This window comes from Rattus rattus, chromosome 2 (genome assembly GCF_011064425.1).
Source record: "Rattus rattus isolate New Zealand chromosome 2, Rrattus_CSIRO_v1, whole genome shotgun sequence".
In the NCBI taxonomy this organism is placed as follows: Eukaryota; Metazoa; Chordata; class Mammalia; order Rodentia; family Muridae; genus Rattus; species Rattus rattus.
In genome coordinates, this window is record NC_046155.1 from 117,979,376 (window position 1) to 118,267,733 (window position 288,358).

General features: G+C 45.5%; 1 protein-coding gene across 4 annotated transcripts; it reads right to left on the reverse strand.

Annotated features, from left to right (window-relative positions):
- Positions 1-475: 475 nt before the first annotated feature.
- On the reverse strand, positions 476-124,962 carry Sh3gl3 (SH3 domain containing GRB2 like 3, endophilin A3). 4 transcript variants are annotated; one of them, XM_032893303.1, is made up of 9 exons: positions 124,566-124,962; positions 43,074-43,142; positions 37,215-37,287; positions 34,845-34,988; positions 32,383-32,516; positions 29,696-29,854; positions 22,304-22,407; positions 21,177-21,283; positions 476-1,103 (listed from the first exon to the last, which is right to left on the reverse strand). In XM_032893303.1, exons 2-9 carry the CDS (start codon positions 43,080-43,082, stop codon positions 898-900), a joined length of 936 nt encoding a protein of 311 aa, XP_032749194.1. In that variant the 5' UTR covers positions 43,083-43,142; positions 124,566-124,962; the 3' UTR covers positions 476-897. The 4 variants fall into 4 exon arrangements, with proteins under 4 accessions (XP_032749194.1, XP_032749195.1, XP_032749193.1 ...); XM_032893302.1 differs by lacking the exons at positions 476-1,103; positions 124,566-124,962 and adding an exon at positions 123,761-123,839 and having other exon boundaries at positions 21,004-21,283; XM_032893304.1 differs by lacking the exons at positions 476-1,103; positions 34,845-34,988; positions 124,566-124,962 and adding an exon at positions 123,761-123,839 and having other exon boundaries at positions 20,446-21,283.
- Between the last annotated feature and the right edge of the window lie 163,396 nt (positions 124,963-288,358).

Sequence of the window (288,358 nt, forward strand, 5' to 3'; positions counted from 1 at the left end):
GCACTATCAGAGTTCAAACTCTTGTTCCTGCCACTACTTGGTTGTCGATCCTGGACAAGCCCTTCCTGACCCCGCTTCTGCCGAGGCGAGCAACAACGGCCTCTTCTTTGTGGGGCAGAGCTGCTACTGGACTCCCCTGAGCCACGACATGCGACAAGGTCATCCTGGAGGTAAGGCCAGGGCTAGTTCTATAAACCTAGGTTATCGGACACAGCCTTCAGCATCCTCAGTGGGACTGACTGAAATCCTACCTGCCCACATACGACAGCAAGGCTGGGCTGGGCTGTTTAATGAACTTACCAGTAGGCAGGGATGTCCCATGTTTAAATCAGTAGCTAAAAAAGGGCCACACCCCACCTGCTGACATTGATCTGCAGCCGTCAGCTAAGGACCCCACCTGGGACCCCAGGCCAGCCAAGGATTTGCCCTGAAGTCCAAGCTTAAAAAAACAACTTGACATTAAAAATAACCAGTCTTTTATGAACACAGTGTGCCATGTTTATTGGGCTGTTCACAGGTAAGCTTAAAACAGGAAAAGACCAAACGCCGTCAATAATGTCAAGAAACAAAATCTTTAGCTTTCATAGCCGCAAAGGGCGCGATCCCACTGCAGCTAAGGACTACCCAGGCCATTCGAATGGGCGCGATTTACTTTTCTTAGCAACAGGAAGCAAATACATTTACCAATGCTTTTTAGAACAAGAAGAAAACTATTTTTATGAGTTAGGACAAAGAAATCAGTTATACAAATTAAATTGATACAAAATACATTATAAAGAAAACACACATACAAAAGTGATTAAGTGGGCCAGAGAGCGAGGATGTCACAGAACACCACACTGAGAGGACACTGGTGCCAATTCATTTCAGTTCTGAAGTTAGGTCCAAAAGACACATTCACCGAGGTAAAGGCACAATGACTTCCACGTAATTAATGGGGAAGAAGCCGGATTCCCCACGGAGCATTCCTTCATACCAGTTTTCATCTATCTGATTGGTTAATGTAATGATGTCCCCTTCTTTAAATCCCAATTCTCCTTCGTTTTCTGGCTCAAAGTCATAGAGACCACGACAGCAGGGCTGGTCCGAGGGAATGTCAGTACCTGTCCATGTGATACGGAGACAAAAAGTGCAGGTTAACAGACAGATCACCCAGAGAACAATGGGGGACGAGCCTGTGCTTGCTCCCGCCTACCCCAAGGCTGCCTTCCACCGCTACTGTGTGTGGGCCCCTGGTTGCCTCCAGCCTCCTCCGTTCTCCAGCTGCCTTAGCCAACCCCGCCCCAGGCCCCTCTGCACACAGGGCCTGACTTTGAAATCCTCTGAGGAGAAGGATACATGCCCAGTCCATCTCCTGGGCACAGCAGCTCTCGGCTTGGCCCTGAGCCCAAGGGGAAGGCAAATCACAAGGCCCCCATCCTGCCTCCGAAATGGATGCTCAGACTTTCTTTGGGGTGACTGGATGAACTTGGGGACATTAAAGGACAAAGTTGAGGTGATGTGTTACCCATGTCAAGGAGTGCTGTGGTGGTAACATGAGAACAGGAAGAGAGAAGCCACAACAGAACACAGATGTTCACAGAGCTGACTAATGGGGTCAAGCCTAGAGATCCCCTAAAACACTGAAACATGGTCACTGTAAAAGAGAAAATGAGTATACAGATCTGGGACAAGTCAACTCTAACTCATGGACTCAGAGATAACCAGTGTGAGGCCTGAGAAGGCCAGGTGTCTATATGAATATATATCTGTGAATTTCCATATCTGTTTTCATTAAATACTATTCGTGCATTCAGTACTGTGAGCCTAACCCCATACACATCTACCAGCCACTGGCCAGCTGCTACCTGTGCCCACTCCCTTTGCTGTGGCCATCTCTTATGGCGGTCATTCTGAGCACTCCTGCACCTACTGGATCTATACCCTCCCTCCCTCCCTCCCTCCCTCCCTCCCTCCCTCCCTCCTCCTGTCTCCTTGCCCTGTCTCTTCCCCATCTTTTCCCATCTCTTCTCTTCCCTGCTCCCTCCCTGATTTTTCCCTCATACCCTCTTTCCTCTTCCTTTTTCCTTTAGACTTTCTCTGCTCTCACAGATAAGTCTGAAGTAGTGTGAGCCTCTCTTGACATACATGCACACAAATATGTGCCTTTGCCCTCTAACGGCCTAGAACAGGATTTGGTCATCATGGAGCATGAAACGTGTCAAGTTGCTTAGCGTTTGTTATCAGGTCAATAGTGTGCCTCTGTGGTTCAAAATCACAAGCCCTTACACACTCCCAACACCGGGCCTCTATCTGCCAAGCTGGGTACAGACAATTCCATTTGGTTGTATGTTTTCTTTTATTTTATGTATTCATTTATTTATTGCTGGTGCTGGCAAGTGGGCAAGTAATAGGTTTTCTATTTTGCTTTGTAATTTCAAATTCTGGGACAGTCAAGGAAGGTAAATAAATGAGGCCTTTCACCCATACCTCATCCTCCATGGCTATGAATGGTTACTGTACAGAATTAGTAAAAGAACTGATTATGTTTTAACGATGCTGAAGCAGTTTAAAAGTGATCCCTTTTCCTCACTGATTTCAAATATTGCATTGATATCTTATTAATGAGGGTCTCTTCCTATGTAGCCCAGGCTGGCCTTGAACTCAGAGGCCCCTCCTGCCTCCCCTTCCCAAGTGTTAGAATTACAGGTAGCATCACACCTGGCTTTACCATTTAATGACCATGAGCCCTGTGGTCTATTTTGAGATTTTCAATTCAGATCAGTTGATCTGTTTGGCAATAGTACCATATCTCTTTTTATATTACAGCTTTAAACAAATGTCGGTAATTAGTAAGGCGAGTTCCTGGCCACTGTTCCGTTGCAGAATTTCCTGGGCATTCTCATAATCACACAGATAAGCTCTAGTGCCACTGTATAACCTCCATTTTGACTGGATTATACTTGGTATTTTTCCTCTAAGTATTAGCAAAATAAACTTTATGAGACATTTTAAATCACTGGCCATTTAAAAAGGCCGCAGTAAGTATCATGTTTTGACTCTGACTTTGCTACTATTTTAAGGTTTTTATGTCTATAACTTCAAAGTGAAATAACCCATGTAGGCTATGCAAACACAATTAGTTGATTTTGTTTATTTTTGTAGGTAAATATTTCTTCTTCATTTTTGAGACAGTCTGAAGATTTTCTACAAATTCCCAGGCCATATAGACCACGTGAGTTCATGAATATAGGGCACCCTCAGGCTAACTTAAGATAAGACTTCGCATGTCTGGGGTGGGCATGGTTTCCTGGTCCAGCTCTTGGTAGCTCCCTCCGAACCTCAGAGGTTCCCACCGCCCCCTGTGAAGGAGCTGAAGTTGTAACGACAGGGGCCAGGGAGATGATACATTCACTGGAGGAGGGCTGTGGACCACTGGTAAGACCAAGGTTGCCTCTAAGGAAGGGATGGAAGGAAGCTAAACCCAACCCAGACAAGGCACACATGGGAAGGCCATAGGCATTAGCTGGCTCCAGAGCCAGGGTGGGGAGTCCCAGAGAAAAACAATTTCCAGTCTTCTGACTGAATATCTGACAAGCTTTTCCTTCTGCCATTCAATTTTATGGCCTCTATTTTGTTTTCTTTTGTTTTCTTTTTCTTTCTATTGCTATTTGGCCAGTGGTGGTTTGAATGGGGCTCACATATTTGAAAATTTGGTTCCCAGTTTGTGGACTATTTAGGAAAGATTAGGGGTGATGGCCTTGTTGCAGGAAGTGTGTCACTGGGGGTGAACTCTGGGGTTTCAAAAGTGCCCACCAGGCCCGGTTCTGCTCTTCCTGTCATCTGCCTGCAGATCAGGATGTAAGGTCTCAGGTACTGCTCCAATGCCATACCTGTTTGCCCGCCACCATGTTCCCTGCCGTGATGGTTATCCACTAGCTCTCTGACTAAGCAGGCACCAAATGCTTTCTTGTACAAGTTGCCTTGGGTCATGGTGTCTCTTCACAGCAATAGAACAGTAACTAAGACACCCTTCCCACCTTTAGACTTCATGTGAGAGTTGAAGTTCTTTAGGAGATTGTACCCCTTCCTCACCAACTCTTCAAGGCTCACAAAGATAACGAGAGAAAGATTGAGAATGGATTGGGTATTTCTGCAGTTGTCCAAGAATGACTGTTAGAGCGGATATATGCTCTAACACTGTAAGTTATATTTTTAAAATTCCCAGATCTTTCCAACCTAGGGAAGGGGGACTGAGAAACCCCAGGGTTACAGCTTATCTTGCATCCACAGTTTGGTGTTCAGAGCTTCAGCTGCTGGAAGAGAAAGCAGATGTAGAAGGCCTTTCCTTCTTCTGAGAGGCAGCTCCCTCCCGAAGGTGACCTGTAGACTGACCAGCCTCTTGAAATCGAGATCTATCTACTCAGTGACATCCAGGACCGCCTAGATGTTTGTGGCATTTGGACAACTCCTTCTAGAAGAAAATTTACTCCAGCCTGAGTGTAAACTCCCCTTGTCATAATGATGGAAGCCAGGGAGACTAATTTAAATACCAGGGCTTAGTTCCACTATTTTAAATTTGGACAGAATAACATTCAATGATTTCAAAGCACCAGGGAACTGAGTTTCCAACAGCGAATTTTTCACTTTTTTCTTTGGTTGAATAGAATTTAATCAAGGTGGGTAGGACTAGATCCTGAAAACTTCGGTCTGTGAGTCAGTGTCACTGAAGTACAACTGTGTTTGCTATGGCATATAAAAATAATCAGATTCCTTCCATGTTTCTGCCACCAGCAGGTTTACCTGAGGAGGAAGACTGTGGAAGAGCCACGGCTGGCTTAGAAAGCATGTGCTCTAATACTCACTGTTTCCCAGAAGGCAATCTGGGGGTCTTACATAAGCCCTCCCCCTTTTGAAGAGGTCACAATGGCCTGATATCAAGTTAGAAAGAAACACCAGGATTCCAGACCCCAAACCATAACCTACCTTCTACACAATCTTAGATGCTACTGAGGCACTGTGCGGGCTATCTCACTGACTGGGAGGCTCACTCTAAGATAGTCCTGAGGCACTATGTGGGTTATCTCTCTGTGGGACTCACTATCTAATTTTTCTCACATGACCGAAACAAATTCTAAGTAGAAGACAGTTGTCCAAGCCAGCCTGTAAGTGCAGACTTGTATAACATTCTCTCCCCCTTCTCTCTCTCTCTCTCTCTCTCTCTCTCTCTCTCTCTCTCTCTCTCTCTCTCACACACACACACACACACACACACACACACACACACACACACACTGAACTAATCAGGAAACAGATTTATGATTCACTCCTCAACTCATTCATTAATTCATTACAGGCAAGGGCCGTGGTCACGTTGCCCACTTTGATATGCCGAGAGAGGCAATGCACCAGCAAATAAAAACTGGACAAGGTGCCTCTCATGAGATTACTAGGAAGAAAGACTCCCTGACTCATGCACCCGGAGACCTCCACATCTTTCCTGCACTGCCCCAATACCAAGCACAATCCTCAGGTGTACAGACACATGTAATGCACACAGATCAGAATTTAGGGCTGGCTGGTCCGAACCACACCGGTGACAGTACAACATTCTGAAATACCTCCTGATACATTTTTCATTCTGGGTCATTTTTGTTAACCAGGGCCCTCTACCACGTAAGCCTCCTTTCAACAAAGGGAGCACACAGAGCCTGGGCATGAACCACGCAGTCCACGTATAGCTTGCAAATTCTAAAATGTTGCTATCTCAGTTGTGAGTAGCCAAGGCTTTCAGAGTTTCGTGCCAGAGGCTGGGCATATTTTGTGAGATAAGAGAAAGAGGCAGACTCTGATTCAAAAGAACCAGAGCTTGAAGGCCTTAGATCCTAGAGATTTTATTTCAGTCCCTAGAGATAGAAAGGCTGTTTCCTGCTACTTAGAAAAGAGGTAGAAGTTCTTCCTAGACGGGCAGGGACCTGGAGAGAGAAGACAGTTGCCTACAGCATGGAAATGTTTCCTCGATTACACCCAGAGGATGACGTCTGCCCCACTTCCCACTGGAACTCTGGGTCAAGGCAGCTCCCAAAGTGCTCTGAGCCAGGGAAAGTGTGGCGTGATGAAACCAAAGAGGGGCTTGAGGTAACCACTGCCTACTCCCCAGGGGTGAGGCAGGACTGAGGGTCCACAGGGCACCAGCAGAACTCACAGATGCTCAACATACACAGACCTGGCCTCTCAGAGGTAGGACTGGGGCAAGAGACATCAGATCGAGCTCTTTGACTAGTGACCCTGCTGTGGACGTGAGCCTCTACGTAGGCAACCTCCAGTCTCCATCCACTCCCCCCGTGCCTTTGGACAGTATCTCAGGGCGACTGAGGGAGGAGAGGATGATTAGGAAAACCACCAGCTCCAAGAAGGGGGTTCATCTCTGAACACTACAGTGATTTCCTGAATCCAGTGAGTAATGAATAGGCCATCTATGCTTTTCATTGGAGGAGACTGAGTTACCTTGAAATGGCAAGATTACATTTTTTTCCATTAAAAGAAATGGAAAAAAGATTAATTTTTTTCATTCCATTTTTTGGCAAACAGTGGAAATGGGAAAAAGATCAAGTCATTTCCGCTGCTGGTCTAAACAGAGACTCATAGCAGGCCCAACTAGAGAAATAACATTTCTGCCCACCTAAGAGACAGGCTGGGCCTTCCGGGGCACAAAGTCCATGCCCTGAAGATGGAGCTTGCAGCCAGCCTGCTTCCTTGGTGTTTAAGATACTCGTGCATAAGGTGCCCCGATGCTTGGTTTCCAACTGCCAGATCTAGATCTCCCCACAAAACTCTGGGGGGAGAGCATAGCTCCCAGCCAGCATCCCATCCCTTTGACCTGTGGTCTGTGGAGCCCTGAGCACCTCTCCATTCCTGCTCATTTCACGCAGTTGTTGGTACCCAGAAGTGTGAAGAGAATGTCCACATGAGCTTGTCTTTGGAGCACAGGTCTGCGTGCTCTACAAAACAGGAAGAGACACCCAGGACCCCATGAAGTCCTCTGGGGAAGGCCACACACCCTCCTGCCCTCAGGAGACCATTATTTTCTCTGACTCCTGAGACAGGGCCTTCACATAGCATGAGAGGAGAGGGGGGGAAACACAATCTGTCTTTTTGAATGTACTGAAACAACGATTATTTTAACGGAGAAGAGAGAGCATCCCTCTTAAATATTTATTCTTCTTGTTCAGTTCTACACCATGGGGGGGGTGTTTTCTCTCAGCCACACACAATAGAGATGGAAACCATATTCTTCCTAAAACAAACTTCACTTCCCTCTTGGCAGTGATATGGCCCACTTTCTAACAATAGAGGGTCCCATCTTAGCCTCGGGAAAATTCTTTCCACTGCCCTTCCCTCCACCTCATCCTTGCTTGCCAAGTTCCTGTTCAAAGTGTCACTGGCAGACACAAACTCTGACCACACTTCTCGTGCAGTAGCCATCCCCTCCCATAACATCTCATCTTGCACAGCTTCAAGCCTCTCAGGTGTTAGTAAGGCGAGGGTCACGCCGCAGCCTCAGAGACAATGGATTTAATTTAATGACTAGTTACTACCATTTTCCTCCAATGTAAGGTACAGAGAAGGCTCGGACCCTTGTCTGGGTGCAGAGGGTGCTGTGTGAACCACTCTAACTTATACGACTCTGAGTAACAGTGGGAAGGTTTATCCCCTCTCCATGCCCCAGTCACCCTCAAGCCCTCTCTGTACCTGGGCCAATCCCTGCTCTTCAGCTGAGCTCCCAGACCCAGGAAAGCCGAAAGCATCCTCCTCTGCCTTGCTCTTGCCCACCCTTCCCCAAGGAATGGCCTTTCCTAATGGGGCTTCTGTCCTTCCTCCCTGTGCCTGGAGCCTGCATTTGGAACAGCATCCTCTCCCTAGACACCAGCACGAAGACCAGGCTAGAATGAAGTGGCCTGACATGTTCCCCTTTCCCACCTCCTCATCCCCCTGCCTCAGGCTGGGAGCTGTTCTCAAATGCTCTGTTTCCACACTGACTCTGAGAGGATGATGTAGAAGGGAGGCAGTGATTGGGGGAAGGGTTTCCTCCTCTCCTCCTCTGCCCTTGACTCTAGGGATTGCAAGACTTGGAAAGCACTCAGTCTGAGCACTACCAATGGAGGGCACACTTGAACCCCCTTCACACAACCTACTTTCTGGAAGCCAGTGGGACAGAGAGAGAACTCACACTGCCTACTGTCAGTCCTATGGAAGGACAAGGGGTGGGGTCTCCAGGAAGCTACTGACCTGTGGAGAGAGGTCACTTTGTCATTTAGTGAATGCCCCAAAGTGTTGTGCTTTTTGAAAAAAATTGTTTGTTTTTTAAATATATATATATACATATAGCTTTGTTCTTGCCTCCCTTGTAGCCGGGCTGCGACCTGTCCCTTTTCCTACTGTCAGTGGACCATTCCGAAGCGGTCCCTCAGGCCCTTCTAATTTGCTGCTCTCAGTCTGTGGTAGGTAGGCTGGGGAATCAGATAACCCATTATGTAGCATCAACAGTGGCCGTGCGGTGGGCTCTTACATGGTAGCAAGTACTGTGCCAGCACCTCTAATTCACAGGCTTGGACTTTATCCTTAGAATAATTCTACCCAATGGGAAGTTATGATCCCCGCTCTTCAGGACCCGTAAGTACTCAGTGACCGAGGTGGGATTCAGTGCCCTCTGACCCCAAAACTCCCTTTATCCTTCTTAGCTGAGTCTGGGGGAGGGAATGACTCGTTTCCCACTCTCTTCCTTGTCTCGAGTCCAGGTGCTCAGCAGTGTCCCTTACTGCTTAAGCTGCACCCAGGGCCACTAAAGCTTGAAGAAGGTGGTGCCTGGCAGGTAGAGAGGATCAGTGCTCCAACTGGGAGTGAATCCCAAGTCTTTCTGGAAGTAGGAGTTCCACAAGACGGACACCTAGGATTTGACTACACGTCAAGAATTTGACTCAATAATTTGTTTCCTAAGCATGTTGGGGCAAATACATCATTCGGCATTTTCTTCCTCTCCTCTCCTCCCATCACTGTCTCCCCTCGCTCTTCTTCCCTACTCCTTCTCCCCATTTTGTCTCTAGCCCAGGCTGGCCTCAAGTACCCTATGTAGCTGAGGATGACCCTGAGCTTCTGATCCTCTGGGCTCTACCTCCCAAGTGGGGGTTATAGCAACAGGTTACCAGGCCCCGCGTATGCATGCAGTACTGGGTTCTGACCCAGGGCTTCATGCATGTGAGGTATGCACTCTGCCAGCTGAGCCACACGCCCAGCCCAAGAGCTCATTTCCTCCTCAGGCTCAGGTGCAATCATCCAGTGTCCACCATAGGCCATGCACCGCACTCAACCTATACCAAACCATTTCTTTTGAGTTGGAAGGTGCATATTTTGTTCAGGCTCCCTCTCCAAATTTTAAAATCTCAAGGTTTAGTTCTAAATTCTTTTGAAGCTAATCCTTTCCCATTGCAGACTAAGATACAACACTGTTGTACAATCCTAATACACACGAATTTTTGCTTCACCGCATCTAAATTATAATTTGAATCCCCGTTAGACAGGACAGAAACTAGCAGTCCGTGGGCTCCAGCTGTGGACTAGATCACCAGAGTCTCAGTCTCCTTGATCCTCCACCCCTACTTCCGGCTTGTCTCCTCCAGCTGGCCCACTCTTGTGAGCCTCTGGACTCTACAACATACATGTCACATTTTAATCTATGATGGGTACATTGTAAATTGCTGAGTAAGGTCTATAAATTGTCTTTTAAAAATAACAGGCCACCATTTGTCTACAGCAGGTGACTACTGAAATGATTACCAGGGGACTCCAGTTTACTCACTATCATCACTGCAGAAATCAGCCCTGGGACTTGTTTTAACCCACACCAACCCTACGCCATCTGCACAGGTATGTCACTTGGCTTTGGTAAATAAAGCTTGGGCCCTATCCTGACAAAGGTCAGCGCTGTCTGTCAGGATGACTAATGCAGACACTGTAGAAGCTGCAGCCCATTTATTTACTCAAATTCCCTGCCTGGTGACCTGGTCCAGTGTTTATGAGTTGATTTTGCTAAGACACTGGGAATGGGAAAGACACGGCTGCCATCAAAGGTGGCCTTCCAGCCACCAGCCTAGTGATCATCAGGCAGAGAGCCCTGGGAAGAGCTGGTCCTTGCTTTGTACAGCATGGGTCAGTCACTGGCAGCCGAAAATCAAGAGTCTGCATAAATATAAGGCTTCAAGTGTTCCTCTAAGAAGCAACTCATTCTCCAACAAAAGAAAGGGCCATAGATAAGCGCGTCAGAGTGTGCGTGTGTGTATGTGTTTGTCTGTGTATCTGTGTGTGTGTCTGTATGTGTGTGTGTCTGAGTGTGTGTGTGTCTGTACGTGTGTGTATGTGTGTGTCTGTATGTGTATGTGTGTTGTGTCTGTATGTGTGTGTCTGTGTGTGCGTCTGTGTATCTGTGTGTGTGTCTGTGTGTGTCTGTGTATCTGTCTGTGTGTGTGTCTGTATATGTGTTGTGTGTATGTGTGTTTGTGTGTGTATATGTGTGTGTATGTGTGTGTGTCTGTGTGTGTGTGTGTGTGTATGTGTGTGTCTGTGTGTGTGTGTGTGTGTGTGTGTGTGTGTATCTGTGTGTGTATGTGTGTATCTGTGTGCGTGTGTGTATGTATGTGTGTGTATGTGTGTATGTGTGTGTATGTATGTGTGTGTGTGTGTCTGTATGTGTGTGTGTCTGTATGTGTGTGTGTATATGTGTGTCTGTATATGTATATATCTGTATGTGTATGTGTCTGTGTCTGTGTGTGTGTCTGTATGTGTGTGTGTGTGTGTGTCTGTATGTGTATGTGTCTGTATGTGTATGTATGTGTCTGTGTGTGTATCTGTACGTGTGTGTATGTGTATTCATATAGTCCCCTGGAACCGTGCTACACAGCTGCCCCCTGTTCATTATCCCCAGAGACAATGACTTCTACACTGTTTTTAAAATCAGTATCTATATTAATATTTGGATTGTGATATTTGAAATATTAGCTTACAACTTAGCCATGTTGTTATAAAATATATATACAACTATAAGATACACAGTCATTTCTACCAAGTTCTATCGTGATTACCAAAGGTAGGCTCTCAGAAACTCCCATGACAAAGCTGTAGATAAATTCCAGGAAACTATTCCCTTCAGTGAAAAAACCTCTCTCTCCCTTCCAAAGCCTCCTCCAGCTTGGACAATAGCAAAGAACCTCACATATTCCCATACCAGGAGCCACGAACTGTGAGCAAAACGGTTTACCATTTATTTCCTAAGAATGACCTTTCACGAGAGGAAATACTAAAAGGTCACTCAACCTGTCCACACTAACATGTTAAGAATGCCACATACTCAGAGAGACAGACATGAGAGACTGCATCTGAGGTCAGAGCACCTGAGAGAAGGGAGCCCGGGCTTCTGGACAGCTTAAGAGATGGACCCAAAGTTGGCCCTAATTGCCAGCATCTGAACTCCGACGTGGGACTCCTGCCCCCGTTTATCTCACCCTTGCAATGATTCAAGTCAGAACCACAACTGACAGTTAAGGAAATGGATGTGGAAGAAGGCTTGGGGGTGGGAGAGAGGACAAACGTGCTGACTGAATGAACTCCACTCTGTGAAATTTTAATTTCCTCTTCGGAAACTTGGGCCAATAAACGTATATACTCCTATTGCACAGCGCGTGTCTCTTTTTTAAACGAGTAAGCCCTGCCTTTCCCTTTTGAATACATGTTTATTTTCCAGTGTAATCCCTGGAGATTGGCACCCACAAGAGGAATGACTTGGACTATTTCTGTGCAGCCTTCAAAGTGTCAAGAAGTTTATAAAAGTCTCCTTTATACCTCACGAAAGGTAGACTGCCTTAACACACGTCAGTGGAGAGATTTACTCTGCCTACTCTGACAGACCCACGGCACACTTCTGTTAATGACCCCCATCCTTCTCTACACACTTGAAGCAGACCTCAGCCTGGGGCCTGTTAACCCTTAGCTACCACAATACTAATCAGGACCTTCAGAAATCTCACTGGAGAAATAAAAAAGAAAGTCATAAACAAATGCCACCAAATAACAGGTATCTGAGGCCTGAGCCATGATGTACACAGAGAAGCCTGAGCCTGTGTCTGGGGTGTGTGCTTTTCCAAAAAGCCTGCCTGTCCTTGACTCTGTGTTAAAGCCTTCCCCTAATGACTCCACACTACTGAACTATATGAACTGCAAACGGTAAAATACAGCCTGCCCTGTCTTTGAATGTAGAGTAAATGACAACTCGGAGCCTCATACAAGATCCCAGGGGGGAGGAAGGTTCTGGGACACAGGTCTCAAGTGCCACACTGTTTTCTGGTCCTGAGAACGGCCCAGGCACAGAGTTCAGCTCCTGGACTTCCCTTGGCTTCCTTGAGCTTGAGCTGATGAAGCCTCTCGTAGCTCTGGCCTCTGTCTGCACTCCCTCATCCGGCAGTGAGTCCCTCCTCCAGGCTGGCCTCACTTCATTCGCTCCCCTAACTACCTAGCAGTGACATTATCAGCGGCCCCATCGCAGTCCTGCTGTAGTCTGCCTAATGGACTGACACCCTTTCAGCGAGCTCCACTCATTTTCCTTCTCTGGAAAGAAGAAATGATAAAGAAAATGTTCTTGGAATCTGTTTCTGGCAAAGTCTTCAGAGCTTTGCTTCAAATTGTTAGTGAAATGCTTGACATTTTTCCTTTCCTTTATAAACATTATAGGCAAATCATTCAGAATCCTAATGGAAAGTAATTTCCCATTAATGCAGGCTGTAAAATGCTATTTTCTTTTGAAACTGTGCCTGGGAAACAAACAGTACCGGGCCCTTTTACACTCGAAAATTCCACCTACAAATCAGCAAGCTTGATGATGGATGTGTGATGAAGGGACCCCAAGGCCACCACCAGGGGACCTTCAAGGAAGTGGCTGGCACAGGCACATGGCCACAGTGGCACAAGGGAGACCCCACCACCTGGGAGAATTGAGTTTCTAGGTTCAGCCTTCCTATAAAAGCCAGCAGGACATTACTTTCCTTAGAATTTAATCTGCCTAGGGGCAGAGCTACTGGCCAAGGAGAAAGGACAGAGGCTCAGACATGTACAGCCTACGTGAGGAAGCCAAGAGCTCCCTTGTCCTGTTCTAGTTCCCTTCCACCAAGACAGATGCACGCAGCAGATGTCCTTGGCCACCACACACTGACCACATACACCCATGATCATGAATCCTAGAGACAAACATTCCCAATACTCTTAAACATTGTTACATTGTTACATTTGCCAGGATCGATCTCTCTCTCTCTCTCTCTCTCTCTCTCTCTCTCTCTCTCTCTCTCTCTCTCTCTGTGTGTGTGTGTGTGTGTGTGTGTGTCTGTGTGTGTGTGTGTGTCTGTGTGTCTGTGTGTGAGAGAGAGTGGGAGGGATACCATGTGTGTACATACATGAGTGTGAGCACACTTGCATGTGGTCAGAGATCAATGTCAAGTGTCTTCCTTCTCCCATTCTCCACCTTAATTCTGGAGCAGGGTCTCTTCCTGAGCCTGATGTTCATTGATCCTACACAGCTAGCCGGCACCCCTCCTATCTCTGCCTTCCTAACCCTGAGCTTGAGGGTGCACACTGCTGCACCTCACTGAGAGCCCACTTTCTGGTCTGTCAAACGGTGGTACTGCAGGATCAGAGCTGCATGTGCCTGTAGACTCTCCAACCCGATGCCACTCTGTGGCGTAGCTGCCAGCATCCTTACAATGTGCTGTGGTTTTGTTCTCATTTTCACTCTCTGCAACACTGGTGTGAAGAAGAAAGGAGGTCCAGACAAAGCAACAAGCTATGGCACTGGCACACACATCCAGATGCCAGCGAAGGGCCCTAACCTTTCTCTGACTTTGATCCAAATACTTTATTTCTCATGGAACTCAATACTCTACAAATGTCCAGTCTGAGAGACTGAAGCAAAGGAAAGCTGCGTGTGGTCTGTCCTCCAGTAGGAGATGGTGTTTTGGGTGAGCTTTATCTAAGGTCCTGGAATCCCGTCTTTAAGAACAGTTCCCTTGCTTGGGCGCTGGCAGGGACAAAGGTGAGCGGAGGGCTGGGTCTACTTTATCCAAAGATAATACACTGGGGGTGAAGGCGGGGATTGTGGTCATTTCCAGTTTTTTTAGTTCATTTATTTATGTCCACTATTTTTCTAAGCAGAAAGCTTAAAAAAAAACTTCCAGAAAAATCTGTGTCCAAACTAAAGATTCATGTCAGGCCAGAAACCAGCAAATCATAAAATGTACAAAAACCGTACATTTTATCCAAACAATCAAAGTTCTGAGGAAGGAAGGCAAGCACTACTATACCATGACACTAGGGAATAGACACACAGTGGGACTGGCAGGCCCAGAGCAAGATGTGGGTTATCACCAGCAGTCTACTCAAGGGCAGGGAGCTTCCTGGCAGCCAGAGAACGTGGCAAGGTTTAATAGGCTCTATGATTTCCCTAAAGTGCCCAGGTCAATTCTTCAGGGCCACGGCTTTCTTGCATTTACTCAAATATGCGTTATGGAAATACAATTTTCAAGATTATCTTCAAACCAGATAAATATTGCCCATTACCACTTAGTTTAGCCTATGTGCATGTGTGTTTACAGTCATGAATCTTCTTAATGTTGTCTTTCTTTTCTATCTAACTTCATACCTGCTTATGTTTCTGTATAATCCACACATCATGACAATTCAACAGATGAGCAGTATCTCACTTGGCCTATCACTCTCCAACTATGGACAAGGTGTTTACAAGCCAATGACCAGCATCAGGGCCCTCCCATGTACAACTTCATAGAGAGTATTTAACAGGGATACCAGAATATCCTGTGCCTAAATTCTTCTTTGGGATGTGTTTCCAGAAGTGAAGCCGCTGAAGTACGCAGACTTCCCAGTGAGGAGGGTCAGGGGTTGACAAACTGTGGGCTCTAAGCCAAATAACGCAAGAATGGAACCCAGTTGAGCTCATTCCCTCATCTATGGACACATTTGGATGCTGTAACAATAAAGTTCAGTAGTTGTTACAGAGACCACATGGCCCTACAGAGACCATAAGTCTTGCATATTTACTATCTGGCCCTCTACCAAAATGTCTGCTATGCCTAAGTGATTCTAACGTATAATCCCTCAATGCTTGTGACATTGTGCCCAAGTGCCACATTTGAACAGAAATGGAGCCTGAAGACCCCAGTAGAAAGCAGTGAGTAACAACAGGGCAGACATGTTCTTCCAGGAACTTTCTAGAACATACATGTGGGATCTGCACACTATCCACCCAACCCACCTCTTCCCTTTCAATAGTGATAGAATTGCAGGTAGATCTGGATGTCCAGTTCACCCTCTTCCTCCCTTTGGAGCTGGCTGGGTCCTGTGACTCAGCCCTGGCCACTGGTGTGGGAGAGGTGAGGTAAGTCACTTATGCTCAATTCTTTAAGGGGAAAACTACATCTAGATTTCTATCTTTCACCTCTTGGGTCTCTTGAGAACAGTGGCTACTATTACCCCACTGTAGAAACTGTTGCCAGAAGCCTGGCATTGCCACAATAAAACCTGCAACCTGAGACAATGACTCAGACGGCAGCAATGGAGAGAATGTATGTGTAATAGGTGTAACAGCCCTTAATGCCTGTGAGGTCACAGTGAAGCATTATGGTCCAAGTGTTACCTATGACAACCTTGAAAGCAGGCCACACACCAGTTATGGCCAGTGGAGGCGGCGAGTTCTTACAAGAAGGCAGAAGATCGCTGACCTGTGAGTGAAGACACTGAGGAAGGGCAGAGGAGGAAAGTCAGATGTCAGGGAAGCCACTTCAGGAGCCCCGAAGAATAGAAGGCAACGCCAGCCGCTGTTTCATATACTTCTCAGAGACCAAGCCAAAGGGACCCAGGCATGTGTCCGTGACTTACGATTTCTCCTTCACTCTCGGATCTGTTGCTTCAAGTGTCCTCAAGACAACCTCTACAAGCTGAGAGAGGGAAGCCGGGTCTAACAAGAAGGAAAGGCATCGAGCTGTCTTAAGTGCTGTGTCTGAGAGGGGCCACGGCTCTGGGCATTCCTAACTACTGAGAGCACAGAGAGCAGACATTCACCATGGTTTTGATGGACTCACCCTGTAGAAGATACACAAGCCTCACCTGGAAACATCTGAGCTTAGTGAAGCTTACAGACAGCCACATAGCACAAGTCTAAGATGACAACTTGCAAGGCCAGCTTCAGATGTGACATTTCTGAGGGAGAACTCCTGGAAGCCAGCAGGATGAAGGACAGTAGAGGAATCTGTCATACACACATACACATACACACACACACACACACACACACACACACACACACACACACACACACATATATTCTATCACACACATATACATATACCCACCCTGGAGTACTGAACCAAGGTCTAATCAAGGACCTTCACTGTCAGGGCAAGGGTCCCTGAAACATCTGTTCAGCAAGATTCCATCAGTATTAGGGAGGCGCACCTGCTGTGTGTTTCTATTTGCTGTGGCTTGAATCTTGCTTTTAATATTGATCTGTAAGTGTGCCCAAAATTCATGTACTGCAACTTAGTACCAGTGAAGTCTAGGAGCCTTCCCTGCATGAGTTCATGAAGGTGGGCCTCATTCATGAGGTTAGTGTCCTTATAATTATAAAAGGCACAAGAGAGTTTATTTGCTACTTCCGCCATACAGAAATAGCCACAAGGTGACATCTGGGAGGCAAGTCACAAGTCAGGTGACTCTAAAGAGTCAAGTCTATCTGTGAAGCCAAAGAATGCATAGCCAGTGTGTCTGTGGAGGGACTTGGAGACACACTATTTGAGGATTTGGGATTGTCATTTTCATGGTGGATATGTTCCATTTCAGCCACTATGGCACAGGACAGAGAGGCAGAGAGGTTTGGCTCCTGGCACACCCCTCCACACACAGATACACACCCACACTATAAACATGATCTTTAGAAATATAGTTAAGGGGCCAAGGACAGAGCTCAGCTGGCAGAATGCTTGTCTAACATGCAGAAGGCCTTGGGTTCGTTCTGTAGGACCACATAAACCTGGGATGGTGCACAGGTCTGCAGTCCTGGCCAGAGTCCAAGGGAGATCTCAAGTCTTCTGTCACTAGCTTTGACAATGAAGCAAGGAGCCACAAGCCAAGGAATGCATGTGTCCTCCAGAGAGCGAAAAAGACAAGACATGGGTCCTCTCTTAGAGCTTCCATAAAGAACACCAACCTCTAGATAGGGCCCCAGAACTACAGGATAAAGAAATGTTATCCTATATGTATGTAGCTTTATGTCACAAAATGCATAGTGGTTTGTTAAGAAGCTAAAGAAAACTAGTACAATTAAAACTTTAGCATAAACTCAACATAAATGAAACCTAAATGAATGGGTTCAGAGAGAAGGTCACAAAGTGAGACAACCTCAGACAGCAGCTGTGCACAGACACAACAGAGAAAGAGTCCAAAGCCACAGAGAGGGCTGTGGGCCTGTCGTCCCAGCATCCTGGGAGGTGGGGGCAGGAAGGTCAGGAGTTTAAGGTCATCCTCAGTTGCAGGATAATTCTGCAGTCAAACTGATATAAGTGAGATGCTGTCTCGAAATACCAGTAATAATAATCTTAACACTAACAATAGACATTTAAAAGGGGAAATCTGAGGGAAGATAAAAAAGTATCTAATAAAGATAACCACGTTTATCAATGTTGTTGTGACTAGGTTTAAGTTTAAAGGCTCAGTGAGAATGGAGGAAATAGGAAGGAATGGGACCCACTTTCCCATCGTTCTGACATCCCCCCACTGCTGTTCCCAACTTCCTACTCACCCACAAACAGGAAAAGACAAGAGCCAGCCAGGAAACAGAGGCAGACGACGTGGTCTAACCTGGCCTGCCACGCAGAGAGCAAGAGTGAAACAGATGCTCTCTGTTTGTCACACAAACATTTGCCAAGATGGGTCATGCTCCGCGCCACAAGACAATGTCACGAAAATATGCTACAGGGCAAAATCCATACAGCAAGGACTATCTGCAAAATAGAGGGAATGAAGTTGTTTCTTGTGCAAAGGAGGGTCATGTTCATGCGGGTGTGTGCATGTGTGCAGGAGTGCGCACCCATATGGACTGGCTTGTTGGTGACAAAGGTCAGGCTCAGGTACCATTCCTCTGGAGCCATCCACCTTTTTATTTTGGACAGGATCTCTCACTGGCCAGGAGCTCCAGGGATCTGCCTATCTCTGTCACAACAGTACTGGGACTGTAAACCTCCTTAAAACATTCGCCATAATAAACCCAATCTTCTCTTAAGGACTTTTGTAATTGCTGCAGAACACTGCTGAGCACAATGAAAGATATCAGGAAATGAAAACCAGACAGTTTGTGATGCAGACCAGAGCATTCTGTAGGACTGGGCCACCAACTCCCTAACAGTGATCTGCAGACTCGACCCAAACAAAATTAAAGTCAGAATGTGCTCTTTTTGTATAGATAAGAAAGCTAATGCTAAAATTCACCTGGAAACGCAAGCGAACAAACCTAGAAAGTCAACAGAAAACAGTAAGAAACAAAATCCATAGAAATAGAAGACATGACCTGGTTCCAAGACACAAAACTGCAGACCTGGGTGCAAGAAGCTATGAGAATTCAGAGATGTGGCCATGTGTGTGTGTGTGTGGGTGTGTGTGTGTGTGTGTGGGTGGGTGTGTGTGTGTGTGTGTGTGTGTGTGTAGAGAGAGGTAGAGAGAGAGACAGACAGACAGACAGACTGACTGACTGACTGACTGACTGACTGACTGAGACAGACAAAAGGACCGGACAGACAGATGGGCAGAGATACTTCTCTGACACCTAGCTTCCAACTACAACAGTTCAGCTCTAACTTCAGTTGGAAACAGAGGTAACTGGGCTTAAAGCAGGAAAAGAAAGAGAGGGGCATTTTAAGACTCCCGAGTGAACGGAGTCAAGTGTAAAACATTTGTTTTAAATGGTGATAAGAAAACTGGACGGGCAGAGTCTGTACGGAAAAGTGAAGGAGTTAAAGCTTTCCATCGCTATACGAGGAAAACACGAGTGACTCAAAACAACACAAGAATAATCCAAGCTTCTTACTGTGGGATTAAATGTCAATCGAGTAGAAAACACAACAGGAAGTGTTTTCTTTAGGGGCAAGAACTGAGTCTGGGGCGAGAAGGACCTGCTGTTCCTCACAGCTGTGACTCTCAAGTCCCATTTTCTATTTAGACAGATGCAGATTACACTGGCGGTTTTGGATTTTCATTGAAAGAAAAGGTCCTGTGACAATGTTGGGGAACACTCAGAGCTCAGCGTGTCTGGCTGTGCATGGAACGAGAGCACCTGAGCACCCAGGAGCAAGGCGGATGGATGCCAGCCCAAGTCTCGCACCCGCACAGAGACCTGTGTGACTGTGGGCGTCAGAAGGAGGATGGGGAGGGAATTCTCTTCAGCATCCAAACACACAGAAGTCCCTGGTCTGTGAAGAGCTCATTAAAAGAATACAAGAATAAGACACAGGGAACGCATGGGAAGCTACAAGTGCATCTCAAAGGACTTCTGCCCAGCCTCTGTGAACACTGGCCAAGCTCAGCGGCAGATACAGCAATAGTCCAGTTATAAAACAGGCGAGACCTAACAAGATGCTCCACCCAGAAACCACGCACAGTACATCCCCAGGCACGTGATTCTCCACAGCATTCATCAATGTAGCTGAAATAAAAGCAACCACAGACGCTGCATCACATGGACAGACGGACACATACATGTTGCTGGTAGGAATGGAAGATGGTTCAGCCACTCGGTGGCCGGACAAAGGCCTAACCTAGATATTAAGGAATGTTTTTTTAAGTAGTAGAAACCATAGCGGAATAATCCTGGGCACAGAAAGACTTCCGAGAGGGACACAAAAATGTACAAATCATAAAAAATACTGACCAAGTTGGCTAAATCCAAATAAGAGTGTCTATGTCCTCAAAAGAAAACTAAGGCAAACAAACAAACCACTTCCCAGAGTCTGAGGGTCTGAGGGTCAGTGGCAGACTGGGGTTAGAAAGCTGTCAATAACCTGTATGTGATGGTTTCCCACAGATCACAAAGGCAAGGCAAATTTCCCACAAGAAAACTTAAACACTGACCAATTAAAATAGAAAAATAACCAATCCAGTGATTTCTGAAAGGTCAAAATGGATATGGAGCACCATTTTTATGTACAATCCTTGGCAAAAATTAGTCTGACATACACCAGCACAGTGTAACCATTCTGCAGTGTCACTTGGCAATACCCACCATCATTTAAATCCAGCAGCATAGCCCCAGCCCCACCCCACCACTTCTTTGACGCTGACTCAGAAATTTCATTTCTAGAAAGTCTTGCTCAGTTGCGTATGGAGACAGATAAGGGCAGGCACTGTTGCAGTTAATAGGAGTCAAGCAAAACCATGAAGTTGCTAAACACAGTGGGAGAGGCCTATGTACCACATGGACATAACCACAAGAAAGAGCAATGCATTTTGGGAAGAAAACTGCACAATGATAACTTGCTTTTGTTAACTATTATGTTAAATGTGAAATACATGTGCCAGTCACAGATAGGACAATATTCATGCACAGTCCCTTAGGAGAGGCTATGCCTAGGGAGGAGACCAGACACAGTTGGCAATCACACAAGGGCATGGGAAAATATTCGCCATCTAAATCTTTTCTAGTACACTTTACTCTAGATTGTATTTAAAACCTAAAATACAGTACTGGAGATGGTGCCGGGCACATCTCAGGGGCTCAGAGCGTGCAACTAAAACTGCAGAACACTTGGGAAGATGATTTAAAAGGTGTTAAACTTTTAAATATAAAAGATAACGTAGCAACTATGGTTCTCCAGCCAAGGGGCAGTCTAGCGGCCACATTGATGGCAGCATTAGTACACAACGGACTTCTCCCCGGCCTGGTCTTCAGATTTTGAACACATGACCATTGGAATTGGGAAAGGGGGTGAGCTCATCGCTCAACCAAGGAAAGTCCATTCGTTTCTCAGGGCATCCCCACCACAGGGTCAGCAACAGGCAAGAGCTGGAGGCCGCGTGTGGCCCACTTTGGATGGCTAGCTTACCTGTTATCTTTGAAGAGCTGGGTTCAACCCCGTTGGCATTGGTGGAACTCCTGTTCACAGGCTTTGGCATGTAGTCTCGCCTAGGGACTTGGGATGCAAGAGCTATTCTGTAACACACAAGGGAGGCCAAGTCAGACCTCTATCCCAAACAGCAGAGCCTCCACAGGCCTTTGCTTTACTTGAGGACCAGACCCAGCGGGAGTATGAGACTGCGGATTGTGCACACTGACTTCAGAGAACCCAAGTCTCAGGGATACGACCAGCATGCAATTCTTCCAGCATGCATTTGGGTTTCTGGTTGAAAGTCATCTGAAAGAGATGTCCTCATTATGCCCTTGGGTATTCCCCTAGGCTGCCTTCCTTCCTCTCTGCTGGAAAGGGAACCATCCAAGCCCCTGCCTCAGAACCAGATGCTTCAGGAACAACAGCCTTCCCTCTGGAGCTACAACACTACTTGAAGCAAAATCCCTCTGAATTTATTCATTACCATAAACCTATGTAAAACAATTTTCTGTTATTAAGTCTAGTCAAAACATAGTGTAGGTTTAGTCCAATAATTTGATATTAATCAAATATCTTTAAAGGATGCTGCCTATTTTCAGAAAGTAGGGACTACATTGACCATGAAAGCCCCAAGACAAAGAATATTTCTTTATTACTCAAAGGATATTATTGACTGTCATATGAACACAGTCTGGTAATATTTTTCATGGCTTTTACAAGGTTCTGAGTATTGCTTGGCTTTCTCCCCATCCCTAGATGCTGGGGATGGAGCACAAACTCCTCCCCTCATCAGGTGAATGGAGAGCTAACCGGTCAGCAAGAAAGCTGCAGGAGCTGACTTCTCAGACAGATAAGCCACAGTGCTTGTATGCTCTACACATGGGGCACAAAAGGGGGATGTCAATAAAAAGAAAGAGGGAGAAAAGCCATTCCAGCCCTTACCAATTCTGTCCTGTTGTTCTAAGCTACACATATATTATCTTGGCTCATTTCATACCCAACCTGAGAGTAGACTGGAGAAAATGTCAAACGGATTGGAAGGAGGGGCTAAGGGATGGGGACAGACTGGCTGCTTCAGTGCTGCCCCATACAGCCCCCTGCCTGAGCAAGGCAAAGGTGCTTACCGCAGCTCTAGCTTGTTCTGCAGCTCCTGCAGGATATCGGTGGACTGCCTGTGATAGTCTAACGCCGCCTCTACAAACACGGCCAGCTGACTCACTTGCTCTACCTGCGGCAGAAGTGCAAAGTTACTCCATGAGGCCCGAGCCCTTGGGACGGCCAGAGCAAACCGGAAGCCAGTGACAGCAGCTGTGCTCTGCCAGGCAGACGGGCAACTGCCTGGGCCCTGGTCCATTCAGCGCATCCCATCTTGGCGCTGTACAACCGTGAGCATCACATCAGAGCTGCAGAGGCTGGAAAGACACTGCTATTGATGTTATTCTGAATCTGCTGTCACTCCACCAAACACCTCTTTTAAGGTTATCAGAGTATATCCTTAGTGGGTTGGTTTGTTTGTTTTTTAATGCTCTAAAAGTCATGGATCTGAAGATGGCAGGAAAGAACTTTCCCCACTGTAAATGAAACCAATGCTAGGCATGTGAGCTTGCTTAGGGAAATGTCATCGTGAGCACTTTCCAGTTAAGCCACACCAAAAAACAAAGTCAACTAATCCATGCTCAGACAAAGTGGGGACATAGGGCAAGTCATGCCTGCTCCAGGGCAAATAAATGTCCCTGAATTTCTGTGGCCACCCCACAAGGCATTCTCCCTGCAACATACAGATGAAAGGGTCGAGCCATGGAGACTTCATTAATCCTCTTTCCCACAGATGGATGTTGTTTCTGAAAGTCGTGGCTGGTTATAGTGGCGCTGGGGGCAGGGGGCTGGGGAGATGATGATGACAGGGTCCCATGAGGCCCACATTCACCTCATACTCATCACATAGCCAAGGCTGGCCTTCAACTGCCTCCTCCTCCACCCAAGTGCTGTGAGGTTTTGTTGTTAAGCAGTTTGTAAGCAAGGCCCAGGAGAGCTGCACGCTTGAAGAGGGGCCAGGGAGCAGCCTTCATCAGTAGGGTTGAAGAACCACTACAGCAGATCAGGAATAAGTTTATTTCTAGAACCTTCTGTAGCAAGCCCCAACCACCCATTCCCAGTCCAAACCTCAGAAACTCCACAGAGAGATAAATCAAAACCACCCAGCCCAGGCTTCGCCCAAATAGCCTTTTCTTATATCACATTCTAACCATCTGAGGCAAGATCTGGTTGTTCCTCATTCTGCCATCTGTCTCGCCCTGCGGAGCCAACTGGGAAGCTGCCAGCTTCCACAGAGCCATTTGCTTTCGAGTATTGTTGAGAACTCTTTCGGTTGTCTGCCCTTTACTTTTCCTGCCCACTTTTTAAAAACACATCTTCAGTATGTGTTTACAATACACATGGAGCCCACTTATGCCAGGAATGCAGCGGGCACACGCATGACTAAGGAAGCCCTGGCATTGTACTTGCCTTACGATGCTCTGTGGCTAGAAAAACAGCCCTGGCCTTGCATTTCCAAACCCAATAAACAAAACAAGGACAGCCTGGCCCCTGCAAAATCCCAAGGATTTCTTACGTTTCACCTCCTCGGCTTTTACAAACACTTTTGAACAAGTCCAGCACCACAGTCTGACATGATCATGGCAGAATCTGCTAAGAACAGAGCCCGGCTCCCCTGCCATGCCGCATGCTCTGTGAAAATCGCCATGACCTCTCTGTCTTTAGCAATATTAAAGTGTCTGTTCTGAACCTCACTTTTAAACTAAGCCTACCATTCAAAGGATGGCTAAAGGCAGCCAGGTGAGTGACCCTACCGTGTACGTGCACTGCACACTTAGCGTGCATGTGGAAGTGGGAGTCACACCAACTGTTCTCTCTGACACCTAAGATCACGCAACCTGGAAGTGCATCTGGAATCCCTCCCTTGACAGCTGACTTTGGGAAGGCAATGGGTCCCAGAGCCCCTGAAAGCTTGGGAGAGAGCAATGGCACTGCACATGGTGCCTGCACATAAGGGGTGCACAGGGAAAGCCTGGAGCATAAAGGCAAGTCAAGCCCGCACTGGGTTCTCTCTCTGTCACTGACAGGAGCCTGAAGCTCCCATCTGCCTCCTAGGATGTGAGCTTTGTGCTGGGAACCAGCAGAGACGGCTTCCGCTTCCAAGAGCTCACCGTGAACTAAATACCTAGAAAGACAGAGCCAAGCTGAAGCAACACAAAAGCCCTGGAAAAGCCAAAGACTGTGCAGGCAGAGCACACCTTGCATTGGCCACATTTGAAAATGGAAAAGCTGCCCGTTGTTTTCATTTGTAGGAAAAAGATAGGAATATGCAAGGTCGCACAGCAAGGGGTGCTTTGTACAGCAGTTAGGTTACATTAAGGATTTTGCAATAGAATAGAGAGTAGTCCAAAGTCACTATGAACCGTTTTTGGGCGGATGATGCAGCCCAGCTGGTAGAATGCTGACCCTGAATGCTCCAAGCCCTGAGTTCAAATCCCAGTATTAACTAAACCAGAGGTAGAGACAGAAATCCCAGTGCTCAAGAGGTAGACACAGGAGCACAGAGTCCCAGGTCTCTGTATAGCAGAGCAAGTTTGAGGCCATTCTGAACTACATGAGACCCTGTCCTACACACGTTTGTGTGTACACACACACACACACACACACACACACACACACACACCACACCACACCAAATTTTTAAGAGTCTCCTTTTAAGAGGAAGACAGGGGAGGCAGAATCAGAGTAGAAGTCAGGGCCATGGCAGAGTGGGAGCCTGAAGACCCTACTGCTGCTTTGGAGACGGAGGAAGCCAAGCGAGGAGCCTCAAAGCTAAGGAATCCTCGTGCTCTCCAGGGGCTGCAAAGGACGACAAGGCAGGCTCTTTCCTTCAAGCCTCCTCCAGCCATCTCTCCCCATGGTCACGTTTCCCACCTCCAGACCAGAAAACAATAGACACATATTCTTTAAGCCACAGTGCTGCTTGGGGGCACTTGTTACAGGAGCCATAGAAAATGAACAACACTGTTCTCTTCTCTGAGGGTGGGTAGCTCCGCTCAAGGTCTCCATTTCCTAGGGATGGAATCTGCTGCCTTGAGACTCACGGAAACAAACTGCCATGTTAGCTCTATGCTACGGTCCTTAGGGCTGGGGAGAAAACAAACAGCACAGACTCAACAGCCTCCCACGACAGACACTGAATGCTGCACCAGAACCTGTGCCACCTCTGCACCCGTGTCATTCTAAACCTCTCCTCCACCGTGACCTAATGGGCGAGCTCCAGAGGAGCTGATGGGCGAGCTCCAGAGGCTGCTGTGAGTATTCTGGCCCTGGGAATGAGATTCTGAAAGCCAGGGGATTGGAGTTCCCAGGAGTTGTGGAAAGCTCGGGGACATCCACGTGAGATCTGAACATGAGAAGGACCTGGGCTAACCCAAAGGATCAGGGCTCAAACACTGTAGCCTACAAAAAGGCCCTGGCTCAACTCTCTGAAAAAGGACCATAGCAATGGTGGCTGGGAAGAAGCAGGCTGTAACACCCTAATCCAGATGCCTGGGAGCCACAGTGCGATTGGCACTGAGGTTGGCCTCTCTCATAGCTGAAGCACATGATCCCTGTGAGGGCCATCTTCTGCTTCAAATGTGATAATCCAAGTGATTTCTCATTGTCGTGCTTAAGGTCATGCTCTCCTGGATTCCTCGAAGGAGCTGGGATTTCTGGATGCTTTTTTTCCCCAGTGAATTTGAGTTCAGATTCATGGACTCCACATTAAAGGAAAGAAAGATAGAAAGGAAAGGGAAAAAAGAAAGAAAACTTTGTAGCAGTGTGTGCCCGTAGTCCCAGTGCTGGAGAGGTGGAGACAGAGGATCCCCGTGGCTTGCCGGGCAGCCAGTCTAGCCACATGGGTAAGCTCTAGGTTCAGTGAGAAACTAATTCAAAAGTAAGGTGGGGGGGGGACGGAGGGCGACACCCAAAATCAACCTATGGCCCCACACATGTAGGTACACACACACACACACACACACACACACACACACACACACACACACACACACGGGTTCAGACAGGCAGGCAGGCAAATAGGCAGCCAGACAGCCTGACAGACAGACAGACACAGTGAAACCTAAAGAAAATACTTCTCTGGACCAATGAGAAGAACCCAGAAATCTGGAATCTATTAATTCCATTGGTCCATGGATGAAGGGAAGCCTCTGGCTGGGAGATCTCAGCTAGTAACTGCGGCACTACCCCGGCCTCTTCAGGCTGAACAAACTTTAAAATGTATTATGTCCAGTTTCTTCTAAGAGCAAAGGTTGACATTTAATAATGCCAATTTGTAAGGACTTAGAGGAGAAGAGTCAAACCTGGGGGTGATGTGCTAGCCCCAGAAAAAGGCTAGGAAATCTCAGAGCCAACCTCTGGCCTGCTGCAGCCCCTTCTCCAAAAGGAGGTGCATTCTGGGTGCCAGCCACAATCCGGCACAGGAGGAGTAAATCATGAACCTGGCCCCTAAGGCTCGTGGTAGTGCAGAGAACTCAACCACACCTGTCCTAAATGGCTGCCCAATGGAGTCGCTTGATTTCAAGCAGGAAGTGAGGCCCTCCAGGTCTTGCCTCTATCTCTTCCCAACAAAATCAGCAAAGACTTCACTGTGGGGCTAAAGGAGATTCTTCCCTATTCCCCATCCCCAAATCAGCCTGGAATAGGTGGAGAGATCAAAGTGACATTGTTTAAGAATGGTGGAACAAACTCACGCGTACACACACACACACACACACACACAGACACACACACACACACACACACACGGACAGTCCCTATGCTGAGATTTCACATATAACTGGACGTGTATGGGGGTGCCTGACTGTGGGTCCAGCTGGGCTTACCTGTTGGTTCCTCAGCTACGAGAATGTAGACTGGGAGGTTTCTATTGCCTTTGGAGAAAGCAGTGTGTATAGACTATAGACTTGGGGAGTGAACCCACCCTAAAAACTTCCACAAATAGCCAGGTAGCCAGGAAGCACAAGGAAGAGTTAGTTACACAGTCTGCATTTGGAGAGCAGGAAAGACCAAGTCTGTTCGTTTCACTCAAAGCTCCGGTCAGGTAAAGCTTTGGCAGATGCGTTTTCCATACATGGCTTGTGAAACAGCTGCTGTATGGAGACTGCAGATACGGCTAACACTTCAGAGCACTGCTGTCTTCCCAGAGCAAGCACAGGGTGCTCACAGCCTTTGTAACTCTGACATCAGGGGATCTGCTGCCCTCTTGGTCCACAGGCAGCGCTCTCACATGGTGAGCATCCATCCACACGGACAAGTATCCATGCACACAACTGGTGCTTTTAAGCTCATGTTATAGCTTATCCAGGACAGTGGGAGACAAGGGTTAGAGTCAGTGAGTCCATCCAAGTCCTGGAGGGTGAGATTTCAGGCTTTGAATTCCTGGTGCCACAGAAGCATAAGCAGGAAGTAACCAAGGATGGAGCACAGCATCTCAGATCCTTCTTAGCCGCTTTCCTCTGTTTACCCATTTCCTTGGAATGGATGCTTACAAGTCCCAATTCCATTCCCTCCTCGTGTGGATGAGACTGGAGCCTGTCCTTAACATATGCCTTACTCTGCCTCTAACTGCTTCTCGTGGTCAGTAGCCCGTGAGGGATGCTCACCCAGTGTCAGCATCTTTTATGCTGTTCTGGTGGAGCCACGCTGGCTCTACATTGAGAGGCCGGCATCCATCAACTGAGGTGGTAGAGAGGAGGAAGTGAAATTTTGAGACTTTGACCCTGGGCCATACCGCCAACACGGTTGATCAAAAGATCAATAATCACACTTATGAAGGCTCACACCAGATACCTGACTCCTTCATCAACTTCTCAATTAGACAGAACCCAAACCAGTGTCTGCTGTGGCTGAGTTCCCCAAATCTCCTCCCAACAATGACGAAGCATCTCCCACGTGTGTTTGGAGGATGCCATGGTCCATCTGCTCTCTGCTAGCATGTTCTCCCGGAAGCCTTTCTGTAACAGCCCGTTCACCAGTTTCCAATAGGAGCAGTGTCAAGTGTGTCCCAGTGTGAACACAGAATGCCCTCCAAGGGTCACACTGAGGGTTTGATCCAGAGATCATGGCAATATTTTATCACTTCTGGAACTTTAAAAGATAAAACCTAGCTTAAAGGGATACAGGGGAGAGTAAGGCTGTTCTCTCCCTCTCCCTCTCCCCTTCTCTCCTTCTCTCCCTCTCTGTCTCTCTTCCTCTCCCTCTCCCTCCCCCTCTCCCTCTCTCCCTCTGCCCCTCTCTCTTTGTCTCTCTCCCTCTCTCTCCCCCTATTCCTCTCTCTCTCTGTCTCTCTCCCCGTCCCTCTCTGCCCCGACCCTGTATCTCCTTTCTGCCAGTCTAAGGGCAGCATCTGCCCCACCATGATGCTCCATGGCAACATAATGGAGACAGTGAAGCCAGCTAGCGTGGTCTGAGACCTCCAGCCCCTGAGGCAAAGCTCACCTTCCTCCTTTTAAGTTGTTCTCTCAGGTCTGCCCCAGGACACTAAAGTCCAGCCAATTCTGGGTCTAAGCACTGCCAAATCCATCAGGCAGTGTCCCAGCTTGCAGACCTACTATGTTTAACAAGAATTAAAGGGATCCAATCATGTTTACCCAGAACTACAATGATATCCTAGAGGAAAACCCAGCCATCACCAACCACTCTGAAGCATAGCTCCCAGCCATGAAAGGAAGCAGGCACAGCCATACAGGCCAAGTGACCAAGGGTGGACATGAAGTTGGTGACCAAGAGGTATCAGAACTCTGAAGTATAGCCATGGCCTTGGCTTCATGGAGGCAGGGGCTGGGGGAGATGGATGAGAGCCAAGGTAAGAGCTTAAAAGACACACCCAACAATGCTCAGCGAGGGTTGTCAGCTCTTCTCCCCTCCCACCAGATCACCTCAGTTTGTTCTGCCAGTGGTGAGCAATGCTGCCATTAGCCTATGAGGCACCAAGGATCGCTGGAGGAGAATGCCAGGCCACAAGGACATAGAAAACCCCAGGGAGACCCCTTCCAAGTCTGGCTGCTGTCACCCCCCAAAAGAGAAGAAAGATGACCTGTTCGACGGCACAGGGACCAGTGTGTCTCCTCAGCTAACCCGATAAACAGTGACACAGATCTTCACCCCAGTGCATGCTGTTCAAACTTGGCAAGCCTACAGCTCCAAACCACACGCTGTGGCCTTTAACACAGAGACTGCTCTCCTGGGCCATCTTCCGCTACAAGGCCACCCCAGAGACAAGCAGCCCCACCAAGGACTAAAGCTTCAGTCTGGGATTGCTGACCACTCTATGTAAGGCAGGAAGCCACAGTTACAGAACGTTCTAGAAACGTCCATAACAATTCAGGTTTGAGAACACCACCCCACAGCAGTCATGCTCATGTGCTGTGTTTTTTACTCGTGGGCATTCAAGTCTTCTGTGTGGTTTAAATACTTACGTCATTTTCTAAAAAATTAAACATGCTTCTTTCGGCCAACTCCTTTGACTCTTCAAACTTTTCTACTGCTTGTCTGACTTCTTCCTCGGGAATCTTACCTACCCGCTTCTTTTTATAATCATAGTCCAGACGGCGGCCTTCTAGCTTCCTCAGGTGGTGCTGAAGAGAGAAAGGAAGTCCTCACTGAGTGTTGGCATTCACACCTCGATGATGAGACTCACATTAGACTGTGATTCACACCATGATGAGAGTCACGCTGTGATGAAACTCAAAAACTGTGGTGTGATTTACACCCCAGTGTGACTCACCCTGAGATGAGACTCATACCATGGTGTAAGTCACGCCATGATGAGACTCACACCACGGTGTATGCCCAAAGCACACATTGTCTTCTTCATGACTATGAAAATTCTCATTCCTTTTTCTCGGCCTAAGTCCTACCTGTTGCTGTTTCAGACTTCCATGCATACGTAGGTATTTTAACCGGAGTCTGCCCCATTCTCTCTCCTTTACCTCCTCCCCTCCTCCCCCACCAGCATCACTTTCCCTTCCTAACTTCGTGTGTGCTTTCTTTCCAGTCCACGGAGGAGGCCACTTTGCCAGTTGCACAAGGACACAGAGCCATCTGCTGGAGCACCCCTCAAGAAAACCGACCCCTCCTCCCCTGGAGGTTATTGGCCAGTCCTCAGCCAGGGACATTGTGAGCCTTGGCCCCACCCACTCTTCATCCTCTGCTCTGCACCAAGGCTGCCCACACTGCCAAGCTTTCAGAGCATTTACGGATGGACACATGATGGACAGAGCAATGGGAATCCATCGCCACAGGATTCCCTTCCCCAATTCTTTAACGTACACAATGTCTAACCACAATGTCTAACACAATATCTAATTCTACAAAAATTAAGAATACTTCCATTGCCAATTCCTCCCTAAAAAGCTGACTCCAAAGTAGTAGTAGTAGTAATAATAATAATAATAATAATAATAATGCATGTCTAAAGGGAGCCCAACAAGAGAAAGAGATGGACAGCCATGCTCAGGACCCACAAGCACAGGAGGAGTGCCTTAGAGTCTGGAGAAGAAAGAGAACTCCCACAGGAAATAACATCTATGGTGAGATCAGAGACATTTGGGTGAGAAGAAAGCAATGACCATCAATGCAAAACAAACCGTCACCTGAGGACAGGAGGTGCCTGCTGGAGGTGAGGCAGTGGTCAGACAGGGAAGGGGGAGCCAGAAGACCACGGAGGCCAGGAGGTGCTGCTTGACCTTCACACGGGCCAGGGTCAGCTCCTGAGGGCTTGACCTTAGGAAGATCCCACTAGCAGAGATCTGGAGCCTGGCCAGAGTAAGGGATGCTGTGACGAGAGGTTAAACACCACAGGGAGAAATCGACACAGACAGGACCACTGACGTGTGGGGAGGATGACAGTCTTGGTGGGGTGAGGGGAAGGACCTGGGCCCAGTGTGGACTGAGCTGTCACAGCAATGGGAACATGTTTTTCCTGGGATGGCAGGAAGGGGTGACAGGTGAGGGGATTCAGAGGTGTCCACAATAAGGAGGCGGGACCAAAAAAGCAACTTTCATTTCTCATCTGGCCGTCCTGGGTCCTTCTCGCAGGCCTTCTCCTTTCAGAATAACTCTGAATGCAGGTAAAGGCATCGGGGGTTCCACAGGACTCCCAGCCTTCCCTCCCTCCATAGCCACCTGGTCTTTGCCCCTGTTGTCTGGACTGTTAGACATCATAATCCTGGCCCTTCAGCAAGATGTGCTCCATATACCCAAGCCCAGTCAGCCTGGACAACTCCTCAGAGGCCTTTCCTCATCCAGCTGTGCTGAGGATGGTGGCCCTTCTCCGGTATCCCTGCTCCTGTCTCTCCATCATTTCTAACTGCTGTCTGTTTCTCTACCACACATATATCTGCTTCAGTCTGTTTGTTACAGGGACACACTACATAGCCCAAGTTCTCCTTAACTCATGATCTCAGTGGCTACACTGTTAAAACTCACTGGGCCTGAAAAGGTGACAAACACAAGGTTCAAATGAGTTTGCAGCTGACGGGAGATGTTGTCAATCAAGTCTAAAGGCAGTGAGTTATTCTCTACAACACCACAAGAGGGCGCCTGGACCTTCGGCGCCGAAGCCTGGCAGCCTGGCTCGCTTGGAGCTGGTTTGCACATCTGCAAGAGCAGCCATGCTGAACCAGACCTGGAAGTTCCCAGAGACACTCTGGACAATTTCTTACAGGTTTCCAGATGGAAACTGCCAGCTTCTAGACAATGATTTTCTCGAGAAAGAATGAAATAGAATGCCCGTAAGTGCAATGGATCCGAGTACACAAGCAATAGTGTGACATTAGCCATCAAAACTAAACCCCAACGTATGAAGTCATTGTGCTATATGAGAAGTGGCTGTGGAAATGTGATATCCAGCCTGGCTTGTAAATGAGTCAGTGAGACGGAGAACAGGAAAGGGACAGCCAGAGTCTGCACCTCCACGCCCTGTCCGTCTGCCAGGAGCAATGGATCTCAGTACTCTTCCTCAGGAAGCCATAATATAGTAACAGAGTGCAGTTTCCAACCCTCCAGGAGGGCTGTGTGGTTGCTGAGTCCTGCAGAAACCTTAGTTTCAGGTCACAGTACCATTGCAAGCAGCAGGCGGCACGGAACAGCCAGGAAGACTCACCCCAATCTCTTTTAAATCTTTGTCTTGCAGTAGCTGTAGTGGGTCAATAAAAGTCTGCTTCACATTAATATCCAGAGAGTCCTTCACCTCAGCCATGAGTTTCAGGGCCTCACCAACTTCTACCAATGAGTTGCCTTGAACAGAAGAGCACAGGGCAGCCTTCAGAAGAACAGCCGAGGTTAGAGGTGACACGGGATTGTGGTGCAGTGAGGATTCTCTCTACAGCCTCTGCTGCCTGCCTCAGAGCGGATGGGAAAGGAAGAAAATCTGCCTGTTTTCCGCATATGTACCTCTAGCCTGCCCTCTCAGCTCTCCCTTAAAAGTGAGTGGGAGGATCAAAGCACTTCCCACTTTGGCCATTAGATGGAGACAAAGTTCTTTTGTGGAAAATCAGATCTGGAAACTGGCACCAAGGGTCCCTTACAAGTTCAGGGATAAAACATCTTTGTAACAATGGAGGGATTCATTTGCGGGCATCTGTGTTAACCAATTCAGATTACAATGGATATAAGGCCTCCCTCAGCCTGCTGTGGGAGCTGTAGGAGGCAACTTGTTGCACAGGGTCCTAAAGATCTGGAGGCTCCCTGAGGTCTTGGGTATCAAGGATGCCCTGTGCACAGATGGGAGAGGCCTGCTCTGGTAAGAGATGCTTCTGGGATATGGGTGTCTTTAGTGAATACTCTGGTATTGTGACTGTGACTTGCAAGGCCTTTGCCACCCAGTGTCTGTTGTCATGCACAGTGAGGCTTGTTTGGTCTCTGGAAGGCACACCTGGGGACACTGCATGAGATTAAACTACTTTATTTTATTCGAGATCTTCCAAATTGATTTTGTAAAAAGATAGGGACACGATGCAATCAATTCCTTAGATCAGAAACCGGAAGGGCCCAGCCCAAGACTGACTTTTGAGTCAGTCAGGGGCATGGGCAGCTCACTCATGCACAAACAGAGAAAGCGATGGTGGCCTCACCTCATTTTTAAAGGAAGTAAATTCACAGCTGGGTCCTTGACATTTAGAAGTGGAAACCATCTCTGGAAATTAGGGTTGGCCAGGATGCCAGTCCAACCCTCCGTGTGTCACTTCTCCTAGGAGTAGAGGTTGTCTAAACTGAGCTGGCTGGAATTCGACTCTGAACTGGTCCTATGGAGGAATGACGCCCCTTCCTAGCTTTGGCACTGCTTCCTACCCAGGTGTCTGACCCTGCCACTCCTATGCCAGGGCCCAGGGCCCAATACCAGCCCACTGAGTTGTGGCAGAAGCATTTGAAACATGCCTCTTAGGGGACTGTGGAGATGTCCCACCAGCAGGACTTGTTGTGCACACATGAGGACCCAAGTTTGACCTCTTAACCCATGTAATATAAAACGCCAGGCTTGGTGGGGCACATCTGTAATCCCAGCGCTGGGGAAATGGAGTAAACACAACTTCTGAGGCCGGCTGGTCAGCCGCGCTAGCAGAATCCACAGCTCCAAGTTCAGTGAGAGACCATATCCCAAAATATAAGGCAGAAAGAGACTGGTCAAGCCCTCTACACTCTACACATGCACAGCCACCCCTGTGCACGCACGTACGCATGTACTCACGCACGCATGCACACGCATGAACACTACTAAAGTAAAAATGAAAAGGTCCTCTCCTATCTGCAGGCTTTTCAGAGCTTGGGAATGTGAAGGCAAGCAGAGGGGTGTGTGTGTGTGGTGTGTGTGTGTGTGTGTGTGTGTGTGTGTGTAAAGAAGGTACAGAGTTTGAGGTCAGCCTGGTCTGTTTAGAGAGTTGTAGACCAGCCAGAAATGTGTGATGAGACCCTGTCACAAAACAAAACAAAACTAGCCCGTCTAGATGGATGGATGGGGAAAATGTGTACGCGCACACACACAATGGAATTTTATTCAGCTGTAAAAGAAACTGAAATTTGCAGAAAAATTGGTAGTGCTGGAAAATATATTTGGGGAAATCAGATTCAGAAAGAAAGACAAATCGTAGACCCTGTGTGTGTGTGTGTGTGTGTGTGTGTGTGTGTGTGTGTGTGTGTGTGTGTGTGTGTGTGTGTGTTTAGGTCATAACACTGTAAAGGAGAGAATAAGAGAAGGAGCTCTCAAATGGGAGGCTGAAGACAGAAACAGGACAGCAGCAGGATGGGAGAGGAGAAGGGGGGCTGGGGTGGAGACGCCTGCGGGAGGGGGGGTCACAGAGACACACATCATGCTGTAGTCTGTGGGTAAAGAGTTCATGGAAGCAATCAGAGCGAGGACAGCTAGGAGATACATAAGCCATGAAGATGGCAAAACTACTGATGCTAAAGTTCCATTTTATTTACCTATGTTTCCTAAAAACCCCTGCAATGAAAATACTACTCTGATAATACTTAAAACTATCAAACTGCAAAGATGCAGGCTCTGTGTACAACGACAGCCCACCCAGGAGGTGTCCCCGCTGTGGCAGCTGGGGCAGGGATACCCACCAAAAGCAGAGTCTTCTCCGAGCTCCCTGCCGTACTTGAGCATGCAGTCCCCCAGCAAGCCTTCCGTCTGCGGGTAGCCGGTGGCCTTCACCTGCCCTCGGAGCTTCGACATAGTGTTCAGCATTCCTAGCTTAGCTCTGTATGCTTAAAAACATCGTCATTTGTAATTCCTTAAAGTGACAATGTGCCATGACAACCACATTGCCTTTAACGAACACAGCCGCCCAAACTGAGGTCCTCACAGACAGAGCCCCACAGTGACCATCCATAGGCTTGTAGGAGTGGGGGGCTAAGCCCACTGGCACAGCCAAGACAGCCATGGCTATTACAGACCATGTTGTCTCCCAGTCTCAGTAACTCTATTTAGTCAGCAGCTTTCCCCGGGGAGGTCACAGGCAGCTGTGGCCCCTCCTCTTCTGTCTCTAACACAGCACTGAGTGTGGATGAGTTCTAGCTTGGTGTTCTGAATGAGAAGAGCCCCACACAGGCTCCGATGTATGATTGACTATTCCATCCCCAGCTGTCAGAACTCTTTGGGAAGGATTAGGAGGTGTGGCCTTGCTGGAGGAGATATGTCACCGGAGGTGGGCTTTGAGGTTTCCAAAGCCATTTCCAGGGTGCTCTCTGCCTCCTGCTGAAGTTTCTGAGGTGTGAGCACTTCTGACCTCACATGGTAGTGTTCCTACCACCATGACCTTGCTCTGTCAACACAGATGCTAAACCCCTCAGGTCCTAAGTCGGCCCAGTTAAAGACTTTCTTTTATATGGCGCCTTGCTCATGGTGTTTGTCCGGGACACTTGCTGAGCTAACATGGGGTCTGAAGAGACCCCAGGAAACGCCTGTCCTTCCTGCACCCAACTGTGTGGCTGCTGAGTAGCAGACGGCAGTGTGACCCTGGTAAACTCTGGAGCGGTGCCAGAAAAGGGAGACGGTGCAGGAAGAGGTCAAGAGACCCCTAAAAAGTCAGGAATGCCTGTCAATAAAGTACAGTGGGAATTCCTTCTGTGTTAATCAGTGGGCTGGGGGTGAGCTGGCTGCACAGAACAGCAAGGCTATGAACTGACTCTACCTGAGGCTCTGAGGCACCGCCGTGGTATCGGGACATTTATATTTAATGTACTCTAGACACGTTCTTCTCAAGCTTAACCATATAAGCAGGTAACTCAGGCATCTTGTTAAAAGCTGATTCAGTTAGTCCGGGGTAAGCTCAGGAGTCTGATGGTCCTGCTAGGCTGTGGGCTACACTCTGAATAGTGATCTGGTGTCAGCCCTTTGAAACTTGCCAATGTCAGCCTTAAAGACCTTACCTTCCAGGTCTCCAGTCACAAAGGCATCATCCAGCCACACACACACACACACACACACACACACACACACACACACACACACACACACACACGCACGCACACACACCAGCTTTCCTTTCCTCACTGTCGAGAGTGTGCTCCTGTAGGGGTAAGGATCACAGGAAGAGGCTGCAGGCTTCGGGTGCCTCTGCCCAGTGGATGCCCCCCTATGACCCCCCACCCCGATGGCCTGCTATTCCCTATTCTGTTCAGTGTCAGCTCTTGGATGGCGGGATCTGCCTGACTGAGCATTCAAGCACCCAGAAAGCCTCTCACACAGAGGTGACACTTCCTGGATTTTTATGGGCTGATACAACAGGAAAGAACTGGTCGCTCCAGTCACTGACGAGGCCACTGACAAGGCTGGACAAAGCACACGTCACTGTGAAATTCAGCCATGCGACTCTGAAGCCCTGCATACCCCGTTCTTCACTGCTGGTCTGACTGAGCGCATGCTCTTGCATGCTCACGAGTGTGGGCATGTCTCCCTGCTTCCGAGGCCAAGGGACTCACAGTGACTCCCTCAGCAAATCCTATGGGGAAAGTGCAAGGCTTGGGCAGCTTCTGCTCGTTCTCATCATCCCGTGACAACTGGTTCCAGGACCCAGGGAGGAAGGCCTTGGCAGAAGCTGAAGCTCATTTTCCACAAGGCTCCCACTGACTTTGTAATCATCCCTCACCCGCAGCATCAGGGTCACAGGTTAGCACACAGACCTTTTACAGCAGGATAGAGGGCTTTCTTGGTAATTAAGAAACGATAACTAAGAACATCTTTTAAAATGTGCAGTGAGTTTCTGAGGAACACTGGAGTACCAGAGAAGTCTGCCTGGGGATGTCTGTATGGAGACCCACACTAACCATGTGCCTCCCTACAACCATACTGTGCCCCTGAGCTTCTGCCTTTAACAAGGCACTGGGACACTGCTTCCAAAATGTGTTAGCCCCATGCAAAGGAGCTTGGGCCAAGAGACTCCATAAACACAAATGTGCAACAGAATGTTTCAAGACGCGTTCTGACATTACCTGGATTGGGCTGGAGATACTCTGTGGCTTTTGAAAGAATTTCTGCAACAGCTTTATTGGTAATATCTATTTTCTTTAAAGAAAAAAAAAAGACAGAACAGAGATGTTAGTGAATTTAAAACTCTGAAGTCACAAAGCCAACAGCAAGCATTTCCCATTCATTTAAGTTCTAGTGCTACTGTAGTGACTTTTAAATTTCTTCTTACGTTATGTGAATTGACACTTTGACTGCATACATGTCTATGTGGGGGCATCAGGTCCACTAGAACTGTACTTACAGACAGTTGTGAGCTGCCATGTGGGTGCTAGGAATTGAACCCAGGTCCTCTGGAAGAGCACCCAGTGCTCTTAACTGCTGAGCCATCCCTCCAGCTCTACTGTGGTGATTTCAACAAATGTTTCTTAAGGAGAGGTGATCTTTTCTCTGCAGTTGACTCTACCTCTTCTCAGTGATGTCAGACAACACTAATTTCCTTTCCTTCATGGTGTTAGAGTGAATGTGAATGAGAAAGTTAGAAATATTCGATGCATTACAACTCTACACAATGAACAAAGACACTTGGGGAACTCCCAATACTAAGACTGGACATTCGCCTCAGTCTTCTCTACAGAGTGAACTTGAGTAGCCCTGCTTAGAGAAGGCACCATGATATAACGAGTCATGTCAGAAACCACCCTGGTATTCATAAGACAACCACCATCATGCGTAACGTATTACAACAAGACAACCACCATGCCCTGTTGGGTGTTAGCAGAGTTTTTCTGCCATGATTTGACTGATTTTGCCCTGCCACTCCTGCATTGCTAGTTATTAATTAACTAAAATTAATAGAATGTCCAGGAAAGCCACAATATAGAGTTCATTCATTCTATTCTAGGCCATCAATAACCCAGGCACAAAACAAAGATAAAGGAGATGCCAATCACAGGGGCAATACAAAAACATGTCCTAAAAAGGAAAGACCCTGTGAGAGAACGGACTTTTAAAAACCCAATTCCCTCTGTAGAAAAGCCAGTTTTAGAAAGACATAAACCTTCTCATGAATTCATGGAACATGAAAGACAGTGATTTGAACTGGGGGGCCTGGCTCAAGAACTTTCATAGGGGAAGAATTTTAGTATGTGTCTTAGAGGTCATTCTTGCCCATCTTTTGGCAAAGAGCACAGCTGGCTTTGCCTTTGTCCAAAAAGTCTTTCTGAAACTAAAAAAAGTTTTGGATTGATGGCAGTGGCAGAAAAGATTTCAAAGAAGCCTAGTATAGACTGTGTCACATGGTTAATAATGGTCAATCACATGCAGATCTACAATAAAAAGGAACAAGCCAGTAAGCAGCACTCCTCCATGGCTACTGCATCAGCTCCTGCCTCCAGGTTCCTGCCCTGTGTGAGTTCCTGTCCTGACTTCCTTTGATGATGAACAGTGATTTGGAATATTCACCAAATAAGCCCTTCTCTTTCCAATTTCTTTATGATCATGGTGTTTCACTGCAGCACTAGCAACCCTAACTAGACAGCTGAAAAAAAGTGAGATTCATAGCTCACACTGCATACAGGATTAAAATATGGACCACACACTAAAAATGTAGTAATGTTTATATATATATATATATATATATATATATATATACATATATATATATATATATTCAAAATGCTGATGTGGGAAGAAGCATCTAAGTGTGACCTGAGATCCCACATAATTAAACTGTGACACACAAAAATGTCATCCTACACAGTGACAGATATAGCACACGAAGTTTACAAGAAGTGGCAAATGGGGGAGGGTGAATTACAGAGGGTCAGCATTCATAGAGCTCAGAATTCTCACTATACATAAATTTCAAAAAATAAAATAATCTGGTAAGATACATTTGTGAAACGTGTGTAGAGAAAACTCATCAGGAAGAGCAGCAAAGGAAATCCTGTGCATATTACTGAACACGTTAGCAAAGGTAGGTGGTCAAAGAGAGATCTGAGAGCTGCAGAGATGGCTCAGAGGTTAAGAGCACTGAATGCTCTTCCAGAGGTCCTGAGTTCCATTCCCAGCAACCACATGGTGGCTCACAACCATCTAGAACCAGTTCCAAGAGATCTTGTACTTTCTTCTGACTTTCATAGGTACTGGGCACACACATAGTACACAGATGTGTGTGTGTGTGTGTGTGTGTATGTGTGTGTGTGTGTGTGTGTGTGTGCAGGCAAAATATACAACATATACACAAAAATTAAACAACCTGTGGCTATGGTTATAGCCCCTTTCTTTTGCAATGATCACTTGTACTTCCTCCCTCCTCCCTTTGTGCTTCCTCTTTCCTTTGTGCTTCCTCCCTCGCTTCCTTGTGCTTCCTCTCTCCTCCTTCCTGGACTTTATGAATTTCCACCTTTTCATTAAAAACAAAACAGAAAGATCACTTTTGTTATTATTTTGTCTTATCCACCTTCTGTAATGGTTTCTTTTCAGTTATGTGTGCGGACATGTCTGTGAGAGGGTTTGCACACAAGGCTGCAGATGCCCTCAGAAGACACTGCCATCAGATTCCCTAGAGCTGGACTAGGGGTAGCTTGGGCCTGGGAACTGCACTGCAATCCTCTGCAAGAGCAGTGCTCCATATCAGCTGCTGGGTCCTCTCTCCCGTCCCCATATTAAGCTCTCCCTTCTATTTGGAGGGACGTAATTGGCTGATGCTGTCCCAGATGTGGACCCTGATGTCCTTTAAATACTGATTTCCTGCTAACTGCATTTGAGGTGTAGCCATATGTCTCATGTGTGGATGCAAAGTTCTGCACATAATTCTACATTTTTATTAAAATCTCCCTCAAATGAAGAAGTGATTTCGCATTTTTAAAGATTTATTTTTATTTTATATAAATGAACATTTGAATGTGTGTGCCTGCTACCCTTGGAAGCCAGAAGAGGACGCTGCATCCCCTGCAACTGAAGTTACAAGATGGCTGTGGGTCACCGAATCCTGGTCCTCTGCAAAAGCAGCCAGTGCTCTTACACGCTGACACATCTATCCTGCCTCACTGTTTCTGGGGATCCAACCATGTGGCATTTGGGAAGCTGTGATTACTGTGTTCTGTGATTTTAAGTAACTTTCACCGTGATTCTTGTGTGATGCAACCAAAGAGCCTGGAGAGAATGAGCACCCCCACTGGGGGGCACAGGCTCTACTTCTAGACTGTCAAGGTTATTAATATTTTGCCCAACTCATGCTCGAGCCTATGAGAACGGTTGGTCCATCTGCTATTACAAGAGGGGAAGGTGGGGTCGCTTGGACTTTAATCTCCTCTCGTGTACAGCTTTCACCTTACAGACTCAGAAGCTGCGTCATGTGGTACAAACTGATTCAGAATTCCAATTCTGCCCTAGGAAGCCACGCTGGCTTCCTCTTCTTATACTTTTTAAGGTCTTTTGTGAGTATTTGGGGGAAGTTAGAGGGAGAAAATGGATATGATTAAAATGCATGTATAAAATTTCCAAAGAATGCATTAACATGGCAATTTTTTAAAGAAAAGGTTTTCCTTGCAATGTGCCTTTGGTACCATGCTGCACTCTGATGTTAGCATCACTCCTGTATTTCTGCTTAGTAAGCATGTTTGTGGGCCATGTCATTCTCATGTCATCTTTTAGACGACTCTAATTTCTTCCATAAAGTCCTTAAAGTACTTAGTTTTGTAACATATAATTGTCACAAAATAATACAATCACATGACAACATGCTTCTCTGTCCTGTACAATAGCATAGGTATTATTTCTTCTATACTTCTGTCACTTCTAATGATTTTTGGAAGCAAAAACAAGCAAACAAACAGGAGTAAACAAGAGTGATCTCAGTCCGTCAGCTAAAACTTTAACTGCCCCACTCCTAAGACACCCCTCCTGTCCGGCCCCCTCTGCCCATTCCCCACTGGACACTGGAATTTCCCAGGATGCTATGCTATTCGAGAGGATCCAAGGAAGCCCTGGTGCCCAGCAAAGGAGAGAGCAGTTTCATGCCATCTGTACAGCCTGGTTTTGTGTGTCAACTTGAGTTATCACAGAGAAAAGAGCCGCCCTTGAGGAAATGCCTCCATGAGATGCAGCTGTTTAAGGCATTTTTTTTTCAATTAGTGATCAAGGGGGAAGGGTCCCTTGTGGGTGGTGCCATCCCTGGGCTGGTAGTCCTGGGTTCTATAAGAAAGCAAGCTGAGCAAGCCAGTAAGCAGCACCTCTCCATGGCCTCGACATCAGTTCCTGCCCTGACTTCCTTTGGCGATGAACAGCAATGTGGAAGTGTAAGCTGAATAAACCCTTTCCTCCCCAACTTGCTTCTTGGTCCTGATGTTTGTGCATGGATACAAACCTTGACTAAGACACCATCTGTTAAGATGGTTAAGATCCACTTTGCAGAAGAGAATGAAGCAGTGACAAGGGCAAAGTTGGGACTATGACCTGGCCAGCAGCCCGGTCTAGTTTAGTTACATGTGCCTCAGCCACACCCTGGCCAAGACTGCCTTGTTACACACGCCTCTTGCCCACTATTGAAATCATAGCCTCAATCCACATGAATTCTTAGTGTGTTTCTCTTGGTGCAGACATGGCTACACTGAATGGCCCGCCCTGGCCCGCCCTGGCCCGCCCTGGCCCGCCCTGGCCCGCCCTGGCCCGCCCTGGCCCGCCCCGGCCCTCGGAGTCTGTTGAGCACAGGTGTCTGAACCCAGCTTGGCAGGACTGCCCGAGCCCAGGCCCTGACTCTAAAAGCCCCAGTAATGTAACACCTGATATTTGTTTTAAGTTTAGCATCTGAATTGAATAATCTAGTTGGTAAAGAAGCTATGTACATCCTATCATTATATATTAAGAAATTTTAAAATTAACTTCAAATGTGTCAATGATATGAACATGTTGATATGGTTTTCAATTTGCAGAAATTCTTTTTTCAAACTCAAACACAAAATGAGTTTGTCTTCTTAGGGTCCTAACACTTCTAGATATTGTATTCCTCTCGGGGGCGTCGGGGGCAGGACTTCCTCTCAGTCCACACCCAGAGCCCAGCTTTCCCCCAGTCTGCACTGCCAGCCACACCCCAGCCTCCAGCTCTGGTCTGAGGAGTCTAATTACAGAACGCGGCTCTGCACAAAGGCCTCGAGACAAAGGGGAGGAAGCTCAGCAGTGTGAACGCAGCTCTGGCTGCATGGGAGCCACTCTCCAGGTAAATGGCCAGGGGACAGGACAAGGGACAGATTCTGCAGTCCCGATGGCATGCTACATACAGTCCATCATGGGCGTGCCGAGCCAGGAATGCCACTCTAAGTTATTTCACCTGCATATATGATTCTGGAAGCCCCTGTGTGAGGACAGTAGGGCACATATTCTCATCTCTGTATCACAGATGACAAAAAGATAAATCAGCTCATTCAAGTTCACCCTGTCAGTTCTAATGGCAGAAAAGTATTTGCTATGCAGCTGCTGAAACAGATGGGAACAACATCCTAGATTTCCAAATGATAAATCGGTTGTTACATATCGGAAAAGCCTTATTCCACAAACAGTTGACTCTCTAAAACATATGAGCACCATTTGGCCCTGGAGTTGTTGCCAAGGCCCACATTTTCTGCATTCTGACATCTGGCCACTAGAGGGTACCAGTTAGTCACATCCCGTTTCCTTCCTCAACATGCCCAGACCAGATGTGGTTCAACCCGGAGCCTGACTTGGGCTGGGCAGCACTGTGGTGTCCCTTCCCAATTCTGCACCCCATGCTTGCATTTGAACAGTGTGGATTCCCACTCCCGGCAATAATCCTGACAGTAGGAGGCTTCCTCACTGGCAGAGACAGCTCCTTTCTAACCCTTTGCGTGTTCAAACAACTTTACCTTTTCCATATCCAGAAACTCTTCATCTAGCTTCGTTCCTTCTGCACCACTTATTTTTTCACTAAACAGCTGCAAAAACAAACACAAATGTTTTCACTGTACATGTCTTTCATTGAAGTTAGTAACAAAAATCTCAGTTGTTGGCTTGGTTTATGTACATTGGTGTTTTGCCTGCATATATAGCCCTGAAACATTAGTTACAGACAGTTGTAAGCTGCCATGTGGGTGCTGGGAGTTGAACCCTGGTCCTCTGGAAGAGGCAGCCAGTGCTTTTAACACTGAGCCATCTCCCCTCATCCTTTATGGAAACGATCAGGAACCAACGAGACGATAAAGGTCCCCCAGTTCGAGCCCTGGAACCCATGTAGAGGTGGAAGGAGAGATCCAGCTCCATAAGGTTGTTCCCAGGCTTCTACATGTGCACTGTGGCACACACATGTGCGCACACACACACACACACACACACACACACACACACCAATCACAACTAAAGAAAAGAAAAGATCATGGGACAATGTATATTTCCCATTTGTTCAAGCTTCATCATCTTGGGCCTCATCAGATGGTACAACGTAGTTCTAATGTAAGCAGTGACAAGACAGCTAGGAACCCAAGGAGTGACAAGAGTTAGCACCCCACAGCAGGAATATAAGAGACAGGCGGTAAAAACTACAAATACTAGGACGAGATGCAAATTCTTATCAATGCATCAACTCGGTAGGCTCTCAGAGCTGCTTAGAGAACGTCTCCATCTGCAGAGTAGACGGCAGCTCATCCAGGACCTGACTCCTAGAATACGTGGCATCAGGGCTTGCTTTTGAAGGACAGGCAGCACTGCAGTGTGCAGCCCTGGGGGAAAGGTCTTCTTGGGTGGGACAGTGGTTTCAAAAAGGACAAACTGAGTAGGAATGGAAAGGTGGTTTGACACTGATCCTTCGTGGGGCTGCCTGTCCCAGAGGAGCACTCAGCTGCATCCCTGGTGTCCACCCGCCCAATGGTAACTGAAGACATAAGCGCACTGTGCAGACCGTGCACGCACATGTGCACACGCACCAACACATGCACACACCCACCACACCACTGTGACCACCAAAACGTTGTCCCTCATGAGAGGCCAGGCTGCTCACAAAGCAGTAAGGCGTTTCATTCCCATGTGATGAGTGCTCAAGGGAGAATGGAAGAAAACAAACGTTGAAAAGGAGGCAGAGGCACCGATCACACCCTGGCAAGCCAGAGGGCACAGCAGCGAGCTCTCTACAGACGCCTTGCCCAACACAACCACTTAGAGAAGCCTTTCAGAAAAGCGACTCCAGTCCCCATGGATTTGGCTTCATGAACAAGGAGAATGGACTCACAAAAGTGTTTCCTTTAGAAAGTATTTCACCGTGACTTATTTATGGCTTTAAAGTGTTAACACATGTATAAAGTCACAGTAGGCTGTTGTTAAGGGGACTGCAGATTCCTTACATGCAGGCCGGGCTTCGTCTGCCTGTATACCCTATTCCTCTCTCTCCTGCACACACACTGTTGCTACAGAATAAGGAGGTGTGGGCGTGGTAAAGGGACACAGACATTTGCTTAAATTAAGATATGACACAGGATTTCCTGAAGAGAGTGGCTTACAAAAATAGCTAGCAGGGCCTGGCATGGTGGTGCAGGCCTTTAATCTCAATCTCCGCACTTAGGATGAAGAGGCAGGGGGATCTCTGAGTTCGAGGTCAGCCTGGTCTACAGGAAAGTCCAGGACACTTGGGGCTCTGATACACTGAGAAACCCTGCCCCTAGCATTCAATTGCCCCACTATCAGGGTAGCCCTGTGACTTGTGACCACAAAGAACCAAGCCTAGCTAGAAAGAAACCTATGTGCTTCTACCCACCTCCCTGAAACCCTTTGCCTGTGGACAAGCCCTGCTAGGCAGAGAGGTAAAGGGGCACCAGCCCCATCACACACAGCCACCCATGCCCCATCACACACAGCCGCCCAGCTGACTCACAGCTCAGAGAACAAGCAGGAGAGTCTCATCTGCTGGTCACCACCCAGCCGCCCCCCCCCAGGAACTAAGTCCAGTGAACAGTGTTGTTTAAACTGCAGAGCCTATGAGCTCCTCAAGACAACCCACTTGACAGAGCTCTCGAACTAAGGACAGATGTCAGAGACAGGCTTCTTCCAATCCTCAAAATGAGACCCTGAAACGAACCCGAGACTGTGCTCTAGACCAAAGAGTGAGGAGCACCTCCAGTACTGGTTCTGAACTTTTAGAGGTAGTACTCAGACTCTAATGGGAGTTAGACAAGCTCTGGCCTTATATCAGTGGCCATGGAAGTCTGCAAAAATGGCTGCCATGCTCTGTAGCTCCACCCACTGAGATACAAGGTATCCCATTCCACCCTGCACTTGCCTTGGTCAGCAAAATGGAGTGCAGGCTGTGCCTGGTAACTACCAACCTTGGGCTTTAGATACTTTGTAGCTATAAACATGCTTTGCACACATTTCTGTTCCTTCTCGGAGATCCACTGTGATCTAGCTTGGAGGAGAGTGGAAGATCACTTGGGGAAGGGTAGCCATGGCAGCCGGTCACACTGTGTACACGGTGTGTGTTGTGATGACTGACATAGCCATCTACAGTCTCCTTCACTGTTGGAAGGAGAGAAGCCAACGCACAGATCCTGATCTTGAAATACGGATTAGAGATTCACTTAGTAGACCAGAAACCTCCTCAACTGGTCCACCTTGGCAGGATTACACTGCCTCTGTGTTTTGGAAAGCCTGGTGTCTCACACAGGAGAGGAGTACTTCATGGTGTCTCACACAGGAGAGGGGTACTTCATGGTGTCTCACACAGGAAAGGAGTACTTCATGGTGTCCACACAGGAGAGGTTTACTTCTACTTTTGCTAACAGAAATGAATGTGATTTCCATTCCTTTCTCATTTGGGAAGAGATAAAGCCTGGTTTTATTTTCAGTAGGAGTCACAGGTCGGAGTTATGACAATCCTGAATTCCCCCAGGATACTTAGCTATTTTGAGACATTAAGTAGGAATATTTCTATGACTTTAGATATTTAAGTCACCTGACCATTGAATGAGAAATTCCCACATAGGTTTGTGTATATGAACACTTGGTTAAACATATTGATACTTAAGCAACTTTCACTCCTATTCAAGTTACTATAAAAGTCCCAATTTTATAGTGCCTTCCCTATGTTCTGAATAAACTCAAATGACACCTTAAATATTAAGAACAAAATCAGAAAGAAAAAGTAATATTTAGAATCAGAATAATCTTTTTCTGGTCCTAAAAAAGAACTAAAGCACAGCATGGTGAGCTCAGATAGGAGCCCGGGCCTGCTGGGCATCTTGTCTACACATGGGGAAGAGATATCAGTGGATCCCCACTGGATGAAGAGAGACCTAAGAGTATGGCCACAGTGAGAGTGTGGACCAAGCTCTGCCTAAGGGCCTGGGAAAGGAATGCGGGTGTCTGATGCTGTCCTGTCTGGCAGTCTGCACCCTCTCCTCTGTGGATTACATCAGATACTCACAGCATCACCACAGGAAAGAAGCCGAGATGCTGTGTGAGGGCCTTAGGAACCAGGTGGAAGGAAGCACAACCACCCAGCTACCTAGAACACAAAGGTTTAAAGGGCAGAGGACATCTTCCCAACATTACTTATCCTGGATCTAAATTCTAAATAAATATAACACCAAGAAGGAGAGCCAGAAAGAGTGTACGAAATCGCATGACTTCATTGCTGACAAGAGCTTCGTGACCAAGGTGACAAGGGCCTCTTATGTATATTTAGGCCAGGGCCAAATTGTTAAGTGATGGAAATTTTCAATTAACAAAAAAATAGTCACAAAAAGTAACAAATTTTTAAAGGCTATTTTTAAAAATTAGAAGTCTTAAAAATCAACCAACAAAGGTCTGAACATCTCAATAAATGAAGCCGTCTCCATCAGGCTCACACTGCTGTGACACAGCGTGGGGGAGCAAGGCGGACTGCAGATCATCGCTTCAAAAGGCAGGGCAGGAGCTTAAGGTAGGAATCTGGAGGCAGGAACTGAAGTGGAGAACATGGAGGGGTGCTGCTTACCAACCTGCTTCTCCACACATGCTCAGCCTGCTTTCTTATACAACTCAGGAAGAGGAGTGGCAGTGGGCGGGACTCTCCCATGTCAATCATTAATCAAGAAAATGCCCACAGATTTACCTACCCGCCAATGATGGAGGCATTTCTCAGTAGAGGTGATCCTGGCTTACATCAATTTGGGAAAGAAAGGAAAAAAAAACCTAACCAGGCGCAGGGGTAAACTCCAGGCTGGGCATAATCAGAAGCAAAACAGTAAGCTGGAAAGTATTTAAGGAAATTACCAAAACAAAACAAAACAAGACAAAGCACTGTATTTTCTATTGAATAAGAGCTACTCAAGGGGCTGGGGATTTAGCTCAATGGTACAGCGCTTGCCTAGCAAGCGCAAGGCCTTGGGTTTGGTCCCCAGCTCCAGCTCTGAAAAAAAGAAAAAAAAAAAAAAAAAAAAAAAAGCTACTCAAGACAGAATAGATGAACAGCTCCAAAGCGAAGGCACCCGGGGGGCAAAAATGAATATTTTAAGAATAGGGGTTTGGGGCCTAGCAGTGGTGATGTATGCCTTTAATGCCACCACTTAAGAGGTAGAGGCAGGCAGATCTCTGTGAGTTCAAGGCCAGCCTGGTCAACAGTGGGAATTCTAGGACAGCCAGGGCTACACAAGAGACCCTATTTCAAAACAAAACAAAACAACAACGACAATAAAAGAATTGGGTTTTTTTTCTTATTACACAAAGATACAAGTCTTTAATTTTGAAAATATACTCGAGTTACTAAGAAAGATGAATATTAATTGATAACAAGATCTCAAAAATAAAATATCCATGACTGTCTGTCAGGGGGTGGGGCCTGCAGAGGCAGCCAAGCAGAGAGGCAGTAAACAGACAACAGAACTCTCTCCTCAGCAAGAGCAGCACAGGAGAGCACGGAGAAGGGGCTTCGAGGAGCTCAGTGCAATGAAAACCAGTCCTATAAGGAGAGCAAAACGTGTGGCATACAAGAAATAGGTGGGGGCGGAAGTGGAAACACTCCTGTGATAAAATCAGGTATCCACTGAAAACAAGCAAGTAAAACCTAATGCCTGGGCTCTACAAGCCCAGGTGACCACAGGTCAGGAGGGGGCGGAGCTGTGGGCGTGTTGAATATGCCAAAGCCCACGTGCCCAGCCATAACTGTGGACAAGGGCAAGTGACATACAAGCATCTCATTCTATAACTAATGCTTAACTCTAAAAGCCCAACGCTGAAAAAGAAATAGTGCTGTGTGTGTGGTAATACACTGTCCTTACCAACACATGGGTAAAAAGCAAATGGGTATCAAACCAAAGGAAGTTAAGAAAAGATGTTCAGATAGAAGCCGAGGAATGGCCGACAGAAACCACAAAATAAGATAGGTACAGTAAGTCCCAGTGACCAACCGTAACCGTGGGTGTGGATTAAGCTCGCTACGTTAAGGGATGGAGGAGTAGAATGCATTCTGCTGCTTCATTATGGAGGTGGGAATCAGAGCCCGAGTGTTGTGCATTCCGGGCAAGCGCCCCACCCCCGAGCTACACACAAACCAGCTCAAGCGAAGGGGCTTTGAAAACCCAGCTACAAAAATATTTTCTAGATTGATATCTACAGCAAAACATACAAAAATATTAAAAGTAAATAGGTAAATATATACATACTAGGAAATTACTAACCAAAATAAAGCTTTTAACATCAGACAGGAAATATTTCCGTGGGCCGCGCCCTGACTGGGACCTCAGGCTGACAGTAAAAGGAGTAATCCAGGAAGCTCGGTCACCATGGCGCTGTGCCGACAGCCGCACAATTCATACACATACATGTAGATATGTATACATATATGATGCATGGCTTGGAAGTCAAACTAACATTGACCTAAGACATACACATACATTTGTGACTTTTCAGCCAACATACTAAGAAATGTATATTCATCGGAGGTATAGAGAGAGTGTGACAAAAATGACCACGCCCAGGTCACCATCAGCACCATAGCGAAGCTGGGTATTCGTGTTTGGGTTTTGTTTGTTTTGTTGTTTTTCTGTGCAGTACAAGTAGAGTAAGAATCAACAGTAAAAAAAATGAATCTATAAGGACAAGTGTTAAGAATTCCGTCCCAGAACAGTTATTTGGGGAACCAGGGAGAAAGCTCAGCTGGTAAAACCATGGAGTACAGACATGAGTACCTGACTCTGAACCCCGGCAGCCGTATAAACGCCAGTGTGAGGGAGGTGCCTGTAAGAACCATGCAGAGCACTGTGCCTGTGGCACCAGCACGGGGAGGGAAGAGAGCCCCTGGAGCTTAGTGGCCACCCAGTGAGCAGACCTGAAAGCTCTGCGCTCAGGGAGAGGTCCTCATTAATGGGGGGTGAATAAGGGGGACATTTGACATTAAACTGTGGTCTTTGGACATGTATACACACACACCACACACACACACACACACACACACACACACACACAAATGGCATCCCAACAAAACTTTATACATCAAGGCTGGGCACACCTTTAGTTCTAGCACTCAGGAGACAGAGGTGGGCTATTCTCTATGAGTTCTAGGTCAGCCAGGACTACTTGGGGGGGGGTGGGAGAGTAGATAGATGACAGAGAGAGGATAGATAGGTAGATGATAGATCGACGATAAACCAGTTCAGTATCATTCAACCTAAACTGACAAAACTACAGTAATGCAGTAATGTCTCAGACTGACATAACATGAGTTATCTAATTACCAAACTAGGAAGCCTGCCCAAAGGTATCACTACAGTACAGTACAGCACACCTCGATGAGGCACAGCCACCCAACACACCAAGATAAACACACTTCCACGGCAGACAGATGCAGACAGAGCCTGCGAGGAGAAACCAGACGGAATGAAGCAAATGGTATTCGCTGCCCAGAAAGTTCCAGAATACAGCCTAGAAAGTTATCTGTAATTCCCCAGGGAGGAAGTAGCATTTCTGACAGAACGAAGGAACATAGGCAAAGCCATGACATTAATATTCTAGTAAGGAGACGACAATGTTAAAAACAAAAAGACAAACCCCAAATGAGAAGGATCACATTGCCAGGGGGGCAGGTCACACAGAGGGGCAGGTGACACAGAGGGGCAGGTCACACAGAGGGTCAGGTCACACAGAGGGGCAGGTCACACAGAGGGGTAGGTCACACAGAGGGGCAGGTCACACACAGGGGCAGGTCACACAGAGGGGCAGGTCACACAGAGAGCGGCAGGTCACACAGAGGGCAGGTCACACAGAGGGACAGGTCACACAGAGGGGCAGGTCACACAGAGAGAGGGGCAGGTCACACAGGGGGCAGGTCACACAGAGGGGCAGGTGACACAGAGGGGCAGGTGACACAGAGGGGGGCAGGTCACACAGAGGGGCAGGTCACACAGAGGGGCAGGTGTCACACAGAGGGGCAGGTCACACAGAGGGACAGGTCACACAGAGGGGCAGGTCACAGAGGGGGGCAGGTCACACACAGAGGGGCAGGTGACACACAGAGGGGCAGGTGACACAGGAGGGCAGGTCACACACAGAGGGGCAGGTGACACAGAGGGGCAGGTCACACAGAGGGGCAGGTCACACAGAGGGGGGTGTCAGAGAGAGGGGCGGGTGACAGAGAGGGGCGGGTGAGACACAGAGGGGGAGGTGACACACAGAGGGGCAGGTCACACAGAGGGGCAGGTCACACAGAGGGGCAGGTCACACAGAGGGGCAGGTCACACACAGGGGCAGGTCACAGAGAGGGGCAGGTCACAGAGGGGGGCAGGTCACACACAGAGGGGCAGGTGACACAGAGGGGCAGGTCACACACAGAGGGGCAGGTCACACACAGAGGGGCAGGTCACACCCAGGGGCAGGTCACAGAGAGGGGCAGGTCACTCAGAGGGGGGCAGGTCACACACAGAGGGGCAGGTGACACAGAGGGGCAGGTCACACAGAGAGGGGCAGGTCACACACAGAGGGGCAGGTCACACACAGGGGCAGGTCACACACAGGGGCAGGTCTGAGAGGGGCAGGTCACAGAGGGGCAGGTCACAGAGGGGGGCAGGTCACACACAGAGGGGCAGGTGACACACAGAGGGGCAGGTCACACAGGGGGGCAGGACACACACACAGAGGGGCAGGAGACACAGAGGGGCAGGTGACACAGAGGGGCAGGTCACACAGAGGGGCAGGTCACACACAGAGGGGCAGGTCACACACAGAGGGGCAGGTGACACAGAGGGCAGGTCACACACAGGGGCAGGTCACACACAGAGGCAGGTCACACAGAGGGGCCGGTCACACAGAGTGGGGCAAGTCACACACAGAGGGGCAGGTCACACAGAGGGGCAGGTCACACAGAGGGGCAGGTCACACAGAGGGGCAGGTCACACAGAGGGGCAGGTGACACAGAGGGGCAGGTCACACAGAGGGGCAGGTGACACAGAGGGACAGGTCACACAGAGGGGCAGGTCACACACAGAGAGGGGCAGGTCACACAGAGGGGCAGGTCACACAGAGGGGCAGGTCACACAGAGGGGCAGGTCACACAGAGGGGCAGGTCACACAGGCGGGCAGGTCATGGGCCACTTCTAACCATGAGCAGTGAGAGTTTAAGCAGGTGAGTGTAGGAACAGATTTCAATTTCAAAATATCAGTCAAGTGATGAAAAGGGACGGGTACCACATGTAGACATCTGTTAAGGGACAGTGTTGGAATCCCAGCTTTTTCAGTGTCCCCACCAAAAATCATGCATCAGACTTAGGGTACCTAGATAAACACTGCAAACCTGCCCAGCAGACCTGCCCCAGGAGGACCGGGCCATCAGATGGAACCTTGTCCACTCCAACTTGGCAGCTCCAGTCAGATAAAAATAGGAAAATGAAGACACCTTGCCACCTACCTGGGAAAGTCACAGGTAGCGTGTGGGGTTCCCGCCTGTGTGCAGTAGTGGTTCACTTTTAACAACCGAGCCCTCTCCCCAGCCCACACTTCCTCACTTTTTATAAAACAAAGTAAACAGCAACAAAACCAAAATCTCAGAAAAATGTTTTCAAGAGCCAACCTTATAATAGGGATTTTGAAAAGTGGAAACTGTGTCTAAAACTGTAGCTCTAAGGGGACTGGAGAAAAGCTCTGGGCTGCATAAACTTAGAAGGCCATGAAAATGAAACTTACAAAGATTTCTGTATAAAAACATGTTCCGGGACTTTAAAATGCTAGGGTGCTTCCAGACATTCCAGGGGTGAGTGGGGTGGACTCGCTGGCCATGTCTGATGTCTAATGTAACGACAACTCTCCGAGGGGTAGTGCTCTGCAGAGACACATCAGGCTCCCCAGAGCGGTTCACTCTCCCTGCAGGCTCCTCTGTCTTCTCTTTCTGCCATTTAGCTGCCACAACCTGCTTCTATCAGCTCAGAAAACACGGCAAGACTCAACCCGTCAACAACAGGGGAAGATGAGCAAAGGGTGTGTGCGAGCCCTTCAAGCTATCCAGGAAGGCACCAGCGCCGGACAGGGGAGCCTGAGGATCGGGAATGGAATGGGTGAAGCTTCTCAGGGTGCAGGTGGAGAAGCAGTTGCCGGTGCTGCTTCATTCAGGTGAATTTTCTGTCTTGTAACACAGGGTGGAAAGTGGGAGCAGAAAGCTCCAGCCATCCCTCTCCCTCAGAGCACACTGTATCCAAGGAAACCGGGATCTAAGAGGCCAAATTTCTGAGGAAAAAAACCAACAAGCATAAAGAAGTGGCCCTGACAAGCTGTTCCCTTTTCTCCTGGTGCTTGAGGTGAGTCCTCGCTTGTCCAGAGGCAAAGCTTACAGAGCACAGCAGAGGGATGTGGATGAAGGCTAACGATCTAGGCGGAGATTTTCAGTCACGGCCATCAAGAGACAAGGAGATGCCACAGTAAAGAGGCTGGGAAACAAGGATGTGTCTCCTCAAAATTCATACACGGAATCAGTAATGTCCAATGTGTCACACTAGGAGGTAGAGTCTTGTGACATGAGTGGGTCAAGGTTGGGTTCTAATGGTGTAAAACCTCACAGGACAGGATTAGTCTATAAGGGAAACCTCCGAAAGCCCTCTCCTCTTCATCTATAGGAGCACACAGGGAGCTGGCATCGGTGAACCATGAGGCAGACCCCGGCCACATTCCACCTGCCTTTGCTATGAACGACCCACAAAAGTCTGAGGGACAGACATCTGTGTAAGTCGCCAGGTATGTTATATTTTTGTTGGAACGTCCCAGGTACACTAAGACAATATCCAAATGCTCTGATAAGCATTTGAAAATATCTCACCACTACTATTATCATGGAAATCCAAATCAAACCATGATGAGATGCCACGAGATTGCTATCAGAATGACTAAAATCATCTCAAAACATGAATGTCAGCTCAAGTGTTTCCCAAGATGGATGGAGCAACTGGAATATGCATGCGCTGCTCTCTGGAGTCCACACTGCCTAAGTGGTTTTGGAAAGCAGTTTGGCAGCATCTATAGAGATGAATATAGAAATCGCTACACCCTATGACTCAGAAAGTCCCCCTTTAGGTATTTACCAGGCAGAAAGTCCTACCTGTGTACACCGAAATCCACTTACACGCAGCATGGTTCAAAATAGCTAAAACCCAGAAACAGTGCAGGCGTCGTCTGCAACAGTGAACACAGAAGGGCAGTTGCCGTGACACAGTCCAACACGCTACAGAAACTGGAAGTCTCAGTGCCTCGGGCAACGAGACTGCTGCAGGCGAGCATCCAATCACTGCTCACTGTGCTGTCTAGTTTTTATGTCAACTTGACACAAGCTAGGGTCATGTGGGAAGAAGGAATCTCATGTAAATAAAAATGCAATTAGAAATAAAAATAAAAGGCAATTAAGTTTTTTTTTAAGGTGCTTCCATAGTATTGGCCTGTGGGCAAGTCTGAAGGCCGTTTTCCCAGCTGATGACTGGTATGGGAAAGCCCAGCTCATTATGGGTGGGGCCACCCCTGGTCTGGTAGCCCTGGATGCTCAGAACTGCAAGCTGAAGTAAACCCTCTCCTCCCCAAACTGCTTTTGATCACGGTGTTTTATCACAGCCATAGATGCCAGAGATTGGTTCCAAGCCATGAGGTACCTATCGCAGTTACAGACATGGTCTTGTCTTTAGGAGGGCTGTGGTGGCTTCTGAACTTTGGGCTTTCTCGCTTTCTATCTGTTAAGTGCTCAGGGCCCTCTGTGATGTTCTGTGTGGGAGGCTGGAAGAGAGGACGGGTGAGAGAAATGCAGGCGACAGAGGCCTGGCTTGTGATGTTCCGATGGAAGGTTGAGAGTCCCTTAAAGGCTCTATCAAGGCCGTTCAATATGGTGAGTTAAAAATCTGTGGTGTCTGGTCACCTGGAACTGAAAAGTCAGCTGTGATTAACAACAAGAGGCCAGACCACTGGAGTAAGACTTTTGCTCTGCAGGGACAACTATTAATGTTCAGCTGGAGCTGAAGAATCTGCTCTAAGGGGCCAGCATCAATGAGTACTTAAAACCCTCTGAGGTGTGTTACCTCAGAGTCGGCCTGCAGACGCTGTAGTCCAGAAAGGGGAGAGGCTGCGTCTCACGCTGGCAGGTGAACCTGGTAGTGCGTGAGCCTCCCAGGCGGTAGGAGTTTTGAACGTATGAAGGGGTTATGGAAAAAAATCTGAGGCCTGGAACTATGTGGCGTCCTGGAGTCCTGGAAGAGAGACCATTTGTGAAGGTGAAACCTCAGGTGCAGTAGGAGACCCTGGCATTTTGATGTCCCTGGGGCAGCCTCCAGGGCAGACAGGGCTTTGAAGGGCAGGCCTGGTGAGCTGGTAATGGGACTCCCAAGCCCCAGAGTGGGTCCCAGACATCAAGCACTGAACCTCTAACACTGTTAAACTTTGGTTTTGCTTTGACTTGACGGTGACTGTGGCCTTGTTCTTCCGTTATGGCGTAAGATAGGGTTTACCCCTATATTTTATAGGAGCCCACAGTTAAGAAACTTAGACATTTTGCCAAGAATTTGGATACTTTAAAGAAATGAAAGAGACTTTGGATGTTTAGAAAGAAAACTGGACCTTAAAAGAGTTGAAAGTGTGGAAGTTTTAAACTTATGTTAGGACATAATACTGGTATTAAAAAAACAAAAAAAGACTTGGGGGATAATCAAGAACAGAGAGGTTATGGCTTAATAAATGATATATTTCTGTGTTGAGCTGACAAGTGGTCAATTTTGCTAGCTATTTGGTACGTCAACTTGACACAAGCTAGGATCATGTGGGAAGAAAAGACTCTCACTCATGAAAATGCCTCTACAGGACTGGTCTGAAGGCAAGCCCCTAAGGCAGTCTCTTGACTGATAACTGATATTTGGAGGGCCCATTCCATTGTGGGTGAGCCCACCACTAGCCTGGGGGTACTAATGCCATAGGAAAGCATGTCAGAGCAAGAAATGAGGAGCAAGCCAGCAGGCAGCACTCCTCCAGGGCCTCTGCATCAGCTCCTGCCTCCGCGTTCCTGCCCTGCTTGACTTCCTGCCTTGTGGAATTGTAAACTAAAATAAACACTCTCCTCCCCCAGTTGGTTTTTTGGTGTGGTGTTTTATCATAACAGAAGCTCTAAGACTGTGACTCTTACGCTTTGTGAATCTAATGACATAAAGTCCAAAAGTCAAGGAGAACATACTATGCTATTCTAGTCACGGAAGTCAAAAGTAAAATACACTAAATTTACAGGACCAGAGAGATGGCCCAGAGGCTAAGGGTTCTAGCTGCTCTTGCAGAGGACCTAGGTTTGATTCCCAGAACCTACACAGCATTGACAATCAGCTCTAACTCTAGTTCAGGGGTCTAATGCCACTTCTGCTCTCCCAGAACACACGGCTGGCACATGGTACATACACATATATGTATACACAAACCACTAAATCTTTTTTAATAGATGTAATACTAAAATGTAGTGGTAGAAATAAGTGTTATGGCATTGAGAGAGCCTTCTCGGTGCTGGTAATACCTGCATCTTTGTGTGTCCATGCGTGTGGCAGTCAGAGGCCAATGACAAGTGTCTTCTCCAATCACTTTCCTCATTAGTTCTTAGATGAGGCCTCCCCCGGGACCTAGAATTCACTCATTTAGCTGCCTGCTAGCAAGCCCCAGGGACCCTCCCTGTCTCACTTCCCCAGGACTAGATTATAGGCATGTGCCACCAAGCTGAGTTTTATGTGGGTGCTAAGGATCTGAAATCGGGTCTTCCTCCCAGCACGGCACTCTACCAACTGCAGCACATCCCTAGCCCTAATACCTGTACCTTGAACGGGTTACACGGACATGGCATTCATTAAAATACATCAAGATATATATTTATAGATATTACTCACTCACTCCCTGTGTGCATGTTCTGTGTCAATAAAGTTAACAAATCCTGCCTATCTCCCCACAATTCAGCACTCAGTGCTGTTAACATTTACACACAATGTATTCTTTCTGATTTATTTGTCTAAAATAGCAGTTGTTAACCTGTGGGCTACAAACCCCATAGGGGTTGCATATCAGATATCCTGCATATCAGATATTTTTATATTATGATTCATAACAGTAGCAAAATGACAGTCATGAAGTAGAAACAAAATAATTTTATGGTTGGGGTCACCCCAACTGTGTTAAATGGCCGCAGCATTAGGAAGGTTGAGAACCACTGGTCTAGACCAGCATAAAACATGCAAGGACGCTCTGAGTCTTCCTCCCGTCTCAACAGCAGACATGAGACACTGCCTGCCAATCCAGAGTGGGTCATCTCTGATCAGCACACTCATGCCAGCACAAGGAGGAGTTTCCTCTTTACTGAGAAAGAACCCGAAATCTCAGGCCTGTTGTACTGTGCTGTGTAACCTGAACTGTGCTCGCTTTGAGCTTCAACACCATGGCAGCAGGACAAGAGAAAAGAAACAACCCTGCCACAGTAAATGACCTGCAGAGAGTAAGTGAACACTGCACGGCTGGGCCAAGGCGGTGGGCAGCTTGCATACCTCTCAGCTCGTCCAGGTGTCTCTAAATAAATGACTCAAGATGTGGTGGCAGCGGCCACACCCGTAACAGGGCTGGAAAACCAGGGACGGTGCCGGCAGCATCTGAGTGGTGTGAGGTTAGAAAATGGAGAGCAGATGGCATCAGAGACGGAGGATATTATTGCCAATAGAGTGGGAGAAGACTGCTCCCCAGATCAAAGTGAATACAGGGAAATTCCACACCTAAATTATGTAAACATCAAAAGAACAGGAGTGATCCCCGAAGCACAATATGGGGATCATTTTAAAAAAAATTAAATGTGGTCTGAAGAGATAGCTCTGTGTTTAAAGCACTCGCTGCACAAGCCTGACCATGTGAGTTCAGAGCCATCAACCGTGTAGAAGTCAGGAGCAAGAACCTCACACCCAGCACAGACCCCAGGAGATGGGAGGCAGAGATAGGAAAATAACCTGAAGCCTCAGGCCCGCCAGGCTGCACACAGAACAATGAACAAGAGAAACATTGTATCAAACAAGGCGAGGGTGAAGACCAGCACTGAGCTTGTCCTCTGCCCATGCGCACCCGGTGAGTTTGTCTTCCGCTCTGTGCATGTGCGCCACCGGGAAGGGGTTGGCCAATGACCCACTCCCGTTCTGTTACCACATCTCTTCTCCATCCAGAGGCAAAGGCTGCAGTTACAGCATCTGGGTTCTAATCCCTGCTCCACTGATAAACAGAGATCTGAGTCTGGGGAAATTATTGAAGTACCCTGTACCTTCAGTTCCTGATGTGTAAACCGGTGATAACAGTTCCCGCTTCCAGTACAGGAAGTACAGACCAGTGTCTTGTACCAAACAACAGGCACAGACCTATCGAGCAATCAACATCCGGGAGTGCTTGTGCGGACCTGGAGCCTGCACTCATGTCTGGGTGGACTGCCCTTATGATTCGTGGGCCTAGAGTAAGGTCAGGATCAGAGAGAAGCTTCAGGTCTTTTCAAACATTCCAACAGACAGGAGAAAAAACATGAGGCAACTCGCCTGAGAGGAAGGGGCTGCATTCCCAGAGTAAAGCCTTTCTTTGCAGCTTTCTGCTGCCCCGACTGATCCAGCCACCATAGCCACCCACGTTCAGGAGACAACACAACAAGGCAAAAGACAAAACCTGCCCAGCCACCTAGCCCTCCAATCTAAGGGCAACCTGGAATCACAGAAATCTGAAGAAAACCAGACAAAAGACAAGGAAGCTTAGGATCAGTGGTTCTCAACCTTTTAATGCTGTGACCCTTTAATACCTCATGCTGTGGTGACCCACCAACCCTACAACTGTTTATGATGCTACTTCATAACTGAGTTTGCTATTGTTATGAATCAGGATGTAAGTATCTGTGTTTTCCAATGTGTGCCATTTGACACACACACCCCCCCCCCAAGAGGTCATGACCATCCATTTTCCACAATAAGCACCAAAAAACAGTTTGGAAATAAGGGTTCTTTCATCCACCGCTGCCATGGGGGAGCATGGAGAAGGCCTTTGCCCACAGAGCCTAAGTCTCTGTAGAGGGCCTCTGCACTTCCAGACAACCACAGCTACCTTCCATGAAGAGCTAAACCGGAGCTCCCAGCCCCAGTCCCAGGCCAGACACTGTCCTAAGCCCACGGCCCCCAATGGTGCAGGCCTCATCACAGACCTGTGGACCCCTGATATTGTTCCTGACTTCTCTGTGTGGTTGTCTAGTGGTGACTAGATGCTAGGGAATCAGGGATGTCCATCTCGGACATCCCAGAGCTGTGTCTTGGCGCCTCCCTGAAGCCCAGCACCTGAGGACAGCAGCTTTGGATAAGTGCAGTCAAAAGGCTTAGGCCTTTTAAAGCTCCCATCAATACGCACAGACAAATTTAGATAACATACACATGAAACAAGAAAGGGCTACTATGAGGAGGAAACATTTTTTTAAGTGAACTAAAAATAAAAGTAGTCGAAGCTGAAGTCAGAAGTGCTCCTTAGGAAGACACTGAAGGAACAGCCCCGCAGAGCACCAGGAGGAGAAGTGGAAAGAATCTGACCTCAGCCCCTCTTTGCTGAGGCCACTCTGGACATCCATCCAATCCCTGAAGTCTTACCTAAGACACCCATCGAGGTTGTCCTCAGGCCTGGTGTGGCCCTATTTTAGGAAGGGATTCTCAGTTCACTGGAAGTCAGATGACAATTGAGAGCGTTCTATCCTTCCAGTGAATTCCAGGGATGGAACCTGAGTTGTCACAATTGTGCAGTGAGGACCTTGACCTGCTGAGTCAACTCCATGGCCCAAGAGCCTTCATTTTATACAAAAATGCACATCAACCAGTCCTTGGCATAGGGTAGCTCTTTTAACATAGATCTGAGATAATACTGAAAACCAGGAAATGTAAAATATTAATACTGACTTAGCTATAGGAGTAAGCAAAGTCCCTCTACTCCCTCCCTGAGGTAATAGGCCGTGGACAATTCTCTCTTCTGTCCTTCTTTTTCTCTTCTGGTTTTGGGGTCTTTTTGTTTCTTCATTTGTTTGTTTTGTTTGGTTTTCTAAGACAGACTCTTGCTATGAGACCTGGCTAACCTGGATCAATGTATACACCAGGCTGGCCTCTAACCCATGACTCTCCTGCCTCTACTACCTGCTGAGATGACAAAAATGCGCACCTCCTCCTGATCATGTCATCTTACGTCTACATCTGCAGGGGGATGCGTTCCTTTTACACTGTGAGAGTAAGTCAGACATATTGATCTGCAAACTTTCCAGGAAAAGGCTTTTATACGTCCATAACTGTTTAACAATAACAAGACCAAAACAACAACAGCAAAGACTAAAGCAATTAACATCCTCTGTGCGCCAGGCTAAGAATATCCCCGGACTTTGTGGCTGTGGTCTGTCCTCCTTATTCTGGACACTGAGTTCTACTGTTTCCTGGCATCTAATGTTGCTGAGAATTAAGCATGAGAAAACTGTGGCTAGCTATCTTCAAGTCTTCTGGTTTTAGTACTTGGAGCTAAGGTTTAATTTATTTTTCTTAAAAATCATAATAATAATAGTAATAATAATAATAATTTCTTCTTTATGGAGTCCAGTGGGTTTTATTTCCTCATTCATTTTTCTTGGCCTGCCCAAAGGCCCTGTGAGCTTCAGAAGCAGGTCAGTATATTGGCAACACTTTCAAAATCTATAGAAGTGACGTTTTAAAGTCTCTATCTACAGACAGATACAAAAGCACAAAGATCCAGAGGCTTAAACCAGCTGGAGGAAGAGAGGGAAGGAGGAGGTCCTCCCCTACCCCCAACCAGACCCAGGGAGACGGATAGAAGTAGATCTCAAGGTGCTTTAGAGGCCATCCATCCCAAAGAAGCTTAAAAAGACCAATACCACCCAAAAACTTGAAAGGCATCCCAAACACTACCCAGGGGGGAAATCGATAGCTCAGCATGGAAATGCCACTTCTGTAAGGGAGTCAGCCCCACACCTGCCTGGACCATGGAGATCAAAGCCATCTGGCACAGCACCAAACAAGTAGAAACTTCCCTTCTCTCTCTCTCTCTCTCTCTCTCTCTCTCTCTCTCTCTCTCTCTCTCTCTCTCTCTCCAGTCCTCCCACCCACCCAGAAGGCAGGAAGCTATCAGGTAGGAGAGCCTCCGGAGGACCCACAATTAACAGCCTGCCTGAGGTCAGCTCCAGCTGAGGAAGGGGATGGACTTCAAGTAGATGCTCACATTGTAATGGCCGCATAAAACTGACAGTCACACCATCCTGGTTAGTTTTCTATTTCTGTAATAAACACCATGACCAAAAGCAGCCTGGAGAGGAAAGGGCTTATTCATCTTACAGCTTGCAGTCCATCATGAAGGGAAGTCATGAAGGGACCGATGCACAGAGCATGGAGGAAGCCTGGTGACTAGCTTTCTCTCCATGGCTTGCTCATCTTGCTTGCTTATAGATCCCAGAACCAGAAGTGGCACCACCCACCATGGCATGTGCCCTTCCACTTTAATTACTAAACAACAAATGCCCTACAGCCTTGCCCACAGGCCAGATTGATGAAGGCATTTTCTCAACTGACGTTCCCTCTTCCAGATGACTCTGGTCACTGTCAAGTTGGCATAAGCAGCAACCAGCAGAGATGTGGGACGGCTGCCAAGAGCACAGCACCTGTGCAGGGTGTTGCAATAATCCTCGGCGTGGGAAACACAAGGCTGAACGAGGGTCATTTCTAGGCAGTATTTCCTAGATTATCACCCTGTGCACATGCTCTCTCCTGGAACCCATTTTCCTGTTCCTAGCACGCACTTTGCCAGTTTGCATACAGTACAGTCTCCACTCACTCCATATCTCCATGCATCTCCCAAGAGCAGGGTACAGGGATCCCACTCCACTCACATCAATCTGACATGACCCAAGCCTTTCACATTCTGAAAGGCCACCCCCAGTTATTTCTCCACATTCTACTGGCTACTGCTTCTCCAATCCACACCTATTATAATAGCCTCCCAAGGAGACCCGACACATGCATTCTCTTCCTTCCCACTCCCTTCTCAACCAAACTAAAGTCAACTCTGTCTTCTGCCCACTGGATGAAGACTTTCCTCCTTCCAGTCAACACACCACTATGCTGGAATGTTTTGTGTTTCTGTAGCCTCCCTTCCAGCTACAAGCAGTCACTTTTCTCGTAGCAAACCAGGCCTAGATGGAAGTCAGCTGGGGTGGGAGTTTCTGGAAGGTTTTTCTTTTCTTAGCATCAGGTGTCCTTCTTTGTTCGTCTTCCCCACACTGAGCATGAGATGTCTTGAGGCGGCAGCAGCCAGCAAAGATGGAGGCCCTGACATTAACAGAGAACAGACGCTGTTGCCTCCCACGCACGTTCAGGTCAGTCAGTTCTGTGGTTGTGTTGTCACCTAGCCACACCCAGTCCTGAAGGACACTGCACGGCCTGGCTCCATAGGAGCAGCATTCTGACCGTTCCTCTCACACAACTACTCTTGCCCTCTTCCCTTTAGTGACCTCTGGAGTTGCTCTTCATTCACCCAGAGTTACAGCCTTTGCCTCCTGGCTCTCTCTTGCCCTAACTAATCTTCCTGTTGCTTTCATCCTGTGGTCACAGAAAAGATAAACTTTATACACATGCTACCAACTTGAAAATCCTGGAGTCTCTTGAACTTCAATATTTTTGCACCTAGTAATCTGTTGGAAATGTCCTTGAATATTCTAAACATCTCTTAAACCCAAAATGTAGAAGACGCCTTCCCGCCTTTGTCTGCCCCTTACTGAGTTTTCAGTTATTGAAATCAACTGCACAGTCAGCTCAGAAAACTGTGATCCTTGTGAGGTTTCTACGGCTGTGATTAAACAATGGATCAAAGGCAATCAAGAGCTTGTTTTGGCTAACATTTTATAGTCCACCATGAAGGAAAGGCAAGGCAGGAACCCAGGACAGGAACAGAAGCAGAGGCCATGGAGGAATGCTGGCTACTGGCTTCCTTCTCCTGGCTCGCTTGCTTCGTTTTCTTATACATACACCCAAGACCACTTGACTGTGGGTGGCATCACCCACAGTGGGCTGCCCCTTCAATATCAACGGTCAGTCAAGAAAATACCTGGCAGTCTTCCCACAGGCCAATCAGGTAGCAGCGTTTTCTCAAACAAGTTAACATCTTCCCAACTGACCCCAACCTGTGTCAAGTTGAAAACCACACACACACAACTGGAATCTAGACTTAGAATGCTATGGGAATGAGTGTGCAGGTGGATGGATAGCTAGGCAATAGGCAAACAGGTGTGTAGGCGGGCAGGTCGGTCAAAGGTAGACAGGTAATCTTCCTGTTCAAAAGGAACCGGTCCACAGAGATCAGTGGAAGGCATGGATATATTTGACTTGTCTTTGAAAATAGTAAAATGAATCCTTTGTGATGAAACAGCAGAGAATAAAGAGTTAGTTCAAAAATGAGTGGAAGATCTCAGAAAGAAAAGCTGGTTAACCAACAACTTACAATCAAAAGATTAAGAATCCCAAGAACTCCACAGAGCTCCCACAGTCTCTGATATAACCCTCTAAGCACACACACGCACACACACGCACACACACACACACACACACACACACACACATGCACATGCACATCCAAACACACGCCCCTATCCAGTCTATATCCCAAACAACTCTGGGATCCATTTTGCATTCAATAGCCATCAGCTCATCCCTAAGCTACTCCGGCAGTTCCCACCTGGGATACTCAGACTCCTATCAGGAGCTTCCAGGACACCTCCAGGGAGTTGTCATTCCCCAATGGTTCCAGGACCTCACAATGCCTTAGGCAGCCTTGTGACTCAACTGAGAGCAATCACCAGCAAAAGGGGCCTCACCAGATGTAGCCTTGTGAAGGTAGCCCCCAGAACCATGAGTGGCAAACTTCCATTCTTGATAAATTACCTAGAACTTAGAAAACTGTCATAAACTGCTGTGTTCTTCATAGCCACAGGAAGCAGGGTAGGATGCATGGGAAAGGCGTTCAGGCCTGGCTAGGACAGGCTGCGTGTCTCCAAACTGCATGGAATTAGCCATACTGTCTCCAAGCCTGTGATCTCCTAGCCTGCAAGCTATCAGCAAAGTGAAGAAAATAAGAAAATTTTCATCATTCAATTAGAAATGTCAAAAATAAGAAAAAAATAAGAAAAAAGAGAAAGCCTGATGATTCATTGTTCATAACTCAAAATAAGTAAAATAAAAGTAATATTTTGTGATTTTTTCTTCTGGGACACTTTATAAGAAACAAGTTAGGGCATAATGCCTTAAAAGTTTTTTAAAACCCTGCTTATAAAAAACAAACAAAAAACCAAAACAAAAAACAAAAAACAGAACAAAACCTGGGGTCTAGGGTCTATCTGATTGTTTTTCAGCAATAAGATGTGTCCTTCATATTAAACAACAAAAAATATCTTTTTAACAGGAATAGCCAAAGTCAGAAAACCACAGTGAGGTTTGTTGGAGGAGGGAGAATAGAATCAACCCCTTTCAGAATAGCACCCGTGTATAGACAGTGAGAGTACTGCCTTGAAGCTCCCTAACTCCAGCTTCTCCCAGCACCTTCAGAGGACAGGAGCGGCAGAAACAGCCACACTGGGTGTGGCCACACTGGGTGATCAGCTCCTCTTTCACCTGGAGTCAGTTTCAGGGTTGGCTCTAAGATGCTGAGAACCCATGCAGACTACCCTCGCTCTCCATTGGCTTACAGACAATTCTGCTAGACTCCGCCCAACAGCTACGTAGCAACAGCTTGCATCATCATCTGCAGCCAGGTGCTAGCAGGTGTAGCAGCAGCATATTAAGAGGTCTGCTGGATCCCCCAGGTCCCCTTCTTCTACTCTCTTTCTCTGTTCCCGCGAGTTTCCGGCCGGCCTCTCTTCCTCTTTCCCTCTTCCTCTCTGTTCCCCCTTTCCTTGCCCCCACCTCTTCTCTGGGTCCCCACCCCACACACACAATAATCTTCATTATACTAGGTATATCTATCGTGTGGTGTGATTCCTCAGGGGGACACCTTTGCAGGACCTGCCCGGTATTCCCATACTCCCACTCCACTGCATTAGTCCACAATTTACATTTCCTAACACTCTTCACCTCCGGGCTTAGGATCTGATGAGATGGTTGGGTCTTTCAACACACTCTGACCTCACAGAGAGAAGAATTGCTAATTTCTTGCTCTCATCATTTTTGGAGATTTGAAGCAACTAGGAAATGAGAAGAGATGAGAAGGAAGGAAGGGAGGGAGGGAGGGAGGGAGGGAGGAGGGAGGGGAGGGAGGGAGGGAGGGAGGGAGGGAGGGAGGGGAGGGAGGGAGGGGGGAGGAGGGAGGGAGGGAGGAGGAAGGGAGGGGGGGAGGGGGAGGAGGGGGGGAGGGGGGGAGGGAGGAGGGAGGGAGGGAGGGAGGGAGGGAGGGAGGGAGGGAGGGGGGAGAGGGGGGGGAGGGGGGGGAGGGAGGGAGGGGAGGGAGGAGGGAGAAGGGGGGGAGGGAGGGAAGGGAGGGAGGGTGAGAGAGAGGGAGGGAGGAGGGGGAGGGGGAGGAAGGGAGGAGGGAGGGAGGGGAGGGAGGGAGGGGGGAGGGAGGAGGGAGGAGGAGGAAGGGAGGGAGGAGGGAGGAAGGAAGGAGGGAGGAAGGGAGGAGGGGGAGGGGAGGGAGGAGGAGGGAGGGAGGAGGGGGAGGGGGAGGGAGGGGAGGGAGGGAGGAGGGGAGGGAGGGGGAGGAGGGAGGAGGAGGGTACTTCCAGCTACTCTCAATCAAACTGGAGCTCCATCTAGACAGAAGGGTGTTTCCAGGATTTCATAGAAGCCCCCAAACCCAGCTTCAGGGAGCTCAGACTTGTTAAACTTATGATCTAATTCATCTCTGACTAATATGCAAATGTCCTCAGGAAGCCTGCATCCTGTACAATGAATATTCGCCAACTTAAATGAAGACACTGCAAAGCCAAACATCCTTCAGCTGAAGAGCATTCCAAAGCCTGAGACTGAAAGGAATGCAGAGCATCAGGGATTGTAAATGGGGGTGGGGGTCAGGGTTTGGAGACCTTACTACTAAGTGGAAGGAGGTGAGCTTGCTCCCCTCAAGCTGAGGTCAGACTCTATGACCTCCAACCCTTTCCCTACCTCTTCTTGTTCCTCTCCTTCCAGCAGCCAACCCCCCCCATAAGTTCCCAAACAGAGTCTCGCCCCACCCCCACCCCCAATATTGCCCTTCCGACCTTCCCAGAGCCTGCCACCAGGACTCCTTTGTTCCTTTGTCTGTACCAGGTCATTTTATCTCAAGGCTAAAGGATTAAAAACAAAGGAGATGTCATTGACACTGTAGGGAAAATCTGCAACAATGAAATTTAACTGTTGGTTACTCTGAGATACTGATAAGGGAAAATGGTAGAAACAGACGCTATGTTCTAAACTTCCTGTGAAAACACCCATGACCTCACCTAACACTTTACAGCAGCGGAAAGTTCCGTGCCAAGCTGCTTCCTACCTAAACTGGCTTATTCAAAATACCATCAAAGAATTCTCTGGTAGAAAATAATGAGTGTTGATGCAGAAATCACCCTTCCTAAGTATTTGCCCCATAAATACAGGTTTGGAGATCTCTACCTTTCTTGAAGAGTTGAAGGTTTGAGGAAAGAGGTGACTAGGTGTTTTCAACAATTTCTTGTCCCTTTGTGCCTTGTGTGAGTACATCATTGTACAGTCAAAGAATAAAAAAGAGACACTGGTAATTGAATGAAGGACCCAACTTGTGTTCATAGTTTCAAATAAGAGGAAATGATACATTGGTGATTCTAGATTTGAAACACTTTACAAGAATCACATAATATTACAGGGGTGAAGCAGAGGGACAGCAATCAAAAATAAACAAAACAGCAGAACTTCCTGTTCAGCAGAAAGTCACACGTGAAAAGTCTGGATTTCTCCCGTTTCTCTTTAAACCAGGAAGGCTCATCCTTTAGGACAAAACAGTAAAGACTATGTAACTTACATGTGAAACCAATGGCCACATGGGCTTGGCCTAGAGTCACACCAAAGTGTGTCTTAGAAGTCTAAAGGGAAAACACCATTCATCTGACCTCAAAACAGATTTTAAACCTGACATTTCTCCTTTTCTTCCTCACATTGAAATTGATGGCATTTCGTCTAGGCTCCGCCCCACAGTTACCTGGCAACAGCCAGGTGTGCCTGACTCATAAAGGGGGCTGCTCGCCCTCTCCTCACTCTTCTCTTCTCCCCTTTCTCTTGCTCCCTTACCCTCTTCCCCCCTCTCTCCCCATTCCCCTCCCCCTTTCTCCACTTGCTCATGGTCAACCCCTCTCTCCTCCTCTCTCTCTCTCTCTCTCTCTCTCTCTCTCTCTCTCTCTCTCTCTCTCTCTGCCATTCTCTGTCTCTACTACCCCTCAACTATTGCCCTAAATAAACTATTCTATAATATACCATCGTGTGGCTGGTCCCTCAGGAGGAAGCGATGCCTCAGCATGGGCCGGCAGAGGCACCTCCCTTCCCCCACACCAAACATATCCCTTTCTATCTTGTTATAAAACACAACAGAAATGGCAGTCAGAAAACAGTCATCTGGCTCTCTTCAAAGCCCTTACCACAGCCATCACAGCCCAACAAGGTTAGAAATCGATCATGGGATAAGGGAGTGTTGTGAGCATCTGCAGGAGGATTGCCTAAATGAGACAGACCCAACACACCTGCAAAAATGAGGTCAAGGAGGCCTCTTCCTCCAGCCCTGGAGGGAAGTGAGCCAGACAGGTCCCACTGTCCCCATCCACATTTACAGAAGTCTGAGGTGGCTGTTCACAGAGGAAACGCCCCAGGGCATAAGCTGTAAACTTGCATCAGCTACAGTACTGAGAAGTAATGGCCTCCGCAGTGAGAGTGGAAAGTGAACTACCTGCTTGGAAAGGGGGTGGAGAGACAGAGACAGTGAGACAGAGAGACAGAGACAAAGTGTACAAGCACTCTTCCTGTGGGGATAGCCTGTGGCTTCTCTGACTGGAGAATGCTGGTGCCTGAAGGAAAGGGAGGACATGATCTCGCCCTCGCCCGGGTGAGGAGGTTCGTTATTGTCTATATGAGGGAGAGGACAGCGAGAGGCATCGGAAGAGTTCAGACTGAACATGGCCAGCACAAGAGACCAGGTCATGAGGGGTGGGGGAGGAGAGTGAAAGAGGAAGAGGAGAGAGGGAGACAAGAGGGGACCAGGAGCAGGATGTGAACCGAGAGAGCATGTGGTCAAAAGGGCTGGTTTATACAGAAGAGAGAAGCTGGAGGGTGGGGGGGCAGGAAGGAGCAGGGAAAGGAAGGGAAGAGGAGGAGAGGGAGGAGAGAAGGGAAGGGAAGGGCTTGAAGGAGTTTAAGGTAGGGGCTGAGGGTGAGAAGTTCTGGAGAGGAGCCAGGACTCTAACAGATCTTTGAAATGCTAGGACATCCTGGTGGCCAGTGGCTGACCCCTTTGATGCGTTAATAGTCACCTCAGCCATTTGTCCAGGATGTCCTAGGGACCTAACAGTACCCTCCACACCTCCCTTTATCCCCTCTCACTGGGAGGTTCTCAGTGGCACTTACCACCAACATCTAAGCTGTTATGGATGCCCCAGCCCGCACCACTGAGTCCCAGATGCATGTATTCAGCGGCTTCTTGGCTGTCCCAAGCCAGCATGTTCTGCCCTGCCTTTTCTCCCTGGTTGCTGCTCTGTCTGTGCTCTTTCTCCTGCATGTCACCCCTCCCCAGGAGACAGGAAGAAGGGCTGGAGAAAGACCTCAGACATTATGACTACCTGTGACTTCAAACCTGCACACAAATCATGAAGTAATTCAATTTGGCTTTGCAAAGCACATGCTGTCCGGGGCACATTTCACCACCCACTTGCTCCAAACCAACCTGGTGGCCACAGTCCATAGAAACGGCTGTAAAGTGAGTGCTGGACTTTTCCAGTCATTAGAGGACATTTTAATCCTAGCCGTTCACTGCTCAGGACCTGTGAAGCTGTCTGTCCGTTTACTGTCCCCTTGCCTGGACCCAAAACTCTAGTCCAGCTCAGTGATGTTTCTCTGCAACCATATGGCTCAGGTTTCCTGGCCACAGCTCCCAATTACACTCTGAAAGAGACACACAGCAGGGAAGCAGGAAGAGCGGGCAGCCTCCTTCGAGCCCCTCCCATGAGCTTTAGGCTTTCTATGGTCACTTCTTCCCTTCTGTCCTCTGAACCCAGAGGCAGGAACACCTTCTGGAGTTTCTTTTTAATAATTTTATTTTTCTTGGATATTTTATGTATTTACACTTCAAATGTTATCCCGTTTCCCACCCTCTCCCATACCCCTCCCCCCACCCCGTGCTTCTATGAGGATGCTCCCACTCTCACCCACCCACTCCCACCTCACCACCTGAGCATTCCCCTACATGGGGGAACCCAGCCTTCACAGGACCAGGGGCTTTTCTCCTATTGATGCTGGACAATGCCACCCTCTACTACATATGTGGCTGGAGCCATGGGTGGCTCCATGTGTACTTTTTGATTGGTGGTTTAGTCCCTGGGAGCTCTGGGGAGTCTGATTGGTTGATATTGTTGTTCTATCTATGGTGTTGCAAACATCTGCAGCTCCTTCAGTCCTTTCTCTAACTCCTCCATTGGGGTACCCATGCTCAATCAGATGGTTAACTGCAAGCATCCTCATCTGTATCAGCAAGGCTCTGGCAGAGCCTCTGAGGAGACATCCATATCAGGCTCCTGTCAGCAAGTGCTTCTTGGCATCAGCAACAGTGTCTGGGTTTGGTGGCTGCACATGGGATGGATCCCCAGGTGGGGCATCTCCAGTTCTTCAGTCCCTGCTGCACTTTGTCCCTGAATTTCCTCCTGTGAGTATTTTGTTCTCCTTTTAAGAAGGAATGAAGGCATCCACATTTTGGTCTTCGTTCTTCTTGAGCTTCAAATGATCTGTGAACTTTTTCTTAGGTATTCCAAGCTTTTGGGCTAATATCCACTTACCGGTGACTGCATACCATGTGTGTTCTTTTGTGACTGGATTACCTCACTCAGGATGGTATTTTCTAGTTCCATCCATTTGCCTAAGAATTTCATGAAGTCATTGTCTTTGATAGCTGAATAGGATTCCATTGTGTAGATGTACCACATTTTCTGTATCTATTCCTCTGTTGAAGGACATCTGTGTTCTTTTCCAGCTTCTGGCTATTATAAATAAGGCTGCTATGAACATAGTGGAGCATGTGTCTTTGTTATATGTTACAGCATCTTTTGGGTATATGCCGAGGAGTGGTATAGCTAGGTCCTCAGGTAGTACTATGTCCAATTTTCTGAGGATCCTCCAGACTGATTTCACCAGAGTGGTTGTACCATCTTGCAATGCCATCAACAATGGAGGAGTGTTCCTCTTTTCCCACACCCTCACCAGCATCTGTTGTCACCTGAGTTTTTGATCTTAGCCATTTTGACTGGTGTGAGGTGGACTCTCAGGGTTGTTTTGATTTGCATTTCCCTTACGACTAAAGATGTTGAACATTTCTTTAGGAGTTTCTCAGCCATTTGGTATTCCTCAGTTGGGAATTCTTTGTTTAGCTCTGGAGCCCATTTTTTAACAGGGTTATTTGTCTCTCTGCAGTCTAACTTCTTGAGTTCTTTGTATATATTGGATATTAGTTCTCTATCAAATGTAAGATTGGTAAAGACCTTTTCCCAATTTGTTGGTTATCATTTTGTCTTAATGACAGTGTCCTTTGCCTTACAGAAGCTTTGCAGTTTTATGAGGTCCCATTTGTCAATTCTTGATCTTAGAGCATAAGCCATTCATGTTCTGTTCAGGAAATTTTCCCCAGTGCCTATGTGTTCAAGGCTTTTCCCCACTTTCTCTTTTATTAGTTTCAGTGTATCTGGTTTTATGTGGAGATCTTTGATCCACTTGAACTTGAGCTTTGTACAGGGCGATAAGAGTGGGCCAATTTGCATTCTTCTACATGCTGACCTCCAGTTGAACCAGCACCATTTGTTGAAAATGCTGTCTTTTTCCACTGGATGGTTTTAGTTCCTTTGTCAAAGATCAAGTGACCACAGGTGTGTGGGTGCATTTCTGGGTCTTTAATTCTATTCCATTGATCCACCTGCCTGTTTCTGTACCAATACCATACAGTTTTTATCACTATTGTTCTGTAATACAGCTTGAGGTCAGAGATGGTGAGTCCCCCAGAAGTTCTTTTATTGTTGAGAATAGTTTTAGCCATCTCGGGTTTTTTGTTATTCCAAATGAATTTGCAAATTGCTCTTTCTAACTCTGTGAGGAATTGACTTGGGATTTTGATGGGGATTGCATTGAACCTGTAGATTGCTTTTGGCCAGATGGCAATTTTTACTATACTAATCCTGCTAATCCATGAGCATGAGAGATCTCTCCATCTTCTGAGAGCTTCGATTTTTTTCCTCAGAGACTTCCAAGTTCTTGTCATACAGATCTTTCACTTGCTTGGTTAGAGTCTCACCAAGGTATTTTATATTATTTGTGACTATTGTGAAGGGTGTCGTTTCCCTAATTTCTTTCTCAGCCTGTTTATCCTTTGAGTAGAGGAAGGTTATTGATTGGTTTGAGTCAATTTTATATCCAGCAAGTTGTTTGTCAGCTTGTAGGAGCTCTCTGGTGGAATATTTGGGGTCCCTTAAGGCTCTCAGCATCTATATAGACAAACTCTTGTCCGAAGCTTCTTTTATATGAAGTGCTGAGCTGGTCGCTCTGCCCTGCTGGGGCCTGACTGAGGGAGGAGCTTCTTCGCCTTTGCTCTGTGGTCTGTTTGCATTTGTTACACACAGTAACTGTGCTTCCAAATAGCATGCAAGTCAATCCCAGGTCAGGGACACATGTAACTACGTTTTCACCCCAAATTTGTTCATGTGGTGAACACATGATTTTAAAAACACAAATAAATAAAACCTGGCTCAGCTGAGTGGATATAAGTGTCCTTGTCCATGACTCCTGTCATGCCTAAGGGGGAAAAATTGGACTGGAAAGAGTGCTCAGTGGGTAAAAGCATTTGTCACCAATCCTGGCACCTGAATTCGATCCACATAACTCCTGAAAGTTGTCCTCCAGCCTCCACACGTTGTGAATATTGCACATATGTGCACACTACTATTACAAAATAAGTAAATAAATCGCTTTGAAAGTTTTAATATAGGTCAGGTGTGGTGGCACATGCTTTTGAACCCAGCACCCTGAAGGCAAAGGTGGGTGGATCTCTGGAAGTCTGAGTCCAGCTTAGTCTATAGAGCACATCCCAGGCCAGACAGGGCTACACAGTGAAAACCTGTCTCAAAAATAATTTTTTGTTCAATCAGTTATGCATTTTTATTTTTTAATTAATTTAGCTGATGCATAAAACAAGTGATTTACATACTTCTGTAATACCATGTGATATTTTAATACATGTATTATTGTAGAATGTTTAACTAATGGTAAACTCTCACCTTAAACATCTTTATAGTAAGAAATTCAAGTTCATTACCTGTGTGTTCATGAGCTGTCCTATCCATTATTGTAGTCTGGGGTCACCCTAATCTGAGGTACACCCCCAGAACATCATCTTCCTGTCTAGCTTGTGCCTACTGAGCGCCCTCTCTCCACCCCTTCTGTTTCCCTCCTCTCTTTTCTCTTCAGAAAAACAATTTTTAATTTATATATGTGTGTATGCGTATCCTTATATGTTTGTTTGGGTTTCTGCTTAGATTTGTATTGTAGCTATTTAGATGATCACTGTGTTCTTCAGAAACATAATGTCTATAGTCAAGCCGGCATCTATTACCTCACTGCACACTTAAATATACTTTCTTTGCAAATTTCCATTATGCAATAAATGAATACAAATGATTGAGTAATGTGCTCGTGTGTGTGTGCATGTGTGTGTGAGTATGTGTATGTGTGTTTGTAAGAGTATATATATGTGTGTAGGAGTATATGTGTGTGTTTGTGGATGTGTGAATGTCAGAATATTAGAGAGAGAGAGAGAGAGAGAGAGAGAGAGAGAGAGAGAGAGAGAGAGAGAGAGAGAGAGGAGTGTGTGTGTGTGTGCTGTGTGTGGGCGTTGCCCTTGACCATGTATCCTAGTGGTCAGTGTTGTTCGTCTTCCTCCTCTCCTCTCCCTCCTATCTGAGATGTGATCTGTCCCCGAACACTGGAGCTCAGCAGTTCAGCTCGACTGGCTGAGATTCACTTTTCTCTCTTGCTCTCCTGCAGTAAGGTTATGTATAGCACACACCCAGCTTTAAGTGTGTTCTAGGGATTTGAACTTGGGCATTCATGCTTGTTCCGCAAGCATTTTACCCACTAAACCAGCCCCCAGCCCCAACATAATATGTTTTAAGATTCAAAGACTCACTCCTGACATGCCCCTCTCCATCCCAGGGAGCCCTCCCAGTTCTCTGTAGTCTGAGTTCAGCCTTGTCACAGTCTCACCTCCACTGCAATGTCCCTGTTCTAGCTCATCTGGTACCTGTCCCTCTGCAGACAGCATTCTCCACCTGACCTAATACCTGCAGCTGCAATACATATGCATTAGCAAAGAAATAAATCAATGGATGAACTGTCACACGCAAATTAATAACAAGTAGATGACAACTCTCAGGAGATCACCGTCCCTGGGTCTCAGCTTTCTGGTCCTTTTAATCTAGCAAGGCATTTAGATAACAAACGGGCTTAGACTATCAGTGCCTCTCCCCAAAGAAATGCACACACAGGCTTGCTACCCAATATAGCAGACAATGTTTTCCCCCTGGGGCGAAGGCCAGGTTAGCTTACAGCCCATTATAAACATCCCAGATCCCTAGGCTCAGGCTTCCTCTCCTAAGCAAGGCTCAGGCTTCCTCTCCTAAGCAAGGCTCAGGCTTCCTCTCCTAAGCAATCTGCCTGGGGCTCAGCTCACTGGCTGGCTGAGCTCTGAGCTCAGTAGGTGCACAGGGAGGTACTCAGCAAAGTGAGTGACAAACTCATTTGCCTTCACTCAGAAGCCTTGGGCTTTCTGTAACCATTTGTGACCCTTGCAACCAGAGCAAAATTTCACAGCCTGAATACGTACGTAGTTACCGGCTAACTGTGCAAAGCAAACCATAAACCTAGACTATTAAATAACCATTATCTTGAGTCAGGAGAGAACTGTTGAACAGAATGAGTCTTTTCTTTTAGTCCAAGAACAGTTGGGGGAAATTCTGATAGGCTTGAATACATTAAAATATGAAAGCTCAAAAGATTCCATTAAAAGAGAAAGAGAGTCAGGCTAGAGAGTTGGGTCAGTTGGCACAGCGCTCGTCACCCAAGCATGAGACCTGAGCCTCATCCCAGCACCCACATAAAGCTCACACCTGTGATCACAAGGCTGAGGAGGCAGAGGCAAGAGGATCCCTGGAGCCAAATCAGTGAGTTCCAGGTTCAGTGAGAGACCTTGTCTGAAAGCAATACAGTTCAGAGTCTTTGAGGAAGACATATCAACCTCCATCCCACCGTACCTTCGTGCACACATGTCCACCACAGCACAAACGTACACACACACACAAAGGCGGTATTTGCAATAAGTAACATGTCCCCAGACAAAATGATAAACATATATCCATAATAAGCACAAATCTTATAGGTCAATAAAAATATAATTCTATAGAAAAATTAGCAGAGGAGCTGTGTGGGCCTTTACAACATGAGAAATCAGCATGCACATGCAGAAGAAACACATGATACATAGTGTCACTCAAAATCAAGGAAATCCAAAGTAAAATAGAAGTTTTATGGAAAGCCAGTTCTGCAAACTGAGGCATGCTATATGACACAATTGTTCCACTCCTAGGTCCATGTCCCCAAGGGATAGCGGGAGACTGACCATGGTGGCAATATTTGTAATAGTCAAAACCCCCAAAGCTACCCAGTAATCCGACCACAGGTGGATGGATGTATAAAGCATGTAGTTATGACATGGGGAGCAACCCCCAACTCTACAAACACAGTTGGTGACAGCAGGGCTCTAAAACCCCAGGGCACAAGATGTTTTCATAAGCCCTTTGAAGACAGGGTGCCATTCCCTAAGGAACAAGAGAAGCAGAGCCACCTGGGAGAGAACTTTTTTTTTTTCGGAGCTGGGGACCAAACCTAGGGTCTTGCGCTTCCTAGGCAAGCGCTCTACCACTGAGCTAAATCCCCAACCCCGAGAGAACCTTTTTGATTTGCCTTTGTTTTCCCGTCTGGGTTTACAGGACAGACCATCACCCAACCAGCTCTCACCCCTTTCCCCTCACTTGCCTACTGGCCCGAGCCAATCCTGTCACATCTGAATCTGTATAAATCCCATGGTGAGCCTGTTTATCAGGACAGCTCTGGGACAGCTCCCAATATGGACCAGTGTCCAGTTCCTTGGAAGCAGAGCACTACCCACTGCTACAGGAAGACTTCCTCCCATCTCCAGTGAAACCACTAGGCTGCCTCTAGGAAGGTCTGCTCTTGCTCCTGTGCCAGGACAGAAGCTCCTGCCACCTCCACTCTGGTGCCAGGCTCTCCCTAGACTCCTTCAGAGGCCAGCTCTTGGTAACACCCTACCACCACAAAGAGCTCAAAATGGTAACACCAGCAGACAACCTCTCTCAGTTGACATCCCAAGGGCTGCAGAGTTTAACTGTGTAACACTCGCCTGCGATCTGTCTCATTCGGTACAGCAGGCTTGAGAACTCAGAGCTCTAACACCTGCTGGCAACCCCACTCAGCCCGCATCCCAAGGGCTGCACAGCGTTTACAACTGTAACATTTGCCAGCCGGCCCCTCTTGGATGGCATCCTACCAGCCACCACGAGTTTAGATGTCCACTTTTCCACTGGATCTGTCACTCCCACGTGAATAAATGTCCTTACTTTTCACCTTTCTCCATCCACTTCATTCTCTGTGGTGACAAGACAGAAGCCATCAGCCAATGTGACTGTATCAGTCTCACGGGAATTCCACACTGTGGTGAAGATCAAACTACAGCTTCACAGAACGCCACAGATGGGCCTTGGAAAGGTAAGCATCGCATGGAAAGATCTAAGACACAAATGACATAATATGGCCCTGTTCTGGATAAGTTTCAAAGGAGACAAAGTAACCCCTGACATTCAGGAGTGCTGTGGGTGCTAGAATGAGAACGGCCCCTACTGACTGGAATATTTGAAGGCTTGGCTTCCCGTCAGAAGAGCTATTAGGACAGGATTGGGCATGGCCTTGTAGGAGGAGATGTGTCGTTGAGAGTGGGCTCTGAGGTTGCAAAAACCCACAGCATTCCCAGTTAGCTCTCTGCCTCTTGCTTGTGAATCAGATGTAAGCGCTCAGCTATTACTGCACCACCATGCCTGCCTGTCTGCTGCCAGGCGTGGTCCTCAACTCTGATCCTCTGCACCAGGACCCCCGTTAGATGCTTTATTTTATAAGTCGCCTTGGTCATGGTATTTTTGTCATGGCAACAGAAAAGCAACTAAGACACATGCTTAAGTTCTAAAAATATCAATACAACTAGCAGAAGTCACTGTCACAAAAGTTAAGAGTTATCTGGATGAGGAGGAGGCAGCGCCATGAAGAAAGAGCACTGTGGTGGTTTGAACAGAATGGTCCCCACAGACTCACGTTTGAATGCTTGGCCCTAGGAGTGGCACTGGTAGGATAGGTGGTCTTGTTGGAGGAAATGTGTCACTGTGGGGGAGGCTTTGAGGGTTCCTATGCTCGAGATACACCCACCGTGTACACGGTCTTCTCCTGCTGCCTGCTGATGTAGAGATCTCAGCTCCTCCAGCCTCGCCTGTCCACATGGCACCGTGCTTCACTCCATGATGATAGTGGACTAAACCTCTGAACTGTAAGCCAGTCCCAAATAAATATTTTAATTTATGAGTTGCCATGGTCATGGTGTCTCTTCACAACAATAATAATCATAGCCCTAACTAAGACTTTGGGAGTGGAGGGGGCTGGTGACTTCTGCGTTGTGTCCTGGTGTGTGGGGATATACCAGCATTTACTTCATAATAATCTACAGCCGTGCTATCTGCCCCTAGACACTCACATAGAGAAAAGAGTTAGACTGGAGAAATGCCTGAGCATGGCACACTCAGGCTGAGGCAGGAGGATCACTTCAAGTTCAAGATCAGAACAGAAAAGAAATAAACACTAAGGTCACAGAACACAGGAAGGCAGAGTCTCTAACCAATGGCCACCGCCACCACACCTGGGCTCCCACACTAGGTCGCCAAACACATGCTTTACCTTAGTTTTCTCATCTGTATACAAATGCACATGGTTAAATAGAATGGTTACATTAGGGCCCCAAAACTGTCCTTTGTAGAGCAAAGAACTGCTGTGGTTGGCAGGACTCCTTCAAGGATACCTGTTTTGGATAAATTAGACAGTTCAGCTGAAGCAGATAACGTAGCAGGGCTCGCCAGTGCGTGTGAAATCACACTGCGAATGCCAATCTTGTCGAGCAAAAGCACTGTCCATGGCACTGACCCCTTGCTGTTGTTTGGAATTTGGCTGGATTTGTAATTTCATTTGTATTTAATTTGAAATAAGTTGAGTGTTCACAATTGTCGTAAAGCTGTGAGCACAACTTATCATTTTGTTTTATGTTTATACATATTTAACTAATGCTAAACCTAAATTCAAATTAACACAAATAGTCTCTTAGAAGCGGGTTTGAGAAGTCTGTGGACCAGTCCCCGCTCTCATTCCTCCCCATTGCCTGCTTCTCTTTACCCAAGGACAAGCCCCCAGCTTGTCTCTCAAGCAGGTACCTTCAAGCAAATGTATGCCAATCCCACTTGTCCTACAGGGATCAAAGCTGGGGACTAAATAAGGCACACTTAGTTAAGCAAAAGGCAGAAACAGATGATCTGGGGCGACAATTCTTTGAAATGCAAATGACCGTGACCCAGAGCTCACACTGTGGCAGCATTGGGGCACAGAGCCACCCCACCCCTGTTCCTTGTCTCCAGTGGCTGCTCTAATGAGTCACCGAAGACTCACGACTGAAGACAACACAGAATAGATTCCCTATCATTCTGGAGTTCCAAAGTGTAAAATTAGTCAATTTCGATCTAGATGTTAGCAAGGCTGCTTCCTTCTGGGGGCTCCAGGGAAGACTGTCCGTCATGATCGTGCTATTCCAGGAGGGAAGACTGTCGGTCATGATCGTGCTATTCCAGAAACATACGTGAACGAATTTTGTCTTCCTAAAATGCTGGGATTTCTTGGTTAACAATACATTTATAAGGTATAGCTTTATAACTTTAATGGGAGCAATTTGCCATATATCCAGCTATCTGATAGCACTGGCTGAGGTAAACACAGGTCCTTTTGTTCCAGTCTTAATTACTAATGTCACGCAGTATACCTGCTCTCTGTGTACGTCTATGTTCCTGCTGAGCTAAGAGTCCTGGTTTTTAAAGTCCTCAGATAAGGAAGGTTAACAGAGATGCAAGTGAAGTCTCCTAGAGGGGTAAGAACTACGGCTCCCAAGCTGTGAATCAGGCCAGCGAGGTGAGGGTGGAGGATCACAGGTTTGAGAGCAGAGCTGTAGATCTGAGTCTTGATGGCGAAAGAGCAAATCTGCCTGGATCCAGATGAACGAATAAGCAGACAGACAGACAGACAGCAGGTCCAGGTGGTCAAAGAGGACAGTCAGATGAAAATTTTAGGAAGCTGCATTAACAACAGACATGGAGTCAAGCTGAAGTCTCTGAGGGCAGGGAGTTCTCTAAACACACACACACAACACATACACACACACACACACACACACAGACACACACACATACATACACATACACACACACACACACACACACACACACACACACAACAGACACACACACACACACACACACACACACAAAACACACACACACACACACACACACACACACCAGTGGTCAGGTGGCAGTTGGTAGGGGCCTTCTCAACGCTGGCTGTCCACATCCTATGGGGTCCAGATGAAGGAGTTGCTCCCTCTTTTTGTCCCACGTTTCTCTTAGGTTCTCAAACCTGTTTTTTCTGATATGATTTAGATAAAACCCTGTGCCCCTGCAGTTCCCACTTACTACTGTATTTGTATAGGACGGCACCCTTCTTATTTCCAGAAATAAGTTATCTGTGTGATGCGGGTCAACACCAGGTGCTTTCTCCCATCTTCAAAATGGAGTCAAAGCAGCTTGTAACATGAAGACACTGAGCACAGCTGTTTTACACAGTATGGAGGAAATGAGAACACAGCGCAGCCCCATCTCAACATCCTCCCAGCTACGAGACCCCACACTGTGACAGCTTTGGCAGACTCTCACCCACACTGTGGTGACACTCTGGTGATAGGTCACCCATGCTCCTCCTGAAAGTGACCGTGATAACCGCCCCTCCCACATACACAAACACACATGGTTCATGAAGCCACATGAGAGTGGCGCGATTTCTTCAGTCTGACTCCAGTTCCCTAGCAGGACGGACAGACAGGCTCAGCTCGCCTGTTCATGATACCCCAACGGCACACTCCATCCATACCTTGACTCTCTTCCTCCACCCTGCGTCTGTCTTAGAAGGACCCACCACACAATCCAGGACAAACTAACTCGAGAGCCCACCTGTAAACTCCCACACAAAGAACTCTGGAGAGTTCCAGCCAACCTGACATGGGCATCTTGGATAGCCATCGCTGTGCTGTTACGTATGGTATAGGATACTATACCCGGGCAGGAAAAGTCTGACTTCTGAAAGCTGTGATTTCGGAAGACCCCGTGAATTTGCCTAAATATCAAGAAGGCCAGAGCACACAAACACCCAAAATGCAACTTATTTCCCCAAGTGCAGCTCTACATGAACTGATCCAAGTTACATGGTGTACTGTGATCAGCTCCTACACGTAGAAGAAAACTTTTCTTTTATGTCATCTCACTTTTAAGGATAATAATTAAGTTACTCTGTTTTAATTAAAAGGGTTTTTTTAAAGACTGGCTTACAAAAATACTGCATGAATGCTGCTAAGAGCCCTCCAGCAGCACAAAGACCAATCGCCTTGACCAGCTCCTAAACTGTTCGTGGTGTCTACCAATCGATCGATCCTCCCTTTCCCTACTCAGCCATCTCTTACTAGTTACCCCCGTGCCCCCACACACCCTCAACAGTCCAGTGTGCAGTCCCTAATAAGTTCAGGAGGACATTTTCTAAGGAGGACACCCTTTGGAACTCAAAATTCTAAGGACACAATCTTTGTTTTCGAGGTCAAGGCCACTTCTCATTTTATGGCAAAGAAGTTTCTTTCGCACATTATTTCCCAAGCTCCAGGAGCCCGATTTTGACCCGGGCCTTTATGATCCATCACAAACAGCCCCTGCCCACAGGAGCAGCAGCAAGCAGTGAAGCCTAGGGGCGAGCAGGAATGAGCACAGAGCAGGAGCCGGAAGCATGGAAGGGAGGGGCACTCAGAAGCAGGGAAAGGGCTCAGCTGTTTCATGTCCTGGTATTCCACGGTCTGTGTCTCTAAGTCATGGTTGGTTTTGCAGAAAACAAATTTCCTTTTCTAGTGCCAAGTAATTAGCATTCCATTGGTTTAACATAAAAAATATTGACCTGTCTCTACCTTGATTAAACAACTTCCCAAAAACCCTTCCAACCCCTCGACCCCCATGCCCACCCCACCCCCACCCCCACCCCCACCCCCACCCCCCCCCCCACCCCCAGCTTGATGTTATGCTGAACCCAGCACTGTTGGAGACAGGAGGGAAAAGCTCCAGGGAGAGGAGAAATACAGGTTCCCAGCAAGCAAGGGGAGCTGTGGTCCAGCTCTGACTACCTTGTTATGCAGTCAATGGAACCTGTCTGCAAAGGAGCGTCTGGATTTGTCATGAGGCCTGTGATTATGTAAATGCATTTCAAGGGATTCTTTTCAAATTGTTCTAAAAGTCGAGGAGAAAAGAGATTCAGCCTTTCTAACATGGGAGAGGAAGGGAAAGCACTTTTGTGGCTATGCACTCTGTTGTCTGCAGAACTCCACCTCCCACTTGGAGGCAGCTGGTGGGGAAAGAGAGGGATGAGGTGACAGTCTGGGTAGGGAAGACAGCGTGCAGATTGAGAGGGAAGAGAGAGAAAAGCTCAGCTCAGCAGCTTCCTGAAACCAAGAACGGCTTTGACACCTGACAGGCTCTGAAGCTAGGGGTGTTGCCAAAAACAAAGTCTTTGAAGCATAAGGGTGTGTGGGTGGGTGTGTATGTGCAGGTGTGTGTGTGTACTGTGTACATGAGTGCAGAGGTCAGAGGATGGCCTCAGGTGTCACATTGCTACCTAACCAACCACATTCCCCTGGGGACATGGCCCTTTACTAATCTGAATGCAGCCAAGTAGGCTAGGCTGGCTGGCCAGTGGGCCCCAGGGACCCACTGTCTCCACAGACTCCATTCCAACAACTGACATGAGGCTTGGGTTTCAGGAGATAGCAACAGGTTTGTACAGTTAAGCATCCCAGCCAAGGTGTGGCCCTGCCTACCAGCCTTGCCTCAGCTCCTCTCTCCTGTAAGTAGTCAGAATTGTGTGAAGTCTTTTTGGAGGACACAAGCTTCGTCTCTGGCTGGCACCAGCTTTGAGGCTTTCCCTTCTCCAAACATAAGATTCCTGGGTCAGTCCATGTATAGTCTTTAGGTAGTGGCTTAGTCCCTGGAAGCTCTGGTTGCTTGGCATTGTTGTACATGTGGGGTCTCGAGCCCCTTCAAGCTCTTCCAGTTCTTTCTCTGATTCCTTCAACGGGGGTCCTGTTCTAGGTTCAGTGGTTTGCTGCTGGCATTCGCCTCTGTATTTGCTGTATTCTGGCTGTGTCTCTCAGGAGAGATCTACATCCGGTTCCTGTCGGCCTGCATTTCTTTGCTTCATCCATCTTGTCTAATTGGGTGGCTGTATATGTATGGGCCACATGTGGGGCAGGCTCTGAATGGGTGTTCCTTCAGTCTCTGTTTTAATCTTTGCCTCTCTCTTCCCTGCCAAGGGTATTCTTGTTCCCCTTTTAAAGAAGGAGTGAAGCATTCACATTTTGATCATCCGTCTTGAGTTTCATGTAGGTAGCAATGAATATCCTAGTAAGATCACCAGTGGAAGGGGAAGCCCTTGGTCCTGCTAAGACTGAACCCCCAGTGAACATGATTGTTGGGGGGAGGGCAGCAATGGGGGAAGGATGGGGAGGGAAACACCCATAAAGAAGGGGAGGGGGAGGGACTATGGGGATGTTGGCCTGGAAACCGGGAAAGGAAATAACACTCGAAATGTAAATAAGAAATATTCAAATTAATAAAAAAAATTTTAAAAAAAATGCTAGCAAAGAGAAAAAAAAGATTCCTGGGGAATTTTCACTTTCTTTCTTTTTATCCTTCCTTCCTTCCTTCCTTCCTTTCTCTTTCTTTTGAGACAAGGTCTCCGAGTGTATAGGCCTGGCTGTCCTGAAACTCACTCTGTATACAAGGTTGGCCTCTAACTCAGAGATTCGCCTGCTTCTGCCTCCCAAGTGCTGGGATTAAAGATGTGTGCCACCCCACCCCCACCAGACTAAATTTTCAGTTTCTTAAAGTCCATGGTTTCAGGGGTCTGAAAGCCAAAGTGGATAGGGCACAAACATCTCTTTAGAATATCTTCATTCATGTCAGGACTCTTACGGAGGAGGAAGAGGAAGAAGAGGAGGGGGAAGAGGAGGGGGAGGAGGACAAAGAGAGAAGCACACTGTGATCCTGAAACTGAGAAGTTGGTAGAGGCTTTGAAACCAAGAAAATAATGATAATTTTCATGGGGATTTATAGACAGTAAACACCAATGGTAGAGACAGTACTTTGTAAGAAAAACAATTTCCTTTTTTTTTTTTTTTTTTTTTTTTTCATTTTCCCCAGAAACTCAGTAAAATTTCGAGGCCAGCAAGATGGCTCAGCAAGTAAAGGCATTTGCTGCCAATCCTCCTGACCCAAGTTCAATCCCCAAGACTGGCATGGTAGAAGAGGACCAACTCTAGTAGTCTTTGGATCCATACACAGGCAGGCACATACGTATATGCGTACGTGCGCGCGCGCGTGCACACACACACACACAAATGCAAACACCTTATTGCTGTTTCATTAAAAATAAATGTTCATGCTTGAATTACAGCCTAGCATAGCACCTACTATGAAGCAGTACAGATTTTGGCTTCCCTCTTGCTTGTCGTTGTTTTCTCTTGCTAAAAGCCAGTGGGCACTTGAAGACGGTGCCAGGCACCTCTGGAGAGGCCCTGTAATGCAAGCAGATGCCAGGCGCTCTGCCACTCCTACCTATGCTTCTTACCCAAAATTAATTGGCAAATGGGCACCTTGTATGGTTAGCTCAAGGTACAGACTTTGGGGTGCTAGGATTCACACAGTAGGCCTCTACTTAATCCACTCTTCTAATTGGCCAGTTTTTTCTTGGGAAACCTTGCTGTACTCCTGCATGGTGGTGGGGATGTTTTAAAGAGCCCTTTGAAGAGCTAGAGAATGGGTTAGCTGATGGCTTCTCTCTTTTCCCTTTGGCTACCAGGAAGCTCGGCATGCAATGTGAGGACCAACAACGTAACACATTGGATCTTGTTATTTGTACTCCCACGTGCCTCCAAAGCCTCGCCTTTTTCCCAAGCTGTTTATGCTCTCTCTGATCATGATACATTACAACTTCTTAAAAATCTACACTTAAGAAAAAGTCCAAGCTCCTTCAGTCCTGTATGAAATAAAATATTACAAATATAAATGTAAACATGTCTGCACAGTAAATGCTGACAAAGCAACCCATGAACAGACAATGGCTACAGCAAACACATCTCTTAAGTAATAATACTCGGGGGCAGGAGAGATGGCTCAGAGGTTAAGAGTACTGGTTGGTCTTTCCAGAGGACCTGGGTTCAATTCCCACACCCACATGAAAGCTCACAACTGTCTTGAACTCCAGTCCCAGGGAGCCAATGCTCTCGTCTGGCCTGCATAAACACCAGGCATGAACATAGTGCACAGACATACATGCAGGCAAAATACTCATACACATAAAGTTATTACTAATATGATTATTATTATTATTATTATTGAATAAAATTAGAAAGTAAGAATCATTTGTGCCACCAGATTAGGCATTTGGTTCCAAGCTTGCAGAAGCATAACTAATTTTCTCCCTGAAAGATATAATACAGTGGGCCCCAAATTACATTTAATATTCATGGGCTTCCAAACAATCAAAGGAGCTTTTCCATGAACAAGGACACTGCATTCATATATGCATAAAGCAGAGATTCTTTCTGCTCCTCTCCATGCTGGCTATACAGATGAGGTATTCCGAGCCAGGCAGACCACAGAACCGATATGAATTCTACATGACGTCTGATCATGGCCCATGCACCAGGCGACAAAAAGCACTTTGTGTGACCAAAAGGCAAGAAAAATCCTGCAGCCCTTTGCTGACACTCTCTTCTGTTTCCCCAGAATGCAAGGCATTGACAGCAGATGCATACATTAATATATTCATTTTGGACCTAGCCCTGTGCACACCCCACGCAGAGGCTCAGTGTGGGGGCCGTGGAGTGGAGAAGGGGCCAAGTAAAGGAGACACGAAACTCCACACCAAGTTTATTTGAGCAGAGGTTTTGGGTTAAAGTTTTTCCAAAACAGTGTAACTTAAATTAGGTGTTGTGAAGTTAGTGGGGAAGGGGATCTCTAGGAGGTAACTGACACCCCATCGAGGCACCAACAGGTGATGGAAACCTCTGAGGCCGGACTCCTGAATGTTCCTGTTTGTGGGCACTTACAGAATCAGTGCAAGCGCAGCATCTTTGCTGGACTTTTGGTTTTTGTTTTGGTGTTCGAAACATGGCCTTGTTTTGTAGCCCAGGATGGCCTGGATCTTACTATGTAACCCAAGCTGGCCCAGGCCTTACTATAATACGGTTGTGTAACTCAGTGTTCTTGTGGGATTCTTAACAGTGGGAGTGAGGGGCTATCTCTATTTTGCCTGCCTTTGGGACCCTTTCCCCCCTTCTGGGTTACCTCACCCAGCCTTGACGTGAGAACATGTGCTTGGTCTTATTGTAGCTTGTTATGCTGTATTTGGTGGATGTCCCTGGGAGGCCTGCTCTCTTTTGAGAGGTGAAGGGGGTGAGGATCCGGGGAGAAAAGGGAGGTGGTGGGGAGAGACTGAAGAGAAAGGAGGGAGGAGAAACTGCAGTCAAGATATAATATATGAAAGAAGAATAAATGAAAAGGAAAAGGAAGATGGCATCCCTCCACGTCCGTCTCCCACACCTCTAAGGTGTTGGTGGAGGACCTTTGCCCCAAAATGCACTTCCTAATTCTGAGCCTATGGTATGAAAGGAGACTGAATGCCCTAGGCTGCTCTTGGCCCTCCCCTGTCTCCTCACACAGGACACAGCTTGACAAACTGACCTGCTCCCCAGGCCCGCTCCGCCCTCTCGATTTCTCTAGACAAATGTGCACATTTTAAATATGGGAGCTGATGGCACAGCTCAGTAGACAGTGGGCAAAACACCAGTCATACAAGTACAGGAGCTGAACTGTAAAAGGCAGGTGCAGGGACGTACATCTGTAACCCCAGCTCTGTGGGAAGGGGACCCTGAAGCTCACTGTCCTGCAAGTCCACAGAACAGTCTGGATGCGAGGTAATATGTAGACTAAGACAACCAAAGTCAACCTCTGGCCTCCACATACACATGCCTCTACACGCACATGCCTCTACACACACATGTCTCCACATGCATATGCCTCCACTTGCACATGCCTCCACATGCACTTGTCTCCATATGCACATGTACCTTGCAAGCACACATGGTCTCTCACCTACATTTAAATCATGCTTATATTGTCAATGAGGCTGGTTTTTCCAGCACATGCAAAGCCCTGGACTGCAGAAAATAGCAATCAATGTTTTAAAGGAATGTTTTAAAGCAGTCTTTCCACAGGCCTGGCTATTCAATCCACAGTAAGTGCCTGGAGAGATGCTGCCAGCCTCCTGACTACTCCCTGCTTCTGTCTCTGTGAATCCCAGGTCCATTCTCAGTAGAGCAACCAGAAGGATCTTTTCCTAATGTAAGCACGTCTTACCCCCCGCCCAGTATCCCAGAACGCTGTAGAGGCCCCTCACTCACCAAGTCCCTGTGTAAGCAGCTTACACCCTTCTTAGCTACCAACCTTCCACCATGGCACATCGTGCAGCAGCCCTCCCAGGGCACTGGCTGCTCCTTCTCTACAGCAGGCACTTCCAGCACATGTCCCCGCAGCCAGCTTCCTCCCGGAAAGTCTTAGCTCAGTGTTGCCTCCAGTGAGGCACACAGCTGCCTCCCCCCATCCCCCAGCACCCTTCGGGCAGCTCCCTTTTGCCCTATACTTTCTTACAGCCACAGTGTGTGGGACACACACTGCCTTATCAGACACACACCAGTGTTTTTGACACATCCATTCCAAGAGCCAGGCCAATGTCTGGGGCTGTATGAAGCCAGCCACTGAATTCATGGCTGCATCTAAGGCTGGGAGGCCCACAGAGCCACTAGGGAGAGTCTGTGGCTTGAACTGATGGTCATACGGTTACTGCCTTAACATTTGATGAACTGCACTGATCAGGAAGACTCTGAACATGTCTCAACCATAGCAGCGATGTGAAAAGGAAAACCGCATCTCAGATGATCACAGGGGCAAGTACTCGCAACAATTTAACATTAATCCCAAAACACAAACAGTTCTTAGAAAGCAGAGAGACAGGCGCCACAGCAGGAATCAACAAGCAACACAGAAAACAAAAATTGCAATCCTGTCAGAACGTGCCTACAGGAGTCTTTGTCTAGTGTCAAGAAAGATGTGGAGAAATGGTCTACATTTCTGTGCATGGGAAAATGTTCTAGAACCCTAAATGAAGCCATCCTACTGCGGCCAGCTCCTCGGGGCAGGGGTTGGGGGCAGGTCCTCCTCTTCTTCATGCCCATCTACAGTGGTTCATTTCTGGGCACAAAGAGCAAGAGACTGCAGCACTGGTCCAGCAAGCACATTCTCTCCCCTAGGAGCTTAGCAGAGTCACTCACTGCTACTCATGGTTCTAATTAGGAATCCAGCCTGTGCCACCACATTCCACTGGAAGTACATCACTTCGTGCATTGGTCCCCAACTGGCGAAATTTTGATTATCCCTATTACTGGAAAAATACTTGAAAATGACTTTAAGATACAAAAATAAAGTATTTGAATAAATTACAGTCTGCCCACATTATATGCCCAACAAAAATTACGGTGTGGATCTATATGTACTGACAAGGAAACATGGTGTTTAGTGAGAAAAGCGGATGAGAAACTAGCATATATTATTTTTATACTCTGTTAAAATATGTAAATATAATAGTAATGGATATAACCCAATACTCAGAGTATTAAATATGCTAATGAGATATGGGTGTCATTCTTCTTTGAATTTTATGTTTCTTCTATGAACATAGCTAATACCTGAAACATGTTGTCTTGTTAGGGTTTTACTGCTGTGAACAGACACCATAATCAAGGATAACATTTAATTGGGGCTGGCTTACAGGGTCAGAGGTTCAGTCCATTATCATCAAGGCAGGAACATGACAGCATCCAGGCAGGCGTGATTCAGGAGGAGTTGAGAGGTCTGCATCTTCATCTGAAGGCTGCTAGCAGAATACTGGTTTCCAGGAAGCTAGGATGAGGGTCTCTAACCCCATGCCCAAAGTGACCCGCCCACTCCAACAGGGCCACACCCACTCCAACAGGGCCACACCCACTCCAACAGGGCCACACCTACTCCAACAGGGCCACACCTACTCCAACAGGGCCACACCCACTCCAACAGGGCCACACCCACTCCAACAGGGCCACACCCACTCCAACAAGGCCACACCTACTCCAACAGGGCCACACCTACTCCAACAGGGCCACACCTACTCCAACAGGGCCACACCTACTCCAACAGGGCCACACCTACTCCAACAGGGCCACACCCACTCCAACAGGGCCACACCCACTCCAACAGGGCCACACCTACTCCAACAGGGCCACACCTACTCCAACAAGGCCACACCTACTCCAACAGGGCCACACCTATTCCAACAAGGCCACACCTACTCCAACAGGGCCACACCTCCTAACAGCTCCAAGGACCTGACATAATGCTTGCATCATTCCTAGAGGGAAGCCCAGTCCCTCCCTATCTATCTTCATGGAAACTAACTCAATTAACATTATTTATTCTAAAGAATCATCATAGTTTGAGATAAAGTACATGACCACCTTTCACTACTATCACACTTCAAAACTACAAGACAAGTGAGGCCATTGGCCATAGGATGCTCGGGAAGGGCTGCAAGAACAAACTGTACCTCAGAGAAGGCTGTGTAGGTGATAAAGGAAGGGAACTAGATACACGCAGGCACCCCTAAGGCTCAACATAAGGAGCCAGTGCTGGCTCTTCCCAAGTAGCCCTCAAGAAGCCATTTCCTTCAAGACCAGAGATGGAGGGAGACTTGAGACCTGAGGGTACTCAGTTTGTGGGCCTTGGAGACTTTGTTTATGCAAGGTTTAACCTATGACCTCTAGCCTACTGAGAGTCAAGCTGGGGACGGCAAGGGTGATCATGAATGAGAGGCTCAAACAGATGTAGCAAAGAAGAGAATCAGGAGAGATGTCCAAGGTTTGCATCAATAATACAAGATCTTTAAGAAATAAAGTCCTATTCACCTGTTTGGACACACTCCAGCCTTCGCTAATAGAATTGTCACCTTGCCCATTTGTTTGTAAACATACACAGTTGGCACCTGCAGTGACCAAGGACAATCCTGTGCAAGTTTCCAGTAAAGCAGTACAATGCCAGTCCTCTCCGAGATCCACATCTGTTCTGGGAAACAAAGCACTGAACAAATGTTGCTGGAAGAAGCATGCATGCTGGGCTCTGCTCAGGGCCTAGGGACTATGTTTAGTAGTCAAAAACATGGGTGCAGACTGCTAAACCTTGAGAGTCCTAGCAGCTATAAACCCAGGAAAATGAAAACTATGTGCTAACTAGGTAAAGCATGTACTTCACCAGTACACAGAGCACTAGAGAAAGACAGACAGACAGACATGGTACATGGGAGGACTGAACACAGAATGAGGAAAAATCAATAAAATTCTCACAAACCAACCTAGAATCTGAGAGCTCAGTGTGTCCGGATATCTAAGAGATGTCTCAGTGGCATTGTCTCTAATCCTAGGTAGCTCAGGGAGCAGAACCACAAGGGTTATGAGTTCCAGACTAGCCTGGACTTCATATGAAATTTCAGGCCAGTCTCTCTCTCTCTCTCTCTCTCTCTCTCTCTCTCTCTCTCTCTCTCTCTCTCTCTCTCTTTCAGTCTTGTTCTCATTCTGCTGCAAAACTTTCTTCAACAGAATTTTGAAGAGAAGTAAAACAGCAGGCAAGCTTACAGGAGACCTACTGAAAGATGTGGGCTACCAAAGTCCTGTTGATCACTGATGTCACCACTTGATAATTACCCCAACTAAAGCAGCTCAGAATCTTCAGGAAGAAGCATAGATATGCTGGGTCCAGGTCTAACCCCCGACAAGTAGTACAGAGCTTAGCTATATTTTTGCCTCCCAACATTTTGCAGCATAGCCATTACTAGTGGGAGATGGCTTCCTTAGTTACCTGCGCTGTCTGGGGCTGTGGGATAAGGACTCATTAAATTGCTGGGGTCAACGATTCTGAGCTGGATATAAAGGCCACAGTAAAGCGTGGAGCTAGGACGAAGCTCTCCAGCTGTGTCCATATGTGTATCTTCCGGCTGATTCTCACAAAATCTTACTTCTTACAAGGATCACACACAGTGGACGTCTGACACTTTAAAATGCAGAACAAATTGTAAATGACACTAACCAAGGGATTTAAACTCAAGATCAGTAAAGAACATGCAAAATAAGTGGTTTACAGTTTTGTCTTTTAAAATACATTGTGTGTGTGTGTGTGTGTGTGTGTGTGTGTGTGTGTGTGAGAGAGAGAGAGAGAGAGAGAGAGAGAGAGAGAGAGAGAGAGCGGGCTCATACAGTATGTCACATCTCCCTTCTACTTGGTTTGAGACGGGGTCTCTCATTCTCCACTGCACACACCGTTCATCTTAACTAACTAGTTTTACTGTGCATTACTAGATTTACATTACTAGATTTTGATAGATTTAAGGTAGAAACCATTTTTATATTTATGGCTTCGACGACTTAAATGTTGAATAAAATACTGGTGGGTGCCAATCTCCCTTCTGAGCCATCATGTATTTAAAACCAAAGGACAGAGAGACTGGCAGTTCATCGAAAAGTTCAATTTCAAGTGTGGCGAGGCAGACCCCCACCCCCGTGTGTTTGGCTGTCAGTCGTGCTGCACATTCCTCAGCCTCAGGGCTACTGTCCTGATCTTGCACAAGTGATGGTCAAGAGTGGGCCTCGGCCAAGGTCGTTCTCATACCGTGATGCTCTGGGTAAGGCTCACCTATAAGAGGGTTTTTTTTTAATCTCTTCAGACTGTTTATTAATTATTAAATATAATTAATCTCTTCAGACTGTTTATTTTATCCCCCACTGTGCATGTAATCATGAAGTTTGGTTTGTATACAACATGAGACATTTTTAATTAAAAAATGGTGACTTTAAATGGTGAATTTAAAAAAAAAGAGAAGTTGAGAGTCCTTGCTGGATTTGCAGAGGACCCATGTCCACAGCTGCTTACAACTCCGGATCCAGTGGTCCAGACACCAGACACCCTTTACTGGCCTTGGACAGTACTCATCTACATGTATGTTCATGCATATGTACACACACAAACATAATACTAAAACAACAAAAGATTAGAAAATCAGGACCCCTTGTGGGGAAATACATAGAAAATGCCATAAACAAAGGAACTGGGACACTGATCTCCACCACCCCCGGGCAGTCAGGAAAGAGTAGAAGTGTCTAAAGTAGCAGGGACACTTCAACAGGTGGCAGAGGAGTGCATTTCAGCAGAGAAAAGAACACCGTGCTTGGCATGACCCAATTGGCCACAGTATGGACAGTTTAGGTCATTATAGATGGCCAGAGCAAAGCCAGCAGGACAAGTGATCCTAGCAGCAACGGGTGCTGAGGCCAGCAGCCATGGCTGAGGCCAGCAGCCCAGAAATGAGCCAAGTAACCAAGGTGAGGCCAGCAACCAGCGATGACCCTGGCACCATGAGTGGTGCCAGCAAATTCAGGTGAACCTAGCAGCCACCAGAAACTGTCTGAGTTAATCCTAAAAGGCACATTTTAGTAGTCACATGAGGAGCTTTGTGACCTAAGAAGAGTCCCCTGGCAGCAGTGGAAGGTGGCCTGAGGGAGGGGTGTGGAGCACAGGGAAAGAGGTGGCAAGAGACAGGACAAGCACAAAGACCTTGCAGAACACAGGGCTTGGTCAGGTTAGAGAGGTTAGAAGGCAGGGTCTCAGAGTGTGGCCCCAGTGTCTAGCGCAGTGTCAGGGAAATAAGCAGGACACTGGGTGTCCTGAAGGAAAGATGACTGGGACAGTGGCAAGCATGGCAAAGCTCTGTTTGGCAGAGCTGAAGTGCACCGAGCTCTAAGAACTTTATTTACTTACTGTAGCTCTCATCTCATCCCCACCGTGGTCCGTCAAGGCAGGCGTGTTTATTTCTGGAAACTGAGATTCCAACAATTTGCCTAAGCTCACCTGGCTTCTCAGGAGGGAAGCCTGGAGTTAGTCAACACTGGGGAAGCCAGCCCAGAGCACCCTGCACAGCAGCAACAACGCTGTTCTGGTTTTAATCAGGGAAGTGATAAAAAGATTTGGACTAATCAAAAATTAAGTGCAATCTTGAGGTTGGGTGACAGCTCAGTCAGAAACAGCACGCCTCATAATCATGAGCACCAGAGCCAAACACCCTGGGCCCATTTAAAGAAAGAGAACACCAGGGTGGAAGAAATACACCTGTAATTCCATCACTGTGAGGGTGGGGATAAGAACCTGGGACTCACAGGGCAGTCAGCCTAGCTACTCAGTGGCTCCCAGGTCAGGCAGACAGAGGGAGGGAGGGAGGGAGGGAGGGAGGGAGGGAGGGGGGAAGAGAGAGAGAGAGAGAGAGAGAGAGAGAGAGAGAGAGAGAGAGAGACAGACAGACAGACAAGACACAGACACAGACAAAAGGTGAACAGCACCTGTGCAAGAACAACTAACATGGTCCTGTAAATCACACACACACACTCACAGACACACACTCACAGACACACACACACACACTCACAGGCACACACACACTCACACACACACACTCACAGGCACACACACACACACAGGCACACACACACACACTCACAGGCACACACACACACAGGCACACACACACTCACAGACACACACACACACTATCACAGGCACACACACACTCTCACAGGCACACACACCCACACACACACACACACTCATAGGCACACACACACACACTCACACACACCACACACACACTCACACACACTCACAGGCACACACACACACACTCACAGGCACACACACACACTCACAGGCACACACACTCACAGGCACACACAATAAGACATTGGTCATCTAATTTGAAGTAGGGGAAGGCTGTCAAGAACTAGAAAGACAGCTGGAAAACAGAAATGTAGCTTTGGGGATTGTGACAGACCACAGACATCCCCACGACAGACCACAGACATCCCCACGACAGACCACAGACATCCCCACGACAGACCACAGACATCCCCACGACAGACCACAGACATCCCCACGACAGACCACAGACATCCCCAAGACAGACCACAGACATCCCCATGACAGACCACAGACATCCCCATGACAGACCACAGACATCCCCATGACAGACCACAGACATCCCCATGACAGACCACCATCCCCCGACAGACCACAGACATCCCCATGACAGATCACAGACATCCCCATGACAGACCACAGACATCCCCATGACAGACCACAGACATCCCCATGACAGACCACAGACATCCCCATGACAGACCACAGACATCCCCATGACAGATCACAGACATCCCCATGACAGACCTCAGACATCCCCACGACAGACCTCAGACATCTCCATGACAATTGCAGCAGCCCAGAATATGAGCAGTACAGACAGACAGTACAAAAGGTGGACACAGAGAGGACAGACAGTAGACCAAGACCAAAGGTTCCCGGATAGAGTAGAGGGGTCTCAAGGAGATGGCTGCATGAGATAAAGACCAAATGCCTGTGGCTTCACTGGTGGCCTGGCCTGACCGAGGAACAGAGAAGGCGGTGACACTGTGTTGGTGGTGACATAATGCAAGCAGAGGCTGGGGTGACGGCCCAGTCAATAGAGTGCTTGCCTTGTTATCCCTAAAATTCACATTTAAACAGCCAGGCGTATACAATTCCGGTGCTGGGGAGGCAGAGACAGGAGGATCTGTAAGCACCTAGAGTGAGCCTTGCCTGCTTGGAGAGCCCTAGGTCCCTGTGAGGGACCCTAACTCAAAGAAACGAGGAAGATGGGTCCTGAGAAGTGACCCCAAAGTTGACCTCTGGCCTCCATAATAGGAAGACGTATGAGGTTTATGAGAGAGGGGCTGTCCTTCTTTGTGGACAGGAAAGGAAGAGAAACTCTAAAAAGCCTAAAGATACCAGGCTTTGAAAAGCAGGGAGGGGAGGACTTTAGGAAATGAGTCCAGTCTCTCAACAGAGCTGAGCTAAATGAAAACCAAGTAGAATGGAACTTTTCCTGGGGACTGGGAAGCCCTGGTAATGTCTACTATGGAGGACCAAAGCTTGTAATACCACCACCCACACCCTCTACGCCCCAGGTCACCAAGCTTCCCCCTGGGATACCAGCTGACCTCACACCCACAGCACGTCATTTAGCAAGAGATGCTACAACTGCTCTTGTTCCCATCAACTCCACTACCTCCCATTGTCGAGAGAGGACAGAGGAGAGGAAGGGAGGACCATTCAGGCGTTGGAGGAGCAACATGTTAAGACCCAAAGCCAGAGCGCAGAGTTCAAACCCGAGATCTACCAGCTTGCAAGCTACAGAAAGAACCCAGGACAACACACACACTGGTCTTTGGATTCTCCACAGCCTCCCTCATGCTACCTGAGCAGGACCCAGTTCTCCTGGAGGCTGCACTCTACCTGCAGTCAGTCCTTAACATAAGCCTGGGACAACTGCCCTGAGCCTGGCACACAGAAGAGGGAGGCTGGGTCGGGGCTGACCCACCCGAGCCAGGTGATCAGTAGTAAGCAGGGCTGCGCTTCCTTTCTGTTTCCTGACTGTTCATTTCCCTCTGGGAAAGTGCAGACCTCTGGCCGGTGTCTGATAACTCAAGCTCTCACCGCTTTCCCACCCAGGACTGGAGATCCATCCTGCATCCTCTTCCCCCTGTGTTTCCATTCTTCCTCTGGGAGCCACAACAGCCTATCTGCAACTTTGTTACAGCCCTTCTATTATATCCCTGGCATGTTTGTCCAAGGCCAAGGTCACACTAGCGTGGCTGACCATGTTGTAAAGGAAAAAAACAGAAACCTTACCCTGCTTCCATTCAGCTCCTGGCCCACCCCTCCTAGCCTGCTCACCCTAGAAATTCTGGCTTGAGACAGTCAGGACTAATGGGGTACGAGGGGGTTAGGGGCTGGGCGGGGGGGTGGGGGGGATGCAGGGCTTCAGATGGAAGGCAGCTGCAACAGAACCAGAGGTCAAAGACAATTTCAGAGCAGTGCCTCTGAGACCGGAAGATCTGAGTGACGCCAAAGGCCCCAGTCTGGCTTTGAGGGGTAAATTATGGGGAAGAAAGATGCCAGATGTGGAACAGGAGTGGAGATGCAGAGACCACGCCCCCCGGGCTGCTGACCTGCTGGAGGAAAGTGCATGCCCTGGCTCCCGGCCTAGGAAGAGAGGCATTTAACCTGCCTCAGAGCAGGAGCATTAGAAGGGTATTTATCTGGGGTTTTGCTTTGCCTTGCTATAGTGTTCTACTATAAAAATTATGAATATGTCACAAAAGTAAACCAAAGAGTTTAATAAACCACCATGTACCCACCACCCACCTTCAGTCACTTAAATCTTTACCTCATGGATGTCCCCATCACTGTCACCCTTCCACACACCGCTGCTGGATTATTTTGAAGTAAATCCCACACATAACCGCTTTTAATTGGGAAATACTATGGGACAAACCTCCCAAAGCTACACGCTGAGGCTTTAACCTCACCAAGAACGAGTTACTACATCTGAGGATGGTTAAGCAGTAACCCCTCAACACCCAGCACCAGTGTCCCACTCAAATGTCCTCTGACAGACGGACGTGTGGCTCGGGGTGCCAGGAGGCTCGAGGGCACAGCAGTTGAATATACCCTGCCTTTCTTCCGTTCCCACAGAAACAGACTGGGACGCAATGGGAAGAGTGGAAACAGTTTGGGGGGGCATATCAGCAAAGCCGGGAGGGACATGGGAGGGAAGAGGGCCACCCACAGCGCAGTCATGGGGAGGAGCTGGGGGGGGTTTCAGTGGCCCTGAGTGATGCTGGAGGCACCTCCCAGTTTTCCGAACCCCAGGGCAATTTTCCGACCAGCGCCCTGTCCATCGCAGCTGGGATTGATGAGAGGCCAGAATTCCCTGACATTCCCCTCTGCTTGCCAAGAATAATGAAGAGAACAGAACAACTGTCCTCAGACAGGAGGCAGGGGTCACAGGTGTTCCCAGCACACAGCCTTCGTCCCGCAAGCCCTAGAATTAGAAGTGGTAAGATAATATGTATTAAATAGAACTACCCCATGATGCAGCCCCTCCATTATTGGGTCTCTAGCCCAGAGAAAGCAAGTTGACAGCCGCACTGCCAAGGTCATTCATTTCGGTCCATTCCCAACAGCCAAGAAATGGAAACAACCCAGGTGTCCGTCTACCGTAAAAGGATAAAGAAAATGTGGCACATGCACAAAGGAGTACTACTTATCCATAAACAGGATGAACATCCAGTCGTATGTGACAACATGGATAGAACTGGAGTGGCACTGTGATAAATGACATAAGACAGACAAAAGGACAACTGTCCCGAGACCTCGCCCATGTGGAGTCCAGCAGAGCTGAGCTCAGGGCACCAAGCAGAACGGTAGTTATTAGAGGCTCTGAGAATGGGAGACAACGAGGAAAAAAGCCAGGCACTGGGCTCTCAGACAAGAGGAAGTCGCAGTGTGCTGTCTCACTGTACAGTGAGGAAGGACAACAAGGTGCTGTGTATGCTTAAACTACACCAGAAGAGTCTGAATGTTTCATCATAAAGAAAGAAGATGGATGGTAGATGTATTCACCCTTCACGTACATTGCACCGGAACACCACTAAGAGTCTAATAAAAATGGACAAGTTTGTGCTTCACTGGGGAAAGACTGTGTTGGGGGGTCCTCCAATGAGAAAAAGGGGAACAGGAAACCAGTGTCATCAGCAGACTTCCCAAAGTCCCTTTCCTCACACTTTTTCTTTCCTTGTATTTATTAAGGAATTTATCACCTGTCAGATGATAGAATTCATTCCCACAGTGTTAATGTGTTATCCTGGCATCTGTATATGTTTGTATGTGCATGAATGTGCTCATGTGTGAACATATGTGTATGCAGATATATGTGCCTCTGTGTGAAAAATCAAAGGTCAATGTTGAGTTTCATCCTCATCAGCACCCCAATATATCTTTTGAAACATGGCTGCCCACTAATCTAGAGCTCGCAGTTCAGCTAGCCCAGCTAGCCAATGAGTGCCAAGGATTCTGTCTTGCCAGCACTGGGGCTTTCACATGGGTACCAGGAGTCTGAATTCAGATCCTCACGCTGGGGCGGCAAGCATTTCACCCATTGAGCCAGCTCACCAGACCTTATCTGGTTTTTACACAAACTAAATAAAAGACTGACTGGACCGATTCTACCGTGTAGACACCACACCCTTCCTCCTGCATCTCATTAGAGAGACGCACTTGACAGCCTTGAAGCAAGCTGTCTCCCCTTCCTTGGTTGATCATGATAGTTCAGACACTATGTAGATAGGAGGCGGAAAAGCCAGTCTCTGTGTCACTTGAAGCTCCTGCTGACACACTTCAGGCAGGGTCTGCACACATTCTGGAACACACACACACACCTGCAGATGTCAGATATCACCCCCAAGCCCACTCACCTGCTCCACACACGCGCCTGCGACCATGTCTCACACTTGAAGCTTTGGGAACCAACTTTAAGAGTGCAAATACCACATGGATTTCTGACTTTGAATTTGGCCTGTGTGAATATATTCACGGTTAGCAACAACAAAGCCCACAGTAGAATAGTCAGCATTCTAAGTCCATCCACAGAACCTCCCTGGAGAAGTTGGCTTCCCTTCACTGCAGTGCACAGACAGTGGTCACCCAATAAACAGGTCTGGAGCCTTGACAGGATGACAAAGTTAACTCCCAGACAACAGTCTACAGGTTGTGTCCCACGAGGCTGGGGAGGATCTTCAATATTGGTTGAGCTTGCTGACTTTCTCCAGGTCCTTCCATCTGTTCCCATTGTCTTTACACCACGCCTACAGTATCCAATGACTGTCAATGAATACTTGACTTTCTGGGCCCCTGTGGGGCCTGTGCTGGCCATGGAAGGGTTTCTTAGCTCCACAATGCCAATTTTCAAACATCTCCCCGGACTCGCAGCCTTCGAGAGCTCAGAACCACCTAAGACTGTCAGTTTGTCTCCAAATAGTGGCCAGCTTTTAAGTCACAAAGAAGTCTTGAGAAGCAGCACAGACAGCTCAGCTATACTAAATGTGAACACGTTCCCGAGGGCACTGCTCTTGTGGTGTTGCTATGGCTGGGTTACCAGGGGCTCTCCCACCCAGACAGAAAGCCAGGAGTGGCTTCTGTACTTGGCTATGTGAGGCTGGAACAGGCTGCAGGTGAAGCAGATTATAACATCAGAGGCGATAAGCACTCGTTCCTTGTTTACCTTCAGACTGCCCACCCCTTACTTTCTCAATCAAGGCCAGGCTAGATATCTCCAGACTACAAATAGCAGTTTCTGCCCACTACATTGGGCCGAAAAAAACAAAATGTTCTCACTCACACTGTGACCAACACAGATATTACCTGGGAAAGTCAGTGTGAAAAGCATTCCATTAAGGGGCATCATTGTCAAACAAAGACCAGCAGAGCAAAGCCAGGGAGGAAAGAGTCCACACTTTGAGGCATGAAGACCCCTCCAGGGCTTCCACCTCATTGGTTATCTCTCCCAGAGCTTGGGTTCCACATGAGATCATTAGCAGTTCCCCCAATATCTTAGCAGATCACTGTTACCCATGTGATTTGATCCTCAATAACCCTCCTCTCCCTGCCTAGTTTAAATACATTTTTAAAAAGTGGTACAGAGACAGGATATGGTTCCCTGTTGTCTGTTCGTCTGTCTGCCTCCAACCACACCCACTAGTCAGCATCACCCACAAGCAGAAAGCTGACCTCAGTCTCTGCTTCTCAAGCAGAGCTACCTCCCTGTGCTCGTCTAGAAAGGACAGATAGGCTTAGCCATTTTGCTTTAAATGTTGGTGGATACTGGGGAAGATGTGGTTGGCATTCTCAAGATCACACAACAGTGGTAAAGTGAAGACTGAAATCACCATACCCTGTGGATTCCAGGCCACCACCCCCAGGAAGGTCACTGGAGTCCATAAAAGGCAAGGCTACCCTTGGACTGTAGCGAGTTGGCTGAGGGTGGATGGCATTAACCAATGGAGACACGCTCACCCCAATTAAGGCTTAAGGAGGAACCAAACTGAAGTCATTTTGAGCAAAACTTCCATTTCGAATAGTTGTTAAAGTTTAAGTTCCCAAGACTTCCCTGGGTAGCTGACATCCGGTTTGGCAGAGAGAGGGATCTACCTTGGCAGCTGACATCCTGTTTGGAAGAGAAAGGCATCTACCTTGGTAACTGACATCCTAGTTGGCAAGTTGAGACATGAATGCTAGGCAAGTCACCCCACCACTATTGAATAAGCCAACCAATGAGAACAGGATGAGTGTGCCACAGAGGGAAATGTCCCTAGGAAAGTCCCTTATCCCTGAATCCGATTGGCGGGGAAAATAAAAAAACAAAAAACTGCAACTTGGCACAAATGTTTGTGGTTTTTCAGGCTTAAAAGTGGGGTGGGGGTAGGGGGGTCACAGTTCAGCTCCCAAGTCTTCTACATCCCTGATCACTGACCCACCAGTGGCGGCTTGGTTGCAGTAGTTTTTGTTTTCTGTATTGACTTAGTGTTTGAGTTGTGCTGGCTCTAAGTGGCCCCTGTAACAGAAAGAACTGGTAAACACGTGAAATTCAATTGGCTGACAGGGGTGGGGTAGGCGGTGAGCAGCTACTCAGGATGGAGAGGAGGTGGCTTTTCCTTATGGACAGACACTGAAGTAAGCAGGAAAAACAGGTGACTGAGTGCGAGCAGGAGGCACACATGAAACCAGGCTCGCTCCCTAGAAGTCACACAGCAGTGACTTTCACCTGTGAGTGCAGGACAAGCCTGGAGGCCTGTAATCCTGTAATCCCAGCACCCAGCAGGCGGAGGTGGGTGGAGAGCTTCAGGTTCTAGGCCAGGCTGAGCTATGGACTGGATACAAAAAGAAGGAAGGGAAGAAGGAAGCAAAAGGGAAGGAAGGAAGGAAGGAAGGAAGGAGGGAGGGAGGAAGGGAGGAAGGAAGGAAGGAGGGAGGGAGGGAGAGGGTAGGGAGGGAGGGAGGAAGGAAGGAAGGAGGAGGAGGAGGAGGTGGTAGGGAAGGGAAGGGGAGGGGAGGGGAAGAAAAGGGGAGGGGCGGGGATGGCTAAGGTCAGTTCTATCCCCAGAACCCATGTGAATAGGCAGGTGTGGAAGCTCCAGTCATCCCAGGGCTAGGGAGACAGAAGATGGATCCTGAGCTGCCTATCTGCCCACTGTAGCCTATTTGGGTAAGTTCCAGGCCAACAAAAGACCCTGTATCAAAGGAAGTAGACGAGGTTCCTAAGAATCACACACACACGCGCGCACACACACACACACACACACACACACACACTCATGTGTGTTATTCTTGTGTTTGTTTTTTCAGAGTGAGTAGAATGGAAGCCCCAGAACAGCTGGTACATACATACTGACAAGAACCTTCACTGTGCTCTCCAAGCTGGGTGGCACATGCTCAGCACAGCAGGCCTCTGAGGACCCCAGGGCCACCTAGTAGGCAGCATGGTAACTTCCTAAATAGGTCTTTGTTAAGGACAACCATGAGTCTTCTGGATGGAAGGAGACAGCTAATGAGCCCATACAACTAAACACAGTTAATGACAATGGCATTACAACAGGTGCACTCCTGCTGGAAATGAAGAGTTGACCTCTGACCCCACAAAACCACAAAACTCCAGAGGCCACGGAATGCAACGGGACATGAGTAACAACCAGGCCATGTGAAAGGGAGCACACCCAACCTGCTGTGGACTTATGTGGTTATCCAGGACAGTTGCCCTGCTCCAACCAACTGACGAGCAGGGCTATTTCCCCACACCGTCGTGAGATGCCTAAGATACTGAGCTCAGAATAGGGAAAGGTATGCTGTGCAGGTCGCCATCCAGGCTGGAGCACCTCCTTTTAGGGCTGCAGCAAGCAAGACTTTCCAGCACACACAGCAAGCTCATGGCAACGTGGAAGAGAACACTCACTGGACAAGTCACCCATGGTTGTTGAAACAGAGAAAAAAGACAATGGGGACCTATCTCCCCACTGCTAGGCCCTTCTCTTAAAGGTCCTCCCACTTCCCAGTAGCTTCATGGGATTTGATGCATGGGCCTTTTGAGGGCACTTCAGATCCCATCTGCTTGGAAAGAGCCAACACACACCTGATGCCTCTTCAGAAACAAATGAACACAGAAGGAAAGGCTATCAGCCACACAGAGCCCCTGAGATGTGCCACAGAGAGGGCTGTCCTATGGGAGAGCCAACACTCCGCTCCCAGCTTCAGACTTGAGCAGGGTCAGGGCTAACGCTGTGAGTACCCAGCATGCCACATGTCTACCAGCCCTGTTCACCGGTGGAAGAGGACAGAGGCCTGGGACGGGAAGGAAAACACAAAGAACAAAGCCAGGTTCTTGAAGACTGCACATGGATTAGCTGCAGAGATGAGTGGGAACGCCCTTGGGCCACAAGAAAAAAAAAAACAAAAGAGTACAGACCCTTAAAATAGACTAGGTGCAAGAAACAGAAGAAGCAAACTCGTCAAACCACTAACTGAGGAAAAAGAGAGACTGCAGAGAAAATTAAAACACTGTCAATGTTAAACCATGCAAGGCATAGAAGAACGTGCTGGAAAAAAATTAAAATAACTAAGGAAAGCATTAAACCAAACCAAAAGGAGAGACAAGCACATCAACTAAGAGATTGATAATAGGGTGAAGTAAACAGAAGAACAGAAGGAAAAAGAAAGGTAAAGGATCCTTCCAGATTAAAGGATGTTCAAGAATGACCTGGTAATTGCACTCACAAATGGACACTCAAAACAATCAAAACCAGGTACCCTTGTGCTTAAACAGTGAATGGACAATGGACCGACTGTTCTCATATGCAGACACTGAGACCCCTCTTGGGTTGTGCTTGGAGTTGTGGGACACAAGTTCTAGACGTGGCAAGAGTGGGGCCACAAGGTGGTACTGGATTAACACGGGAGTTCAGAGTAGTGAGCGTAGAGTGTGTCTCTTTCTCCTCTGGTGCCCCTCTCCCTGCCCTTCCACACCCTCCTCTCCCCCATCCTCTTTCCTTTGTCTCTCCCCATCTCCCTCTCCCTTCCCCACCCCTCATCTCTCTCAGACTGTGAGAAGGTGTCCACTCACAAGTCAAAAGGAGGGTCTTACCAGGAACTAAGTCTGCCAGCAGTTTCATCATGGATGGATTGATGATTACAGAGATGGGAGAAAGAAAATGGAAAAGTAGATGGGGAGGGGTTTGTTCATTTGTTTTGGTTTGTTTGTTTGTTTGTTTGTTTGTTTGTTTTGAGACAAGGACTCTCTGTGCAGCCCTGACTGTCCTGAAACTCACTCTGAAGACCAGGCTTGCCTGGAACATGAGATTCCCCTACCTCTGTCTTCCTCACGCTAGATTAAAGGCCTGTGCCCAGCTATTGAGTTTTATTTTGACAAGATGCAAATCGTTAGAGAGTAGGGATGACTTCACAATCAACTATTTTTGTGAATGCATACTAAGTGCCACTGGATAAAATATCTGTAAATGGTTAATTTCATGCTACATTGTGGTTTGAATGAAACTGTCCCCGCAGACTCAGATGTGTGAACACTTGGTTCCATTTGGAGAGGTCAGGTTGGGACAGTGCCCCAGAGGAGAGAGTCATTGGGGCTGGCTCTTGTCACTCCATTAGTTCTCTCAGAGTCGCCCTCCGGCTGCCACAGCTTCCACCATTCATGGTCTCTTACTCCTCTGCAACCACAGCCAACATAAGCTCCAGCCTTGATAAACCGCCAGGTCACAGTCTTCTATCACAGCAACAGAAACTAACACATGTAAATGTCAGAGTTTATGGGAGGGGGGTCATCCTCTGCAGTCCAGGCTAGCCCCCTCTGTAGTCCAGGCTAGCCTCCTACGTCAGTCTCCTGAGTGCTGAGATTATAGGCATGTGCCTTCACCTCCCAGTCAATTCAATCTTTTGAAAATTGACTTAAGAAACATAAATGGACAAGGACTACAAGTTAACATATCACAGACACTTGCTTATCAGCGTTCACTACATCAATATTCACAATAATTAAATTGTAGAAAGAGCTTAGATGCTGACAGTGGAGACTAGAATAAGGATGAGGTTTATGCACACCATGGATTCTGCCCAGCCGTGAAGAAGGATGAGTTATATCACTTGCCAGAAAGTGGACACGACTGGAGATCAGCATATTTAGTTATGATGATCCTACAATGACAAATGTCATGCTGGCTTTCATTTGGGATGCCTGCATTTTATATAAATACACAAAACCCCACATGCAGGTATAAGAGGAAAATACAAGTGAAACTGTCTTGGTGACCAAAGGGGACCAAGAAGAGGAATAGAAAGAGGGGAGACGGAAGAACGCTGCGGGGAGGGGTCAGGTGAGGAGATGTACTCATCATACAGTCTACATGTGCATGACAGTGTCCATGTGTAACACGGTACTGTGTACAGTGAGCATATATAACACAGTGAAAAGTGTCTTGAAAAGACAGAGACTGAGGCAGAAGGATTAAGAACTCAGGGCCCGCTCCATTTGCTAGGTTGCTAAGTGAGATCTAAAAACAAAAGAAATTCAAAGAAGGGAAGAAGACAGGTTTGAAAGTGAGTGAGGAAAATGTGTGTGTGGGGGGGGGGAGAGACAGAAAGAGACAAAAAGAGACAGAGAGATAGAGGAGAGGAGCATATAGAGTGGGAGAGATACAGAAAGAGAGACTATTTTAAAGAAGACAAGAGCAAGAATGACCTCAGTATTTCAATATTTTGTCCCTAAAACTGAAATCTCAGAAGGAGGCTGTGAATACATAGCTCAGTGAAGCACTTGGTACCATGCATGTGACCCTGGATTCAAGTCTGTCAAGTGCAAGCACCACATTAAAAAAAAAAATTCTCAGAAAGTAGTGAGGCAAGAACTACTACACTCAGACACACTTGTTCATGAAGGCAACTGAAAAGATGTTTCAACCATGCAGAGATAACATGCAGACCTTCAGGAAAAACATATACTTCAAAGAAGGCTTTGTGACACAGAAGGAAAAGCCACTCAAAGGGTAAAGCAAACGTACTAGAAATGTAAGGATGATTTTTACAGAGAGACAGGGGAGCTCACGAACACTACCTATTACCTCATAATGAACTGAGTGACACCAAGTTAAACTGCCATGTTGGAGGAAAATGGATACAGAAAAACAAGCAAAAACAAAAAACCTCTAAAAACCAAAGAGGAAAACTGAGAGTATGTACCCAAGAGATTGAAAAAGTTTTTCCTTGATTTCAGCAAATTTCCTAAGCAATAACCAAGGATTGTGAAAAACTGGTAAGGATCCATTACTCAATTTAGGAACAGTGTAACTATGGTCCAGTAAAGAAAGTAAACCCACTGGTAGCCGGAGGCAAGCTTGAAGCCCAGGGAGGGGAGGCAGAGGGTGAGCAGGCAGATAGTTACACCAACAGTAATTGTATTTCTACAGTACGAATTAGACAGGGCCTTCCAAACCAGCCCAGCGGAAAGGACCCACTCCTTTAAAGTGGCACCATAGTCTCATACTTAGAAATAAGGCCAGGTATGGGGAGGGGGAGACTAAGCCAGGAGGCAGCACTGCCCCAACTGCAGACCGTGTGGAAGGAAATTGAGCAGAAAGGGGATGGAAGGGGTGACTTCAAGAGGCCAAAAGGTGTGATCAGAAGTCCAGACTTGGGGAAAATGGAATGTTTTACGTTCTGATCTCATAAAGCCTTTAAAGAGACACAAACGTTGACAACGGGTTCTTTTCAAAATTCTGAATCCTGCTGCCTGCCCAGTGCCAACACTCCCAAATGACCAGATGGCTGTAAAATTAGAGACCTAGATCAGCTGTGAAAATGGAGCAACTCACAACTGCCTGGCAGCAGCTCTGACGAAGTTCTAGACGAGATAGAGCAGGTAGGAATTCCTAAGGGACAGACAGATGCCACTGGTCGGGATGGCAGAGTCAGAGGAAAGCCGAGTGTGAATCCACAGACACCCTGACAAACACCGCTGCTGGAACAGATGTGGCCTTGTTGGAGGAAGGGTTTCAAAACCCACACCAGGCCCAGCCACCCCTACAAACCAGGATATAGCTCTCAAGTACTGCTCCAGCTGCATAATAATGGACTAACTTCCAAGACTGCACACAAGGCCCTAACTAAATGCTTTCCGCTTACAGGAGCTGCTTGGTCATGGTGTCTCTTCACGGCAACAGAATGCTGACTAGGACGGAGCATCACATGAGGAAGTGCAGACCCCAGAATGTATTCATCCTCACAGAGGCAGCCTTGGGAAGCACTGGTCCAGAGCAAGGCCCTCCTGTTCCCCAAAGGATGTCTGTGGGGTTCACGCATCCTTTGGGAAAGCTGACCTGTAAGTCTAAGCCTCTGCCTTCCCACAGCCATCTGGGACGACAGAGCAGGAAGACGTCTCAAAGGCCACTTTCTTCAAAGAGCAGGAGAGAAAACCACCAAACACTGGAATAAAGTTGGTGGATTCAAATAAGAGAAACACTCCCTCACGCCTGAGTAAGACTGGTGGAGAAGCAGACACACAGGAATAAGCAAAGACACTCCTATTACTCTCTGAGTTACAGGGTGGCTTCATTATGACAAAGCCCTTCCGGAAACGGGGTCAAATTGAGGTCAAGAACTCTACCTACAGAAAAACATAATTGTTTAGATTAAAAACAAGACAGCGTTTAAAAAAAAAAAAAAAAAAAAAAAAAGGCTTGGCCACTTATGGTGGCCCATGTATTTAATTCCAGTGCTTAAGAGACAGAGGCAGAGAATCTCTGTGTTCAAGGCAAGTCAGAGTTATACAGTAAGGCCTGGTTTCAAACAAATAAATGGCTGGAGAGACAGGTCAGTGGTTAAGAGCACTTTTGTAATAACATATTCTAATAGGAATCAATACAATACAAAAACAGGCCACAGACCACAGAGGATCAACCAATGAAACCATAAGTGATGAAGGCTTTATAAACTTAAATGAGACATTAAATGGCCGTGGGGACTGGAGAGACAACTCCGCAGTTATCAGCACTGACTGCACTTGCAAAGGACCAGGGTTTGATCTCCAGCACTCACACAGCAGCCCACATTCGCCTGTAACTCCAGCTCTAGGGACTCTGAGGGCAGCAGGCATGAACATGGCACACAGACATACACTGCGAGCAAAACACTCATATACATAAAATAATGTTTTAATATTTTGGTGGCAAGTAAAATTGAAGAGATGGGAAGCATCTAAAGGGAAGGCACCAAAGAAAAGTACATGTTCTGCACCAGGAAAACCGCAAGGTTAAAGCAGAGCTACAGCACTGAGCCTTAGCAGCCAACAGAGGCAGGAGGCTCTGAAGGAGGGGAACTCAGGCATACACGTCTGACAAGAAGGGATGTCACGGAGGAGCCTGCCAGAGCCACAGCCCTGGCACCAACACCTACAACTACAGCCATACCCACTGGACGCTTCAGGTACTTCTATCTGCTCAGCCTTGGGCTAATGTCACATCTATGACCGACCCTTGTCACCAGGAAGCGTTGTTTCCAAACAGCGTCTTGCCTCCCTTGCCTCCTTGAGTGTTCAGAGTACTGCAGTATGTGTGCCGTATGTGTTTTTACACTACACCGCCTATTGCCAGACGAACTCATTCTCTCTGCAGAGCCCACACTGCCTGTTGCTTGGACACCGGTGCTGATGTCACACCAAAGACGAATCAACTCGTCTCTCAACCTCCAACTACAGCGCAGACTTAAAAGGAGTGATTACACCCAGGGACGCCAGGGAAATAGGAACAGGGAGGACATAATAGAAGTAATCTTTGGGGGGGGGGGGATTTGGAAATAAACAGGCTACCAGACACACAACAGCAAACAACACAGCTCTACTGGCTTTTTTGCAGTATTTTTCTCTCAAGAGAACGGACTCCAGGAAATATCAAATCCAAGATCGTTCTGAGAGGAGACGCCAAAACAAGATTTAAAGGCAACCAAAACCACACAAACCAGAGCTGATTTCAGTATTTAAAAAAGAAATCGGGCCTTTGGTCTCTCCCGGTGCCGGGACAGCCATCCCCAGGGCCTGCGTGTTCTCTGAGAACCAGGTCTAGAGAGAAACACTGCAATACTTCCTCTGCCAACCTGAAATCTCGGTTCTTGAGAGTGTCTTCCACTTTAAAGTAACTCAAGCCAAACATGGGGGGGAAACTGTCTTAAATAGCAAGAGGGGTGTGGAAGTAGCTTCCACAGCATGTCACCTCAACGAAGAGAAACTGACAAAGGACTGAGATCCGGAGCCACCTGACCTCTGGCCCCCGCTCCCAAAGTCACCTGCTGCGTGTGATCAACGATTCCTAAGATTAACCATCTCAGCCTCGGTGAGAGACACCAGCAGAGAGAAGGCCTGAGCTCAGCCACCACCATTGTACAAGACAGGCCATTAATGTACCAACTGTGTCGTTTTTTAAGAAGTTACATAATGTCCACGTGCCTCAGTTTCCCATTTTCAAAGTGGAGAGAGTAATATCTTCATTGGGAGAGTTTGGAGAGATGAAACCGATAGTCACCAGGCACAGGGTCTCCATCCTCTTGGAGTTTGTCCCTGCTTATCAAGTGCAGAGACATGAATTTATATCAACAGATTTCAAATGAACAAAAAGATAAAATAGCTTTAGAGTAAAAAGGATTAAATGGATTTTCAAAAAGATCAAAAGGAAATGCTGACAAAGATGTGGAGAAAGAGGCTCTTGTGGGTCTTCCATAGGAATGCAATAATTCAGCCACTGTGGAGAACACTGGAGGTCCCGCCATGGCGCCATCCAGCAGCCCACTGCAGGTACGTATGCAAAGGAAATTAAATCAGCAGGCCAAGGAGCCAACTCCTAGATGTACTGAACTCTGTTCCCAGGAGCCAGGACAGGGATCAGCTTCCGTGTCCCGTCAGAGAACAATGGAGAAAGAAGATGTGGTACAGACACCCCGTGTAAGACTCCGACACCCTAAGAGGCAAGACTTGCTGTGCTGTGACGGCATGCATGGATCTCAATGACATTGTGCTAAGAGAAAGAAGCCAGGCACAGAAGGCAAACACTGTATAAAGTCATTTGTAAGATGAATCTGAAATCATTTATCTCACGCTGTGAGAAGAGTGGTTACCAGACACTTGGCAGAGGGGGCTGGGCAGAAGTGGATCAATGGATGCCAAGTTGTGTTTAATAGGAAGAAGATGGCTTGGTGCTCTGTGGCCCACAGGGTGAATGGAGTTAGCACCAGTGCTTTATCTCCAACACTCAGAAGGCAGGAATTTGAGTGAGCTCACCTTGAAGAAATGACAGGCAAGTAGGAGGACAGATGCATGCTTTATCCGAGCTGATCCCTACCCAGGGGGTGCGTAAATCAAAGAAAGCATCAAAGAACCTCCGTAAGCAGAACTATGTGCATTAAAATTCAAAGCTTATTTTCTGTTATGGTAGTTTCATGCTGGACATGATAGTTTTAAATACATAAAAGAGAATAACTTGGGGAAATAATTTTCAGCCCCAAAACATAACTAAAAATTAATTTTTATCTTTTCAACTAGAACACATCCCTAGTGCTATTCTGATACAGTTCATGATAAGTTCGCCACTTTAACCACACAGACAAAAACCTGAGGAAACCTGACAACAGTGTAATACTCTAGGGCAAGCACTCCCTCCAGTACATCGTACACACTGACACAGTGAACCCATATGAGGCATGTGCTGGCTCCATTACACAGATAAGGATAATCACGCCCAGGTCCCAGAGCAGAGAGATGGTCAAGGAGCAACTGCCTTAGCTGAGAGAAGCTGCTGGTCCCAGCATCCCCAGCCCCTGCCCATTCCCACAGATGGGGTGAATCTCTACCGGCTTAGGACCATTTACTGCCAGCACCTGCCACTCTCAGTTTCAGGCTTTTTCCTCTCAAACCAAAGCAGCAGGTCTAGGGGCCAGTGCCAGTCAACTCCCTGGAGCTGTAAGTCACACTCATCCCTGAGTTGCTTTGGTCATGGTGTTTTATCACAGGGGAGGAGCCGGGCAGACAGCTCAGTAATTGAGAGGACCTGCTTGTCTTGTTTGACTGGCAGCTCAGAGCCAACTGTAACTCCAGCTCTGAGATTCCTATGGCTGCCTCTGGCCTCCACAGCCACTGTACACCACACGGATGATGCACATGCTGACATACAAGCAAAACAGCCTTACATAAAATAAAAATACAATTTTACCGCAATTGAGAAAGATACCCACCATCAGCCTCTAGCTTCCACACATATGCACATACATGAGCATGTATACACACACACACACACACACACACACACACACACACACACTACATTAATAAAAACCTACAACTAGGCATTTAAACAAAACATGTAGTGTTTTATCCGGGCCTCCAGAAATGTGCATACCACAGTCCACTGACGCTGACCCCCAATGCAAAACGGGTTGGCCAATCTTCGATGTGAAAGGCTTAGCAGGAACAGAGTTCATCCCGCCCACTTTCCCATCCCGTCTTTCACAGTACTCAGCTATCCATGTAGTACAAAGCACAAGCAAGTGAACATCGTGGGTCCCAATGAAACGTTATCAATGGCCACAAAAGAACTGAGTTTCATGGAATTACCACAGGTTGCTCAATATTGTTAGTCTACGTTTTTCAACCATTAAAAGAAAAGGAAAAGGTCATTCTGAGTTGAAGGTCTGTACAAATGAACAGACAATAGACAATAGGTACGGAACCTATTCAGTACCACACAGGACAGGCGGCATCTGGCTCAGGTGACCAAGGAATCGGCATACAGGGAAGAGCCCAGCGAAGAGCTCTGACAAGCGCTCCTGTGTCCTGTGCTGGCTCTGAGGCTATGCAGGCTGTCCCAAGTCCTGGATGACGCTCCCCAGCTGTATGACCTTGAATGGGTTCTGATTAACGCTACCATGCTGTCATCCCCTGCTCCACAGGGGGAGGGCCACCAAGCGCCTTTCTGATACAGTTATTGTAAGGATTCGAGGAGACCCTGCAGCCTCTGGAACCTTCTGCACAGCAGTTCTGCAAAATTAGACTAATTAGTACAATCACGAAGACCCTCACAATGGTTGGGTCACTGCAAAACATTTTTCCTGAATAAGCAGCTTTTTTTTTTTTTTTTTTAAGTTTTAGAAATCTTGACTCCTACTTCTTCACTTAAAAAAAGCCAATCTCAAAAGAAACTGAATGTCCACATTATACAGAAAACTGAAAAAATTGTGAATTTTCATTCTGGCATAATGTGTGAGGGTTCTGCCAGCGGGAACGGGGAGCCCTGTGGTTTCTCTAAGAGATGGGAGCTCGGCCATGAAGGAAGAGCACGCACAGAAACAGCCCAAGCCACACAACACGCCTGTCCGAGCCTCTTTGTGAGAGGCAGCTTGAAGGTCTAGAAGGAAAGGCCAAGATGAGTTCTGGATAACAAGCCTGTATAACAATTCTTGTATAACAAGCCTTATCCCTATGTGTATCAGGCTGGAGGGGGGGCAATAGAGGGGACCACAGATTTGCAGAGAAAAAGAGAACAAGAACAAAATGACGGTTAGGCTAAGCCTGGCTTTGAAGATGGGAGGGGAGTTTTCTAGAGGATGAAATGGGATGGGACTGGTGTAGGGGTAGGTGCTAGCCAAGGAGAGGGTGTGTGCAAAATGCTCTCCGTTAGAAACGTGCCCAGATGGGAAATTAGAGTGTCTACCCAGGCCTCTGAAGTGAACCCTGGGGGGAGGATGGAATAACAGATCAAATGCATTCTAATGGCAACAGAGCACAGTGTTCTGTCACACAGGAGCCACGTGGCTGTGACACTGGGGTGTTCCGTGGGGGATGGGCAGGTGGTGTGTGGGAGGACTATTCAGTTAGGCAGCACCTGCGTAGGACAGAGCGAGTGATAGTGAGAAATCAAGGAGACACTCGAAGGAGAAGCTACACAAACAACCAAGAGGGAAGAATATTGTAGATTCTAGACAAGATCAATAGTGCGGTCTGCGGGTCTCTAATGATTGCTCGGGAAAAAGCTGTTGGTTTCAAAGCCAAGAAGAGTCAAGGGGAAGGGGAAAGGGGAAAGGGGAAAGGGAAAAGAAAACATGGGTGACCACACAGACCATCTCCCAAGGATACACGTAAGCAAGAGAGAATGGTTCCATCCACTGTGCTGCCAAACGCTCACTGAGTATTTCCCTAAGCCCCGTGGATCACCTGCAAACTTGGGACACATGGTGAAATCCACACTCGTACATGATTCATGGATTCTGATTCAGTTCTTTGTAAAAAGCAACTGTGAACAAAAACCAGACAGTGGGAAGTTGTCTTCTCTGTCCCAGGGAAGAAGTAACTCTCTGGCCCGGGGTTCTTTTGTCCTTAGAAATCACGTGTTCACGATACAAGGAATATCAGCAGAGGGAGAGCCCTTTGTAGCGAGATGAGAAAGCTTTGTGAACTCCAGAATGGCCCTTGGCCTTGCTCACTGGATACTTTAAGGGTCATAGGAAGGAGATGTGTTAGTCCTGGCACTCCCTAGATGTTAGTCAAGTCTCTAGTCTGGCATCATTTATTAAATTAGAATCATTGTAACAGATGGCTGTGAAGATCGAGTTTGTCAGTGCCTTCTACAGTCAGCATAAATGAAAGGCACTCAATAAATGAACTCTGGAAATGATTTCCAATATTGGTCCCAAAATGCCCCCAATTCCAGATAAGGAAGCCAAACCCTAGGGAAAGTTAAAGTTACTCTCTCAAGGTCACACTTCAGCTTCCTCGCTCTTCCAGGACACCCATTTCCCACACTGTGAGTCCTCTTGGTGCTCTCACCCTCCCCCCACAACAAACTTCAAAGCTTTTAGCCACTTGGTATTGTGGCCCTCACAGACAGCTGGAAGGACAATTAGTAACCCCTTTCCAGATGAGCCAATCCAAGCCCAAGAAGCCCTCTATTTTCCCAGTGTCCCTGTCTCCATTTCTTCAGATCCTGCTGGGGCTCTGTCCCCTGCAGAAAAGCAAGACAAGTGGAAGTAGGGAAGCCATGGTGTTGGAGACATCCACCTTTGCTATCCATAGGACAGCATCGGCCCTACTCAAGGATGTTCACCTGTCAGACCAAGCACAAATCTTAAAGAGCCATTGCTATGGCTTCTACGACTTATGGCCATGATGACTTCTCATAGAAAAAGCCTTGATCCAAAACACCAATTTGAAATTTAGAAGTCCAGCAGGGACAAGGTTCAAGAATGGATGTTAACTTCCTTTTACCAAATTTTATGAGTCATATGAAACTAAGTTCTGCTATACATATGTCACTTTCACTTCTGAGATGTAATGTTCAAACGAGCACACAGAGTAGCATTATATCTCTGCCTTAAGAAAGACTACCTATCCTTGCATCCTGTCTCAAAATATTCCTAAACAGGTCGCTCCAAGCAAGGTCTTACTGAGTTCTATTTCATGTCCTGCTACCTTTTGCGCAGCTGGATGAGGCTGCCCACTCATGTCTCCCACTCAGGACTGTCAGGTCCACAGGCCCCTCTCCCTGATCATGTCACAGTTTTTGATGGAAGCCACTGAGCTCTTCACACAGGCAGATGCTAAATGAATTTTCAAGAAATGTCCCCACAAAAGACCAAGAGCCATCTCTGCAGGGACCCAATTTTAGCTCCTGAGCAAAAGCACTGCCAATGTCATGCTCATCATCTACCCAAAGCCAACAAAAAGGCAGGCAACCTGTGCATAAATGATTCAAAGCCACTCACATCCTCAAGGCTAAAGGACTGAAGCCAAGCACACTGGACCTCAATAGTTCATCACTGTCTTTTAGCACTCACAACGTTTTAGAAGTTTAATTACCACTACTTCAAAACTAGGACATTTAATATGAAAATTAAGACTTTGAAGACCCCCTCCCAAGATGAGGAAGATCTCAGCAAACTGTAGCCTAGAAGCATCAGAAGTAGGCCCTAACTCACTGTCCTCACTGTCTGCTGGATGCTCATGCGACACCAGCAGACAGACAGCTTCCTCAGTACCCACTGTGTGTCAGGCTCATGCGACACCAGCAGACAGCTTCCTGAGGCAAGGGAGGCTTGGGACACCATAAGGAGTAAACACGACAAGAAATGATCCAACACCCAACAAGAAGGGAATTAAAATCAGATGACACAAAGACTTCTGTTTCAGAACGATGGAGTAGATGTACTTTCCAAATTCCTCCCAGTGACTCTAACTAAAGCTCAGGGCACTGTCTGCAGCTCAAACACAAGATGACTCGAAGAGGAGACAAGAAATACAGTGGTCATACACTGGACATACCCACCCCCAAGAATGGCATGTTAGCGAGTTCCCTCAGTGTTGGAGCTGAAGAACTTAGCAATCTAAAAATGCCAGTGAGCTTAGAGAAAAATTGTTCCAAAAGAGAAGAAGAGGAGGAGGAAGCCCAGCTCTCCCTCAGCCATAGAGCAAGCAAGTGGTCGCTAGAGAGGCGGATAACTCTCATAGTGTAACTGCTTCCTCAGGGCCACACCACATAGAAAAAGAAAGAGAAAGGTAAAGATAAATGATGGATGATAGATAAGTAGGTAGGTAAAGAGATATTAAATAGATAACAGATAGACAATAGATGGATGGATAGATGATTAGAATAGAATAGAATAGATAGGTGGGTGGGGGAGTGGATGGATAGACAGACAGATCCATGGCCCCACAATTGTTCTCAGTGAAGACTAGTCATCCACCTTTGGCCAAATGTAATGAGTTAACTTATTTATCCCTGTCCCCTCTTGTGCAGAGTAGACAAATGATACTGTCATCCTCAACATAGTAAAGCCCTGCCTTCCCCACCTTTAGTATCAGTGAAGGCCATGTGGGGAACCCAACTTCCATTTCTTGCCCTCCTGTCCAGGGAAGTAGGCCGCATAGGCTGAGTGGAGAGTTAGTTCATCCATCGTGACCAGGGTAATGAGGCCACCCTTCTACAATGCAGGGTGAGACCAAGTGGGGAACAGTAACAAGGTTTTCCCACTCCTCCCAGACAGAGAGGCATCAGGGGGGCCTGGTGGGCATCAGAAGCCCCAGGCCTTGGGCAACAATGAGGTATTCCTATTCCTAAAGCCAGCAGAGTCTTGGACAGGAAGCTGGGCCTTCCTCTGCCTGGAAGGGACATGACAGTGACATTCCCTTCCTGACCACAGCAGTGTCAAATAAAACCCATAAATCACAGCCATCTAAGTAGGATTCAGAATCTCATAATAGCCAAATACCCAGATTTCTTTTTTTTTTTTTTTTTTTTTGGAGCTGAGGACCCAATCAGGGCCTTGCGCTTTTAGGCAAGCGCCTACCACTGAGCTAAATCCCAACCTTTAGATTTCAAATTTTAAACAATCACTCATCCTAAGAGCTAGGAAAAGTTCAAGTTGAATGAGGAAAGACAATCACTAGATGCCCACACCAAGATGACAGACATTACAATTACAGCATCAATGCTTAAAGGGGTTGGGGGGACCGGTAAATTGTCAAAGGCTTGGAACAAGTAAACAGAAAAAATCTCAGCAAAAATGTACATATAGATGACAGAAATAAGATGCAAGAATTGAAAATTCTAAAGTCGGACTTTAAAACTGTGTGTGCAGGAAACAAATAAAGTATGAACTGAGAGACAGGGTGATACAAACTACCCAACCTGAACAAGAGAGAGAAAGGAATAAGCTGGGAGAAAAGAAGACAGCCCCAGAGGCATGAAAGATAATAACAAAAACACTCAATATCCATGCCACTGGAGCCCCAGAAGGCAAGGAGAAAGAACAGGGCTGTAAAACTCTCAAAGATGGCGAGTGACCATTCCAAATTTGGCAGAGACATAGCTACTGACTCCACGAGCCAAGTGCACAGCGAACAGGATAAAGAGGGAACCTACATCAAGACATCTAAACTAGTCAGACATCTAAACTAGTCAGACATCTAAACTAGTCAGACATCCAAAACTAAAACTGAAAACATCTTGGAAGCAGAGACAGAAATGATACTCAAGTGACTCAAAATGTCCCAGATCAGGAAGCACAGTCAAGAGATTAACTTGACACAAAGAGCCAAGATGAAAAGTGTTCACCCACCCTTGGCCACCGGGGAAATGCAGGTAAAGCCTACAGTTAGCCTCCACCCCACCCTACTCAGAATGGCTACTGTCAAGAGAGGGAATGACCATAAGTGCTGATGAAGGTGCGAGCGAAGAGACAGGCCAGGGAGGAGGACCCTTACATGTCACTGTGGGCTTGTAAATTGGTCCAGGTACTATACATATCATTATGAAGGTTCCTCAACAAGCCTTAAAACTGACCTCCTATGGGATCCAAATACAGGACTCTGGGCTCACAAGCCACGAAAGTATCTGCACTATTCACAACGTCAAGACACAGAACCAGTCTAGACATCCAAGGCCGGAAGACCAGAAACAGGAAATGTGTTATACACATCCATGGAGTTTTATTCAGGCACGAAAAATGATGAAATTACATCATTTTCAGGAAAGTAAGGAGAGCTAGAGATCCTCATGTTAAGGTAGACAGAAAAAAGCAAATTTCTCTTCTTTTACAAGCAAAAAGCTAGATTTAAAGAGACATGGGTCTTGGGTGGAGGGAGGGCACTGGTAGGGAGGGCACTGGTAGGGAGGGCACTGGTAGGGAGGGCACTGGTAAGAGGGAAAACAAAGGAAAAGGATGGAGGCACATTCTGTAGGTCCTGAGAAATTTCACAGTGAAATCCATCAGCGTTTTTAGAGTTAATATATAAAAATGTCAATAAAAAGGAAAATAAAACAGCTTTGAGACAGGAACAGCACTCAGGATGAGGAGAGGTGGGTGCAGAGGAACTCGCCCAGCAATGTGAGCTGAGCTTTCTAAAGCAAAACACAGCAGCCACATGGAGAAGCCAGATCACCAGCTTCGTGTTTGGCAGTGGAAGTGTGGCTGGCTGTTCGGGGTTGGCTAAAGTCTTCGCATTATACTCTGGGGTAGGTTGGTGTGAGTTGTAACATTCTGGGGTAGGTTTGGTGTGAGTTGTAACAGCGTGGCCCATGTGGGAATTCAAAGCACAGATTCAGCTGATGGCCGTATTTAATTTCACATCATGGATGTTAGAAAGAAAGTGCTACAACAGTTTCCATGAGCAGAAAGAAAAGACTCACCACCACAGGTCATCTGTCCACAGCAGAAACCCTTCAGCAGTAACAGAAAAATGAAAGCATTCCCAGATCAAAGAAAATTAAGAGCTTGCCACCAGCCTCTTACACTGACAGAATGGCTGAAAAACAAGTTCTCTAAAGAAAGAAAGGAAATAATAAAGAAACGTGTAACCTCAGAAAGGAAGACAGATCATGGTAAGCAAAAAAAACTGCTTCTCTCTTGAGCTTTTTAAATGACTTTTAATGGTTAAAGAACAAATTATAACAGTGCTTCATGTGCTTCTTGTGAAGAGGGGATGTAATTAATGTAATTATACAGTAAATCAGGAAGAGAGGGGAAATAAAGGGAAGTAAGTTTTATATATTCATTTTAACTGTTAAGATGGCAATATTGGTAAACTGTAATGAGTTGTTTACATTTATAATAGCCATTACAAGTCTATACAAAAATATCCATATGAAAACACCACAAAAAATTCAAATAAACTTTAACACAGAGAAAGGTGGAGTAAAAAAGAAAAATTCAAAACACAACCAACAAATAAAAATAAGCAAAATGGCAGTCTTTAGCCTTTACATGTAAATGATTACATTAAATGTAAATGGCCTAAATTTAACACTTAAAAAACAGGCTGGAAGAGCAGATTAATGAAGCTTGACAGCTAGGATTTGAATTTGAATGTTCCCCTCAGTTTTGAATACTTTATCCCCAAACTGAAATGTTGTTTGGAAGGCTATGGCAACTTTAGGAGGTCAGGCCAGGCTGGTAGAAATGGGTCACTGGGGGCCTTTGCCTTTGACAGTGTCATTCATCTCGGGTTCTGGACTGCTCCTGGCTAGCACCATGTGAGTGTCTGCCTTCTACTGCTTCTACCACTACAGGAGGAACCACTCCTATCACCATGCTTGTCCCCTATGACAAAATGAACTCCCTCTGAAACTGTGAGCCAAAGGTTAATCCTTTTTCCTTGATTTGTTTCTACTGAACATTTTGTCAAAGCAAAATGATCAACACAAAATCTGACTGCACTTTGACCAAGCAACATACTTCAAATATTGGATTATAGGCAGGCTGAAATCGAAGCGAAGCTGATTAGCTAAATTAATGTCAGAAAGATATAAGAGCAAAGAAACAACCACAGTGAAAACTGACATTTTAAGTTTGTGCTTTATATCCATGTAGAAGACAATGGAGACACTGAAGTCACTAGACTAACATGGCCTTAGAGACACTTTCATTACAGTATACATCCGCTGAGTCTATTAATGAAGTTTATATGGTATTTCAATAGCTACAGCATGAACTTGCTTTTCTACATGTGGCTTATTTCACTTAACAACATGTACCACAGTCAGTTGACAGGATTTTATTTCTTCTTTGTGACTGTATAATAATTCATTGTGTGTCACACTTCCTTTATCCGTCCACCCACTGAGAAGCACCTAGGTCAATTCTGCAGCTCTTGTGACTAACTGCACAGTAAGCACAGATGCACAGGTGGCTCTTAGGCCCCCTGCTTTGGTTCTAGGCCCAGAAGGGGAATAGCTAGATAACATGGAGTTCCACACTGTTCTCTACAGTAACTTCTAAAAAATCTATTCCCAACAACAACAGATCACTTCCTTTCCTCACAGGCATTTTTAATCTTTTGCTTTCTTGAGCTGTATCCTTGGAAGAGCATCTGGCCACTGTGAGTAAACAGATGTATGTAGGAGGGCAGACACAGAAGTCTAATGATGTGTTAGGAAGCTACTGCAGCCATGGGGACAGGGAAAAGTAACCAGAGCAGATCAGCATCAGCAGTGACAGACAGCAGCCACTAAATTAAGGATATACTTTCAGAGCAAGGCCAGGAGGAAGCGCACACCAATAAACTCATGTGATGTGCTTGGTTTTGTTTTCCTTAAGAGATGGAGCAAATGTCTGAGATCGCCAGTAGAAAAATGCAAGAGCATACAGACAAAAGATCCTGCTTAACTGTCTTGACCCTGATATCTAAGAGGAACGGCAGCACTGATTTATGGCTGCAACCGAAAACACAATGTTGAGATTCATCAGAGGACATGCTGTATTTAAACGTGGGCAAGCCTCCTTGAAAGAGTGCAAGTCTAGAGAGAAAACCGGAGCCGTAGCACGGGCCCAGCACAGCGCTGTGCCGTCAAGGGATGAAGAGCCATTGACAGAGACTGGAGGGGGCCGCTGGCCGATTAAACTCAGAGGAACTCAGGCAGGTGCTGTCCTCAGACAACTCGTCAAATGCTGTCCAGAGTTCCAGTGTGGAAGTGGCTATCAGGCCGAAGGCCACTTAAGACCAAAACATGCATGGCTTCAAAGCACAGGAGAAAGCTCAGTTGGAATGGGCTGAAAAGAAAATGTGTGACAGAAACCAAGAGAGAGTGAATACCTGCTGATAAGAGAGCGAGGCAGAGAGTGGAGGGAGAGGCTCGGCCAAAGGAGGATTTTGTCTTTTTTGAGATAGGAGAACTCATATCTCCATGCTGATTAAAATGACTCGCGAACAAAGAAATGCTGAAGAGAGATGCAGCCACAGGACCAAAGCCCCTGCAGCGATGAAAATGACAGGTTTTGGAGGCGCTGTGGAGCAACTAGCCACCTGTATTTTGTTCCTTATTACACCAAGAGAAGCAGAGGAAAAAAAACAAAAAACAAAAAACCCCACCCACACATGAGCAAACAGGACCTCTGGTCTACTGAAGTGTGGCCCAGAGCAGAGGCATGAATGCAAGTCACAGAGCCTGAGACAGCCCCAGCTCTGCTACCAGAGGGCAGAGAGCAACCCGGGAAAGCAACAAGAATCATCACTAAAAAGCAGGAGCTCCCAGGAAAATGCAAGATGGCACATGCCTACAACCTCAACACTGTGGTAGTGAGGGTCAGAAGTTCAAGGTCACCCTCACCTATATAAAGAACTAGGGATCACACTCAAACTGTCTGGAAAAGGAAAGAGAACCAGGAGCTGAGTGAAAGACACCACCATGGGTGATGAGCTGGGCCTATGAGAGGCTGCTTCAGAGAGGCACTGGAAATGCAGGCATCTACGCAGTTCCATGATGAACCCCTCCCGGCCCAACGTGGCACTTCCTGGGTGTCAGGAACGCAGAGGTGGAAAGAATCTAACTGGCCACACTCTGCTGAGTTCCAACATCCACGACACTTTTACCTGCCACTTAGCTGACTAGAGAAGCATTGTGTCCATCTGTTTACCAACAACTTCAGTTTCTGGGTCACCGTGCCCCTACACGGCACACAACCCTCCACATACTTCCTGTGGGAAATACAATTGTATTCAAAGTACTTAATAAAGCTAAAATGTCATCTAGTCAGGGAGTAACTCATTTCCAGTGTGCTTTAAAGTTAAATCCCAAAGGACACCCTGAGTTATAGTTTTACTTTCTAGAAGAAAATGTAAAAACTGTTTGCCTTATATTGGATCTTTCAGTTATTAAAAAAAAAACAAAACTCCTAATCTATTGGATCTTTCAGTTATTAAAAAAAAAAACAAAACTCCTAATCAATTTGGTTTGGACATCTATTCTAGGACCCTGGCTTTTAAACCAAAGTGTTCAGATTTATGGATTCATTTGTCAAGCAGTCTGTGGGAAAAGACAGCAAGAATGTTTTCTCTTCGATATTTTTTCCAATGCATCTAAGAGAAAAAAATAAATCATTATGGATTTCCCAAAGTGCATTTTTATCTTTTTCTCTAATGAGAAAGTGAAACAAAAGACATTCATTGTCTCCCTAGAGAAGCTAATCACTTACCAGGGCCATCTTCCTCTGAAGCAATGCCCTTAAATGGCCAGCCTCACAGGCAGTGTCTGCAGGGCATATGTCAGGGCCCCTGAAGGACACTCAGCCTTTTTGAGCTTGATGCATTAAAGGAGAGAGAATGAGTTACTAAAACGCTAACTTAAGGGCTTCCTCATCTCCTACTATGTTGTCAGGTCAGTCCTGTTGCATAGAAGCCACAAAGAAGTAAATTCAACATGGAGCCTACATGACTCGGGAGAGGAAGAGAGGAGAAATGACATTGGTCCCTGGACTTTCTCAGGAACATGACCCAAGCCCCTAGGTGGTCAGAAGGTCCTGGATGAAAAGAACATGTCTGTTAGTAGAGCATGCAGGCCTGAGCACCACCAGTGACTGTGTCAAGAGAAAGTACTAGGAAACAAAGCACAGCCAGTGTGACTCAGTGAATGACCACGGGCACACCACCAGAGCGCATCTTTACTGCTCATGTGTTGTACTCAGCAAGAAGCCACGGTGGCATCCCTGAACTCTGCATCTCCTTCCACCGACTCCACTCACATCCCTGCGGAAGAACAACTGGTTCTATTTTAAACTTCGGTAAAGAGTTTTAAAAGTGTTGGGTGACAAACTCAAGAAACCTGGCACAATGAGGCATCATCTCCAGAGCTGACAGCTCATCTTCTGGGGAGCAAAGGGCTCTGTTCCTCAATGACAGAGGAGGATTAGGAAAGGAGGGGCAGTCAGCCAGGGCATCCCATCATTTTACCCTTCCATGCTCCAGACTCCCTGACTTGTAAAAGGTCCCTATTGTCTTTGTCTTTCTCTGAAACGTTTTAAGTAAATTATTTAAGAATTTCAGAACTGAGGGGTTGGGGATTTAGCTCAGCGGTAGAGCGCTTGCCTAGCAAGCACAAGGCCCTGGGTTCGATCCCCAGCTCCGAAAAAAGAAAAAAAAGAATTTCAGAACTGAGATACACACACACACACACACACACACACACACACACAATCTAGATGGATGCATGGATGGTCTCTCTCTTGTGTGCGTGTTTGTGCACGCACGTGCAGGTATGTGTCTGTGTTTGAGTGTGTGTATGCATGTGTGGGTACATGTATGCACATATGCATGTGTCTGCATATGTGTGTGAGTGTGTGCAACACTTAAAACTCACATACTATGCAGCTTATTTATAGTGTACAATCAAGGGACTGGAGAAATGGTTCTATGATTAAAAGCTCTCAGCTCTTCCAGTACAGTGGTAAATACAGTGCTCAGTTCTCAATACTCAGACTGAGTGGTTCACAACCACCTAGAACCCTAGTAGCTCCAAGGGATCCAATGCTCCCTTCTGGCCTCCTCAGGCACCCACACACTACATAGTACACACACACACACACACACACACACACACACACACACACACACACACCTTTTAAAAGTTAAAAGCATACAATCCAACATTTCTTTTAGTATATTCAGAGTTTTGCAGACACTGCCCAATCAAGTTTATCACAGGAACCTGACCTCTGAATCCTCTCATTCATCATACAGAGAGAAAGCCAAGGAGGCCCAGTTGGGTTAAGTCACGTTTCCAAGGTCGCAGAACTGATCATGGCAAGGAGCCAGCCTTGAATCCCTTGGAATTATTAACCACTGATGTCATTCGGGACTCCCTTTCCCTGCCCCAGGAAAGCTCCAAGTGAATTAAAGCCCGCTGTGGAAATGCTGTTTGAGAACATCTGGCATTTTTTATTACTCTGCTCCCTTGTATTAAATTAAACAAAACCTAATTTCTCCAAGCTGGTTGCACTGCATAATTTCTAAGAAAGACTTCTAGAAGTCTGAGGGCGGGGATGCGGCTCAGATAGGAGAGTGCTTGCCTAGCATGCACGAAGCCCTGGGTTCAGTCCTCAGCAGCAAAACTATGCTGAGTGCTTCCTCCTGTCTTCCCGGCCCTGGAGAGGTAGAAGTGGGGTCTCAGAAGCTTATGATCATGCTTGGCCTGAGGCTAGACTGGGCTCTATAAGATCTAGATGCAGGGGAGAGAAGAACAGGAAGTATGGAAATATCTAAAACAGGTTTGAAGCTTATCTGTCAGGTACTTTAACCACACAATAATAAGTCCAGAGAGAGTCTGCAATGTCTCTCTTTTCAAATGAAGTACAAATGATGTCAGAGATAGGAAGGAAAGGTTTAGAGCCTAGGTAGAAACACACCTGCCCCCCAAGGACAGTGATGGTCCCTGGAAGGTCTCATGTTATTTTGAATTGATTGGTTAGAAGGAATCGAACTAAGCCTCCTGTCACAGTAGACTTCCTCAACTCCAATAACATCCAAGGATTTCAATCACCCACTCTGCAACACGGTCACAAGCCATCCTGAAGTGCCTAGGGGCTCAGTCTGGGTGATCACAAGACCGTTCCTATAAAGTTCATATCCAAGAAGTGGGGTGCATGTGCGTGTGCGTGCGTGTGTACCTGTGTGCGTGTGTGTGCATGTGCGCGCCCATGTGTGCATGTGCGTGTAAAACAAAGGGCCCTATTTCCTGCCAGGGCTAAGGAAGACAATGTCACAGCATGGCCAGCAGTTATTCAAGCATGGCATAGCTCACAGAGGCTCTGGGACTCCTAGCTGCTCCAGCATTACCAAAGAAGTAGAAGCTGCCAGCTTACCCACCCCTCTGTATGACTCGACTCCTCCCCGCCCCTCTCATGATCTTGTGATAGCAGTCATTCCTTCTGAACCTCACTATTGTTCATTTATTACACATACATTTATGGAGTACTCCCTGCCCAGCAAGCACTGGGCTAAGCACTGTCCAAGTGTGGCCAGTGCCTGTGGTGAGAGTGGCGTCCCCTAGAGTTTCTCTTTAAGTACTACTGTGTGTGACTCCACTAGTCTCTCTCCCATTTTAAAACGTCCATTTTAATTGGAATTTCCCCAAAATCACTACTTGCAGATTCCAGAGTAGGATATGCCAATGGCCCAAAAGCAAATGACAACTGAAATATCCCACTGGCGTTTTTAAGTACTAGAGATCCAAGAGCCATTCCAGCATCTCTACTCTCACCAAGCATGCCCCTCCTCCAGGATTTCTATCACCCTGAATAGCATCACTGTCTGTCCTATGTCTCCTGCTGGAAACAGCCATCACTTAGTTTCCTTGTGGACAGTTGTGACTGGGGGACTAGCAGTGTCTTTCCGCCTGGAATAGAGAAAAAGAATTTTCTAAGGCCAGCTGCAATCTCAAGATCGATATGAGGGAAGAGCAGGAGTGGGGAATGGCCACCGATGTGAACTCCATATACGATTGGCCCACCTGGGTTCTAGCTAAACTGAGGCTGGGAAGGAAATGGAGACAGAGCAAAAAATTCCGCAGGTGCCGGTGAACAGATTTTTACAACATGGGCTCTACCACTGCTGTTAGAGTAGTGTTAGAAAGCAAGTTTGCTTGTGATACACACACACACACACACACACACACACACACACACACACACACACACACTTTCCTGTGTCCCTGTTTCCAGCTTCTTCTACTCAGAAAGCCCTCCTCCTATAACAGTCTATAGCCACAATCCTTTCTCGAGCTTAATCCCCAAATGCCATGTCTTCACCTCCTGGAAGCTTCCCATTAAGCTCCCACATAGTCACCTGCCACTCTCTTCCGCGGAGGTGTGTCTAGCACGGTTTGTTTACGTGTGTTTTTTGGGTCTCCTCATCACACTCTCTTTGAGAGCAGGAACCTGGTGCCAACCTCCAGCCAACCCAGTGAAGACGGCCAGCAAGGGAAGGACCACAGCGATGAGTCCCAACCTCGGGAAAGACTACCCAGCCCCAGCCAGGGGGCAAGTTCAGCGTCCGGAGGAATGGGGGTGGGGGAGGTTTCCCAACGGACAGACTGGAGATTCGGGTAGGAGGGAGGCCTACCACAGTCTTGGTCCCGAAGGATCTCCTCTCGGAGCTCATCCCCCAAGCCCACCACCTCCGATCCCTTGCCAGCCGAACCGGTCAGATTTACAACCGCCAGGGCGCAGCGGGAGACCCGAGACTCAGGGGAGGAGGCACCAACACGCGCAGCCCAGAGCGCGCGACCGCTACCCGCCCCCGCGCCTTCATAGGCGACCAGAAACCCAGACCGAAAGAGGACTGTGGAGACCCCGAGTCTATGGCCCGCAACCCCTGGAGACGCCGCCTCCAGAAACCCCTCAAGCGCGCCTCCCTACCTGGCTGGCTTTGTGGAACTGCTTCTTGAGCCCAGCCACCGACATCGCGGCGGCGCCCCCGCCCGGGGTGGTCTCTGGGGCTCCGGGCCACGCGGCCGCGACGCTGAGCGGAGCGGGCACCCTGGCGGTCGCCGCGCGCCCCACGGCCACGGCCACCGCCACGGCGCTGTCACACTGGCACACGCGCGCGCGCAGATAGCAACACGGTGTTTCGAGGCCCCAACGCAGCTCATTGGTCGAGCCGCGGCAGCATGCAAATGAAGCTTCTGGGACCGCCCACGCTTCATTGTTGCGTGGCGACCAGGAGCTCTTGAGCCAGGAGGAGGACCAGTGGAACGGCTGGCCCTGGGTTGTCCAGCCTCTCAGGACTTCTTCCGTAGGGCTTGGGATGCAGCTGGCTCTGCAATTGTTCTGGGCGAGAGGTCTCTCTACTCTTCAGGGTCTTGGTGGGAAACCTGCTTTTACTCACTAGTAGCAAGATCTCCCCTCTCCAAACCCCAGCCCTGCTAGTTTAGATGTGTGTTGTGAGGAACGAACGCTGGGATGTGCATCTCAAGTAGAGAAACATCACAGGAACCACAGGAACCGGGAACTATAGTTAGACGTGAGAAACCTGCTTGTGGACGGTTAGGTATGTACTTTAGGCACAGTCTGCCTGAGTGGTTTGGACTCCCCTGGGAGAGTTACCTGGTAGTTTACTTAATACATTTAGAACTAGTCTCATAGGTGAGCTGAGCCTCTTATCGGCTACACCAAGAACCAGTCTATAGGTGCCAGAAACAGGGTCTTCCATTCCACTACTTACCAGAGATTTGTTCAGACTGGTCTTCGGGAGAGTCCTATACACCGGACCCTTTCCACAGGGTCTAGAGGTCCTTACTGAACAGTATGTCTACCCAGTCACAGAAACGGAGCTTGCATCAATTCTTGTGCCACCAACAAGTCTACTTTCCCTGAATCTGACCTTTCAAAGGCCCTGTGGCTCCCAATGCCTTCAATCCACTTCAGCAATGCTTCACACCAACACAAACACCATCCAACTTTCAGTCTCTACCTAAAAGAAATGGCATTCTGTAGACGCTTCCCAACGTCGGGTCAGGGGTCATCAACACTACTGTTGTCCTCAATGCTCGCAGTTCACACCTGTATCCGGACTTCTCTTTGGCTCTAGCATTTCTCCAGAACCATTAGCTCCTGGCTCCCAGCCCTGCCTGACCCCTCATAGCTTCACCCTAGTATGACAGAGTGAGGACTCACAGGTCTCTGTGCCTAGGTTTGCTCACAATGGCTGGGAAAGTGTGGTGTCAACAGTGTCCTGCCTGTGATATAAGAGAAGATGTGGACACCTTAACAAGCATCATGGGACAAAGTTATTGAATGTGACTCAACACTCTTGGTCCTAGCTAGCCAAGGGCTTGCTGACATCAGACAGAGGTAGATGGTGTGATGGTGGATGACCACTGGGTCAGAATAGTACAGCAAAATGACCAGTCACCACTGCTGTCCCATCCACACTAAACAGGTTTTGAGAAGATGGTCTCCCTTGTCCTGAACTAATCTATGTTTAGCTGCTGACCTCCTCTGTACCCAATAGGAGTTTAAACAGCACAGCCTAAACCTGTGCCCCCTGAGGAGTCAGGTTCTTTTCAAAGCTGGTGATTGGCAATTTTTTTTTTCATGGCTGATAGTTTTATTAGGTTTGTGCAGGTTTCATTTTGGTTTGTTCTGATTTGAGGGGGAAATCACAATTTGAAGGGAACTTTCTGTCCTAGGGAACAGGGCAGATTCCATTGGGGGCCATGGGAGCATGGAGACCACGAGACAGCAGGTCACACAGCATCGACAGTCAGGAAGCAGGGAGAGGTTCACACTGCCACCCGATTATTATCTCCTTTATCTCTTTCTGTTCAGTCTTGGGCCCCAGCCATGAGATCATGGCAGCCATTCAGAGAGGTTTTTCCCTCCTGCCAAACCTCTCTGAAAACTCCCTTATGGGCACATCCAGAATGTGTCTCCTAGGTGACTCCAAATCCTGTCAGGTTGACGATGAGAATTCACCATTACAATAGCATATTTGCGTTTCCTTATGTGATCATTTGTGATACTCTCTCTTCTTGGTTTATTCAAATGCGAACGTGTAGATTGTTTCTTCCCATTTTTAAACTCAGGGATCCTTCCATTATAGACACATTTACATGGTTTACTCATTTTTATTGTTACTTTATAATAAGCAGATATTGAACTAACAATGACTTGGGTTTTGTGCTTTGTCTTTATAAACATCATGGATGTTTTACTTGTTCTATAAAAATAATTTTTGGCCATTGGTTTCTTTTTGGTCCAAATGTTATTCAAAAAACAATTTTAAACTACTTTTGAGTTATTAAGAGCTTTTAAGTCAAGGTATGTTAGACTTTTGCTACTGTGATCAAATAGCATCTTGAAGATTTTTACACTTTACATATGTATGGCAGAGGTTTGAAATTGTGTGATTCAAGCCAGAAGTAATGGCTCATACCTTTAATCCCAACACTCAGGAGGCAGAGGTAGGCAGATATCCGCAGGTTCAAAGCAAACCTAGTCTACAGATTGAGTTCTAGGGCAGCCATAATGAGACCCTGTGTTGTAGGAAGGTGGAGGAAGAAGAGGAGGAAGAGGGGGAAGAGGAAGGAGGGGGCTTAAGCTACCTTGCCCATGCCAAGGCTCTCCCTTAACAAAATCATCACCCATCAGCCACCCACATGCCTATGGTTCCTCCATTCAGAGAAGAGGTACACACGTGCCTTTGACTATTTAACTGAGTCTGCAAGAGGTGAAATATCTCTCTGATGGAGTCAGAAGAGTCTTGAGATACAGACAAGCACTCCTATGAACTGGAAGATGTTTGGGCACTTACTAGGGTTATGGCACCTTGCGGAGATAACCCATACTATGTTGTATGCCTCAGTGTTTCCTTAGGCATCTTTCCCATGTTCCTTGACTCCTCCCTGGTGCACAGAATACTGTGTTAGTTGCATCCACATTTCTGTATGTTGTCTGTGCACCAGCTTTGGAATCTGTGGGTACTGACAGCTCTTGTGTTTAGTCATGTGGACTCACATCTATCTAATGTCAGGGTGATGACCTCAAAGGATCCTGGGTAGATGAGATGGAGAAGGAAGAAAGCATCCTAACTAATGTTGTGAAATACTAACCTGTTAACTCTTAAACCAAGTCTTAATCTACCTTGCTAGGCCTGCCTTGCAAGTTAGCTTAAACCACATTGGTCATCTCAAGGGTTGCCCTTTACAACATCATTACCCCTCAGCTACCTAAGGATTGATAGCTTCTGTTCAGAGGCCATATGCAAATGCCCTTGACTACTGAAGAGAATAGTGGGGAATAAATATGATCAAAGTACATTTTACACATCTATGAAATATTACAATGAAACCTATTATTTCATAAAATTAATAGCCACTAATAAAAATAATGCATCAATTCAGATCTATGTAGCATATATAAAAGGTTGGAATATAAATATTGAAATCAAAAGAACTGCTAACAGGATGATATAGTTCTTTTATTTGGATAAAAGGAGCAAACATTGTCATGTTTGATTGACGACATGACAGTCTAAAACTGGAAGAATGCAATTGCTTTGAAGCATTTAAAGCAAAACTCTCAGATATAAGAAACAATAGACAGAAGCACATCTTTAGCAAAGCAATGGAGAACAGAATATCTTCTAGGCATTGATGAGTCAAGTATAAAAACATTGAGGTGCAGAACATTTCAATATGCCCTGTTTAAGAGTCAAGGGCATTTGCTTCTTTTTGTTCTAGAGCTTTCAGGTGTAGGTACATAGTGCTATGTATTTTCCTCTTAACCCTGCTTACATTGTGTCTCATAAGTGCCATCATTTTCACTGAATTCTAAAAAGTCTTTAATTTTTTTCTTTATTTCTTCCCTGACTGAGTTATCATTTGACTAGAGTTGTTCAGTTTCCATGAGTATATAGGCTTTCTGTTGTTTTTGTTGTTCTTGAAGTCAAGCCTTAATCCACAATGATCTAAGAGAATGCATGAGGTTATTTCAATCTTCTTGTATCTGTTAAGTCTGATTTTGTGTCTGGTTATATGGCCAATTTTGGTGAAGGTTCCATGAGGTGCTGAGAAGAAGTTATATTCTCTCGTTTTGGGTTTGTATTACGCTGTACTTTTCAGTGTTTCCTTAGGTGTCTTCCTCATGGTCCTTGACTTCTCCTTGGGGCAAGAGGAGTAGAGGGCAGGAAATAAGCCAAACTAAGGACTGAAGTCAATGAATTAGAAACAAAGAAAACAGTAAAAGAATCAACAAAACCAAGAGCTAGTTCTTTGAGAAAATCATCAAGATAGATAAACTCTTAGCCGACTAAAGGGCACAAAGACAGTATCCAAATTTTAAAAATCAGAAATGAAAAGGGACAGAACAGAAACTGATGAAATTTAAAAAAAAAACAATAGATCTTACTACAAAAGGCTATATACAACAAAACTGGAAAATCTAGGTGAAATGGACAATTCTCTAGACAAGTTAAATCAAGATCAGGTAAGCTATGTAAACAGTCCCATAAAACCTAAGGAAATTGAAGCAGTCGTTACAAAACCTTCCAACCAAAAAAAGCACAGGGTCAGATAGTGCAGAATTCTACCAGAACATCAAAAAAAGAGCTAATATCAGTCAATATTCGTCAATATATTCCACAAAATAGAAACAAAAAGAACACTACCTAATTCATACTAAGAAGCCACAGTTACTCTGATACCTAAACCACACAAAGACCCAACAAAGAAAGAGAACTTCAAACCAATTCCACTTATGAACTTCTATGCAAAATACTCAACAAAATTCTCACAAACTGAATCCAAGACCACATCAAAAGAATCATTCACCTTGATCAACTAGGCTTCATCCCAGGGATGCAGGGATGCAGGGATGGTTCAATATACAGAAATCCATTAACGTAATCCACTCTATCAACAAACTCAAAGGAAAAAATACATGAAGATCCCAGTAGATGCTGAAAAGGCCTTTGACAAAATACAATACCCATTAATGTTAAAAGTATTGAAAAGATCAGGAATTCAAGGCACATTCCTAAATATAATAAAAGCAATATACAGCAAACTAACAGCCAAAATCAAATTAAATGCAAATAAACTTGAAGCAATTCCACTAAAGTAAGGGATAAGGTTGCCCACTCTCTCCCTATTTATTCGATATAGTACTTGAAGTTCTAGCTTACACAATTAGACAACAAAGGGAGATCAAGGGGATACAAATTAGAAATGAAGCAGTCAAAGTATCACTATGCACAGATGATATAATAGTATATATAAGCAACCCCCAAAATTCTACCAGACAACTTCTACAACTGATAAATAATTTCAGAAAAATGGCTTGATCGAAAATCAACTCAAACAAAGCAGTAGCCTTCCTTTATACAAATGATAAACAGGCTGAGAAAGAAATTAGGGAAGCAATACCCTTCACAATAGTCATAAATAATATAAAATATCTTGGTGTAACTCTAACCAAGCAAGTGAAAGACCTGTATGACAAGAACTTCTAGTCCCAGAAGAAAGAAATCAAAGAAGACCTCAAAAGATGGAAAGGTCTCCCATGCCCATGGATCAATAGGATTAACATCGTGAAAATGGCCATCTTAGGAAAAGCAATCTACAGATTCAATGCAATCCTCATCAAAATTTCAACACAATTCTTCACAGATATAGAAAGAGCAATTCTCAACTTCATATGGAAAAACAAAAATACCCAGGATAGTGAAAACAATTCTCAACAATAAAAGAACTTCTAGAGAATCACTATCCTGACCACGAGCTGTATTACAGAGCAATAGTAATAGTAATAATAATAATAATAATAATAATAATATAATTAATAAAAACATGGCAAACACAGATAGGTAGATGAATGGAAAAGAATTGAAGATCTAGAAATAAACCCACACACCTATGAACATTTGATCTTTGACAAGAAAACCAAAACCATACAGTGGGAAAAAAGAAAACATCTTCAACAAATGGTGCTGGTCTAACTGGCAGTCTGCATATAGTAGAATGCAAATTAATCCATATTTATCACCTTGTACAAAGCTCAAGTCCAAGTGGATCAAGAACCTCAACAGGAAATGAGCTGCACTGAATTTAATAAGAGACAAAGTAGGACATAGCCTCAAATGCATTGGCACAGAGGAAAATTAACTGAACAGAACATCAGTGGCTCAGACTCAAGACTTAAGATCAACGATTGACAAGTGAGACCTCATAAAACTACAAAGCTTCTGTAAGGCAAAGGAAGGACACCGTCAATAGGACAAAATGGCAATCCACAGATTGGGAAAAGATCTTTACTAACCCTATATCCAATAGAGAACTAATATCCAAAATATATAAAGAACGCAAGAAGTTAGACCCCAAAAACCCAAATAACCCAATTTTTAAAAAATGGTGTTGAAGGGGTTGGGGATTTAGCTCAGTGGTAGAGCGCTTGCCTAGGAAGCACAAGGGCCTGGGTTCAGTCCCCAGCTCCGAAAAAAAGAACAACAAAAAAAAAAAAATGGTGTTGAAAACAGAATTCTCAACAAAGGAATCTCAAATGGCCAAGAAACACTTAAAGAAATGTTCAACATCCTTAATCATCAGGGAAATGCAAATGAAAATTACCCTGGATGATCAGGATAGTAAGATCAAAAACTCAGGTGACAGCAGATGTTAGCAAGGATATGGGGAAAAAAGAACATTCCTCCATTGCTATTGGGATTGTAAGCTGGTTAAGACCACTTTGGAAAACAATATGGCGGATCCTCAGAAAATTGGAAATAGTTCTACCTGAAGATCAAGCTATACCATTCCTAGGCATATAACCAAGATGTTCCATCATACCACAAGGACACAAGCTCTACTACATTCATTGCCAGAAACTGGAAACAACCCATCTGTCCCTTGTGATGGTTTGTACATGCTTGGCCAAGGGAGTGGCAGTATTAGGAGGTGTGGCCTTGTTAGTGTGAGAGAAGTTGGTACCAGGGACTTTGGATTTGGATTTGGAAAACAGTGGAATGCTTTAAGTGGGGCTTAACAGGCTGCCCTAGTAGGAATATGGAAGACTCTGTTGCTGAGGGTGATTTAAACTATGGAAACTTCCTCTTCAGAGGAGAATAAATTTAAATGTGGCTGAGAGACTGTTTCTGTGATGTTTTGGTGAACAATGTGGATACTTTTTGCCCTTGTCTGAAGAGTCTACCTGAGGCTAAGGTAAAGATATTTATATTAATTGCATTGACAAAGGAAGTCTCAAAAAAAAATGGAGCTGACTTCTATGTTCAAGGAGACAGAGATTAAGGGAGGGGTGATCTCAGGGCAGGACCCCACCCAGCTAAGCTTATTGTTTGTGTTTGCAGTTAAACGAGGAAGAGTTTGGACTTTTAATCTAGAATGTACTATAATCCAGAAATAGAGAGAACATTTATGATCCATATCTTAAGACTGGAAGTCACAGGCTTTTGATCTAGATCTTGAACTGTGGCTATGAAAAGTTTAGGCACATTCATGGTGGTATACACTTTTAATCCCCTGAGACAAAGCCAAGTCAATCTCTGAATTCAAGGCCAGATTGTGACAGAGCAAGTTCTAGGGGAAGAAAAGCTAAAGACCAGGTGTACACACCAATAATCCCAGGAGATAGAGCCATGCATATCTCTGAGTTCAAGGTCAATCTATAGAGCAACTTCCAGGACAGCCAAGCTTAGTCAGTGAAGGAGTTAGAAAACAGAAATCTGGTAATAGAATAAGGTAGTTCACGTTCCAGTCTCAGCAAGCAGCAGAACTCAGCACCTTTAGCCACATGGCTCTGGCTTTAGAGTCAAGAATAGAAAGGACGGTTCCCGTGGGGGAGGGCCCAGGAGCGGCAGGACCCCTGCGCCTGAGACACCGCCGGAACCTGAAGGGACAGACCGGATAAACAGTTCTCTGCACCCAAATCCCGTGGGAGGGAGAGCTAAACCTTCAGAGAGGCAGACACGCCTGGGAAACCAGAAGAGACTGCATTCTGCACACATCTCTGACGCCAGAGGAAAACACCAAACCCAGAGGAACCCTGGTGCACGGAGGCTCCTGGAAAGGGCAGCGCAGATCTTCCTGGTTGCTGCCGCCACGGAGAGCTCGTGGGCAGCACCCCACGAGCAAACTTGAGCCTCGGGACCACAGGTAAGACCAACTTTTCTGCTGCAAGAGACCTGCCTGGTGAACTCAGGACACACAGAGGCAAAATTCCTCTAGGACCGGGCACTTCCGGGGTTTACCAGGAGTCCCAAACCCGCTGATCCCGGCCCGCAGCAGCTCTCTGCTCCCAAATCCCGTGGGAGAAAGACCTCACCGCCTGGTCAGGTGGGCACTCCTGAGGCTGCAGAGCGGAAGAGACCACCAACACTGCCCACCCCTGCCCACATCCCTGGCCCAAGAGGAAACTGTATACGGCCTCTGGGTTCCCATGGGGAGAACCCTGCTCCTGAGACACCGAACCTGAAGGACAGACCGGATAAACAGTTCTCTGCACCCAAATCCCGTGGGAGGGAGAGCTAAACCTACAGAGAGGCAGACACGCCTGGGAAACCAGAAGAGACTGCACTCTGCACACATCTCTGACGCCAGAGGAAAACACCAAACGCCATCTGGAACCCTGGTGCACGGAGGCTCCCGGAAAGGGCAGCACAGATCTTCCTGGTTGCTGCTGCCTGTGGAGAGCTCGTAGGCAGCACCCCACGAGCAAACTTGAGCCTCAGGACCACAGGTAAGACCAACTTTTCTGCTGCAAGTGACCTGCCTGGTGAACACCAGACACAGGCCCACAGGAACAGCTGAAGACCTGTAGATAGGAAAAACTACACACACGAAAGCAGAACACTCTGTCCCCATAACTGGCTGAAAGAAAACAGGAAAACAGGTCTACAGCACTCCTGACACACATGCTTATAGGACAGTCTAGCCACTGTCAGAAATAGCAGAACAAACTAACACTAGAGATAATCTGATGGCGAGAGGCAAGCACAGGAACCCAAGCAACAGAAACCAAGACTACATGGCATCATCGGAGCCCAATTCTCCCACCAAAGCAAACACGGAATATCCAAACACACCAGAAAAGCAAGATCTAGTTTCAAAATCATATTTGATCATGATGCTGGAGGACTTCAAGAAAGACATGAAAAACTCCCTTAGAGAACAAGTAGAAGCCTACAGAGAGGAATCGCAAAAATCCCTGAAAGAATTCCAGGAAATCATAAATAAACAAGTAGAAGCCCATAGAGAGGAGTCACAAAAATCCCTGAAAGAATTTCAGGAAAACACAATCAAACAGATGAAGGAATTAAAAATGGAAATAGAAGCAATCAAGAAAGAACACATGGAAACAACCCTGGATATAGAAAACCAAAAGAAGAGACAAGGAGCTGTAGATACAAGCTTCACCAACAGAATACAAAGAGATGGAAGAGAGAATCTCAGGAGCAGAAGATTCCATAGAAATCATTGACTCAACTGTCAAAGATAATGTAAAGCGGAAAAAGCTACTGGTCCAAAACATACAGGAAATCCAGGACTCAATGAGAAGATCAAACCTAAGGATAATAGGTATAGGAGAGAGTGAAGACTCCCAGCTCAAAGGACCAGTAAATATCTTCAACAAAATCATAGAAGAAAACTTCCCTAACCTAAAAAAAGAGATAGCCATAGGCATACAAGAAGCCTACAGAACTCCAAATAGATTGGACCAGAAAAGAAACACCTCCCGTCACATAATAGGCAAAACACCAAACGCACAAAATAAAGAAAGAATATTAAAAGCAGTAAGGGAAAAAGGTCAAGTAACATATAAAGGCAGACCTATCAGAATTACACCAGACTTTTCGCCAGAAACTATGAAAGCCAGAAGATCCTGGACAGATATCATACAGACCCTAAGAGAACACAAATGCCAGCCCAGGTTACTGTATCCTGCAAAACTCTCAATTAACATAGATGGAGAAACCAAAATATTCCATGACAAAACCAAATTTACACTATCTTTCTACAAATCCAGCACTACAAAGGATAATAAATGGTAAAGCCCAACATAAGGAGGCAAGCTATACCCTAGAAGAAGCAAGAAACTAACCGACGTGGCAACAAAACAAAGAGAAGAAAAGCACACAAACATAACCTCACATCCAAATATGAATATAACAGGAAGCAATAATTACTATTCCTTAATATCTCTCAACATCAATGGCCTCAAATACCCAATAAAAAGACATAGATTAACAAACTGGATACATAACGAGGACCCTGCATTCTGCTGCCTACAGGAAACACACCTCAGAGACAAAGACAGACACTACCTCAGAGTGAAAGGCTGGAAAACAACTTTCCAAAGCAAATGGTCAGAAGAAGCAAGCTGGAGTAGCCATTCTAATATCAAATAAAATCAATTTTCAACTAAAATTCATCAAAAAAGATAAGGAAGGACACTTCATATTCATCAAAGGAAAAATCCACCAAGATGAACTCTCAATCCTAAATATCTATGCCCCAAATACAAGGGCACCTACATACGTAAAAGAAACCTTACTAAAGCTCAAAACACACATTGCACCTCACACAATAATAGTTAGGAAACTTCAACACCCCACTCTCATCAATGGACAGATCATGGAAACAGAAATTAAACAGAGATGTAGACAGACTAAGAGAAGTCATGAGCCAAATGGACTTAACAGATATTTATAGAACATTCTATCCTAAAGCAAAAGGATATACCTTCTTCTCAGCTCCTCATGGTACTTTCTCCAAAATTGACCATATAATTGGTCAAAAAAGCAGGCCTCAACAGGTACAGAAAGATAGAAATAATCCCATGCGTGCTATCGGACCACCACGGCCTAAAACTGGTCTTCAATAACAATAAGGGAAGAATGCCGACATATATGTGGAAATTGAACAATGCTCTACTCAATGATAACCTGGTCAAGGAAGAAATAAAGAAAGAAATTAAAAACTTTTTAGAATTTAATGAAAATGAAGGTACAACATACCCAAACTTATGGGACACAATGAAAGCTGTGCTAAGAGGAAAACTCATAGCGCTGAGTGCCTGCAGAAAGAAACAGGAAAGAGCCTATGTCAGCAGCTTGACAGCACACCTAAAATCTCTAGAACAAAAAGAAGCAAATACACCCAGGAGGAGTAGAAGGCAGGAAATAATCAAACTCAGAGCCGAAATCAACCAAGTAGAAACAAAAAGGACCATAGAAAGAATCAACAGAACCAAAAGTTGGTTCTTTGAGAAAATCAACAAGATAGATAAACCCTTAGCCAGACTAACGAGAGGACACAGAGAGTGTGTCCAAATTAACAAAATCAGAAATGAAAAGGGAGACATAACTACAGATTCAGAGGAAATTCAAAAAATCATCAGATCTTACTATAAAAGCCTATATTCAACAAAACTTGAAAATCTTCAGGAAATGGACAATTTCCTAGACAGATGCCAGGTACCAAAGTTAAATCAGGAACAGATAAACCAGTTAAACAACACCATAACTCCTAAGGAAATAGAAGCAGTCATTAAAGGTCTACCAACCAAAAAGAGCCCAGGTCCAGACGGGTTTAGTGCAGAATTCTATCAGACCTTCATAGAAGACCTCATACCAATATTATCCAAACTATCCCACAAAATTGAAACAGATGGAGCACAACCGAATTCCTTCTATGAAGCCACAATTACTCTTATACCTAAACCACACAAAGACACAACAATGAAAGAGAACTTCACACCAATTTCCCTTATGAATATCGACGCAAAAATACTCAATAAAATTCTGGCAAACCGAATCCAAGAGCACATCAAAACAATCATCCACCATGATCAAGTAGGTTTCATCCCAGGCATGCAGGGATGGTTTAATATACGGAAAACCATCAACGTGATCCATTATATAAACAAACTGAAAGAACAAAACCACATGATCATTTCATTAGATGCTGAGAAAGCATTTGACAAAATTCAACACCCATTCATGATAAAAGTCCTGGAAACAATAGGAATTCAAGGCCCATACCTAAACATAGTAAAAGCCATATACAGCAAACCAGTAGCTAACATTAAGCTAAATGGAGAGAGAAACTTGAAGCAATCCCACTAAAATCAGGGACTAGACAAGGCTGCCCACTCTCTCCCTACTTATTCAATATAGTTCTTGAAGTTCTAGCCAGAGCAATCAGACAACAAAAGGAGGTCAAGGGGATACAGATCAGAAAAGAAGAAGTCAAAATATCACTATTTGCAGATGATATGATAGTATATTTAAGTGATCCCAAAAGTTCCACCAGAGAACTACTAAAGCTGATAAACAACTTCAGCAAAGTGGCTGGGTATAAAATTAACTCAAATAACTCAGTAGCCTTCCTTTACACAAAAGAGAAACAAGCCGAGAAAGAAATTAGGGAAACGACACCCTTCATAATAGACCCAAATAATATAAAGTACCTCGGTGTGACTTTAACCAAGCAAGTAAAAGATTTGTACAATAAGAACTTCAAGACTCTGAAGAAAGAAATTGAAGAAGTCCTCAGAAGATGGAAAGATCTCCCATGCTCATGGATTGGCAGGATTAATATAGTAAAAATGGCCATTTTACCAAAAGCAATCTACAGATTCAATACAATCCCCATCAAGATACCAATCCAATTCTTCAAAGAGTTAGACAATTTGCAAATTCATCTGGAATAAACAAAAAACCCAGGATAGCTAAAACTATCCTCAACAATCAAAGGACTTCAGGGGGAATCTCTATCCCTGAACTCAAGCAGTATTACAGAGCAATAGTGATAAAAACTGCATGGTATTGGTACAGAGACAGACAGATAGACCAATGGAACAGAATTGAAGACCCAGAAATGAACCCACACACCTATGGGCACTTGATTTTTGACAAAGGAGCCAAAACCATCAAATGGAAAAAAGATAGCATTTTCAGCAAATGGTGCTGGTTCAACTGGAGGTCAACATGTAGAAGAATGCAGATCGATCCATGCTTATCACCCTGTACAAAGCTTAAGTCCAAGTGGATCAAGGACCTCCACATCAAACCAGATACACTCAAACTAATAGAAGAAAAACTAGGAAGCATCTGGAACATATGGGCACTGGAAAAAATTTCCTGAACAAAACACCAATGGCTTATGCTCTAAGATCAAGAATCGACAAATGGGATCTCCTTAAAACTGCAAAGCTTCTGTAAAGGCAAAAGGACACTGTGGTTAGGACAAAGCGGCAACCAACAGATTGGGAAAAGATCTTTACCAATTCTACAACAGATAGAGGGCTTATATCCAAAATATACAAAGAACTCAAGAAGTTAGACCAAGGGGAGACAAATAACCCTATTAAAAATGGGGTTCAGAGCTAAACAAAGAATTCACAGCTGAGGAATGCCGAATGGCTGAGAAACACCTAAAGAAATGTTCAACATCTTTAGTCATAAGGAAATGCAAATCAAAACAACCTGAGATTTCACCTCACACCATTGAGAATGCCCAAGATCAAAAACTCAGGTGACAGCAGATGCTGGCGAGGATGCGGAGAAAGAGGAACACTCCTCCATTGTTGGTGGGATTGCAGACTGGTACAACCATTCTGGAAATCAGTCTGGAGGTTCCTCAGAAAATTGGACATTGAACTGCCTGAGGATCCAGCTATACCTCTCTTGGGCATATACCCAAAAGATGCCCCAACATATAAAAAAGACACGTGTTCCACTATATGTTCATGTGAGCCTTATTTATAATAGCCAGAAGCTGGAAAGAACCCAGATGCCCTTCAACAGAGGAATGGATACAGAAAATGTGGTACATCTACACAATGGAATATTACTCAGCTATCAAAAACAATGACTTTATGAAATTAAAGTAGGCAAATGGTCGGAACTGGAAAATATCATCCTGAGTGAGGTAACCCAATCACAGAAAAACACACATGGTATGCACTCATTGATAAGTGGCTATTAGCCCAAATGCTTGAATTACCCTAGATGACTAGAACAAATGAAACTCAAGATGGATGATCAAACTGTGAATGCTTCACTCCTTCTTTAAAAGGGGAACAAGAATACCCTTGGCAGGGAAGAGAGAGGCAAAGATTAAAACAGAGACTGAAGGAACACCCATTCAGAGCCTGCCCCACATGTGGCCCATGCATATACAGCCATCCAATTAGACAAGATGGATGAAGCAAAGAAGTGCAGGCCGACAGGAGCCGGATGTAGATCTCTCCTGAGAGACACAGCCAGAATACAGCAAACACAGAGGCGTATGCCAGCAGCAAACCACTGAATTGAGAATAGGACCTCTGTTGAAGGAATCAGAGAAAGAACTGGAAGAGCTTGAAGGGGCTCGAGACCCCATATGTACAACAATGCCAAGCAACCAGAGCTTCCAGGGACTAAGCCACTACCTAAAGACTATACATGGACTGACCCTGGACTCTGACCTCATAGGTAGCAATGAATATCCTAGTAAGAGCACCAGTGGAAGGGAAGCCCTGGGTCCTGCTAAGACTGAACCCCCAGTGAACTAGATTGTTGGGGGGAGGCGGCAAGGGGGAGGATGGGGAGGGAACACCCATAAAGAAGGGGAGGGGGAGGGGGGTGTTTGCCCAGAAACCGGAAAGGAATAACACCAGAAATGTATATAAGAAATACTCAAGTTAATAAAAAAAAAAAAAAAGAATAGAAAGGACTACTGAGACAATTGGACAATTGATGCTGGTTAGCTGGAGCTTAGAGATTAGCCATGATTAAAAGGAGACCAGCATCACTAAGGTAAAATCTTCTGAGAAGTGTTTTATGAGAGCACAAAGAAGCTGTGCTCCAGAAATAGCCAAGGTAGTACCTTGCACTGCAACTGGACTTGATAATATATAAGAATCACCCAAGTGGTACTAGTTTTGAAGATGTGAAGGCATCATGGAGAGGATCGGCCAAGGGTTAGCGCTATAAGAGGCCAGGGAAGGACACTGGTGAAGGTGCAGCCTCAGTTGCAATTGATGGACCAGGACTGAATGAGTCATGAAAAGAAGTTGAGATTCGACATCATGAAAAGAGCAGGGAGGGAGAGCTAAACCTTCACAGGGGCAGACACGTCTGGGAAGCCAGAAGAGACTACACTCTGCCCACATTTCTGACTATAAAGGAAAACGTCTAGTGCCATCTGGGACCCCTGTGCACAGGGACCAGAGAAAAGGCGGGGCAGGCACTTCTAGTTGCTGCCCTCACAGAGAGCTGAAATGCAGACCCCGAGGAGCGACTTCAGGCCTGGGACCAGAGAGATAAGACCAACTTTTCTGCTCCAAGTGACCTGCCTGGTGGACTCAGGACACACAGAGGCAAAATTCCTCTGGGACCGGACACTTCCACTTTCTAGCTGGAGCCTGAACCTCACTGATCCCAGCGCACAGCTCCCTGCTCCCAAACCCTGTGGGAGAGAGAGCTCATCCCCTAGACAGGTGGGCACTTCTGAGACTGCAGGGCAGGAGAGACCGCCAGTACTGCCCACCCTTGTCCACATCCCTGGCCCAAAAAGAAACTGCATAGGGCCTCTGGGAACAGGAAGATAGGGATACTCAAGCTGTAGGTCCCCTGCAGTCCAGACACCGCCCAGATCTGAAGGGTACAGCTCCCTGTACACAAATCCCATGGGAGGGAGAGCTAAACCTTCAGAGGGGCAGACACTCTTGGGAAGCCAGAGGAGACTACACTCTGCCCACATTTCTGACTCTAGAGGAAAAAGCCTAGCACCATCTGGGACCCCTGTGCACAGGGACCAGAGAAAAGGCGGGGCAAGCACTTCTGGTTGCTGCCCTCACAGAGAGCTGAAATGCAGCACCCGAGGAGCAGCTTCAAGCCTGGGACCAGAGGTAAGACCAACTTTTCTGCTCCAAGTGATCTACCAGGTGGACTCAGGACACATGTCACGCCTGAAAGCAGAACACTCTGTTCCCATAACTGGCTGAAAGAAAACAGGAAAACAGGTCTACAGCATTCCTGACACACAGGCCTATAGGACAGTCGAGCCACTGTCAGAAATAGCAGAACAAGGTAACATCAGAGACAACCTGATTGCAAGAGGCAAGCGCAGGAATCCAAGCAACAGAAACCAAGACTACATGGCATCATCAGAGCCCAATTCTCCCACTAAAGCAAACACTGAATATCTAAACACACCAGAAAAGCAAGATCTAGATTTTAAATCACATTTGATCATGATGATGGAGCACTTCAAGAAAGACATAAAGAACTCCCTTAGAGAAATGCAGGAAAACATAAATAAACAAGTAGAAGCCTATAGAGAGGAATCACAAAAATCCCTGAAAGAATTACAGGAAAACACAATCAAACAGGTGAAGGAATTAAAAATGGAAACAGAAGCAATAAAGAAAGCACAAAGGGAGACAACCCTGGATATAGAAAACCAAAGGAAGAGACAAGGAGCCATAAATACAAGCATCACCAACAGAATACAAGAGATAGAAGAGAGAATCTCAGGAGCAGAAGATTCCATAGAAATTATAGACACAACTGTTAAAGATAATGGAAAATGGAAAAAGCTACTGGCCCAAAACATACAGGATATCCAGGACACAATGAGAAGATCAAACTTCAGGATAATATGTATAGAATAGAGTGAAGACTCCCAGCTCAAAGGACCAGTAAATATCTTGAACAAAATCATAGAAGAAAACTTCCCTAACCTTAAGAAAGAGATGCCCATAAATATACAAGAAGCCTACAGAACTCCAAATAGATTGGACCAGAAAAGAAACACCTCCCATCACATAATAGTCAAAACACCAAATGCACAAAACAAAGAAAGAATATTAAAAGCAGTAAGGGAAAAAGGTCAAGTAATATATAAAGGCAGACCTATCAGAATTACACCAGACTTCTCACCAGAGACTATGAAAGCCAGAAGATGCTGGACAGATGGCATACAGACCCTAAGAGAACACAAATGCCAGCCCAGGATACTGGATCCAGCAAAACTCTCAATTAACATAGATGGAGAAACCAAGATATTCCATGACAAAACCAAATTTATACAATATCTTCCTACAAATCCAGCCCTAAAAAGGATAATAAATGGTAAAGCCCAACATAAGGAGGCAAGCTACACCATAGAAAAAGCAAGAAACTAATTGTCTTGGCAACAAAACAAAGAGAAGAAAAGAACACAAACATAATCTCACATCCAAACACGAATACAACAGGAAGCAACAATCACTATTCCTTAATATCTCTCAACATCAATGGACTCAATTCCCCAATAAAAAGACATAGATTAACAAACTGGATAGCAATGAGGACCCTGTATTCTGCTGCCTACAGGAAACACACCTCAGAGACAAAGACAGCCAGTACCTCATAGTGAAAGGCTGGAAAACAACTTTCCAATCAAATGGTCTGAAGCAGCAAGCTGGAGTAGCCATTCTAATATCGAATAAAATCGATTTTCAACCAAAAGTCATCAAAAAAGATAAGGAAGGACACTTCATATTCAACAAAGGAAAAATCCACCAAGATCAACTTTCAATCCTAAATATCTATGCTCCAAATACAAGGGCACTTACATACATAAAAGACATAAAAGAAACCTTACTAAAACTCAAAGCACACATTGCGCCTCACACAATAATAGTAGGAGATTTCAACACCCCACTCTCATCAATGGACAGAGCATGGAAACAGAGATTAAACAGAGACATAGACTAAGAGAAGTCATGAAACAAATGGACTTAACAGATATTTATAGAACATTCTATCCTAAAACAAAAGGATATACCTTCTTCTCACCACCTCATGGTACTTTCTCCAAAATTGACCATATAATTGATCATAAGATAGGCCTCAATAGATACAGAAGGACAGAAATAATCCCATGCATTCTATCAGACCACCACGGGCTAAAGCTGGTCTTCAACAACAATAAGGGAAGAACGCCCACATATACATGGAAATTGAACAATGATCTATTCAATGATAACCTGCTCAAGGAAGAAACAAAGAAAAAAATTAAAGACTTCTTAGAATTTGATGAAAATGAAGATACAACATACCCAAACTTATGGGACACAATGAAAGCTGTGCTAAGAGGAAAACTCATAGCTCTGAATGCCTGCAGAAAGAAACAGGAGAAAGCATATATCAGCAGCATGACAGCACACCTAAAAGCGCCAGAACAAAAATAAGCAAATACACCCAGGAGGAGTAGAAAGCAGGAAATAATCAAACTCAGCTGAAATCAACCAAGTAGAAATAAAAAGGACTATACAAAGAATCAACAAAACCAAACGCTGGTTCTTTGAGAAAATCAACAAGATAGATAAACCCTTAGCCAGACTAACCAAAGGACACAGAGAGTTTGTCCAAATTAACAAAATCAGAAATGAAAAGGGAGACATAACTACAGAACCAGAGGAAATTTAAAAAAATCATCAGATCCTACTACAAAAGCCTATATTCAACAAAACTTGAAAATCTGCAGGAAATGGACAATTTCCTAGATAGATACAAGGTAACAAAGTTAAATCAGGAACAGATAAACCATTTAAACAACCCCATAACTCTTAAAGAAATAGAAACAGTCATGAAAAGTCTCCCAATCAAAAAGAGCCCAGGTCCAGAGGGGTTCAGTGTAGAATTCTATCAGACCTTCATAGAAGACCTCATACCAATACTATCCAAACTATTCCACAAAATTGAAACAGATGGAGCACTACCTAATTCCTTCTACGAAGCCCCAATTACTCTTATACCTAAATCACACAAAGACCCAACAAAGAAAGAGAACTTCAGACCAATTTCTCTTATGAATATCGATACAAAAATACTCAATAAAATTCTTGCAAACCATATCCAAGAGCACATCAAAACAATCATCCATCATGATCAAGTAGGCTTTATCCCAGGGATGCAGGGATGGTTTAATATATGGAAAACCATCAATGTAATCCACTATATAAACTACCTGAAAGATAAAAACCACATGATCATTTAATTAGATGCTGGGAAAGCATTTGACAAAATTCAACACCCCTTCATGATAAAAGTCCTGGAAACAATAGGAATTCAAGGCCCATACCTAAACATAGTAAAAGCCATATACAGCAAACCAGTAGCTAACATTAAGCTAAATGGAGAGAAACTTGAAACAATCCCACTAAAATCAGTGACTAGACAAGGCTGCCCACTCTCTCTCTCTCCTTATTCAATATAGTTCTCGAAGTTCTATCCAGAGCAATCAGACAACAAAAGGAGATCAAAGGGATACAGTTTGGAAAAGAAGAAGTCAAAATATCACTATTTGCAGATGATATTATAGTATATTTAAGTGATCCCAAAAGTTCCACCAGAGAACTACTAAAGCTGATAAGCACCTTCAGCAAAGTGGCTGGGTATAAAATTAACTCAAATAACTCAGTAGCCTTCCTTTACACAAAAGAGAAACAAGCCGAGAAAGAAATTAGGGAAACGACACCCTTCATAATAGTCCCAAATATTATAAAATAACTCACTGTGACTTTATCCAAGCAAGTGAAAGATCTGTATGCTAAGAACTTCAAGCCTCTGAAGAAAGAAATTGAAGAAGACCTCAGAAGATGGAAAAATCTCCCATGCTCATGGATTGGCAGGATTAATATAGTAAAAATGGCCATTTTACCAAAAGCAATCTACAGATTCAGTGTAATCCCCATTAAAATACCAATCCAATTCTTCAGAGCATTAGACAGAACAATTTGCAAATTCATCTGGAATAAACAAAAAACCCAGGATAGATAAAACTATCCTCAACAATAAAAGGACTTCCTGGGGAATCACTATCCCTGAACTCAAGCAGTATTACAGAGCAATAGTGATAAAAACTGTATGGTATTGGTACAGAGACAGGCAGATAGACCAGTGGAATAGAATTGAAGTCCCAGAAATGAACCCACACACCTATGGTCACTTGATTTTTGACAAAGGAGCCAAAACCATCCAATGAAAAAAAGATAGCATTTTCAGCAAATGGTGCTGGTTCAACTGGAGGTCAACATGTACACGAATGCAGATCGATCCATTCATATCACCCTGTACAAAGCTTAAGTCCAAGTGGATCAAGGACCTCCACATCAAACCAGATACACTCAAACTAATAGAAGAAAAACTAGGGAAGCATCTGGAACATATGGGCACTGGAGAAAATTTCCTGAACAAAACACCAATGACTTATGCTCTAAGGTCAAGAATCGACAAATGGGATCTCATAAAACTGCAAAGCTTCTGTAAGGCAAAGGACACTTGTTAGGACCAAACAGCAGCCAAGAGATTGGGAAAAGATCTTTACCAATCCTACAACTGATAGAGGGCTTATATCCAAAATATACAAAGAACTCCTGAAGTTAGAGAGCAGGGAGACAAATAACCCTATTAAAAAATGGGGTTCAGAGCTAAACAAAGAATACACAGCTGAGGAATGCGAATGGCTGAGAAACACCTAAAGAAATGTTCAACATCTTTAGTCATAAGGGAAATGCAAATCAAAACAACCTTGAGATTCCACCTCACACCAGTCAGAATGGCTAAAATCAAAAACTCTGGCGACAGCAAATGCTGGCGAGGATGTGGAGAAAGAGGAACACTCCTCTATTGTTGGTGGGATTGCAGACTGGTACAACCATTCTGGAAATCAGTCTGGAGGTTCCTCAGGAAATTGGACATTGCACTACCTGAGGACCCAGCTATACCTCTCTTGGGCATATACCCAAAAGATGCCCCAACATATAACAAAGACACATGCTCCTCTAGGTTCATCGCAGCCTTATTTATAATAGCCAGAAGCGAGAAAGAACCCAGATGTCCTTCAACAGAGGAATAGATACAGAAAATGTGGTACATCTACACAATGGAATACTACTCTGCTATCAAAAACAATGACTTTATGAAATTCATAGGCAAATGGATGGAAGTGGAAAATATCATCCTGAGTGACGTAACCCAATCACTGAAAAGCACACATGGTATACACTCATTGATAAGTGGATATTAGCCCAAATGCTTGAATTACCCTAGATGCACAGAACACATAAAACTCAAGAAGGATGACCAAAATGCGAATGCTTTACTCCTTCTTTAAAAGGGGAACAAGAATATCCTTGGGAGGGAATAGGGAGGCAAAGTTTAGAATAGAGGCTGAAGGAACAACCATTCAGAGCCTGCCCCACATGTGGCCCATACATATACAGCCACCAAATTAGATAAGTTGGATGAAGCTAAGACATGTAGGCTGACAGGGACCAGATGTAGATCTCTCCTGAGAGACACAGCCAGAATATGGCAAATACATAGGCGAATGCCAGCAGCAAACCACTGAACTGAGAACGGGACCCCCATTGAAGGAATCAGAGAAAGAACTGGAAGAGCTTGAAGGGCTTGAGACCCCATATGAACAACAATGCCAACCAACCAGAGCTTCAGGGACTAAGCCACTACCAAAGACTATACATGGACTGACCCTGGGCTCCAACCTCATAGGTAGCAATGAATATCCTAGTAAGAGCACCAGTGGAAGGGGAAGCCCTTGGTCCTGCCAAGACTGAACCCCCAGTGAATGGGATTGTTGGGGGGAGGGCAGTAATGGGAGGAGGATGGGGAGGGGAACACCAATAGACAAGGGGAGGGGGAAGGGTTAGGGGGATGTTTGCCTGGAAAATGGGAAATGTAATGACAATCAAAATGTAAATAAGAAATACCCAATTTAATAAAGATAGAGAAAAAATAAATAAAAGAAAAAAGCCTATGAGAGGCTATTGGTTAAGCTCACTTGCAGCAGAAGACCTCAGCATATTGGAGATGCTAGTGCTATGGGATGACCACTAAGAACAGCAGCAGCAGTGGAATGGAGTCAATCAGAGCCTAGAATGTTACAAAGGGCAGAGGTGGAGAAGTGACCCAAGTCCTTTAGAGGAACCCAGAAGATCATGTATGGATCCCAGTCATTGGAACAAGAAGATGTGTGACTGAAGTTGGCTTGGAGACTCCAAGATGTGAAACATGACAGAGCCATGGTAAATTACTTAATCTATTTTGGCTCCTGGGAGTTAAGTCATGTTCTGTACCTGCCTAAGAGCTCCAGATTCATGAATGAAACACACACACACACACACACAGAGAGAGAGAGAGAGAGAGAGAGAGAGAGAGAGAGAGAGAGAGAGAGAGAGAGAGCGCTAATTTTGATATGCCTTGACTGGCTCAATGCCTGAGCACCTTTAAACCTCCCTGAGGCTAGCAAAGATTCCCTTCCAGTATTCCTGAGTTAACATCTTTTCAAATCTATATTTTATCTCAGCTACCTCAGACCCAACGAAGGAAGTGGTCATTAGGGTCACTTTCCTGGATTCTTACTGTCGGCAAGCCCTTAAGTTTCATCTTTTTGCTTCCCCATATGGAGATTCTCTCCTTCACTCTTCCTCAGTTCCTTGCCCATGCAATCTAAAAGTCCCACCTGCCCACTGTCTCCCTGCCCAACAATTGGCCATATGGCAATTCTTTATTAATAATCGAAGCAAACTGCAGGCAAGGACCCTCAGGTCTTGAAGTATGGCTTTGAGGGTCAAAGTAACACAAAGCATTAGAACCAATTCCCCACTTCTCACCCTTTCTGTCCAAATTTTTTAAAAGGTTCTTCTCTCAGACATAAATGGAGCATAACCATAGCAATTATGTAAATCACAAAGTACGATTATATGATTAACATACAGTCTACCGTATTTGTTAATTAGATAAAGTACTCTACTGTTTATCTTGATTTAAAGAGTTTACAATTTTTTACCTGAGTTGTGTTCTGACTTTAACTTGTGTTACCATCTGAAAACCATCCTTTATCATATTCCTCAATGTTAAACAACTTGAATTTGTTTATGAGACTATAATGTCTTCAACCCTGTCAGAAATCCAAGAATAAATTATTATCTGAATATGTAGGAAGCATAAAAGCATAGCTTCCAAAACTTAAACAAATTGTAGAGACAGCTGACTACTTGGACAGTTCCCTATCTGACAGACCTTGAAATGAAGCAGGAACTATGAAGGACTTCTTTACTCTGTCTTGGCAGAGTGAAACAGTTGCCTGTTCTGCATTGTGTGCCCTTTCTTGGACAGTATTTTTTGTCTGTAGATGAATAGGGTAAGTTTTGTTCAGTGGATGTCTTGACATAATTGGAACAACTCCATGTGGAGGTTTTGATGTATAAAGAAGGCGGTACTTTCAGGAGCAAATATGTCTCTAGTCAAGTGATCCTTAATAATGAATTAATATTAAATGCCATATTCTTTGGATTTCTGATATTTTGGAAGACTTACCTGTCTATATAAAATATATCTTAATTGTTAAACTTTGACCACTCTTAGCTATTTCTATTTGAATGTTGTAGAAAGGACTTTAATATAATTAAATCAGAATCTAATATAACTATGAGTTTACTATCTGGCCCTTAACTTGCATTACTTAATCATCCTAAACAGTTTGTAATAGTAGTTATTAGAAAGACTAGGTCTAACCTTTTATTCTTAAATGAGTTGCATAGGCACAATGCCTGTCTAAAAGCAACATTATTAATTTCAATTTTTTGTATAAATATAAGAAATTTATACCAATGAAAATCTTAAATCTGTATCAATCAATAATTTCTGTACCAATGTAAAATTATAACTTCAAACATGTATAAATTATAAAGATTTCTACAAATATATTATTGTGGCTATACAATGCTTTGCTTAAGAATAAATTTAGTAATTCATCCCATCTATTTTCTTTCTGTTCAAAATTATGACCATTCCAAATTATCCCTTAAAATGACAGCCTATCTATAATTTATAAAATAACCATAACCAGACGTCCAAACCAGAGGGATCAGGATGACTGTCTATAACTATTTCCTGCTGAATAGGGGTGACAAGAAATTTTTAAAGCGGTGAAGAAGGATAAGAAAATTAAAATAATTGATTAGATTTAAAAAAGCTAGCTTTAGCACCTGTTATCCAGCCTCTGTATGCTTAGAAGGCTCAGGACTTGACTGATGTTTTTACTAGATCCATCTGAAAGGTTGGATGAAGCAAGGCCATCTGTAATCATCAGCTATTCCTGAAGCTGTTTTGGAGGCAATTCTCTGGGAACAGCTTCAGGAGGTAGAGGGCTGGAACAGCAGGTCATTTCAGCATCCCTAAGGATAAATCTTGCCAGAGCTGTACATTCTACAATGTATGAATCTCACAACCAAAATTTTAGTACTATTAGATATTCATATGGATTGTACAGGTGCACAGATCAGTTAAGGATGAATTTGAGCAAGTGAAAGACAACTATCTTTTTATGAGTTAATTTGATCAAAAACCAATTGTAATAAATCTTCATTTATTATTAGAAATTCTAGGTTTAAAAGGAAAATTAAAGGGGCTGCCCTCTCATATGGTATGAATTTACCATGCGGAAAGCAAATATTAAATTCTTGGGTGATTCAAAATATGGTAATCTCCAAGACTGGCAAGATATGACAAAAGCAATATTAGAAGCTGGCCCTCAGTTACAGTGGTGATTATGGTAGAAAGAATATACTAAGGAGATGGAACAGAGAAATAGGGAGAGGGGTATCCATATTACCCAAGATCAGTTGCTACTTGAAGATCCACATGCTGAGGTATGAATGCAGGTTGAATATGATCATGACCCCTTTGTGTTGTGTTATATGGTAGCTTTAAGTGGTTGTGACAGGGTTGAGCAAACAGCAAAGGTCTACACTGGTTACTAAAATTATACAAGGTCCAAAGGAAGCATTCACCGATAGATAGATAGATAGATAGATAGATAGATAGATAGATAGATAGATGATAGATAGATAGATAGATAGATAGATAGATAGATAGATAGATAGATAGATAGATAGATAATAGATATAGACAGACAGACAGATAGATAGATAATAGATAGATAGATAGATAGATAGATAGATAGATAGATAGATAGATAGATAGATAGATAGATAGATAGATGATAGAAAATTTTTTACAAAGACTGACTTCAGCTGAAAATAGAAAAGTATGAGACTCAGGGGGCACATCTGGAGTTAACTTTGGCTGACTTTTTGCTTCCGATTAATCATGAATGAGTCTGCCAACATCTTTGTTTGTTTTTAGTTATATTCTGCCAAGTTCTACCACTTACACATACGTCCTTGAGAGACTGTCCAAGCCTGACAGAAAGGGCCTTGGTCAAACATACTGTGTACCACAAGCTCACAACATAAGCATTTGTGGTCATTGTTTAACTTCCTGGAACTGGTCATGCTTTCTGTTGTTTGCCTTTAAAAGACACTGAGAAAATGCACCCATAGCTGATACGGTATTAACCGGCAGCCCTCCCATACCTGTCTCTTGCATCTTCTTCCTGACTTTCCTATAATCCTCCTCACTCCATAAGTCATGGTTCTCCATGACCAGCAGACTCCAGTGGACACTGCAAAAAAAGTGAGAGATTGGAAAAAGAAAAGTAAAATCAATGTGGTGAGTATTTCTCACGAGTAAAAGACATAGGAAAACATAGATAAGGAACTTGAAAAGGGTAAGGGATCTTGGAAAAAGGTAAGGAGGCTCATAAAAGTAAAAGTCAAAAGGAAGAAGAAAAAAGAGGGAAAAGAAAAGAAAGAAAAATAGGAAATGAAAATGACTGTGTGCTTTTTGTGCAAATACTTATGTTTCGGCAAAAGTAGAACAGCAAATTACATAGTTTTTAGGTTTTTAGACAAGGTTTGTCCTTGGTTTCCTGAGGAAAGTACAATAAATTTAGCAACCTGGAAGAAAGTTGGGGAAAGACTTCAAAATCATGGTGTGCATGGGCTAGGTAAAGTGTCAGTAGATACTTTGTCTTTGGACACTGACTAGGACTAGGAGAAGGAAGTGGGTTTCAGAGGAGCAGTTCTCCCCCCATGTCCACCGATGCATGGTGAGGAAGAGAGAAAGCCAAAGTTAGAGTCCCAAAGTGGCAGCCAGGGTTGGCTCCTGCCCCTCCCTCCCTGGGCAGCAAGGGAGGCAGCACTGCTGTGCTCTGGCACAGGTGAGTTATGATCTAGTTATGATCTGCTTCAGATGAAAGATGTTTTAAAGTTGGTAAATCCAAGTTATAAATGCTGGAGAGTCTAAGAAGACATTTTAAAGTTTATAAATGCAAGTTTTAGAGATGTTAAAGGTGATTTTTTTAATGGGAAATGTTTTATATTTCCCCCATATGCTATTGGTATTTCAAAGTTCAGAATTCTGACATTGATCAGTGGAGTTATGGCAGTTTACAATTCAGTCACAAGCTTAAGATTTTAATTTCTCTGTTAAAAAAAGATTTTAATTTCTCTTTGGTTGTCTTCTGAATATAAACTTAAAGATGCTTCTCACCGTGCTAAAAACATCTCTGTTCAGTATGAATATCTATAGCTGTAAACCTATAGCTTTTACTAGGTCTCAACATAAGTCTACTCCTGTTGGCTAACAGACACCTGTTAACTACTTTTTCCAAACTATGGGTTTCAAGACAATGGTAAACACTAATGTACATCCTTTGGTAAACTAAAGTTCACATAAGCTTCAGGGAATCAAGAGTCCTAAGACTTTAGACCTGCCTGTCACCAATCAAATGGTCTCCAGATAAGTACACCTGCTTGTTCTGATCCAATTCCAGCAATTGTCCCCCCAAAACAAATCATATAAACCAACATATATCATAGAAATTAGAAATTATAGGCATTGAATCATATATATAATAACTACATGAATATTCACATATTCATGTTTATATATAAATTATCCACATTAAATATAAATTACACAAGTTAAATATAAATCATATACATGTAATATTCATGTTGGTATATTATATAGTATAAATATAAACCATATGTATTAAATATTAATCATATACTTTAAATGAAAATTATATGCATTAAATATTAATTATAGTTGAAATATGAATTAAATATTAGTTAAATTTATAAAATTATAAGTTATAATGGACAATATACATAATTTCCCATGTCTTCAAGGACAGGGAATTATGGAATGACATCCTGGAGATCTAAAAAAAAATCAGTTACAAAAAATTTTAAAAGGGGAGTTGTATACTCCTCCACAACATTTTATTTTGAATTTTTTGACCTTGGATGCCGAGGGACTCTCTGCTGCTGAGTGTCGATGGCACCCAACAACTAGGCATATTTATGCCCAGGTGAAGTAGCAGGATCCACTTACTGGCATATGACAATGGTCCCGATCTGGTATTAATATGGGGAAGAGGGTGTGTTTGTGCCTTTCACAGGATGCTGAAGAAGCACAGTGGCTGCCAGAACAGTTGGTAAGACATGCTGAGGCTGGAACAAATAATGATGCTGACCGCAATCTTGCTGAGTGCCCTGCCGACGACAGGGAAGTTGTATTGAGCATATGTTCTTGACTCCCTTTGCTACATTCTTCTGTATGGTCAAGGCCAGAAGTACCTGTGACCTCTAATAATACTCAGCTGTTAGGACTTCCTTGGTCAGACTGAAAAGTATTCCAAATTGGTGAATTGCACTACTATGAGTCAGAGCCTACCTATTTGTTTTACTAGAAATGGTACCAATGCTGGGTGCATTTCTGTAGACCCTCAGACTTGGAATAAGACAATCTCTAGGACTGTAGTGAAAAGCATTAAGATAGGAAAGCCTATATCTCAGACTAGGCAGGCTGCCCTGCCTCAAGCTTCTAGGCCTTGTAAGAAAGAGAACACAGAGACTGTGGAACCTGCCTTAGAAGAATCAATCAAATGAGAAGTTGTTGTAACGAGTCTCCTCTTTCATTTAATGTGACCAGTTATTCCAATCGTTGACTGGTCTGGAAATAAATCCAAAATTTAACAAAAGGAAAATGTAACCAATGAACTGAGGGTGCAAGAGGATTTGGATAGATGGCTAGAACGAAGAATTGACACATTATATGATATGGTGCAGATCATGGGAGATGAGGTGCAAGGAATGAAAGTCAAAAGCCATTTGGAATGCCATACTCAATATCTATGGATTTGTATAGCTCCAAAAATGTATAATGAGAGTCAGCATACCAAAGTAAAAAAGTACCTTCATGGTATATGGTATAGTACTAACACTTCTTTAGAATTGTTAGCCCTGCATAAGGAGGTTGGAAGTTTAAGAAATGGCAAAGCCTTTGTCTTTTGATGCTGCCAGCATTGCAAACGGTAGTCTGAAAAAGTTACAGGCTGTTTTTCCTTCATGGTCCTCATTTACATCTCTCTTATTGGGCGTAGCAGGACTTTGGCTTTATGATCCTTTTAATGGCATGTCTATTAACCTGTTCTTTTAAGAGAAGTCATTAGAGCTTTTACAGATGTCAAAGCAGAGTTAAATAAGTCCAAGCTCCAACATCTTCCCTAGCAGAAGTTGGTAGTCAAAGATGGGTAAGATTGTCTTGAAAACCTTCTTAATCTAAGACAGGTCATGGATAAAAGATCATCCATATGTCAATAACTGGTAAGAACTGTGTTTTCAGATGGCAACCTAAGACAGGCACAACTTACTGCTCCATGGCTGATAAAGCCCATGGCTCTTATAGATAAAAAAGACAAGTAAGATTCTCTCAGAGTTGGACCAACCTAAAACAAGGTAAGAAAGCTAAGATTCATGTACCAAGGAAAGGTAAAATCTACACCTCTTGAGGGGATGCCTAAGAAAGGCCGAGTCTTTCTGCACCAGTAGCCTAGATAGCTTTGGCTTGTATAAATAAAAAAAGGGAAGCATGTGGGGAGCACAGCCAGAGTTAACTTTGGCTGACTTCTTGTTTGAGATTAATCATGAATGAGTCTGCCAACATCCATCTTTGTTTTTAGTTATAGCCTGCTAAGTTCCTCCACTTAAACATCCTTAAGAGACTGTCCAAGTCTGAAGGAAAGGACTTAGGTCAAGCATAGATCCTGTGTACTATAACCTTTTCGTGTTAGCATCTGTGGTCATTGTTTAATTCCTGGAATTGGTTATTGCTTTTTGTTGCTTGCCTTTAAAAGACACTGAAAAAAATACATTCATAGCTGGCCTGGTATTGACCAGCAGCCCTCCTATATTTGTCTCTTGCATTTTCTTTCTGCCTTTCCTATAATCTTCTCCACTCCCCCAATTGTGGTTCCCATGCTGACTGTACTGGCTGACTCTACAATCTTTGGCTTTCAAAAATGCTAATTCTGCATGCAAAAATAATGATTAGCCTCTAAAGACAATCTCGGTACCAATAGATTAATAGATTAGAAATATGACTGATATTGGAAATTATACCCATTATGCAACTTTAATAAGAGAAGTTATCTCTAAAAATTTTAATAAAAATCAAAATGTCAAATATTTAATTGTGGTAAGCAAGATCATTTGGAGAAAAAAATTGTAGGCAAGGCATTCCTGGAAACAATGTTTTTTCTAGAGATAATTCAAAAGGAAGGCCTTGTCCTTTGGGCATGGCAAAGTCTGGCATTTGAACTAATCAATGCAGATCAACAAGAAACAAACAAGTTAACCCCTTGTTGGGAAATATGATAGGGGGGTTTTCACAGGCCCTGATATCAAATTCAAATTGGCCATTTCAGGTCAGCATTGGATAAACTCATCTACAGAGCAATTAAACAGCATTGCAAAAAAAAATTGGGGCTGGAGAGATGGCTCAGGGGTTAAGAGCACAGACTGCTCTTCCGGAGGTCCTGAGTTCAATTCCCAGCAACCACATGGGGGATCACAACCACTTGTAATGTGTTTGAAGACAGTGTACTCACATACATAAAATAATAAATAAATAAATCTTTAAAAAAATAAACAGCATTGCTCTGGATAGAGTCATTAATAGCCCAGATATCAAACTCAGAGCAGCTTCAGTAAATAAAACAGTAAAGTTAGGAAAGACCAGAAAACAAGTATTTTGACAAACTGCCACAGATGATCAGAGGCCAAAATTAAAAATATTTATAAATGATATTGAAATTGAAGGTTTAATAGACACAGGACAGATGTAACAGTACTTCACCAAAATCTTGGCCTCCAGATTGTCCTCTTCGAGAGGTAGCTATTCAGTTTCTAAGAGTTAGAACATTAATCTCAGGTAAAACAAAGTGTGAGATGACTTAAATGTACATGGACAGAAGGTCAAATATGAAAAGTAAAGCCATATGTGGCTAATATAGCCATGAATTTATGGGGATGTGTTTTGTTGCAGAACAAATATTAACACAGAAGACACAGATTAACATTCCTTCAATCTCAGAGATAAATCATAAAATAAAAGATGCTTCTGAAAATAAATATTGAATGGTGTTATCAAGAACATTCACAGACTGTCCAGGCTATCCATAAGCAGAACACAAAAGGTGTTGGTCTTTGAAATGTACCAACCACCCTACCTTTAAAATGGCTAACTGACAAACCTGTATGGGTGGAACAATGACCTATGACAAAAGAAAAATTACATGTATTAAAACATCTGGTACAGGAACAGCTAAATGCTCAACACATTGAAGAATCTACCCACCCATGGAATTCCCCTGTGTTTGTTATAAAAATAAAACAGAGAAATGGAGGATATTAACAGATTTAAGAGACATATATAAGATGATTCAGCCAACAGGCTCTTTACAGCCTGGAATCACATTGCTTTCTTAATTACCTAAGTCATGGCCAGTGATAATAATTGATTTAAAAGATTGCTTTTTACAATCCTTTTTACATGAGTATGATAGGGAAAGGTTTGCTTTCTCAGTATCTGCTTTTTTTTTTCTTTAAAAAAAATGTATTTATTCACTTTACATCCTGATTGATGCCCTCCCGGTTCCCTACTTCTATAGTCCCTCCCACATACCCCTTCCTATTCTCCTCTTAGAGGGTGGAGGTCCCCCTGAGTCTCCCCTGACACTGGCACATCAAGTCTCTGCAGGGTTAGTCACATCCTCTCCCACTGAGGCCAGACAAGGCAGCCCAGCTAGAAGAATATATTCCACAGACAGGCACCCACTTTTGGGATAGTCCCTACTCCAGTTGTTCAGGACCCACATGATGACCAAACTGTACAACAGCTACATATGAGATGGGGGGGCCTAGGTCCAGGCCATGTATGCTCTTAGGTTGGTGGTTCACTCTCTGTTAGTTGACTCTGTTGGTCTTCCTGTGGAATTCCCATCCCCTTTGTGACCTTTACTCCTTCCCCCTATTCTTCCATAAGATTCCCCAAGTTCCACTCACTGTTTGGCTGTAGGTCTCTGCATCCATATGAGTCAGTTGCTGGAAGGACAGCTACACTAGACTCCTGACTGCAAGCATAACAGAGTATCATTAATAGTGTCAGGAACTGATGCTTTCCCAAGCATGGGTCTCAAGTTGGGCCAGTTATTGGTTGGCCATTCCCTCAGTCTCTGCTCTATCCCCATCCCTGCATTTCTTGTAGACGGGATAAATTATGGGTTGAAAGTCTTGTGGGTGGGTTGGTGTTCCTAATTCTCCATTGGGGTTCCTGCCTGGCTGCAGAAGATGGCCTCTTCAGGTCCATATCTCCAATGCTGTGAGTCACAGTTAAAGACACCCCCATTGATTCTAAACACCTCCCTTATCCTGGGTCTTTTCCTTCCTGGAGATGCCCCCCCCCTCCCCACCCCCACCAGTTGCATATCTCCATTCATTCTCATGGGCATCTAGCTATCCCTCCTGCTCCTCCTCACACCTGATCCAGAAAACCCCCTCCATTCACCTTCCCATCTCCCTCCTGCTCAGTTCCCTTCTTCCATCTGCCTCCTATGACAACTTTATTCTCCATTATAAGTGAGATTCAAGCATCCTTGCTTGGGCCTACCTTGTTTATTGTCTTCTTTATGTCTGTGGAATGTAGCATGGGTATCCTGTACTCTATGGCTATTACCCACTTATAAGTGAGTACATACTATGCCATTCCTTTGGGTCTGGGTTACCTCACTCAGGATGATGTTCTCAAATTTCATTCATTTGCCTGCAAAATTCATGATGTCTTTTTTTAATAGCTGAATAATAGTCCATTGTATCAATGTACCATATTTTCTTCATTCTTTGGTTGAAGGATATCTTGATTGTTTCCAGTTTCTGGCTATTACAAATAAAGCTGCTATCAACATAGTTGAGCAAGTGTCCCTGTGGTATAGTGGGGCATCTTTTGGGTATATTCCCAGGAGTGGTATAGCTGGGTCTTGAGTAAAACTATTCCCAGTTTTCTGAGAAGCTACCAAATTGATTTCCAAAGTGGCTGTACAATTTCGCACACCACCAGCAATTGTGGGGTGTTTCTCTTGTTCCTCCACAACGATACCAACTTATAATAATAGTTGCCTAATAAAAAGATAACATTGGAAAGTCTTAGCACAAGGAATGTTAGGAACTCCTATCTTGTGCCAGTATTTTATACTAGAGCCATTGGAAATAATTTATAAACATTTTCCTTAATCTAAAATTTATCATTATATGAATGATATCTTGCTAGCTGATTTAGATGGAAATACCATAGGAAAAAGTGTTTGATGAAATAAAGAGAATTTTGCTTGCTTGGGGTTTACAAATTGCTCCTGAAAAATACAAAGAAAATTCAAAATTCTATTAGTTATCTAAGATATAAGGTAGGTCTACAGAAATTTTTATCATAGAAAGTACAAATCAGAAGAGATCAATTATGACCTCTTAATGCTTTTCTAAAGTTGCTTGGAGGGGCTAATTGACTAAGGTCTACAATTCGATTAACTACTCAAGAGCTAACTAATTTATTTCAAACCTTAAATGGTGATTTAGACTTAAATAATCCAAGAAAATTATCAGGTGAAGCTGAATAGGAACTGGCTCTGGTAGAAAAAAAATTGCAGGACACACATATGGACTGTTTGAATCCAAAACTGTATTGCATTTTAGTTACTTTGTCCTCCACTCATTCTCCCAAAGGAATTCTTATGCAGAGAGAAGATAGCATCTTAGAATGGATATTTTTATCACAAAAACAGAATAAAATGTTTCTGAATTGATTCTGAAAGGAAAAACTGAGACTCTATCAGGTATAGACCCAGCAGAAATTGGAGTAACATTTACTAATGCTGAAATTGCTTCATTGTGGACAGAAAATGCACATTGGCAAAGATCTTGCAAGAATGTTTTGGAACGGATTAACAACAGATATCTCAAAATCAAAAGACTTCAAAGTATAAAAAGAGCTAATTGGACTCTACCTCATATAGTAAAAGGGACTTTTTCTGGAACCCCTACATTTTATACTGATGCAAATACATCAGGAAAGGCTATAAGTCAGGAAAAGTAAGTAAAATGGCTCAGCTCTTATGATTTAGTCAAAAAAAATCAGAGCTGTATGCTATTCTTTTTTTTTTTAAAGATTTATTTATTTATTATATATAAGTACACTGTAGCTGTCTTCAGATACACCAGAAGAGGGCATCAGATCTCTTTACAGATGGTTGTGAGCCACCATGTGGTTACTGGGAATTGAACTCATGACCTCTGGAAGAGCAATCGGGTGCTCTTAACCGCTGAGTCATCTCTCCAGCCCAGCTGTATGCTATTCTTATGGTATCATTAGCTTTTCCTGAATTTCTTAATACAGTTACTGACTCTCTACATGCAAAACAAGTTACTTTACATATTGAAACCACTGAACTTATTACTAGTGGCTCAGAACTAGCTTTACTATTTATTTAAAACAACAAGTAATCAGAAATAAAAACCATATTGTATCTTGTATGTAACACATATAAGATCTATCAGGCCCTCTAGCATACGGAAATGATGAAATTGATCAGCTATTAATAGGAACTATGCTAGAAGCCTCATAATTTCATAAGAAATACCATGTTAACAACAAAGATTTAAAGAAAGTCTTTTTTCCTATCTCCTGGCAATAAGCCAAGGAAATTATAAGGCAGTGTCCTACCCATTCTTTCTATAACCAACTCTATTACCTGCAAGAATTGACCCAAAGGGTACCCAAAAGAAATAAAATTTAGCAAATGGATGTTTAATTTTGCAGCGTTTAGAAAATAAAAGTATATGAGCCATACTATTGAGACATATTCAGAATTTTAATGGACAACTGCTTTGAGTTCTGAAAAATGATTTTATGATTATACATTTATCAGAAATTATGGCTATTATAGGGATACCCATACAGATTAAGACTAACAATGCTCTATCATATGTCTCAGGTAAACAAACATTTTTTGCATATTATAACATAAAGCATATTACAGGTATACAACACAATTCTACAGAACAAACAATTGCAAAAAACTCTAACTACACTTTAAAGGAAAATTTCATAAAACAGAAGGGGTATGGGATCTCCCAGAGACAGATTAAATAATGCATATTGATTTTAAATTTTTTAAATGTCTAGTAAGACAGGTGTCACAGTTGCTGAAAAACACTGGATTTTAGAACTTTAGAACTGCTGGGTTAAATCAGCATATATATATATATATATATATATATATATATATATATATATATATATATATATATATCAATAGGAAGTCAGGAAATGTGTTGCATTGAGGGAGACGTTATGCCTTTGTTTCAACAGGAAATAAAAAAAAATCTATGAGTTCCTTTAAAATTAAAAAATCAGATTTGACCAGGGACACATCCTGATAATTTTAGCTGCAGACATGAAGGAAGAAACCAAGAACAATGAGACAGGTAACATGAATGCTGTTCCCTCTACAGGGGAACAGCTCTGAGACTGGTTGAGACATGTCTCGGCATAGCTAATAAATCTTGTTGGCTACAGAATCTTAAGACTTAGTACATGCCATCCTTCTATATGGTATGGATGGAGATTTATATTAAGTTTAGCCATACAGTCCAAATGGACTTATAAAGTTTGATGCCTTTCACTTGCAGAGAATCATCTTTAGCTGATTTGTGCAAACTGCACATCCAATACATGTGTCAATACAGATATGTTTATTTTTAAAGTTTCTATGTTTTCAGAATAATATATAGTTTTAATAGCACCAGTTTTTAAAGATACTGTCTTTCCTCTAGCATATATTTTTGTTACCTTTGTAGAGAATTAAATGGATGAGTCACTGTGGGTTTATTTGTGTCATCTGCTTTAGTCCATTGGTCTGTGTCTGTTCAATGCCATGATGTTTTGATTACTATGGCTCTGCATTATAACTTGAAACCAGTCATCATGACCCCTTCAGCATTTCTCCTTACTCAGGATTGCTTTAGCTATCTGGGGTCTCCTGGGCTTCCATATGAATTTAAGGTTGCCCCCTTCCCCCAGTTCTAGAAAGAATATTGGAATTTTATAGAGGATGACCTTGAACTTGCAGGTGGCCATTTTAATGATTGTGTTGTCCCTTGAACAAGGGGATTCTTTGCAATCTCATAGTTGTTCTTCAACGTATTTGGTGTCTTATAATTGTCATTATAGATGTCCTTCACCTTCTTGATTATTTTTATCCCTACTATTTTGGGAGCTCTGGTGATGGAATTGTTTCCCAATTCCACCCTGAGTTCACTAATGGTGTAGAGAAAAGGCTGTTGCCTTGTTATACTTATTTTTAATTCTGCTACTTTGCTGAGAGAGTTTTGTTAAGTCTAAGATGGTCTGTGGCATCTCTGAGGTTTTGTATGCCTAGGATTATACCATCTACAAATAAGAATTGTTTGACTTCTCCCTTTGTTAGTTTTGGTTTCTTTTGCTGTGGTGCTCTGGCTAAGAAGTTGGGTGTTATATTGACTAAGAGTAAAGAAAGTTGGCTCCAATATTACATTTCTGAGTTTCTCATTTTTCACCATTTAGTATAACATTTGCTATAGGTAGTTTGGTCATAGTGTGTATCATAGTGACAGATATCTCTTCTATTCCTAGTTTCTTCCTGTTTCGTTTTGTTTTGTTTGCTTTGGTTTGGTTTTAGTTTCCATTTTTTCAAGACATGGTTTCTCTGAAGCCCTGGATGTTCTGGAACTTACTCTGTAGACCAGGAAGGCCTTAAACTCAGATATCTGCCTGCCTCTGCCTCTTGAGTAGGCATTAAAGGCATATACCACTGCCCAGATCTTCATGGTTTTTATTATGAAGAGTTGTTGACATTTCTAAAAGGCTCATCTGGATCTGTAGAGATGATAATGTGATTTTGTCCTTGGTTATATTTAAATAATGCATATTATCTTAGTGTATTTGAAGTCATCTTTACATCCTTAGAATGAATCATAGCACAGAATCTAATATGCTGGGGAATTCAATGTACAATTTGTGTGCATGCATGTGTAGAAGGTATGCGTGCATGTGTGCAAGTTTGTGCATGTGCTTGTGGAGGTCTGAAGTCAAATCCAAGTATCTATTGATCTCCTCCTTACTTTTTGTGTATTTTATTACTGCAGTATTTGGGTGTTTTGCCTACCTGTATTTATTTGCACCATGTGCATTCCTGGTATCCATGAAGGTTAGACGAGAGCTTTGGATCCCTAGGGACTGGAGTTAGAGATGATTATGAGCTGTCATGTTGGCGCTAGGAATCAAACCCAGGTGTTCTGCAAGAGCAACAAGTGTTCTTAACCTCCAAGCCATCTCTCTAGCCTGTCTACCTTATTTTAAAGAGATGTCTCACTGGAGCCGAGCTCACAGATTAGCTCTAGGAGCTAGCCTCAAAGTCTCAGAGGTCCCCCTGTCTCTACCCACACATCACACTGCCCTCTCCCAATGCTGAAATCACAGACACCACTGCTGTTCCCAGCTCCTCACATAAGTGGTGGCAGTCCACTGAGGTCTTCAAGTCTGTGCTATAAGCCCTTTACTGACATAGCAGTTATTTTCTTCTGTGAATTGAAATGCATCATTCCAGGCTCCATGGACTTTAGGATTTCCAGAGACACCATTGTTTTTCTGATACATTTGTCATATGCATGCATGCATGTGTGCACACATATGTGCATGTAGGTGCACACAAGTATGTGAGTGTCCACATGGAAAGGCTAGAGGGAGATGATGTATGGCTTCTCTTTTTAAGACAGGGTCTTTTATTGAACCTAGAGTTCACTGATTGACTAGACCAGCTGACCAGTAAGCTCTGGAAATCCAGCTGGCTCCACATCCAGTCTCAGTTCTAGTGTTACAGACACATGAAAGTGTGCCTGACCTTTTGCCTAGAGCAGGTATTGAGGATCCAAACTCAGGCCCTTGTGATTTTTGCAACACACATTTTGCCAACTGAGTCATCTTCCAACCCTCTGAGTTTGTTGCTTTTGTTAATAACTTGGTACTTCTATTTTACAACTGTAAATATTCTTTTATGTTTCATGATTTTACATTTCTGCATTGTTGCTCATAAGTCTTTTGAGGTATATGAATAGCTCTTCTACTTCATTTCGATTTTTTAAAATTTTATTTTATGTGTGTGGGTGTTTTTGCCTGCATGCATGTCTGTACACCATGAGCTTGCAGTGCCCGTGGAATCAAATATCATGGGACTGTAATTACAGGAGGTTGTGAGCCATCATGTGGATTCTGGGAATCGAACCCAGGTCCTCTAGAAGAGCAGCCAATGCTCTTAACCATTGAGCCATCTCAGACAGCTCCTCTTCTACTTTCAGTGAGAACTTCGTGAATCTGACGCAGCAAAGAAATGAAGACTGGAGCTCAGGGAAGTGTTTTTAAGGCTAAGGAGAAAAGATGAAAAAGAGACAATTTTGAAAATGAGAAAAAGGAATTGTTTTAAATCTAAAATCAATGTTTTAATAAGTATATTTTTTCATTCTTACATATTTAAAGAAAATGTAGATGTGCTAGCCAAAAAAAAATGGCTTGGTTGGTGCTTGCTGCCAAGCCTGGGGGCCTGAGTTCAACCCCAAGATGCCATATGGTGGGAGGACAGAACTAACGTGAAGTGGAAACTTAAGGGTTCTTTGGAAAGTCAGTTGTGTTGAATGGTGTTTTGCTGGGACACATGAGTGAAGGAACATTTTGTTAAAGTGGACACAGGTGTGAAAGGCTAAGGCCGACTTATAGAGGAACATTTCACTGAAGCAGACACAGGACAAAGATGTTCTGCTAAAGCAAGTACATGAAAGGACATGTGATGAAAGATTCTTTGCTAATGGCACCCATGTATTGGTCTGCCTTACCTTGCATAGTTGAGCTACATTGACTGGGACACCATAGAGAAAAATGTACCAAAACCCTCTGCTGGTGTGCTGCAGTGTGTTGCCACTTCCACGGACTCAGGCTGATTGGATGTGCACGCTGAGACAAAGCACATGGAGGACATATGATGTTTAGAGGGTATACATAGAACTTGACAGACAGTGACAGAGACAGAGCTTGGCTTGCTGGTATAGCTACCTGTGCAGCACTTGGGGGAATGAGTCTTTGCTGATCTTTGCTTCCCTGAGAGAGGCACATACTACAACTCCACCTGGTGTTCCTGTTGGTCCCTTTGCTGACTCAAGCTGAGGCTAAGGCCTGGCTATCTCTGCTAGGTCGTGTCACTGCTATTCCTAATCCAACTCTGTGGAACTGGACGACTGGTGTATCTGTGAGGTGTTTGTGAGTGGAGCAAGCTTCCACTGCCTGCTGACCTGTGAACTGAACTGCTGATTTCCAGACAACACAGACGGGAGTTGCTCCAAAGAACCTTTCTAAGCACATCCACTTCCCCCACATCCTTTCTCTTCCACTACTTCTGATGGGCGGTGGGCTATAAGGGAGGTTAAAAAATCTAAGAACCCTCCTTAAAAATAGCATTTGAAAAAATTAAAGTTACAGTAACTCCCAGAGGTTGCCCTTTGCCCTACACACACACACACACACACACACAAATATATGAGTAGTAATCCATTGTGTCCACATTTTATTTATCCCTTATTCAATTTTGGGACAGCTGGGTTGTTTCCAGTTTCTGTCTTCTATGAACATAGTGGAGCAAGTGACCCTGTGGGATGGTGGAGCATCTTTAAGTATATATCCAGGCGTGGTATAGCTGGGTCCTCAGAACTAGTCCCAATTTCCTGAGAAACTGCCAAATTGATTTCCAAAGTGGTTGTACAAGTTTGCACTCCCACCAGCATCTGCTGCCCCTTGAGTTTTTTTGTTCTTAGCCATTCTGATAGGTGTGTGGTGGAATCTCAGTGTCATTTTGATTTGCATTTCCCTGATGGCTAAGGACACTGAACATTTCTTTAAGTGTTTCATGGTCATTGGAGATTCCTGTTAAGAATTCTCTGTTTAGCTCTGTATCCCATTTTTAAAATTGGGTTATTTGGGTTGTTGGTGTATTAACCCCTTTTATAAATTTTGAATATTAGTCCTCTGTTCAGATGTAGGTTTGATGAAGATCCTTTCCCAACCTATAAGTTGCTGTTTTGTCCTAATGACAGTTGCCTCAGTAAGGATCTCTATTTCTGCATAGACATCATGACCAAGAAGCAAGTTGGGGAGGAAAGGGTTTATTCAGCTTACACATTCCCATTGCTGTTTCATCACCAAAGGAAGTCAGGACTGGAACTCAAGCAGGTCAGGAAGCAGAAGCTGATGCAGAGGTCATGGAGGAATGTTACCTACTGGCTTGCTCAGCTTGCTCTCTTATAGAACTCAGGATTACCAGCCCAGGGAATGGCACCACCCACAATGGGCTGGGTCCTCCTCCCTTGATCCCTAGTTGAGAAAATGCCTTACAGCTGGGTCTCATGTAGGCATTTCCTCAACTGAGGCTCCTTTCTCTGTGATAACTCCAGCTTGTGTCAAGTTGACACACAAAACCAATCAGCACAACAGTGTCCTTTGACTTCCAGAAGCTTTTCAGTTTCATGAGGTCCCATTTATTAGTTGTTGAGCTTAGTGCCTGAGCCATTGGTGTTCTCTACAGGAAGTTGTCTCCTGTACCAATGAGTTCAAGGCTATTCCCCACCTTCTGTTCTGTTACATTTAATGTATGTGGTTTTATGTTGAAGTCTTTGATTTACTTGGACTTGAGTTTTGTGCAGGGTGATAAATATATTTATTTTCATTTTCCTGCATACCAATCGCCACTTAGACCAGCACCATTTCTTGAAGATGCTCTCCCTTTTCTATGTTATGGTTTTGACTTCTTTGTCAAAAATTAAGTGTCCATGGGTTTGTGGTTTTATTTCTGAGTCTTCTATTGATCAACCTGTCTTTCTATACCAATACCATCCATTTTCCTGTTGCTCTGTACTACAGCTTGAAGTCAAGGACAGAGGTATCCAGAAGTTCTTTTATTGTACAAAACTGTTTTAGCTATCTTGGATTTTTGTTTTTCTATATGAAGTTGAGAATTGTTATTTCAAGGTCTGTAAAGAATTGTGTCAGAATTTTGATGGGAATGGCATTGAATCTGTAAATTGCTTTTGATAAAGTGGCCATTTTCATTATGTTACTCCAACTACTCCATGAGCATGGGTGGGAGACCGTTCCATCGTCTGACAACTTCTTCAGTTTCTTTCTTCAGAGACTTGGAGTTCTTGTCATACAGATCTTTCACTTGCTTGGATGCAGTTACATCAAGATATTTTCTATTATTTGTGGCTATTGTAAAGGGTGTTGTTTCCTAATTTCTTTCTCAGCCCATTTATCATTTGTATGAAGGAGGGCTACTGATTTCTGTGAGTTAATTTTGTATCTAGCCCCTTTGCTGAAGGTGTCTACCAGCTGTAGGAGTTCTCTGATAGTGTTTTGGGGGTCACTTATGTATGCTATCACATCATCTGTGAACATTAATACTTTCACTCCTTCCTTTCCAGTTTGTATCCTCTTGATCTCCTCTAGTTGTCTTACAGCTCTAGCTAGGACTTAAGTACAATATTGGAGAGATTGGGAGAGAGAGAGAGTGGACAGCCTTGACTTGTCCCTGATTTTAATGGGATTTCTTTATTGTGCCTCTTATTGCTTTAAGGTAGGTGCCCTGTATCCCTGATCTCTCCTGAGATTATCTCTCCCATCTCTTGTATTCTGTTGGTGATTCTCATGTCTTGTAGTTCCTGTTCTCTTTCCTAGGTTTTCCATCTCCAGGATTCCCCACTCAGTTTGTGTTTTCTTTATTGCTGTTATTTTCATTTTCAGGTCTTAAACAGTTTTTTTTTTTCTTTCACCTGTTTGATTATATTTTCCTACAGTTCTTTGAGGGTTTGATTAATTTCCTCTTTAAAGGCCTCTATCATCTTCATAAGATTGAATTTAAGGTCATTTTCTTGTGATTCAGGTGTGGTAAGCTATTCAGAGCTCACTGTCGTAAGATATCTGGGTTCTGGTGGTGCCATATTGCATTGACTTTTCTTGTTCATGTCCTTGCACTGGCCTGGTAGACCCTGATGCAAGTGGGCCACTGGGGCTGTAGGTAGAGCTGGTAATCCCTGACATCAGCAGGCCTCTGAGATTACAGGTAGAGCTGGGAGTCCCTGATAGTTGCAGGCCTCTGTTTGTTCTGGACAGCAGCAGGTCTCCAGGGATGTAGGTGGAGTTGTGGCCCCAGCCGTGGAGTGCAGCAGGGGCAGGGCAGAGCTTGCTGCTACTGCTGGGTTTGCCCAGAGGAGCAAACAGAGAGAGGACTGGGGGCAAGGGCCTTACCTTGTAGCCATTGGCCGTGGGTGGTCTTGGGTTGCTGTTAGTGGTGTGGAATCAGGGGATGGAATGCAGGGGGCAAGGGTCTTCCTTATGTTGTGGTCATTGGTGGCCATGGGTGGTCTGGGGTTGCGGTTAGAGGTATGGAATCAAAGGACGGAGTGCAGGGGGATCAGGAAGACCTCACAGCTGCTAGACTTGCCAGAGACCCAGCAGGTAGAGTTTGGGGCTTGGGGAACTCACCTGGCAGCAGCAAGTTGCCAAAGATGCAGGCAGGGCTGTAGTCAGGAAGTGGAGTGCTGAGGGGCCTGTATGTAAACTTTTTAAAAGAAAAGAAACCATTAAAATGGAGCATTACATTTGAACTCATTTAAATTGGAATTTTTTTATGTAGTCTCTACTATGCAAAATTCAAATGTAAGTATCACCACCAAAAAGTGGTGTACTTTCCTCCTCCTCTTCCTCTTCCTCCTCTTCCTCCTCATCCTCTTCCTCTTCCTTCTCTTCCTCCTCTTCTTCCTCCTCCTCTTCCTCTTCCTTCTCTTCCTCTTCTTCTTCTTCCTCCTCCACTTCCTCTTTTCTTCTAATCAAATGCCCATTTTCTATTTCTGGGAGGTACACATTATTTTCATGACAGCCTAACAAAACAATTTTATGTACACAACAAATTACATTCAGTCATTCCCTACACAGTTGAAGAGCCCACTCCAAAATGACCATAACTTAAGTAATATTGTCTGTCTAGTTTTAATAATACTTTTATATATCAGGCATATAGTTTCTAAGGCTGAACTCTGAGGTGTAAATTAGCACATCAAAGTATTTGAACAATCCTAAGTGTAAACATATATATACATACATACATACATACACACATGCACATATATATACATATAAATCATATACACATGCACATACACACACACACACACACACACACATATATATATGTTGTACAGTTTTTATCACTCTGTGTTACATGCTCACTTAAAGAAGGAAAAATGATAAATAAGAGGGTGAGGATAAAAAAAGATGAATCACAGCACTTGGGAGGCAGAGACAGGAGGATCTCAGTGAATTCAAGGCCAGGCTGCTCTACACAGTGAATTCCAGGATAAACAGGACTACACAGAGATACCCTATCGCAGAAAAATTTAGTTAAATTTTATAAAAAGCAAAGAAAAAAGAAATATGGATCTGTGACTTCTATTTGCCTTGAGCTAAATTCCAAGTCATTAAAAAGCCGGCCAGCCTCTGGCCTGATACAAGTTCTTGACCACAGGGGAAAGGTGAGTTACAATAGTGATGTCGTAAGTTAGCCTGACAATGTGAACTCTGACCTCTCAATGCCGAGTTTTGTCTCTCTTTATCAGGAGATGCCCCAGGTCATTGATCCACCACAGGTCAATTGTTTAGCTACATCAGGCCTAGAGGTTTCTCCCCCTGGGACCAATGTCTTCACATCTGTAACCTCAAGCTAGCTCTGAGAGTATCAGCTTTGCGTTCCTGGAACCTTCATACACCACCCACCCCCTTTTTACACATCTGGGACAGATGTGTGGCCCTCAGTGAAGCAGCAGGACATGATGGATCCCAGATAGCAGACACAGTAACTTGCCTTGAACTTGCAAGAACACAACTAGGATCAAATGTATAGATTTTCTTCGCTTATTGGTTTACACGAAGCTGAAGGGAAGATCAATTGATCAGCCAGTGAAAAGCTAGAAAGATTTTTCCTTTTAAAGGGTAGAGAAACAGCTGGAAGACCTTAGTTCACCTAAGCAGGAAAGGCAAACACACTGACCAGTGAGTTTAGCCGTCTACACAGGACTCTGTCCCCTGACCTCTGTAGGTATTCAGATCCAAGTCTGGGTCCTATTGTAATTATAGCTGCCCTCTGCCCATTACAGCTGCAGTTTTACTTTTCCCTATTTCCCCCAGGATGGTTTATTTTTCCGTTTCTAACAAACAGATGTATACAGTTTGTGGCGGGGAGCCTGACCCTGCTGTGGGTCCTAAGCTGATCCTGCCATCTGGTGGTCGTCCTGGGAAGTGCCAAAGGCAAGCAGAAACCACAAGCATTTGGTACAGGTGGTTTCTGGTTCTTTTTTTTTTTTTTTTTCGGAGCTGGGGATAGAACCCAGGGCCTTGCACTTCCTAGGCAAGCGCTCTACCACTGAGCTAAATCCCCAACCCCGGTACAGGTGGTTTCAAACCGTTCATAGTTCAAAGGTGTTTGTTTGAGATAGGGCCTTATGTGGCCTTCATACATGCTATTTAGTAAAGGATGGCCTTGAACTCCTAAAATCACAAGTGTGGTACAGGGTTTGGGGGATGAGGTATGGGTAGTGGTGGTAATTAAGTTTTTAAAAGTACGCAAACCCCGTAGTTTGACACAGTAGCTCCCTTGAATAGCATTGATGTGGAACAATGTGTTTGTCTTCTGGATCTGAGTTATCTCACTCCGTCCCGCTGTGTCTACGTGCTCCATTTTCCTTGGCCATTCCTCTAGCAGGAGCACCTGTCCGCTGATTCCATTCTCCAGCCACTGTGAACAGAGCAGCAGTAAGCATGGGTGTGCAAACATCTCTGTAGTGCAATGCAAAGGCCTCCGGGGACATGCCCGGGAATGGGATAGCTAGAAGTGACTGATTGTCCTCATAACCGTCTTACCACTATGACACCAATGGGCGTGTCCTACCTGGCAGGTGGTTATTGTAGCTAGGGTCCAACCCTGGCTGATACCATTGGTCCTGATGAGTCTCCAGCATCTCCCAGCACTACAAAGCTAGCCAGCCGGGGGGGTTTGAGAAACACATAGACTGATTCCAACTTGGTTATACTTGTTTACATCCCCACTAACAATACATAGTGTCTCCCCACTCCACACACCCCGGCCAAGATCTGCCATCTTCTGTATTGCTGTTGGTGGCCATTCTGACTGCAGCGGGGCCTTAGATATGAGATGGAATTTGAAGTCTTCATCTGCATTTCCCCTGGTGACTAAGGAGATTGAACACTTTTCTAAAAGTATCTCCAGAGAACTTTCTGACCAGACCTTTTTTTTTTTTTTTTCAAAAAGTTTTTAAAGGTTTATTTTATGAGTACTCTGTCTTCATGCACACCAGAAGAAGCCATCGGATCCCATTACAAGAGGTTGTGAGTCGGCCTGGAGAGATGGCTCAGCGGTTAAGAGCACCCGATTGCTCTTCCAGAGGTCATGAGTTCAATTCCCAGCAACCACATGGTGGCTCACAACCATCTCTAAAGAGATCCGATGCCCTCTTCTGGTGTATCTGAAGACAGCTACAGTGTACTTATATATAATAAATAAATAAATCTTTAAAAAAAAAAAAAGAAAAAAAAAAAAAAAAGAAAAAAAGAGGTTTAGTCACCGTGTGGTTGCTGGGAATTGAACTCAGGACCTCTGGAAGAGCAGTCCGTGCTCTGAACAACTGAGCCTTCTTTCCAGCCCCCATGGTTCATTTTTTAACCGAGTTGCTTTTTGATGTTTAACTTGGATGTTTCTTTGTCAAATATACATTTATGTCATCTCTCTCCCACTCACCAGAATGAATAAGTGTTTCTGGATTGTAATGTCCCGAGGAACTTCATATAAAACTGGCAATGCTCTCCTCTGTCTGGTCCTGTTAGCTACTAGTTAACCATGGCTGTTAGTCCTGTTAGCTACTAGTTAACCATGGCTGTTAGTCACATAAGAGATAGGTAACTGAGACTCTAAATTTTAACTTTACATAATTTCAGCCAATTAGTTATCAGCTGCACATGGCCAGTCAGCTGCCGCTGGACAGTTCAGCTCTCAAAGGTTAAGGGGTCAGCTTGCTTTATTCGCTGCAATATTCTTGATACTAGAGAGTGCTGAAGTCTCAGAGGGGCTCAGTGATTGTAGGTGCTCATTTAATGACTCAATAGACAACAGGGAGAGGAGGACCAGAAGTCATAACGTAGACTTGATAAGAAGTTGGAGTGACACTTAAGGTGGAATGATGCTAAGATTAGACGGAGCAGAAGGCCCAGCAGCATTAAATGTCACCATCATGCTGTGCATTCAAGGTGAAGAGAGCAGTGGCCCCATGAGTACTGACCACCATGGGATGATAGGAGTTAGCCCTGCATCCAGAGGTTAATCTAATCCGGCCCCGGTGGTTGGCTGAGGGTGGAGTTCCCATAGACACCCAGGCAGGGAATTCACAGTCAGTGTTATTGGAGGCCAGAAAACTCCCATTGGAACGTGTGCCTGATCTTATGGGAACCCTGGCTCCTTACGGGAACATTGGCGTTGATAGCAAAGACCTACAGTTGTTGCCAGACCCAGGAAAGCTTCGCCGAATGTACGAGACACGTTCACTATCTGTACTAGTCACAGCTCAGAGGTGGTTGGTGTCTCTGTTCTGTGTCATCCGTGGCAGGGTAGGCTTTTCCTCTTCCTCCCGTCTCTACTCTCCAGCCTCATACTGGAACTGTGCTCCGGGAGTACGCCGGATCCCGTGTATAAAACCGCTAGCTGAACACATTTAATACAGCAATTCTGAGTTTAGAGGCCATCCTTCCAGAGCTGTAGACATTCTAAGACAAAACAAAAACAAAAACAAAAACAAAAAAAACACACACCAGATCCTGATACGGATCTCTACAAAGCATAGAAAAATAATTGACATATTATTTTGACAATTGACATATTTCTTCAGAGCCATTGTGATATATTTTTTTAAAAGGTGTGGTTCCTTTAATTACAGGAGTTGGTTGTGTTTACAGATGAAGCAAAAAGGCTAGGCACCTGAGATTTCAAACCCTCCCGCCGCGTGTGCCTTTAGCCACAAGGGGAAAGAACGTGTATAGATTGATGTGGTCTGTTCATGGCTGTAGGATTCTGCCCATAGGGGGCAGCAGAGGACCTTAAAGTGAAACAGCAGAACCTAAGGCTCTCTTCTGAATGGGTGAGTCCCGCAGAGGCCTAAGGCAGCGCTTGCTTTTCCAGTTTTACCTACCAATGAACTGCCTTGGGGCCAGAAAGGATGCGGTTGGGATTCCCTGGATTTGCGTCAGGTCAGAGGTCTTGCGTCTCTAACAAGCTCCCGGATGATGCTGCAGCAGCTGCTCACCATTTCGCCAGTCTCTCACAGAGGTCCAGCTGCAGCTCTTCCAATGCACACTCCCCGGACCGCTGGTAAACAAGCATGGTCAAGAGCTCTGTGTTCTGGTGAAGAGGCTGGCTGGAAAACAGCTAAATTCCGGGTATATCTGTCCCTGGGTCTTGGTATGCAACTCTCTGCCGCCTAGCATCTCTGCTGGTAAACTTTAGAGGTTAATATGTTACCATCTTGACCCGGTTGGGCATAGGATTCTGAACATGAATTTAGCAGATTTTGCACTAAGAGTAGAATGTATCATGTGATGCCTAATGCTTTCAACTTGACAAAATCTAAAATAAACTGAAAGGAGAGCCTCTGAGCATGCCCATGGGGGATTAACTTGATTACATTAACTGATATATGAAGATCCACAGTGGTTTCGAGAGGGGACCATCACCTGGGCAAGGACTGTACAAATAAGAAACCAAGCTGAGCACAGCATTCATTCCTGGCTCTGTTTTCTAGGTTGTATTGTGATGTGACCAGCTGCCTTGATTCCCACCCCACTCTCCCCATGAACTGTGAGCGCAAACCAACCTTTTCTCCTTTAAGTTGTATTTTTCAGGGTAGTTTATGACATCTGACCTCCTTTGACATGCAAGAAGGGGGTAAAAAAACCACCTAAGACAGGCCATATCAAGCATGGTGTACAGCCGCCTTCCATGGCCTCAGTCATATTGGGCCTATGGATTCCAAGGGAAAGATCCACAGACTGCACTGTATATGCCAGACTCATCGTGCATACTCATGACAACTCTTGGAGACATATATGATCAAGTCAGGGATAAACTCAGGGACATGAAGCATGGGTGGTTTGAGTGTTTGAAAGCTTGGTTCCTAGCTGTTAGCATTGTTTTAGAAAATGGTAGAACCTTCGGGGGGCGAAGCCTCTGTGAAAGAAGTCGCTGGAGGACTCAGAGGTTTTCATAGCAGGGACCCCCTTACTCTCTGTGACCCACCACACCACGGTCTCACCACTGCACCTTTCTCACAGAATGGACTGTATTTCTTCTGAAACTGCAGACCACAAGAAAACCTTACTTAAGTGCTCCTGTCGGGCAATTCATCCCAACAGGAAAAGCAACCAATACTGGAAGTTGGTACTGAGGAGCAGGGCTGTTGCCTTGATAAATTTGACAGCGGCGTTCTCTGGACCTGATTTGTGGGAGGAATGTGGAGGAGTTCCACACTGTGGGCTAGGAATGCTCGATGCTGCAGGCAGAGCCTGGTGGGCCATGCTGCCTGGAGCCTCAAAAGACAAGAATGCAGAGAGAAACATAGAGTAGGCCCAGCTCCTGACAAGAACTCTGCTGTGGACCGGATCAGAGGCCATTTGTGTTTTGTCATGGAAGGGAATCTGGATGATTTCTGCTATGTTCTGTGGACTTTGGTGAAGCTAATTAAAATAGTGGACTTGAAAAAAAATAATGGACTTGTGGCTGGAGAGATGGCTCAGTTCCAAGCACCATGTCAGGTGGCTCACAAATGCCTGTAACTCCAGCTTCAGGAGACCTGATGCCTTCTGCCCTCCATGGGCATGCACATACATGTCATACACACACACACACACACACACACACACACACACACACACACTCACTCACTCACATGCACACACTTGCGAGAACACATGCAATTAAAAACCAATAAAAAACATTCTTTAAATCAACTCATTTGTTTGGTGGAGGAAATTTAAAGACAGTATAACATTCAAGGTTTGCCATGGTTGCCACTCACTTCTCTATTTCTCTTTTTTTTTTTTTATTTATTAACTTGAGTATTTCTTATCTACATTTCGAGTGTTATTCCCTTTCCCGGTTTCCCGGCAAACATCCCCCTAATCCCTCCCCCTCCCCTTCTTTATGGGTGTTCCCCTTCCCACCCTCCCCCCATTGCCGCCCTCCCCCCAACAATCTAGTTCACTGGGGGTTCATTCTTAGCAGGACCAAGGGCTTCCCCTTCCACTGGTGCTCTTACTAGGATATTCATTGCTACCTATGAGGTCAGAGTCCAGGGTCAGTCCACGTATAGTCTTTAGGTAGTGGCTTAGTCCCTGGAAGCTCTGGTTGCTTGGCATTGTTGTTCATAAGGGGTCTCGAGCCCCTTTGAGCTCTTCCAGTTCTTTCTCTGATTCCTTCAACGGGGGTCCTATTCTCAGTTCAGTGGTTTGCTGCTGGCATTCGCCTCTGTATTTGCTGTATTCTAGCTGTGTCTCTCAGGAGCGATCTACATCCAGCTCCTGTCGGCCTGTACTTCTTTGCTTCATCCATCTTGTCTAATTGGATGGCTGTATATGTATGGGCCACATGTGGGGCAGGCTCTGAATGGGTGTTCCTTCTGTGTCTGTTTTAATCTTTTCCTCTCTATTCCCTGCCAAGGGTATTCTTGTTCCCCTTTACCACTCATTTCTCTTATCCAGGTCTCCAGAGAGGGAGGAAGGGACGGGGTTGTGGGTGGGGAGAGTGAGAGTGAAAGCAAATGAGAGAGGGGGGGGGAGATTGAGAAAGGAGAGAGGAAAAGAATGAAAATGAGCTGTTTGGAGTGGAAAGGAACATACGCAAGTTTAACCCCTGTGGACAGAGTGGGTGCTGTGAAAGCAGCTGGAGTTGCTAAACAAAATAGCCCCATCGAAGAAGGAGCTTGGTGCTCTGCACTGTGACAAAACTGGCTTAGTCCCCAAGGGCAGGAGCCTAGTTAGGAGCCTACCTATGAAAGTGCAAATTAATTTGGAAGGAGACCTGAGCTGAGAATGACTGAAGGAGTCCCCTACCTAGGAAAGCACCTACCCAGACTCAGGCTGACAGAACCCAGGAAGGCCACTACAGTTGCAGTGCAGGGCAGGCTAGACCTAGAGCTAGCAATAGAGCTGGCCAACATTGCCCACGTGGTACTGGGACTGTCAGACTCAAAAGATGCAGGAGTAAGGGGTTCATAGAGGTTTGCATCAAAGTTCCAGAAGGTCACTGAACCGAGGCAATGTATAGTAGGTCTGGGTTTCCTACAAAGAGGCCACAGGAAGGTGTTGCATGAAATTGGCAAAGTAGAGACACCAGGACCTCAGGAAATCCAGTGAAGAAAGCTACAGGCATAAAGTAGACATGGGCTGAGAGAAAGACTTTGTGTGTTACAGCAGAGATGGAGGGGCTGGAACAAGACTTTGAGAGCCCAGATAATTCCACAGTAGCTCAAGATGCCAGACATGGGGATGGGGAGTGGGGGAGGGACAGGGGGTGGGCAGGAGCCACAGGGCAGCCTAGGACAGGATCCTTCCAGCCTCCATCTGCTCCCAGAGCTGGTCTGCCAGAAGTGCTCTAGCTCCTAAACCCACAGGTGGGACACCACTTTCTCTCCACTGACTATCCAAAGAGAGCTGCCTGCAGTGCAGGGCAGCCTGGAATGGAACTCTTCCCGTCTCCGTCTGCGCCCAGAGCTGGGGCTGTCCCATAGCCCTTGGACCCAAAACCTGCCCTGAGAAAGCTGGCCTCCCAGGAGCACTGTTACTCCTAAGATTACAAGCTCACGGGCTCATAAGCTCACAGGTCCACAAGAGGGACAAACTCCAGTCAGAGACAGCAAGACCAACTAACACCAGAGATATCCAGATGACAAGAGGCAAACACAAGAACCTAAACAACAGAACCCAGTTCACCCACCAAAGCAAATACTGGATATCCCAACACACCGGAAAAGCAAGTTTTGGATTTAAAATCACATCTCATGATGATGATAGAGGACTTTAAGAAGGACATAAATAACTCCCATAAAGAAATACAGGACAACACAGGTAAACAAGTAGAAGCCCTTAAAGAGGAAAACACAACCAAACAGGAAAAGGAATCGAACAAAAACCATCCAGGATCTAAAATTGGGAACACAAACAATAAAGAAATCACAAATGGAGACAACACTGGAAAGAGATCAGGAGTCATAGACACAAGCATCACTAACAGAACACAAGAGATTGAAGAGACATTCTCTCAGGGGAAGAAGATACCATAGAAAACATTGACACAATAGTCAAAGAAAGTGCAAAAAGCAAAAAGCTCTTAACCCAAAACATCCAGGAAATCCAGGACACAATGAGAAGACCAAACCAAAGGATGATAAGTACAGAAGAGAGTGAAGATTCCCAACTTAACAGGCTAGTAAATAAATATCTTCAACAAAATTATAGAAGAAAACTTCTCTAGCCTAAAGAAAGAGATGCCCATGAACATATAGGAAGCCTACAGAACTCCAAACAGATTGGACAAGAAAAGAAATTCCTCCCATCACATAATAGCCAAAACACCAAAAGCACAAAACAAAAAGAGAATATTAAAAGCAGTAAGGGGAAAGGTCAAGTAACATATAAAGGCAGACCTATCAGAATCACACCAGACTTCTCACCAGAGACTGTGAAAGCTAGAAGATCCTGAGCAGATGTCATACAGACCCTAAGAGAACAAAAATGCCAGCCCAGGATACAATATCGAGCAAAACTCACAATTAACATAGATAGGAAAATATCAAGATATTCCATGACAAAACCAAATTTACACAATTTCTTTTCACAAATCCAGACCTACAAAGGATAATAGATGGAAAACTCCAACACAAAGAGGGAAACTACACCCTCGAAAAAGCAAGAAAGCAATCTCCTTGCAACAAAACAAAAGAAGAGAGGCGCCTACATTAATAAAAGAAACTTTACTAGAGCTCAAAGCATATATTGCACCACACACAATAATAGTGGGAGACGTCAACACACCACTCTCATCAATGGACAGATCATAGAAATAGAAACTAAACAGAGACACAGTGAAACTAACAGAAGTTATGAACCAATTGGATTTAACAGATAGTTATAGAACATTTCATCCTAAAACAAAAGAATATACCTTCTTCTCAGCACTTCATGGTACCTTCTCCAAAACTGACCATATAATTGGACCTAAAACAGGCCTCAATAGATACAAGGAGATTGAAATAATCCCATGCATCCTATCAGATCACCATGGACTAAGGCTGGTCTTCAATAACAACAAAAACAACAGAAAGTCCACATACACATGAGAGCTGAACAACACTCTACTCAATGACAACTTGGTCAAGGAAGAAATAAGTTAAAGACTTTTTTAGAATTTAATGAAAGCACAACATACCCAAACTCATGGGATACATGAAAGCAGTGCTAAGAGGAAAACTCACAGCTCTCCAAAAAGAAATCGGAGAAAGCATACACTAGCAGCTTAACAGCACCCCTGAAAGCTCTAGAACAAAAAGAAGCAAATTCACCCAAGAGAAGTAGATGGCAGGAAATAAACTAAGGGCTGAAATCAACCAAGTAGAAACAAAAAGAAGTATACAAAGAATCAACAAGACCAGGAGCTGGTTCTTTAAGAAAATCAACAAGATAGATAAACCCTTGGCCAGACTAACCAGAGGACAGAGAGAGAGAGAGAAAGTATCCAAATTAATGAAATCAGAAATGAAAAGGGAGACATAACAGAAACTGAGGAAATTCAAAAAATTATCAGATCCTACTACAAAAGCCTATACTCAACAAAACTAGAAAATATAGAGGAAATGGGCAATTTTCTAGACAGATATCAAGTACCAAAGTTAAATTGGGATCAGAAAAATATCTAAACAGTCCCATAACCCCTAAAGAAACCAAAGCAGTCATTAAAAGTCTCCCAACCGGGAGACTGGCTCAGTGGTAGAGCGCTTGCCTAGCAACCGCAAGGCCTTGGGTTCGGTCCCCAGCTCCGAAAAAAAAAAAAAAAAAGGTTAAAAGTCTCCCAACCAAAAAAAAAAAAAAAAAAGCCCAGACCCAGATAGGCTTAGTGCAGAATTCTATCAGACCTTCAAAGAAGACCTCATACCAATACTCTTGAAACTATTCCACAAAATAGAAACAGATGGAATACTACCGAATTTGTTCTTTAAAGTCAAAATTACACTTATACCTAAATCACGCAAAGATCCAACAAAGAAAGAGAACTTCAGACCAATTTCCCTCATAAATATCAATGCAAAAATGCTCAATAAAACTCTCACATCCAAATCCAAGAACACATCAAAATGATCATTCACCATGATCAAGTAGGCTTCATCCCAGGGATGCAAGAATGGTTCAATGTATAGAAATCCATCAACATAATCCACTATATAAACAAACTCAAGGAAAAAGCACATCATTTCTTAGATGCTGAGAAAGCATTTGACAAAATTCAACACCCCTTCATGATAAAAGTCTTCAAAAGGTCAGGAATTCAAGACCCATACCTAAACATAGTAAAAGCCATATACAGCAAACCAGTACCCAACATCAAACTAAATGGAGAGGAACTTGAAGTAATCCCAATAAATCAGGGACTGCCCACTCTCTCCCTATCTATTCAATATAGTACTTGAAGTCCTAGCCAGAGCAATTAGACAACAAAAGGGGGTCAAAGAGATACAAATTGGAAAGGAAGAAGTCAAACTATCACTATTTGCAGATGATATGATAGTATACTTAAGTGACCCCAAAAATTCCACCAGAGAACTCCTACAGATGATGAACAACTTCAGCAAAGTGGTTGGATATAAAATTAACTCAAATCAGTAGCCTTCCTCTAAGCAAAGGATAAACAGGCTGAGAAAGAAATTAGGGAAACTACATCCTTCATAATATCCACAAATAATATAAAATACCTTCATGTGACTCTAACCAAGCAAATGAAAGATCTGTATGACAAGAACTTCAAGTCTCTGAAGAAAGAAATTGAAGATTTCAGAAGATGGAAAGATGTTCCATGCTCATGGATTGGCAGGATTAATACAGTAAAAATGGCCATCTTGCTGAAAGCAATCTACAGATTCAATGCAATCCCCATCAAAATTCCAACTCAATTATTCATAGAATTAGAAAGAGCAATTTGCATGTTCATTTGGAATAACCAAAAATCCAGGATATCGAAGAAAACTATTCTCAACAATAAAAAGAACTTCTGGGGGAATCACCATCCCTGACCACAAGCTGTATTACAGAATGGCCATGATTAAAAAAACAAAAAACAAACAAACAAACAAAACAAAACAAAACAAAAAACCCTGCATGGCATTGGTACAGAGACAGGCAGGTAAATCAATGGAATAGAATTGAAGACCCAGAAATGAACCCACACACCTATAGTCACTTGATCTTTGACAAAGGAGCTAAAACTACCCAAAGAAAAAAAGACAGCATTTTCAACAAATGGCGCTGATTCAACTAGAGGTCAGCATGTAGAAGAATGCAAATCTATCCATTCTTATCTCCTTATACAAAGCTCAAGTCCAAGTGGATCAAGGACCTCTACATAAAGCCTGATACGCTGAAACCAATAGAAGAGAAAGTGGGGAAGAGCCTTGAACACATATGCAGAGGTGAAAATTTCCTAAACAGAGCACCAAAGGCTTATTCTCTAAGACCAAGAATTGACAAATGGGACCTCAAAAAATTGCAAAGTTTCTGTAAGGCAAAGAACACTGTCAATAGGACAAAATAGCAACCAACAGATTGGGAAAAAATCTTAACCAATCCTACATTGGATAGAGGGTTAATATCCAATATATACAAAGAACTCAAGAACTTAGAATCTAGAGGATCAAATAGCCCTATTAAAAACTGGGATACAGAGCTAAACAAAGAATTCTCAACTGAGGAATATAGAATGGCTGAAAAGCACCTAAAGAAATGTTCAACATCCTTAGTCATCAGGGAAATGCAAATCAAAACAACCCAGAGATTCCACCTCACGCCAGTCAGAATGGCTAAGATAAAAAACTCAGGCAACAGCAGATGTTGGTGAGGATGTAGAAAAATAGGAACACTCCTCCATTGTTTGTGGGATTGCAAATCAGTGGGGACTAGAAATCAGTCTGGAGGCTCCTCAGAAAATTAGACATAGTACTACCTGAGGACCCAGCTATACCTCTCCTGGGCATATGCCCAAAAGATGCTCCAACAGATAACAAAAACACGTGCTCCACTGTGTTCATAGCAGTCTTATTTATAGTAGCCAGAAGCTAGAAAGATCCCAGATGTCCTTCAACAAAGGATACAGAAAATGTGGTATATTTACACAATGGAGTACTACTCAGCTATAAAAAAACAATGACTTCATGAAATTCTTAGGCAAATGCATGGAACTAGAAAATATCCTGAGTGAGGTAATCCAGTCACAAAAGAACACACATGGATTGCACTGACTGATAAGTGAATATTAACCCAAAAGCTTGGAAAACTTAAGAAAAAATTAATAGATGATATGAAGTTCAAGAAGAAGGAAGACCAAATTGTGGATGCTTCATTCCTTCTTAGAAGGGAAAACAAAATAGGCGAGGAAATACAGGGACAAAGAGTGGAGCAGGGACTGAAGAAAAGGTCATCCAGAGACTGCCCATCCTGGGGAATCCATCCCATATGCAGCTACCAAACCCAGTCACTATTGCTGATGCCAAGAAGTGCTTGCTGTCTGATATGGGTGTCTCCTGAGAGGCTCTGCCAGAGCCCTACTGATACAAATGAGAATGGTTGAAGTTAACCATTGGACTGAACAAGGGGACCCCAATGGAGGAGTTAGAGAAAAGACTGAAGGAGCTGAAGGGGTTTGCAACCCCATAGGAAGAACAACAATATCAACCAACCAGACCCCACCAGAGCTCCCAGGGACTAAACCACCAGCCAATGAGTACACATAAAGGGACCCATGGCTTCAGCTGCATGTGTAGCAAAGGATGGCACAGTCCACCATCAATAGGAGGAAAAGCCCTTGATCCTGTGAAGACTTGTTTCCCCAGTGTAGGGGAATGCCAGGGTGTTGAGGTGGGAGTGGGTGGGTGGGAGTGGAAGCCTCCTCATAGAAGCAGGGGGGAGGGGACATGGGAGAGGAGAAGAAGGGAATAACATTTGAAATGTAAATACATAAAATATTCAACAAAAATGAAATTAATAAAAAAGATGCCAGGCATGGAACTATGGAATTTGATGAGTTTGAGTCTTCCTTTTTCTCATTTTTTCCTTGCTATACCCCCATTCCTCCTTGTTGAAATGGAAATGTTTACTCCGTGTCATTGTTTATTGAAATATGTAATTTGTTTTTTAAGTTATTGTATAAGGGTGAGAAATTACCTCCATTCTCAGAAGAATATAGAGACTTTGGAAATTGGAATGGGATCCAGAGACAGAATGTCATGGTTTGAATATGAAATGTCCCCTAACTCTATTTGAGCCTGTGCTCTCCCGCTGGCAGTGCTGTTTTGGAAGGTCGGAACAGTGAGTAGACTCTGGCCGTAGGGAGTTGTTCACTGGAGGACAGGAATTGGGGTTGGGTAGGTCAGCTCTACTTCCTGTCAGCTCTCTGACTACATGGGCATTAGGATCAGCTTCTTCTATTATGTCTTCCCCACCATGATGGATTGTGTCTTCTCTTAAACCGTGGGCTCACAACAAGCCTGCCTGCCTGCCTGCCTTCCTTCCTTCCTTCCTTCCTTCCTTCCTTCCTTCCTTCCTTCCTTCCTTGCTTTGACAGGTGTTTTGTCCCAGCAACAAGAAAACTAACTAATATAAGTACCATCCAGTGAAATGTGATTAATCTACTTTTCAAGACTTGGCTAGTTTAAGCATCCTTTGCTATAAAATATGCCAGGGTCCATTCATTGATCCATGTACCAATCACACATCTGTCGGTTGCCTACTATGTGCTTGGGGCTAAACTAACAGAGATAAACCTTATGGCGAATTCACCTGCGGAAGCCATTCATGGAGGAACACCAACATCCTAAGAGGCCAAACCCCAGAGTCCAGCCACTGATGCCGCTGGGCGCTGTACTCCGAGCAGGTTATACAGAATTATTCCTTAGATGTTAGCAACTCTGTGGCATGCTGTGGCCCGTCTTTCATCATTATTAGCTGTGGCTTTATTCTTCTAGCACGTTTTGAGCTGGAGAAAAAAATAATGGTTTAATAAGTGTATGTTGCACCAGTCAGTACTGTCACAACCCTTATGTTAACATCTGGCCCTTCCTCACTTCTTTGCTCCCTCTGCCTGTCCACGCAGAGGAACAAGGGCCTACACAGCTGAAGTATGTGAGGGGAAGGGGGGAAGGGTCAGAGGGCATGAAAACAAGGAGGGATGGACAGAGCACGCTTCTATCCAGCCCGTGTGCTCCTTCTGATCAGGCTCCTGGAAAGTGAAATTCTCCTTGCTCACCTCTCTGTATGCACACCTCTACTGGGACAGAACCCAGTGAACTCCATCACCCTACCTTTGAGGAGTAGATGCATGGCCTACGACCTTATCCAAGAGTTTTCTAGTGGGAACCTATTAAAGCTCATTCTATTTTAGGCGAAACCGTTGGAAGTTGTTAGCAATCAGCAGAGACTTCCCCTGGGAGGGCCTGGGGGAGACTAAAGGGGCCACAGTGAGCCCCAGCTCCAGCTGACTTTCTACTTCTTCACCTGGTTTCAGGAGACGTACAAGGGGCAACTGGGTAAATCTACAGAGTGTTTCTCAATATGAAAAAAATAAGGAATTCCACACGATCTCTAGCTCTGAAAGACTGTTTTACTACACATAGCAGCAAGTTTTAAAAAACCGTCATTAAATCACGATTCTTAAATCCATGACAAGGAACAAATGCCTTGAATTTTCCCCTTTGTGGGTCTTTCTGCTGAAAACAAAACAAATCCTCAGTTACCTAATCCTGGCCACCCCTGTGCAGAGCATTTAGGGCTAAAAACTTCAAAAACAGCCGCTCTCCCCTGTTCTCCATTCTGTTTTGCCCCCCCCAGCCCTCCCCCCACACTCGTGGGATGACCTCACCTGATTTTTATATAGAAATTGAGTCCAGCTGGTGTTGGCTCCCTTCAGCCCCCTCATCTCTATTTGAATGCAATCTGGGAACCCTTTGTCTCCCCTTTTCTTTCCCTCTGATTATATGGAAAATGAGCCCCCTGCCCCATCTCCTGTCTCCTCTACTTGGTCTCTGTCCCCTAGGAGGAATAAGGGCCCTCTTCACTCACAGACCGCCTAGGGACAAAACCTAAGCCTCTTCCTACACCTCATAGCCCCCCAAACCCTCGAAAGTTTTGTCCCCCAGGATCTGAGTTCTCACTCTTTGCAATTTTGACCCTGGATTTTTGAGCTATTTTCCCCCTTGGTTTTCATAGACGGGTCTGACCTCTAGCAATTTTCAAAGTTAGATATTTCATCTTTTACAAATAAAGGAATGGACTCCAATCCTTGACTATTTCTGAGTACGCAGAACCTTCCTATCTCTAAAGTAGATTGTCAGAGCTCGAGTCTGAGTACAGCCTCCTGTCCTTTATGAGGCCCAGAAAGAATCTAGCAGAACGGGTACCAAATGCCTCCTGACTGGACCCTACTGTAATGGAGGCCCAAAACAGGCCCTTAAAACAAAGGTCAGTTTACTTAGTGATGCATTTCCCTAAAATCCACATGTTGAAGGGACCTGTGACACCCAGGCTGGCCCAGAGCTTCCAGCACCTTCGAGGTTCTCACAAGCACTTGCCTCAGGGGAGCATGCCCTTCCTTCCTTTGAGGGCCGCCTTGTCCCAAGCACGGCCTATACAAGTGGCCCCCATCCACTCTCTTGGAGACGCTTTGGACAGCCTTAGATGTCTGTCTGCTCGGGTAACTCTGCGTCATTTAGCTGGTTTTCCAAGGGTACCTCGACTTTATTTTCATGGTTTCAGCCCAAATTTGACCAATTCTTAGAATTTACCCAAGGTATCAAATTTATGACTTTGAAGTGTTTTCCCCCAATTTTAACTGTTTAAAATTTGATTTTTAGAACGTGATACACTATAGCAAATTATAGCACATGAAGGGTTTGTCGAATTAACGAGACCTGCCCAGATACTAGAAGAAAGAGACAAAAGGAACCATATGGCAGGAGGAGAGAATCAACTCAGGTGAGTGGTCCTGTGACATCCACACGCCCACCACGATTCCCCATAAACGAATGTAAAAAGGAGTCAAAATATAAACGGATTTCAGTGAAATGGGGAAGTGTTCACAAAATTCTTATCAATATAGCCAAGCTTGTTTCCTTACATTTTTTAAAATTTTGTGATCCATCCCCCCTTCCTCTCCTCCATTGTCTTCCTGGGACCCACACCCACTGAGTCTGAGATAATTGAAAAGGTTGCTGGTAATACAAGCCTCTTCCAGAGGAAGACAGGCACTCCAGGATAATAAAATACGGGAGCTGTGCCAGCATGGGCTAGCTGGTATGTCTCAGATAACCCACCTGGAAGCCAGATGACCATGATGGCCTGTTCCTTCTCTAGCAGTCGGATCTGAAGCTCCCTGTATATCTCTAGCAGCCAAGTTGGGTGAAGCCGGGAAGTCCACTCCAAATGTCTACAGCACGGACTGGCCACGCATGCCAACGTCATGGCTAAAGGCTACTGTTTAGGGAAATGGGAGTAAAGCAACTATGATGGGGAATTTTCTCTGTTTGTAGACAGCATCCAGACATGGAGGAGCTGCTGGGGAGACCAAGAAGCACAGACGTACAAGAAGTGTGTGTAAAATGCTCACAGAGGACTGGAGAGATGGCTCAGTGGTTAAGAGCACTGGTTCAATTGCCAGCACCCACAGGGCAGCTCGCCATTGTCTGTAACTCCAGTTCCAGGGGATCTGACGCCCTCACACGAATACACATGCAGATAAAACTCCAATGCACATGAACTAAAAACAAATCATTAAAAAAGAAGAAAAAGCTGAAGGAGAGGCTCACAGCCATCCTCCAGGCTGTAGGGTGAACTCCTTGCTACCTTCTAGTCCAAACAGGCCAAATGCATTGCTCACACAGTTAAGGACTGATTGGAAGTAGCCTTCACTTAAACAAGAAAATAAGATAGACTGACTGATACCCACAACCATACAAAGGGATGTTTAAGAATAAGACAGACACCAAGCAGATAATAAGCTAGACTCGTCAGGAAGTCTGGGAAAATGAAAAGCAATGGGATGCATGGAGTTGAACATGCAAAGTTGACTGTGTGGAGTTGACTGTGTAGAGCTGACTGTGTGGGGCTGACTGTGTAGAGCTGACTGTGTGGGGCTGACTGTGTGGAGCTGACTGTGTGGAGCTGACTGTGTGGGGCTGACTGTGTGGGGCTGACTGTGTGGAGTTGACTCTATGTGGAGTTGAATGTGTGGAGCTGACTGTGTGGAGCTGACTGTGTGGAGCTGACTGTGTGGAGCTGACTGTGTGGGGCTGACTGTGTGGAGCTGACTGTGTGGAGCTGACTGTGTGGAGCTGACTGTGTGGAGCTGACTGTGTGGAGCTGACTGTGTGGGGCTGACTGTGTAGGGCTGACTGTGTGGGGCTGACTGTGTAGAGCTGACTGTGTGGAGCTGACTGTGTGGAGCTGACTGTGTGGGGCTGACTGTGTGGGGCTGACTGTGTGGAGCTGACTGTGTGGAGCTGACTGTGTGGAGCTGACTGTGTGGGGCTGACTGTGTGGGGCTGACTGTGTGGGGCTGACTGTGTGGAGCTGACTGTGTGGAGCTGACTGTGTGGAGCTGACTGTGTGGAGCTGACTGTGTGGGGCTGACTGTGTGGGGCTGACTGTGTGGAGCTGACTGTGTGGAGCTGACTGTGTGGCGTTGAATGTGTGGCGTTGAATGCGTGGAGTTGAATGTGTGGAGTTGAATGTTCGCTGCCAACACAGCTCAGCTGAGAAAGCAGTCACCTGACTACAAGAAACTGCTCAAAGAGAGCCGGGTGCTTGTCCTGAGCCTGGGGAATTTCTGTATTTGGTGCACAGGTACCTGAGGGGAGAAAGAAAAGGACAGGTTACACTGGGCAGGAACGTGGGCAAGGACGAGTTTAACACGGGGACACGACATAACTGCGCTCCAGGTTCCCCAGTTAGCCCACGCAGCCAGGGGACGGGCCCTGGTGCCTCTGCAGCAAGCCGGGCTGCCGCTGAGGAAGCGGGACTGCGGCTGAGGAAGCCTGACTGCCGCTGAGGAAGCCTGACTGCCGCTGAGGAAGCCTGACTGCGGCTGAGGAAGCCTGACTGCCGCTGAGGAAGCCGGACTGCGGCTGAAGGAGACGGCCCTCTTCGCTTTTCACATTCCACCTGAGACTGTGAATAGGCGTTCCCAAGCAAAAGCCACTAAATTCCTAGTTCCAGGTGACTTGGTGGTGTGTGTATGACATCAAAAGAACGGTGACAGAATTTTTTCAGAATACCCAAAGCTAAATGCGTTAAAATTTCTATAAAACTAAATAAGACTTAGGCGATTACTTAAATGGTATAATAGGAGAAATAAAATCCTAATGCACGTTTTAGCTGCAGACAGTATCTCCATTAATCATAACGACACTATAAATATTAATGAACAAACAGACAAACTCTGGGCTCTAACTCAGTTGAGAACATAGTGTATGGTAGATTATAATATGCAATAGAAAGTCAGTGGTGACTTCTAAACTTCACTTTTTAAATTTTAAAGCCCAAAACAGTAATGGCGTTGGCCAGTTTCCTCGTTGCTGTGACATACTGCCCGACAGAAGGCAGGAAGGGTTTGCTTTGGCCCACAGTGTAGGAAGGACACCGTCCAGCAGGGTAGGAATGGCTGGTGGAAGGAGCCCGAGGCAGCTGGTCACAGCACATCTCAAGTCAAGAAGCACAGTGGGGTGGGGTTGCGGCAGTATGAGAGAGACGTGTCTGCCACAGGCTTGTGCATTTGAACACTCGTTCCCCAGTTCCTGGTGCTGCTTGTGGAGGTTATAGAACCCCTAGGACCTATATCCTTGCAGGATGAAGTATATCACTGGGACTAAACCACCGACCAAAGAGTATCCATGGAGGGACCCATGGCTCCAGATACGTATGTAGCAGAGGATGGCCTCATCTGGCATCAATGGGAGGGAAGGCCTTGGTCCTGTAGGCTCCATGCCCCAACGTAGGGGGATGCTAGAGAAGGGAGGCTGGACTGGGAGAGCATGTGGAGGAGCACCCTCATAGAGGCAAGGGGGAGGGGATGGGGAGTTGTGGAGGGAAAACTAGGGAGATATCATTTGAAATGTAAATTAATAAAATGATTAATTTTTAAAAAGTAACAAAATACAGCTCTAAGAGCGCAAGGCCCGCCTTTCGTGACCTATTTCCTCCAGTGTGACTCCTGCTTTTCAATGTTCCACCTCCTGCCACAGAAGGGCCACCAGTCAAGGACCAAGTGCTCAGTCACATGAGCCAGCAGAGACCCTTCTACATTCAAACTACAGCAGGAGTATGAGCAGGCTGTGCAGATTGTGAGCACTCGGGCAGCACGCCTCCTGAGCAGCAGAGGTGGCGAGTAGAAACTGGCTCAGGAAGGCTAGGTTCAGGGGCTACTTATTTCCCTGTAAGCCACAGAGCGTCATTTGACTTTGAAAATTATATACATAGAATGCTCCAGTAAGAATAAATTACATTTTGAAAAGGAATTTGTCCGACATTCCTAAGAATTAAGTGCTTCGTGCATGTGTGTGCGCCGCTCCAGACTGAGAGAGGGACTAGACCACGGCTTTGCTCCTGCTAATTGCCTGCAGATGCGTCAGTTTTTTCAGGGTGAGAGGGAAGGATGGCAGAAACCACAGCGTGTGACTGGCTGGAAGTCGCCCCGTCCTACCTTCCGAGTTAAAAGGGCACAGCTGCCAGGGACCGTGGAGCCGCAATGCAGGATCGTGCTATGATTGTACCTCGTATCCCCGAGCCAAGAAGCACCTGCCTTGGCAGGTAAATGCTGCGCTCTTCAAGGGTAGAAGTGAGCCACCACATGGGCTTACTTCAGCTGGAAGGAAGACTGATGATACCGAGAAGAGAAAGCAGTGTTAACTGGACCGGAGCCGCTGGGAGGCAGCCTGCGCTGGGGTAGGGCTGTCCACCTGAGGATGGGGCTAACTCCTTGTTCTGTAATACAGAGGACTTCAACTTCCTACATGGGCTTCTTGGGGGAGACTCCAGAGGAAGCCATGAAACTAGTGGATACAATTTAAACTGTGTGACAGAACTTTTGTTTAAGGTTAAATCACTTCTAGAAGAACCACAAATGCATGCACAAAACAATTGTCCTACGTTTGCTGGTGTGGAGACTAGATGACCTCCCGGGATATCAATTAGTTTCTTTGCGCTCTGCTTTTTTTCACCTTTTAGTTTTAACCCATACATATGTTTATTTTAAAGTAGTTTCTTACCAAGCATGATGGTACGTATGTGTTCCCACACTCAGGAGACAGAGTCAGTAGGATAGAGAGTCCCACACCAATGTGGACTTAGAGCACGTGGGGTGTGGAGATAGCCGCTGAAGGATCAGAAGTTCAAAGTCATCCTTAGCTACCTAGTAAGTTCTAGTCCGGCTGGGCTACACAAAACCTTGTATTAGAATAAAATGCCAAGACAAATAAATAAATGCAGTTTCCTTATAGATAACATAGTTGGGTCTTCCTTCTACTGAATTTAACAATCTAACTTTTTAAAGAGTCTGTTATTTATGGACATGTGTGCATGCATGGGTGTGTACCTGGTCAGAAGAGATTGGCAGTGCCCTTGGAACTAGAATACAGACATTTGTAGGGTGTTCAGTGTGGGTGTTAGGATCTGAAGTCCATCCCCTTGGGTGAGCACACATGCTCTTAATCTCTGGGCCCCCTCTTCAGCCAGAGTCTTTGATTTTTTTTTTTTAAATTGAGTCTCTTACAGCATTTACTGCTTGCTACTTGTTTGCTATTTCTCCCCGCTACTCTTTGTTCTCTTTCTCCTCATTTCCTATAGCCTTTTGTGTAACTTAGTATCTTTATAGGGGGCTTAAGGTGTGCTCCTATTTCCCATGGCTCTGCTCTGTGTTATTGTCACAATACTTTATTATTGGTCCCTTTCTTCTTTTGAGACAAGGTCTCACTCTACAACCCAGGCTAGTCTCAAACTCACAGCAATTTTCTTGCCTCGGTCTCCAACATTGAGAGCACAAGTGTGTATTACCATGCCCAGCTCACACGTTTTATATGCATGTTATAAACCCCACAATCTTGATTTTATTTCCATTAATTATGTTTAAAATAAAAATTGAATAAAAAGATGTATTTCATATTTAACCCAACATTTATCATTTCTAACACTGTGCGTGTGTGCATATCCGTGTGTGAATGTGCACGTCTGTGTATGTTTGTGTATGTATGTGTGTGAGTATGTGTGGTGTGTATGTGTGTACATGAATGTTTATGTGTGTGAGCACGCGTGTATGTATTAGTGTATGTGTATATAAGTGTGAGTATGTATTTGTATGTGTATATTGTGAGCGTGTGTATATGTATGAATGTGTGAGCATGTGGGTATCTGCATGTGTTTGTATCTGCATGTGAGTGTGTGTATATGTGTATTTGTAAGTGTGTGCATATGTTTGTGAGTATGTGTGGTGTGTACCTAAGTGTGTACATGCACCTGCCACCACTCCCACGTGCACTGACCAGAGCTGAGCGTCAAGTATTGTCCTCCACAGCTATCCATATATTGCCTGGATACAGCCTCTCACTGCACAGGAAGCTCGCCCCTTTGAGTAGGCTGCTTGGCCTGAGATCTGCCTGTCTCCGTTCAGTGCTGGAGTTACAGGCATACACAGCCACACACATCGCTAGAGATTAGAACACGGGTGAGATGCTACAATATGAGGTTCTCACCAGAAATCGAGCAGCAGTTTTTATGATCTTGAGCCCCCAGACTGAGATAAATAAACTTCTTGTCTTTTAAATTGACTGGTCTCAGCCATTCTATTGTATCAGCAGAACATAGCCTTGCATCTTTCTGGAGCTCCAAGAGCTCCATATGTATAGGCTGCCTCCTGATCCTGTCCCGCCTTCCCTCTCCTAAGTGCCATCTTTTTGTTGCCAGTTAATGAGTTTTCTACACTTTCTTTTCCTCAAAATAACATGTAAGGTTATCTCTTCATTTTTATTTGTCTTTCAAGATATTTTAATGAAAAGACAAGAGAAATGGCATTAGGAACTACCACACAGATAATTTTGAGAAAAATAGAAATTTCCACTTCTGCTCATTAAAAAACAAATGTATTCTATTCAACTATTTTCTAATGTATAGACATTCTCAATTATCTCTTTATTGTTCCATTAATAATGTTTGTTTTGGGTCCACTTTACTGTCTGCATTCTTGATCCTTCTAAACTATTTGATATAATATCCCCATTATTTCAATAATATTTTAATATTATACCATCCTTAACTTGACTCCATAAATAGTACCACAACTGTATTTTACATATTGAGAGGACACTTTAAGAAGAGTTCAGCATTTAGTCTGCCTCACACACACCACAGCTGAGCTCCTGTCCACTCAGCTTCTTCATCTTTTCTGGCAATGTCCACTTCCTCCTGCCTCCATTTTTTCCTTCTTTTTCTCTGATTTTCCTGTACAGGCTCCTCTTGCTCCAGCCACTCCTCAAATGATAAACCAAGACTTTTCAGGGCTTACTCTCTGTTTTTATCCCCTGGGGCCATCTCATCTCTCCCCTGTGCCTTAAGTATTCTGCCTTAACTGTGTACTCTCAAACCTTGATGTCTACTTATGATCATATGCACTCTGCTTAACTTTCCTCTCGTTTTAGATGTATTTATGTGTATGGATGTTTTGCTTACACACATGCCTATGCAGTGTGTGTGTGTGTGTGTGTGTGTGTGTGTGTGTGTGTGTGTGTGTGTGTGTGTGGTGTGTTTGGTGCCCTCAGAGGCCAGAGGAGGGAATCGTATTCCCTAGAACTGGCATAATGGGTGGCTGTGATGGCTGTGAGGGTGATGTAGGTGATGGGAATCGAAACTGGGTCCTCTGCAAGTGTTTGTAACCACTGAGCCATTGCACCAGTCACTGCTTAATATTTCTTTTTTTTTTTTTTATCTTTATTAACTTGAGTATTTCTTATTTACATTTTGATTGTTATTCCCCCTTCCGGTTTCCAGGCCAACATCCCCCTAACCCTTCCCCCTCCCCTTCTATATAGGTGTTCCCCTCCCCATCCTCCCCCATTACCGCCCTCCCCGCAACAATCACGTTCACTGGGGGTTCAGTCTTAGCAGGACCAAGGGCTTCCCCTTCCACTGGTGATCTTACTAGGCTATTCATTGCTACCTATGAGGTTGGAGCCCAGGGTCAGTCCATGTACAGTCTTTGGATAGTGGCTTAGTCTCTGGAAGCTCTGGTGGGTTGGCATTGTTGTTCATATGGGGTCTCGAGCCCCTTCAAGCTCTTCCAGTCCTTTCTCCGGGGGTCCCGTTCTCAGTTCAGTGGATTGCTGCTGGCATTCGCCTATGTATTTGCTGTATTCTGGCTGTGTCTCTCAGGAGAGATCTACATCCAGTTCCTGTCGGCCTGCACTTCTTTGCTTCATCCAACTTATCTAGTTTGGTGGCTGTATATGTATGGGCCACATGAGGGGCAGGCTCTGAATGGGTGTTCCTTTTGCCTCTGTTCTAAACTTTGCCTCCCTATTCCTTGCCAAGGGTATTCTTGTCCGTCCCCCCCCCCCCCGCTTTTTTTTTTTTTTTTTTTTTTGGTTCTTTTTTTCGGAGCTGGGGACCGAACCCAGGGCCTTGCACTTGCTAGGCAAGCACACTACCACTGAGCTAAATCCCCAACCCTCTTGTTCCCCTTTTAAAGAAGGAGTGAAGCATTCGCATTTTGGTCATCCTTCTTGAGTTTCATGTGTTCTGTGCATCTAGGGTAATTCAAGCATTTGGGCTAATAGCCACTTATCAATGAGTGCATACCATGTGTGTTTTTCTGTGATTGGGTTACCTCACTCAGGATGATATTTTCCAGTTCCAACCATTTGCCTATGAATTTCATAAAGTCATTGTTTTTGATAGCTGAGTAATATTCCATTGTGTAGATGTACCACATTTTCTGTATCCATTCCTCTGTTGAAGGGCATCTGGGTTCTTTCCAGCTTCTGGCTATTATAAATAAGGCTGCTATGAACATAGTGGAGCATGTGTCTTTGTTATATGTTGGAGCATCTTTTGGGTATATGCCCAAGAGAGGTATAGCTGGGTCCTCAGGTAGTTCAATGTCCAATTTTCTGAGGAACCTCCAGACTGATTTCCAGAATGGTTGTACCAGTCTGCAATCCCACCAACAATGGAGAAGTGTTCCTCTTTCTCCACATCCTCGCCAGCATTTGCTGTCACCAGAGTTTTTGATCTCAGCCATTCTCACTGGTGTGAGGTGGAATCTCAGGGTTGTTTTGATTTGCATTTCCCTGATGACTAAAGATGTTGAACGTTTCTTTAGGTGTTTCTCAGCCATTTGGCATTCCTCAGCTGTGAATTCTTTGTTTAGCTCTGAACCCCATTTTTAATAGGGTTATTTGTCTCCCTGCGGTCTAACTTCTTGAGTTCTTTGTATATTTTGGATATAAGGCCTCTATCTGTTGTAGGATTGGTAAAGATCTTTTCCCAATCTGTTGGTTGCCGTTTTGTCCTAACCACAGTGTCCTTTGCCTTACAGAAGCTTTGCAGTTTTATGAGATCCCATTTGTTGATTCTTGATCTTAGAGCATAAGCCATTGGTGTTTTGTTCAGGAAATTTTCTCCAGTGCCCATGTGTTCGAGATGCTTCCCCACTTTTTCTTCTATTAGTTTGAGTGTATGCTTAATATTTCTTATGCTTGTTCTTCAACTAGAAATTGGAGATACTCTCTCATAGAGACATTGTAAGGATTAAGAGAATTTGTAAAATATTACTTAGGATTTAAAAGTTAAAAACATTGTGGAGATCTCATACTTTCAGTAAGTCCTGCATAGTAGTGTCAGTGCCCTAAATGAGTTCTGGACCACCCTTAAGTGAAGAATAGCACATACCACTGTCTACTGATGCCATTGTTACTTTCTCTCCAAACTGTGACTGTGCTTAAGTGGTCTCTCAAGCCAGAAATATGCTCTTCGTCTTGACAGAACAGCGGCACACACACTTGTGCCAATGAGTGTGAGTAACAGTTGGCCTTTCGTCCATGTAGGTAGAGTGAGAGTCTTCGAGTGGCAGTGGGGTCTTAGAAAGCGGGAAAGATGTGTCCAGGAAACAGGAAAGAGTTTGGAGAACGAGGAAGCTGAAGAGCGGGCTCAGGCTGAGGGGACTGCAATCCCTGTTGGTCAGTCCCGTCTGTCATACTAATGCAGTCTAACGTAACCCGTTCTGATGAGTCTAGCCCAGTGGGCTCTGGTGTGTATGGCTTTGAGAGGGATTTGTTCCATGGGGAAGGAATCTGTGCAGCTGAGAAAGCAGAACTGAGTTAGAGAACTATTGGCAGGGTTTCTGTTTTGTTTTTATTTTTTAGCTATTTTTATCGGGTTCCTATACCTCTACCTCCCTTCAACCCTTATTCCACTGTCATCCATTCCAACCCTCAGCACTAGGTAGGAGAGAAGAAAGGTTAGAGGAATGGGGGGCGGGGATGTAGATCTTCTTAGACCACTTCCTAATGATTAGGGGTGCCGGGTTCCTTGGGGCGACTCCAATCTTTATTGTCAGGATATCTCCAACTTCTTTTTCTCATCTCCTTGCTCATGACCACTTGACAAACTGTCAACAGCCACCAGAAGCAGCAGAGGGAGAACCAGCCGTCTTGGAGTATGCCCCAGGCCCCTCTCAGGACTCTGGCATTTATAGCCTCTGAAAACTCCCCAGAATTCCAAACATGAACTATCTGCAGCTAGATACAAATCACGCCCCTGCTAGTGCCCAAAACAAAGCACAATCACCCACTGCGAAGCAGCCTTGCTCCCACACCCGGATTAAAACGAAAACCACAAAACATAACCGGGTTCTTTTTTCTTTAAATATATTTTTATTAGTTATTTTATTTATTTACATTTCAAATTTTATCCCCCTTCCTGGTTTCCCCTCTGCAAACCCCCATCCCATCTCCCTCCCCCTGCTTCTCTGAGGGAGCTCCCCCACCCACCCACCCACTCCTCTGCCTCACTGCCCTAGCATTCCCCTATGCTGGGGCATCAAGCCTCCACAGGATCAAGGAGCTTCCTTCCTATTGATGCCCAGCAAGGCCATCCTCTGCTAACATGCAGCTGGAGCCATGAGTCCCTCCATGTCTCCATGCTCAGTCTGATGGTTGGCTGCGGGCACCAGCATCTGTATTGGTCAGGTTCTGGCAGAGCCTCTCAGGGGACAGCCATACCAGGCTCCTGTCAGCAAGTACTTCTTGGCATCAGCAATAGTGTCAGGGTTTAGTAACTGGGTTTCTAAAGAATCCAAAACCATCACTACAGAGAACCATTAAAATACTAATGAAGCTCTTTAATTAAAATCTGTATGCAGACCAGCCCCCTGCGTGGCCCGTGCTGTGAACATCACCACGGTACTGTGACACAGTGGCGGGTAGGGGCCTAGCTCCAGACCAGGTCCCAAACAAGGACCAATGGGAAACCTGGCCCTGGTTTAATGCTGCTCACTCACAGGGGGGACAGTTCCCAGGAGACTCAGAGAAATTTTAAGATGGAATGGAAAATCCAATGCCTAGAACCCACTGGGAGCTGCCTCAGGGCAGGCACGATTCTCCTCCTCGTTGCTGACACAGTCTTGCTCCTGTCTCAGAACATCCCTGAGCTCTGCTTCTCCCATTTCAAAAGATTCTGTCACCCTCCCCAGAGTTTAGTTAGATCGGGCTGCAAGCTGTTGGCAAAGGGGCAGCGCCTGTTGGTTTTCTATTAAGGGTGTTCATTGCATGGAAAACACCAGAACTCATTAAGGCTGACCACCACATTGCCCAAGAAACACCATTTCCTTGTAGCTGTAGACAAGTCAGCCATCGCCTGCTGCAGCACCTCTCTTTCCTACGGAACCCCAGTAACTATGGCCCTTTTGTTTCTCTGGTAACGTAGGTAAAACTATTTGGCTTATGTCCTAGAGAATTTATTGACCCACTGTGACCCTCATACTACAGATGGCAGTGATACCCAGCACAAGCTCATGTTCTCAAAGAGAGGAACTTTCACAAAGAGTTTTATTAACTAAAACTGTGCCAGTATAAAGTCTGCTCTCAATTTTCTGCATGTCCTAAATCTTTTAACAGTGATCCAGAGCCCACGAGCTGAACAAAGGGTGAGGAGTACTTGATTTACCCAATTTTCTTCTCTAACTTTTCATGGCGGGCGTACCCACGAGACTTCCTGCAACATGTTGGCAGCCTCTGTTCCATAATCCAAGAGGAATTCATTGGGACTGATCAGGATCTGGGCCAACTCGATTAGCCAGGTGGGGAGAAAAAGACCACTCTGCCAATAACAATTGTTAGCTTCCAGAGAAATCACCAGCCTTCTTCTGAAAGAGAGGAGGCCAACTTCAGACACTTTTGTTGATTGCAATACTCAGTTCACTCACTCCGGTTCTGGGTATTCCTCCCCTGGAAGGCATTCCCACTGCCCTGCAACAGATGAGTGGTAGTGTCCCAGCTTTCTCTGTCTATAGTTCACACACCCATGAAAAGCTGATTAGATGGACATCAATGCTGTTTTCCTCTTCCAGGATGCTCCCACCTCAAGTTGCACTAAGGAAGGATCTGAGGAATGAGGACAGGGAAAATTCGCTTGGGACAGAAGCCAGACATGCAAATACCCAGTGAGAATGTAAATTGGAAAGAAAGTTAGAGTTGGGCCACAGAGTCAGAGAAAGAAAGGAGTAAGATGAGGCTGGAGGGATAGCTAGAGGCAGACCCACAAGGCCCTGCAATTGTTAAAGGTTTGGACTTGGATCTTTAATACAATTAAAAACTCAAATCAGTAGGCACCTACTTCAGCCCCATCCCCGATCATATTAACTTTATCTTCTGAGGAACGTTGGCACAGAGAGCAAGCTGAAGGGATCCTGCCTGGGAGGCAGCAGTTCAGCAGGGAACAAAGTGGTTCCTGGAGGTAGACAAAGGAAAGAGATTTTGGAGACATCCCTGGGTAAAGATAACAGGATTTATTAGCACGTCCAGTGATAAAAGAAGGTGTCAGACATGATCCTTCACCCCTGAGATGCCAAGAGCTTAGCTTTTCTTCCCAAACGAGTTTTCTGGAACAGGCATGCAGGTGAATGGGGGAAAGTAACCCAAAGAGTGATGCTCATAGCCTAGGTTTCTCTTCACTGCTGCCCTGGCTTGCTGGGAAGCTGACTTAAATGCTGAGAGAAACACTGGAAGCCACTAGGGTGGCTCTGGAGCTTGCTGAGGTAAGAACTGTGGGATGTAGCCAAAAGCACAAAACAGGAAGAGCGGAAAGCGCCCCGAAATGAAGAGAGCATCCCCTTTGTTGCATCCCCATGGTCTCTCCAGAACCCTACCTGATCTATGACAAAGCCAAGCATTACACTGGCTGGTAAAAGGGAAATGTTTATACCTCCCCACTCCAGTGTTGGAGCAGAACACCAGGGTAGGGACTGAGAGGCATGAAATGGAACACTGGTATAAATGCAAACCAAAATCAGAATGGGATGTTGCCTCATGTCCATTACAGTGATACCATTTCAAGCCCAAAGGGTAAGTGTTGACAAAGACATAGAGGAAAGGAGCCGGTGCACACTGTTGGGGTGGGGGGAATGGAAACTGTTTGAGCCACTGTGAAAACTGAAAGAAAGGGAATTCCTCATAAAAATGAAAAATAAACCATCAAGTGATTCAGAGATCTTACTTCTGGTTAAATATCCGGAGGACGTAAAACCTTTATCTGTACCAGGTAGCCTCTGCAGCGCTGACACATGATATTGACGCAGCTTAGTGGGGCAGAGTGATTTGCTCAGCTCATAGTTTCAAGGTGCTTCAGCCCATTGTCCTTGGCACCACTGATTCTGGACTCACGGAGAGAGAGAGCATCACAGCAGCAGAAGTGCACAGCAGAGGCCACAGCAGACAGGATGACCAAGCAAGAAAGGATTCTAGAACAAGATAGAGCCCAACTTTCTTATTAGATTCTGTGTCACTGTGCTGGATAGTTTCATGTCAACAGGACACAAGCTCAAGTCATCTGAAAGGAAGGGACCTCAATTAAGAAAATGACTCTGTAAGATCAGGCTGTGGCACTGACGGGAGCCATGCTGAGAACCACAGACAAGAACCATTAGGCAAGAAAGAGTCCAAATTAGAGATCTCCACCCGGCCCTTCCCCTTGGAGCTTGGGAAACTCCTCGGAAGAGGAGGAGGAAGGAGTTTAGGAGGCAGAGGGCTCAAGGACACCAGGGGAATGTTGCCCACAGCATCAACTAAGCCGGGCACATAGGGCTCAGAGACTGAAGTGGCAATCATGGAGCCTGCATTGGTCTGTGCTGGGTCCTCTGCAAATATGTTAACTGTTGTTAGCTTAGTGTTTTGGGGGACTCCTATAGTGTCTCTGACTCATGTGTTCCTGGAACCCTTTTCCTTCTACTGGGTTGCCTCATCCAACCTTGATATGAGAATTTGTGCCTAGCCAATTGCATCTTCTTTGCCGTGTTCTATTGAAATCCCTGGGAGCCTGATCCTTCCTGAGGGAAACAGAGGACTGGATCTGAAGAAGAGAAGAGATGGGGGGGGTGGGTACTTTGAGGAGTGGAGGGCCAGAAAACTGCAGTTGGGATGTATTGCATGAGAGAAGAATAAGAAAATTCATTATATACCTCCACAAAATAGTTTTATGTAACCCTAGAATAATTTTTAATATACAAATAGATTTCTGGGGAAAAAGAAAGAAAAACGGGCTAAGGTAACCTTGTAGGGCATTTTCTTAATTAGTGATCGATGGAAAAGACCCAACCAATTGAGGGGGGCTGTTCCTAGACTGGTGGTCCTGGGTTCAATAAGAAAAAGACTAGCAAGCCATGAGGAGCAAGGCAGTAAGCAGCACTCCTCCATGGCCTCTGCATCATCTCCTGCTTCCAGGTTCCTGTCCTGCGTGAGTTCCTGTCCTGGCTTTGGTGATGAACAGTGATATGGAAGAGTAAGCCAAATCAACCCTTTCCTCCCCAAGTCACTTTGGTCCTGTGTTTCATCACAGCAATATTAACCCTAACTAGGACAGTCACATGGCAAAATATCCTACATAAATGACTTAAAGGAGAAAATATTGATTTTAGCTCATGGTACCAGAGTTTTCAGTCTATCATTCTTGGCTCTGCTGATCCTGAATCCATGTCAGGCAGAACATTAGGCAGAGGTCATTCAGCTGTAGTAGACAGGAAGTAGCCTGGAGGGAGAAGTGTGGCAAGTGGAGGGGAGCCTGAAACAAAATATAGTCCCCAAGAGTATCTCTCCAACGACCTACTTCCCCTATGTAAGCCCCACCTCCAAGGCTTGTGTGTATCAGTCTAATTGAGTGGAGGTGGAGGCACAAGGATCAGAAGTTTGAGGCTAACCTTGGCCACACACTGAACTCAAGGACAGCCTCTACACATAGAACCCTGTCTCAAAACAAACAAACAGGGGTTGGGGATTTAGCTCAGTGGTAGAGCGCTTGCCCAGGAAGGGCGGGGCCCCGGGTTCGGTCCCCAGCTCCGAAAAAAAGAACCAAAAAAAAAAAAAAAAAACCAAAAAACAAAACAAACAAACAAAACCATAAAAAGGCAAAACAACAGTTGTTTTTAAAATTTCCCCAAACAGGGACTGTTTGAGAGGCAATAGTGGCCACCAAGTCCAGAGGGCTAATTTTTAAAGAGCACAGTTTTATAAACACTGTCACACTGTGTAGAGGTTTTCATCGACCGAGAGACTTCTTCCTAATGGAAAATAGTATCTGAGACAGGCATGACTGTGGTCAGGATCGATAGTCCCCGCTGAGCTGAGCCTGTCTCAGAGACCTCACCACAGTCAGTTTTACTCACAGCCGACAATCCCAGCAGAGTCCTGTAGGAGAACTGATGATCTCCAGGGTGGCTTCTCACTTCCTCCCCAGTCTGCTCTTTACTGGGGCTGTGTTTTGAGCCACTCTGACTCAGAGAAGTCGGACAAGTTGTTAACTACATTCTTACTCCTTCTTCCTCGTACTCCAGCCTCGCTATGTGACGTTCAATAGAAAACAGTGCGCACTGGCAACTGCAAAACTTAGGGCTCCTCTTACTTTTCAAAGACGACTCTTGGTAGGGGCTTTGGGATGCAGAGGGGATCTGGTAAGATACCTATCTATCCCTGGGGAAGGAAAACAACTCCATAGACCTCCTCTTCTTCAGACAGGTCTCCCTGGCATTCTCAGATCTGGTTAGATAAATCTCCCTATATTTCAGATACATTATATCTATTTATTTATTCCAAAAGGATTCCTCAATTACTCTAAATCCAAAAATATTTTAATACAAATATACAGTTCAATTTTACGATTTTAAGAACAAAATGGATTAGGAAACTATGTGCAACTCGTTAGAGGCAGGGAGTGGGTTTTTATCTTGGCAAAGACCTCATCAGCCAAAAGACTGCAAAGGCTGCCTTACATGCACCAAGAGGAAAGGATAGCACAGCTTGCAGCCGCAGACCCTCTAGAGTGCCAGAAAAAGGTGGAGTGCTGGTAGGCACGGGGAGAATCTATGTGCTATACTTAGCACCAATCTCGAATCATGAATTATGTAGCCCCCACCCCCCAAATTCACATACAGAAATCCTGACTCCAAAAGAAATTGACTTAAAAAGTCACTAGCACAGGCACTAACTCAATATGACCTGTGTCCTTGTGAGAGAAAAAAAATGGACACAAAAATACACAGAAGGACAGCCGTGAGGAGATAGGTGGAGCAGACAGACAGCTGTCTAAATGCCACAAAGACTTCAGAAGACACCAATCTTGTCTACACTGCTAGCCTTCTAGCCTTGAAGGCTGTGAGAAAATGCATCTCTGTTGTTTAGGCTGTGGTACTTGCTACAGAAACCCTAGCCAATGAATATAGCCAAGGGCAGATATGTTTGGCCCACAGACTATAAAATACTGTTCTGGAACCATCGACATGCATGGTTCTCCCAATTATTGGCTTTCTTCTCTCTGTTCCTGGAAACAGGACCCTCAGCCAATTTTGTGTTGCAGGGAAGGGTGAATCACTCCCATTTGACTGACTCGCCAGTTGCACAACTTTGGATCACCAGCCTGAGAACAGGAGACAATGGCTGACACTCCTCAGATGTGAGGCATTCCTTTGCAGGACCTACAGAGCCTGCATCAAATAACGAATCAGCCCCCTCTCTAATTTACTTTGATATTTATATTTAATCCTAGTTTATGAATTGTTGAGTTGCCAGAACAGAGTTTTAAATCCAGAAACATGGGACGGGGTGGGTCCAAGTCACAAATGTTCACTACTTGAAGGGGACCAACTACAAACTTATTCAATATAGGCGGGGCTCGGCTTCCCAGTGGTAACACTAGGCCCCGTCCCCAAATCCCTCAGGATGAGCCAGGAGCTCCCGATGCCAGGAAAGTGCTTCCACAACATCAGGTGAGCTATACAAATGAGAGGTAATTTGACAAGTCAGCCAGCACAAAGCAACCAGTCAAGTCAATGCAGAGTGCTTTAATGCACTTAAAAGCCCAGAAGCAAGCCCAGGCTGGGTTATAATGGTCTAAACACCACCAGGGACTTCCCAAGTCTAATTTCCAGCCCCGATGGCCATGGTGTTCTGTCTCCATTGGGCTAATTAAGGCACAATGGAGACGGAATCTGACAGAGAAGCTCACCCTGGCCTTGCTCTAGATTTATGGGGAAGAGAAGTTGCCAAGAAGGTAAATTAGACATCAACAGGGCTTCCCCCAGGATGATAAAGTCTCAGCGGCATTGAGACGGTGAGATCTGAAGTGAATACGGATCAATGTAAGGCAGAGAGACTGGGAGACACGGGTAGAGGGATCTTGACTACTTTATCATTCAAATTATTCATTTCTTCATTTATAAGTAATGGCTAGTATTACCTATCTCAAAAAGTTGTGAGAAATGAAATATATTAAATGTGTCCTAGGCAACAGATGGTAGCAACTTCTATATGACATCACTGCCCTCAATCTTCTCCGCTATAGTGAAATAACCCCAAGGAGACCATCCTTGAGAAGTAAAAGTCCACTTAGCTTTCAGACTTGGAGTCTGTGTCCTGTCCTGCTTGGGGCATATGCTGTTTCAGTACAGTTTCATATAGGCTAAAGTAGCCATTTTCCTATCAACTTTCTCAAATAACCAAAACTTCAGCCACAATATATGCAACTTATGCATTCTATAATTTTAGCTCTAGATGCTTCTCCCTGATTCTAACAGCCATCCACCATGTTGGATCAATAGCCCAGAGAGCCATGCACTATACTGCCTACAAATACAGAGCCACGCCCCTCTCCTAAGCATGGCCAACTCTTCCCAGAATCATCAAATGCACATAACTCCCTGCACATAATCCCCTCTGACTTCTAATAGCTGGAGCTATGATATCAGCGAAGAAAGAAACATTCTTCTGATTAGATCAACCCAACATTTAGTGCACACACATCAGAGAGCAAGCTAAAGAACTAAACTCTGACTGACACATCCAGTGCAGACACTGAGAGCCTCGTCACTGTTGAAGTTCAGTTAATCAATTGGTCAATAAGTTAACTAGTTTATACATTAAAACCAATCAAAATGTCTTCTGCCACAGAAGCAGATGAATTATTACGACACATATGTAGAAACGCAAAGGACCTAGAAGAGTGAGCTCAGCCCTAAAGGCAGAACAACACTTAGGCACACATACCACCCATTTTCCAGGCAGAACTGTAAAGGTAAAATTGTGCAGGAATGAAGAGAAGGTGGTAGTGGTGTCAAAACAGAAATGGGCTAATGAGGCAAGTAGATGGCTGACTTTCAACTGAAGTACCCACCCAAGCCAATAGGAGGGAAGGATGCCTTTCAATCAGTCTGGGACAACTGGATAAACACACTGGACTAAACAAACCTGGGCCCTACTGTGCACACACACAATATTAGTTTGACATGGGTCACATACGCAAACGTGAAAGCTAAGACTATAATACTTCAAACGTAAAAGAAGAAGCAAAGACATGGAAAGCGTTAAATATAAATAAAAGAACATTCTGATATTGGCAGTGGCAGTGCTCACTTTAATCCCAGCCCTCAGGAGACAGAGGCAGGCTGATTCCTGTGAGTTCAAGGCCAGCCTGGTCTACAAAGCAAATTCTGGGACAGTCAAAGTTATGGAAGAAACCCTGTCTTGAAAAACAAAACAACCAATAAAGAACATTTGATAAATTGGATGGCATTAAATGAAAAATGATGTACTTAGAGAAAATGAAAGGGAGATGCTGGGCTGGAGAAAAAGCAAGACTTCAGACTTGTGATCATAAAGAACTACTCGAAAATTACAATAAAAGGACAAACAGCCTGACTCAAAACAGGAAAAGGATTTGACTATACTCTCAAGACTCAGGGAACATCACCAAAGAGGGGATAGAAAGAACGTAAGAGCCATAGAGTGGGAAAGAGTGCTGCAAGGCTGTTGTCTGAACATGCCATTGCTGTTGTATTTATGAACTCGCAACGGCGGCCATTACTGCACAAGACCTTCACAAGAACAATACAGCCACATTCCAGCGTGGATGGCAGAGGGGCTCATGAGGCACACACACACACACACGCACGCACGCACGCACGCACGCACGCACGCACACACACACACACATCAGCTGAGGAACCACTGGCATTTGACACAGTAGAGAGAGAGATAATCATTTTCTCTTGGGGTTGTAGCCACTAGTGGGTTGCCCATGCTCCAGTGGGTGGCTCGGCGTCCGTGTACACACTAGCTGGATACACTTTAAAACTTGATGGGGGATGTGGAGTTGGAAAGAAGATCTGTTAAAGGGAGTCTGGGGGAAGCTGAAGAGGGAAATGGGGCATGGATGTGATCATAACATAGTGTGTGCATATATCAAATTCTCAAAAAGTAGTTTTAAAATGTTGTAAAGATCTGGACAAATATGAAAGAAGATCCATAGTAAGAATATGGAAAGACGTTCAGTGTCATTTCTTAGCATACTGTACAAATCAAAGCCAAACTGTGATACTCCTATCACTGGAGCAGCTACAAGCAGTACAATTTATAGCATCAAATGCTGACAAGAGGAGGGAGCAGCTGGAACGCTACTGTGCTGCTGGTAGGGATAAATGATGAAGCAACTACTTTGAGGATAATATGGTGATTCTTTGTATGTCAAGCACACAACCATCCTTCTATGTGCTAGATATTTACTGGGGAGAAAATGAAAATATTTGTTCTTGAAGAGACTTGTATACAAATGTTTAGGGCAACTCTATTCCTAATAATCCCAAACAATCAAATGGATTTGCATAATGGATTACAACAGAAATTAATGTGGCTACCAATACATGCCTCAACACAGATAGACCTCAAAATACTGCACGGCATAGAAGCCAGACACAAAGGAGTATATGTTGAACTCCAAGGCCAAGCGATATTAGTCTATGGTATAGAATTCAGAATGTAGTCACTCCCAGGCTATAGACATTTACTAAAGGGAGTCAAGAGAAAATGTGGACTGACAGAAATATCTCATATCTCATGTATAATGGTGGCTACACGTGTATATACACTGATCAAATATCAACATATGCCTAAGGTCTCTGTGTCTTACTGCATGGAAACTTCACCCAGAAAACTAGCGAGACCCATTGGTGAGATGGCCCTGTGGGTAAACATGCCTTACATAGGAAGCTGACTGACAAGTGAGTCCAACAGGGTAGAGAACTGACTCCTGTGACTTCTACATGCATGCCATGGCACATGTGCCACAGTATACACACACACACACACACACACACACACTATCCACATACATGCACATACAAATACAAATGTATTCATTTAAAAATAAAAAGACCTTTAAATTCAAACAATTCTTGTTAGTGAGATATCCAACCAACTATAATATAACTAGTGTGTGTGTGTGTGTGTGTGTGTGTGTGTGTGTGTGTGTTAGCAATTCAAATGGCATTTTTTGTATTCTAGGCTGGAGAGAATTTGTAAGTCCATTCCAACTGAATAAATAAATACATACAGACACACATAAGACAACTAATAAATGTAGAAGAAACCATAGCATTTTCAAAATGTTAGTGGACCTGATTAGCACATAAGAGTTCAATAAGAAACAGGATACAACACGTATCTCATATATGAAGCACAACATGAAGTATCCCTTATATTACTTAATAATTAAAAAGAGAAACAGGACAGTTAGAGAGAAGAGACCCAGTAGAAACCATTGTATCCCAATGATCAAATGATCACAATATAGGCAAAAATGATGTCCTATTCCTCCTTAAGCAATAAACAAACAACACAAGGCCTCTGCTGTGGTTTGTCTGCCCAAATGAGAATTCTCAGTCCAATGGTGAGGAGACAAACTCAGGTAAGGGACTTTCTATGAAATAATTGCCTTAAGCCCTTGAAAAATGCCACAGACAAGGAAGGTAACACCACTGAAGAACCGCTGTGGATGGAAGAGACGACAATTCCTGAAGGCTAAACACAAAGAATGACTCTGGGTTGCATTCGGGGCCAGAAGCCAAGGGCAACAAAGGACCGGATGGGCAAATGTCAGTGTTGGACACGGACCTCGGGCTGACACGTGTTACTCTATTGACGTGAATCTTTGCGTCCTGAGCACTACACAGAAAACATCAAAGCACTTCAAGATCAGGAGACTAATGTTCACCCCTTATTCCAAAATGCTTCCAACCACCACTACCACCACAACAAAATAAGTAAAACAAAGTAGGGATTATAAATAAAACATGAGCTGTGTATGCGTTCACACAAGTTATTTATACTTCTTTTAGTAACCTTTCTGAAATTTTTAAATTATATAAAAACTGAAAGTTTTGAAAATTTGCTCTTTTGACCATGTTTTTGTTGGATATAAACATGTTTATTTCATTCCTATGATTCAGGCGTGTGTGGAGGGGGGGATAGAGAAAAAGTGGGAGGTTTGATGAGTCCAAACTTCCCATATCTGTGGAATCTGATGGAGAAAGGTGATCATGTCAAAAGCCAACAGTCTCAAGACATGAGAGTGTTCGGCAAGCAGAATCTGAGGTGGAGATGGGAAAATGTTCCGTGTTGGGGACACTGGAAAGATTAATACCCGGTGGAAGGCAGAGGCAGGTGGTGGAGTCTGGCAAAGAAAGGTGCTGGCCCACAGTGTCCTGAAAACAGCATCACCGTTTCCTACGGGGAACACTGGGGCTGGAATGGCTCTTTGGAGATGTCCCAAGAGATGGCAAAGAGCTGCCTCTCTGTAACCCCATGTTCACCCCATGGGAGTGTCTCTAGGAAGAGAACACAACATGGTCAACATGGCTTTGAGACAATTCCAGTAAGCAAACATATTCCTTTAATCCTGTAGAGAGCCTGGATGTCAGATTCACTATAATGTCCCAGCTCCAAACTGTCCCCCAAAGTCAGCGCAGGTCATTGCTATGGAAATTCCACAGGGCAGAGTTCAAGGTCATGCATCACTCCTACTCTTTAATTTGACAGCTTAGCCAGCAGAGAGATGATTTCAGAAGCATTCAGAGCAGAAAGAGGGATTGCACCAGTGGTCAGATCACCGTAGAGGGGTAGTGGGACTTATCTGTGAGTGACTACAAAAAGGAGGATGGGCTCTGGAGCAAGAGGGAGATAACCAAAGAAGCAAGGAACTAAGAACACTGGAGACTCCAGCTGTCCTGCTCTGCTTCATAGACAGCCCCATTCAGTGAAGACGAAGCACAAATTATGCCTTTGCACTGAAAGACTAAGAGCTGGTGAGAGGGCTCAATGGCAAAGATTCGACTGTGGGACTCTTATTCTACAAGCTGTCCTCTGACTTCCACGTGGGTATCATGGCAGGTTCACCCCTCACATGCACGCATAAATAAATGCCATTCCAAAAATTTGAGTTGCACAAGTTTGAAGCCAACCCAAGCTACAGAGTGAGTTCCAGGCCAAGCTGGAACATGATATGAGACCCCTGCCTCAAAAACAAGCAAACAAGCAAAATGGTAAAGTAAATTACAAGAGATTCCAAGAGAAAGTCAAGGATTTACAAAGGAGTTTACATGAATAGTCCTTCATAATCTCAATAAAATTACCCAATGGGCTAAATAGCTTTATGTCAGCTCAACACAAACTAAAGCCATTTACAAGGAGAGAATGCCTCCATAAGATCATGCTGTAGGCCAGCCTGTAGAGTATTTTCTTAATTAGTGTTTGACACGGGAGGGTCCAGCCCATTATGGGCTGGTGGTTTTGGGTTCTAATAAGAAAGCAGGCTGAGCAAGCCAGTAAGCAGCACTCCTCCATGACCTCTACTCCCGCCTCCTCCAGGATCCTGCCCTGCTTGAGTTCCTGTCCTGACATCTTTGATGATGAAGAAAGATGTGGAAGTGGAAGTGGAATGAACCCTTTCCACCCCAACCTGGTTTTGGTCCTGGTGTTTCATCACAGCAAAAAGAGCTCTAACTTGGTCACCAGATAAGCTATCATTTGCCCCAAAGGAGAGAGACTCAAAAGAGGTGCAAGAGAGAGAGAGAGGGTTGAGGGGGTGATTGAGACAATAGTGGCAGAGAAGCTAGTGTTGACCTTAAAAGACAGATGAAATAAAAGACAGGACAGCACAGAACCATATGAAGCAGAGCTGAAAACGCACTCAGCTTCATAAGGATAAGTATAGAGAAATCGTTCAAAATTAAGTAGGGAAAATGGGACTGAGATTATCAAAAAAAACATGGATATGGAAAGGAGAGGAAGTTAAAAAAAACTAATTCACTGTTCTAAAGAAGAGGTAAAAAAAAATCAAGATATTAAAGAAAATGTCTTTAAAATCACTCTAAAAGAAATGGCACAGAACGACCAATGGCATGGTACTTCCTGGTGAAGAGAGTAAACTTAGACTATACGGAGAGGTTCTTGTGAGACTCATAAGGCACAGTCTGATTATATATGTAGACTAGGGCAAGGGGTCAGATGGGCTCAGGTTTCTCCACAGCTGCACTCTGAGAGAAATGTCTACAAAAGCACAAGGAAAATCAAATGTCACTAGCGGGTTTTGTAACTAGCTAAGATATCCTCTGAACAGAAAAGCAATCAGGAATAATCTCAGGCAAAACCTTCAGGATTATAACTTCAGTTCAGACATGTGACTCAGGGATCTAAAAATATGAGCTTGTTGGAGCAATTTAAATAATAGTAACTAAGTGTGTATTAGCCAGGCACATGCTAAGAGCAATGTTTTAAGCTTTATAGATATTAAACCCATTAATCTTTTTTAAAAGATTTCTTTTTATTAATTTTACTTATGTATATATTTGTTGGGGTCGGGGTATGTGTACTTGAATACAGGCCAGAGACACCAAATCTCCAGTATCTGGAGTTGTGAGCAGCCTAAGGTAGGCACTGGCAAATGAACTCAAGTCCTTTGTGAGTGTAGTAGATATTCTTAACTGAGTTTCCAGTTTCCCCAAAATGTTCATTCAATCTTTTTACTACTTCCATAATATAGCATGATACCCTATACTGGACGGCTTCAGGAAACACCACTGACTTGTGCAGAAAGGATGAATTTCTTGCATTCACCCTTTAGGGCCATGGTTCTAGGTTTGTTGATAAACAGAAAGAAAAGGGCCAAGGAAGGAGAAGAACAGATGGTAGTGACAGATAGCTGCTGTCACTGGATCTCAAGAGAGGCTCAGTCCAGGCTGAGGTGTGAGAATAGACAAATGCATCTACATTAAGTAGGGAAAGGAGTAGGTAAGCCCCTTAAACAGAATGCAAAGGCATCAGGAAAACTTACTCATAAACACCTAAAAGCCGAAGCAAGATTCTCTGCTCTTCTCAAGCATGGGGTAGCTTTCAGACCTGCACACAGCTGGGCTTCCTCCCCAGTGGCAAAGGAAAACATACAGAGAAAAGTTGACCTCGCAGGTAGATCCCTGACATGAGTTGGTTAGAGTGGGCTTGCCGCAAGTCTAGCCTGGGCTCCTGAGCCTGACAAAGCATAGCGGGCAAGCCCTGTTGTCTGCCTCTGATCCAAGACGTTTGCAGCCACCCCCAGGACTGACTGTTCTGTATGTTTTATTAATACAGTTTCTCTCTCCCTTGCTGTGCAGTCAAGATGCTCAAAACAAATTGATTTTATCAGAGTCAGCTAGCAAAAAAGAAGAGCTATTGGAATGAACTACGTAATTCAGCTCTAAAGGCTGCAGGCCTGCGTGGGCCAAGCCAATCTCTTCCTCTTGCTTTGCCTTGAAGGTAAGTTTTCCAGCAGGAGAGCAGCTTCCCACTCCCCTCCTCAGCAGGTCCAACCTCATGCTGCAGGCTACACATCCTATTTCAAAGCGTTGTGAAGTCTTGTCAAAAAAAAAACAAAAAACAAAAAACTTTCATGCAGTTTTTTTTTTTCTTTTATGCCAGCATTCCTCAATCCTGGCTCTATTGACATTTTGGGGCTAGATAATCCTCTGTGGCCGCAGGGAGTGAAAAGAGTGTGCTGTTTGGAGGATGTTTCCCAGCCTCCCTGTCTTCTACCTGCTGGATGCCAGAATCTCCGCTACCCCCTGCCAGCGTTAGCAATCAAAAATGTCTGTATCGTCGGATGCCCCATCAGGGCAAAACTGTGTCTGGTTAAGGACTATGTTTAACATGGAACTGTACGAAAGATTTCCAGTCTTTTGTAACTGCTATGCCTCACAGACCATCTACTTGCTCTCCATTCAAAGCTTTTACATAATCCGGAGCGAGGTGTAAGCCGTTCGCGCGTCGGTCCTGTTGCCTCTGGGAACATCTGCCTGCCTCTGTATCTGTACATTACGGTGCCTCATTACAGTGCCTCATTGATCCTCATTCCATTATCCGTCCCTATTTTGACTCAGAGATGTTTGCTCAGGTCGCGTCTGCTGTGTCTAATGGTCTGGGGAACTTAATAGCTTCCTGCCAGCAGGCACTTCCCACTATTGACTGTGGTCTTCTGGAAAAAGTATGTGGCTTTTGCACCAGTGTGGTTGGATCCCCCCCACCCCATTCCAAAGCTTCAGATGTCACCTTGTCTACAAACAAGATAATTGAGCGTGGAGTGTTTGTATTCAGTTCTACGCAGCCTGAATCTGGGGATGCCAACAAGATGGCTGCTGTGGCTGCCGCGGGACTGAAGAGTAGCAGCAGACTGTTGCAAGTAGGAGGAATGGTGCACCTCCTTCTCTGTCCCCACCTTCCGCTCTGAGTGGTTCTGTTGTTTTAGTCTCTGTAGATTAATATATACATTAATTCCTGTATTCGGATCTTGTTACGAGCCTCCTGCCCAGCCTCCTAAATGCTGAGATTACAAGAATGTGCCAGCATATCCAGTTTGGGTTTTCTTTCTGAAAGCAAGAGGATACTTCTTAGGTTCAGACACATTTTCAGTGTTGGTAATGCCTGGAGGGTCCGTACTTACCAGCGAATGGTCACTTTGTGATCTGGAAATGCTTTTGGGTGGCAAGTGCTGGGCCACTCAACTTTGCTTAGAAATTAGAAATAAAAAAAGTGTAAAGTCAGGCCTAGGATTGCAGGCCTGTATCACAGCTCCAGGGAAGGATGAGGCAGGAGGATCACAAGTTCAAGACCCACCTGGGCTTCAGACCCAGTTCAAGGACAGCTTAATCATATTAGCCAGACCCCATCTCTAAATCAAAACATTTAAAAGGGATTGGGAGTGGAGCTCAGTTGTAGAGCCCTTGCCTACAAGTGTGTAAGGTCCTAGGTTCAATCTAAGTGCCAGAAAGAGACAGCGAGACATAGGCAGGCAGGCAGGCAGGCAGGCAGGCAGCAAGCAGGCAGGCAGGCAGCAGGCAGGCAGGCAGGCAGAGGCGGGGCAGGCAGGCAGGCAGGCAGCAGGCAGACAGTAAGACAGGCAGGGCAGGCAGGCAGGCAGGCAGGCAGGCAGGCAGCAGGCAGCAGGCAGCAGGCAGCAAGCAGGCAGGCAGGCGGCAGGCAGGCAGGCAGGCAGGCAGGCAGGCAGGCAGGCAGGCAGCAGGCAGGCAGGCAGGCAGGCAGACAGACAGGCAGACAGCAGGCAGGCAGGCAGGCAGGCAGACTGCAAGGAGGCAGGCAAGCAGGCAGACTGCAAGCAGGCAGGCAGGCAGGCAGGCAGGCAGGCAAGCAGGCAGGCAGACAGCAGGCAGGCAGGCAGGCAGGCAGGCAGACAGACAGGCAGACAGGCAGACAGCAGGCAGGAGGGCGGGCAGGCAGGCAGCAGGCAGGGAGGCAGGCAGGAAGGCAGGCAGACAGCAGGCAGGCAGACAGCAGGCAGGCAGGCAGGCAGGCAGGCAGACAGACAGGCAGACAGGCAGACAGCAGGCAGGCAGCAGGCAGGCAGGCAGGCAGGCAGGCAGGCAGCAGGCAGGCAGCAGGCAGCAGGCAGCAGGCAGGCAGCAGGCAGGCAGCAGGCAGGCAGGCAGGCAGCAGGCACACAAAGAGATATTACATGCCCAGCAGCTAGTTTGCCTGTAACATAGGCCTCTCTGAATTGACTGCCTCTCTTTCTATTTCTTCTACCGAAACTCCATGACACTTGCTGTGGGTCCCAATCTTGCTTGCCAGACCACATCTCAAATAATTCTGCCTCTGGAAACTTCAGTTCATGCACCATTGACCTCCATCCGTTGAAGAAGACTAGTCCCCACACAGAAGCAACACACACCTGTCAAAACATAAAACCTATGTCCACCACACCACATGCTTTAACACGCGTTCAGGTTTCTCCATGTTTGGATAAAGATGAATTCCTTCCATTTGCCATCTCCTCTCTTTCCTCCTCTCCAGCCCATCCCTCCCTCAGAAAGCCCTTCACCTTCCTCCACGGGAACCCTCCTGTCAGCTGCTCATGCCCCACCACTCTTCACCCCCAGTGTCTCCTGCCCAGATGGGTCCCACTTCCCCATTAAGCACAGTTGTCTATCATTCACCCTTAGGGTTCGTCTCCAAGCTCACCTTCCCGGGAGGAGAGATTCATTAGGCTCTCTCCTCCTCCTGTTAGGAATTCAGACTTACTGGGTTCATTTTCTTCCCACCAGAAGATGATGTTTCCTTGAGAGTGGGGGCAGTGTGTCACTCAGCTCTGAGTAAGAAGTGCCCAGCTCCATGCGGGAAGGGTCTGTCTTTTTGGTACTCAGGTGGCTCCATTTTCTCTCCACCCAAGGCTGTGGCTTTAGTTGAGGCCAGTGTCACCTCTTCCATGCTCAAACAAACCAGGGTTTGGATCCCAAAGGAGGGAGATGGCAGGAGGCTCGGGGAGGAGAGAAACTTTAGGACTTAAAACCACACCCCCATGTAGAATTAAATAATAATAAATACTCCATGGCAGTTTCGATACCTGACCCAATGGTTTATGTTTCTGAATGGAAGATATACACACACATACACAGCCATTATATTTTAATATCCCTTAAACAGCACAATGGCTGGGCCACTGGCTAACCTCCATGCAGTTAATCACAAGCTATTACTTACTAATTCTACGTTCTAACTTGGCTGCCCTAGACCCAGCTGGGCAGCCCTCTGGGCCGTGCTCTCCTGACTCCTTCACATGGCAGCTATGCTCTCTGTCCTTCGCTCTTATCAAACACGGTGTCTCACCTCTGCTCCGCCTCTCCAGGCATGGGGGGGGGGGTGATGTCATTATACAGGTGAAGGATAGAACAAGGCCTGTCATTGGATGAGAAGGAAGGATGGGCAGGAGAAAAGTTTTAGAGAGGAGACTGGAGGAAAGGGAGAAGCAGCAGAGAGAACATGGAGGCAGATATTAAGATTCCTTTCTGCACATTTACAGGTTGTTATGAAAATTCTTAAGGGATGGGTGTGTACAGGGCTTTGTATGTCTAGATGAGCAAGTTATATATGACCAATTGGATCGGAGGTTATTGTGTTGTGTGTTCTTTCATGTGGCGATTTAAGTTCAAGAGAGTATGTAGTGGCTAGACACGCTAGCCCGCCACGAAATTGGGATGTGTGTGTCTGGCATGGTGGCAACCTGCCTTGGGAATGAGATTGGTAGAGAGATTATTGCCAGGCTCAGAGAGTGGCTATCGGCAGTGTGATGTGGGATGGAGCAAAGGGGGTGAGACGCTTTGCTGACTGAGATGAAGATGTCTACCAGATATCTTGGTGCACTACAGTGCCAGGATCTAGTGCAGAATAAAAGACAGCATTTTTTATAATTTTACAACAATGGGAGGGCCTCCTCCTTCCTCCTTCCTACTTCCTCCTTCCTCCTTCTTCTTCCTCCAGGTCCCAAACCCAGGAATCATAAAATCCCACCTCTGTGTGCCCTCTCCAGCTATTGGCTGTTGGCATCTTTATTTACCTATCAGAACCAGCTGGGGGTAGGTTCCCAGAAGCTAAGCACAGACTGACTTCTCATGCAAACAGTTTTTTGGGGGAATATAATTAGCAATAGAATATAAGTGGCTACATACTCACCTCAACCCCACCCCCACAACTCCCAGGTAAGGAGATGGATGAGATATGAGGCAGGGGGATGTTCAAGACCTCTCATTTCCTTCAGGATCTTCAGGTCTTAAATTCCTTGTGTCAGAGCGTATGAGCTTCCTGGTCAGGCTCCTAGTTGCCCCATAACTTCACCTCCATCCCTTACTCTTCCTTAATTCCAAGCTGTAGCCTTAAATATAGATGTGCAGGTCCCTGTGCTCCCCGTGGTCTCTGTCAGCAGCCTTCATCCACTAACCCTTCCTGGTCCCTCAGTGATCATTCTCACAGACATCTCCTTCAGGAAAGTGGGCGATGGCTCTCCTCCTCTCTCTTGTATTCTCTACTAACCCTATGGTTGCCTTCGTTCAACTCACACTGTTATTTCTACCTACCCTGCTAGATTATAAATCCCCAGCAGTGGAGAGGCTGTCTTATTGACTGTGACAACCTCCCGGGATAGCATAGCACATGTCCCAAGGTGGAAGCTTAATATACATTAAGTAGCAAAGTCACCAAAGAGGCCCAAGAGAGACAGTCTGGCTTTCTCAAGGTCCCTAGACAAAAAGTAGCAAAGCTAGGATTCAAGTCTATATAAATCTAAAGATTCCCATCTCTTCTGAGAAAACAAAAGACAGATGAAGGTGAGGAGCCTGTTTTATGGGTAAGGAAGAAAATTTCTAGAAGAGGTTAATCGATCTCTTCCTTCCTAGAACTGGCATTGAAGGCTGGGAGGAGACAGGTGCCATCTTCCAGGGTAGGCAGAGCAGGGACAGCCCGGAGCAGATCAGAGCATCTGGACTGAACAGAAAGCAGTGGTAGGGGTCCTGGAGCAAGCAGGAAGGATAGTGGACCACCTCGCTGCCCTTTCTGGGCCACTGGATCTTGATGGAAGAAATGGGTGGGTGTGTCAGACATCTCAGGTAGGCCTGGCTTGCAAGGGAGGCCTTCCCAGATCTCCAGGCCCTCCCCTGGCTCAGCATGTGCAGCTCTCCCCAGCATTTCTTGAGCACATCCATCATGCCAGACCCTGTCTGAGGCCTCTCCCTTCTTGAAAGAAAACAGTCGTGCAGGGTTGTTACAGAAGGCAGCCGGCTGGTTTCCATCCCACTGTGGCTGGTGCAGCGGGTACAGCAACTTTAAATTATGTGGAGGTGTTGGGGGTCAGTTGTATCATTGTCTTTCTCTATGAAGAAGCTTTAATCTGAGAGAGAGAGAGAGAGAGAGAGAGAGAGAGAGAGAGAGAGAGAGAGAATGTGTCTCTGTTTTATAATACTCAGAGGTCAGAGGCAACTGGCAGAATTGGTTCTCTCCTACCATATGGGTCCCAGGAATTGAACTCAGAGCATCGGACTTTGAGATATCTCCCCTCGAAGCCTCCTGATAGCCTTTGTCTTCCTTGGGCATCTGGAAGGATGAGACTCCTTCTCCAGCTTAAGAATTTCAGAACATGAAGACGGAACTCCTAAGTGAATTTGTGAGAAGTTATCCCAAGACCTTTGTTTTCTTCCTGTTAAAGGCTGCTGGCTACGGAGTCTCTACCACGTGAAAAATATGAGGTTTTATTTTAAAATTAGATCCTAGGGTTGATTTTCAAGATTACGCCAAGTGTATGGGCCAAATCCACTCATTCCATCTGACCTGCAGGAACACATCTGCTCCAGGCTCGCCCCACCCGAGGAGACGGTGGCATATGTCTGATTCCTCTGATTAAAGAGAAGGGTTTGTTAGCATGTCATGTACAGTATATCAAAGGAGATCAGGCACCCGTCTGCAAGTCAGATGACAGAAGGGGTGATCCGACCGGGTACAGCTAAGCAGAGGTTGTGAAGAGTCAGCCTGGAGGATGAGTCACAATTTGGAAGTGTTCATTAGCGGCGGCTTGGGTAGTAATCATGCAGGAGTCCCAGGGTCTTCAGTGTTCAGTGAAGCAAAGCGATTTCCCAAACACCATCCATCTGTCCCAAGCACTGAAGAATTCCGACCAAACTGGAGAACCACCATGGTCGGGGAGGCTCTGCAACATTTGGCAATCATTTTCCAAAGTGGGATTTCTCCAGCTGTTCGGTCTCGATGGATCTAGGTTAAGACCATGGCTTACCTTTAATCAATTCATGATGAAAAGCTTTTTGTTTCTGAATAGCAAGCCTGCCCCTAACACCATGTCCTTTGTATTTAAAACAAAATATACATGTTACACACACACACACACACACACACACACACACACACACACACACACACACACACTTGTGTGATTACATATACCAGTAGAGAGACCAGTGGGGGCAGCAAGAAAGCCAGTTACTTTAACTGTTAATGTATAAAGTAACTGACTCTCTCGAAATGTACAAAGTAACTGACTCTCTCGCCGGCCCACCCCTTACACTTCCTGTATGTATCTCCTAGGATGTCAGCTGTCCATCTTGGTGCTAGAGATGGGAAGAGAAATGCTACTTCCTTCATGAAGTTCCCTCTAAGCCTACTCAGTCCTGGCTACCCACGGTGCAAACTCGGTACAAACGCAGCCTCTAATACCTCAGCCTACTCACTGACCTGTCGTCATATCACGGTTGTGGGGGTGGGGAGGGGTCAGTTCCACAGGTCTGAAACTGGACTTTCTGGAGCACAGCACTCTACCTAGTTCGTGGTCTGTTTTTGGTTTGTTTTGTTTTTTTGTTTTTTCCCCTGTTACAGAGAAAAGGGTTGCTTTCCCTTTAATAACTGTTCAACACAGCCCCCTTGGAATTGTTTATATTGGCTACTCTCATCAGATCACCTGTTGTGTGACAGCAGGTGTCTGATCCAGCAGTAGGAGCTGAAATAAAACCAGGGGTGGAGAGGGCTTTGTCTGAACCCTGCGTGTTTAAAGTCTCCAGCTGATGACTCTCAGAGGAAGCCTTCTGCCCTCGGTCTTCAGTCACGTGTCCCGCCTGTTTTCTGGCATCCTTTAGTAAGCAGTCTACTGGGTGGAGTGGCAGGTTCCCAGGGGGACTCGCTTGAGCCCTGCGAGTGCTAGCTGCAGCACAGGAGATGGAGGGAGGGGTGTTTCCTATGTGGGGGTCCTGGGCAGCCCTGTCCCCTCCCTCCAGTGGTACAGAGGCTCCGTCTGGCACTACTGGAGATAGGCTACCTGCTGCCCCCACAAATATAATATTGTTTCAAAACTCGAGGGTAGAAAAGCAGAAATTTCTGGGGTTAAATCCAGCCTGTGCGTGCAACTTCCTCGGGAAAGTTGCAGAGAGAGATGTGAGCTGTCTCCTGTATCCAGGCCCTGGCAAGGCCTGCAGCACGGGGCTGTCTTCCCACCGCCTCCGTGCCTCCATGATCTTTGGCAGGGATGGACGGGATGCACTGTCAATCCTGCGGCAAAGTCTAGGGTGGGAGCCAGCAGGGATGCCAAGCCTGCTTCTCACTTAGTCAGTGTTGTTTTACACCAAGAGGCCCAGAGGAATTAGCTGCTAATCCAGCCCATCAGAGCTGTGCTTAAAACCGGTCCTCCCATCCCAGGCTCTGACACGCTCCCTTCCCATCCTGTTCCTGTAGCTGGCAACCGATTGTCTTTTCTATTTGCAAATCTTTATGGATTGTAAGAGAAAAGCAGGAGAAGAGGGCCAGGTGCTCTTCCTTTACCCCGCCAGTCTCCACTAACGTTGATGAAAAGCACTCTTCAACAATTTAAAGCGTTTCCAAGTTGGGTGAATGTTTTTGTTGTTGTTTGAATAAAGGGAATGTGTTGGGGAGGAGGGGGACTGCGGTTGAGGCCAAAGGTCAACCCCTTCCTCAAAAAACATCCACTTGTTTCTTTACTGGTCTAAGGCTCTTGGATTGGACTAGACTGGCTGCCCAGCAAGCCCCAAGGGCCTGCCTGTCTCCTCTTACCCAGGGCTGGGATTCTCAATGAGCACCATCATACCAGGCTTTTTGAGCTGAGCATTAAAGGCAGAACACAGGTCCTCGAGTTTGCTGTCTGTGCTCCAAGCACATTGAAGACTAAGCAGGCTCCCCAACCCTTGTTTGTTTTGAGACGGAATCTGGATAAACGGCCCAGGCTGAAAATCCTCCTGTCTCAGCTTCCCTAGAGCTAGGACACCCAGGTCTAAGAGCGCCCATTTTAAAAGCCGAAATCATGTTAAATGACAAACTTAGAAGTAGCCCCTCTAAGTGAAGAAATGGGATCAGAAAACCCCCTCACCCCCAACCCCGTCTCCCCACCCCACCTCACCCCTGCTTTCTTCTTTCCTTCAATTGTTCTGCCACAATTCTGGAGCCTCTGTTGGTTGCACTTGCTGGATGGTGGAGGTCAAAGTCATAAACAGTGCCCCCTCCCCAAACCAGGGGTTTCCTGCTTAGCAGTTACCATGGTTACCAAAGAAGGCAGTACTTCTAACGGATCAGCAGAAGAGCAGGAGTGAAGGCCAGCATACCAGTTTGCAGCTATCATTACTTTGTTCCATTTTTTTTTCCTTCTGGTGGTGCTTAGGATTAAACCAGGGTTTCAAATACACCATGCAAGTGTTCTTTCCTGGAGCCACTTCCCCCCACCCAATTGATCCTTGTTTTCAGCTGGCTGAGAGGTATTCTTTGATTGGCCAATGGGGAAAGGCACAATTCAGGGCAGGCAACCAAGTCAAATATTTGTGGTGACTCAAGGACTTTTACTCACATGACACAGGACAAGCCGGGTGAGAGCCGACCCTCCAGCAGATCATTCGTAGTCTTTAAGAATGCCCAGTCCCATAAGTGCTAACCTAGCTGTGGGAGAAGAGCCCCCTCCAATCATAGCGCCCTGCTTACACGGGGAGAAGGGCTTTATTTTAGCTTACACTTCCAGATTCTAGTCCATCATTGTGGATAAGCCTCGGTGGCAGCAGGAGCCTGAAGTAGCTTGTCAGGTCACAGCCAGAGTCAGTGGCAGACAGAGTGAGTATCTGTATGCTTAGTGCTCAGCTAACTTTCTCTACTCTTACATAGTCCAGGCTCCAAATCAGGGAGCTACCCACTTTAGACATCAATGAGAGCAATCACAATGGTCCCTCGGAGACATGCCCATGGGCCAACCCGACCTAGAGAGGTCCCTCACTGAGCCTCTCTTCCCAGGTGGCTCTAGGTAGTGTCGAGTTGACAATCAAATTAACCAAAACACATGACTGTGAACAAGACATGTCATGGGCAAAATGGACAACCAGGCTGTAACCACAGATGTCTGAAAACAGTTATTTTAAAGGTCTTCTCCTTCCCCTCTGGGGATTTTATTAATATCCAGCTCCTGGTAGCCACTGACCTAAGAGTAGCTTAGGCCTTTTGATGTGAGCCCTGAGAAAACACATCAGAAAGGATAGTCAATGTCTCCCTGATCTCTAAAAACTCATTCCCCTGCCCTCCTGTGCTCAGTGGAACAACTGCCCTTGCTACAGGAGGCACTGGAGATGGGAACAGAATTTATGTTGGGAGCTCCTATGTAAGGGTCACAGCCATCCCGAAATGCTGTGCCTCGACCCTATCTGTCTTTCCAATAGACTGAAAACTGAGTGACCACTTGCTGGGGATGCCCTGGAGAGTGAGGATGGTACTGCTCTCCCTGCCCACTCCTCCCCACTCTCATCTCTACAGCAGCCTGTGGGCTTGAATTCTAAGTGTGGAGTCTTTTTGTCCAAGACAACCAGGACCCCCACCCTGATTGACTGACCCAGCCAACCTGTAGCATTCATTCTCCTTGGGCATGTAACTCTATCCATTATCTGAGGCACAAAGTGAGAGCCTTCTGAAAAATGCAAATGTTTTCCCTCCTTTGTACTAACCCTCTTGAAAGAGACCTCATTCATCCTTCAGAGGTCCTGGTTGGCGTATGTGAAGGCAGCCATTTTGCTATACCAGGAGAGATCAAGTTTGCTGCTTGGGGCCACGTTTCCAGAGAGAATGGAGTCAGGGGAGAATCTAAGACTACTGTTCATCGCTTGCTCACTGAGCCACCAAATCAAAGCAGCTGTGAAGGTCACCCGGCTTCTGGTCTTCAAGTCCTAAGAGTCAATAAATCTCCTCATTATCTGAGGTATTCTGAGTTGGGCTTTCTATTCCTTGACCCTGAGCAGAGATTAAACAGAAAGGGTAACTTTCTCTGGGTTACTGCACACCTCCAAATCCTCTCCACTCTTTTTTGCAAAGTAAACACACTGGATAAAGTTGACCCTGGAGCAAACGCATTATGAATTTAACTCGAAATTAGGAAGCTGAAATAGATAGTCAGAAGTAGAAATGGCCCCTCCTAATACATCCCACCTAAAGGACTGAACGGCGCCCAGGGAACAGTCAGAAGGAAACAGAGGCATGATGGCGTTAGCCTGTGCTACCTGGCTCTTTAACAAGACACTTATTTTTCCAACACCCTGATTGCTTTTAAGTTCAGCCTTTTGAGCGGCAGCCCCCTCCTGCCACACAGAATCCCAGCCATCAACAATGAAAGTCTCAGGAGACCCACAGTCACCTTTCCCTCACATCCCATCAGATGACTTCCCACCCTGGTACCACAGCCTGCCCCCACATGTATTTTGCACACCAGAGTCCAAGCCAGAGCCTCACAGCAGACTTTAAAAATTTAAGTTCCAGTATCCAAGATAAGTCTTTTTAAAATAAATAAAGATAAGCCAAGACACGACTGCCCACTTAGATCAGCTCTCCTGTCTTGGTTCTTTTATCTTCCCTGGCTGCGAGAAGGAGCTGAATCTTGAACCTGAAGTTGAGCCTGAGTGTGCTTGGTACCGTTCCAGAAACATCAGGCCCATAGGTCCTCCAGAGCGTGGAGGGGTGTGTTTTCCTGACAAGAAAGAATTCCAGGGGTCCTTGGAAAGCCTGGGGTTATCGGAGGCCTAGGCAGTCACCGCAGGGGAGGTGTCCAGATAACTTCAGTCAACTTTGTGCTTCACTTGCAAACGAGAGCCAGTGTGGGGCTCCTGGGGCTGCTCCAGAAAGTTCTTCTGGGGTGGAGCTGCTTCTGCAGCAGGGCAGAGACAGAGAGCTTTGATTAGAGCTTTCAGGAGACGTTCTCAACCAGTCACCCAGACCGTCTATAGTCCCCAGAGTCCCTTCCTCCCTGCGGTCCTAGGCTGGTGGGCGCAACAACACATATGCAGGGGTCAGGTGTATTTTGCACTATCCCCCCACTATTCCTCCACGTTTAGACAATTGGTCTCTTTTAGAAATGTGTAAAACCTTTGGAAGGTGGGGCCCACGTGGAGGAAGTGGGTCACTAGTGGGTGGGCCTTGAGGTTTCTAACCTGGCCCTGTTTCCTTCTCTCTCCCTCTGCTTCCTCGTTTCGTGGAAAATCGAATGAGCAACACCGAAGCTATTTTCATAGCTTCTCTCACAGCAGAGCACCCAGCCCTGAGCACCTTCAAACCTCAGTCCAACATAAATCATTCCTTGCTTGTCGGGTATTTTATCCCAGGGGTGACAACCAAAAAGCTAGGACCCCACAGAGCTGCTCCTCCTCAAAGCTCCTCTTCAGCTGTATCCCAGCCTCTGTTCTGCAGCCAAAGTCACCCAGACGTAATGGTCCAATGTCTTGCATACTTTGACTTCGTGGGTTATCAAAAAAAATAAAGGGATTTTGGAGGGGCCTTATTTGTAGAAAGTTTGATGATGGAGGATGAGGAAATATATGATCATGCTTGATTTTAGAGATCTATGAAAGTCTCAAGAATGGAAAACATTTTTTTTTAAATCACACATTGTTTTAATTAAGTTGTAATTTCATGTTGGACTGTAGTCAAAGCTATTCTCAGCCACCCGAGGCCACATGTCACCTACAGGCCACCAGTTGGACACACATGTATAACAAGTCGAATCTGAAAACTATGAGGCAACAGAAAGGAGGGTTCTCCCACATACATGTGCAGTTAGGCTCGTCTCTTAAACTCATATTCCTCCCCCTCCACTGACGACATCCAGACTCTTCTAGTAAGAGGTGCAGATATCTAAAGAGTCCAAGGGAGGTCGTGGTCAAACGCTGCCATTCGGTATCACACGTGGGCAGTTACCAAGAGCACTTCCAGATGGAAAACTAACCTGGGACCCCTTCCTTTTAACTGTTCAGGCCCAAGATCCTTACTTGGTGACAACAAGCTATAGAGTTATGGATTGAGCATCAAAGGAAACTAGAGAGGTCCATGTCAACCATCATCTGCCTGGAGACTCTCTGGACTTTTCTCTCACCACACAGATCGTGCCTTGAGAACCTCACGCCCAGGCTGGAGTCTCAGCCCACTCGCCCATCGTTTACTCTCTCAAGAGGGCTCTCTCCTAACACCCTCAGCCCTAGTCTCAAGCCCTTATGATCCACCCCATGGAGTTAGGAGTCTCTCCCTTTGGTGTGGCATGTGTTTCTGTGTGATACTTTGGTTAATTTCTGTTGGCCCCAACAGACTTCCGTTTCAGCTTTAGGAAGACATGGATCGTATCTGATTTTGCTCCCTACTACGTCCTAAAATCATTCTAACACATGGAAGAGGCTCCAGTATTTGAAGAACAATTGCCTCAGTGAAGAAATGAATGATTTTACTATTGCACTTGAGAAGATTAAGCAAGTTATTTAAAAGAAGCAAGGCTGCGAAGAGTAACACAGACGGACTCAGCAAGTTGGGGTTTGAAGACACCACCAGGCGTCAGAATTCAGCTTTCAGGGCTTTAGCAGTCTGAAAACTTGAGGCAGATCGCCTGCTATCTGAGGATAAAATTAGAGTCCAGTGTGCAGGGGTAATGTGAGGATGAACCACATGCAAAGTGGTGCAAACAGTGCCTGGTGCAGGCAAGCACTCAGCCTCGCAATTCCTGCTCTTTGGGAAGGGAAGGCTGGTAGGTGGGTAGAAATTGAGAAAGTTCCAATAGAGTTTCCATATTTGTTTCATGTAGACAGTGAGTTATCTGCAGGTGGCGGGCGAGATGATTGAAATCGCTATTACGAAACTGGGAGCTACAGGGCCAAGTGCAAAGTCCAGCTGAGGCCACACATGGATTTGGAGAACATCAACCGGTAGAACTGAATTTCACTCGTAACTGTCATCAGCGAGTGAAGAGAAGGGGCAGGCATGGGCACTTGCATTCCTCCAAGACTGGGGTTTACAAGGAAGCAATCTCAGAATAAAACTAAGAAGGATGCTGGCCCAGGCTACAATGAAGGTAACTTTTCAAATAGTATAAATAGTCTTCAATACAGAGGTTGTTGCATAACCCTTTGAGGAAAAATAAAATTAGTTGTGTAGTTGAGTACACCAACACAAATTATAGATTAATGAATATTGAAGATGAAAGAAAGAGTCAGTGGCAATCCCATGACCTTAGCATGGGAGAGGTCTTTCTGGGCACAACCAATTCAGAAACCATAAGAAAAGAGACTAGAGGAAATTTAAAGCTTTGGTATAACAGAAGAAAACTATGAAAATCAATCCTGAGAGACAGACCTGGCAGAAGACATTTACAGCAAAATTAGCAAAAAAGGGTTTCTAATGCCTTAACATATAAAGTGTGCTTTCCAGTCAAATAAGAGATGGCTGCACTAGGGAAAGGGTATGCATAAACATTTATTAAAGAATAAGTGCAAGTGGTTAGGAAACGAAACGGAATGTTAATCAAGACAATCATATTTACACTTATGAAAATCCCCAATGAATAATGTTGAGAAGCATGCAGTGTGGCAGTGTACACCTTTAATTCCAGAGCTCTGGTGACAGAGGCTGGGGGATCTCAGTGAGTTCCAACCTAGAGTACATAGAGAGTCCCAGGCTAACCAGGACTACATATTGAAACACTGTCTCAAATGATGATGATGATGATGATGAGGAGGAGGAGGAGGAGGAGGAGGAGGAGGAAGAGGATGAGGAGGAGGAAGAAGAGGAGAAAGAAGAAGGAAGAAGAAATTAACCAGACTGTTAACATTTTTAATTTGATAATTAATGTTATAAGAGAAATGCAAGAAGAATTAAAGACTTAAGCTTAAATGGGAAAACTATAGAAATAGCCAGGAAATATTCACTTCAAGAAATCGCCTTAAGTAGAGGAGACAGTCACAAAACTACACTAGGATAAGGATCCACTTTCCTGAGTGCTCGAAGAGCAGCCAAAAGCATAGAGCCAGAGGAGTAGAGGACAGGAGTTACTATTTAAAAATGCAGTGTTCCAGTTCTACTGAAGGAAGGCATGCCAAGATGAATGATGTCTATGACTGCATGACATTATAAATGAGTTTAACTATCACCAACATGCTGGGAATGGTGATACAAACTGCAATCCCAGCACTTGGGAGGCTGATGCATCAGGACTGTGAATTTGAGGCTGACCTGAGCTGCAAAGTGAGATCTGTCTCAAGAAGAAGAAGAAGAAGAAGAAGAAGAAGAAGAAGAAGAAGAAGGAGGAGGAGGAGGAGGAGGAGGAGGAGGAGGAGGAGGAGGAGGAGGAGGAGGAGGAGGAGGAGGAGGAGGAGGAGGAGGAGAGGAGGGGAGGAGGAGGAGAGGAAGAGGAGGGGAGGAGGAGGGGAGGAAGAGAAGAAGAAAAAGACTACAACGACAACGACGCAGCAGCAGCAAACATAAGCTCGCTCAAACAGAACTGCACACATTCACACACGTTATAATATATACTATATAAAATCAATGACTGCACATATAAATGCTTCAGATGGCAAATTTTATATTCTGTGTATTTGACCATAGAGGTATTGGGGAACAGGTTGAGGTGAAATAGAAAACTGTGTTCTTATTCTCAGTATGGGTAAAATCTTTCATGATGTGATTCACACACAAATTTGACTACAGAAAATAATAAGATTTCAAAAAAAAAAAAAAAAAAGATGTTTAAGGTCAAAAGACAACAATGTTAAAATCTTCACAACATAACAGGCAGGGGGTCCTAACTGTGCATAAAGAATTTCAGAAAAGTGATGAGAAAGCAGGGCACATTAGGAGCAAGCACTCCGCAAAGCACATAAAGGCTGTGCACAAGAAGTGTATGTAAGACAGGGAGAGGCTCAGCTTAGCCTGGCTGATCAAGGGAAGGGAACTTAAACCTTACTCAAAAATTAAACAGTTCAAGAATAGCAAAGGTGGGCATGAGTGTGGGAAGATGAACCTGTCACATCTTACAGATGCATTTTATAATATATATTGCATTATATATAATGTACAATGTGACTTATACAATTTGTCTGTGCATATAAAAGCTTAAGAAATGTCATCATCGGGGTTGGGGATTTGGCTCAGTGGTAGAGCGCTTGCCTGGGAAGCGCAAGGCTCTGGGTTCAGTCCTCAGCTCGAAGAAAAAAAAAAAAAAAAAAAAAAAAAAAAAAAAAGAAATGTCATCATCTGGTCAGCCATTTTTCTTCCTAGAAGTTCTTCCTAAGGAAGCCATTCTGTCCCTGTCTCGGGGCTGCTACTGGCTGAGTGAAGGCTCACTTTACAGCTTCTGTTCTAAGCGGCCTTTACATCTAATAGAATGATCAGTTAAATGGCTGTTGGCAGACCTACAGACAGGAATGCTCGACTACCATTAAAAAATAATGTAAAAGAATATTTATTGGCATGTGGAAAGATTCACAATATACTTTGAAGTAGATAATGTAAATTACAAAATAGTACACATAATATATCACGGGGAGAGGGGTTGCTCTGAGAAGCTGGTTTTGTTTCGCCTCCTTTGTGTAACTTCTCTGTGTTGTTGCCCAAAGCTTCTTCATAAACAATCACTGCTTTGTAATCAGAAGACACATTGTTTATCTTTTGTGTGTGTGTGCACGCATGTGTGTGTGTGTATTTGTGTGTCTGAGTGCATGTGTGTGCACTACTTATGTGCAGATGCCTTCAGAGGCCAGAAGAGGGCAGTCAATATCCTGAAACTGAAGCAATAGGCAGTTGTGAGGTGCTAGAAATCAAATCTGAGTCCTTTATAAGAACAGCAAGTGCATTTAACCCCTGAGCCATCTCTCCAGTCCTCCCCTACCCCAACCCCTACATGCCCCTTTAAACTACTCATATTTGGAACTGAACAAAAACTTTTTAAGAATAAAATGCCGTATTCTTTTTTTTTTTTTTTTTTTCTTTTTTTCGGAGCTGAGGACCGAACCCAGGGCCTTGCGCTTCCTAGGCAAGCGCTCTACCACTGAGCTAAATCCCCAACCCCAAAATGCTGTATTCTTAAGTAGTCTAGGTTTCTCAGCTCTCTCCCAAAACCTCTGAGGACGTATTATCAGCTACCACTCCTGCCTCAGTGGCCCATGACCCTTGACCCAGCCTCTCCTCCTGGCTTTCCACAGCCTCACTATGCTATTTCCAGGGAGGGAGACAGGCACGCAGGTGCTCATTTTCTTTGACCCCACCCTTCCCTCTCTTTTGGGTCTGCTGTAGCCAAGCCACTTGAGGGCCCATGACACTGTGGCCACAGGGACCTGCTAAATACAATGAATGCCCAAGGACACTATCTTCTGCAGCTCCCGTTAGCAAGCCTCTTTCCTGTATGGGGCCCATGGAGCCGTACACCCAAATACCATGAATGTTCCCCGGAAATGTTCCGCATTCCCTATTCTGGTCTCGCTTTGATACTTAATTGACCGTAGTCTGGATCAGGACGCTAGCCCCCACCCGAAACATGCTTATCACATCTGTGTGTAGTCTTACCATTGATATATGTCATACAGGGCCCTGACCATCAGATTTTGCTGTTTCTGAGATCATCATAGCCCCTCCCTTCTGTCCCCTACTACCATCCCCCCATAACTTCTAAAGACTGCTCTCCAGAAAGAGTAGGCCACTAGGGAGACTCAGTTCAGGAGTCTCCCCGACCTGTGACAGCTTACAAAAGTTGATTGTGTTTCTTTTGTATGCAAAGTATATGGTTATAGAGTAGCAGACACCCCAGCTCCTATCCTAGTACAGCCACCGGTATAGGCTATCTCTCCTGACTATAGAGAGACAGATTTTGTGGTGACCACTTACATTCTTGCCCTACCAGTCACCTGCTAATTGTATCTTCAAATATTGTTGGTTTTGCTATGTGAAACATTTTTTTCCCTTCCAGCAGGCTGTGCATTCCTAGGGGGTGGGTCCCCAGGACACCCTCTGAACCACAGGTCTCAGTTTCAGCAACAATTCTGCCAAACACTGGAAGAGAGGAAGCAAGATGGGATGTGTCAGAGCCACTGTGCAGAAAAGCAGGCTTGTCTGAAGCAGAGATTGCCGTTACCAAGTCAGCTTGCAGAGACAGCTGCCTCTGCTACAGTAGATGGTGACTACCTGGCCCGTCTGCGGTGGCGGTCCCAAAGGGCAGGGCCTGGCACTGCCTGGCAATGACTGCCTGAGGTATTTGGTGAGTCCCAGAGCTCAAAGACTGGGGAGAGGGCGGGGATGTCTCCAGTTAGTGTTTAGGGGACAGGAAATTCCTAGTGGCAAGATGACCTCATGCTGACAAGGCTGGGGCGAGCCGACCTGCCCCAGGCTCCTCTAGGATGCCACTACCTTGTCCCAGGATGAACAGAGGCCATGGCCCGCTGTTCTGAGGAGGGCAGGCCCAGGAAGCATCTTCAGATTCTCAAAGAGATAAAAATCTTTCAGAACTGCGAGCCTGGTTCCTGCACAAACAGGCAGCCCCTAGTCCAGCCCTTTCTCCGCGTCCCCCACACCCCATTCCCATATGTCTATAAAACTACCTCCCATTCCCAAGGCCAAGTTCACTGGAATGATTCTTTCATCTTGAATGAAGTGGCGGAGGGGAACTGCTCTAAGGAAGGGACTTGGACTGGAGGTGTGGCCTTGCGGCAGGTAGCAGGGCAGAGGGAGGGGCAGGCTCCAGTAAATGGCCTTGGTCAAGTTGGCTCACTCCCTGACAGTCCTGGATCAGGATGTGGTGGAGGAAGAGCTGTACCACTGGAGACCCTGTTTAGGACATCATTAGATTAGGGCTCTTACCCCCTCAGACTGGGGGACTGTAGCCATAGGCCAGGGCCAGGACAGAGGGCAGTGGTACAAGCCTTAAGGATCTTGTTCTGCCTAAGACACAATTGTGGTGTTCCAAGGATCACCAAAGGGAAGAGGGCTTCTGGGAGAGGTGGTTCCCTTTCTGCTGAGCCCAGGCTCCTGGTTCTCTTACTCCCTAAGCACAGATGTCATTCATCCACATTCCTTGGTCATTAATAAAAACCCACTGATGTCTGCCATGCAGCTACCAGGTGGTGAGGAGGATTCCATGAATCAGACAGAATCTACGCCCTCAGGACATTCCCAGCCCATTGGGGAAAACAGACAAAGAGAGTTGTCATCCCTGGAGTGAGCTGTGTAGGGAGAGGATATTCACACGTAGAGAAGACACAAAGGACAGGGCTGGGTGAATCCCAGGAGACATCACTCAGTGTTTAAAAGTGATCTGGGCAGATCTGGGCTTGAATGCCAGCTCCACTCTGGCATAACACTGGAGAAGTCATTTAACTAAGAAAACACACACAAAGAACACACACACACACACACACACACACACACACACAAAACACAACATGTAATAATGCTCTTCTCATGATGTGATGTGCAAATAAAATTCATGGAATTCACATTAAATGCTCAGCCAGATGCTGGTGTTAGTGATGGGCTTGTTGCTAAGGTGATAGAGGATGCTATCTGAGATGAAGTGGAGAGAGCTGGAACGGTTGTCAGTGGAGATGGTTAGTGGACCAAGCTTGTGTGCAGGGAGGAAAGCTAACATTACTGCACTCAGTCTCTGTTTGTCCCAGGTATGAAAAGAACGTGTCTGCTGCGAAAAATAGGGTCTGAGTGTGTGAGATTGGACACATTTGGAATCACCATGCTGGAGGAGGAAGCCAAACATGAAAGGAGGAAGTACCAGAATTGACAGGATCTCTGATAAGATGAGTGGTTCAGATGGTGAGCTAATATTCTGGGGTATGTAGATCATGGAGCGGCGTGTGAGGCATGTATGTGTGAATACATGGGGAGACAGGTCAATGCCTTCTTCATCAGTCTTTATTTTTTTTGAGATAGGGTCTCTCACTTAACCTGGACCTCACCCACTCTGCTAGATTCGTTGGCTAGCAAGCCCTGAATGCTTACGGAAGCCAGATTCCCAGCTCTGGGATCATAGGTGCGCAGCGTCATACCCGGGTTTTATGTAAGTGCTAAGGATCACACTTCGGTCCTCATACTTAAGCAGCAAGACGGCCTGAGCCATCTCTTCCACTGCTGATGATCTAAGATCTTAGTGGGTCACTCAGCAGAGTTCTGGTGGGAGCAGAGTCTGAAAGTGGCGCTGGTCAGGGGAGCCGGAGGAGATGGACTGAAAGAGCACACCCTCCTGAACCTTTTGTTGAAGAAGTTGTTTATCAGTTCTGGAACTTGGTACCCAGCCTGCCACGTAGATATCATTCACAAATACTCTTTATTCTCTCTTCTTTTAAAATGTCATTTCTTTCTTCTTCTATTGTGGAGGTCACAAGTGCCGCAGTACACGTGTAGAGGTCAGACTATAACTCTCCAGGGTCAAAATAAAACCCTGGTAATCAGACTTTGCAGCAAGTGCACGTTACCTGCTGGTCTGAGCCACTTCCTGGACCCTGGTCTTTAGATGCCTGAGTGAAGGGAAGCAGGAAAAGGGACCAAGTTCTCAATGGGTGCAGACAAGGGCCAAGGCATGTGCTGTAGACTCCAGTTACCACTGCTCAACCCACGCTCCTTAGAGATGGAAGGAAGGATTCCAGTGCAGCCTTGACCCCAGGACAAGCACCACGGCAGCCCAACCCACTTACTGCAACCCAGTTCCCTTCACTTTGCTTGGTAAGAAGACACTGCCTGCTTTTTTTTTTTTTTTTTCTTTTTGTCACCACTCTTTCCTTCTACCTTGTACCATTGTTAAAGTAAAATGACCGGACATGCAGCAGCTGTCAACCTAAGGGACAAAACTCCAATATCTGAGGACGAGGATGGGAGTGTGCAAACCTAAAGAGAGCCACTATCTTCCACAGCAGGCATGAACTGTTTTCAGATTTCTGGTTCAGTAAATGGTGTCATGTCAGATTGAGCCATCGGCTAGTTTACTGTTACTTCCAGTTGAACACACATGTCCCAACAAGCACATGGGTAGAGCTATCTTGTGACATGGTTCACACTGGAGTCTGCATGGGAGGACCCCAGGAACTGTATAGTGTGGCCTCTTGTTAACTGGGGAGGTCGATAGCATGGGAAGAGATCTGAAGGCTAAAATGTGGCTTCTGACGTTCTGAAAAGACATTTGAAGCTATGGGAGTCCAGGATATCCTCCAGGGGAGTCTAACCATCTCTACTTCTGCTCCCCCCCAAACTCCACCCATTGATTCTGCTGCTCTGCTATGGGAATTCCTGAAGCCAGGCAGGTTTCTGGTTAAGAATCTTCAGGCAAAGGCAGGCAGATCTCTGAGTTCGAGGCCAGCCTGGGCTACAGAGCAAATTCTAGGACAGCCAATTACAGTTACCCTGTTTCAAAAAAGCAAAAACGACAACAAAAAACTGTAGTCTTCACCAGTGATAAATATTTTTCCATGGGTGTGGGTGTGGGGTGTGCACATCCAAGTGTGTGTGTGTGTGTGTGTGTATGTGTGTGTGTGTGTCTGTGTCTGTGTTTATCTGTGTGTGTCTCTGTGTGTGTCTCTGTGTGTGTCTCTGTGTGTGTGAGTGTCTGTGTGTGTGTTTGTGTGTGTGTCTGTGTGTGTGTCTGTGTGTGTGTGTTTGTGTGTGTCTGTGTGTGTCTGTGTATGTGTGTGTATCTGTGTGTGTGTGAGTGTCTGTGTGTGTGTCTGTCAAATTTCTCATATATACACACACATATCCACACTCAAGTCCCCTGATCCTTCCATACTTTGAGAAATTGCTGCTCATCTAATCATTTAAGTTGGACTTTGGTGATGTCTTCCAGGGTGTGTGTGTGTGTGTGTGTGTGTGTGTGTGTGTGTGTGTGTAATGGGAAAGTGCCTTTGATTGTCTTAACTTTGTGAAGGTCCAAAGTCTCTAAGGACCATCCACCAGCCCAGATGAATAATGTATTTTTTTAAAAATCCTAACCACAGAGTACGTCCCTGGGGCCTCACTTATTCCCTTCTTGTAGAACAGAAAGCTGCTCTGGTGGCTCAGGCCACCCCACCATAGCCTCAGCAGGACCCCAAACAATGACGGACATCTGGTAAACCCTCGGTCACTTTAAAGAATGGATAAACGTTGACCTCTGGTTTATTTAGTGGTGTTCAAATCTGTGGCTAGAGTTCCTTGCCTTTACCGTAGAGCATATTAACGCTAGCTAATAGTGTTGTAGACAGTGTGCTTTGACTAAGACAGATGAGGATTAATTATTTAAGCCCATATAAAAAGCTACAATCAAGTCAAGTCGAGTAGGACTTGGAAAGCATCTTACAGATATTTAAGAGGAGGTCGGTGCTGGCCTGGGGGTGGAGGGCTGGTTTCAATAGGGTGGAGGCTGATTTCAGGAGGCCAGCAGAGAACTCTGGTGGCTAAGGGTTGGGAAATAAATGGAGGACCAAAAATGGAGGGAGCCCTCTGAGAGCACTTACTTGTGAGGGGACGGAGGGGTGTCTTCAGTACCTGGCAATTTTTCTTTTTACTACCCAACCCCAACCTCATACCTAAAATAACAGCAAGATCAAGTCTATCACAATGCATCGGAGAAAGCACCCTGGGCTAGCACTCTCAACTCAGCTATTTCCTAATGTGGGGGGTGGGGGTGGGGAACAGGGCAGAGATCATCAACAAAGCATCACACCCCATACTCAAACCTGAGTCTTGGAAGGATCTTTGTTTACCTCCCCAAACACTGTACCTGATAGGGACTCAGAAGCATGGGGACAAATGGGTTTTGTCCTTTAAGGATCACTTTGGGAACCTGATGATACAGAGGGGAAAATTAACTCATATGCAGACTCACAATTTTTTGCTGTTGCATTAGCAGTTGCTGGGGAGACACACGCAAGCATTTACTCACCTCATCCAGGGCTCCAAAAGACCAAAGAATCTGTGTGGTGCCCACTGAGCTAAAGGGGCATTTACAGAAGCATTAGTGAGACAGCACCATCGTCACAAGGCCCATGGAAGCATGGATGACAGCTTCCCCATGGCTGTGTGACGTGTCCCTCAGGTAACGCTCTACCCTCTACACACTTTAGGAGGAAGGTACAGGAGGGAATGGCTGGAAACTCGGTAAATGACCAGTGGCCCCTCCCACTTCCTTCTCAGAAGGAAGATGGCGGGCCCAGTCTGAGAGCCTGTTTCCGGTAATCATATCTGCCCTGATTAAGATGGAAATGGCTTCTATGCTTAGAAGACAGTATGTCACAAAAATCACACACTTCCAGAGGGGCTCTATAGACACCCCGCCCCCAACAAGCCCATAGTAGAGTATCATAAACCTCAAACCCTGCAGTCCCAACCTCAAGTGTGAACAGACCTCAGAGGGGCAGTTACTCTGAGAGGGGCCTTAACTTATCTATTATCTGGGGGATTCCTGATAGATCCATCCAATGTCTGAAGAAAAGCCCATGGAAACATTATAAAATTTATAAATCTACTCTCTTTTCCTCTTAAAATCCACAGGGACTCTACAGAGGAAGGAATCTTCCAACACTTTCAATTGGGCACAGATGTGTTATGGTTCAGCACAACCATCCTGTCTCCATGGCAACGTGGGTGGAGCTGATAGAAACTTTACCTTCTCATTGAGGTGAGGCAGCCAGACTGCCAGGATGCCAGGAGTCTGGGATTTGAACCTGAGGCAGCAGAATACCTGGCAGGCAGAGACTCCAGATCAGGCATGAAGGAAGTTGTTACCAGTAGAAGGAGACATGAACCATTGTTGATCCCCTCGGAGATCCACCCACAGAAGCTGTGTGGTGCGCCAATGTGCTCTAATTCTAGCTTGGAGCCAGGCTGAGGGGAGCTTGAAGAACCCTGAGCATTGATACAAAATGTCTTTCCTCCCAGTTTTTGCTGTGTCTCAAGCTCAGGTTAACATGCCTTGGGTCTAATGCTGCCCACCAAATGTACTAGGCAGGGAACATACCTGAAACACTTCTAGCCAGACTTTTTTCCCTTGGAGTCTCATGTAGCCCAGACGGCCTCAAATGTAACTATGTAGCCAAGGATGGCCTTAAACTTCGGATTCCCTTGAGTGCTAGGATCGCAGAAGTATACAATCACATCTGGTTTATATGGTGCTGGGACCCAGGACTTCATGAGCTAGGCAGTCTCTCTCTCTCTCTCTCTCTCTCTCTCTCTCTCTCTCTCTCTCTCTCTCTCTTTCTCTTTCTAAGCCTCGCTCCGCTCGCTCTCATTTCTACTTGTTTAAATACTGATGTGTAAAGGCACAAAGAGACACTGATAAGGGGGAAATCTTTCTGGGAGGTGATTTAATAGATTTATCCTTTAAATAAAACTCTCAGAATAAAAAGTACTTCCAGGTCCTCTTCCCACAGTGCTCCTGTTGGCATCCTTCTTAGACCCTTAGACCCGCCCATCTGTGAGACAGGAGAGCTGCTGTTGAGAGTGTCTCCTTGTACTGGGAGGAGTATAATAAGGTGGTCTTAAAATGTAACTAGACCTGGGTCGAGTCCAATCTCTAGCACCCCCTAGGCAGGTGTCCCCGGAAGTCACCTAGTCTTTGAGGTAGTTGCCTCATTGTGCAATGATGCTGACAGCCTCTAGTTTGCAGCTGGGTGGCTTACAGGAGATACCATACCAGTACCCACCACAGCGTCTAGCACTGGGACAAAGGTGTTAAGTGAATGTGTTTCTCTAAGCAGAAAGGGGCTCTGATGGGTTGTTAGACCACACACGAGGCTGGCTGGGCATGCTTCTACACTTCGAAGCAGAGGAGGCAGATGGCACTGTGCAGAGCAGAGCAGAGGGGGTTCTGGGTGGTGAACAGCAGGATCTTTCTTTTGTGGATTTCATGGGTTTGAGAATGGAGAGGGGCAGGAGGGGAAGCTGGTGCCAAACTGCACCAGTTTTGCCTTCAGAGACCGCAGGAGTTCCACCTCAATCAGGGAGAACTGTCTCAAATGTAGAAAGGTCGGGACCTCTGTTGGGGAAGTGATTATGTCCTTTAGATTTTGAATAGCCTGCGTGGGTATGAAGGAGCGGGTGAGTCAGAAAGGACCAAGCTTGGCTCCCAGCTGGAATCCTTATTAGCTGAGGGGCTGAGGGTCATTTTACCCTGGAGGAAGAACACCTACCTGAGGCAGGGTTGCGAGACAGGGCAGACGAGACACCTGCCCCAGTAAAACCAGGGTGCTTGGGCACTGTGGTGACAGGAACCCCTTGGGTCATGAAAACCAGCTCCCAAGGGGCCAGGAAAATGTTGGTTTAGTCATGGCTTTACACAGAGAGAAATGTTTCTTGGGAAGGGAAAATTGAAGACTGTTTTAATCAGTCCAGACGAGCACAGGTCCAGGTCAGCTATTGGGAGGCTCTCTCAATAGCACCAGCATTGGAAGCCTGAGGGCCATAGGTAGACCGGAAAACCTGAGCCATTTCTTCCTCATCTGTTTTCTGCCTTGCTTCCCACCCAACCCCCATGCCCTCCTGTACTGTATCCAGCGGTGTGGTGTTCACTCTGCCTACGTTTGTCTTGTCTACACACTACTCAGCCCACTATGCTCTACCTGCTTCTCCCCCCGGGCTGCCCTGGCCAAGGCCCCACAAGGACCCCAGCCTCTGCACACATAGCTCTCATTTTCTGTGGCTGAGGTGGCATTCCTGTTTCATTTAGAAAGCATTTCATCATGTAGCCACTCTTCTCAAAGCGACAGTGATTCTCTCAGCTGCTTCCCCTTAAAGTTTCCCCACCCTTTCTTTCCTCTTGTTGTCTTTCCCTGGCTGCTCTCTTCCTGTCCCTGTTAAAATGGAGTTTCACCTCTGCCCTCCTCACCTGAGAGGACAGACTCCTTCCAAGACTACAAATGACCACATCCAGCCCAGCTCTTGGCTTCTAACTGGGATTTTCTCTCAGATCCACAGGCACCTCGTGCTCCCCTATTTAAAGCAGAGCTACTTTATAAGGTCCCAGAACCCTAAACGCACCACACACACGGGTGGGGGGAGACACACACACAGACAGACACACACACAGAGAGACAGACAGACACACACAGACACACACAGACACAGACACACACAGACACAGACACACAGACACATACACAGAGACACACACATACACACAGAGAGAGACAGACACACAGACGCACACAGAGAGGGAGACAGACAGACACACACAGACACATAGACACACAGACACACACACACACACACAGACAGACAGACACACACAGACACACACACACACACACAGACACACACACACACACACACACACACACACACACACACACACACACACACTGATGCCAGGATCTCTGCTCTCTCCTTCAGCTCTGTTCCCCATCATCCTGCCTCCTTCCCATCCAGAGATTCTCCTCCTGCTACTATGCAGAACCAGTTTCCCTCTGTTACACTGAATCCTCCTGCCCATGCTTTCCTGAGGGTTAGGACAGATCCTCAGAGTTCCCCAGTTGCCTTGTTAGAAATGAAAACCTCTCAGGAACCCCCTTGATCTCACTGAATCAGACACCAGGGGGAAGGCCCTGGGATTATCTGTATCTGCGGACTTCTCCAGGTGAAATGATGCCCTCTTCAAATGAAAACATTCTAGACACATTGTGAGGGATGGTTGGCAAGATTTAAAGATTGTCTGGGGATGGAATGTGAGGGAGCAGGGAAGAAAGGCTCTCTGGAAATGCAGCCCAGAGAATGGCGTACCAGCCAGTGAGCTAAGGTAACGAACTGAGCTTTGCTGGCAAAGTAATTAATTCAGTTGCTAAGAGCTTCAGTTTGATTAGAAAAAGAGACGTGAATCGAAACACAGGAGTCGTTTCTGAAATGATTTGTTCCAATTCAAAACTATCTTTTATTCTCATTCTTTAACGTAATGTTGGAGCCCAAGCCATAAACACAAATGAAGTGATCTTCAAAAGAGGGGCCCATGTTGGTGTTAACTACTCAAACAGGAGAGTATCTGATGATAAATTAAACCCTGGGCTTAAAAAGACTGCCGCTTAATTAGCGCTCTGACTTATCACCACATCTCTTTAAGTATTTTCTAGAACAATTATCCCAATTTATATTTTAAATATGAATGGAAGAGTTACCCCCTGAACTTTCGCCTAATTCCCACTTGCCAGAAATGAGTCTTCTTGGAGAGTCTTTTTCAAATGATCTCTTCCACAGACACAGTTATTTGTATTTTAAAATAACACAACACAAGACATAGGTGAACCAACACCCACGCCTACCTCTGTTGATTCCCCTACCTCTGAGGAATCAACACACCACTGTCTTTGAAATGCAAGATTAGAGGAAAGGGCTCCTTCTTAATTGTTTATACTGAGTTAATCCACTGAAATCCGAACCTTGAAATTACAGTTCGGACCCACTGCGATCTAGCAAATAGAAAATCATCACGGGATCCGAGGTCTGAAGTTCCAAGAGAGAATTAGCGATAAGTGGTAACTGAACGGCCGATGATTAAAGAGAAGTCTATAGTGAGTGAGGAGCCCACACTGTTTACCTTAACATCTGTATTGCAAGACTTACGCTGTATAGATATGAAAGTATTTAAATTTGCCGTCACATTCCGTATAGCCTTAAATCAGCCGGGCCTGGGGTTCTGCCATGACCAAAACCAAATGTTATTTTCAAAAGCAAAGAGCTGCAGGATCAGGGAAGTGTCAGGCCATTCATCAGCAGGAGGAGGACACCATGCAAAGAGGAGCTGGTGGTGCTTTAAAAGCCTACTGGAGACTTAACCCTTTCAGGGGAAACCATTTCTTTAAATGGAGAAAAGAACACTCCTGGGGCCCTGGGTACCGTTTTTCTCAGATTGAAGAGCACCTGGGATCTTAAATTGTAATTTAGCAGCCAGAGATTGACAAGCTCTTCAGAGCTAGCCGTCTGACGGATGAGGTGGTGGTAGTGGCAGGAATGAGCGAGCCCAGGTCAGTGGCACAGCTAGGAGAATCTCTGTGGGCTCTGGCTTCCCTCCCCTAGCTGAGGTCATCTGCTAGAGCCTTCCACGCCTATGAACTTCAAGATCAAACAGAAGCGGCACTTCTAATTTATGAAGTCGCTATCATATGGCGGGCCTCAGGGATGGACATCACGGCAGTAGGGAGCTGTAAATGGAGGGAAGAAGTGAGACTAGGCCCAAGACAAGGGGACAGAGAGGCAGGGCAGTCTGGGAGATCTAAGTAGATGGCCCTCAGACTCCTATGCGACCACACACAGATTGCTCTCCAGGCCCTCACCTTAGATGAGCTGAGTGGGACGGTGCCTGTTATAAAATCTTCAGGAGATTTTTAGGTATGTAAAGGTCTCAGTCTCGTGAGCACTACTTTATCTAGCCCAACTGTTCCTCAGCCCTGATCCCCAAGGTCAAATCACCCAGAGACCCTTTTTAAAAATATGTATGGCTACCTCCAGAAGTAATAATTGATTTGGGAATAAGCCTGGCACGGTGGTCATTTCTTGTCTCCCTAGGTAATTCCAGAGTATCGCTGAGACCCCTGTGACAGCTACACCCCTCACAGGAGTCACATTGCAAGTTAAGGCACAACGGAAGATTGAGAAGAGCAGCCAAAAAGCTACAAGTTGCACTGTCTGCTGAGAATGGAATTAGGGCAAGGGTAGCAGACTGATTTCTCCCATGACCTCCACATGCGTGTACATACCCCACCCCATACACAACATACACAGACTATACATATACATGCTACACATACACTACAACACACACTACATACATCCCCCCCACAGCACATTACAAATATATACATCACCCCCTACACCATATAACACACACACTATATGCACAAACCACCCTGCACACAGACCACATACATAACATACAACACTATATACTTACCGCAAGCACAGACCACATACATAACACACAACACATTATACAAACAGCATATGCACAGGCCACATACATAACACACAACACATTATACAAACAGCATATGCACAGGCCACATACATAACACACAACACATTATACAAATAGCATATGCACAGGCCACATACATGATACACAACCTATATACATACTACACACACATACACATTACACATATATACCACACACTGAAGACATGAGTGCTTGTCTAACATACACTGTATTACACACACCATCCTCATACACAACCTCCACAGACTATATAGACATGGATGACACACACAATGCATGACAAACTAAACATACGTCACTCACACACATCACTGTCTCATACCACACATAAGGCACACAGCACAACCACTATAACAAACATACATCACACAACACACATACCACCTCCAATAATAACACAACACCAAAACATACAGCACACCGCAAACACCATTTACACACCACACACATACCACATACCTGTACATACACACACCTTGAAATGAAGTGAGAACTCCGTTTCACATGGTGCATATTCCATATATACTCAGCTTGAAGATTATATAACACGGACAGTTTGGCCATCCAGGTGCTAAAGCCATTAGTTAGCACTGAACTTCAAAGACACAAGGCTAAATGAAAGTAACTCGATGCGTAAGACCATTTGTCCTTTGATTCCATTGGTAAAAAATGCCCAGATAAGGCAAATCTATAGAGACAGAAAGTAGACACTGCGGTTACCTGGGACTGGGAGTGGGGAAGGAAAAACGGTAACAAATAGACCCTGAGGAGGCAGGGGTGGGGTGGGGGTAAAATATGTGTTCTAAAAATAGCATATGCCTATAATTCTATACACACACTCAGCCACGTGGCTATAGCTGTGGGAATACTCAGAGCTGGAGAACTTGCTTGAATGCATGCAGGCCCTGAGTTCATTTCCCAGCACTATACTGGCTGGCTACCCATATGTATATATGTGTGTGTATACACGTGTGTATGTGCGTATACACGTATATAGTAAAGCCATTAAATTACACTAGTAAAGTGAGTTTATGTAAATTATACACCGTTTTAAATAACAACACAAAAGAATTCAGCATTAAGTGTTTCTATGCCTCGTAATAAGCTTCTGTCCCTCAGCCTCCTGCAGTTTTGCCTGGTGCAGAAGTGAGACAATACCCGTCTCCAGCGCACATCCTAAAGCGAAAGTCTATGGTCCCATTACCTGTAGTTCGAATGTTTCTTTTCTTTTTTTTTTTTTAAATGCAGTCTTAAGCCTGCCAAACACGGATGGGAGGGGAGACGTGAGGGGGCGGGGGTAAAGTTCCCTAAGAAAAGCAAGAAAAGCCTTTGATGGTTTTAAAAATAGCTGCCTGACAGGACTGGCTGCGTAAGCAGCAGGCGAGGGAAAGGGTTAACCCGGGCCTCAGAGCTAGGGCGTTGGCAGGGCCCAGCCGCGGTACCAGTCTGTACAGGGGAGCTGTCCGTCTGCTGATTTATCATTCTCTAATGTCACGGGGATGGGATGTTGAAATTGTGGCTAGAATGTGAAATACGAAAAACACGAAGATTATGATTTAGCGTCTGGGCAAGATCAGCGCCCGGCCCTGGAAGAGCTGGTCCTCGGAGCTTCCTTGGCTCTAGCCTGTGGTTTTCCACTCCAGCCCTGGGGAGAGGAGCTGGAGGTCAGGGCCGCTGTGCTCTGGAGTAGAGCAGACAGGCAAAGGTGGAATGAAAAACAGCAAAACCACTTCTGTGCGGTGCGTGCCAGCAGGACCAAAGTCAACTTTAATTAAACGGAGACCTGCTGTTGAAGGATAAACAAAACGGTGGGGGGTGTAAACAGCTTAAACCAGGATTCAAATGACACCTGTGGTGTCTAGACTGAGGAGAGTCCTGTTAATTTGCAGTCTCTTGAGAAGATGCAGATGAGTCGGATAATATCCCCAAATTTTGCTCATTAGTAAAAAATAATAGCGGAATTTTAAGGAGGCAACAAGGAGGTGGGGTAACTGGGAGACCGATTTCAACAGGTTTCTGCCGAGGCTAGCCAGGAAGGAAGGAGAGCGATAACAAAGCTTGCCTTGAGAAAATGGAAGGTCATTGCCCAGCGTGATTCTTTGTTTTTTCCTTTCTGGGTTTTCTACATTGGGCTGAAGTTTACTCTATATTTCCACTGGTAAGCGTGGGACCATTTACAGGGGAGAAAATGCAGTTTCCACATTGTTTGTTGGTTATCAAAGTTAAGTGTTGACAACCATTCCCTCCCATGCGTGGCTCATTTTAATTGCTTCCTGGCACACCAAACGCATCTACAGTATGGACTGTAAGAATGAGCCCCAAGACACGAGTGTCTGTGTTGAAAGTTAACTAGGACAGCTCACGACTGAACCACAAGACTCATTCACTTGATCACTCACTCATTCATTCACCCAGAAAAAAACACTTCCTCCACAGTGTATGCAAATAAGGCAAACTGGCTCATAAAGCGGCTACTGTGTGCAGTGGGATGATGTGAGGGTGTGTGTGTGTGTGTGTGTGTGTGTGTGTGTGTGTGTGTGTGTGTTTGAACCTGTGTGTGTGTGTGCCTGTGTGTGTGTGTGTGCCTGTGTGTGTGCCTGTGTGTGTGCCTTTGTGTGTGTGCCTGTGTGTGTGCCTTTGTGTGTGTGCCTGTGTGTGTGCCTTTGTGTGTGTCTGTGTGCCCATGTGTGTGTGCCTGTGTGTGTGCCTTTGTGCCTTTGTGTGTGTGCCTGTGTGTGTGCCTGTGTATGTGTGCTAACCGATCGCATGTGTACACCGTTGTGCATATGCCTATTGTGTGTTTGTGTGTATGCCTCTGTGTGTGTAGCTGCTAGCCATCCAGAGTTCTTAATCTATTTTGAAGCAATAGATGGGGGAAATGTTATTAATTCTTTTTTTTTCTGTACAGCAACATTGGGCAATGGGACTTTGTTCAGAAGTCAGTATTTCAGATAACTGGGTGCAATCGCTCTTAGTCAGCTTAAAGGCCAAAGAGAAGGTGCCTCGGGCAAAAAGCACTTAGCATGCAAGCCTGATAACCTGTGTTCAGTCCCTGGCACCTAAGATGGAAGATGTGCACATACACAGCACACACACACCACAATCACATACACACCACACACATCACCAACATCCACACACATCACATGCATACACACATCACACACACTCCACAATCACATACACAGCACATGCACACACATCACAAACATCCACACCCATCACACACACCACAATCACATACACAGCACACACATCACATGCATATACACATCATACACACACCACAATCACATACACACCACACACACATATATGCACACACACATCACCAACATCCACACACATCACACGCATACACATATCACACACACTCCACAATCATATACACATCACATGCACATATATGCACACACCCACCACAATCACAAACACAGCACACGCACATATATGCACACACACATCACCAACATCCACACATCACACGCATACACACATCACACACCCACCACAATCACATACACATCACACGCATATATATGCACATACACATCACCAACATCCATACACATCACATGCATACACACGTCACACACACTCCACAATCACATGCACATCACATGCATATATATACACACCACATCACACACACCCACACTGTGAAGGACTTTTGTTTTCCAGGCAGGGTCTTAGTAGCCAAGGCCGAGATCCTCCGGCCTCCACCTCCCAAGTGCTAGGCTAATACAGTGCTTAGGACAGAGCTAGGGATTCCTTCTTGCTGGACAAAAGCCCTACCAAATTAGCTACTCCCCTGCCCCGTCAGGGAAATTTTGCTGGGACTTACTCTAGTGCACAAAACTTGCTTCTAGGGCTTCCTCTTCCCTTTGCTTACTATGACCCTTGGTGACAATGGCTTTGGACCAGACAGTCAGGGATGGTGTTTGTCTCTGATGTGTATCAGGGTTCTTATTGGCTGGGCTCCATGATTCAAGGCAGGCCCATCGACCTCTGTAATTGAACTTCTCAGTTGGCAGGACAGTGGGCATCCCAGACGTTCTTTTAAGCCCCACCTACTCTTGCTATGTTACCTCCTATTTGTAACATGGATGGCAATTCATGTCCAGGATGCTTCCTGGGCATATGACATGGGTCCTCCACTTGGTGCAGGAGTGACACAGTCTGGATGACTCATGGGACAATGCCACAACCCAGCCCACCAGCCCCTCCCTGCTCAAGTACCTCTGTCTGCTTACCCCCCTAAGCCTAAAGCTCTCAGATGAAGCCCTGCTATTCTGAGAAGACACAGTAAATGCTGCTGTGACCTCTGCAGACCTGCAGACATTTTTGTTTGCTGTTGTGATTTTCTATTATAATTTGATACATGCTTATTGTTAAAAAAAAAAAAAGCCAGGTGTAATGCTGGTGCACACCTTTTATCCCAGCACTCGGGAGGCAGAGGCAGGTGGATCTCTGAGTTTAAAGCCAGCCTGGTCTAATTCCAGGACAGACAAGAGCTACACAGAGAAACCCTGTCTTGAAAAACCAAAACCAAACCAAACAACAACAACAAAAATGGAACATTAACAGAAAGGATACTTTGTGTGACCTTATTTCCTTCAAGTCAGCAGTCCCCAAGTTCTCCTGGGCTGTCAAGGCCTGAGACCCACAGCAGGGACAATGTAAGGAGTGCTCAGAGTACAGCCTGAGGTTGGGGGTGGGGCAACAAGGCTTTGGCTTCAGAGTGACCTGGAAAGACCTGGAAGGATAACCTTAGAGCACTTCTGGAGTCTAGCCTTGTTTTCCAGGGGAACAGATCTTTAAATTGAAAGGACTGAGGGGCGTGGTCAGGAGAGGGGAAAGACGTTAACAGGTGGTGTGAGTGACAGGATGGGGGCAGAGGCCGCCAGCACTGGAGAAGCAGCCAGGCTACAGGCTAGCATTTACCAACCTGGCTGTTGGCTGGCATAACCACCTTGGGTTGGGCAGGTTTGTTGTTTGCTCCTTCCCCCCTCAGTTTTCTTTCGATTCTGAACTTAACATTACAGCACGCCATGTTTTACTATAATCGTTCAATCATTGAACAGCCTCCGGTGAGGCACTGTGTGGCTATTCCCTTCTTAGTGAAGATGAATCTAGCTAAATGTTTTATAATAATAATAGTAATAATAATAATAATAACAATAATAATAATAATAATAATGAAAAGGGCCTGTTTTTTTTTCTTGCTTTACTTTCTACTCTCCTGGTTGTTCTCCAAGGTCTCCAGGTAACGGCAAGTTAGATGCAGCAATGCTCTCGTGGGCCAAATCAGAACTTGACCATCACCCGGAACCCACTCCCTGCAGGACTCCTGGCAGCAGTCGTTCAGTTCCCTTCCAGAGGCAGAATCAACACAGATTTCATAGCCTTCACTAAATAGCCTGTGTCTGAAGAGAAACTCACAGAACCAGTTTCCAGGTAGCACCGAATCCCTTCCTCCTTCTCCTCAAACTGGGCATCCCTCTGCTGAAAAAAGAAGTTTGGAGTCAGCTGACAAAATGCCAACCTTTTTTTAAACAAAAGGAAAAAGCTTAGAAAGTAAAAAATAGCTCAGACAAAAATAGTTTTTACAGAAACATACTCCTTCGCTCCTCCTAACCACCACATTCATTCATTCACTCATTCACTCATTCATTCACTCATTCATTCACTCACTCACTCATTCACTGGAGAAGGATTCGCCTATAGAATAGGGCAACTATTCTTACCATCACTACCTTGGGGACCTTGTAGTAAAGCAAAGAGTCACAGTCCACAGACAGACCAGAAAGTATTTTATGAATGAATGTGCAAGGTGCTGTGAAGGTGACAAGATGTGGAGGGAAAGGAGGGGCTGGGCCTGAGTGAGAGGGGAGGGGAAACGCTGTCAGGTGAGCAATGACTCCGCCCCTATTGCCGTTCCCCCTTTATACATCCATAAAGTGTTCCCGTTGTCCTTAGTTCACTCACTGCCTCATTTCCTCTGACCTTTAAGGCACTGAAGATCAAACACCTGATTACAAAGACATAAAAATCAAAATACTAAATTTATACATCTGAAGAGGTTTTCCTGATGCCATATATGTACAGTTCATTGATCATTTTTATTTGTTAAAGATTTATTTATTATATGTAAGTACAGTGTAGCTGTCTTCAGACACACCAGAAGAGGGCATCAGATCCCATTACAGATGGTTGTGAGCCACCATGGGGTTCCTGGGATTTGAAATCAGGACCTCGGGAAGAGCAGTCAGTGCTCTTAACCACTGAGCCATCTCTCCAGCCCCCATCGATTGTTTTTATTTTTTGTTTTAACTTTTTTTTCCCTTTGAGAGTCTCATGAAGCCCTAGACCCACTAGGACTGGCTCATCGGTTGTCTTTTAAAAGTAGACTGTTCAAATGAGCATGAACATTAATAAAAATCTTTCACTGGCAGATTCTCAGAAGAATACGGTAGTCACTAGACGGCATTGATTTATTCTGTCCAACCAAATTAGTTGGAATCTTTGTGGTTCTCAGCAACAGAAAATGCAACCCAGGCTGGTTTATGCCAGTTTATCTGCTCTTGTACAGCCCTGGCCAAGGTCAGGCGTCAAACACATCCTCAGGGACCAAACAACCTGAGTACTCAGCTCCGTTCTCCCAACAGGCAGACTTTGTCCTCAGAAGCCATCACCCCCTCAGAGTGAGAAGGCAGCTGCTGCGGCTAAGATTTAAATCTCTACTGGGAAAGGGAGCTGAAGATCAGGGCCCACCCTGGGAGACAGGGGCGGAGCTAGGAGTGAGGAGGCGGGGCCTAGAGTATGTGATGCTGCTCTCTCTTGCTCTCTCTCTTTTAATAGAAAATAGCTAGATGGCGGTCCCACTGACCTCCCTTCCTAAATCCCCAGACTCCAAACCTCACTTCTTTGATGGGGTCCATATACAGGACTTTATAGAAGAGGGCTAGAAAAGTCAGAGAAAGTCGCCTGGCTGGATCCCGTTCTTTTGGAAACACACGATCCAGATCTTTCTAGATAGGCAAAGATGAGTCAATGTTCTCAAGGAGAGAACCGAGCGCTGTGCCTAGCATCTGACGTCCTAACCTCTGAAGTCACACACACACACACACACACACACACACACACACACACACACACGCACACCTTGTCATGCCTTCTACTGGAGAAGAAGTGCGTTCCGTTTCTCTTGCCCCATTAATTCTGCTTGGTGCCGTCCCTTCCGCTTCAGGCTCCAACAGAACAGTTTAGAGTCACATCATCCGATCATGGTTCCTTCTTTCATCCTAATTCAGATTCCCTTCTCTTGAAAGCATTCCTGAATTTTTATGGAAAGGACACTATATAAATTGTATTTTTTTTTCACAGTAAATATTAGTCCATAGTGTTTCCTTTGTTACGTTTTCTACTTTGTACAGATGTCTGGACTTTCTCTGAACCTCCATATCCGTATCTATAAGATTGTGTCTTCACATAATAATAATGAGGACGACAATAACAATGGCTACTTCGGATGTTGTTTTGGCTTTGTGGTGGTATGAAGTGTTTAGAACTCTATCTTGTACTCCTGCCTAACACATTAACGGCTGTCACTCTCACCCTGCTCCTTGGACCCTTGGCATAGACCTCTCTCTTTGGGAAACTCTCATCTTCATTTAGTAAAATTATCTTCAGATCTGTTTCTTCCGGTCCCCCAAAAAGACAGAAATGAAGACTGAATTTTTCACTAAACCCACTCTGAACCCACTGGGATGGCTGTCGCAAAGAAGACAGGCCAACAATGTAGAGAAAACCGGGGCTCTCCTGGTTCCTGATGGGGTTGAGAATGGTACAGTTGCTCTGGAAAACAACTCTAAGTACCTTTAAAAGATAAACGTAGAGCTGTTAGGTGACCCCTCAATCCTACTCCTACCATATCCACAAACACGAGTGCATGCCTGTTCACATCAGCAGTCTTCACATCACCCTGGAGGGTTCTAATAGCCCAAACCTTTGCCAGCAAGTGTGTGAAAGGATACACAAATTATGGCATAAACGTAGTTATTTCAGCCTAGAAGAGAATGAAGGGGGCTCAGTGGGAACAAACTTCTGCTGCAGAATCACAAGGACCTGAGTTCAGGTCCCCTGAGATCAAATAAGAAGTCTAGCATTCCGCAGGTGTACGGTTGTGTGTTGCCATGTGGCTGCTGTCCTCTGTAAGAGCAGCAAGTTGTTTTAAACTACAAAGCCATGGCCCCAGCCCTGCAAAACTTCAGTTAAACAAACAAAGAACCATGGTGTTGGAAAGATGGCACGGCAGTTAAGAGCGCTGGCCACTCTAGGACCCCAGCTCCATCCCCAGCACTCACATGGTGGTCGATGACCTTATAGTTCCAGGGATCCAGTGCCCTCTTCTGGCCTGCTAGGCACCACGTATACATACGACAGAACACTCACATACATGAGGCAAAATAATTAAACAAACCAGCCCAACCTTAACGTTTACTCCTTCTGGACTCCCTCCTCTGGCTGCACTTGGTCCCATGTAGCTGTCTGACTTGTCTCTGATATCGTCTTAGAGCATGGGGCAGCTCCCTGATACAGCCACCTGAGTGGATAGGCAAAGTGAAAATTCTGCAGTTTCGACTTCTTTTAATAGCACAGAAATATTATAAGAATGTGTTTTTGTTTTCCCCAGGTGTGGGGATGTGAGATTGCCGTTGCTAGAATGACTGCAGCAGCTGACTAGAATGTGCCTCACTGTGCTCTAGCAGAGGCGAGGTTTTGCCAGCTGCAGACAGTTTCTGTGATTGTGGGACATTTGGAATCCTGGGAACTTTTCAGAGGGTATCTAAGTGCTAGGGCCCTGATAGGTGGGGTCAGTGGTCACGGTCATTGGAGGGGGTGGGGGTTTGTTAGTCGTGTTCAAAGAAGAAACAAAAGGAAATAAAATTCAGGGCTCCCTCCCTCTCCCCCCCTCCTTTCTCTTCTATCTAGTGATAAGGGGGGAGATGTGGGAATGTAGGGGACCAAGGTGGGAAAGGAAGAATCCACAAAGCAGCCAAGAGCAGGCTGCAGATGGGGTCAGCAGAGATCCTCACCCTTGGACGCCTTTTGCTTTGTTGTTTGTTTGAGGTTGTTTACTCTTGCTTCGTTTTGTTTGAGACAGGATCTTATGGTATGGTCCAGGCCACACTTGAACTCAGAAGTCTCCTGTCTTAACCTCCCAGTACCAGGCTTTTAGACACAGCCCACCATGTTAGGCTGACGTGAATCTCTGCCCAGGACCCTGTGCCTGGCGCAGAGAGCATTCTTTCCTTTCCGTCTTTACCTCACCCCCACTATTCACCAGCAACACCCACGCCAGCCTGAGCCACCTGAAGCCCAAGGATGAGCAAGGCCCCCAGATGGCTCCTTTTCCTCCAGAGGCTGCGGGCAGACATGTGTGGAGAATGCATCTTCCTTTCTGGACTCCCCGGATGTTTCCAAGCCTCCGGCTTCCTGCTGACCAAACCTTAAGTCCCAGCCTGGCTTTCTAAACTGGAAAGCATGGCTGACCCCCAGGGTCTGCTCAACTACTCCCATGAGGTATTGCTGCTTTCTCAGGAAGTAGAATATTCCTTCCGTTTTGGACCACTTGTTCTCATTCTCAAGGAGCTTGCTGAGGTGTTCTGACGCTTGCTTGCTACCCTCCTCCAGCTTCTAGAACAATTCCAGACTTACCTGGTTGTTGTATGTCTCTCATAACTTTATTTAGGGTTGAACCAGAGGACCACCTCGTCTAAGTCTTCTAACAAGCTGGACTCTCTCTCCACCCTGGAAACCATCAATCTGAAAGTTTCTCTTCCTGTTCATAGTTGCTGTTCATAGTTGGAGAAAACTTACATTCAACATCTTTTGAAGAATGCTTTCAGATATTGAAGCCTCAGTCACTGGCATCCCCCTCCCCCCATCCCCATGGGTCAGAGCCTTGAAAAGCCCAGGAGGAAGAAGGGTGCTAGAGAGGATGAGATGTGGCTTCCCCTCCCCAGTGCAGGGTCGGGCATGGCAAGGCTTCTGAGTGAGACCACTGTCAAGGGCTCTGACTTGCCTGCCCTGTGGGCCAAGACCTGCCTTGGCCAGAGTAGTTTACTATGCCCAGACAAAAAAGGAGACTCAGGACCAGAAAGACTGTCAAGCATGTGACCACTGCCAAGAAGCAGAGCCAGACTCCTCTGGTCAGGCTGATGCTACCTGGTCTTTCTGCCTGGATGAGGGTGGAGCTAGGCCAGATGAACTCACCTGACCACATCTCTGTGGGCAAGCCCCAGCTTGGCTTTGGAAAGTGTCCAAAGCGGGGGTGGGGGGGTGGGGTGTTAAAGCATCATTTTGGCCTAAGAGATGGCTCAGAGATTAAGAGCACTGGCTGGTCTTCCAAAAAGACCTGGGTTCAATTCCCAGCACCCACAAGGAAAAAACAAGTGTCTCCTTGCTGGCACCCTGCAGTGCCTTCTCAGCTTGCACGTGGAAGCCCACGGTTGTGGAGCTGAAAGTCTGTTCTGTGTCCCTCCAGATGCAGTGTCTTCAGAGATGTGTAGTGAAGAACTCGCTCCTCTGTGTGCATGGCTCCCAACGACCACCTCTGTACCCCACTTCCCCCATGGTACCAGTTCTACTTGTCTCAGGTTCCAGCCGGTCCTCCCCTCCGCCTCTCCCGTTCCACCCTTCTTCTTTTCTTTCCTTCCTTCCTTTCTCTCTTTCTTCTTTTCTTTGTTGTTGTTTTTGTTGTTGTGGAGGTTTTGTTGTTGGTTTTCCAAGACAAAGTTTCTCTGTGTGTCCTGGAACTCACTCTGTAGACCAGGCTGATCTTGAACCCAGAGATCCTCCTGCCTCTGCCTCCTGAGTGCTAGGATTAAAGGGTGCACCAAGGTGCCTAGCTTTCTGTCTGCCTTTTTGTCTCCCCTGCCTCCTTCTCTTCCTGGCTCTATTACTGACCGCGGGCGAGAAGCTGTGCTGTGAATTAAGTGTACAATGAAAACAAGGCTGGGTTCCTGTACTTAGGCAACACTTATGTTGCTCCTCCTCCAGGAAGCCCTCCCGAACTGCACACCACAAACGCATGAAGTACCTACAAGCCGACAAAAAAAAAAAAAAAAAAAAAAAAAAAAGTATTTTTCGAGGCAATTGTTCTGGGATCCCAGGAGATCTAAGGAGGGCAGGAGAGCTGAGGGTGACCTCAGGCTGAGCAGGAACTCCATTCCTTCCAACTTCCCATCCCTGGGAGTACCCTGGGGGCCAGTTTTTTGTTTTTTTGGATTTTTTTTTTTTTTGAAGCTCATTAGAGGAGCAACCATTAAAGTGGGGCCCAGAGCTCCTTGCCAAGAAGGCCACAGAGCTATAGAAGGTCCCAGGAAGAAAAGGTTTACCACCCAGGCCTGCCTCCCGGGGTGCACAACACCCCCTAATGAGTCCTCTCCGGGAGGGTGAAGTCACCTGCAGAGAGGCAGCTGAGCCTAAGGTGTTCTCCAGCAGGCTTAAAATAGCCAGGCTCCCTCCACAAACACCTTCCCCACAGCGTTTATGCAGGTGAATGCCAGGAAACTAATGAATCGGAGCTTAGTGAATTAATTGTTGATGAAATAATGCGAATCGTGAGCTTCCTGTTCATCAGTCTCTACAGAAATTAATTAGTCCCGCTTGGCAGCAAGCTGGATCAAATTTTCAACTTAATTTATGAATTTGGCCAAATTGTCTATGGGAAGTCTTGCCTGAAGGACCTTCTGTGGCTGTGTCAAGTCCCAACAGGCCTTGCCTTTCATAGATGCGATTGCCTTAAGAGAGCCCCAACCTCAGAACTGGGTGGAGGAGGGAGGAGGGGACCCGGGGCTAAAGGAGATGCTGCTGGAAGGTTCTAGCCAGACCCATGCCCACTCCTGTTGTCTGTCTCAGCCCACGGCTCCCCGGACTCCGCCCCAGATGTTCGATCTGCTGGCTAGGATGAGGGAGGATGAGTCCGATCAAGGAGCTGAATGCAGGCTTTGGTTTTAATTGCGGGCACTAATTCAGATTTCAAGATGAGGTGAAAGACAAGTGAATGAGAAGGGAGAGATGGTTAAAATAGGAAGCAGAGGGCCTGGGCAGCCAGGGACACCCATTTGAGAAAGTATCTTTTATTGTGGTACAAATTAGCGCCTTGGTCCTAAAGGTCCTAGGATGGGCACAGAGGAAATGCTTGCTGCCGCCGAAGTACCTGGCTGACTTGCGCAGTCTCGATCTCGATCACGGTGTGAGTCAGGGTCCAGGACTTCTCCTGAGCAGTACAAAATACAAAATTAGCCAGTGAGCCAATGATCTCAGAGGTCACAAATCCTTGAACCGCTTCTGTGAGAGTATGGCATGCATGTGTATGTATACACATAGATCTCCTTGTGTTGTTTTAAATGTCAGCTTTTTCGTGAAAAAGCCCATGAACCAGAGTTCATAGTGAAAGTGGAAATGAGATCGCTTATGGAGAACGTTCCAGTCTAAGAGAGTCCTACTTGGCCTCAGAATCAGAAAAGGGCATCCTAGGCCCTTGCGGCCATTTTAACTACTTAAAATCATTTGCTAACTCCATGAATAATTACACATGGGGACATGCAGAGAATTTACTCGGGAAGTTTGTCTCTATTGTGGACACAGTCACAAGCCAGCAGCATCTGGTCTCTGACAGGGTCTCCTCTAGCCCACGTTGGCTTTGAATTCTCTATGTAGCCAAAGATGACACTGAGTTTCTGATGCCCCTGCCTCCTCCTTCTAAATGCTGGGATTACAGGGACTGGTTCCATGCCCAGTGTGTCTAGTGCTAGAGACCAAATCCAGGGCAATTGAGCTATATTCCCATAGTTCTCCATTAGAATGCTGACTTGATCATTTCTCATGGGCCTCGCTTCTCAACACTGAGTTCTGTCCTTGCTTGTTTTCTAAATGCAATGTTCAAAGCTTGATAGACAACTACACTATCACCTCTGGTGTATGTGTGTGTGCGCGTGTATGCGTGTGGTGTCCATACACATTCATGTAGAGGCCAGAGGTTGACATGCGGCATCCTCTGTCACTCACCACCTTAATTTTTGAGGCAGGGTCTCTCACTGAACCTGAACTTCACTGATACAGCCAGGACGGTGGACCAGAAAGTTATGAGGTATCATCCTGTCTTAACCTGCACCAGTGTTGGGTTACAGGTCTATACCACTGCGACTGGCTTTTCTGTGGGTGGTAGAGATCAAACTCGTGTCTTCAAGCTTGCTCTACCCACTGAGCCACCTCCCCAACCCCTGTATGTCACACTCTTCCCTGAGATCTCGAATGTGACTACATAGAGGGACCTCGCTCCATACCCAGATCTGTTGCTTCATCCGACAGCATATTAAGTGGAAGGAAGGAGTGTGCTGGAAGTTCCTCCTCCTGTCCTCTCCTCCCCTCTGTGGGTGTAGTGACTGCAGCCAGACTACCCTTCCCTTCAGGAATTTGTTATGCTATTACCAGCTCACCCCGTGACCTCAGGCTCTGTCTGTCTTTTGTTTACCCTTATTCTCCAACTGCCAAGTACATAATTCCACGGTTCCCTCAGGTAGCTTCCTGAGAGCCATTGGATTGCAGAGGTGTGTGTGTGTGTGTGTGTGTGTAGACAACTCTGGGTGGAGCCCTGGGCAAAGGGATGGTGTATACTAAGAAGCCCAGGCATGTTCCAGCCCAACTTCCTGGCTAATCAATATCCCTTACTCTCCCACCTCACCCACTAGGTCTTTACAAAGGGGACTGTAGCCCAGGCTGTCATTTTTCCCACAAATGCTTTGTGGGCTTGGCTCACCTGCGGGCCACCCTCCACAGGGTGCCCTGACCATGTTTTCTAGAATTTCTTCTTTTTCTCTGGCTCAACACCACTCTTGAACTATTGAAGCTGGTGCACTATTTTCACCATTTTCAAATCCCTATGATGGAAAGCCTACTCAGTCATTCACTCATCTCTCCCTCTCCCTCCTCCTTCTCTTCCCCTTCCCCTCCCCCTCCCCCTTTCTCTCTCCCACTTCCCCTTCCCCCCTCTCTCTGAACACTAAAGAAAGACTGTGCACCTCTGTTCTGTGTCTGGTCTCTCCTCCACCATGGGAACATTTGAGGACAAATTACTGTTTACCGTCTATGATGCAACCTAATGAAGGAGGCCTTAATGCTAAGACCAATCGTGCTGAATATCCAAAAGGTTTTCTCCACCGAAAGTGGATCAGCGGAGCAAGTCTTCTTGATGCCCCATCACCCAGAAGTGTCATTTAGCAAGGTCTGTCCTTCCCTTCTCCTCTCCCTTGTCCTTTCTGCTATTTTTATGTCACTGGAGCCTACAAAACATAGATTAGAACAACAGCAAGTGCTGCGGAACAAGGGTTTGTTGCCCTGGTATCTCTTACTAGCCCTGTGCAAACCCTTGAATTTTTCAAGAAGGTTAAATGAGATGATGTGTGCACAGGAGAGGTGGTTATGCACAGGGCTGTTAGTACATTGTGCTCTGGTAGACAGTTTTTGTCAAGACAGTATTTTGCACAGACATTTCTGATTGTCTAGTTGTTAAATGGCTGGGGGCAGGGAATGAACAAGTTGTTTAGAGTTGGTTGGAAGTCATAAGTAGGATCCTGAACAAACACACATCGATCTCAGGAACTTCATAACCTGTATCATGGCCACTTAGGTGCACTGAGACCGCTCCTTAGTATTTCACAATCTCCTCGAGTCAGTTCGTTTTAGTTTCGTACGCATTAAGCCTCAGTGGATCAACCTTTTGGGTGATCTGGGAACCTGCGCTTGAGGTGAGTGAGCCTCAGGAGGTTTCGCGGAGAAGCACGTGACGTATCCAAGGATTATTTTTCTCAACTGGGCAAATCTTATCTTCAAATCTGGCTGGGGTGTATGAAATCTTGTTTGTTTTTCATTTGTTTACTAGTATAGAGCCGGTATGTTGTATGACGCCTGGTTACTTGCCCTCATTTCCTTGAGCACTGTGGTGACTGCTTTTAGGTCAACTTTATACAAGCTAAAGTCATCTGAGAGGGGGAACCTCAATTAAGGAAATGCCTCCGTAAGATCAGGCTGTGGGTACTTTCTTAATCACTAATTTCTTAGTTAGTGATGTTAGGTGGTGCCTGGGCTCCCCCCTGGGCTGGTGGTCCTGGGTTCTATAAGAAGGCAGGCTGAGCGAGCCATGGGAGCAAGCCAGTAAGCAACACCCCTCCGTGGCCTCTGCATCAGCCCTTGCCTCCAGGTTCCTGTCCTGTCTGAGTCCCTGTCCCGACTTCCTTTGATGACGAACAGTGATGTAGAAGCCTAAGTCAAACCAACCCTTTCCGACCCAAGTCAGTTTGGTTGTGGTATTTCATCACAGCAATAGTAACACTGAGACACAAATGCCGGGTTCACCGCGGGAAGGTCACAGCCTTTAGGCTACGAAGGCTTTATCATAGCCACTTCAGTGGTTTTGATGTTATTACGTCACAATTCTCCACGATGACAAGTTAAATAAAATTAGTTTTATTTAAATTTCTCTGACACAGCACCCGTCAGCTCTGTGGCTTTTCTGTACTTCTGAGGCAGGAGTGCCCATCGCCAATCCAAGGCCTCTTATCCTCCCTACACTCTGTCTCCAAAAATCCCCTCTGGAAAAAATTAAATTTGTGTGTGTGTGTGTGTGTGTGTGTGTGTGTGTGTGTGTGTGTGTAATATTATATAATATATATGTTGAAGGTGCTTCAGAACAAAAAGTAAGAAAAAAGAAAGGAATTTTGTCCACCAATTCTCCAGTCATCAAATATGACTTCATGCCTTAGTTTAGGAATAACGACTGAAGAATCAGACCCTACAAACGGGCTGCCTTCTGAACTTGTGAATTCAAATTCTAAATAAACCACTGTAGACTCTAACTGTACATGAGTAAACAGGAGACTGAACCTGCAAAAGCACATATGCACATGAAGCAGACTAGCCCAAATTCTGTAGAGAGATCTGAAACATAAACTCAGCAAAACTCAACATCTTGGGCATAAACAAAGACAACAAAAGTGCAAAAATCACCTCACAAGGAACGCAGCAGAGGCCCCCGCTTCTGTAGACTGACACTTGTGTGCCCTTGCACCTATGGATTGAAGCTATGGCCTCCAGTGCAATGGTACTTGTAACTGAGGCTTTCAGGTGTGACTGAGTTCAGTCTGACGTGAACCCACACAGACACTTTAGAAAGAAAAGCTTTTAGTCAGAAAGTTGGAGCCATTTTCAAACCAAATCTTTACCATTGTTTATACTGAAAAATATTTTTTTCATGGAATTTCAACTCTTTAGGGAAAGGAGCTAGTTCAAGTTTGTTCTCAGAATTCTTCTCAGATACGCAAGTGATTCAGTGCTTGTATAGGACATCCAAACCTGGACTCTCAGTCAGTCTTGGTTCTGTTATGAAGTCATTAGCAGAGTCTTCTGTCACTAAAACAGAGGCAGAAAATGAATCTGTAGTTGTGGTCAGCAACTGGGAGGAAATGTATGGCTGACACAGAACTGGAGAGTTCTATTCGAAGTGTAAGGTTTCTAGCATCTGGGGAGAACTTAGAGAGTGCAGAGCCTATGCTAGGGCAAGGAATGGTTTCATGTCACAAATGGAGTCCATAGACTGTGATAGCTAAGAATTAGGGCATGAAACTCCTCTATGTCTATGCTGCGGCTCAACTGATAAGTACTCAGGATCGACTGGTGATGTCTGCTTTGGACACAGGAAGGGGAGTGAAAACGTTTAAGACAATACCAATAGGGGAGCAAGAACTGAGAAGGATAAACACTTTAATGAAAAACAACAACAAAACAGAGGTTAATTTTACTTAATTTTCTCCACAAACAATAAACGATCCTGTGTTCTCATAGCTCGAAGAGTTTACAATGGTGATAAGAGTGATCAGTGATTTCCACGTGAGTCACTCCACCCAGTGTGAGTAGGTGAGGCTGATGTTTGAGCTCGCAGGCAGGCATCTACCCACAACTTGGGCACACTGCTCTGAGTTAATATTTAATTTCAGTTCTTTTAATAAAGACATAGTCAGAAGCTCGCATTAGCTGCCCAATGAAAATGTCCATGGTTCTCTGTGCCAATTTAGGCACAATTTAATATTTATTCTCAAGAAATCCAAATTGCAAAAGAAATGGTAAGAATGATTTTCCAAGAAGAAGAAGGGGTCTGAACTAGATAGGAAGTCAATTCCCTGCATAATATTTGCCAGTTGTTCTATTGCCAACCGGATTAATCCAGATGAAAATCGAAATGTCTTCAGCAAACAGGCAAGCCCAGCCTCCGTCAGTGCCTTGTCATGTCAGTACCTGAGGAAGGTGAATCTTTATTGGACCTTACAGCAAGGTTTCAACCTCCTCTAGGTCACCCTTGCTCCAGGGTCCTCACATCAAACTCCCTCACTTGCTGTTTGTAGACCGTCGGATGCACTTACGTGATTTTCCACCCACCTACAATTATCTAGAAATGTCTCCTTTATTGCAAAGTTCCTTCCTGGTCAACTTCTCAGCAAAATTAAAAAAAAAAATTAAAAGACAGGGTTTCTCTGTGTAGTCCTCTATAGACCAGGCTAGCCTCAAACTCAGAGATTCTCCTGCTTCTGCTTCCTGTGTACTGGGATTAAGGGTGTGAGCCAACACTACCCAGCTCAAAATCAATTTCTTAATCCCCCTAACTGTGAGGGATTAAGAGGACATTGGATGCCCCAGAACGGGAGTGGTGAGCTGCCATGTGGGTACTAGGAACTGAGCCCTGGTCCTCTGAGAGAATAATAAGCGCTTAACTGCTTAGACACCTCTACAGTCACAGGAATGTTTTAAATCACATCTGTATTGAATATGCACAGACTCTCATGTATTGCCCAAGCAACACACAACTATATAGTATTGACATTCAATTATATAGTATATAAGTAACCTAGAAACTATATAAAGCCCATGGGAGAAAACTCAACAATAACAACAAAAAGTCAAACCTCAAATGAATGTAGGAGAATATGTATCAGTTAGATGCAAACACTATGTCCTTCTACACCTTGGAGTTAAGTATGAGATGTTTGGGTATCAGTGGGACCATGGACGGAGCACTTTGCAAATACCAAAAGGTGACTGGTTGTCTGGTTGTGTTTTGTTCCCCCCTGAAGGTTTTGTTCTCCCTGTTTCCCAGTGCCTTTCTGACACTTCTATTAGGCCTTTCATCAAGCTGGATTAACACGAGGTACTCACATGCAAGGCGCATCACTCCCTAGAGAGGTCAAGCCTTCTGAGGGCAAAAGAGTGGCCTTCCTTGTCTTCGTTTCCTCCCAGCCCTGTCTCCTGTCTCTCACACTTGGTATGCTTATGTGGTGATCATAGGTTTCCTCTACGGGAATTCTTAATCACAACTGCAGTGAACACCCTGCTTCGTCTTCCCACTGAAGGAGAAATCTCGGGTGCAGAAACGATGACAGGTTTAACTGCATTTAAAAAGAATTCTGAGGCACTGAATAGATTTCTTTTCTCAAGAAAGTCTTTTACAAGACCCAATTTCAAAAAATAAAGATGGTAAAAAAAATGTAGATACATTGGCAAATTATTTAGGAAATCTGTTTAGAAACAAGTATAGAGTATGAGTCAGGCTATGTAATACAGAATTATAAATTAGGATCGCAAAGACTGATAGAATATCCTTATGGAGTGATGTTAAGAGAAAACCACACAGGCTATTGTACCACAGGTCGATAGGCATAGGAAGTACACACCTCAGGGGTGGAGAGATCAGTCCGCTGTCCAGGGCCCCTATTGTTCTTGCAAAGGACAGGGGGACAGCTCCCAGCAGCTGCATGAGTGCTCACACTCTTCTTCCAGGGGCCGTGGTGGCCTTCTCTGGATCCTTCGAGCACCAGGCAGGTGCATGGTGCACAGACAAACACAGAGCAAACACCTTCACACATAAATAAAAACAGACCTTTGAAGAGCACATACCCAAAAGTGAAAAAATAAAGTGCATTTTTATTTTGAAGAAAGAGGTGAGGGTAATTAGATGCTTTTTCTTTATTTTTGTTGGTTCTGTAGTGCAGCTGAGGAGGGGAGACACTGAGGGACATGGTCACTAAACAAGTTCTCTGTGAACCTGAGGCAGGGCTTAGGATCTTAGGTGAGCCACCTGAAGAAGGTCTCTCTTGCCACCTACAGTCAACATCGTCTTAATTCTGTGCATTTTAAATTCTCAAAGATGTCCTTAAAGAGATGAAAAGGGCATCTACTAAAGAGGTTTCCACTTCCCACAAGAGCAGGCTAGCTTATTGCCCACAGAGGCTAAGATCGACTAGAGAACCAGGGTAAGTAAATACCAGAGGATGAGGGGAACTTTCTACATCGAGCAAGAGTTGTTCAGGCAGCAGGCTGTGGAGTCCAACTCCTGCAGTGCAGACAGGCCTGGGAGGTGAGCCCCGAGGAGCCTACTGCAACAGAAGGCACTGAAGGAGCCACTCAGTAGCAGGTAGCAGTTGGCAAAGCCTGGGGAGAAGGAACATGTCAGCACCAACACAGAAGATGAGTGATACACAGAAGAGAAGAATTTCCTTTGAAACCCCTGACACTGTGACTCCAGGAACAAGGGAGAAACTTGGAAACAGGAGGGCATTCACAAAGCTTAGGATTGCGTCATAGTAAACAATACTAACACACTGCCCAGAGCAGTGACTGAAGGGCTAAGTGGACCAAAAGTAAGCCATGGGATGGAAAGACCTGAAGACACTTGATCTGAGGACACAAGTGTGCCCATCTCTCTCTCTCTCTCTCTCTCTCTCTCTCTCTCTCTCTCTCACACACACACACACACACACACACACACACACACACACACACACACATGCACATGCACGCACGCCAGTAGTCTCAAACTTCTGAATTTGACTCCTCAGTCTGCTGCCTGAAAATCTCTTGCTTGACATAGAAAGCCCTCCTCCCTCTGGTCTTTACTTACCCTGGTTCTCTAGTCGATCTTAGCATCTGTTGGCAATAAGCTATCCTCCTTTGTGAGAAGTCGATAACTTTTTTAAAGAGATGCCTTTTTCATCTCTTTAAGGACATAGTTGAGAATTTAAAATGCACAAGATTAAGAGGATGTTGACCCCAGGTGGCTCACCTGAAGAATACCTGTGTGTGAATATAGACACATGTGTGCTCTCCTGTATACGTGGGGAGGTCAGAGGATAACACCCACTGCTAGTTCACTCCTTCCATCTTGTTAAAGACAGTATCTCTTGCTGTTTCCCACAGCACACAGCAGGGTAGCTGGCCTGTAAACTTTCAGGGATTCTCTGTCCCCTCCTCCCATCTTGCCGTAGGCACGCTGGGATTACAGACAGATGTGTGTTACTGCATCCAACTTTACATGAGTGATGTATGACCACGTTTGGGTCCACACACACAGCATGAGCCATGTCCTCCGGTTCCAAAGTACACATTCTTTTCAAGAATACATAGGACACTTTATTAAAGTTGATTTTGTGTACAGGAACAAAACAGTAGATCTAAGTGAATCTCAAAATCTTTATTATATAAAACATAGTCTAATATTACAACAAAATAACAACATATCTGTGAAATATAACAATAAAATCCTCAAATATTTAGGTGTTAAATAATATACTCAATTTCTAAAGCAAGATTTCTTTCTGTTGTCAAGGCTAGTCATTGTTTTTGCTTTATTGAGATAGTTTCTCTGTGTAGTCTAGGCTATCCTAGAACTCATCACTCTGTAGACCAGGCTGTCCTCAAACTCACAGAGATGCCTCTGCCTCTGCCTCTGCCTCTGCCTCTGCCTCTGCCTCTGCCTCTGCCTCTGCCTCTGCCTCTGCCTCTGCCTCTGCCTCTGCCTCTGCCTCTGCCTCTGCCCTCTGCCTCTGCCCTCTGCCCTCTGCCCTCTGCCCTCTGCCTTGAGTGCTGTGCTGCCTGACTAAGGCTAGTATTGAACTGTTGAGATCAAGCGATTTTCCTACCTCAGTTTCCCAAGTGCCAAGATTACAAGTGTAAACTACCCCAAAAGGTATATAAACACAAAGTATATAACTTCTAAAATTACACATACTCTAAGAAAGATTAGAATGCAAATTGCTAAATATTTTAGGTGTTAATGACATATAACACCACAGTATGTGGGATACAATCAAAGCCATGGGTAAAGGAAGTTTACAACTTTAAACGAATTTAATGGGAAATTTTTTAAAAGTTCTGAAGGGTAATCACACAAAATTAGGGGGAAAAAAGAGAACAAACTTGCTCGGTATCTTAGCCTTGAGTTTTTAACCTCTGGGAAGCATGCTTAGCTTAATTAACAGCATGAACACCCATTACAACCTGTACTGTGTGAGTACAGTGGGATCACTGTGATTTCCTTACATGTATAGTGTATTTGGTCCTATCTGATTATGAAGGGCTATAGCATCCCTCTTTCCTTCTCCCATTCATAATGTCACATGAGTACCTCTACTGCCTGAGTCTCCCCCTTCCTTCTTCACTTATAGCTTATCTCCCTTGCATAACACCCCCAAAGCATGCTAAAATCCACCCTGACCATCCACTGGCATTCTTCATAGTACTCGAGATTCGAGCTCGGATTTTAAAGTCTAAGAAGCCAAAATCAAACATGTAGCTCCACACTTGTGAGTGATCTCGTGGAACTCAGTTTCCTTGTCTGTAAATGAGACTAGCAGCACCTTGGAAGCTCACAGAAGAAACAAGCTTGTGGCGGGGAAAATCTTATCAATGAGTCTCAACTCCCTGGGGGAGAGGAACGAGAAATTCTTTTATTTATCTAAAGCCTCCCAGTTGTCCTCTGAAGCCCTACTTTCCCGAGAGACTGTAGCCCCTTACTGATAGCTCATGACGATTCTGTTCTCCTTAGCTATGCTTGTCAGTTTTTGATTGCTTGTTTTTTGCTTTGAACGATTTTGTTTCTTTAAGTCCCGGTTGGCAGGTAACTAGACTGAGCTGGCTGTCCGGACTGAAGAGCGGCTCTGCCACTTGCTGAGAGCTCAGCCTCCGTGTCCAAACCTCTGGGCCCCAGCTTCTTCCGGGGTGGAGAGGAAGTGACGATAGGAGCTGTTTGCCATGATCACTAGAGTGCTTAGGTTCTGAGCTGAGACAGCGTGGGTTAGAGAGGCAATGCCCACACACTTTGCTGTGGCTGCAGTCAACTCAGACCTTCTCTTCTCCCCTGTCTACTTGAGTTTCTGGTGGTCCCTCCCCTTGTTGCTTACACTTCTTCCGTCTTCCCAAACTAAGACAGTATTGGGGACTGGAAGAAGAAATAGAAGGTGGCTGTCATTTCATTTGACTCCAGAGGGAAAATTTTCTCCTACTGAGTAATAACACACTGCCCATGACTTGATGCCAACGCGTGTTGCTTTTAGTCTTTGGACCCACATCTTTCTTCCCCAGCTCTCAGAATCTTTCTTCACACCTCTGACCATACTCAGAGTTCTGGGCTCCCAAACTCACCCGCTCCAGCTCATCTAACTCAACAGCCAACCCAACACTCATCTTACATTGCAATTCAAACCGAGACCCAGTCTGGGGCTAGAAGACAGGCAGATGGGCCCTGCACTCTCCCTAACTTCAGCCCTGACATGCAGCTTCCCATTCCTAAGGCTTCCATTCGTGTGTATCCTGGCCATGGCTGCATCAGGCTAGATTTAGGGACCCGCTGGCTCTTAGATAAGGTAAGTATATAGAACACACATCCTTCTACCTTGACCAGGGTTTCCCCTGTGGCTTCCCTGCTTTGGTGAGAGAAGCAGCTCACCCCACCACCCAAGAGGCCAACACATTTTTTTTTAACCCCCACCCTAGGTGCCTTCCTTCACAGTCAGTCTGTAGGCTGGACGGAGGCTGGTATTGACATGATTTCCCTAACAGCCCCAAGGCATGGTTCCCTGACCCTAAAACATGGAATTCTTTATCCTTTTAATACATGTAGGCATCAGTTACTACAAGTATATGACAGCCAACACCATTCTGTGACAACTTTTTAAATGGAATTAGCATACTGTTTTAAAGTACATTGAATCGATTCATTAATGCAGACAGTCATATTACAATATATATAAATATAGTAGCAGGGTCATAAATTAAGTGATGATAATGATACAAGTACTAGAATATTATAAACATGACAAGTACATAAATGGTATTATTCATCATTAAGCTACATAAATACTACAAGGAGCCAGAGAAGGTTTCAGCCTTTTCTATAAAAGTGAGGGTAGATGTTGATAATTTTATGTGATCTGTCTAATACTTCGCTGTGGGTCAGACATTTCTCCAGGAGCTTTGCAATGTTCAGCTTCTGAACACTTGAGGCAGAAGTATCAGGAGCTCGAGATCCTCCTTAACTATAGAGTGAGTTCAAGACCAGACAGGGCTACATAATATTTTGTCCCCAAACAACGATAAAGGCAAACAAAAGAAATGAGCCAATATTCAGCTAATCCTTATGGTGGACCCTTGAGAAGGTAATTACTGTTGTCAAATTCATATTAGAGATGAAGAAACTGAGGCATGAAGTCTGACTGGGAATCTTGCCCGTCCCCCACAGCTGCTAAGCATCAGAGTAGAAACCCAGGCTTGGCTGCCAATGTATAGCTCCGCCATTTTGACTCCAAGTTTAGGGACAGAAGATAAAAAAGCAAATCCCAGAGGGTCAAACCTATGGGTTCAGTGGCAAACACAGCCACAGACAAAAACTGTAAGAGTAGTTCGCCCTAAGCAAACAGGCTTGAAGCGACGTGGCACTATTCACCTTTGAAAACACTTCTGCCCACGTCCTCTGTCGGTCCCTTCCATCAGGAAAATGGGCATGCACAATGTGCACCCACAGCAACTAGATGCAAGAACTAATTAGTGCCAGAAATGTGTGTCCAGCTCACCTAGAGATGCTATAATGGGGGCAAGATAGTCTCGAATAAATTCCAGTTTTGCATCCTGTGGCCCGCTCTTCCCTGGGCAGAAGGTGATGCCCCATCTTGTTGAGATCTGATCTCTAAATGCAACCATGTGTTTTCTTTCATCCAAATGACTGTGCTCACCTCAGGAGCAGCCTTTAATTTTCTTCTTGGAACCGAGGACCATCCTTACAGCAACAAAAGGTCCCTAGGACGGTGAGGTAAGATTTGAATTAAGATACCTTGGCATGTTGCACTCCACGGCAATTAACGGGCAACAGGTTTTTAGCAGCACCCACTCTCTTGAGAGCAGTTACCCTTTGTCTTAGGAATCCCTGTCTTTCCTACTTCCAAGCCTTCTTTCTGACGAAGATCCCCCCCCACGCCCGGGGCTGGCTCTCTGCAAGTGCTAAGCCAAATGGATGTCACAGAGGAGCCCCTTCCTCCATGGCCCATGACCAAGAGACCATTTGGTTATCAAGTTCTAGTTGGTGACGTCGGTATGGGCAGGACGGCTTGATTCAGAGGAGGCTGGCTGTCCATTTGGCCCATTATCGAGTTTCCTCCGTACTCTCACCTGCCTTGTGGGCCCCGCTACTCATTAGTACCTCTCTCATGAGGAGAGAAGAGGAAAGGGGAGGAAAGGGCAATCGTTGGCTTGTCCATTTGGCTCCCTGTCAGCAGCTCTGCTGCATGTGTAATCTGATGGAGCCATGGTCCAAGGTGGAACTTGGACTCTTTCCCTCCCCAGCCCCTTGCCAGGCATGTGAACTCCTGTTGAGGCTTCAAGTCTCAGCCTTCCCAAAAGCCCCCAGGCAGTCCGAAGTTAGTCACTCCCTCGCTGGTTCCTGGAGCCCCCCTCCAGGACCGAGAACACTCACCACATTGTGTAGTAATTATCAGGGCCCTTGTCTGTCTGCTATTGGATGGGAGCTCCTGGAGGGTGGGGCTGTATCCTTTCATCGGCTTAAGTCTCAGGGGTTTTGGACCCAGTGCTTGGCTATGACTGCTGGGTAAGAATGGATTCAGAAAGAATAAATATGTCCCAGCAGCCTTTATTTTCTGTTTCCTCAGAAAATCAAAAGTTAGTTAAAAATTTTAAGGGTTTATGAAGTTGCTTTTTTGGTTTATTTGCCTGTTTTGGAGGGCTGTTGTTTTTATCTTTGTTTTGCTTATTTATACTTTTTAAGAAAGTCATACCTGGATTTCTGGAAACGAGCAGGCTTTTGTGACAGTTGTACTCACTGCTTTTGTTCAGTGAAGCTTATCGATGCTCTGTGACGTACTGTGATGCTCCATTTTACACGCGGGAGAACAAGAGCCCATGCTCTTTGGTGTAGTATTCTAGCTGTGGTGTCATTTCTCCGGTACTACTCTTGCCCACAGCTTCCACTTGGATTTATCTCTTGAGACCTTTTCTCTGAGGGCAGGTTCCACCAAACCTGCATAAAACTCCAGAGTCCAACTTTGAAAAAACACTGGAAATACCAGGCTCCCCTTTGGGAGAAACCAGGTATTCTCCAGGAGCTGGAGAGATGGCTCAGTAGTTAAGAGCACTGGCTGTTCCTGTAGAGGCCCTGAGTTCAATTCCCAGTACCCACATGGCAGGTAGGGAAAGCAGAGGTGGGCCACAAGTCAGTGGTTCTTCCACCAAAATCTGATCACTGCCTTAGGCTTGGTGGCAGCAACCAGAAACCCTTTGGTTGCCTAAGGACAGCCCTCAAAGCTTTCCTGATGTTAGGCTTTTCCCCCAGGGCACTATCCTCATCCTGAGTCCTTGGCCTGGACTCTCCATCTAAGCTCCTGTATATGCCTCAGAGCCATCATGTTCAGACAGACAGACATCTCTGAAAGGTCATTTATGGCTTAGTCCAACTGGAGTTGGACTAAGGGAAGGAACTGTCATAAAAGTAGGAGACTTCTTAGAAAACAGCCAGAGGCCTTCTGATGCATATGAATTAAGACAAAGGGAGAAGGCTGGGTGCACAGGCTAGGCCTCCATCAGACCCCAGTGCTGGGAGCTGAGGGAAATGAACAGCTGGAGGATTGGCTGAGAACTGTGTTGGGTGTCACAGGTCCTCAGAAAAGAGAACCTGAGAAGGAGGAGGGAGGGAGAGAGAGAGGGAGAGAGAGAGAGAGAGAGAGAGAGAGAGAGAGAGAGAGAGAGAGAGAGAGAGAGAAGAGATTACAGTTCAAGGAAACTGGCTCACACAGTTAGGGGGACCATCATGTTTTGTTTTGCTTTTAAGATTTATTTCTTTTTATTTTGAGTACATTGGTGTTTTGCCTGCTTATGTGTTGTGTAAGGTGCCAGATCCCCTGAACTAGAGCTACAGACAGTTGTGAGCTGCCATGTGGGTGCTGGGAATTGAACTGGGGTCTCTAAGGGAGCAGTCAGTACTTTAACCACTTAGCCATCTCTCCAACCCCCAACTACCAAGTTTGTCTGGTTTTTTTTGTTTTTTTTTTTTTAATACAATTCTGAGGCAAAATTTCTTCTCTGGGAAATCACAGTTTTTGCCATTAAGGTCTTTGAGTGACTGAAGGAAGGAAGGCCTGCAGACATGGGAGTGCCAACCTACCTTCTCTTCAACCTCTAGGTAAGTGTTTGACTAAACCTCTAGGTAAGTGCTTCCTATAATCTAGCCAGTGGATATATTCAACTTGAGGTCACAGGTGTGGAAATAAAGCCAGGGTCTATAATATTTAGCAGGATGTGAAGGCATCTTGGGAAGATGAGTGGGAAACAGGAAGGGGGGGTGGAGGGTTGTGTAGAGAGCCTTGTTTGTTGGAGGTAGAAATAGACAGTGGCCACTGGCAGAGGAAAGGCTAGTATCCCTTCCCTTCGCAGACCTGCCAAGCATCTTTCAAGTTTGCACTTAGTTGGTAGTCCTGTGGTGATGGGAAGCCCCTCCAGGCTAACATCTTGCTTCTGGTTCTTGCCTCTGAAAGCAGCCTGGTTCTGAGCGGTGGCAGGGCAAGAGACAAAACCTCCTTCAGTTTGCCTGAGTCAGGTCTTTAAGGGGAAGATCATTTAGTTTATCTAAAGTGCTGTGAATTCCCACAGCCTTAGGCAGACCCATATTCCAGCGTAAGCACAAAAACAAATTCTAAAGCCAAGTAAATGACTAGTGATGAGCCACAGGTATGTATTACCGTGACCGCTGCTCTCCCTGAGAGTTCTCTCTGCCAGGCGAGCAGAATCCACTCCACAAACATGAGGCGCAGCCAACTTTATGGTGACTGCTTTGTGTGTGTGTGTGTGTGTGTGTGTGTGTGTGTGTGTGTGTCTGTGTCTGTGTGTGTCTGTGTGTGTGTGTGTATGTGTCTGTGTGTGTATGTGTGTGTGTGTGTGTGTGTGTGTGTGTGTGTGTGTGTGTGTGTGTGTGTGTATGTGTGTGTGTGTGTGTATGTGTCTGTGTGTGTGTGTGTGTGTGTGTGTGTGTGTGTGTGTGTGTGTGTGTGTGTGTGTGTGTGTGTGTGTGTGTGTGTGTGTGTGTGTCTGTGTGTGTGTGTGTGGGTGTGTCTGTGTGTGGGTGTGTGTGTGTGTGTGTGTGTGTGTGTGTCTGTGTGTGTGTGTGAGTGTGTGTGTGTGTGTGTGTCTGTGTGTGTGTCTGTGTGTGTATGTGTCTGTGTGAGTGTGTGTGTGAGTGTGTGTGTGTGTCTGTGTGTGTGTGTCTGTGTGAGTGTGTCTGTGAGTGTGTCTGTGTGTGTATGTGTCTGTGTATGTGTGTGTGTGTTATGGAAAAGGCATGTAGTAGGTGGGTGGAAGCACACAACCTCCATGTTCTTCCATGATCTAAAGGAAAGAGAGGCATCATGCATGACGAAGCTTCTGTAGCATTTGCCCTCCCGAGGATCGGCTTTTAGGTAACCAAAGCCATGATTATGCAAAGTCAGAACTTCGTGCGGACAGGAAGGCAGTGGTTTCTGAAGAACTAACGGGATGATTGAAGACATTTTGGCTTTCCTGGTGTCTGGGTGGAAACACAACAGGTGTGTGCCTTTGCCAAAAATGACAGCCGGGCATGTGGATGGTGTGGGCCTTTAGCAGCACCAGCAGATTTGGGGCTGGGGTGTTTGCAGGTACAAACAGTGGAGACCTAATTTGACACGGAGAGGTTTCTCAGCAACTGGTAGCAGCAACCGACGAGAAACATCTCCATCTGCTCAGCTGTGTCCACCCGTGAGGACAACATGCCAGGATTTCTTATGTGTAGTATTTGCTGTTCTTGGCCAACCAAGAGGTTGCAGGTGCCCACAGCCACCCTGTGGTATCATGTCATCATCTCGGAGTGACACTGTGTGGTTACCTGAGTCCTCACTAATACATAAAAGAGAGGCTAGGGACACTTACACACGTTTACACCCCCTCTCACCATCAGAGGAGGCAGTAGCAAAGTCAGTTTGAGTGAGTTTAGAACATTTGCATAAATTCAGCCCTCAGTGCTTCCTACCAAAGGGAGGGGCTGAGTAGGCTTTCTAGAGGGAGGCGGTCATACCTGCAGGCAGCTGGGGCCTCCAGAGGGTCACACCAGGAAAGGGAACCCAGTCACTACTCAGTTTTCCCAAAGCAGACCACCGCATAATCACATTCCCAAGTCCCCCAAATCCTGGGCTATGGAAGCCGCACCTGCGTGTCTTGGCTGCTGGCTGAGATCTGTGTGACACAAAGGCTGAGTACCGGGAAAGGTATTTCTGCCATTCCGTGCAGGTTAAGCACATGTACCGAGCAGCCTCGGAATCAAGCTGACACGTATCCCGCAGCGTGACAACTTCAGCATCAGGTTCTCAGGAAGGGCTGAGTGTGTGTATTAGGTCACTGAGCTCTGTTGCCATTTAACCAGCCCTGGCCTGTGTCGTGGTGACACACATCTGCTGACTGGACGCATCAGTGCGTCGCGCTGTAGGCTGACTGGTGGGCCATGCTTGAAAGACTCCTGGCATGTGGCCCTGCCTGCACTCTTCACTCCTGACTGAAAGCATATGTTCCGCACAATCGGGACAGTGTTAACATGTAGGTCCGAGGAGCTTCCTACACATCTGGCTGGGGCCGGCTGAATCACTTCCCCCCAGGAGGGTGGCTTCCAGCTCTGTGACATCTGTCAAGTGGCAGGAAGTGTCTGGATTCATCCCTGAGTGGTTTTTATCTCCGCATGCTTTTCTAATTTCATCAGGGCTGCGTTCCAAGTGACATGTCCACATTTGCCACGGACAGACATGACAGATGGACAAAAATCATCTTTGACCCTTGAAAAGTCAGTTGCTCATGTTTTTTAAGGGGAGAGCTTGGGCACAAAAAATATTCTAGGAGAGTGTGTAGAGGTGGCTTGAAATATCATACAACTTACTCATGTTTAGTTTACGGAAATGAATGTTCCCTTTTGAATTACTGGTTTATTAAAGCATTTTTTTTTTTTACAGAAGCATAACTTACACAGAATAAAAAGCACAGGTCTCAAGGGTACACTCTTTTGTTTGTTTGTTCGTTTATTATTCTTGTTTTTTTTTTCAAAACAGGGTTTCTCTATGTAGTCCTGGCTGTCTTGGAACTTGCTCCGTAGACCAGGCTAGCCTTGAACTCACTGCCTGCCTCTGCCTCAAAGAGCGCTGGGATTAAAGGTGTGCACCATCACATCAAGCTCAAGCACATATCTAATGACCTTTTCTTACTCTTCACTCTTCATTTTCATTCAGCCATACATCCATAGAGCTGTCGTCTGGACCAAGATTTAGAGCAATCTCAACCCTCCGAAAGGTTCTTTGACCTTTCGCCCTGTGGTTAGCCTACTTATAAGAGGTTCCCACTGTCCTGGTCTCTGTCTTCATAGAGTGGTGAAAATGGCTTTTTTTTTTTTTTTTTTTTTTTTTTTTTTTTAGTTCTCACTGGTTAAAAACATGTCTCACACACAAAAGGATGTAAATTAATTGTCACATACTGACATGAAGAACTAAAGGGAATCTTCAGATGAAGTGATGAAGTGCTTTTTTAACATCCATCTCTTATAGCTTGTCCCCTCCTCCTCTGTGTGTGTGTGTGTGTGTGTGTGTGTGTGTGTGTGTGTGTGTGTGTGTGTGGGTGGCTTCTCTGCCTACTCAATAGCTAATATTTTGCAATCAAGAAAGAACATTCCCCCAAGTAAACGATTTGTCCTTAGTTATGAGGGAGAAGTCTGGATTTATGTTTCAGAAGCCTCTTAGAATCTCGGTGTCCACTCTATGCACTTGTAACTGTCCAGACACCTGCCTTCAGAGTCCCTGCACTTTGAAGGACACACAGGCCCTGGGTGAAGAGCTAGCTCTCATTCTGGCCGTATCCACATCCAGGAATGAGGCTCTCGTTGCAGCTTGCTCTTCACCAGGGGGGGAAAACGCTTAGTCAGACCCAAAGCTAGTTGCTGCAGGCCCTACTCTGTCCTTAGGAAATAAATGCCAAGAGAAAAGACTGTGTGAGACAAGATTACCCCCCAACCCCGCTCTAAGTCTTCCCGTGCCCCGCGTCTGATAGCTGTTGTGATTAGACTGGGTGGACACGGAGTCCCACTGTGCCTTCCCTCAAGGTACACTAACCTCAGCATCATGGACACATCTTTTGGGGGACTTGAACTCTTTGCTGCTCTGTTTTATATGTGAAGGTAACCACTAGAAAAGATCTTTGGTTGAATTTGGAGAGACAGGGTAAGAAGCCTTTGTTCCAGGAAGGAAGTGGTTCTAACAGGAGAGATTTGGAGGAGACAGGAGCCATGGCTACTCAGATATGACACAGACCCTCCAAGGGCCATTGAGCATCCCTTCCTTGTTTCCAGCTCCCCTTGTGCAAAATGCAATGCTTAAATGACGCTGGGCTACTGGGTGAAAAGACTACACACTGGCTGTTTTATTGACTGTGGTGGCGGGGGTGTTCAGCACTTTCAGGAGGACTTGGGCAAGACAGGGCCCTGCAGAGAATGCTGGGAACTCCCAGTCCTGGGGGCTGGAGGATGCTTTTTCATGTGTATGAAGGGGTGGACTTTTGCTTATTTCTCTTCTTTTCTGTATTTCTTTCTTCCTTTTTTCCTACCTGCACCCCTGTGCACGGGTGTGTGTGTGTGCGTGTGTGTGTGTGTGTGTGTGTGTGCGTGTGTGTGTGTGTGTGTGTGTGTGTGTTGTGTGAGGAATACATTTACCTTTGTGTGCATATATAGAAGCCAGAGGTTAACACTGGTACCCCCTAATTTTATTACAACTTTGAAAAGTTTTGTGTGTATGTGATATGTGTGGGGAGGAGTGTAGGTATGTGTGTTTGTGTGTCTGTTTATGAGCGTAGACACATGCTGTAGCATGTACACGGAGTCAAAAGGCAACCTCGGTGTCTGCCTTTATTCTCCATCTTACTGGAGACAAGGTCTTCTTGTTTCACTACTGTTTCTGAGGATTCTTCTCCCTCACCACAGGAGCTCTGGAATGAATTACAGATGTGCAAGGCCACAGTGCTTGTACCTATGAGCCACCTCCCCAGTCCCTTCACTGTATTTCATGAAGCAGTCTCTTGCTGAACCGGGAGTTCAGCAATTGACAAGACTGGCTGGCTGGAAGCCCCTGGGATCCTCCTGTCTCTACCTCCATCCCCGGGATTATGGAAGCACCCTGGCCTGCCCAGCTTTACATGGACGCTAGAATGTGAATCTGGGTTCTCTTGTTTGCACTACAAGCACTTTACCCACTAAGCCATCTCTCCAGCCCCAACATTTGCCTTTCAATGCTCGGGTTCATCGGCTATGTCTGCCAGTTGCCTGGAGAGTGGCAGGCGCCCCACGTGCTGTTCCACGGCTGGTCTAGTTTTGGCAGAAGGAGAGCATATGCCTGAGACAGAACACTCAAAGGTGTTCTTTACTAAGGTATCAGGAGTTCTCCCTCCAAAGACCAGAGCACCCTTACGGACACTGCATCCTGAGCAAAAGGCTCTGAACACTGAGCAGAGACCATCTCTCTTGGAAATCCACTGAGACAAAGCACTGTTGGGACTTTTAGCATAGCATGGGCTTATTTGGTCTCTGCTGGGCATGTCAGATTGAGGGGAATGGAATTAATCTTATGCAGTGTGCCCTTGTACAGCTTCTGGAATCTTTAATCAGTGTGTGTGTGTGTGTGTGTGTGTGTGTGTGTGTGTGTGTGTGTGTCTGTGTGTGTGCGCATGCATAAGTGCGTGTGCATAAGTGTGTGTGTGTTAGTATTTGAGTGTGGGTGTGTTTGTGGTGTGTGTGTGTGTGTGTGTGTGTGTGTGTGTGCATCAGAGCCATCTGGGTTCTATGTTTATATTCACTTCAGTCCCGTTGGTGGTCCACAGCCATATGTAGAAACTGCGCACATGCTGTCTGACTCTTCTGCCATTGGCTTAGATTTCCACCACTCTTATGTCCTCTCTGGGCTCTATGTAGTGTCATGTTCCACAGGGGTTATTTGGGAATCTCCTCCCTCCTTGGCCTTCATATCAACCATGGTAGTCTCTGTATCTACAGTTGCTCAGAGAGCATACTTGGAGTATATCTTAACCAACACAAGTCACACGGGCCCATGTAGATCTGCTCCTACTGGTTTTTGCCCAGACCTGTGCACCCATTACTAAATGCCCACAGTATGGTTTGGACACACATCTTGGTACCAAGAACTTTTTACCCCATACACTCCAGTCTGTGCCTCTGATCACCACTGCAGCTGTGAGGGAAGTTTTACAGCATCTGGTGTGTGGGGTGAAGAGAACTATTTCCAGGCTGAGAACAACTTGAAAATGTCTCCCCCACCGTGAAGACATCATCGACTTCACCAGGCTTCCTGTGGCAAGCCTTCCCAGGAATTCTCAGCTTAACCATTTCCCAACCATGCCAGCTGCAGGACCTAAAATCATCGAGCGGCTTTGTCTTTGGCTGTCCTCCATTCATTTCCATTCCAGGGGTGTAGGCCAGTGACTCACACATGGGACAGATATTCAGTGGACGAATGGGTGCTCTCCTTAAGGATCAAAGACATGTCAATCTTTAAGAAAATAAGCTTTTGTGGAAAATAAAAGGCCCGTCTGAAAATTTCCATTTTCTTTAACAATTGGTAAGGAGAACGTGGAGTAGAGTCTTCTTTTTTTTCTTCTTCTCCTATTTTGAAAATCTTCACGGCATTTTTAAGACGGGTTAACTATAGACAGTGACCACCTCTGTGAGTTTCCTCTCCCTGTTTCTTTCTCATCCCCAATCTGAGAACTGGCTGTGCCTATCATCTAAGGCCACTGACCTGGAAGCCTTCTTCATCTTTCTCGATTAAGGCCTTTCTTGATTACCTTGGCTTTTCTTGAGGGCTGCCCTGCATCCTAGCATGCAGGTCCTTGCTCTGTCCTTCCCTTGCTGTGAGACAGCACCTGAGGGATGACAGCTTCTCCCCTCCAGACCCTGGCACCCAGTACACCAGTGATGCAGAAGTGACGGCTTGTATGTGTTGCCTTCTAGAAGGGGTTCAGATTACCTCATGGGAACACTTAATTTCCGTTATTTTGCAACCTTCAGTTTCTTCTTTGCCGTGCCTGAAAGGTAAATGGAGAAAGGTAAGCTACACTCATTTGTAATCCTTAGACGCTGTTATCATAGAACTAATCTTCGCATGTTCATAGTTAGACTATTTGTAATAGCCCCAAATTGGAAATTCTCCAAAAGCCCATCACTAGGTGATGGATAATAAATAAATTGTGGGATTTCGCACAATAGGATAAGGCAGAGTAATTACAGTGAGCAATCTACAGCTACATGAAGTGATTTCGGTGAATCTCATTAACACAATGCTGGGTGTTAGAAGCTAGACACAGAAGGTATGATTCCATGTTTACGTAAAGAACAAAAGCAAGCATAACTAATCTTTGCTGTTCACAGTCGAGATAGTGGCTTCCCTTGGAGGAGTAATGGCTGGATCTGGGTCTGAAAAGGAATTCAGAGGGTTGTGCTGGTTACACAAATATTTGGTTTATAAACAGGTATTTTGCTGCACTCATGGAGCAGTGACCTCTCTCTGGGAATCCTGCCACAAGCACTGTCTCCGATAAGAACTTGTTCAGGACCTCTTTCCTGATCCATGTCTGGAACAGAAGGGTGTTGCAATGACAGTGTGTGTGTGTGTGTGTGTGTGTGTGTGTGTGTGTGTGTGTGTGTGTTAATTATCTAGTGTTGTATCATGGAGCACCCCAGGATGTGTTAGCCAAAACACTAGGCATTAATTTTGTAATTGCCGTTATTGGTCAGGAACCTGGAGCGACTAAACTGACTGCTTCTAGCTCAGAATCTCTCATGAAGCTGCAGCCAATATGTTGTCAGGGACTGCCATCATCTTGGATGAGGTGTGACAGGGTCTCAGCCCTTAGGAGGCCCTCAGACGTTAGCACAACTGACTCCATGATGGAAGTTCCATTCTGGCTGTAAAAAAATCACCAAGTAGACAGCACCCCCTGTGGAAACTAATACAAAGACCTAAAGCACCAAAATCCATCTAGTTCTGGGGAAGTCTCAAAATGTACTAGCTTTGCTTTTTAGCTCTTGGCTAACTATTGGTTGACTGAAGTATGTCAACCCAGAACACGGTTTTTTGTTTTGCTTTTGTTTTTGTTTTAGGGGGTTTAAAAGCTCACCCTGAGAAAGGCTCAGGGCTATCTGGGATCCCAAACACCTAGCGTAGTTGCTGGACAGTTAATAACGACTTTTGGGGCTGGAGAGATGGCTCAGTGGTTAAGGGCACTGACTGCTTTTCTAGAGGTCCTGAGTTCTAATCCCAGCAACCACATGGTGGCTCACAACCATCTGTAATGAGATCTGATGCCCTCTTCTGGTGTGTCTGAAGACAGTGTACTAATATAAATAAAATAAATCTTAAAAAAAAAAAAAAAGACTTTCTATTGGCTTGAAACCAAATCTGAGCAGTCTTCTCTGGTGAATACCTCACAACAAGAGAGTCCATATAATTCACTTCCACAGTTGTAAAAAAGAGGCCAGTTGGTCCTGTATGTATTTCCCCATGGGGCTGCTTGACAACATGGCAGCCAGATCTCCCTAGAAAAGAATGAAAAGAAGTGTGAGGGAAGAAGGTAAAATATCTTTCATGATTTCATCTTAGAAGTCTTCGGTCATCCTTTACTACCACATTCATTCATTAGAAATGAGTCCCTCTGTCCAGGGGACCCTCAAGGGAGTCAGAGTTCACTTCCTGATGAACATAACACATAAAAACAAGTAATTTGTGGATCTATTTTCAAAACCATGGAAGTCTACCCTCTGACTACAAATCACTTACCCTTTGACCCTTGCTAAGGATCTTTCAAGACCATCAAACGTATAGCATCAAGTTGATGCTCGGAATCATGTCATCCACATCAAGGCCAGATGCTACGCATGTGCATCCTTAGCTTAAGTGAAGCTACCTGGGCCTGGCTCCTCTCATTGAGAACACCAGAGATGCTTAAATGTCATCTGCGACAGCCTCTAACCCAACAGTAGTGGGGACTGCATGGGGAAGCATTTTGGATGTTCTGTTTTGAAAGCAGGCCAGAAGTCAGTGGTCTGGGCTTAGAGCCTTGTTCCTAATGAGATGCTAGTCTCTAGCAGTTTGGAAATCCATCTGGGAAAAGGTTGGAAGTCCCTTGATTAGGACTCAGTCCTATTTCTGCTCAGAAATGATTTTGATACCTCTTGGCTCAACTTTCTGGTTTTTCTCTTTTGTCCAGGAAGGCAGCCATGTTGTTTTCTCATTTGCTTCTCTCCAACAGCATTCTGGGAGTTCAAAGACATCCCTTTATCCAAGTATGATCTTTAAACCAAAGTATAATGAAAGCAATGCTGTGACTCCTGAACCCAGGACAAGGGACCTTCTGCTCATCCACAGATGGCAAAAAGAGGCCCTGCTATAGGAACAACTAATGCCTCAGAACAGCCTCTCAACCTGAAAACACAAGGAAAGCCCTTTTTATTCGATTCATGCTGAAAAAAATGAGTTCAAAAAATATAAAATCTTGAAAAGACAAATGCCAGACTTAAGGTGATAGAGAAAAAGAAAACATTGCTTAACTTTAATTTTCAACCCATGGAACAAACAGACCAACAAAAAAGGGAAAGAAGATGTTTGTATCTTCCCTGTCATCACCAGGAAAACAAGCACCTTGTTCTTCCTCCACCCACAGACCCAGGAGAACATCTCTACACTCAGAGAGAGAGAGAGAGAGAGAGAGAGAGAGAGAGAGAGAGAGAGAGAGAGAGAGAGAGAGAGAGACCACCCTGGCAGTAAGTGACGACATGATGGCATACACATCCTAAGATCTACACAGTAGAGGCACAGTAGATCACATGATCTACACTTGAGGCAAGTGGACACAAGAACCTGCAGCAGTGCAGCCTGGGAATTGTAGTTTTATGCTTTATAGGAATTCAGAACATAAAAGGTAAAGAGCCTGAGAAAAGGGAAATTATACTGAGCTCTGAAACCAGCTAAAATGGAGACAATTCTGAATAAAATAAAATACAAAGTAAATGTGAACGTGCTTTTCTTGAAGAGAATCTACCTCTTTAAAACTAATAAGAACACGCACTAGGAGGAAGGCTCAGGTAAAGGTGTCTGTTGTGCAAGTCTGGTGACTTGAGATTAATCCCTGGAACCCATGTGCTTTGGTCCCTAGCTGGTGGCACTGTTTAGGAAGGTTATTGAACCTTTAGGAGAAAGAGCCTTGCTGAAGGAAGTTTGTCACTGGGGTGGGGGTGGGATGGGGTGGGGCTGGGATGGGGTGGGGCTGGGGATAACCTTAGATTTTTATAGCCTGTCCCCAACTTCCTGCTTTCTCTCTGATCCAGGACTGCTGATGCAATGTATAGGCTGGCATCGTGGTCCTGACACCATGCCTGTCATACCATGAAGGACTGTATCTTCTCTAGCATTGGAAGCCCAAATAGACCTATTTTCCCTCCATTGACTTTTTTTTTTTTGAGGTATCTTTTAACAGTAATAGAAAACTAAGCCACCATGTAAAGGTAGAAGGAAACACCCAACGCCATACAATTGCCCTCTGACCTCTAGCATATGCTGTGGCATGTACACATGTACACCTACACATAGACACACAGTAATAGCAATAATAACATTGTTTTTATTTCAGAGTGACAGGTACAGCTCAGTGGTAGAACACTTGCTTCACATGCAAAAGGCCATAGCTTTAAGCCCTAACGCTGAAAATTACAACAACCATCTGGATTCTAAAACTTCACACTGAAGTTGTAATTAAGAGTGTGAAAAGACAGAGGATAATTTTTAATTCCTCAATGGTTGACTCTGGTATGAAAAAAGAAAGGTGTGGTGACCTGGGCTTCTGTCTTATTTTGTTCTTTAGGTTGCTTGTTATGACAGTGTCTGCCTGGCCTAAGCTGGCCTGGAACTCACGGTATGGTCCAGGCTGGTTTCACACCCTGGATCCTCCTGCCTCAGCCTCCTGAGTGCTGGGACTACACCTAAGATTTTAACAATTTATAAAATTAATGTATTAGATTTACATTGCAATACACTAGGTCAAGCTAGTAACTCTCCAATCTAAAACTACCAAAACGATTCATAAGCAAGCGCTTCACTAGCTTGACAGCTATGGGTCTGGGTTAGCAATGGACCCCACAAGAGGCACAGCCAAGCCCCTCCACAGGCGTGGTAGTAATGCGGAAGGCCTGGGGTGAGTCCTGAGAAAGCACATCTCTAACATGTTCCTCCATGACACTGATGGTCCATGGACTACACTTTAAGAACCACTGGAATCACCTGTTCTCCACTACAAAATGTCCTGCGGAGTTCTAAGAACCGGTGAGTGGACAGGCAGTGTAGAATGTCCACACAATGAAAAGAAACAAACTGCGGCTGCATCCAGTGGGAGCATTGGGTGCCCCACACTCTCATTTCTCTGCCACATTCCTTTGAGTCAGGGTCTCTCACTGAGACCTCAATTGGTGGCCAGCAAGCTCTAGTAATCCTCCTGTTTTCACCCCAACCCCAGCCCCAGCCCTAGCACTGGGGTTAAGGCATACAACCACACCTGGCTTTTTACATGGGTGCTGAGGGTTTGAACTCTGGTCCTCGTGCAAGCACTCTTGCCTGTTGAACCATCTCCCCAGGACATAGCAAATACACCTTTTCCACATCTTTCCTAGGTGGCAATCTCAAAGATCTGCAAGTACAAGGGACGATCAGGTAATATGCATCTCAAACCATTGATGTGAACATAGTGTTTGACTAAAGAAATAGCTAGGAATGGATGCTTCAAATAATCATCTTTCTCATGGTCTGCTGACAACTCTTATAAAGATTTTGGAAATTGGAAAGAAACCATGTGCTTAAAAAATCTGTTTATAGGGGATGGGAATTTAGTTCAGTGGTAGAGCGCTTGCCTAAAAAGCAAGGCACTGGGTTCGGCCCTCAGCTCCAAAAAAAAAAAGAAAAAAAAAGAAAGAAAGAAAATCTGCTTATAAAGTCAGGTGATGCACACTTTAATTCCAGCACTTGGGAGGCAGAAGCAGGCAGATCTCTGAGTCTGTGGCCAGCTTGGTCTACTGAGTAAGTTCCAGAAAAGCCAGGGAAAATCCTGTAACAAAAAACAAACAACAACAACAACAAAAAAAAAAACCCACAAGACAAAATATAAAGTGAACTGTCACTAAAACTGATGTTTCAGATGTATTGCCATAGAAGGATGCTCAAGACAGTTAAGTAAAAAAAGACAGGCTAGAAAATATTGGAGGACTGAGGAGAAGGCTTGGGGGTGAGCATGCTTACTGTACAAGCCTGATGACCTGACCTCGGGTCTCCAGCAGTAGCATAGTATCTAATCCCAGCGGAACTAGAGGAACAGGGGTGGGGTGGGGTAGGGTGGGGTGGGGTGGGGTGGGAGGGTGGGAGTTGGGGTGGGGCAAGAAAGTCTTTGGAAACTTAAGAGCCAGCTAGTCTGTTTTACACAGCAGTATAGAGACCTTGCCTGAAATTAAGTAGAATGGCATGTACTAACACCTCAAGGTGTCCTCAAACCTCCGTCCATCCATCATGACATGTGTGTCCAATCTCTCTCTCTCTCTCTCTCTCTCTCTCTCTCTCTCTCTCTCTCTCTCTCTTCCTCCCCCCTCCCCCCCACACACACACACACAAAGAAAAAAATGTGACCCAACATATGTGACACACACATAAGGCATGTTTAGAAGACAAGCTTTTAAACATTTTTTTCAAGTACTACATAGTGTTTTTGTGGTATAGAAACAATGATCTTTCACTTTAAAGGGGTCTCTAGCATCAAATTGAGGCAGACACTTCTCTCTGAGCCAACACTCTGAGTACAGAAAACGGAAACCGAGGGTAATGCGATAGGGCATGAAGCAGAGCAGGGCCGCCTGCTCTCCTCGTCTCTGCTGTATTCCTTCAGAAATGCTCTTCTGTTTCCCTACTGCATTGGTGCAGGGTTCTGGCAAGCAAATATGCCCTGCTTCCCAGAGTGTGATTTCAAGAAGATGCGTATTGAAAGGTGGGTTTCCCTAAACACCTTGTGGAGAATTTAGACACCTCAGACTAATGAACGAAATGGCAGGCGGCAACATCAAACAAGCAGCTTCCTCACAAAGTTTACTTTGTTGCATGGACATGACTGTCTGTTTGTGTGCATGGGTGCCATGTGTCTGCCCCTTGGATCCCAGGAGAGGGGACATGGTCTTTAGAATCAACTCCCTAGTTCTAGGGTCAAGCACCTATCCTTGGTCACTAGAGAAAACTGCATAGCTGCCTGCAGGGCCAGGATTACTCTCCCTGAAGGGTTGCAGTGGCCCTGGAGAAAGGACTTACATCATCTCAATTGACCTGCTCCTGATCCTGGGGCTCTGAGGCTCCTTGGTTTCCTTCTCATGTCCCCAATTCATTGTCCGTGATCTACATCTGGAAGGCAAGACAGGATTGGGAAACCATTGCCTTTGGGTATAATGGACTGTCATGGTACTGTTTACTGGGAGAGGGATCAAGATGTGCATGCAGGTCAAGGTCCTAGTGTCTACCACCAGTTGCCACAGGCTGTGCACATTGCAAACCAGAACTTACTAGAAGTTCCAAGCCAGCATTCAACACACAGGTTTGTCTGAACTTACAGAAAGTCAAGGCCTCTGGTGACAGACAGGGCGAGGAGCAAGGGAGGAGTCCACCTAGGGTGCAGGAAATAAGTCGGTGCATTGTCCACTGAGAACTCTAAAACAACGAAGGAGCCTCGAGTGTACATGTTTCTTTCTATGACTAACAAACAGCTCTGAAGAAGGAGAGTCCTAAGGCCTACTCCAGCTTGGTGGGTCGGTCAACACCCGCTAACTGTCTCAGGCCTGGGCACAGCATCACCCTTATTCCTGCTGTGTCTGTGTTCTACCATTTTACTATAAATCCGATCTCCCTCTGGGATCCTCTGCCCCACTGCAAGGCGTGAAGACAAGAGTATTTTAAGAGAAGGTGAAAGGAGTAGTCTTGAACATCTACAACTGCCCCTTTGTCCTCATAAAAAATGTCTGAGGAGAAGACGGACCTGGGAAAGACGTTGTCCCCAAACTTAGAGTCAGGCTCCTGCTGGGAAAGGGAGTGTCTTTGAAGCCCAGCCCTGATGTCCCAGCTTCTCTGAGACTTTCCCAGTGCCCCAAGGCAGAGTTAGTCACTTCCTTCTTGGGCTCCCGCAGCACTCTGTACACACACACACACACCTCTTTGTCAGAGCACTGGCGGGTGAGCCTCTTGGATCACCCCACTCTCAAGGGAGCTCCCTGAGGGCAGCGACTTGCTCATTTGTGCTCCTGGTTCTGACATCTGAGTGACAGTGAGAACAGACACACACACACACACACACACACACACACACACACACACACACACGAATAAACAACCACTCCCACTCCTCAACTTACCCCCATCCCCTATCCCCATCCCCTATCCCCACCCTATCAGCCCCAACCCCACACCCATGAGAAAGCAGAACCACACACTGTCCTTCTCTTTCCCTATGAAGCCCAGTTATCAGCCTGTGGCCCAGAATGAAGCATCATTCATTCATTTATTTGTTTGTGCATTTGTTCTAGGTGCACTGGCTTATTGTGCAACTGTCATTATGACACGTTACTTGTTCACTGTTATTAACCCAAGGCAGTCTGTTAGGTAAACTGGAAAGCTGAGAGAGAAGTGGCAATGCAACAGAAAGTGGGGCCATGTCTGCCGAGAAATTCAGATGTGGCGGATGGGGCGTGGGCATTAATTCACCTCTGTGGTGACTGTGGAAGTGACAGGAAATGAAGCTCAGGTCATCTTCATCTGGGTACAGAATCTGATGACAACCACTGTGGCCCTGTGATAAGGGCTTTGCTGAGGCTTAGGTGCAGAAGGGGAATTACTTACTAATAACGGGCGGGGATGAGCTGAGAGGAAAATGTGACAGGACTAGTTCAGCCTTGCCCAGGCCACACCCAGTTTAGTCAACGACTTCTGAACCCTAAGAACAGGAAAGAAACGCGGTGGAGCCTGCACTTGGGACAAGGGACAAGGCAGGACACACCCTCTCAACCCAGAAAGTGACCCCGGTGGGAAAGGACGGTCTGGAAAAGGAAAGCCCGTTCCCAGGAATACCTGGGGGTTTCGTACCACTGGCCAGCTCGGCTCCCAGGCTTTACACAGCAGCACTCATAGGCTAGCTTGGGGGAGTGCCACGTCAGCAGAAATTGCTGCTGAGAATTCTGCCAAGCTGAAATTCAACCTGAGGGCTTGTCCTACAGTGGCATTTAAGATACATTTCCAAGGCATCCGAAATGTAACAGCATATAAAATAAATAAATAAGAGCCAATCGGCAATAGCGTCCAGGGAGCCGTTGCTTGGGGAGAAGAGAATGAACGAAGGGGAAATCCTTGGGAAGCTCAAAGCTCTTAGTCTCAGCGGCACTTCCTGAGCCCAGGCCCTGACCTATCTGGAGAACTTTCCCTGGCCTCACAGGCAATATTATCGCAGGCAGGATTTGCAAATCAATGGCCCATGGGCTAAAAACTCCAGCTGCCAGCTGTGTTTCGTTTGGCCTGAAGAGTGAATTCATTTTCTAAAAGCTGGAAATCCTTAAGTGGGACGAGTGCTTTCCAGTTTACCACAATCCCCACTGCTCCCTATAGTCTTACACCAACACATCCCCTCGAGCTGCCGAGCATCGGTGGGTTTTCGGTTCTGTTCTCAAACTTGACTGCTCATTGGAATCATTTAAAGACGCTTCGGAGAATACCCACGCTTGAGTCCAATCCCAGAGATTCCAATTAAACCTGGCAAGGGGAATTTCAAAAGGACCCAGCATGGTTCTACTGTACAGCAGGGCGTGAAGTGCAGCAGCCTCTGGCAAAACAAAGTAGCTAAAGGTTGCAGTGCCAGGGTGTGTCCCACCAGCCACTCCAGATTAACTCCTCTTTACCTGCTGCTGGGCCACCTGCAGAAGGGAAGGACGTCCACCTCATCAAGACCCTTGCATTCAGTGTTCTATGACAGACTCCAGGTCAGAGTCCCAGAGCCGGTCCTCATAGGTTAGTAACATAGGTCAGTCTGCTGAAATGAGAGGCGCTTCGGGCTATCAGCATAGCCAACTTGGATTAACGCAAGAATAAACCTTTAATTCTTTACACAGGTTGATAGCAACATGGGGGGGGGTTCTCCCTCCTCCCTCCCTGTTCTAAAGACAGGAGAGTGGTGACATTGGTCCTGTGACCATAAAAGCCCCAGGGTGTCCTCAGTCACTCAGGCACCCAATCAATTGATTACAGTAAGGATTCACACCCGTTAGGCAGTCCGTGGGAGGCCTGTCTTCCAGCACCGCACTGAGGGTGACCGATGGCCAGCATCTGTTCTGATTGGTCAGAGCTCTGCCACCTTGAGTGGTGACTACTTGAGATTCTCAGTCGGTCAGTGGATGTGTATAAGGAATCAGGAGCTTTTACACAGCACCCTTCCTATAACCAATTTGATTAAGATGGACTTAATTTCATCTATTGCTCAAGCCCTGAAGGGGGAAATAAACAGACCCAGAAATACTTGTGATAAGACAAGATACAGGATGGTAGAAGATGAAACACACACATGCGCGCGCGCGCACACACACACACACACACACACACACACAAAGAGAGACCACTTCCACCACCACCACTCCTGCTACAATGTTGTAAGTACACTGGAGAAGCGCCTTCTTCAACCTCTGCACCACTGAGAAAGACTGCACAGAGCCGTGAAGAGTTAGAACTGTAGGCAAAAGGGGGAGCATTTGTACTCCAGGCAGGGAAGGACGCTTAGGGATGGGCAAACCTAGCTGAGTAAAGGAGTGGGCAGGACCACTGCACAGCAGAAAACTGGGTGTTGCTTACAAAAAGCACTCATTTCCCTTGAAACTTAGTTCACCCTGCCATCTATAAACCTTATGAGTGGTTTAATTGCAGATTTTGTTTTGCTTTGTTTTGTTTTTAGCTACAGAGACGGTGCTCACTAAGGTGGCAAGACCTCTTCTCTGTTACCCAGCATCTCTCAACTCTCAAAGAGCATTCCAGAAACATATGCATGGGCCCTTATCTCTACAAGAAAGCAATCCTCCCCCTACACACACACACACACACACACTAAATACAGTCACAGGGCACGCTAACATAGCAGATAACTTTATACTGACTGGTTCCAAAGGCAATATCATTATAGAAAAACAGTCACAGGAAGAGAAGAAGTCACAGGAAAGAGTACACAGCATGCCACTAATACTTTGGATATTTGTTTTAAGTTGTTTGGAGGTGTGCATAACCACCAAAGTCCTTAATACCGACGCACCAGCTATCTCCAGTTCCTCCTGACCAAGTCTCTGTGGTGTGTGTGTGTGTGTGTGTGTGTGTGTGTGTGTGTGTGTGATCGTTCATATGTGTGAATATTTGTGTGTGGTGCATGTGGAGACAGAGATCAGTGTGTGCTGTCTCTCCGATCTCTCCCCACCTTATTTTTTGAATTGGGGGTCTTTGAGCAGAGCCCAGCAAGCCATGTCTTTAAAGCCTGGTGCTTTGTCACTTATTCTGGGCACCTTTTAAAATGCCATCAACTATAGACCATATGGGTTTTTAATAGTCAATCCTGTTGCGTTATCTAAAGGCTTTCCTTTGATCTAATTATGGTTACACTTTCCGAGCCGAGCACTTCATCAGAAGTAACTTTGTCCAAGATTAGCCAAAATGTCTGGGCAGGAGCCTGCCCTTCTTCTTTTCACGTGCATGAGTTTTAGCCTGGGGCGATGTTCACGACTTTGATATTCTTCAATATTTTCAAGCAGGAAGGCCTGTCCAAGACTAATTACAAACCTAGGGCCTGGTGTAGCTCATACCCTCATCGTCATTAATGAGCCTTGTCTTTTTTACTAAGAAGGGAAGAGGCCTCTAATTGGGTTTTTTTTTTCTTACAGCAGATATCTAAGTAGCCTCAGAAGTGTACTTTTGGCCAACCTATTACGTAAAGTGAACCTGCTAATCTATGCAAACTGGAGGATCCACTGAGAGTAAATGAATTCTGCGACAGTAGCTGCTTGGGGGAGGAGGCCACGGTGAAAACCCACTGTATTGCCACGTAGGCTCATTCATCTGTAAGGAGAACTTGGCCTTAATTATTCATGATAATAGCCCTTAATATACTAGTTTGCCGCAGCGTATTTTGTAGCCATAATGGAGATCTCCATCTTTTAAAACTTATGACAATTCTCCACACTCTTAAATCTTCCCTGAGAGGTGGGGTAAGAGTCTGAGGTTTTCCTGGGAATGTCATGTTTGTAGCATAATAATCAAGCTTTACTATTCTCAAGAGACTTTCATCCTGGGGATCTCAAAGCATTTTATGAGCCTTCATTAGTGCCAGGAATACCCGGGAGGCACCAGTGTTTTACTATCTTTGTTTTATAGGTAAAGAAACAAGACAGGGGCTGGTGAAGTGACTTGCCCAAGGTCACATAACAAATCAGCGGGACATCTTGGAGATCACAGGCAGGTTTGGAAGATGACTGATTTCCTTCAACCCTGTAAGGTGCCATTTTTGTGTCTGGGGTGGGGGTGGGCTGGTGCCACAGAACTATGACCATGGCTTTCAATGTCTAGTGACCGTTGTATATTCCTGAGACATTCGGTGCACATCCCAGGCCCTTGGTGGCTACTGGGAGGGAAAAAAGACATAAAGAAATAGTAGTCTCACTAGGGTTTCCAGTTTAGTGACCTTGGTTACCTGAACTTTCCTTCACATTTCCTTCCACTTGGGAGAAGACTCTTCTGAAGTGTGCAGATCATGCTACAGCTATCACTGTCCATGAAGAATTGAGTATTTGGGGATTTGGGTCTTTAAGGTTTTGTGTGCACATTTGTGCGAGCACGCATGTGTGCAGGTAAATTTGGGTACCCACAGAGACCAGAAGGCAGCTGCAGATAGAATTATAGTCTGTCGAGCCACCTGATAGAAGTGCTTGGAACTGAACTCTGGCTCTCTGGAAGTAGCAAATGCTCTTAAGGGCTGGGCCATCTCTGCAGTCCCATGTTCTTATTGGGGGGTGGGGGGACACGTCTACTTCCCATCTTATTAAGGGATTTTTTTTCCATATTATCGTAAGATTTCAGTAAGAAAACTTTACATATGTTAGAGCCTGCTGTTGTGCTGGGAAAATTCTAGATAGTTAAGTTGGGATTCTCCTTATAAACTGGACTATTTTTTTTTAAACCCTTCAAGCTTTAAGAAAATTGGAGAGCTTTTTAAACATATTTATGGCTAGTGATATCTATGGTCTAGGCTCTACTTGTGCGTCTTGCTTTAAATGTGCGCATTTGAGCCTAGCTCCAATTTACATTGAGACCAATTTTAAAGCCTGTACACTCCCAACCGTGTGGAATGCCAGGAAACGGGTTCATTCTGGGAGGAACGAGCTTTCAGCTCTGTCCTCGGTGACAGACTCCAGAGCAGCTCTACCTTCAGGCGAGCAGGTCACCGGGCCTCTTCGGTGACCCCCCCTAACCTGTACCAGGCTGCCGGCGAGCACTCCTGTCAGTTCTGTTTACTCTGACAAGACTGATGGCATCCAGGTGGGTTTCTCCACCCCCCGCCCCGCCTCCTTCTCCCGCCCCCACTCCTCTGCAGCCCTGGACACCAAGTTTGCCAGCGGAATGGTTCTGCCCAACGCCAGGCTATGGAAGCAGCTGATCCTGAGTTAAACCACTTTCTTCGATTTTAATCAGCGAAGGACTTTCACCTGGTTCCCTTGCCACCGCGAGGAGTATCCTCGATGGGCCTCAGAGCTTTGAACTGTAGAAAAATGTGCTTTCTTGCCTATTCTGGCCTCTGCATCTCCCTAGGTGGAGTCTAGGCCTGGGAAGCATGCGCTGTAAGGCAGATAAGCCCGCTAAGCATCTGGAGGGTCTGGCCAGAAGATGTTCAGCTCAAGAATGTCAGAAGTAGATAGAAAGGTTGTCTGAGGTGGATGGGGGCAGTGCTGAGGGTAAACAGGCTACTTCTCTAGTGAACCTCTGCCTGAGTCGGCCAGCTCCCACTGGCCGAGTGTAAGCCTGCTGATCATGGGGAGTAATTACTAGTGGACGCCTGGTATGTGTTAAGTGTTATTGGCCCCTTGGATGTGCCACTAAGCACTAGGGACTCAGACATGAGTAAGACGAGATTCTCAAGTAATATGTGTAAGTGTGGGGGAAGGGAAGGGCGCAGTTACGGGATAAGACAAGAGATGATGAGTTACAGAGCCAGAAAGAAAATGGTCCCGAAGGAGTGGACGGTGAGCCCTGAAGGAACAGGGCAGGACAGAACCAGGGCCTGAGGAGAAGAGGGAAAATGTTCTAGAAGGAAGACGTTACATAAGCAAAGGCGTCAAGGCAGGAACGAATAAGCAATGTTTGAGGAGCACGGAGGGATAGAACCAGGGCAAGAGTTCACCCGGGGGGAACAACGGAAGAGCGGCTATGGAGAGCCTGGGTGGGGCCAGGTGAAAAGGGCTCTAGAAGGATTAGCCAGGAAGGTGGGAGGGTGACATGATCCAGGTGGTGTTGTGAAGAAAAAAATCAACCTGGCATCAGTGTGTAGACAGAAAGAGACGGAAACTGTTTGACTGTAATAACCCGCACAGGATCTGATAAGGCTGGGCCACGGCTCTGTAGGTTAGTCACAACCCTACCACCACCACCCCTCGCTGTCTAGAGCTGCGTAAGCACCTTCTGGTTGATCCATTCACCCCTTAGGTCTTGCCTTACAAGTCCTCAGGGGAGATTGCCCCGACTGAGCCTGAATCAGGCAGAATCCTCCCTGTTGTACTCTCCCATAGAAGTTTTGTCATGATATGCTACTGTGTTGTCTGGGGTTTACTTTAGTTCTCATAAAATGTTTGTACATGTTTAAATACCTTGATCAGAGTAGTCACCCTGCTGTGCAGCCCATCTCCAAAAACTGTCATCAATGTCCCCTAGGACCCCCTAGGCACCCTTTTTACCTAGTATACAACCTCAAGGTGGATACATGTGTAACATATAGGATTTCCTTCCTTTTTAAGGCTGAAAACACTCCACTGGATACATCTGTTGTATACATCCATCTGAAGGTTGGTAATTGAAGACCTTTTTTTGCATGCTGGGTGTGGGTTGAAGGCTGGGCAGTCTACATATTAAGCAAGTACTCTGCTCTGAGAGAAATAACCCCAGTCCTCTTTCTGCTTTTTTTTTTTTTTTTTTTTTCCAAGTAGTCTGGATCACACGCCTCTCCCACTAGGCCTAGCTGACATTAGCAGGACTTTTAATTTTTTTTTTTTTCTTTTTCTTTTTCTGGGGCTGGGGATTGAACCCAGGACCTTGCGCTTCCTAGGCAAGCGCTCTACCACTGAGCCAAATCCCCAACCCCTAGCAGGACTTTTAAAAAGAAAAGAACTCTGACAGAATAGGCTAGAACTGAATAAGAGAGCACACACACACACACACACACACACACACACACACACACACACACACACTTAATAGGAAACAGAATTTAGGGAGCTCAGTCCCATCTCTACGTTGCATGTATGTACTGCAAACATTACGGTAGGCACTGACTAACTAGTTAGTCTATACCTGACTCAGCTCAGCTTAACGCACCAAAATAAGAGATGGCAAAGAACCATAAAAGGACCATTCCTTCTGGCCACATTTTTCAGGGCATCTGCCATTCTCCAGCATGATCTATCTCAGAATATGTACAAGCTGACTAGGCAAGATTAGTCCTCTTGTCCACATGATAATAGAACTAGATGAGTGGGCAGAAGCATAAGAGTTTTTAGGCCAGTCTTGGCTACATAGTAAAACCCTGTCTCAAACAAACAAAACCCAGGTGGCTATCCTCCGGCCCCCGGCTTCACTGTCCACTGGAGAATATATGAGCCCTTCAGACCTGTGTTTCTCATAATATTCCCTGCACAGGAGCCCTTCCTCTAGAATAGACCAGAGGGGTCTACGACATTTCTTTGAAAACATTTTACCTTAGCTGCAGGTAGTTAAGTACAGAGGACAGGGACCTTCACATGTGCATATGTCTAAACTAGGTCTAACATACTTGATTGACCCCCAGGCTCCAGTACTGTACATGGCCAGGAACAAAGTCATGAACAACGTCTCTGCCTGAGAGACTTAACCAAATCTGTATTTACAGATTTAACAATGAAAATCTACCGGAAATTGTTTAACATTGTGATCATATCCCTTTACATGGATCAGAAGTGAGACTGATAAACCATTTAAACTTAGACAGAACTAGACAGATAGTAGGGGATGGGAGGATAGAGGATAGGATGATTATGCTAATTTTAATTATAGCTAATAAAAGGAGACTTGAAAATTAAAGCCTAATCCAGTCTAATGTGTACTGAGAAATTAATTTTCATTTCTGCTGGAAAAGAAAATACCTTACTGAAATGTAGACACTAAAGACAGGAAAGGGATACCCAATCTCTAGAGCAGATTAGACATTGGAAGAAGCACTGACAGTCAAAACTGAGTTAAGTTCGTACCCAGAGTCCCTCTCTAACTCTCAGTACGCGGTGGCAGTGATGGGTGCCTATGAAATTGGAATATATAATCACACTCATAACCACAATAAGCACCATAGCTAAGCAGAGAATCCCAGGAGAGATAGCTATGGACCATGGCTGTCACATTACTGAGCAGCAAGGAGCCAAACATGGTTTATTTCAGTCCTGATTGCATGCAAGGTAGCATTTCCCCCACCTACCCACAAATGTGAATACAAGTATTATTATTAATAGGTCCCGGTGTCCATCTATTTTTTTCCAGAGTTCATTAGTGGGTAGGACAATCCTGCTGTAAGCTCAGGTTTATGTGGTCATCCTGAGACCGTCTTCCAGGGCAGTACCAGTAGACTAACGTATTCCAGATGAAATGACAATTATCCAAAAAAATGTTGTTAAAATGACTATTTTAGGTTCTTCAAAGAAATAAAAGGACAGAGAGTTACCAAAATAAAAATAGACAAAAGTGAAACAAGGGCTACAAGAAAATATAAGTTTCAGAAATGAAAAATTAATTCATTGACAAACAACATTCCATATTGGATGCAAAATGAAAAAGTAGAAAACTGAAAAATATTACCAAGAATTTATCCGGAGCCAGATACAGAACAAAAAAGACAATCAAAAACAAAAAACAAAATAAAACTACTGAGAGAAAACCAAAACAAAGCAGAAACTAGAGAGCAATTCAGAAACGCAGACTCTAACACAAAGGTTTCTGAATTATTTTTAGAAAAGATAAAGACAACCCAAGCAAACGAAGGACAGCAAAAATGCAAAATGGGGATTTTCCTCCTAGTGTAAGAATGTATCCAGATCTTGAGGATTTCCCTCACAGTGTAAGAATGTATCCAGATCTTGAGCAAGATAACAGAGACATAAAGCCACACAGAGACAGGGCAGATCACTGACGGGAGAGGACGGGGAAGACCGTGTCTCAACACTAAGAGCCATGGGGTGGGACGGTAACCGTTCAAACGCTGCACACAGGCAAACTTTATTGGTATTGAGAACAAAAACAACAGCAAAGGCCTTTTCAGATTTATGGTATCTAAGAGTATTTGCAACTTGCAGTCTCCACCGAAAAGGGGACCCGAGGATTCACTTCAGCTAAAAGAGAAATGAACCGGGGAGGATAGAGCAGGATGAAGAAAGGCAGAAGTCGCCAGCATGGAGAAGGGCATCGACAGGTTAAACACTGCGTGTAAATTTGGATCAGAATTTACCTGAAGAAGCATAAGATAGAGAGGAAGTGCCCAGACATGTGCCAAAACAAAGAAATAATTCACCAGCATTAATAAAAATAAACTGGTCTCCTCTAGATTCTCTCTGCCCAGCCACTCAGCAGAGGAGAGATGAGTGACCCGCGTATATTGATTGATTTATAGTCTAGTATTATTCCAAGTAAGATTCAGATTAGCTAACCTGTAGCTATTCCTGGTCTAGCCTTCATTTCAGATCCAGGAACTTCCTAAGGGAGCCGTTCACAGCTTTTGATTGAACCTTTGGCACCAGTCCCAGGGAAAACTCTTCATGTTCAAATGAATCATGGGATGTGGTTGGATTTTTTTTTTTTTAAATCCAATCCCTCAGGTCTTCTTGACAAACACAGTAAAAACTTTCAGTTTTTTTTTTTAAGCCAAACTCAAAAGAAAAAGGAACCTGTGGGGGGGGGGGATTTTGCAGCGCTAAAGATTATATAAGATTTCCCCAAAGGAAAACCTTCCTCCCTAAGTAAGTTAATGTGAAGACAGATCTGTTTTGTATTTCCAAAGAGAATCCATCACATCAATCAGTGAAAAAGTCAGCATAAAAGGGGAAGTGACAAAATCATGTCCTGTCTTCATTAAAGGGCATAGGAAAGTTACCAAAAGTCTATCCATCCATATAAATGATAGCATCAAGAGTCAAATTAAAACAAGTAGATAAGTAGCTGAACAGAAACAAAAGAAGACAGGGAAGAACAAAATTAGCCTGACTGGTGGCCTGCCAATAAGATAGGTCTGGTCAACAACTGGCCGAGACTTGAGTACCAGAGTTCCTGATATTTCAGACTGATTTTATCCAAAATATGATCACCAAAACGAATTAATGATACACATTCTGGTATATTCCTAAACCCAAGGAAAGAACAAGCCAGCAAGTTGATGATGGTTGAGGGGCAGGGAAAGTGCTAACTGAGTTATGCTTATAATGACAGCACTTAGGGAGGCAAGCCCGGGAAATTATGAGTTCAAGGCCATCCTGAACTTCATACAGAAACTCTGCCTTTAAGAAATAAGCAAGCTTCACAGATATCTTCTGAAACTATGAAGGCTAAAAGAGAAAGAAGCATCTTCAGCCCACCAAAGCTAGAGTAGTGAATTCTGCTAGCCATGAGCTATTGATAGATAAGACAGTACCATAAGATCTCCAGAGATTGGAAACATTCACACCCTCAGGTTGTTTGTGCAAGTCAAGTGAATAACATCATTATGGTCAGAATTGAAAAAGAAACAGTGATTACTGTGGGAATTAAATGAGCTACATTGTGCTTTAAGGTAAAAGGCGAGGAGTGTTCTTATATCTGAATAATAGATACTGGGACAAAAAAGAAACGTAGTTTTGAAAGAACAAAGATGATTTTATAAACTTTACTTATAAGAAACATTGCAAATTAGAAACATCACACACCCAAGTTAACCAGACCCAAAGTCAATGCACCTTAGAATAGCATTTGGAATGGGAGCTCTATCATTTTACATTTGGAATTTACAAAAACAAACACACACCTTTTGCTGTTTTGAACCATTCGACTTTTGAATAATCAGTGGCAATACAGAATTAATGCACCTGTAATTCTATTCTATTCTATTCTGTTGTTTATAATATAAACATTCTGCCATGAAAGTGACTAAAAAGATATCAGTTTTGATTATAGAACAAGAAAAGAAAAGCATGTTGTTTTATGAAATGATTACTTTGCTTACCAATATGGTGTCAGGCTTCCTAATAGGAAAGTAAGGAGGGTCTACTTCAGATGTCAGAATGAAACTAGAAAAGGAAGGCTGTGAAGGCTGCTGTGAAGTCCCTGGGGTCCGAGGAAGTGCAGGAGCTGCACAGGTCCTGTGGTAGAGAACGGCTACTCCCAAATGCACTTCATGAGAAAGAATCCAACGATGGCTACTTGCTTGGTGTCTGCTGGGGTCACACTGATACCAGGACAACAGTGGAGTTGTTTTATTCACTGTTACTAAGCTGTGGCAAAGGAAATAGAATAGTGTATAAAAAACCAGGAACATAGTCACTTTAACACACAGTTAATATATGCTTCATAAACACAAACAAAAACTCATTTTATATAAGGGCCCAGTAAGCTCAAACGAGTAATGTTATGTTGGTATGATCTGGTCATAGTCCAATAAAATGAGGAATCATGAGGTTTAAGAAAAGGGATTATTAATACACAGGGCATCCTTGTATGGTATTTGCTTCAGAGAAAATATTAATAACATAATAAGACGTCATTTAGAAAAACATGGAGACATCCAATAGACAAACATAGGAAACGTGGCTAATGACATTCTTAGAGCAGATTCTTAGAGCCTAGTGTATGAAATGATTCTTAGAGAATCAACTCAGTGTTTAGTGTAAACTCCTCTGGGTAGTACACAATAGAAAACTGAAGGGGAAGGAGCTGGGCACGAAAAAGATGTAGAATGTTGTCTAACTTTAAAGAATAAACTATCTTCCCCCTCCCTCAGCATCCAAGTGCCAGGACTGCAGGCACATGCCCCATGCCTGGCCTCAGTTACAGGCACATGCCCGTGCCCCCCTGTAGTTGAAGCTCTAATTTAAAGAAAAAGCAAAATTAGACTTGAGAAGAGTTATAAACAATAATAGCTTTTTTCAATTATATAATTCTACATGACTATGTTCTTAAATTTTAAAATAGCAATTAGATGAATATTAATCACTAAAAAACTAAACCAGTAATTGAAAATGCTAGATACGAAAAACT

Coding starts and splice junctions, on each gene's coding strand:
- Sh3gl3 (XM_032893302.1), bottom strand. CDS start 123,805: ATGTCGGTGGCTGGGCTCAAGAAGCAGTTCCACAAAGCCAGCCAG. Junction 43,143..123,760: donor AGTTCCACAAAGCCAGCCAG/GTAGGGAGGCGC, acceptor TTGTTTTTGCAG/CTGTTTAGTGAAAAAATAAG. Junction 22,408..29,695: donor TTAATTTTTTAGAAAATGAC/GTAAGTATTTAA, acceptor CTTCTGCCGCAG/GTAGAGCAAGTGAGTCAGCT.